Source organism: Camelus bactrianus, chromosome 9 (genome assembly GCF_048773025.1).
Source record: "Camelus bactrianus isolate YW-2024 breed Bactrian camel chromosome 9, ASM4877302v1, whole genome shotgun sequence".
Classification (NCBI taxonomy): Eukaryota; Metazoa; Chordata; class Mammalia; order Artiodactyla; family Camelidae; genus Camelus; species Camelus bactrianus.
In genome coordinates this window covers 54640673-54907918 of record NC_133547.1, presented here as the reverse complement: position 1 = coordinate 54907918, position 267246 = coordinate 54640673, and the positions used below count along the sequence as shown (strand labels likewise).

The 267246-nt window shown below is 41.8% G+C and overlaps 1 protein-coding gene and 1 long non-coding RNA gene across 8 annotated transcripts; one reads left to right on the top strand and one right to left on the bottom strand.

The window, feature by feature from the left end:
• Positions 1 to 27087: 27087 nt before the first annotated feature.
• Positions 27088 to 47958, top strand: LOC141578648 (uncharacterized). Its single transcript, XR_012509226.1, has 6 exons — positions 27088 to 28354; positions 30335 to 30510; positions 33645 to 33735; positions 36211 to 37115; positions 43521 to 43683; positions 46529 to 47958. It is a non-coding gene; the product is annotated as an uncharacterized LOC141578648 (long non-coding RNA).
• ADAMTS18 (ADAM metallopeptidase with thrombospondin type 1 motif 18) lies at positions 28443 to 167204 on the bottom strand. Of its 7 annotated transcripts, none has more exons than XM_074370380.1 (23): positions 165184 to 167204; positions 164982 to 165087; positions 161765 to 162081; positions 101780 to 102008; positions 99369 to 99562; positions 99036 to 99119; positions 97387 to 97546; positions 94735 to 94840; positions 91466 to 91603; positions 89203 to 89356; positions 81294 to 81389; positions 77121 to 77269; positions 70974 to 71146; positions 68192 to 68322; positions 67257 to 67380; positions 66284 to 66528; positions 52092 to 52233; positions 49687 to 49813; positions 46411 to 46615; positions 44611 to 44796; positions 43319 to 43531; positions 36173 to 36320; positions 28443 to 30665 (listed from the first exon to the last, which is right to left on the bottom strand). In XM_074370380.1, exons 1-23 carry the CDS (start codon positions 165271 to 165273, stop codon positions 30550 to 30552), a joined length of 3633 nt encoding a protein of 1210 aa, XP_074226481.1. In that variant the 5' UTR covers positions 165274 to 167204; the 3' UTR covers positions 28443 to 30549. The 7 variants fall into 7 exon arrangements, with proteins under 7 accessions (XP_074226481.1, XP_074226480.1, XP_074226482.1 ...); XM_074370379.1 differs by having other exon boundaries at positions 101780 to 102062; positions 165184 to 167203; XM_074370381.1 differs by lacking the exon at positions 81294 to 81389 and having other exon boundaries at positions 101780 to 102062.
• Between the last annotated feature and the right edge of the window lie 100042 nt (positions 167205 to 267246).

The following is a 267246-nucleotide window of genomic DNA, read 5'->3' as shown; positions in this document are numbered from 1 at the left end:
GAGCAGGTCAGAGATGCACCTCCATCCTGGGTTCTGAAGTAGGAACTGGAAAGGAGCTCTGTTTTCAGAAAATCAGACAGAAATCTGGGAAAGAGTAGGGGTCGGTAAGAGTAATTTTAGACTTTCTAGCACTTGTAACTTTTTACAGAGTACTTTTTAACAGTGTAGGCTTTGTATTGTAATAAAGTGCTTACATATCCATGATCTCACTTAATTCTCAAAATAATAATGTAAATAAAAGAGGGTAGATATGGTACCAAAGATGAGGCTCCCCGGAGTAGGAAGAATTCCAGGATGACCCAGTGATCTCAGGCCACATGAACTCCATCCTATTGATGGGGGAGGGGGTCCTGTAACTACAGGGACAGAGATGTGGGCGTCCCTGGGTGGTGAGGGTGGGATGCGGCTCAGCTGACTTGCATAGAGGGCAAGTGTCCCGTGAGCGAGTCAGGTGAGCCCTCGGAAGGGACTGGGTGCTTCCTGGTGAAAAGGGATTCAGAGTCTGAGAGGGATTCAGCAGAGGGGGTGCTCCTCCCCGTGGGCTTTGACGCTCAAGGGGCCACGTGACAAGGAAGGAGGCTGCTTTTCTCCCCTGAGGGTGACAGCCCTGGGGCAGCCAGCAAGGAGGCTCTCAGCTTCATTTGCATTATTAATCTTTTCCCCATGAGGTTTAGGAACATTTCTTGCCGAGGGCCTGCTGTAAATATTTCATTCTTTGCAGTCACATAGTCTGTCTCTGTCACAGGTTTTCTTTCTTTGGCTCTCTCCCTCCCTCTTTTCCTTCTGTACTTTAAAATGTTAAAAAAAAAAAAAAAAATCACCCTTAGTTTAAGGACTGTCTCCAGCTCCCAGACATCTCCTGTCTCTTCCTGGTCAAAGTACCACCCACTGAGAGTTAACTCTTCATTGCCCTCTGACACTACTGGAGCACTTCAGATGTCCCCTGGTGAATCCACATGGCACACTCTGGATTTCATTTTTGCCCAGAAATTGTGGGAGAAATTGGAACCTCACTGGGTCTACCAGGTCTGGGCTGCCTGCTGGAGCTTCTGTGTTTCCCTTCAGGGATAACACAGGGGTCCTTCCAGAGGCCAGCACTCACCCTTGGGGGTAGAGAAGAGATAGCCTGTGCTGTTAGATGAGGTGGCAGTGGCCATGGTTTATACGTAGCAGCAAAGGCTAGGGCTGTCTCCATAAACAAGTAGCGCAGAGCCCAAGACACAGTGAGGCCAAGAAAATGTGACCCTTACACATCTAACCTGGGAGGACAGTGACCAGTGCAGTGTCAACACAGTAAAGCATCCTGAAGAAAATAAATTCCTCCAAAAGTGGAAATGGGAAGCTGGAGTACCCCAGAATGCACGTTGCTACAATACACAGCCACCTGTCCTCTCAACAGTGAGCAGAATCCAATCATACTATTTAATAATGGTAATCCTCAAACCATGTCTTCAGCTAGTGTGAGTTTAGAACTGCAACAGTGAAAATTAATCTACCAAGATTCAGGATTAATTTAGGCTGACCAGGCCCAAGACAAAATATAAAGAGAACATAAGACATTTTTAATATTTTTAATGTAATTTAATGTTCAGGGAAAAGATCATTATTGCCTTTGACATATAAACATTCCAACACGTTACAAGGAAAGAGCATGCATTCAAGGAAAAGCCATGCTAAATGAGACCGCACAATGTTTTCACCTGTTTAATTGCCTAAGAAAATAGTAATATCATTATTCTTATTAATATGTTGTAAGAAATTAGAAAATTTTCAATTCAAAAATGATTACAAAAGCATGTTTGTTTTCAGTCTCTTAGTGATGAATGAATCAGGTCCTGGAGCACACGTGGTCTTGTAAAACTATCATCAACAAAAGTGGTCTTGAAGCTTGGAGAGCGGGTGGATATTAACACATAGACTCTGGAGAAAATTATCAGTAAAATGCTACAGTTTTTTGCAAAGGGACATTAGGTCACTTGGAAAAACAATTACTAAAAATAAAATCTAAAGTCCTTACCATGGCCTTAAAGACTCTACAACATCTAGTTCCTTCCTGCCTCCTGGACTCCTTTTCCAACCTCTATCCCTCTGTCCATTCAGCTCCTTACCTTCTGAGGCTGGCAGTTCTCCTGCCTCAGGGCCTTTGCACTTACTCTTCCTGATTTTTTCTTGATGACTAATGACAGTTTGTGTCAGTTTTATCCCTAATTATTACATGTTTTTGATAAGTGTTTTTATTAATTTCAATCTCAAATTGTTCCTAGGGACATAGAAATATAATTTATTTTTGTACATTGATCTTGTATCACCTTTACTAAACTTAGAGTTTTAAGAGGCTTTTTTTGGTGGATTTCATAGACTTCTCTATATAGACATGTGCATTTGAGACAGTGTGTATCATGCTGTTTTTGGTGCAAGGTTCTGTCAGTGTCAGTAAGGTCAAATTGGTTAATGATGTTCAAGTCTTTTATATCTTCCCTGATTTTCTGTGTACTTTTTGTATCTGTTATTGAAAGAGGAGTGTTTATGTTACCGAACCATATTCATTTTGCTGAGATGCAGAGGTTTGCAAGGTAGCTGGGAGAGGAGGTGGGAGAACAAATCTCAAATCTACCTCCGCGAAAGCAAAGGGCTCTGGTTATTTATGGGATAAAGAATAAAGAAGCAATGGAATCTAAGGTATGGGGTGAGTGAGGAAATGTGATGGGGAAAAGGTGTGGCAGACATCCTGCTGGGCAGATGCAACTTAGGCTATAGAGTGCACATTTTGAGGGTGGAGTTTTCCACCCTCTGAAGTCAAAAGGTCAAGGACAGCTGCACATGTACAGGTCAAGAGGCAGGAGGTCCTATCCAATCAGCTCAGCTCGAACCAGATGGAGCTGACTCCAAGCTCCTGGAAAACAACTTGGGCAAACATCTTATTGTTTAGACTATGTGATGCTTGAAAGACACGCAAATCTTAAAACGGCCTTGATGTGTGAAGTCAGGTGAAATGGATTTAACCGATGGTTTTCTTTAAAAAGTTGACTGAAATTGTGGGTTTGCCTATTTTCTTTGTGGTTCTATTTTATCTTCATGCATTTTCAAGCTCTTGTATTAGTTGGGTAAAAGTTTAGGGTTGTGTACTTTCGGTGAATTTTTCACTATAACTCTTTCATTATGAGAGTAACTTCTTTGTCCTTGGTATATTATTTTCTCTGAAATCAGCTTTGTCTGATATATATTTCCATGTTTTTAATTTTAAATTATTTGTATCTTTATATTTAGTGTGAATTTCTTGTAGGCACCTTTAGGGTTGGGTCCTACTTTTTTGTCTAGTTTGACAGCCTCTGTCTTCAATAGTAAGTTCAGACTATTTACATTCAATGTGATTATTTTTATGCTTGGGTTTAAATTCACCATCTTGCTCTTTTTTAAAAAAAAATTAGTCTCATCTGGCATTTGTTATCTTTCCTTCTTTTTGGATTGTGTGTTTCTTTATCCCCTGTTATCTGCAGTGTCTGTGCATTAGTTATTTTAGGGATTGTTTAAGGTAAATAGTTCAAGTCTTCAGGTTTTCTCAATCTATTCAAGTGATATACTTTTTCACATAGTATAGATGTATTTTAACTCTATATTTTAGAGAGAAAGAGAGCTGGAATTCAGAGAAATGATGTGACTTGTCTGTGACCAGAAACCTCAGTTAGGGGCCAAAATAGGAATTCTAGGCTGCTGACTCACACTCAGTGCTTTTTCCATAGTACAATGCTACATTAAGTGTCACTGACTTCCTTTGGAGAATTCCAACTCACCACAATTAAAAATTATAAGCACCAATGGGGTAAAAAGTTGAGACTTTTTTTCTTGTTTAGGAAAATACAAGTTTTAAACATCCAATAGGAAAGCCCTAAAATTTCCCTGCCGGCAACCTAGAATAGTCATCACATACAGGCATCATGTAAACATTTAGAGATAAAACTGTGAGCCAGCCTTTCAGTTGAGACCCTGGGGTGGAATTGGGCTCCCTTTGACTTTTCACATCAGTCACTCCGGGAGAGTGAGCCACATCCCATAAATCACATGCAGACTGTGACTGGTAGGGTTGTCTGAAATTGCATTTACTTATCTTATTCTGTGAGCCAGAATTAAAGAATGAGAGACTGTCCGCATAGTAGGTACCTCTCCCTAGGCCTGGTTATGTAAAACATGATGCCTGTTTACCTTTTGCACTTCTAGCATTAGGATTGCACAGTTAATCTGTTAATATACTTGATTTGGGCAGATCAGATTTTTATATTATCTGGATCATCATAGGAACAAAGAAAAGAGTCTATTAATAGTAAAAAAATGAATATGTTATATTACTTTTAAACACAACGATGACATAAATAAGAAACCAATGTTTATTAAAATTCAAAATGAATTTTGAATTCCCACAATTTTCTCAGATGTTTTTCTTAATCTAATTGCATTTATGTCCAGCTTTATTCCAAGTGTTATATATTTGTGTAAGATGAAAATGAAATGCCCTTCAGGGTATTTACACACCATCATTTGTTGTTGTTATTACTCATGAAGTCTAAATAGTAGATACTTAACTCTTAACCTAGAAGACAGGACACAAATGTAATCAGTTGTTATAACTAGTCTGACTTTTTTTTTTTATAACTAGTCTGACTTCTGCTTTTTCTCTGGCTGAAGAAAATAAACAGTAGGATTTTTAGGTTGAAACAAAGTTTATCAGACCAGGAATTGGTGCGGGTGTGTCTGTCTAATGGTAGAGTCAGCAGCCACCTTTGGGTAGTGAGAGCTCTGTCACCAGAGGTAATCAAACAGCTTAAGCAGTAGCTGATGAGTGTGCAGTCGCGGACATGTGCAGTGGTTGGAATGTTAAAGTAAAAAGCCTGCTCTGTGTATGGTGTGTTGGGCTGGGGGTTGGAAAGGGAGTTAATAAGTGAAAAATGCCTGCTATGTTACAGGCTATCCACCAGGATTTTGGATCACCCATTTCAGTGTATGAAGGACTTTTAAGACTTATTTTTAAATATGTAGTGTTGCTTAATTCCCACACCCAACAATAAAAGCAAAATATTCGTGTAACATTGATGCTTCAAAATCAGGCCTCTTGCACAGGGCCTTCAAAGACCAGAATGAAAGCTTAGAGCACCAGCCACTTTGAAAAGTGCAAGGGCAGAGATCTGTGTAGGGGACAATGGGCCCACCCAGAGTATGTTTTGCGGTTTTATGGGCACTGTTGACAGCCAGCTGGCTTATCTTTTGTGTTTTCATGCCTTCCAAAAGCTGATTTTGGGGTCTCAAATGAAAAAGGCCCAGCCCTTGTGGCTTCCAGCCTAGGACTTTGAACATCTGAGATTTGCAAAATAGGACTCTAACCAGGAGATGGCAGCATCTGCCCAGAGATGGGCCACCCGGCTGTGGTGGCCTCCCAACACTGTAGAATGTATTTAAGGATTTGTGCTCTCACTGCTGGTCAGAGAGGGGGCTGGTTCAGAGCATCTCCTGGTAGGGACCGGCCTTCCCAGGCCTCCAGCTTCCAGCTACCCCCAGCACTCACACACACTTATACCTGTTCACAAAGAGGGTCCTGTGGCTGTCTACCTAGGTGTAACTATTACACACACACACACACACACACACACACACACACACACACACACACACACACACACACACACACACACACACTTTCCAAGCTGAAGCAGGACCAGTGAGCTACCAAATCTCAAGGTTCAGAGGGAGCTGTCATCTCTACTCTTTTAAGCAATGTAGAAAGTGTTCTACATTCAATACATGTTTCAGTGAGGGGATTTATTAGACTCCAGGGTCAACAGGGCTGCAGATGGACAGAAGTTGTATCCAGTAAGAAACAAAGGTAGATAAGGAACTAGGACTCTGTAGTGAGTGCATGTATCGAATGAGATTTTGTACAGTTGACTTTTGTGAGCGAAGTCAACTTTGTCTGCCCTTTAAACTTTGGACACCGAGTCTCAGTGTGGCTTCTTTGTCACTTCTGCATTGTCACAGATTACCTTGTGGTAGAAAAGAGATTCAATCCCAGATGTCCCGGATTGTGAACACTTATTTCTACATCTCCCCCGAAGCACTGGAACAAGAAGAAATATTCAGTTCTCTGAAAGGAATTGAACATCATTTGTAATTGTTTTCCCTTTTCCAGATGAAATGCACTTGAATTAAAGATTTTTTGCCAGGTGCTAAACAGAAACTTTTCTACCAAAGGCACATTCTAGTGGAGTGGAATATAATCTGGGATGCTGGCTTCATGTGAATTCACAGCACTGAATAACACACAATTTTCTGTAATCACGATAGCACCTGAAAAGCCCAATAACCATACAAGTTTTAAAACAAGGCAAAGTGAAAATGACTCCGCTTGTTACCTAAAATGTTAATCAATAAAATCAACTGCGTCTTCTCAAGTCAAGGTCAGATGTGAATGAACCCTGACCCAGATGTCTTTTTTTCACACAGGCTACTGAGCACGGTGGAGGCCATTATAATTTGCACAAGGCATCCATCCAGGAGATCAATATGAGCATAATGTAGCATGAATAATGGAATAATGTTCTAAATAATAGAGGTGGTAATTTTCCTCGATCTGCATTGGTCAGACCACTCCTGGTGGTGCTAAGTTCTTGCTGCAATATTTTAGCAAGAGAAGAGATACTGGATGGTCAGGTACTTCTCCGGGCCCTCAGCTGTTTCTGACACTGTAGGCTGAAGAGGATATGTTTAAGGAGAACTTAGCATCTGTATTCCAATAGGCAAACATGCAGGGGATGTTTTGGGAGCTCTCAGTGATCAGAGGTAGACCTGTAAACAGAAGGTAGACACAGAGGCAGAGTGCCTCTCATTTAAACAAAAACAGTGTCGCCCCTGTCCCTGTCCTGCAGTGGAATGCGTGGCCTGGTGAGGGCATCAGTAAACACTTGATGGACTGAGGAGACACACAGGCAGAAGCTGGGAGCACAATAATGGCTGAGGCAGGCTCTATCTTTGCTTTGTTGAGCCTCCAGTCTGATGGGAAAACAGGCATTACAACCCTCAGGCTGTGAAATGCCCTGTACTAGGGGGCAGAACAGGCGCTGAGGAGCCCGGCAGAGAAGCACCGACCCCATCTCGGGGGCGTTGGAGAAGACTTCCTGCAGAAAGGTGGTCTAGTTTGAGACCTGAAGGGTGAGTAGGAGTGAACTGGATAGAGGGGGAGAAAGGATTTTCCTGTGGAAATAATTCACCTTCCCAAACAAAACATTCCTGTGACTTTGTTTAGGTATGTGAATCTTTCTAAAACACCAAGAAAAATGTCTTATTTTATATCTTAGCTATTGCTGCCTGAAAAACCACCTCAAAATGTTGTGTCTTTTTAAAAAAAATTATTTTCTTTACAGGGGTAATTAGGATTGATTGATTGGAAGTACTGGGGATTGAACCAGGACCTCGTGCATGCTAAGCATGTACTCTACCTCTGAGCTATACCCACCCCCCCGCTAAAATGTTGTGTCTTCAACTTGTGACTGTTTGCTCATGATTCTGGAGTTTGGGCTGGGGTTGGCTGGGTAGTTCTTCTCCTGGCTTGTCTGGGATCCGTCATGGGGCTGCTGACATCTGTTAGCTCAGCTGGAGTGGGTGGTCCTTGCATTCTCTGGGGGCACTTTGGGTCTTCTCCACATGACTGCACATCTTCCAGTAGGAAAGACTGAATTTATTTCCACGGTGGTCTCAGGCCAGCATTTCCAGAGAGCAACAGAGAGCATTTCAAGGGGAATTTCAGGTGGGAAGTGGGCTGTAGAATTCACACAGCATCACTTCCACCACATTTTATTGATGGAAGCAAATTTGAGGCTAAATAGTGAGGACATAGAATCCTCCTTTGATGGGAGGCACTGTAAAATATGGTGGCCACAGCTTTCAATCGACCGCTATCAGACTGAGGAAACCCACAGCAGAGTCAACGAAGGGTGACTGCAGAAAGGTGAAGTTGGAGCTCAGTGTTTCAGGATGAGATTTTATCAGGCAGAGCAGAGGAGGGCACAGCATGGCTGGGCTGTTTGGAGAAGCTCACAGGGTTGAGTGTCAGGATCAGGGGAACACGTGTGGGGAGAGACAGCAGGAGGAGAGCGTCCTCGCCTCTCAGCAGTGTCCCACAATGCACTGGGTTGCCTGTGAAGTGATAAATCAGTTATGATCCTATTTGGAGAAGCCTGAGATCATGAAAGGCCGTGTGGGGTCACTGTAGGGGCTCAGCAAGAAAACATTTACATCTGGAGGTGCAGACAGTAAGTCCTGTTTTCATACATCTGAAGTGCCATTTCACAGACCCTACATACAGTAGCCTCAGAATTATTTCATTCGTATGGATTTGGTCAAAACCTTAATTACTAGGACTTTTTGTGATCCTGGTTTGATCACCTCTGTGAGACCTGCTCTCTTGTTGTGGTCACGTTACTTGACTAGGAGCAGAGGAGAGAGAGGCTGTTTTCTTTGCTGACTGCAAAAACTCCATCTGGCTTCCTCGTGGACGCTGAAACCAGTGACTCCAAGAAGCACGTGGACTTCAGCACATGAGGGCAGAAGCCGTCTACACCTCCACACACCTGCTGATAGTTGTGTCTCCGCAGAATTTTCTCCCCTATTTAATTGGTGGGGAGAGGACATTTAATGCTGAGCAGCCAGTGAGAGGAGGAACTGAATAGCAATCAACATGCTGGCAAAGCCCAGACAGAGGTGACTCAGATCACTGAAGGTCATATGATAGCCAAGTGATCTAAACCACTGGGGATGGATTGCAAACATTTCCTCACATTTGTGGTTGTTCTGTGGGCAGGGACAAAGCACAATTTAAAATTCAAGTGCAAACTCTCTCTTTGGAGTCAATCCTCTGTCATTGTGAGGCGGGCTGGCAACCCTGTAGCCTTTAAGTTCAGAAAGTCTTTTTTGAAAATCAAGTAGGGGCACGTTCTAAAGCAATGGCAGGCATAACAAGTGTCTTCTGCTTCCTAAGTGTACCCTCTGTGTTCCTTTAAACCTAAGGGAGCATCTGTAGAAATACAAACCAAGAGTCCAGGCGTTCTGAATAGTTATCAGCTAGAGTTTATGTTTCCCAGTCAACCCCAATGCTGTCAAAAACTACTCCTTTGCTTTGCTTTGGGGAGAAGTAGCCTCCCTTAGAGGTGGTGTGGGGGGAGACAAATCTGTTGATTCAATGCATTTTGTGTTAGATGAGCTACTCTGTAAAATGACATGCCCCTGAGCCGCAGGTTGCCTTCTGTTTTGCTAAGATAGGAAGGATTCCCTCAGGGACAGACAGGTCTGGGGTTAATTAGGCTGAAGGTTGAATTCATCACTAAGTTTTTTTTAACCAACAAAGAGAAATTACCTCATATGTTTTAAAAGTCCCTGAAAAAAAAAGAATTAGGTGAGTAAATCTAACATCCAGCCAACACATGAACCCAGAGTCAGCGAATGGCAGCCTGCCAGAGAGACTCTTCATTGTTGGTTTGTGTAGACAGGGATGAAAACAGGCAGCCGTCGGCGGGCATACAGTTCATGAGAGCTTTCACACACCATGCTCTTCGCTGCAGTCATTGGGAGGGAGGCATTATTATTACCTTCCTCTGCAAACGAGGAGATTGTGAACATCAGAATCAAAGAGCCAAAAGAACTTGGGTCTTGCAGACATACGGCTGTTAGTCCCAGATTCCATCTCCACCAGCCACTTGCCGCAAGCATGACGTTTAGCAGATTTTAACATCTCTTTGATACTCAGTATCTTCATCTGTATAATGGGGATGATAATACCTACCTCACAGGCTTGTGACAGCAGTGTTCATTCACCCTACACACATACACAGATGATACATGCGGGCAAAAGTGTTTGTTTTGTCAAGCGGTGATTAAGCAGTGGACCCTGGGGTCAGACTATTTGTGTTCAAACTCCAGCTCTGCTGTCTGCCAAAGGTCATAAATTGAAGAACTAGTTTAGCTCATCTGGGTCACATTTCCTTATTTACAAAATGTGGGCCATTATAACAACTGTCCCAATGGTTGGTTGTGAAGCTGAAAGCTGATCATGGCAGGTAAAGTGAGTAATAAGTACTTAGATGATGTTGATGGTGACGGTGATGGTAGTAGTGATTATCTCATCCCTCAAATGATTTTTCCAGGGTCACGTGGCACAAAGCTCTAGAGCCAGGGTCTAATCCTGTGAATTCTAACTTCAAGTTTTAAGGCTTTTCAATAGCACAGAATTGAGGGCAAGAATGGGAAACAATTGGAAATCCCAAGAGATGGGGTTTCTCTGATGGTAGAAAAGACTTGAGCAACTTTCAAGAGACAATGGAAGTGTGGGAGGGCCGCACCAATGCTTTCCTTATGGCCAGAATGGGACTGCTCAGGTTTTGATTAACCTCCCAGAAATGAGGTTATATTGCAAAATCTACATAGCTTCTTTCGTCTGTGCACAAACTGGTCATGGGACTGAGTTACGGAGCTACTGGATTTGGGGGTGTGATCTTCAGCTCAAGTTTGATAGAAGGATCTCTGCCACGGTCGGAAGGAAACCATCATTCCTTTATTTTTCCTCCCTTTGTCTCTATAGCTTCCTCTTTGGGGGGAAGTATCTGAGGGTAACCATTTAGATCCATAGTAACTAATGTCTTATCCTGTATCATTCATTCATTCACTCACTTTCTGTGTACTAATACTTGTGTGAGGTCAAATAGCCAATATATTACATTTCAGCCTCCTTAGCTGTCAATCTATTAATAGGAGTATCTATCCCCTAAGATTTTATTCAAGCCCAGGTAGGGTGATGCAGGTAAGACACTTAGCTGTTATTGATTACTTGCTGCCTTACTACTTATTGCAAACTCTACTGGAAATACGTTAGGGATGCAGCAGCAGGGAAGGGATGTGGTCTTGCTGGCCACTGACTGAAGGTCTAGGTTTGAGTCCTGATTCTGATGCTGGTGACTCCCGTGGCCTAAGGAAAGTCACTTTTTCTCTCAGACTTTTTTTTCTCACCTGTGAAATTAGGATATTGGAAAAGGTCAACATTTAAAGGTTTATTTTCCAAGAAACATTAGTCTCATGAGATTGTTCTTAGAATGAATAGGGGTTTGGAGGACATACAAGTTTGGGACAGCTTGTAGCTTATACTTCTCTCCTAGAAATGCCTAGTGTGCAATACTGTTGTAAAGACCCTTCCGTGAAGGAGTCCTAGAATACAGAAACCTGTTTGATTGGGATGAAACTAACGTTTCCTGAAGTCGTTTTGTTGCCGGTAGTTGTAACTGGGGTTCCAGGTTCTTGTCCTGTCCCAGGAAGAATTCAGAGACAAGATGCAGAGGTTATGAAAGTAAAGTGGGGCTATATTAAGGGGTGGATAGTACACTCTCAAAGGGAGAGTAGGCAGGCTCAGGTGAGTGGCTGCCCTGAGTTTCTTTGGCAAGTTGGGTACATAGAGTGTGAAAATGAATGGGCAGAATGTCAGTTGGGCAGAATATTCATTGGGGACGGGAGGGTTTGGGGTCGTATTCCCTGATTTTCATCCCAGCTCCACCTCCCCAAAGGGCGGAGGGATTTTTGTCCTTATTTAGTCTGGATCAGAAACGTCATGGCGTTGGTGCATGTTGGGTACTTCTAATCTGCAAGGCTAATTTTATTGAAATGAGGGCATAATGAGCAAAAGGTTACATTCCGATACTGGAGATACCTGCCTTTTCCTGAGCCTCATATCACCCAAAAAGGTGTGACCGCTTATCAGCCCAGAGGTTTCTGCTTTTCTTTCTCTGCCCAGGGACCCCTGGTGCTTACATGACGTATGGTTTCCTGTATTTGACCTGTGTCCCTCATTTCTGCCCAGTTCCTGCCATTTGGCCTGCATGCCCCTTTCTTTGCTCATATCTAGCTATCTGCCTGCTCTAACAATTTGACCACAGAAATGTTTTCCATCCATTGAAAGGAAATCGCCTTCCTGTAGATTATTCTTTGGGATGTGCTGAACTGGGTTATCTCCTAAGAGCCTTTTCAACTTTCACAGTGTTTTCCATCTACCAGCATCATCTCTGTTTGTTGTTTCTTTCTTTAGTTTCTGCCTAAGGTACAAGTAGGGATGCTCCCCTGGTTGGTAGGGGTCACATCTGTCAATTCAAACCATGTGGCATAGACAACTGAGAAGTCTATATTTACACAGAGCTGCATGGGGAATATACACACCCATCACTGCGTGCACAATGATGATAATATTAAAAATCTAAAAATGCATTTCACAACATTCTTAATGCAGCCAAAATGGATTGATTTTTTTTTTAACTGTTCCCTGGGCAGCCTTTCCTTTTGGAATTGTGTTCCATTTTTCTCACCCAAATGGAAAGAAAAACTTGGACCCAGAAGCCTTTCATTGCCTTCTGAGTAGCTGAGCCAAATCAGAGTGATGGTCTGGAAAGCAGAAAGTTCGGATTGTAATTCTGCCTGTGCCGTGACCTTGACCTTAATTTGGAGCCAGTCACCTGTGCAGTCAAATCCTGCATTTCTCCATCTAGAAGGTAGAAGGAGTTGAGTGAGATCGATTGGTCTCTGGTTTCTTGCTCAACATGAGATGTGGTTTCTTCTAGAGAAAAGCCCATTTTTTGATGAGCAGTCGCACAGTTGGTCCCTGCAGCCCCCAGCAGTAGCCTTCTGATCCTGCATGGTTTGCATTAGCCTCCCTGCAGCAATAGGCAATAGCCGGGGATGAGAACAGCTCAGATCCAGCTGGCTCTTTTCAGAGGGGCTGCACTTTGCCCCCCCATGTGCCAAGGCCCGCACAATGTCGTCTTCTTTCTTGGGGAAACTGTTCTCTCAGGGGACAGCCTGTGTCCACTAGATCGATGGCCTGGATTGTAGGGATTTGGGTGTTTTCTTTTTTAAAATATCATAACAAAAGAAATATTAACACAAAGCCTCATTTAAGTTATGTGAAGGATTTTACTTAAATCCACAAAAGCAATGAGAACCAGACCTGGGCTTGCACACAGGGCCAGACACAAAGGCTTAGATTAAGGCACAGGGCTCAGCTTCAATTCCGAGGTTAAAAAAATTCTTTCTTTTTGGCTCTGTCGGGCTCTGAACATCACTTTAGCATAATTGATTCAGGGGAACTGAATCCTGTCAGCGTGCACACTGGTTTCTGTTTCTCTAAAATTGTGCTTTCAAGGAGCTCAAATTCCCTGAATTATTGAGCACAGAGATCCTCTCCCCAGAAAACGCCTCGAGTGTTCACTTTGAGGTTGTTTCCTGTGTCCCTCTCCCTGCTTCATAGACGATCAGCTAATGAAGACCTTGTTGGGGCTTGTCTGGATCATCTCAGTAACTTCCGGTGAGGGAGGGGTCCCCATACACTTGCAGGTAGAAGAGCATCAAAGACCTGGGCCATCTCTGCGTGGCTCAGTGACTCTACCACCCTGTGACCGTGGACCAGGTGTTTAACCCCTCCTGGCCCTGCTCAGCATCCTTTTCTGTGAAGTGGGGCGCATAATCCCCGCCATGAACCCCTTGTGGGGCAGCTCTGCTGGGACCCTCTTCCCCCTTCCCCAGGTGGCTCTGTAATATCTGTGGGACATCTTGACTTTGTCTCATTCTACCTTGCTCTCTGGTGTATCGAGCTGCTGGGCCTTCTGGTAACAACTTTCCTCTTTTGCTTGGTGAATGTGTTCCCATGCTCAAATAAGTGTTTCCTCCCCAGGTAGTTTTTCTTGACATTCATGGCTAGATTTCCATTCTCTGTGCTCCCCTCTGATAACCCTGTATTTCCATTTTCGTAGCACTTAGGAAACTGGAAGTCCCTACCCCCAAGATGCTCACAAACCCGTGGCAGGTGTGTCATAGTCTTCTACAATTGTACATATCCAGCATTGTGTCCCCCTTAGAATGGTTACTGCTATTCTAGGCATATCAGTTGGTGAACAGAAGTGAAGAATAGGTCTCATTTTTACACACCAGTGGTGGGAGAGGTCTTAGCTAGTGAGCTGAATGAAGGAAAAAAAATCTTGGTGATAATCTATTATGAGCCAGAATACTTCACATATTCTACCTCATTTAACCTCTTCAAACTCTGCTGGTGTATATGATAACAGTGTAATTTGAAAGAGGAAAAAATTGAATCTCAGAGAGTTTAAGTAACTTGCTCTGTCAGTTGGATCCTTTGGGAAGGAGACGTTGAGATGGAATTAGTAGTTCAAATGGCTCGTGTGTGTGTGTAGGGGCTGTGGAGGCAGGGGCTTTGACAAGTATGGGCCAATTTAACAGGGAGCTCCAGAGGAACGATTGCCCATTACAGGTGACCCACGTTAAGCAGGAATGGTCATCCTCCCGTATCCCCACTCTGCCTGGAAGCTGGTGTGAGTAATGAAGCTATGGCAACTGGAAGTTCTCAGCGAACTATGCTCCTTGCCGTGTTGAATCTAGATGTCCCACCAAAGCCATAATTTGAAAGTGGGTCATTCTGACTTTAAAGCTCATTTTTTCTTTACTGCACTACACTTCTGAAATGTAAGGGGACTCCAATTTCGTATCCTGAAATAAAGTTTCCAAAACCATCGGGATGGCCAGGATCAGCACAACACCAACATAAATACGATGCTCGAGTTGCCCACGTAAAACAAGAGACAAGGGGACCTGCTTGTTCACGGTCTTGCGTCCATTACTGTGTTTCCTCTCTCTTGAAACTGTGTCTTGGCAGGACCTGCAGGGATCACATAATACACTGAATGATTAAAAGTTATTAAAATTCCAGATGATTGAACTTACTGATTAAGCAACTTTGTGGACATCCAAATCACTTAGCAGGGCTCTGATGGTCGCCAAGTGTTGTAACCCTGGCCTGGAAAGGCAAGGGATTTGTGGGGCTGGAATGCTTCTCCTGCTTTCTCTACCAGGGCTTGGGCTGAGCCAAGTCTTGATTAACCATGACCTCATTTTCATCACAGACATCCTGGGACTGCAGCCTTCCCACCGCCTCTATCCATGGCCACTGGAGGGCCATCAGAGTGCAAAGGCACATGATCTATTACAAACCATAGGCACTCTCTGGAGTATTCAGAAAACTACAAATCAACTCAAAGCCTCTTCTTTCAATCCAGTGCTTTAAAACAGCCGCAGAATAAGATGTCAACTAGAGAGGCTGAGATGGGTTCAGCTTTCCCTCAGATGATTCTGTTGCTCAGTTTGGTAAAGCCAGATCTAGAAATGGTGTCTCAATCACCTTACTTCTCAGACCCTAACCTAGAGTTAGTAAGTACCTCTTGGGTTGGAACTCAGAATCAGTACTTGAGTACTTATCTATTTGAGGTCCTCTCAGGAGAATGAGCAGATTAGTGGCAGGACTTAGAATCTTGAACCCTATCCTCGTCTACACTTACCTTAAAAGTTTTGGTCCCAAGGTCACCAGTTGTTTAGTGGGAGAGACAAGCCTGAAGCCCAGTCTGATAGTCCATTAGAATTACAAGGAGTCATACAGTTCTTCCAATTGACATGTTGGTGGCTGGCTCAACGGTGGTGAGCTTCCCATCCCTGGAGATGGTCAAGCAGATATAGGAAAGTTACCAGTCAAGTAGACTGTAGATCAGTGTCTTGAAGAGGGAAGGAGGTGGGAATCCATAAATTCTCTTGTAACTCCTCTGAAAGTCAATCTCTTATAAAGGTAGATGCAGACAATCCAGTAGGAAAAAAAATCACCATCACTCAGGGCTAATATATGTGCTAACACCTTTCTTCAGGTCATGCTATAGTGTATAGGCATTTACTTTCTAACTCACCAATCCATTTGCCTCATGCCATTGCTAAAATCAGCAACAGTCCCCTTTTGTAGCCCTCTGTGGTCCCACCTCACTACAAAGTCTTACCAGTCAGATCATCCCCTTTCCCTTTGGACCCCATCCCTTACCATTCTCCCTCTTATTCCTGAGCATGACATAAACTTGGATGCCACTTATATGAACTGTCTCTGACGGTGTAACCAAACACAGTTGCTTACAATAAACATGTTACTATCTCACAGGAATTCAGAAATGGTTAACTGTGTGGTTCTGGCTTGAAGTCTCTCATGAGGTTGCAGGAAAGATGTCATGCAGGTCTCAGTAATCTGAACGCTGGGCTGGGCTGAGGAATCTGCTTCCAGGATGGCTCACTGACACGTTCTGGTTGTTGTCAGGAGGCCGTGGGTCCTCTTCACGAGGGCTGCCCCAGGGGCTGCTTGTGCAGTGCATCATGACAGCATGGTGACTGACTTCCCCAGGGTGTGAACGCCAAGAGGGACCAAGACAGATGAGACAGTATTTTATATGACCTAGCTTTGGAACCATGTACAATCATTCTTGCAATATTTTATAGGTTGCACAGGTTGGCTTTTTTTCAGCATGAGGTGGGACTATAGAAGGGCACGGATACCAGGAGACAGATCGTTAGGGGCTTTCTTGGAGGCCAGCTGCCGCACTCATAACTCTGAACATGCTGTTCCTTTTGCCTCGATGGCCCTTGCCTCTTCCCTACCTGGTACTCCTCCAGCTGTCCTCCTAGAAGCATCTCAAATCCCATCAGATTTGTGGAGTCCTCACTGAGTCCATTACACAGAACTCATAATTTTCTGTTTTCCCATAGCACTTTGTACATCCTTCTATGTTATCTCTTATAAGATGCACTTTATTGTAAAGTACACTTTATCTCTCCATTAAGAGATACATAAAAGATACAGCCAAGAGGTATGTAAAGGAAAGGGCCATTTCTTATCTAATATTAAGTTTTGGCAAATAACAGGTATTTATGGAATATGTCAATAAATTAATGTCATTTGCTTTATCTTATCATCTCTAGCCTACTTTCAGGGACCAAAATTAATACTAATCAAGTAAAGTACAAAATATCACCTGAGATAAAGTAAGAGGCACCAACTGTTATTTTTTTTTTATTTTAACCCTAGTCCTAAGTATAGTTTTAATAGGTAACAACTGTCTGTAGGGAGAAGTTGAGATAAAATGGAAATTGTTGTTACAGTAGGAAAAAGCCTTAAAAAGTTATGTTGTCCAGATTTCTCCTTTTGCAAGTGGAGAAAATTGAGGCCTGATTGTAACACATCTTTCGTCATGGCAGAAACTAGAAAAGAGGGTTAATTAACCTTGGTAAAAAGTGAATTAAATCATTTGAGGAGGTTTGGTTTTTATTCTTTTATCCCTTTCATAATCCAGAATCTCTAATTTCATCCCCATGAGTCATCCTTAAAGAAGAGTAATGCCGAGTGAATTAACTGAATGAGTCAAAAGGGAGGGAAAGCAGATATTAACTCCAAAACATTAAGAGAAGATGCAGGCATTTGGTGCCAGGCATAGGTAGTGAAGGGTTATTAAAAAAAAAAGAGAGAGAGAGAAAACCTGGAAGAGCCCCCTCTCACCTCTCCTGAGCTCCAGTGTTCTCGGTTCTTGATGCAGAATCCTAACTTCCAGAGTGAGGTGTTTTTTCTCTGGAAAAAGAAAAATGCAATGGCAGAGGCTTGCTAAGTAAGTAACGAAGATCAAGATGCAACAGTAAAACTGACATCCTTTTAGGAGTTAGGGACTTGGGGGAATTGGGGAAAGGGCAGAGAGAAAACACTTTTTCTTGAATTTAAGCTATCTATTTTTTCCTCACTAAAACAGGGCTTATTTATGCCCTGCCTCATTCCTCTGTGACCTTCACCATCCACAGGTGGTAATGTAGTTCTCATTGTCAAGAGTTATGCCAGTATCAGGGTGAGTTTTCAGATATTCTTGAATGAGAAGAAGGAAAATGGGTATTCCCCGAGCCAGAGAATTCTAGTGTCCTGTTGCACCAAACCCACCAATAAGGTATAGGCAGGGCATCTGCTGTTAGCATCACAGCAAGTGTTGTGCATCTATAAACGTTTTGATTTGAGTTTTCTGACAAGCTCCGTGAGGACCACTTTCCCCCATCCTCATTGTGTCCCATGTCACCGTGACAAGTAATGTTCAGCACAGATGGTTTCAATATTTGCTTGTTGATCCCACCAGATAAATAAATTTCTTTAGCAATTGCACTTTCAGGCCACTTACACAATAGGCTGAAGTCCTTCTTAGATTTTCAGTGAGAATGGAAACCATCATAAAATTATGGAAGATTCAAGGGCTTGGAAAAGCCTTTAAATGACTCATCTACAGTGTTGTTGGAGTTGGAACAATGGTTCCCAGCCCTGCTGAATATAAAAATAACCTGGGGAACTTGCAGCTCTATCCCAAGTCAGTGGAATCAGGATCTCTGGAGATGAGGCATGGGCATAATACTTTTTACATTCTCTCCAGGTTACTGTAATGTATATTCAAGGTTGAGAACCACCAGATCTAATGATATCCTGGTTTTAAGGAGGGTGCAAGAATAAATGAAGGTCATCCAGAGATTTAATGCAGAGTAAAGTCTAAACCCCAGATTTTCTGGCTTCCTGTGTGGTCTTCTTTTCACTGCACCATAATATTGTACTCAGTAATTAATGCACTTAGTAATGTCTGCTTAATCAATTCAGGGAATAGAGAGATAGTAAATCTTAAGATCTTTTAAAGTAATGAACTTCAAGCATTCAAGATCCTCAGTCACTAGAATATTGGACTCCATTACTTGTTGAGAATTGGGCTGAATTCATTATTTCTGAGAGGCAGCAGAGCTCTTAGAAAGCATGTTGGACTGCAACTCAGGTAAAACTAGGTTCTAGTATCAGTTTTGCTAGTCTCTGGTTGGTTTTCAGTGAGAATTACTTCCTGTGTAGATGTATTTTTGATGTGTTCATGTGGGGAGGTAAGCTCAGTGTCCTCCTACTCTGCCACCTTGATGTCTCCTCACCAGGTCAAATCGGTTGCGTTTCTATTACCAACAACGGACTATCTGAAAAAGAAATTTAAAAAAACAGTCCCATTTATAATCACATCAAAAACAATAAAATACTTAGGAGTAATTTTAACCAAGGAGGTAAGAGATTTGTATACTGAAAACATAAGATAATGAGGAAAGAAATTGAAGACACGAATAGAAAGATATCCCATGTTCATGGATTTGAAGAATTAATATTGGTAAAATGTCTATGCTACTCAAAGTGATCTACAGATTCATTGCAGTCTTATCCAAACTCCAGTGGCATTTTTTTTCCCTCAAAAAAATGGGAAAAATCCTAACATTCATATGAAATCACAGAAAAACTCCAAAGAGCCAAACCAATCTTGAGAAAAAAGAACAAGCTAGAATCATCAGTTTCTGATTTCAGATTATATCACAAAACCATAGTAATCTCAACTGGTTTGTGTTCAAGTTTGCTGAGTCTTCCTTTTGTCTTCTCAATCCTACTTCTTAGCCTCTCTAGTGAATTTTTTTTTTCAGTTCAGCTTTTTCTTTTCAAAAATTTTGTTTCTTTATTTTATAATTTCAACCTCTTTATTGAGGTTGACATTCTCTGTTTAGGACATTGTTCTCATACTTTACCATGAGTCTGAAACTTTTCTTTAGTTCTTTAGGCATGATTTTCTTTCATTTGTGAAATATTTGAAAGAGCTGATTTAAAGGCTTCATTTACTAAGGCTGATATCTGAGCTTCCTCATGGAAAGGGAAGAAAGGAAAAGAAAAGAAAACTTACTCCTTTGCCATTTGCTTCTTCACATTTGTCTCCCCTCAATGGTGTGCCTGTTTATGTTTACTCTCAAGATCTTTAAGCAAATGTTTTTCATATTTTATCCAAAATTTCTCTGATTGAAAGTGGTCTTTAGGAGACTTATGACATCATCCTGTAAGTGGAAGCCACAGGACAATTTTAAAACAAGTTTTATTATTGTCTTGTTAAAAGAAAAAAGTGGCTTCTCCCTTCCTTAAGTGGAAAGATTTTATTACCTAAGACTAGTATTCTAAACCCAGAAATACTGTGTTTTGCTCTGCGACCTTAAGAGAATTATTTACCTTTATTGAACATCAATTTCCTCATCTTTAAAAGGTAGGAAATGATAATAAAAGGTTTGATATAAGAATTAAAGGAGAGAACGCAGAAGAGACAGAGCCTAGGAAAACACCTGGCACATAATTGGGGTTTGGTAACTATCGGCCCACTTTTCTCTGTGTAGCAGTAACGGCTTTGAAAAGGAATTGAGCTTGCTGGTGATGATTATCTGGCTACTGCATTTGAAGGCAGTAAAACCAACATCTGAATTATCTGGGTTGATAAGATTATCTAGATCACTGCTGTATCTCCCTACCGCTTTGTACTGGGGATACCGAGACACCTAACTCCTGAATATAATCTTCCAAAAAGCAGTTCTTAACAGGATAACTCTGAAAGACTCTTTGTGCTAGCAAACAATACCCAGAGTGTGCCAGCTAGGTAGACAATAGGGTAAAGAAACACATTAATCTTCCCCCAAATCCTATTTCACGTCTTCCGGACCTTGCAGAGGGAACGTGGGTGGGAACAATTGGTCCATTGAGAATCGCAGGCTAATCTCCAACTCAGACCTCTACCTGGGTGAGTAAATTTGGATGGAGAACAAGTCCTTTGGTCCCAGTCAAAGGTGGTTTCCTGCTCCTTGACTGAGGCTGGCTGCAGTTCAGTTATGAGATCTTGCTGGCAAGGCTGCCACTAGAAAAGACGTTAAAAGTGCCCATCCAGGCAGGATATAATTAATAATCACACAGGAACCAATTCCTCCCACTCTGGGAAAAAGAAGAGTTTGGCAGCTGGCCATTTTCAGGCTGCCAGCTCTCAGTCTTTTGAGATGCTCAGCTGTGCACCTGTGCCAGGAGGCTGGCAGCTGAGGGTCAGATGATCCAGGGCCTCAGGAAATCTCAGCCATGAGTAAATTCGTTTCTCAAGTTATTTCCTGGAAAGCTTCACAATCATAAAACTCTTCTTTTACCCTTCAAATCTCCGGCGCTTTTGCAAGAGCATCTGTTGCTCTCTTCACTATTTCTTTTTCTTGATTGGCATTTTTGTAGTTACTACTTGTTGAGTATTACCATGTGCCAGGCACTCCTGTTTAGAGCCCAGGATCTTACTGAGCAAACAACTCTTGTTACTGTAGTTACTCCTGCTTAGGTCAGTCACCAATGAATCAATGAGATTACAGGTTGAGCCGTCTGCGCAGGGTTGAGCCAGGGAGTAAATTTCCAGGCATTTGTGGTTTTCTGTCCTTGCAGGCAAATTGGGTGCTGGCAGGGAGAGCATGATCTTAAAAGAAAAGAAATGCAGGTGCTGGCTTTGGGAGCAAAATCACACCACAGACTAGTGTGCAAGAAATTCATTAAGGGTTCCAAGCAGATATGAGTAGAACACCATGTAGCTTCTGCTACACCTATATGCCTTTTCTGCTTTGCTTACAATTATGGTTGTAATTTTGTGTTTGTCTATGAAATGCCTTGGTTAATAGCTATCATCATCCATGAATATAAGCCCAGAGAGAGCAAGACTCTGTTTCTCTTCAACCTTGTAGTATCCAACACAAGTGGTGTAAACTTTTGTTGAATAAATGCTTCATTGCCTGTTCTTAAATGACAGAATTAAGGCTCAACAAATTAAGTGTTATTGCCAGGAAGCAAATGGATTCTTAGAATTTAGGATCTGAGGTTTGTGTGGATGCAAATTCCTTGCTCTTAATCAACATAGTATTGTCTCCACGAGTCTAATGCCGTTGTATAAAATGTTGGTGAGCGTTGGTTCTTATGAAAAACTAGGAGGTTGAAGAATAATTATTTCACATTGTTATTTCAAGATTCAGGTAACTACAGAAATTCAGATTAATATATGAAAAATACCAAGTATCTCCCCTGCACTTAGCAGTTGTGCATTAATGTTAATTATTATTACCACCATCATCACATCATCATTGCCACCTCTTGCTGTTTCCACTCTAGCATCTTATTACATGGTTATTTTTGGTTTTCTGAGTAGGTCCTAGGAAAACTTTATGAAAATGAGCAAACATTTAAATTTCATCCAATCACTCTTAAAACATTAAAAAAAAAAGTGTGTTTCATAGAATGCACAAGATACTAGAGAACAGTGTGTCCAAAAGACCTTCCCCCAGGTATACTGCTTTTCCTCTTTTAATGTGTGGGGTAGAAAGAAGGAAGTAAAATCAAATGAGTTTTTCTTCCTTCCATCCTCTCCTACTCCAACCCTATGTATTTTTTCTCTTTTTGCGATGGAGGTGGCTAGAAATGCCAGATGTAACTGCTCCACCAAGCTCTTAAAGAATAGATTGAATGAGTAACCGTAATTCCAGTGACAGTCTCCATCCCCCCAGCTGATCTCTGCAGCCAGATTTCAGAACGCTAACAGTACTTTTCACCTTACTCTTGTTCAGCAGAAGTAGGTTTGCTCCTAACAGGTCCTTATCCTTCAGTGACTTCACAGTAAAAAGGAAGCGGTTATTTCCAATCTGCTTCATTTCCTTATACAATCCAATCAGGGCAGAAGGATATAATAACCATGATTGTTTCAGTTGTTTTATGTTTATTAACAGATGAAACACAGTGAATCAAACCACTCTTTTAACTGAGCATATATGGCCCTTGTAAGCATATTGATTCATGATAACATTTGGGTCAAAACATGCTTAACTATCTGTGTCCTAAATGTTTCTCCTTTTTTGAAAAATTGTAGGAAATTACTTTAGAAAATCTTTTAAAGAAGTGCTAACATTGAGCTTATCCTTTTCATCTCAATCATCGAGTTAAATAATCACAAAAAAGAACTTTAGAAACAGTCTCGTTTAGTGCTCCTTCTCTAGCCCCACAGAGTTATCTTTCATAGATGATTTCAGTTCTGTAGTGAAAGTGCTGTTTAATTTTCTGAATCCCTGACTACTCTACAAGTTTGAAGAGCCAAAGACTGTGTCTGCCTTGTTCCCTTCTGTATAATCCATTCGAGAAATGGTACTTAATGACAGTGCCATACTAAAGAAGACCAAAAAATAAGTCTCCCTACCCTCATGGACCTTACATTCTAATTGTGTCTTCAGTACCAAGGACAGTGGCTGAAAGTTACCATTCCATGGTTGAGTGAAATAGAAATGGATGAAAGAAATTGCCCCTTTTGTAATCAAAATGTGTTTGGGGCGCTGTAGAACCAAGCAAATATCCCAGTGTGGTGTGAACAGTACAGGAAGAGTTACTGCTACTTGGAAAAATTCCTGTGTGACCATAGGTGTTAGCAGAGACAGTCCTCATTTCAGGAATATTATTCTTACTTAAACAGAACTTTGCATTGCAATAAAGAGATATGATCTACATGCCATAAAATCCATCCATTTAAAGGGTCCAATCTAATGTATTTTAGTATATTTACAGGGTTTTCTGACCTTCAGCATCCTTCCCTAGTCATGGCTCAAAGTATTAGCTCAGTTCCCTAAAGATACCATCCTTTTGGAAAGGAAATGGGTCAGATATTTTTAAAAATTGGTACTTTAATGAGATCACCTTTGTCCTACATAGAGGAAGGTGACAACATCATTATGCTGCTTCTGGTCCCAGAGTATTTCTCTGGGGAAAGGGGAACTTAATATCATAGATACCATATAAACTCAGCATTGTTTCTTATTAGGTTTCTATTTGAAACTCACTACTCATTAAAATTGTCTGAAGTCTTCAGAGTAATTGTCCATAGAAGCGTTTGCTTATCAAATGAAAAATCATATATTTTATAATACAGTAATTTTCATGCAAGTATTCTTCTCACTGTATCTGACTTTACACCTACACTTACCATTAACTCAGTGGGTAATTTTAGGGAAGGCCCTCAAATATTTGAGCCTTAGTTTCTACATTTATGAGGGAGGGAGAATAAAATGATAACTAAATTCTATCCCATTCATAATTTCCATGCATCCATTTGCAAGTGGGCTACTCTCTGCTTAATTATAATTGGGTGATTTTACTTAAACCCCCCACCTCCACATCGGCAGTCTGCAAGATCCTGATTTACATTCTGTGCTATTGCTAATAACACTGTCTAAAACCAAGTATTACCAAATGTTGAGCGGGGTGACTGTGAAAGTGAAGAACTCTTAAAAACATCTCAGGGCTCTGTGACCTTGGACCATTGCCTGATTGCTGTGTGGTTGAGTGTCCCATGTTTTCAAGAATCAGTCCCTTTAGGTCAGCAATCAGATCTGTTTCTATGCTTAGATTTCACTTTGCAGTAGTTGCTCAATAAATGTTTGTTGAAAGAATGAATATATTTTAGAAAGCAAAAATTGCAGAAAAAAAGTTTAGGCAGACAGAGATGTAACTGTATGTCAGAGAGACTTTTAGCATGAAAACAAACAGTAACCCCCATGAGAATGAACAGCTTCCCTCCTCAGCAAACCTGGCTGCAAGTGATAAAAGCTCTGGAAAGTGGGGGCATCACAACGAAGGCAGAAACCCGCTGACTATGATGACAGTTGTTCCTTTCTTGCTTTAAAAGCATGCAGATACATAAGTAGACAGTCTTGTTCATTTAAAATATCTGGAACCAATTCTTAAAAATAAAAACTTATAAATGAATAAAATTAGCCATTAAGGAAGAAAAATCAGAGGCCCAGAACAGTGCTAGCTGCTCTTCCCTCTATTATGAAAGATGTTATTTCTTTTGTCTTCTGTTGAACAAAAGCTCATGTTGACCATTTTCACTCCGTCGAGTCAGCCAGTGCATTTTGGGCAACTTAATTCATAAGGAAGTGACAGTTGGCTTAATGCATAAAAGTGATGGATTTACCGCTTGGCACCTAAGGACCAGGCAGGAAATAGGACAGAAGTCTTCATTCTGCCTTGACTCTGGATCTCAGGAATACAACTGGGTTCATGCTCTGTGGGTTTCTGTGCATGCGCAAGAAGCCCTCTGAGTGATTTGCCAATGGAGATTTCACTGGCTTCTCTCTTGTATGCCCTTTTAAACACACACACACACACACACACACACACAAACACAGCTCTTTCATGTGGGTGCTTGACTGGGAGGAGTGGCCAATTTCCCTCAAGACTGCTGTTCCACAGCCCACCAAACCCCACTATAGGCTACTGACGTGCTTGGGAACACAACCAGGAGGGTGAGCAGGGAACTGGTCCCTGCCTGTGATTCCCTTTCTTGACCCATCATTTACCATCACAAGAGCCTCCCAGATGAGACAGACACACAGAGAATGAGAATAGGCCAAGGACCCTTCAGTATTGGCTGGGTTTGGCCCAGACCCCACTGCAGAGCTGGCCTGGAAGGCGCGGTGCCAAGGGAACTGCTTTGTCTGCACAATGCAGACAGATCCAAGGCACGTCTTTGTCCTAGACCAGTGGTTCTAAAACTGGCTTGTTCAGCAGAGAAACTTGAATGCCTTTTAAAATATAAATGCCTTAGCCCCAGGTTACTTAATTAAATTTCAGGAATAAGGCCTGGGAAGTTTAGGTGTAAAATATCCTTAGGTGATGGTTAATGTGGATAATTATTTAGAAACTATGGTCCTGAGACTTACTCTAGATCCAACATGGCTTTCAAAGGGTTTAGGGCAGGGGAGAGAGGACCCCCGTCCAAGAAATGGGATACACTCAGGCCCATAGTATATGCAAGGGGAATCTGCATGGAATGGTAGACGAGCTAGGCCTTCTGCCAGTGGGGCTGCCCCCTCCTTCCTGTGCTCCACCACATGAAAGGAGAGAGCAGGCAGCAGAGAAAGAAACGTGTCTGAGCCTTGTCTCCAGCAGGAACAGCCCCTGGCTCTGGTTCACCTTCAAAGGCCATCTCCTCCAGGGCTCTGATTGTTCACACAGCGGAAGTGCCACTCTGTGTACTGCACACCAGTTTTAGAAAGTCTGTTAGCCACGGGGATGGAGGATTCAGGTCTGCCAAGTGGTCGTTGAGAGTAGCGCTTTCCAACATGGCGTTTGGGCTTTGGGCTGCAACACGAGGTCATGTCAGGTCATGTCCTAACCTGTATGGGGCAGAGGCAGCCTAAATCAGCAAGCCAAGGCGATGTAAGGAAGAAGAGAAGAGGGGTAGAGAGAAACACAAGGGCTGGGGAGAAGTGGCTTACAGGATTTCCTTTTCCCAGACATTGGTGCCCCGTTCTCATCCCACTTAGGATGCTGGGAACAATCCTTAAACCTCGTTTGTCCCTTCAACCAACCACCCATTATACAAATTACTTTTTGTTCACTGAATGACCCAGTTATGAATTCAATTGTGTCTCTTTCGAAATAGAGTTTAGGAAAACACTTAGAAATACTTGCGAGTATTTGCAAACTCTTCAGAACGTTCAGACGGGATGCTGGTTATCTGCATGGGTAGAGCAAATTGCCATTGCTTTGCAAGAGCTACACTACAAGTCACCAGCTACATTTAGAAAAACGCATTTTGGATATTGCTCCTGATGGCTTCTCTATACACAAAAATTTGTTGAACAAAATCACTTATGATTCTCACTAACTCTATCAGCATAGGTACAATTAAATGGATATAACTTGCCTTTTCTATGTATAAATATGAATTAGGATATTAGACAAAAATCTTATTGACAGAAAATTTTCTTAAGTTTAGTGCTGCTAAACTGAATATTCCTGAGGAGCTATGAATTGTTCACTTATTCTCAATGATAAATTTTTTTTAGATATGAATTCTGTAAACCAATTATAGTGACTATATTTTAATTAAAATTAATTTAAATGTTAATATTATTTAGTGGGCTTTTATTTGATTTACTCTCTATGGCAAATAAAATTGATTTTTCCATTTAGAAGTTATAAAACGTTTGCTTTTTAGACAATATTTTCTTTAGCTCACATCATTTTTATTTAAACAGACACATTTAAATTAAAACTTCAGTAGACGTGTTTTGTGCTTACAGGGAAACTCAAGATTATAGTAAATGAATGACAGAAGTTCAAGAATCACTTCCTCCTGTGGTCCTTTCTGGAGGAGGAAGGTACAACACTCTGACCCAGGGATGACTGATGAAAAGTTACTTCAGGTGTTCAGATCCTCACTCAGCATCACTGGCGACCACAGAGGTGCTGAAGACTTAAGATCTTATGGGAAAGATAAGGTAAGGCAGACCAAATGTGTATACAAATATGTATGCAGATACATATAGTACATGAGTGACCTTTTCTGGATCCCATTTAGCAATAATGGGTTCTGTGCTGGTAATTCCATAAACCATTTCTTGCATGATACCTGCTGCTGTGAGTTCATCCTTCCCTACAGTTAGCATGTGAAACCGATGCCAAGAGCAGTGCTCATCATCCTAATGGACCTGGCGTTGCAGGCTCCCCACGCTGAGGTCCTATTGCTCAGGAAACACCACCATCCCAGAGAGAAGCAGTTATTAGGGAATAAAGACACTTGGTTATGCAGCAAGTCTTTAAGTATCCTTTATTGAAAAGATAGGCTAAATGGGACTGTATGACCTCCCATCCCCGATTCCCCATCTTAAGTCATCCCAGCTCCGCCCATAATTCTTCACTGTTAAGTCATTTATTGCCAAACCCTGCAGGGCCACAGAGAGGTCTAAGGCCTCGATGGCACGTGCTCGCGCGCTCTCTCTCTCTTTCTCTCAAATCTTTCCCAGAGTGATGCAACACAGTGACAAGCCAATACCCCTTTAAGTCCGACAGACCTGGCTTTGAGTCCTGACCCATCACTCCATGACCATGTGCCTTTGGGCCAGATATGTGATCTCTCTGAATCCCAGAGCCCTCATCTGCAAAGGGAAGATGATAGTGAACTGGGCTGTGAACTGGGCCAGGGGCTGTTCCTGCTGGAGGAAGAGAGTGTCTTCCTAACTAGGATTAAATGAGATAATACATAAAAGAGGCTTAGTACAGTACCTGGCACCCACCAAACACTAGTATAGGTTGCTCTTACTAATATTTTACTACCAAAAGGTAGAAAGGTACCTTTTATTCCCCCCATCTATTCCATTTTTCATTATTAACCATAATTTCTTTTTTTGTTATGGTTGCCAAATAGCAATGATTCACTTAAAAATCCTCTTAAATATATTTTAAAGATATCTATGCATAAATTATATTTATACACATATAAGAGTGTGTATATAAATATATACACGTGTGTGTGTGTGTGTGTGTGTGTGTGTATCTCACATATGCAGGGGAAAATCCTTATATTCATGTCATTTGGATTGACTTTGCCCAATAGTTCTTCTTTTCCTCTGACGATTGAAAATTTGGAAAACCTGAGAGCAATTTGCTTTTTAATTTATTACTTAGGGTTTTTTTTTCCTTCCTCCCTCCTCTCCTTCTTTCTGCAAAAGGATCTTCAAGGAGAAAAAAAAGAGAAGACCAACTATGTATATGGTAGGTTTATCTAACTAACTTGGATGATTTCCATAAATAAATGATTACGTGACCATTAGAGTAGAAAAAAAATAACTCATTGTCTCCATCAGATGGGAAATGTCATCTATTTCATCTCAGCATTTGATGGTTTCTAATTTTCTCATACACAAAGAAGAAAAAGTATTAATACTGCCCCCCCAACCTTTTCACAACTTTCTGAGAAATCACTCTCTCAGATTCTTAATCAACATTTATACAGTTAAATCATCTTGGAAATAACTGGCTTCTTGCTAATTTATCCAAGAACTTAACAAGTTTCAAAGACAAAGAAACAGAACACTTTATTATAAAACTTATAAAATAATTAAATATTACACATATATTTTTGACTTTTCTCTATAACCCAGGGTTTTATCCAACATTTTTCCTCAGAATTAATATCACTTACTCAGAGAAGCAAGTGAGAACACATAGGAATAGGCTATTAATTAATAAATTAATTTGTCCATAAAATAATAAAATGATAATTATATAAAGAAACAAAGAACTTGCAGTTTTTCAGAGGGCACGGGGTGGAACTATTTTTTTAATGATAAAATGGCCACTACTCTAGGCCACACCATGTAGATTGAGAGACTATTCTCACCATTATTTCTCTGAGATTCCAGAATGCATGATATTAATTAGAATGGAACAAAGGATGCTCTAAATTTAACAAACCACTGTCTAGTTGGTTGTGCTGAGCTGGCAAATCCCTGTTTGAATTGAGACTTCTTAAAGCAACAAAATTGGGTTACATTCATCAAAGAAATTGAGGAACAGAGCAGGATTATGTAAGTATGCCCTTTATAACCACAGCTCAAAAAATTACAGAAGGACACAGTCTTGTAAGTTACTTTGGTTTTGGCAAAACAGTGTGGTATTTTTCCAATTGAGAACAATTTTAAGCTCATTAAGTACCTACCAACAGCAGGCTTCTGAAGACTGAAAATATCATCTGAAAGATTATAAAATACTCTTATTTGTTGAAGGCTCTTGGCATATTATGATTTATTAATATTCACATAGCGAGAAGACAGATGGATTTTCCTCTTGCCACTGTGACTTTTTCCTTGTTAACTAAATCCAAGGGCAAATTTAAACATGTCAGTTGGTAGGAAAAAACCACAAGAGGCCTTTAATTTTCCAAGCATCTCTGATATTATGTAGGGCGCATTGCACAAATAGTGGTCTCCTCTCCTTCAAAGCAGGGCTATTTTGTTATTTAGCTCCTTTTATGTTTTTAGCAGAAATGAACACCTCACCGATTCTGATTCCCGAGGAGCAGACGTGAGGCTCCTGGTTACCAGTTCGGCTAGCACCAAGAATGACGAGGTTGATAGTGTGTAGGGCAACAAAATTTGCCTTTTATATGAGTTTTGTGGGCTTTTTTTTTTTTTTCAGAGTGTGTATGTCAATTAAATGGAGATCTTAACTGGTCCATGTTGCCCTGTTTTGAAAATATTCCTTGGAACACTTTTCAAGTTGTGAATTTTAGTCTTGGAGACTCTATAAGCAGAACATATTTTAAACAAAATAACAAAACAACAACACACACACACCAAATAAACAGAACACAGAGCTTGCCAGACCAGCAGCAAGCGCAATCACGAGCACCATGTGGCGTCTGTGTAACTCCTGGTTTGGGGTGTCCACGGCTGCAGTCAAACTGAGCTCCAAGGAACAGTTAGGTAGCGTGTTCCGTCCAAACTTGATTGCTCCAAGTCTCAGTCTTTGACTTGAAGTCTTCAAGAACCTTTTCAAAACAGATGTCTTTGTCATTGAACCCTCTGAAGTTCATGGTGGGTGGGGTGGGGGTCTGTCCCCAGGTTGATGAGAGTCTCACTTTGTCAAAATTAAAATTTGTTCTATCTCATTGGGGGGTCATACTTCTTCTGTGTAACAGTGCAAATCAAAGCTGTTCTGTTTTTGTTTCTTTCTGTGTCTTTTGTAAGTCAGATTGGTCATCACTTGCCATCTTCAAGTGCTTCCGAGTACCATGTGCTTTAGGGAACTGAATAAGGAGCATGTCTGTTCTTGAGAGCGGGTTCCCCCAACGCTGCGGTCAGCTCACAAGTGGTTTGCGGTGTTCAGCTTGTGATGGAAAGCTGCCTGGTCTCTCCCAAGGATGAGAGGTAAGACCCCGGCCCTTTGGGGCTACAAGGGCACCAACATCAGCTCTTCCTCGTGCATGACTTGCAGCACTGTTTACCGTAAAATTTGTGGTTGCAGACACCGTGCTGAGGAACGAGATGACACCAGCCAAAGAAATCTACACAGGATGGGTCCTCTAAGATGAGAAAACACAGTTAGCATGTTAGGATAGGTTCTGGGCCTTTTGCTTAAGGCGAGGGTCTACAGAACAAAGACGTTGGGTTGACTTGCCTTGTGCCTCTGAGTGGCTTTTACCATTTTACATTATGACTCTGGTAGGGGAGTGGGGGGAGCAGGATTGAGACACCTCCAGGGACTGTAACCACTAACCAAATGTGAACGGGTGCGGGGAAAATGGATGTTTAGAAAATTAATCCTGATCCTCCCAAGTCACCCAGGAGCTACCACTTTGCCTCCCAGGAAGTATCCTAGAGCAGAGCATAGGGGTCCCCTGAGGGTCTCGTCAAACCACGGGTTCTGCTTCAGAAGCTCTAGGGTGAGGACTGAGATTTATTCTTCCAGCAAGCACCCCAGGGCTCCTGCTGCTGGTCCAGGCGTGTTACTCTGGGGAGCAATGAACCTAATTTATTGGGAGTCAGGACCTGGATTTAAGGCCCAGCTGCAACATTCTGTGTGGTTTCAGTAAATCTCATGGTCAATTTGCAAATAAGTGAATTTAAGTCAGCACCAGTCCTTTCTAACTTCTTTAGCTGTTTAAAGGTAACAGATGTGAGTATCTATTGGAAGCAGAACACTGAGCATCAGGATTTCTTACCCAGAAGGGCCTCAGGAGATACAGCAATGCATGAAGGTGTATGTCGGGTTTTCTCTATAAAAACATACATGCATGTTTTCTGAGTAAGGGCCCTGTCACTGTACTGGATTCTCAAGGATTTTGGACTTCACAAATATTTAGGATCTATGCTATATGTGAGTAAGTATTCTCATTCATAGCTAGGATTTTTTCCCTTTTTCTATGCAAGCCTTAGGTCGCCTTTACCCTCAACTAGTCCACAAACACAGTGCCCACGGGCACCCAATGACATCCCTTCTGAATTCACCCTTCAGTGGCTCCCCCTGTGCCCATGGCTGTGGCCTGCAAGGCTCTCAGCTCTACCCCACAGTTCCTTCCTGAAGCCTGGGTTCTTCTGCCTAAAGCCTCCTTTCACACACACAAATTTCACCCCACCCCAGCTCACAAAAGCCCCAGTGATGCTTTTAAAACAGAGGCCCATTCATGTCATGTCTCTGCCCCTACGTCTCCCACCAGGTCCCATCCACCTAGGGTGAAAGTCCTTACAATGGCTGATGAGGCCCAGGAGCTGGGTCACTTCCCCTTCATGTTCCTTAACTCTCTGCTCAAAGGTCACTTAGCAGTAAGGCCTTCTCTGACTCCTCTATATAAATGCTTGACCTCCCAGGAAGGACTCCCTCTCTTGCTTAATTTGTCTACACTGGACTTACTGGCACTCATCGTATTAGATGTTGACTTACTGTCTGGCTTCTCTCTAATCTACAAAATCTTTGAGCAGAGATTTTATCTACTTTTTTTTCATTGCTTTGTTCCTCGATACCTAGAGATTTTATCTACTTTTTTTTCATTGCTTTGTTCCTCAATACCTAGCGCCTGCCACAAAGTAGCTACTCAAGAAGTATTTGTTGAAAAGATAAATTCCCTGTACCCATCATGGCTGAAACAACCCATTCAAACCATACTACATCTCAACTTGGGTGTAAGGATGAAATGGAGTTGTTCTTTTCTTTCCAGTAAATCCTGGGTATTATTTTGGGGGTAAAGTCTAGAGAACTGACTGCCAGGTTGGTAAAGGGTATGAAAGGAAAAAGAATCTAGAATAACTATATGATTTTGACCCAAGCCTGCAGAAGAATGGAATCACGTTTACTGGACTGGGGACCTCTCTAGGCATAGAGGTGAGGTACCAGGAGACTGGCTTAGGATATGCTGTTAGAGATAGAAGCTAGACATGAGATGAAAACCCTGTTTGCCTGTATGCCTATACGTCTTCCAGTTCTATTACTTTAATATACACTTGTACAATGTCTTGTACCGCAAGCAATTAGCGTGTAACTGAGTCAACCTGAATGTACGTCTGCATCAGTATCTAGATTGTAGAGGTTATCCTACTGATGCAGCGGAAACACTGGAGGATAAAAACAGACCACTGAAACCATGGTCCTCACTGCACTGTTTATCAGCAATTACCCCTCTTGAGATAAGAATCCGATTTCAGCAGCTGTCTGCAGCTTGTGCTGTAAGCTGAACGTAAGTCAGGATGCAGACGTGAGATGTTTCACCAGGCTGTCAGTCTAGGTGCTGTGTTTGGTTATAGTTACAATGATGATTACTAGTACCTGGTTATTTGAGGTTCTGTTATGAGTCAGGTATTTTATTTATACTATTGGGGATGCCCTTGGAGTGAGCTTCACATCTTACATGCAAACAACTGAAAAACATTATTGGCTCAGTCTTTGAAAGACATCCAGCATCCAGCTGTCTCCACTACTGCCACTGCCTCAGCGGAATCTCGTGCCCTCGCTGGACTGCTGGAGCTGCCTCCTGGCAGAGTAGACAAGTCCTCATTCTGTCCCAGGTCCCCTGCCCTCTTCTCAGCATCACTGCCAGTGATCCTCCCATGAGTCAGATCATACTGTGCCTCTGGCTCCAGGTTCTCTGTTACCTTCCATCTCACCCAGAGCTACATCCCAGTGACTGACAAGACCTCCAGGACCACTTTTAGCTCATCACCTAACTCCTCTTCACTGTATCCAACCTACTGCAGCTGTCTTGCTCTCTTTCCTTGATCAGATTCACATATTCCTGCCCCAGGGCCTTTGCATTTGCTGTTCCTTCTGCCACGAACACTCTCCTCTTAGATACATACATAGCTCACCTCCCTCTATGTCATCTTTAAGTCTCTGTATAAATATCACATCATCAAAGTGGCCTTGCCTGACTATTCTATCTAACCTGGTATTCCCACCTCTTCCTCACCCCCAGTTATTTTCTTTCCATGTACTCTTCTTCAGTTTTACTTTCTGCTACTTTGTCATCTGACATTGTGTATTTATTGGTTGGTTTGTTGTCTGTTTCCAGACATAAGGGTGAAACTTTGGAGACAGAACCATGAAAAAAATGGACAATCAGACACCAGAACAGTCTCTGGTTCTCAGTAAGCACTAAACTGGTAAGTGTTGAGGTAATTCGGTTCTTATTTAACTCTGAATAATCTTTTAAGGTAAGCATGATTTCTCTATTTTATACTTAGCTTAGAAAGTTTAAAAGCTTGCCTGTGTTCACACATTAAGTGGCAGAATGTGGACTTAAATCCATTTTTATGACTTTAGAGTCCTTCCTCCTTCCAATGTACAAGGCTGCCCCCCCATCCCCTTCCCGACCAGCAGGGGTGAGGTTCCTCAAGGAGCAGCTTGTTAGGACTGTGTGTATAGTCACCTCCAACTTCATCCCGCTAGTCTGCAGTCCAGGCATCTTCCAGACTCTGTTATCAGTTATGGGGTTGTGACTGACAAGGGCTGCCCTCTTTTCTGAATAAGGTTTACACACAAAATGCATGTAATACCCAGTCCTAGGGATGGTCCCCAAAGTGGAGATCCAGTGAAGCCATCTCGGTAAAGCATCCCACAGTGATGGTGGTATAGAGTGAATGCCCTAGGCAGGCACACTGATGGGAGTGTCGGGGACAGCACACCCGCTTGGCTGTGCTGGAAGACAGGATGTTGCCCATCTGGGCAGAACCATCTTCTCTACGGTCCAGTCTGAGTTACTGCAATGCCCTCACAGTGTCTAGCAGAGTGCCTGGCCCATCGCGGGGGTCTCAGAGATTTGAAGAATTGAAATTTCCTCCTTGCATCACCACGGGTGTGCTTATTGCCTATTTGTATTTCCTGAGAACCCTCAGCCAGAAAATACAGTCAGCTCACTTCCACCAGGGGGCATCCTGCCGGTGACATAGGAGGGAAGACTGCCACGCAGCAGTGTGTGCGGGCCAGCCTCCCTAGCTTTGGGATGGGAAAGGGAGAACTGAGAGGAAATCTCAGACTTCATGAAACTCTAGGCCAAATGTTTGACCAGAAGGTAATACCTGGGCTTTATTCCTCTTTGTAAAAGGAGACGTGACTCAGTTAAGAGGCAGGGAGAGAAGTCCCTCTTCTAAAAAGCCTTTCCCCACGTCCTGCTCTCTCCCGCCACCCCTGCAAATCAGAAGTGACCGCCGTTCCAACACTGGTGACACTTCACCTCTTCTATTTGCTGCTGTGTCTTCCTCCTCCTTTGAGACACTGAGCTCCCTGAAGCTTAAGAACAGGGCTCTGCCTTATTCTTTTGTCCCTAGGAGAATGCTAAAAAGAGCAGTACTTAACCCACAGTGTTTCACTGATTCATACACTCCTGCATTTGTTCATTTAACATGTTGAGCAGCTGCTGTGCACCAGGTGTGGTGCAGCTGCTGGGTGCACAAAATAATAAACAGCAGCCATGGCCGCCCTCACGTGCCTCCTGGCACCACCTCACACTCGTGCCCAGGAAATGGGCACTGCTGAGCGGTCCTCGTGATTGGCCACTGGCCTTTATCTGTGGCCTTCCACACTAAGTCTTTTTGTGCGTTCATCTGTGGCCATCTGACTAAAGGGTGGAAATTTTAAAAATCACCGATGGTGAGGAGAGGAGGCGGCGGTCTGGGAGTACGTGCCCACTTGCTTCCTCCCCTGTAAGATTTTGCTGAGAAAGGCTGCCAGCATTGCCGCGGAGGTGACCTGGCTGACCAGCTGCTAGATTACTAGTTGTCTTAACCTGTGCAAACCTCAAAAAAGAAAGAAGGAAAAGCAGAGGAGAGAAAACGGATGCCTGGAGCTAAGGCTATAACGAGATACACATCAGTTTAGAGATGGGAAGTGACTTGGACCGTGGGCAGCACGTGAGTCACAGGCCTAGGCCTGATTCACCATAAATTGGAAGTTTTTGAAAAGCTGGGATTGGATAAAAAGAAAACTCAGCAGGTACATGATGGAAAATGATTCTCTGGCACAAGAAATATTTCCTGGTGTTCATCAGATCACTTTAAAATAAATCAGATTAGGTTCACTCCGATAATTGAGTTTCCCACCAGCACTCACTGCACTTCATTTGAACTAACCTGAACTAGGAGCGCACTTAAGGTGCGGTCCCAGGGCAACGCGCACTCACTGTGACTGTAATTTATCTGTCACCTCAATTAAAATGTGAGCTCTTTGAGGGCAATTCTTGTTTACTCTTACATTCCCACAGACTAGCTTAATCTCTGGCACATGGGGGTAACTTTGTTTGACTTAAATTTAATTTAAAACAAGGGTCTTGCAAGATTACCATCTCCCCCTTTCAAAGTAAGAATTAATGGCTAAACAGCCTTATTGTAGAATTAAATGTTGATGAATATCCATGCAAACAAGATCATTTTGAGCAGGAACTGCCCTGGATTTGTGCCTATACTGCTCCAAGGAGCACTGTTCACATAGACTGATGTGAATGGCGCCCCCTAGAGTTGTGCAATGCATAAGCTGCACAATCCAATCAGGAGGTTAATGAAAAACAGAAGAGCAGTAAAACTGCTGGCGCGTGGGGCCCTTTACCTCTCTTTTCAGGAGCTGGACAAAAGTTTGTGTTACAGGCCCGGAGCACTGGAGGTTTCTGACGGAGCAAACAACTTGAGGAAGGTCGGCCCTGCTGAACACAGTGGACTGATCGGGTCTGGACACCTCCTCCACAGGTCACCGTGCACTGCAGAAGAGGGAAACGAGGAAGGAGTGAGCAACACTCAGCTGGATGGTGTCCTTTCTGCTGTCAGTGACATCAGATGAAAGGAATCCCATGCTTCGTGACTTTTCCAAGATAACTGTCGATAAAACAGGGCTTGTCCAGAGCCAGGCACACATGCTTGCAGGCCACTGAGTCTCTCCTAACATGTGGGAGCCATCTGATCTGATTAGAAGGGTCTTAAGCAAATGCAATCTATCTCCCCAAAAGTTTGTGTCTCCCAGTTAAGTGACTGATAAAGAAGAGAGCTTCCAGAAATTCAGAAGCTGCCATAAGAATGCAGAAACACATACAGACACATCTAGGCAATTCATCACAGTATTTAAAGAACTCCAGGCAATCTCTGCAGATGCAGGAGTGAAGGGGATAGTTCAAAACTTGGACAGCAAAAGAAATGATACTCCAAGGCAGCTTTGGAATCATGCCCTCGGTGCCCAGCCAAATTCTGGTTTAGCATGGTGGACATGGTGCTTCCTAGAAGTCGATTATTTCACTGTCCAGCTAAATTTTAAAAAAGATGACTAACAAAGACTGTCAACTGATTTCTTCCAGACACACATATCAAGATATTTCCTAATGAAAGGATAAACAAGAAAATATCATAGAAAAGATAGCCCTTTAAATTGATTTTTGTATGTGTTTCACTTTAAAAAGTTCACTGCCTTATCCTTATTTTTCTTGTTTTATTGTGGACAGGGGAGGACACCACCACCTGGACTGGAATTTGGGAGGAAAAAATACACTGCGCTGAAAAAGAGTGTGAGTTTTGCAGTTAGCCCAAATACAAATATAGCTGCATGATTGTTATCCAATCATCTAAACCAAAGGTTGGCAAACTGTTTCTGTAAATAGCAAGATAGTATTTTTATTGGGGTATAGTTGATTTATAATATTATATAAGTCTCAGGTGTACAACATAGTGATTCAAAATTTTTACAGATTATATTCCATTTATAGTATTATAAAATATTAGTTATATCGCCTGTGCTGTATGATATATCCTTGTAGTTTATTTATTTTATATATAGTTGTATGTACCTCTTAATGCCCCCTCTCCTTTTCCTACTGGTAACTACTAGTTTGTTCTCTATAATTTTTGTATTCCACATATAAGTGGTAACATACAACATTTATCTTTCTCTGTCTGACTTATTTTACTATGCATAATATCCTCCAGGTCCATTGATGTTGTTGCACATGGCAAAATTCCACTTTTTATGGCTGAGTAGTGTTCCACTGTATATATGTATCACATCTTCTTTATTCAGGCACCTGTTGAAGGACACTTAGGTTGCTTCCATATCTTGGCTATTGTAAATAATGCCCCTATAAACACTGGGTTGCATTTATCTTTTCAAATTAGTGTTTTTATGTTTTTTGGATATATACCCAGGAGTGGCCTTGCTGGGTCATAAAGTAATTCTAGTTTTAGTTTTTTGAGGGGCTTCCATACTGTTCCCCACAGGGTCTGCACCAATTTACATTCCCACCAACAGTGTACAGGGGTACCCTTTTCTCCATTTCCTCACCAATACTTGCTATCTGTGGTATTTTCAGTGATAGCCATACTGAGAGGTAGGAGCTGATACTGTGGTTTTGATTTCTCTGATGATTAGTGATGCTGAGCATCTTTTCATGGTCTTTTTGCTCATGTGTATGTCTTTGGAAAAATGTCTATTCAGTTCTACTGCCCATTTTTTGACTGGGTTGTTTGTCTTTTGATATTGAGTTATATGAGCTGTTTATGTATTTTGGATATTATCCCCTTATCAGTCGTATTATTTGCAAATATTTTCTCCCATTCAGTAGGCTGTCTTTTCATTTTGTCAGTGGTTTCATTTGCTGTGAAAAATCTTTTAAGTTTAATGAGATCCAATTCATTTAGTTTTGCTTTAGTTTCCTTTGCCTTAGAAGGCAGATCCAGAAAAAGTATTGCTACAATTTATGTTAAAGTATGTGCTACATAAGTTTTCTTCTAGGAGTTTTGTGGGTTTTGGTCTTACATTTAGGTCGTGACTCCATTTTGAATTTATTTTTGTATGTGGTGTGAGAAAATGTTCTAATTTCATTTTTTTTACATAGAGCTATTTTGTTTTCCCAGTACCACTTATTTAAGAGACTATTTTCTCCACTGTATATTCTTGCCTCTGTCATAGACTAATTGACCATAAGTGCATGGGATTAATTCTGGACTCTATTCTGTTCCATTGATCTATGTGCCTGTTTCTGTGCCAGTACCACACTGTTGTTAGCTTTGTAGAATAGTCTCAAGTCAGGGAGCATGACTTCCAGCTCTTTTCTTCTTTCTTAAGATTGTTTTAGCTATTTGGGGTCTTTTGTGTTTCCATACAAATTTTAAGATTATTTGTTCTAGTTCTGTGAAAAATGGTATTGGTATTTTGATAGGGATTGCAGTGAATCTGTAAATTGTTTTGGGTAGTATGGCCATTTTACCAATATCAGTTCTTCCAATCCATGAACACAGTGTATCTTTCCACCGGTGTTGTCTTCAATTTCTTTCCTCAGTGTCTTACAGTTTTCCAAGTATAGGTCTTCTACCTCCATTCTATGTCTTTTGTTTTTAATTTAATTTTTGGGAGGAGGAAGTAATTAGATTTATTTTTATTATTACTTTTAATGGAGGTACAGGGGATTGAACCCAGGACCTCATGCATGCTAAGCATGCACTTTACCACTGAGCTATACCCTCCGCCCCCATGTCTTTTGATTGGCGCATTTAGTCTATCTACATTGAAATTAATTATGAATAGGTATGTACTTACTGCCATTTTAAAAATTGTTTTTGTAGTTTTTTGTTTCTTTTCGTTCTCTTCCCTGTGATTTGCTGATTACCTACAGTGTTATGTTTAAATTCCTTTCTCTTTTTTGCATGGATCTATTATAGATTTTTAGCATATATAGGATTTTTTAAGTTGCTACTCTCAATTTTAATGGCATTTTATAATCCTACATTTTTACTTCCCCCCAAGTTTTTGAAATTGTACTTTATATCTGTTTTGTGTATCCCTTAATTGCTTATTGTGGATATAGCTGATTTTACTGCTTGAGTCTTTTAACTTTGTTAGCTTTGTATATGATTGATTTATTACTTTTACTGAATATTTGCCTTTACCTGTATAATTTTTTCCTTTCATATTTTTCAGTTTTTCTATTTGTGGCCTTTTCTTTTTCACTTAGAGAAGTCCCTTTAATATTTCTCATAAATCTGGCTTGATGGTACTGAACTCTTAGTTTCTGCTTGTCTTTAAAACTTTTTCTTTCTCTGTCAAATCTGAATGAGAGCCTTGCTGGGTAGAGTATTCTTGGGTGTAGGTTTTTCCCTTTCATCACCATGACACTTCCTTCTGACCAGCAGAGTTTCTGCTGAGAGGCCAGCTGAGAGTGCCTTTGTATGAAACCTGGTGCTCTTCCCTTGTTGCTTTTAATATTCTCTTATCTTTAATTTTTGTCATTTAATTACAGTGTGTCTTGGTGTGGTCCTCTCTGGGTTGATCCTGTTTGGGACTCTCTGTGCTTCCTGGACTTGGATGTCTTCTCCTGGGACCCCTATAATGTGAATGTTAGTATGCTGATGTTAATCCAAGGGTCTCTTAAACTGTCTTCATCTCTTCTTCTTCTTTTTTCCTTTTCCGGTTTCAGTGTTTTCCACTACTGTTGTCTTCCGGCCCATTGATCCATTCCTCTGTATCAGTCTACCGTTGACCCCTTCTAGCAAGCTTATTTTTCAATTGAAGTACAGCTGATGTACAATATTATATAAGGTGTACAACATAGTGATTCACCATTCCTTCTAGCGTATTCTTCAGTTCAGTGATTGTATTCATCATCTGTTTGGTGGTTCTTCATAAAAACCTTCTAACTTCTTGCTCTGTGTGTCCATTCTTCTCCCAAGTTTTCTGATCATCTTTACAGTCATTACCTCATGCCTGTCTCCACTTCAATTACTTCTTCTGGGGTTTTATCTTGTACCTTTGTTTGGAACATGTTCCTCTGTTACCTCATTTTGCTTAATTTGCTGTATGTATTTTCAGGTATCTCAAGGGCTGGTTACATTTCCTGGCCTTGCAAAAGTGGCCTTTTGTAGGTGACATCTTAGGTGTCCCAGCAGCGCACTGCCCTCTGCTCCTCAGAGCTATATGCTCTAGGACTTACCCCTGTGAGGGCTGCTGGGGGGGGGGGTCCTTCTGTTGTGATAGCTGGCTACTGTGGGTGCTCTGACAGGTGCAGCTGGCCTCTGGTTCAGTTGGCTGCCAGGCCCTCCCTCGTGCAGAGGCTGCTGGCCACTTGTTGGTGGGTCTGGGTCAGGGTCAGAAGGTGGCTAGCTGGGGGACCCTAGGACTAGCACTGGCTTGCTGGTGGGTAGGATCAGAGTCCAAGAGATCCCAGGGCTGATGCCCACCTACCAGTGCACGCAGCCAGGTCCTGGCCCAGGGGCAGGCAGAGTCGGGTCTGGCTGTAGGTCCCAGAAGTCCCAGAGGTGTCAGACCACTGGTAGGTGGGCTGGATCCTGTCCTGGAAGGCTGCAGGGCTGCGGTTGTCCTGAGGCTGGTATCCACATTCTGGTGCCCGAGGGTAAAGCAGGATCACTTACAGAGGATTCTGAGGCCGGTGCCTGCCGGTCCTGGGATCTGCGGGTTCAGAGCTCTAGTGCCCGTGCACTGGTGCAGGGGGCATTGTCCCCACCCAGTTACTTACTTGGCCTGCCATTCCTAGTACTGGTGCCTTCAGGCTGCTGGGCAGGGCTGGGTTGCTAGGCTAATGAGCTAGAGGAAGTACTCCAAAGTGGCACTTGCCAGTACCAGTGTCCCTGTGGTAGAATGAGCTCCCCAAAGTGGCTGCCACCAGTGGCTATGTCCCCAGGGTGAGCTCTGTTGCCTCCTTTAACTCTAGGAGACTGTCTAGGTCTCACCCAGGCTCCTTTCAAATTACTGCTTCTTCCCTGGGTCTCAGAGCTTGTGAGATTTTGTGCACAGCCTTTGAAAGTGGTGTCTGTTTTCCCACAGCCCTTTGAAACTCCTGAAAGTAAGCTCCACGGGCCTTCAAAGCCAAATATTCTGAAGGCTCGTCTTCATGGCACAGGACCCTGATGGGGGGGCTCGGACCCCTTGCTCCTTGGGGAGAAGCTATGCAGCTGTAATTACTCTCCCATTTCTGAATGGCCCACCCAGGGGTGTTCCATAACTCCGCCACTCCTACGTGGCACGTTGTGGTTCCTTCTTTTTATCTTTAGTTGTAGATGATCTTTTCTGGTAGGTTACGGTCTTTGTTAGTCATCAACAGTGGTCGTGTACATGGTGTAACTGTGGTGTGCGCATGAGAGGAGGTGAGCGCGCACCCCGCCATCTGGGGAACTCGCCTCTCACCATAGTAAATATGCTAGGCTTGATGGGCCTTGGGATCTGGTCGCAGTTCCTCACCTCTGCCTTTGCAGCACTCAAGCAGTCATGGACAGCACAGAAACAAATGAGCATGGCTGTGTCCTAATAAAAGTTTGTTCACAAAAAAACAGGCAGCAGTTGGAGGAGATTTGGCCCACTAGAAATTACTTGCTGGTCCCTGATCCAAAGAATCTTACATAAATCAATTTTCAGATCTGTTAAGTGAGTAAAATAATAATAATTAAAAAAAAACTCCATAGCAATGGGCATAGCACCTACTATAGTGCTGAGCCAACTAGAGATATGCAGTCATTCCAGTTCCTCCATGTTTTAGTTCCCAGAGCCTCCCCAAGACACACACACATACTTATTATACATTTGTGTTCACACCCCAGCCCGCCCAGCCGTGTTTCACGGTGAGGTGGGCAGCACCTCTCAAGCCAGGAGAGTTCTTTGAAGAGCTCTGCAACACCTCGTGGTTGGAGCACTAAGAGGACCGAAACAGCTTCTGATTCCTGAGGATGTACTGTTCTCTGAGACTTAGCATCACACACCAATCTTAGCCTGTTAAGAACCAAACCAATGTGTCTACAGGGTCCTCTCCATCTTTTGAAACAGTGTCCCTAACATCTGAGTTTAAAAGCTCGGTATCCGTGGCTGAACTGCTTACCTCTCTGAGCTTTAACCTGCCTCATCCCCAAAATAGCGACAGTAATACCCACTAATAAGAGCGTTTCCAGGGTGAAATGAGGGGATAGAGGATGAACGTGGAGTACGTAGCATAGTACATAGTAATGGTTTGACAAATGTTAGCTATTATATTCTTCAGAAACGGGACGTAAAAACCAAACACACAGAAAACAAACTATGGTTACCAAAGGGGAAAGGGTGGGGAAGGGATAAATTAGGAGTTTGGGATTAACAGATGCTCACTACTGTATATAAAATAGGTAAACAACAAGGACCTACTGTATAGCACAGGGACCTACATATTCAATATAATAACATTTAATGGAAAAGAACCTGAAAAAAATATATGTACAACTGCATGGCGTTGCTGTACACCTGAAACTAACGTAAATCAACTACACTTCAATAGAAATAAAATTTTTAAAAATTTAAAAAATAAAATGGAAACAGTAAAAAAGAAAAGACAATGAGTAAAGACTCTGAGCAGCATTTCTAACATACAGAAGATGCCAGTGGTGGGTTTAATAGCAACGACTGTGAACGTTAGTACTACCTGACAGCCTGTGACTGAGTGTGTTCCATTGTCTTATTTACTTATGGAAAAGAAAACAAAAAAACAACAACAAAAACCCCACTAGCTCTGCAAGGTATTATCATCTCAGGTTTTTGGATGTGAAAATGGAGGCTCCCAGATGATGTAACCTGCCCAGGGCCACGCAGGTGGTGGAGCTGGCCGAGGGCAGGCCCTTTGCTTGCTACGTTTGGACGGCTAACAGCAGCAGTTGTGAACGGCCTCTCCTTTGTTTTGTTTTTTTTTTTTTTTTTTGGCTCTCACTTAAGTATAACCCCCAACCCCCGTCTGTGTGCGCTCACCTGTTGCCATGGCGACGAATACCACCCGGCCGCCATATTGTACGCGGGTCGGGCTGGACACGCCCCTCGGTTGCAGGTCTCTTCCAAGTCCAGGTTTGGTTTCTTAATGTTGCGGCACCTTCGCTCAGGAAAAGTTATCAGCTTGCCCTGGAAGGCCTTCTCGCTGCATTTCATTTCCCTCTTCCTCACGCCCAAACCACAGGTCGAGGAGCACTAGGGGCCAAGAAAGAAGGCATCAGCAAGCACTTTGCACCGTTCTGACGGAAGGATGTACCACCCAGTGAATTTAGAGGGAGGGGACAACGGCAGGTCAACCACAGGCACAGAAGGATCCTGAAAATACAGCACCATCCCTTGTGCTACAGGTAAGGAAACCAAAGGCCAGAGAATTGGAGTCACTTTCCCAAAGTCACAAAGCTCACCGGCACCATAAAACAAAAGGAGGCCCCGCCTAGCAGGACCACCAGATGCCACGTGGATGTGAGTGAGACACAGTCGGAGAGAAAGTCAAGACCAACAGACGATGTGATCTGCATCTCTGTGTAGTGTTTGTTTGAATGTCCACATTTGGGTTCAACAGCTGTGGGTCCAGTCTACCTGAAGCCTCGGGAGCTGGGAGTCTGTGCCAAGGAGGCAGGGCCACTGAGTGGGAGGAAACACTGCATAACCTACAGTTGTCCTTCATTTTTACCCTGCCTCTCTCTGGGGCTGAGATAAAACGTGTTGCTGTGATACGGCAGGAAAAACAAAAAGAGAAAGAGGACAGAGGCTGATGAAATAAGTATATGAAAACCTGTTCTGGTTTTAAGTATTTTGAAGAGTATTATGGGATACTACGTGGGGCCTGGATGAACAGAAGCAATCAGTAGGCACTGGCGTCAGTGTAACTTGTCATGATGAAGGATGACACTGAGCTTCATCGTTGCAGCAGCTCTCTGAGGGAGATGCAAGGTCAGTTCCATTGTACCAATGCGGAAAGCGAGGCTTAGCCTAAGGTCACACACATAACGCTGAAGGCTGCGTTCAAAGTGGCTAAGTCTGATTCCAGCCCAAGCCTTTAGCCATTGGGTTATAATGTCTCTTAAGGAAAGTGAGGCGAGAGAGGTGGACGTATTGCCCTGTCAGTGCGATGAGTACTTATCAGTATCTGATGAAGAAGTCAGGAGGGGAAGCGTGCATAAGGAGTAGGCAGCTAGGATGAGTGTGGAACAAGAAAGGAGCGTTGAGCGCCGCGATGCTGGTGGGTGATTTGAGCATTTCCAAAAAACCCAGTGGTAAATCTAAACTCGTACCTCACTCCACGAGGAGACGACCCACTGGAGCCGGCTGTTCTTGGGGCATCGCCCCAGGACGCAGCCCTCCTGCGATTCTGGTCTCGGGGTGCTGGCGCACAGGCTCTCCGGGACGCCCTCTGCTGCGGCAGTGCTTTTACACAGGACGTCACGTTTCCTCACCCCTCGCCCACAGGTTTTAGAGCACTTGAGATTAAAAAAAAAAAAGTCATTTACACGCTAGTCTCAAAGGACTGTCTTCAAGGTGAATGACGTGTTTGCAAAGCTATTTTTAAGCACTAGAACCAAATGCTCAATGAAAGCCCTCGCAGCCAGCAGGAGAAAGTGTTCCTCCATCCAGAGACCCTAAGTGCGGACGGCCGTTCTCTTCCTACATTCTCAATGCTTGGGGGCCGCTGCGTTGCCCCAGGTCTGAAGATGGGTTTTTTTTTTCTAACAGAAATTTACTAAACTAGCTACTCTGTCTTGCACCAGAACTGTGAATAATGGCAAATAATGTCCTTGCTTTCAGATTTTTGGTTCAAAACCTGCCCAAGATCACTTTGAAGACTTTGGCTCTAGGCTGGGATTGGCCCACCACACACATTTGACTTAAACGGCCCTTTGAAGTCTCCTCTTATAAATTTTAACTCCTGATTGCAAAGAAAGAGGCCAGCCTGAACACCGTACACTACTTAGACTTACCCTCCATTATAAATGAATATATCCCTTCATTTTAAGGTACACCTAAGCATACTCAAAGCTATTCTTGTCCACTTTTAGAACCTTATTCCTCTATCAGGTACAGTTGTAACATTTTCTTTAAATCCCATAATATCCTATAATTGAAAAACAAACAAAAGCCTTATTCTGAGCACTGTTGGCGACGGAGCAGTGAGTGCAGTGCTGAACTTTATCAGAAATCAGTGCTTTCCAGGAGACGAGGTGCCCTATGGGGAAACTTGGTAGAAATGTGGTCAGGGGCTGCTACCTGGCTTCATATTTCAGGTGATGAAACCTCTGTGTTCTTTTGTTTGCTTTTTTTCTTTTTAATTAACCCCTAAAATGGGCTTGCCATCCATAGCTTAGCAGAGGCTGGGCTCTCACCCACAAGGATGCCGTGTACCAGGGTTCTCACACATTTTGGACCAGATAATTTTTTGGAGCTGGACTTTTTAAAAATAGTATCTTGTGCATTGTAGGATGTTTATTTCTACCAACGGGTTCCAGAAGCACCATCCTCCTAACTTGTGATCATCAAAAATGGCTTCCTTGCCAAACCGCCCCCAGTGGAGAGCCTCTGAGCTGTGAGCGGCAGGCGGTTCTAGGACGCTTCCTGCTTCTTGAGTTTGTACCTTTCATTGGGAGTTTGTGGCCAGAGCCAACTTTACGGCCAACTCCTCCTGGAATTCCTCTAACTGCACCTCTTCACTGAAGCAAGAGTTCAGTATCCTTTCTATGCCTCATTCTTGGTATTTGCCATTTGCTTTGGTGAATTCAGTAGCCAGTTTCACCTGCCAATCCTCCAACACTCAACTCCTGTCTCTCTGTCCTCCCTAGTCCAGCCTCAATGGCCTCCACACTCTAATTTCTTGACTTCAAAGGATTCTAAGCTGTTGTACAGGGGTTCACATTTCAGGCTGCGCAAGCATCACTAAAAATGCTAATTAAAACGCCCCATCACATTAACCCAGAGTGATTCCCAAGAAGGGGTGAACAGCTGAGGGCCTCTTGGGGGAGCAAAGGACACCACCTATATTTTTGTCACCTTCCTTTTCCATGGGGAATGAGACCAATGACTCACAAGTCTTTCCCACTTACCTGAGACCAGGGCCCAAGGCTCCATTCTGGAGGGCAGGCGTGGTTGTTGCAGACTTGAACCTGAGTGGGTGTGCTCACCGGGCAGAGAGAATGTAACACGGCTTCCTCCTTTTGGAAGGGCTTCTTCTGGACACACTGGATCTTCCGGCTCTGCTGGCCCCCCGCACAGGACCTGCTGCACACCGTCCACTCGCCTGGCTTCCAGCTTCCAGTGAAAGACAAAAATCACTTTCAATGAACCTGGGACTTTGAAGCATCACTTCCAAAGCGGTTACTGTGAAAGGTGAACCACCTGATGAAAGCCTTCAATCCACTGTAGAACCAATCAGGGTGACTCATACTGATTGTCCTTTTGTAGATTCTGAAGCCTACACCTAGGTGGTCCATCTGTAGGGAATCACATTTAATCGTCACATAGTTCTGGGGAAAAATACATTCCCACCCTCTCTGTAGGGGAATAAACACGTGCCATTTGGAAATCTGAGCAATTCATTCATTCAGCCAGATTTACTAGGATCTTTACCCTGTGCCAGCGACTCTCCTGAGCATTAGGGTTGGAAAAAGTGAATGAAGCAATGTTCTTCCTAATAAGGAGCCTATGGAAGAGGTGGATATGCAAAGAAAGACGGTATTTTATAACTGCAAAGTACAATAACAAGATTAATGAAACATCACTGAGGGAGGGAGGGAGAAAGAGGGGCACATTCAGAGAGGGTCTTACAAAGAATACTTCTAAGTGGGCAGTTCCCCTCAATGCTTTTTCTGGTTAGCCTTAAAATTTACTGATATTAGAGCTAGAACCCTGAGTTCTTTAAAGATTTCAAGGTCACTTTTTTCACAGCTCTCCGAGAGCTGGTGTTTAGTGAAGAGTGATCAAGTGTAACTATAAATCGTTTCCAACAACTGCTTTTACTTAATTAAAATTCTATGATTTGAAAGCTGCATATAACAAAGATCCACCAGACATGATCACAATACATTTCAGTCCAAGCAGCCATGTCAAAAACTGATCTTGGTTTATAAATATTCTAAGGATCATTTTAAGATGTAAAATATCACTAAGACCAAATGTGTTTCTGTTGCACTTTTGCATTTTTGCACTTTCCTAGTCCTTTTTTTCACTGGTTTCCCCGTAAGCCTGATGCATGAGGTTAAAGACCTTTCCTTTAGCCCAGAGAACTGAGTAATGAATTGTAGGATTACATGTGTTCTAAAACCTTGCATGTCCGTGTTATCTTATTTAAAGAAAAGATGACATCAAATAAAATAATTTCTCATATTTGTACAAGATGAAAACATGTATGTTATTATGAAATTACGAGTTTCAACATTAGCCTATAAAGATGGCATTTTTATCTACTAAATTCAAGTTTCTTTTCTTTATGTGGCAAATATGATGAATCTGTATAAGTGCTAGGGAAAGCATAACACAGGTAGACTTTCTGTGTGACATGCATGGTTCTCCACACTCAGGCCCCAGGGTCGCCGTCCATCCAGCCTCCTTCCCCATCCACCCCCACCTCAGATGCCTCCATGGTCCATTTGCTCCCTCATTGCTTTTTACACACAGCATTTTTATAGCACGTATCTCACTGCATCTCAGTTATTTCTTGACACGTCCACCTCTTCCATTCGATGGTGGGTTCACTCATGGCAGGAACTATAAGTTATTCATCTCCACCTCCCAGGTCTGAGCTCAGGACGTGGCGTCCGGTGAGGGCACATAACACGGTCATTACATGGGAAAATAACGGAGTTAGGTCAGATGCATACCTTTGCCCTTAGAACTCTAATCGGCTAACTCCCTATTTCTGGTATATCCCTGGAGAAGAACAGTCCCTGCATTATTCAGCAGGAAATACTGAGATAAATAAGAGGGTGGCAAAAAGGGGAAAGAAGCAAAAGATCCTGCCATCAGCACTCCAACCCTGCAGAGCCAAGGAGCTGTTGCGTTTTTAAATTGCCGGCAAACTTGTTACTGCACAGATCATTTCTATGTAGTCATCAGGGAAGATCCAGGAGTGAAGCAGGGCCAATGCCCTCTCCCTCTTCATGGATGTACATATGAATGGGGTCCCTGTCTTTGCTTGGCCGAGCTAACCAACGATGGAAAAGAGGCTTAACGTAAGACGGTATCAGCTTGCCATTCACATGTACTGACAATCCCCACACGTACACACACACACACACACACACACACACACGCACACACCATCTAAAGGAGAAATTACTCCACGAGGGTCAATAACACTGTCTGGTGATCAGGTCTTAGAGCCATGGGATATTTTTAGAACCAGACATTTCTTAGCAAAAGGCAGAAATCCCTGGAAGCCCCCCAAGTTTCTTTCTCCTTTTTGTGTTCAGGATCCAGCTGGTTCCAAATTCTAAGAGGAAAAACTGGGTTGACAGTTGGGCACAGGGGATCGGTGGGTAGCTGCTGCCCCAGACAATTACGATAAACATACTATTTACAAGGAAAAAAATGCGTAGCTCTATAAAAGATGGTGCAATATTATCACATCACCACAAAGCAAACACTACTTATTAAGATGATCTGAAACATTAGTGAACACAACATTTCTTTAGAAGAAACTGTCAGCTCTATAAATACATTTGGCAGAAGACAAGTCCCACAAGAAGAGACTTCATTTGGCTGGGAAGATTACTTAAAATTAGTGTTCAAACAATAGCGTGGCTAAAAAGCAATCCAAAAGCAAACCCACTGAACTCCTCCTAGGGTCTCCTCATCAAAAATGGGGTTACCACTTGGCCTCTACTCCGTTCTTTTTCCTTGGGTCTTGCTACTGTGTAATCTGCACTTGGGGTTTCATGGGTTGCATGGTATTATGACTTTTAAATTCTTGGATGACTACATAAAAGCATACAACCACATAGAAATTTAATGACTATAGGATTCTGTGTTATTCAAATATGTTTGATTCAGTTCAGAGAAAAGGAGTCTCTAGGCAAAGGTTAAAAAAAAAAAGACGACTTCATGCCTTTTTTTTTTTTTAACCCCAAGGTTAGGTTGGCAAGCCAGAGTTGGAGTGTGTGAAGCAAATTTGCATTAAAATATGTAACTTGAAAAAATTATATATTTTAACCACAACTATCGTCTTCTTTCTTCTCTTGCCTTTTTTGTGGGGTGGGAGTCATTCTATCTACCAGAATCATTTTTGATCAGAAGCATTGACAGTAGCTTTAATGATCTCATACCAACAATAAAGGCACATATGAGTACAAATGCAACCAGAAAGACATTTCCAGGTGACTTACTAGGCAGGGCAGGAGAAAGCATTGCATATTTTGGGTTCAGCTGCTGGCTTGGCTCTTGCATTGCAGAATGAGGAATTGACTTGAGTGTTCTGATCTCGTAAACAAATGGCCTTGACACTTATGTAACCTAATTAAGACATCAAAAGTTATAAAGTGAACATTACAAGTAACCAGTTCAGTTTAGCTTCCCAGTTTAACTTTGGATTTACCAGGGTCGTGGTATTTTACTGAAGATACGGAATCCAAATATTGTGTTAAAAAATGCCTCCTTTTGATAAAAATCGACAACTCACATGAATCCCCCACCCACCTACCCCGAGATAATAGTGTTCGTATTTTGGTACTTTTTAACATGTAACTTTTTAGTTTTCAAGACTGCTATGAATTCTAGAACCAAACAGTGATAAAGGCAACTTTTTGAAAACAGGGCAGCTGTCCAGGGAAACCCCCCACAAGAACTAACTCACATCACCCATATCTAATGGAATATGTTCTTCAGAGAAATCACTGGGGAATCATTTGTGAAAACTATAAGATTCTGCTTTTTCATGAAGCATCTTCTACTTCTGTCAGAGTATGGTGCATATATAAACGAGAATTGAACTCACTGAATGTGTATTCATACCTGTCTGCTAGGACTGTGTTTTTTCTCTGTTTAGTGGCACCACACTGCCTTGCTTTCAGTGTTTATGTCAGGACTTCACATCAGAGCCATGCATGTGTATGTGTGTGTGTGTGTGTGTGTGTGTGTGTGAGAGAGAGAGAGAGAGAGAGAGAGAGACAGAGAGAGACAGAGAGAGGGAGAGGTAAACTATTGCTCAGTTCCCCACATAGGAACACTATCTCCTCTTTCAACTGTGCTTTTATTTCCATGGACTTTTCCTTAAAACAGAAACTGAGCAACAATGAAAAGTCACTCCTGCTAGAATGATTAAATTGAAGTGGGTTTACTTTCAGGAGGATTTGATCAAAAACACTGGGATTCCCTAGAGTTAAGAGTTCGCTTCTGGAGAAATTATTCATTTGGACTCTTCTTCTCCTATGCCTCGGACACACCGTGGTCTGGGAGTCACATGAAGGGACTGCAAACTCAAGGCAAGGGAGAATCCCAGAATGCACTTGTCCAACATCTTCCCCCTGGCTGCATTTATTCCCTGTAAATGGAAAATGAATTGAATCTCTCTCCTTCCCAAGGAACTGTGCTCTCCTTGAAATAACAGGAAGTTATTGCAAACTATCTCCAAGAGCATTTGATATATGAACAACTGCTCATATTCAAAGACTACGTGAAAAGAGCACAAAGATGTGTCTATAGCAATGGTTTCTGTTAGCCGAAAAAAAATACAAAAGCAGTATGTGTGGCACGTGTCTGAGTCTGTCAAACACATATTTTTATGTCTGCATAAGAAAAAGACTAGAATGATAAAGACCAAAGTATTAACATTGGCTATTGCTGATTAAAGGACTCTGGGAGATTATTTTTCTTCTTTATAGCATATTGCCTTTAAAATGCTTATGAATAAAAATATATTCCCTTTTAATTACTTAATATACACATATTTTAAAAAAGAAGCATTTCCTCCTATTTTGTTACCTAGCATGGGCAGCTGAAGAACAGGTCTTACAGACTGAAGAATTTCTTCATTTTCTATATTTCTGCTCTGTTTCTGGTTCCAAGATGCCCCATTTTGCTCAGTGGGATAGATACAGTATGAGGACCGATTGTGACCAGGTGCTCTGGGCATAAGGAAATGAGTGGCCAACCTTCATGCTTTGGTTTCATGGACTTATTTATGGACTTTCATTCTTCCCAAAGGGGCAAGTGTGACTTACGCACATATGTGTGATATTTTTGGATCTAAATAAAAGACCTTCCTTCCAAAGGTTATTTCTCAGATTTAAACCACTTCCCTGCAGATAAAGACTTTGCTGACCTCACTGCAAGGGGATGGAATGACACCGTCTCCATGTGTCAGATCGCTGTCTTAAGTCTGCCTTGCACGTGTCCTTACTGCCTTGCCCCTCCCTCCTCTAAATCCCCTGGGTAGTTTACAACAACAAAAAGTCAGAACAGAAAGAATCTAAACTGTAAGCAGAAAAATAAATACATAAATATCTTTATATTAAAAAATAAATATATATATATGTTGCTTTTTCCCCTGTAAGTTTCAGCTGCATAACTTTTGAATCCTGGTTGTAGCTGACTTGAGTTTTTTGAGAGTTGGTTCCTTTCTATATAGGAAAATCCCCGAAGAGTACAAATAATATTTGCTTTTTTTACAGTGATGGTTCCCATAAAGATAGTTCTTTTGTTGCTTATTTAAACCATACAATTTAAAGAGACCTGGAGTGGAGGAACCTGTTTTAGGAAGAGACTTGGAAGACGGAATTAGGAAATAGACTACCTCCACCACAGGAGACGGAGCAATCTGACTGCACTGTGCTCCAGGCATGGATGTGTCTTTTTGAGGCTGGCTGAGTTCCGTTTGTGACCTTGGGAAGTGCATACTTCCAAGCTATCCCCGGATTTTTGCCTTGCATCAGAATCTGGACAGTGGAAGATACAAATCAGAGATCAAGATAACAGGTCAGACCCTGGAATTCCAGAAATCTCACTGAACATCTTCAAGATATTTGTATGACATTTTGACCTTAAAGTTGGTCCACAACATTGTTCCTAAGTATGTTTTATATTGATTTTAAGTTTTCCCATGATACTTTAAAATGTGGATGGCCGTATCATCAAAACTGTGATTTAGACTGATCATAGGGAAAACATATTTACTCTAAGCCCCCAATACCCTCAATTCTAGGTATACCCAATTAATAAAGCAAAAATATTTATTTTTACATTCTGTTGAAGGAAAGGTTATATCATGTGGTCTCAACCTTCACATTAAACTTGGAAGCCTAGCATGGAACTAACACACAGTGGTGCCCCACAGATGACGACTGAAACTAAATCTACGTATATACATTTTTACGATATATCCTGGGCTACAACTTAAAAATCCCTCCCCTGATGCTAGCAGGTGGTGGGCACGAGGGATGCACTCATAAAACCTTAGAATACCTTATTTAGAGCCGCCTACCATCAACTTTAGAATCAGGCAGATTTCCAATAGAATTTCCAATGAGAATTTGCCGAAGAGTCTGTGTTAATTGTGCACCAGAATGAGCAGTTAAGACAAAAAGAATGATGATCAGAAATAGGGGTTGGTAATATATAGACTAGAATGGATTTGACCTCAAAAGGGCAAGGACTTGGGATAAATCTGATCCTATCAGGTCTGACTGACTACTAAATTAAGAGCAATCATTTACTGGCACCTCCCAAGTGCCAGACACTCTGCTGGGCTTTTTCTATACATTATCTGAAAACAGTCTTCTAACAACTCTATAATGTAGCTATTATTTCATTGGGAAAAAAAAAAAAAACCTGAGAAGAAAACCTTGAGTAAGATCACACAGGTGACTGAATTTAGGACCTCCAACAAAAGGTGTCTCGGGACAGTAGCACCCTTTCCCTTGTTTTTGGTGGGGGTAAACACGCATTATTTGCCCCCTTCCTGATCCTCTCTTTTCTTAAGTACTCCTTTTTTTTTTACTTTCAAGCTCAAAGCATGAATATAAATAGCTGGGTTTCTCCAACCCCATGAGTCTTGTGGAAAATTTGTTACCACCAGAACTGGGCACTCATGCCCAAGAAGCAAGCAGATTTCCAGTTAAAAATAGGAACCCCTGGCTCTATCTCTGTCTGGTGGGATCCCACCTCAATTAAAGTTGGGTGGGTGGCAGCAGTTCAAGGACCTCCATTATTCCAGACCACTCCTTAGGGTGCTACTGAATGGTTTCCACTTTGCTATTAGTTTAAATGTCTCCAGAAATATCATGGCTTACTCTGAAGATTCCATGGTGTAGACACCATTTGTCATACGACAAAACAAATCATGGTGCTTCCCAGAAACAACCAAAATGTTAATAGATGGGCCTTCGTTCCCCTCTCACCCTGATCCAAAACAAAAACAAAACACAATAGGTGGTACCATTAAAATTGACAAATGCCAAATCTTCATCAGTCACCAATGAAATCCTTCTCAAAATCAAGGTCCTAGGAGTCTTCGAGTCCTGAAGATCTTTCTATTCGTTTTCTTTTTTTTTTTGCAGCTAAGTCACACAACTGTTCTTGGAATAACATATTCAATTATAACATCTCATATATTTTGAATAAAAAGTATGCTTGCCTTATTTGAGGTTTTTGCAGCATTTCTGTTAATGTCTTCATGTGAAATTATGTAAACACAGACCCTTGGGAGTTTTATTCACAATCAAGCTAGAATTTTGAGAGATTTACATTCAGAAGATCATACTGATGGCTCAGAGACATTTCAACTCAACTTCTTCAGTTAAAGCAGCATCTCAAGTGTAACACTTCCGGTTGCTGTTTCCTTTGTGCAATAGTAACAAGGAGATCTTGCAGGGGAGACAATAATGCAGTATATCACACACGTACGCGTGGCAGCACTATAGGTGAAATGCGTTAAGAGTTATAGGGCGCTGAGGCTGAAGAGCGGGATGATATCACAGTACAGCGGAGTTTATCACATGCGCACGTAAGACAGACAGATTCAAGTGCAGGTGCCATAGAGAAAGAGATCCACTCACTTAACTCCACTTCCTAGGACCACCCCATTCAAACTAGATCCTGACTTGTACTGCCACAGGGTAAAAGGATCCCCAATGGAAATGCAAAGAAAGTAAAAACTAACATTAGTTCTTGCCTTTTGAGTGTCTGGTGATTTAAGAGTGGTTTAACACACTTTCAATGAGCATGTAAAATACATTCTACTTTCACCTTTTAGACAGATTCTAGAACCTAAGCCATACGTGACATATGGTTTCACTGTAAAACATTTTAAAATTTTGCTGTGAACAGCAGGATGCATTTAAGAGGGGAAAAAAAAAGACTGAAGATCAACGTGTCATCACTGTGAAACAAAGACAAGCAAGATGTCAAACATACCGCTCCATCTCACGTCCCATTTCACCATTACCCTTTACAGCAAAAATCCCTCTAAGAGTTGCCTTTTCTCTGGGTCTCCACACGCTTCCTCATTCGCACCTTGTCCTTTTCTCTCAGGCATCTCTGCCCAACACATCACTGGAACTACTCTTTCAAGGGCACCTTGTCCTTGCCAGCAGTCTATGGCCTTGTCTTAACCAGTCAGCAGCAGTGGACAGACTTGACTGCTTCCTCCTTTCCGGCCTCACCGATCTTCATGCTGGTTTCTTTTGCTGAATCCTCCTTATTTCCTAATGATTCAATGTCAGTGTGACCGCCAACCTCTTAACCTCTTCTCCTGTTTATCTGTTCTCACTCCTCTCCATGATCTCCTCCAGCCCTGTGGTTTTGAGTGCAACCTCCATGCTGACCACTCCCCAGCTCATAGCTCTACACCAATGCTTTCCAACACTTTCTGCGATGATGAAGATCCCTATAACCCTATGTTGTCCCCGGGGCAGCCACAACCACACGCGGCTGTTGAGCCCCAGTATACTAGTGTGACTGAGGAAGAAAACTTTGTATTTAATTTAAATCTCTCTAAATCCAAACTTAAATAATCACACATGAACAGTGGCTACCATATTGGGCAGCACACCTATAGATGAAACCCATCCCCTGACTTCCATATTCACATATTTAACTGCCTACTGAGCACCCCTACTTTAACGTCTAAAAGGTACTATCGATGTCCAACATTGAACTCATGATTTCCCTCCCTGTCCCTTGAAAGGCTGTTCTTCCCAGTCTCTTAAAATGGCAACCGAACCCTTCTAACTGTTCAGGTCAAAATAAAAGGCTGGAGGCAACCTGGTCTCCTCTCTTCTCCCCACACCCCACAGCTAATCAACCAGGAAATGGTATGATCTTTACTTTCAATATTACTCAAATCTGACCCTGTCTTACTCTGTCTATTGCTACTGCTGCTTCCTAGTCCAAGCCAGCACCATCTCTTCTGATGCTCACGGCTCTCTAGGGATGAGGAAAAGCCGTATCTCTAGCAGAGGAGATGCGCCAAGTCCACACACAAAAACACTACAGTGACAGCTACTTAAGAGGTTAGAAGCAAAGTGCCATATAACCTGCAAAGGGGCATCAAATGCTGCTATGAACTTGGGGGCGGACAATCACTTGACTACCTAAGGAAGCTCTGTAGCTGTTACTTCATAAAGTATTTTGGTGGTGATTTCCACAAAGAAGCCACAAAAGAACAAAAGAGAATTTGCTTTCTTTTGAGGATCTCTATTCCCCCGCAAAGGCACAAGCTGTTATATCCAGTTTTCCACCTTCCTTTCCTCAAAGTTGAAATAAACATATGTAAAGATCGTCTGAAAAATAAAACATTTGAAATAAAAAATAATTTAAAAAAGAAGCTTACTTATGCAGCCAAATTAAGGAGAGAAATAACTCCCAAAATTTACTACAAATGTTCACAAAATTATGCAACTTTAAATTACTAACTCATACATAGTAGCTGGTTATTACTGTTTTAATGAATGGCTGATAGAACATATTGTTTATATTTTGTTTGTTGGGCATATTAATAAATTCACTGAATGCATAAGTGAATAAGACTCAACTTCCTTCTTTAACACTTTTATTGTGGTAGGGTCCCTGTACAGTAAACTACACATATTTCAGATATGCAATTTGATGAATTTTGATAGACGTATACACCCATGAAACCACCACCACAATCAAGGTGGCCAACATTTCCATCACTCCCCAAGAGGTAAAAAATCTTGAACTCTTGGTTTATCCCTTCCCACCCTCTTTACCCGCTGGTAACCATAAGTTTGTTCTCTATGTTTGTGAAGACTCTCAACTTAAAAAAATAATCAAAAGGACTTGACTTGGCCACAATGTCTGTCTATCTGCAAGTTCACAGGAGAGTGGCCTGTGTCATCGTGTAAGCTAAAAGACAGTATTTGTATAAACCAGCAGAAAGCTGACATTATAATTTATTCTAACATCAGCTCATAAAGGCCTCTAAAAGATAGTAATTATTTAAACAAGTAGACACCAAGATCAAGTGTCTAAAAGATGAGTATTTGCCAATTATATTATTTGCTTCTCAATGATAATTAAGGCATCTCTACCCTTTACTTTACCCTTTATGAGGAACAGACTAGACTGACCAAGAATGGAATACACAACAGTCATCTTATCTTTTACTGTTTGATGCCTGCAACAGCCAATCCTTCTGAAACAGATTGTCTAACAGAATCTCTGGGAGCCCCTCCTTCACCCTATTCTAAAAAAAAAAAAAAAAAAAAAAAAAAAGACCGGACTTTGTTAAAACAAAACAAAACAAAACAAAAACCAATCTTCCTCCCAGGAATGGCTACATAATTTGATGGGCCACATGCAAAATGAAAAGGCAAGGCCCCTTGTTTCAAAAAATGATTAAGAATTTCAAATTGGCGACAACAGGGCATTAAACCAAACACATGGCCCTTCTGAGCATAAGGTCCCCTGTGACAGTGCAGGTTCCACACCCATGAAGCCAGCTCTGCCCCACCTTCAGGCTGAGGTTTCCTCACCTGCATTGGTTTTAAGGCACAATTAAACATGTTCTCAATTCTAAATGGCCCTGTGGTCTAACAATGACTTGGCCCACCCTTCTTAGCTGGAGACCATCAGCACTAATTTGGCAGCCTTGTCTATTCCTCAGTACCTCAGTAGGACAGGACCATCAACTTGAACACAGTCTGTCCCACCCCAGGCTCAGAAGCAGGAGGACCTTGGGATGATGTGTGATAACCACACAGCTAAGACTGTAACTGCTTCTGCGGATGCCGAGGAACGAACACGTCCGAGACAACACGTCATTTGAAAAGGATCATTCCAATCACTCACATCTATTTTAAAACATTTTCAATGACCCTGTCAAGAGCAGTCGGTAACTCTTCTCAGCACCAGTGGAGAACACAAAGGCCCTCCCCCGACCCCCCAGCAGGGCACAACATCGTAACAACGCCCCACGCCGTCCGTCGGACTGTATAGCCAAGTTGTGAAACGCACAAATTTGGAAAGACCGCCAGCAATTCAGTCTACTTAACTGGACTTAGTCCAGAGAATTTTCCAGCCAACTGGCATTGGGTCTCTAATTTACAGCTGGCAAGCAACCTACTTTAAATGCTCCCAGGTCCTCAGTAGAACTGTTTAATGTCTACCTTTAACACACAAACCACCTGACTTCAGACACAACACTCAGCAGCTCTGACCGCAGGGTGCAGAGTTATAAAATTTACAGCTCCTTAAGTTGGAAAATCATTGACAGGGCTGGACTCTACCAACTGCCCTCTGAAGGAAGGGAGACACACGTTCTGCTCGGGACCACACCAAGTTAAAACAAAAGACACACTGAGTAATCTTCAGTAAACAGTTTTCTTTCTTTTGCTCCCCTGTTTAATTTTTAATGTGAAAACTATAAATGCCTTCAACCAGCTTTGTCTTTGTTTCCTTATTTAAGGTCTTTTGTTTTTCTTTTAAAGCCATCCTCATTCTCCCATGGAAACTAAAGCATTATGGATAGATTTTAAAGATCAGTATTTTACTTAATACATGCTTGGAAGCTTGTTTCTTGTCTTCAATAATGCATTTGATTGCTTTAAAAAATAGCAATACTTATTGTGCTTATTGTATGCCAGGCAAAGCACTGTACTAGCACGATCTCATTTACAGTTGATAACAATATTATGAGGAAGGCACAGTGCCATTACTGTACCAGTACTGTAGATGAATGCACCGATGCGCAAGGTCACGTAGCTAGTGAGCAGCAACACTGGGAGCTCAACTCTGATACTGTCCAGCTCCAGAACCTGACATCTTAACTCTCTCGAAACTGTACCACCAGCTGTGAAATGCCATTCTGATTTAAAATTCTAAAAACTGGATGAACTGTTGAAAACATGCTGTTGCTGGGATTCAATAGCATGTTGTAATAGTCACATCGTGCTACTGGGTTCCAACTTGAAAATGTTTCTTGAACATCTGACTTAAGGGTATGCGATTTTTAATCTCCTCAATCTATTTTCCCCTCTGTGTATTTAAATGTTTGATTTAATCATTGTTTCAACAATCAAAACACAACCTGCTCTACAGACTGGCCTTCTCTGATACAGGTGAATTTTGCCACACATTACATGTTGACTAAGTCAGGGAAGGGACAGTTTTGTGGTGCAAATTCACGTTTTTGTATGTTCCTGGGATTTTTGGAAGCCCTGTGATGTGAAAACTCAGCCGATTGTTTTTGTTTCAAGCTTCAAAGCCTGAAGACCATGACCAGGTATCACCACTGCTATTAGGTGTGAGTGAGGTGGATTTGACAAGACGCAGCGCCACAAAGACCCTGATCGGGGCCTTGGAACTGCATCTGTTAGGCAGCTTCAAAGGTGTGGGCCGACACGGTGAACCCTGACTACAGTTCTAATTCAACTCGTCAACATTCCGCAGAGTTTAGTGAAGAGAAATAGTGTTCTCCGACCTGTCACAGAAGTATTTGCCATGAATTAACTGGAGGCCTGCACTTCAAATAGCAAACAGCCATCTCCAGACAAATGATGTGGCTTCGCAGAAGCACATCTGAATCGTCCTCTGGAGTCTGGAGTTCGCTCTCATCTGTTCTGAATTAATTCTCCATTACTTCTTTGCCTCTTTTGTGTTTCGTGTCTTCACTCAGCCCATGCTCCTTGGCCCATCTCCTTTCCCTGATGCTGATCTTATCTCAAGGCACATCTTGACTCATTTCAGCCCCTTCCCCCCGGGGAGTACTCAGACAGCAGGGTCTCGCGGAAGGAGCGAAATGAGACGGTAACTCTCTGTCAGGGATGCTCATACACTGTCAGCTCTCTGATCAATGTGCCGGTCCACCTGGTCCCCTGCCGCCCCATCATGTCCTTTTGCCAAAGCGTGGAGGAAGCTGTTTATTACAGTCATTTTCTTGAGATGTCTTTTTCTGTGTTGAAACTGGCCTGCGGTTAACCTATTTCTCACTTACTGTCATTACCAAGGCTGCTGTAGCTTTCAGCTGCACGATTCTTCCATGGCACACTAGTCCCTGGAAATGAGCATGCAAAGGGTTAAATACTCCTTTTTGCCTCTTAATAGAAAGAGAGAGAAAAAAAAAACCTTAACATAAAGGAGAGCTTTTATTTTTAAGACCTTAAAAAGAAGGAAGGCTATAAAAACACAGGTGATCCTATTTCAGTCTTAGACTAGCAGCCTGTGTTATCATGTCATCCTGAATCACTGTTTATCAGAGGGAGGTGAAGTTACTTTATAATGAAACACTCATGATGAATTTCCTCACCTACTCTCCAAATGCATGACAGCTTGATGGAAAATATGACTCATTCATCGTTGTGTGAGTGAGAGAGACAGAGATAGAGACAGAGACAGAGAATGAAGGAGAGGAAGAAGAAAAGGGAGGGGGGAGGGAGGGGACGGGGAGGGGAGAAGGGGAAGAGAGGGGGAGGGAGGAGGAGAAAAGAGGGAGGGGGAAGAGGGAAGGGTAGGAATGGGGGGAGAAAATGGAGAGGGAGAGAGAGGAAAGGGGGAAGGGAAAGAGAGGGGAAGATGGAAGAGGGGGAGGGAGGAGAGATGAGGGAGGGGGAGGAAGAGGGATGGGGAAGGAGGGAGCATCAGCTAGTAAAAAAGCTACTCTTCACTCACTTCTCAAGGATGTATCATCTCTAAGTGGTGTCAACACCTTTGCTAATCATGAAAAAAAAAAGAATTTTTTGTGTTTTTAATTCTTATTGCCAAGACTCTCTAGAATTATGTATTACACATGCCTTTTGCACTGTACTTACACAAAGAACAAAACCAGTAACCTTCTGTTACCTATATCTCAATCTCAAAATGGAAAGACATTTCTTCTGCCATGCTCAAAAAGCCCCGCCTATCTATGTCTACTTCAGATTAAATGATTCTTTTTCAACAAAGTCATGTGGAAACTTCAACCCTGATCTTCCGTTTTCACACTGCTAACACTTCAAAATTTAACTCAAGACACACACACAATTTAACTATATGAGGTGCAGAAGCAACACAGATTTAGTTTTTCTTGTGCTCCTAAACCCAGTGAAATAAATATACATAACATCCTGAAGACTATTGAAATAGAAGCTGACTTTTCAATCTTTCCAATGACTAATAAGCACGCTACTTCAGTGAGAAATTCCTTAGACTCGATGCCAGGCTCATGTCGTGGGAGATAAGCTGAAATCAAGAAATACGTGGAAAATTATCTAGTTTATAATAACTGTGTCTGTAGTGATCTCAGAAAGTGTACGGCTGCCAGATCAATATTGATTTCTTTTTGTGCTGGGGTGTGCATGTGCATGAGTGGGTTTTCCCTGGGTGATGTAGAAATCCAATCCAGAGTCATGAACACCAGCTCTGTGTTTCCAAGTCCTTTACATGTGTATGTATGTACGTTACTTCAAAATAACAAGATGATTGATGGGCTTAAATAATGCCTAAAAAATTTAAGACCTCAGACAATCATATAAATCCTTGATTACCCTTAGGAATTTCCCTTGGCCACCGAGGAAATCACCAGGGCCAGCTCGGTTTAAACTGACATCCACCTGTTGCTAATGTTGGACCACGTCGAGTTCAGGTTCCAAGGAGAAGGCGGGTTTGTACCAGAGGCTGCATTTGAAAATTGGGTGGGCATGTGACTCAGTGATAAAAATGAAAGTCTGTTTTCCATTTAGTTTAAACTAAGCTTCCCTATGAAGACATTCTATAAAGTCTTAACATATACAAATAACCAGAAACAGAAGACACTTTTATTTGGTGTCAGGCCACGCACTGATTTCTTGGGGTTAACTGACAGCAGCCCATTTTTTCCCAGGACTGCACTACCCCCGCCTTGCACTAGAAAACACCCAGAAAGAAGTGAAAAGATCTGGTAAATCCACCACCCTGGGAGGGCAAGTTGCTGTTCTCCCAGATTAAAGCAAGTCAACTGTGAGCTAACTGGTCAGCAAGTTCTTCTGTGTAAATTATTCACTCTGGGAAAGGCAAGCCTTGTAGAAAGTACACTGATTCCTCAAATGCAATTTAGGAGATCAAATTTCACTACTTTAAATGCCTTTCACTGTACTTAAACTTTTGACTGTGCAGCTCTAAGATTAGTCCTAAAAGATGGTGAAATCCAGTGGTTTTTCAGATGGGTACCACAGAAGTCTCAGCCCTTCAGAAAACTTCAGATTGCGGCTGTGGCTGGGGACAGAAAGGCAGAAATGGTAGGAGAAGCTGGCCTCTGGGCCCATCACTCCTGACTTTGATAAGAGAAAGTCCCTTTCACTCGATTCATTTATTGTCTTGAGGAGTGCTTTTTCAACTTGGAAAGAAGATTCTATTCTTTAGCTCAGTGTTACAGGATATAGTAGAAGATACCAGTTTAGCCTGGGGAAATCACTTCCCGAACGTGAAGACTGGGACCCAGACAGTGTAAGCATCTCACGCTAAGTGACGTGGTGGTACCTAAGCAACTCGCATCACCAACTACTGATACTGGTGCTTTCTGTTCTAAGCCATGTTGCTTCCAAAAAGAATGGGATCCACGTTCCAAAACTCACTCTTTATGCTCCCTGAGGACCTGAGACCATAATGTTTTGGCAACATGATTTATGTCCTAACCAGCCCTGTATCTCCAATGTCCATATAGGGCTGGGCATTGAATGGGTTTTGTTTTCAACAAAAGTTTAATTCTTTTTTATCTGATAAACAGAGGACTATTGCTTTGAAGGTAGCTACCTAAATCAATACATGCCAAGGTAGTTGAAGATAGAATGGGCTAAGATACTGGGAGGATCTGATTAATATAAATGAATGAGCTATAAAGAGGGACATTATCCTGACAAGGCCAGCCTCATAGGTTTTGGCAAACATACCCTTACTGCTGGATTTTACACTCTAATCAGAGCTTAGTGAGCATGCAGTAATTTTAAGTGCGCCACGAGAGAAAAGTGCCTTCTTCCACAGACTTACACTTTCTGGGGACAGAACAGCATTTTCCATTTTAGTAGATTCCCACACTTAAAAGATTTCAGCATCCCGCAGGGTCGTAAAATACATGCAACACTGCATATTGGAGTGAACATATTTTTGGCTCCAAAAGCATTCATTTTGGTTCAATTCATAGTTGTATGGAAAGGCGAATGAACTTTATTTAACTTCCTTTAAAGGATATAGCCATGGATTACTTGGAGACTGATATATAGCCTAGTTTTAGAAAATGTAATTTATTGCTTATTGTGATTTTAAATTTTTAAAATTACCTGTGTTCTTTTGATTTCAGAGAGGCATGAGCATGTGATAAAAACTGACCTGAAATTTGACGATGTTCTCCTGAGGGCAGTAAAGTATAATTTAAATATTAAAGTCATTAATCCAAATTCTTTTAAAAGATAAAACAGACATAATACTAGGTTACTGGATTTGATTTTTTAAAAATTTCCTAACGTCATGGCAAGTTTTGAATGAAACCATAACTCCTTTAAAAAATACAAGCAAGGCATGTCCACTTAACCATACAAATTTCCCTCTAGATTATTTTCAGACAAGTCACATTCCTAGGATATTAATTTAAGCTTTCGTTGAATCTATAAGGAGAATGTGTACATAAGGTAAGACTTTGTAGAAACAACAGCTAAGCAAGTACGACCTTACTCCTCTCTGGTGAAACTACAATTTAGTATTAATAAAGATATTATTATAGTTCTTATCCCATCTATATAGTAAAAATTGTTTAAAAACTACATAACCAATTGAACCTGAGGAAGACTTTAAGTTTTTATAATTTTATTTAGAGCTATCCACATTTCTCCTTACATTCTGACTGTGTTTTTTCAAGGAGCTGCCTGTATTTGCAAGGAGACAGATGATGAACCTGACCAATTTTGGAAAACTCCAGCACCAATTGAAGCCATCCTTCCATTTCTCAAAAGTAGCCCCGAATTATCAGGAAAATGTTTGGACCGGGTGAACACTCCAAAGATACAGTTTTAGTCAGCACTCAGTAATACAGATGAGTGAGGTAAAGAGTTATGCTTAAACTAAGCAAAGCACAAATAAAAATTTTCAGCTTGAGGCTGGCATCACGTTCAGTGACAACATGCCACTATCTGGTTAATTTCATCAACACAGACGATCACTGGGGATATTTCAGGTTCTAAAGATGAAAGTCAGAAGGGACTCTGTTACTTGGCTTTGCACTTTCCATCCCTTCTTGTCTTATTCTTTGCTGTAGTTTTCCTGCAGATAATGTCTGTTTCACAGCAAACCTTAAATGACAAACAGAACTGTAAAAACCTACCAGGCTCTGTGTTTATGAACAAAACTGGAGCAAGAAATAACAACAGAATGGTTGCTTGGGAAACCCATCCTTCTCCTCAGGAATGATCTGGACTTGGTCCTGGCTGCCCACGGCAGAAGCCGTGAGAGGCACCCACCTTCCGACTTGGTTATTTTCTAGCCACAGACCTTGGCTTGTGTACATTTGCTCAGCGATGGATCAGAGGTCTCTTGGCAAAACTAATGAAGCCGTGTTGCTCTAAAACCGACACTTTGCAAGCTAAATATACATCTCTAAAGAAAATATATCTTTTTGAAAGAAAGGAAAAAGCCGTTTGCTGCTCAGATGTTTCATAGAAAAGAAACAGAATAAACATACACATCTAAAAAATTAGGACTGAATAAAAAATCCAGAGATCTGGACAAAAACTAACCAGAGAGTTCAATTCCCACACCTTAGATTTAATTAGAGTGCAATTTCAGGGGCTGTATTCATTGTGGAGCTCTGAACTACCTGAACTTTGGGGTCCCTACTCTCATCTTCTGAAATCAAAGACCAGAGAGGGCTGGAAGTATGTTTGCTAATGACGGCTTCTCTCAGAGTAAATGTTGAGAAATCTTTGCAGGATCTTCAATCAGACAGAGAGAGGTGATAGGACCTAGTATCTCAAGTTCACAAGATCATGAGATGATAACTCACAGTCAAGACCCAAGGCCAGCGTTGCCAACCCAAATATCTACTAAGGCTAAAAAGTTCCTTTTCATAAAAGATGCCAAAATCTCTATTTTTATAAGAAATCACCTGATATTAAACCATTGATTCTTTTTTTTTTTTAATTAAGAATATCTGGAAGCAGGATTTGGCCTGTGATCACGTTTACTAACTATGGTCTGAGGTTTAAATTTTTAAAAATACATCTGTGATATGCTCAGAGGCAAAAGGATGATAATGGTTACAAACATGTTGTGCCAAGTACTCTGTAAGCACTGAACTTATCTTACAGGCTTCTTACAAGAGCCCTAAGAGGTAGCTAGTATTGTTTGCTCATTTTCACAAATGTGGACACTAAGTGACACACAGGTTGAGATACTTGCCCAAGTTATACAACTAGTTCCGAGTCTGTACTCTTCACCGAACTGTGGTACAACATCTGACTTAGAATCTCAAGTTACATGCAGTCATATTTTCAAATTACCCTCTTCTATTCATCTTCCTTAGTAAGTGTTTAAGGAGAGTACCTGAAATAACACTACCACTAATCCTGCTACTACTGCTAACAGCGGAATTAAGCTCCTGTGTCCTCGATTCCCAGTAAGACGGGACTGGATGCCGAGATCACAGTCCTAGATAGAAAAGATCTGGATTCGAGTTCTACTCTGCTTTTTTCCTAGCTTCGTGAGTTATGCAAGTCTTTTAACACTTCTTCCCACTTCATTGCCTGTTTTTCTGGCAAGTCAGTGAGGTTAGGCTTTCTCCTCCGATCATGCAGGTAAGAAACTGAAGCTCAATGCAACTGACATCAGTGCCTGGTTGCACCAGTCCTCAGTACGTGGGGGCCAGTGGCTCCTCCGTGACCTCATGCAGATCACGTGCCTCTGAAAGCAAATGATCAACCCCATTTTACACGCTGGAAAGAGCAAACTCAGAGACCTCATGAGGACCAAAGAAAATGTCCCATGATAACTGTCTTAGAGTCATTTGCAGATACACTGACTGTTCGACTGTTTTCATTATCCTTATTATTAGCCTTTTTTTTTTCTTTTCTCACCTCGAAGGAAAGAACCATCCACCAAAGGAAGGGGGTTTGCTATGATGAAACTTTCCTGACACTCAAGCAAGTGTTTTCTCCTACATCCCTCTGCCTCCTAGGCCAGTGGGTCTACGTGATGAATATCTTCAGTGGACAATCCAAACGGCAGACAGAGACAAACTGGAAAAATGTAAAATGTATTCCTCCTACATTCCTATGCATTCAGGACAGCCATGTACCAGTGAGAGGTCAGCATTGAACGTGAAAATAAACACATTCTCTTGGACACCCATTGGGTTTCTGCCCTCTTCCCCCAAAGGGAGGTGCTGTCTTTTTCCCTTTGTACTTTGAAATTTAACCTATCAGGAAACAAATATGAACTAGAAGGACTGGAGTTAAGTAGCTCAAATTGGGGTCATCACTCTAAATCCAGCAAGAGGCACCAAGAACTGAATAAACAGAAGGGACTTACTTCAAAGACCAGCGTCTCATTGGTGGGTCCCGGCGCGGACAGGCGTTCGGGGCGGTTGAAGGCGCGCTGGTACTCAAACACGGTCCCTGCGAAGGCGAACTCCCCTGGCCAGTCAATGCTCCAGCCCCCCGTGAGGTAATACTTTTGCCCGAGGCTTCGGACGGCGAGGTAACTGGAGGACAGCTGCAGTTCCTGGACTTCGATGCTGTGAGCACCCGCTGGGATGGTGACAACCGGATAATATTCTAAATGGAAACAATAGGACATTTCTGTTGTCCACACCACGCCTTGGAGACAGGCTCAGAGACAGGTAGTGTCTATTTTTAAAGAGTGGAGTTTTGAATCATGAACTCATATTTATTTCTATTCTTATGAAGTAAAAACAATCAATGATTTCATTTTTCAAGAGTTAGGAACACCACAGAGAGAAAATGTCTGTACTTTTCTCAAGCACATGTGTGTGGACAGGAAACACTCTCTCCTTTCTGGAACAACAAAAGCTACGACACTCAAGAATGCTTTTTATTTTTAATCTATTTGGAAGAAACCTGGAGTTATCTATCCTCAACAGCGATATGCAGAAGGCTGGGCTTAAAGTTCAATTCTACTCAAGATGGTTAGATAATCACTTCAAATACTCATCCAATGTTGAGCGGGGACCACCAAAGTTCCATAATACGTTCTTTGTTTAACAACTGCATGTGAGGCACATGGCAGACCGGTCAGTGTACTCACACTGTTCAGTGCAAAGGCGTTCACGGAACACATCTCTGGGATGCATGTATTGGTGCAACTGTTCACACTAAAAACCCATCTATCCTCCCATGCTCTCACATAAGCATCAAAAGCCATCACCTTCTGTGCGTCAGGGGAGCTAGTAAAGGGCACAGCTGTGCTTAGCACGACTCAAACTTGTTCAGCAGCAAAGGGTGTGTCCCGCTAGTGCCAGCAATGAACTTGCAGTATCTCTTACCGTTTGCTTTATGCTGGTTGAGGTACAGGCCTTTATAAAACTTGCAAGTTGAATTATCACCTTTGCAAACACCACATGCATCCGCAACTGCTTTAGAGCCAAGTTCATGATCACATCCCACTGGCTATGACAAAAAAAAAAAAAGGTGAGAAAATCAAAGATCAGAGAAGTGGGCAGCTTAGAATAACCAAGAGGTACACGGTTTCCCGTATTTATAGAACATTAGGAAGGTAGGGCAACTTTATGGTTAAAAGCAGAGTCTCGAGTCTGACTGACAAGGGGTTCAAATCGTTCCTCTGCCATGACTAGACGTATGATTAGGTAACTCACATAACTTATCCAAGGCTTAGAGCTTTCATCTGTAAAACTGGAATGAAAAGTGACTGTTGCTACTAATGGCAGGTGGACTTATTCAGGCGAGCTCTACCACTGAAACATAAAAATGTTGGACCACATACACACACACACACAACCTTAAAAGATCAGAGCTCACAACCAAATTAAAACAAAAGAGAAAGGGGATACCCAAAGAGAAAGAAAAACTAATCTGAAATAAACAGAAGTGCTATTTCCAAACACACTGCTGAGATTCTAGTCATGTAGTGAATGTACTTAATGAGCACGCAAGAAAAGCTTACTGCTACTATTATTTACATTTCTTATTTAATGTTTACAACCACTATGTAAAGTAGGATACATTGTCATTGCCGTATGTAGAAGCAGAGTGAAAGAGAAACTGAAACACTGGATGGGGGTCATGCAGAAACTAAGAGGGAGTTTGCAGACAGGGCTCACATCCAACTTGAAAATGGCACCCTTCTCCCCTACACCACCTGCATTCCTCCAGACCCAGGAATCTCTTGTAACATTTCTCACACTTGATATGAAGCAACACAAGCATGACTGTACATCCTGAAGCAGAAATGTTCTCTTACTTCACAAATCCCATCAATACAAACATCATTTTTGCTGGGGGAGCACGGAGTTCCGTCTTTCACCTTGCTGGACATGGCAAAAAAGAACTCAAAGTTCTCAGCCTTGCAGTACAGTTTGCATCGATCTTCCTCTAGAAGCAAAGAGATCAAAAGAGGACACGGTCAGGAGGAAACCATAGGAAAATGACATGACCACCAAAAGGATGAGTTATATTTCTCTAGAAAGCTATTGTGATCAAGATGGACAATGTGATGTACAGTCTTCTGTGTGGGTGGGTGTGCCTGGATGCGGACAAGTGCATATGTGTGTGGTTTTTAAAACTATGAATTCCTTTTAGCAATCCATATAAAATCTGCTTTAACATGAATACCTCAGAATTTTATTTATCTAATCCTTAGCAATAGCCACAATACACATGATTGGTGGATTGTGTGGCTACCTTCCTTGGATAATAAATATTTAAGGCTTCACAGGCCCTAAGATTAGCCATTAACACGATGTAAATGAAGGCATATTCCTGAATCCCAATAAAACTTTATTCTTAAAAAACGGGGCAGATTTGATCCAAAGGTCATAGTTTCCTCTGACTTAGGACATGGATTACTTTAGATATTTATTCGGTCTGTTAAGAGGGAAAATTTTAGGCACTTTGGAAAAAAGGCATATGGTCAATAATGTTTATAAAACATACAGAAAAGAATCATATCATGAAGAGGGAGTGAATAAAATAAACATTGAGGCTAAAAATGTAACTGCTACTGACCATTAGGTCCCTGAGAAGTTTCTGGTATCACAGGCAAAAATAAAGACGTATCATCTTTACAGAGCTCTTGTTATCAGAAAGGAGTTATTATGCCAATTTCTTAAATAGAAAGAGTTCTGTTTTGGCCAGGAATTCCAGATGACGTTTCCCACATGAGACCTGACATCCCTGACAACAGTCTTATGATAAACATGTAAACAGCTTGCAAATGGTTGTGCTTCATTGAACGTCCCAATAAAAAAAGACAAAGGCCAAAATAGGAGAGAAGTGCAATTATTAGTTCAAACAAGCAGCCATGTGGATGGAGTCCATTTTTCTCTCATCCAGGAATTTCTTCTAACAACACTTTTATTTCACACCTCCTACTCTGTGCATGTGAGATTATGGAGCTGGAAGACAGACCCTCTCTTTCCTCCACCATTCCCAGGAATTAACAAGTTCTAGAAAGTTCTGTTTTTCCAGTATAGGTTCCTGGGAAAGTTTAGGAACTAGTATGTTAGAAATACAGAAGAAGTTGGGGGGCGGGTAGGGATAATTCAGAAGTTTGGGATTAACAGATACACCACTATATACAAAACAGATAAACAACAAGGACCTCCTGTATAGCATGGGGAACTACACTCAGTATCTTACAAGAACCTATAATGAAAAAGAATCTGAAAAAGAATATATATACGTGTGTGTGATTTGCCTCCATGATTATTTCTTTAGTATAATGAACTAAAAGTATCTTCACCGCAGCAACACTTGGCAGAAAATAAACAAATGCCTAAAAGACCAGAGGAACAATTGGATAACTTGCAGTCCATTTATGCACATCATGTAATACTATGTAGCTATTAATTGAGCGTTGGGTCCTATTTTAATTCTGCTCTTGGAAGAAATTTTAAGTAAATCGAAACCTTCTTCTGTTAAATCTCTCTTTGAATTTTTGAAGGTAACTCGTTTCTTTCCTATAGTAAACATCTGTCAGTCCTTCATTGCTTCCTCCTAAGACACAGATTTCAGAATTTTCATGTCTGCTCGATCTATGCTTTTCGACAAACAGCTTTTGGACCCAGAACCAGATCCACGCTCCTGTGGTTGCTGGGCTGGCGCTGAACAAATTTGCACTATCACCTCCTTTGCTTCGGAGATGCTACTTACTATAATGATGTCTCTGAAGACATGAGCTCCTTTATGGTCAATGATAATACAGGTTCATTTTTAGCATTTGCACAGGAACAGCCCTCAGCCGTCTTTCCCATGAATTATCACTGAGTCCCCTCCCATTCTACTCATGCACAGTTGGGATTCACCTGTGTCCCCTTTTCCAAGGGAAGATGGGTGAGTTCTGATAAAGCATGTGAATGGAAATGATGGAAAGAAAACACCCAGAACAGTGACAGCTTCTTCTGCACAGGTAACAGAAAGTACATTAAAGTGTGTACTTGTACTCTGTGCATATTGTAACTAAAATAAATGTTTTGATGCTGAGGCAAAATAAAAACAAACGCATGTAAAAGATAAAATATAAGCCATTAAAGTTATACTAAGTACCAAGAACCTAGTATTGAGACATTTTTTATTCATAGGATGTGTGTGTGTGAACACGGCTTTCCCGTGTTTGTAATTATCTACCATGTCAGTTACCGACTATGGCGTCTCTACGGGGCATACACGGTTTCATGAGTTTTTAGTCTGGACAATTCATACCAATTTCAATTATCATCCCTGGGAGACTTAATTGCTGAAATGTCAAAGGTAAGTTTAGAAACGTAAGTACATTCCAAACACATGAATGCTTCAGCTTAAAGATGTGGGAGGCAAAGGGCGTCTTGTGAAAAAAAAAAAAAAGTGTGGAAAAATAAACAAAACCCATGGAACTGAATGAAAAACGGGGCCAGGACAGGTCTTGGGAATGAAAGGTAAACACTGAAACTCTTTTATATAGGCAGCAATTTTTTTTCTGTGTTGTTCACTCACATTACTGTTCACGTAGAGACATATTTGTTTGAGGTTCAGAGAGACCAAATTACCTTCCACTTTTGTATAGGGTTTCCACTGGTAGAACCATCCACGGAAAGGTTTGCTGTTATATTCTGCACACTGCTGGGCTCGAAAATCCAAGCTATTTTCGTTACAAGGGTTAATATTGCACAGCTGATATACACGGCTAGAACCAGGACAGAACTTGCCACCATACTGAGGTCTAAAAATAAAATCAAAGAACACGAATACTAGCAATCAAAGACTCACAAGTAGTCACAGGCAATATTATAAGAAAAGGCAATCAAAATGGTCATTGTCACAGTGTATGCAGCGAATACAGTCTATTATAAGAATGGAAATATGTAGCATATAACATGGTGCAACCCTTCTTGCACCCATGGCAGACATAACTAATCAATCCAGGAGTTTTTCTTTTCTCTCTTCTCTCAACATAACCCTTGAACAGCCACTATCACTGCTCATTAGTTGCCTTGTTAGATCAAACTCATTTGCCGTCTCTGATTCAGTTTTAACATTCCAGTGATTTCCAGAAAGACCAATAAAAGCATATTCTTGACACTCATCATTATCATCTCACGTGTTAGGGAATCTGTAATTACACCTAAATGTTCCTGTTAATGTAGATGTGTGCTTGTGTGCTGCACTTGCAAACACACATGCCCCTTTTGTTGGCATCAGCACTCTTCAAATGCACACCCAACTTCCTCTCCAGCTTGCTTCCCATCCCTGAACACTCTCTTCATCTTCCTACAGTTTGCAATGCACCTGCCATTACATAGAAGGTCAGTCAGGACACTGAAGACACCACTTGTCCTATTTTCTAATCCAGCCATGTCCGTCACTGAGCTGATATTTTGATGATTGTTAAACTCATGTGTGCTTTATCCTAATGGATTCCAAATTCTGAGAAAAAAAAAAAAGATATCGCCTTGTTTTCATCTGCATAATCACTTTTTAACGTTGCAGGTGGCCTGCTCCTTTCCTGCCAAGCACAATGGGAAGTGGATTTCCAGAGGAGGGACTCTCATTATAACATAAATAATGATGATCTGATGGCAAGCTCTTTAAGACCGTGCTAGGAAGACTGCAAAAACCAGAAAGCAGAATAAAAGAAAAAAGGAGCATCCACCACACTAAAAGCTACAATCATGTCTGACTCAGCTGACTCCAGGCACAGAGCAATTGCTTCTTTTCGTTCCTACTTTTTTGTAGTTTTCTTCCAAGGCTAAAACCCAACTATAGATCATCTCCTACAAAAGCTCAATGCAAACATGTAACACGAAAGAAGGCTCCAAGTTCATAAATTTATGTGATTAAAATTCCTTGTCTCTGTAGGAAGCACAAGAATGCTATAAAACACCCCTGGATTTGCTTTGACATATTTTATCAAATCCTCCTATAACTGCGTGCTAAAATGGATTCAACAGAAACGGGAAATGTCGCCCCACCAGCATGAGATTTTTATGCTATTTCAAAACATTCTGGAGCAACTACTAAAACATTCAGCAGTCACTGCACTAGATCGAATCCCAGAAGACTTCTTAAATCATTAGCTGAAAGGCATTTAGAAAAAACTTCAAGTGTCATGTGACAGCCTTCCTCTATTGCTGGTCACCTTTACAAGGCTTAATTAAAACTTTCTCAGTGTAAGAATTTCTTGTCTGAGATTTTACAAATAAGCTTCATTTTGAGATTTTACAAATAAGCCACATACATTACTTCTTCAACTCAGAAACTGTAACATGGAGAAGACCTCAAAGGTTATACAGCCAGCCCCTCATTATAGAGATGAAGTAGAAAACGGCTGGTCGGGCTTCTAGAACTTGCTGAGTGAAGGTCACGGCCGGAAAGAGACAGAACAGAATTCAAATTCAACCTCAGACCTTTGGACTCTCCTGGGTGCTGTTTCGCCTCTGCTCTACTTGCATTTATGTAAGTTAAGAAAGAAGGACCAGGCAAGGAGAAGATGAAGAGGGAGCAGTGATGCCCGGAAGTTAGACGCTGGCCTTTGATGGTGGAGCAGCTCTCAATGTAAACATTCTCTGCCTCTCCCAGCTCATCTTTAGGCAATTTTAGTTAACCTCCTAATCTGTAAAATGAGGACAGCTGTGATGATTGCCGGAGAGAATGTTTGTAATGAACTGAGAGCAGAGTCTAGAGCAGAGCTGGCACAAATAAATGGTAACTATTTTAAAACGCTTTCTGCTTTTAGTGACTGGCAAGAATTTTGACTTGGCCATCAAACCCTCAAATACAGATACTTTTTTTTTTCCTGCAGCTTAAGAGAAAACTCTACCATGGTGTCCCTTGCAAATAGTAAGTCTTTTATGATTAAAAACAATAATATAAACAGTCAGAAAACAGTATCTAGGCAAAACATGACTTTGTCTTTATATTAAACTACTACAAAGTATACCCATACTTGCTTCTGCGGAATTTATCAAGTCCTGACTACACGTGGCTATAATGTTGGCTGGCTGATCACTAAATCAGTTGAGAAGCTCTGCTTAACAAATATGTATATATACATACATACACCTATCCACACACATATATTTTTATATATACATATATATTTACATACAGATAATTTATACATATGTGTGTGTGTGTGTGTGTGTGTGTATTCATGTGTGTGTGTGTGTGTATGTATTCCTGGACCCCTCCATAGACTTTCTCAGTAAGAGTATCAAGGAATATCAAGAAATCGGTGTTTTTTTTTTAATTTTAAGAAATCCATGTTTTTTTAAAGCACACTTGGTGATTCTAATAAACAGCTGAGCCTGGAAACCACGGGTGGAAAACCAGCCAGAGATTTGGTTCAATGATCATTCTAGAGCTAGAGCTATGACTCTAGTTGGCATATGATTCTTTCTCAGACTCATGCTTTAGGAAAATTCTAGAATGCCTCAGCATGTTTACCTATCACTATTTTAATCGTCACTATTAATTTCCTTAAACAGGGTTTAGAGGGGTTTCAATAGGCTCTCTTACACGGAACCAGAAGAAAATAGCAAAGGACAGTGGGATCTTGGTCTGATGCTCCCATCGCCGGCTCAGTGACCCGTGCAAGGGCTTCTACTCTGAAAGGGACCCTCTGCCTCCCCTGGTTGCCCACTTGCAGAATTACTGGATCAAACAACAGGTTTCAACTCCTGTATCTGTTCTGGCCTGATTGGAGGCACATGCCTGCAGCAGTGATTTGAGAAGGTTCCGATCAATTAGGAAGGTCTTCTGCAGACCTGAGACATCAAGGAAGGGCCAGATGTGTCTGGTATCGGCCATTCCAGAACCAGGTAACCTTTCAATTCTTTTGAAGCTGAAAAGTTTGATACATCCATGCATCAGCCAGAAATAGTTCATTTTCTTTTTTTAATGAAATGAAATAGGTTCTGGGAAAACCATCATTATGTGAACAGAAAAGCTCACGTTGAGTTTCACGTGAAACAATGAAAATGCTCAGGCTGAGTGATCTGAACAGACCAAATGTTTAAACTGAAGAAAGACAGAAATTAGGAACTTGAAACAGGGAGAAAAAAACAGCCTTACTACAACAATGGGAAATAAGAATGGAGAACAAGGGATTCAATTGTCGTGAGACAGCCGTTGGTTTACTTGCTTTACTTGTGACTTGGTGCATAATTAAAGCCAGCAGAGTCCTGATGAGCCTGAATCTTGTTTCAAATGATAAAACTGCACCAAGTGGAAGCTCTCGAGTGATTAATTCTTTATTAGGCATCTCCAAAATTACAGTATGATATTTCCACGAACAATGCCCTATTATGATGAGAGTTCTCAATCCCACAGATACAAGCGAGGTTTTAATTTAAACCTCAGGGGTGCCATTCATGCACTTGACCAGCAGAGCTATTAAATTAGGTAATCTATTTCTTTCCTGGGAAAATACCGTGATTGTAAAATGTTGCGATATATGAAAACCAGATCTGTGAAACACGCTGCAAAAATGCAAAGTAGTGTGATGATTCTAGCAACTCTATCCAAGACATGGATGACATTCAAAGTCTGGGGAGGGTGGCTTTAATAATCTCGTATAAACTGTACGTGCATGACAAACCTCCCTGCCTAGTTATTGGGTCTGACTGGAGCAGTGCATCTCAACTGGGCATGACTTCGCTCCCCACAGGATATTTGGCCACATCTGGAGATTTTGTCGCTGTCACAGTTTCGAGGTTGGGGGCAGGGAGAGACATCCTACTCGCATCTGGTGGGTAGAGGCCAGAGGTGTTACTACACACCCTGCCGTGTGCAGAACAAACCTTGCCCCCGGTAAAACAATTTCAGCCTAAAATGCCAAAGCTGAGAAATCCCACATCAGCCTGGGATATTCTAAAGAGGACCCAAACAAACCATGGTGAAAGCATCTCAAATCCTTCCTTGTATTTTGGAACAAAGTGGCCTCTGGATCCAGCTCAGATGCTGACTCCGATGAAGTACCATTTGTCTTAAAAATTTCCTTCTTGCTCTAGTTTCATTACTTATTTAAATCCTCAATCCACCAAACCTCTACGCAGTGCTTACAACATGCCAGGCACTTTTTAAAAGCGTTTTACAAATACCAGCTCGGGTGAGGTAGGAACCATCATCACCCCATTTTTACAAACGAGGGACCTAGAGCAGGCAGAATAAGTCATCTATGGCCACCCAGGTAGGAAGGGGCGGGCCAGGAGGCAAACCCAGGGTACTGGGCTTCAGAGTCTGTGTTCCGAATCTCCGTGCTATGCCACTACTTATATGCTGAAAAACTAAATTCACTATTTTTTAAACAACAAGGACCTACTGTATAGCCCAGGGAACAATATTCAATTTCTTGTAATAACATATAATTGAAGAGAATCCAAAAAAATATATATGTATATGTATAACCGAATTGCCTTGCTATACACTTGAAACTAACATCGTAAATCAACTCCAGTTCAATAAAAAAAAACTGTAAAAATAAAACTAAATCTACTATTTTCACAAGCTTCCATCACCTTCTCACTCCATGGCTTTCTCTGAAGTCCAGTTTCATCAATAAAGCCTCTCCCTACTCCTTCTAAGGGCTGACCCTCTGTTACCTGCATTCCTGGTGAGTTTAGGATGAAGATAATGAAAACCACATGGACCCCTGAACCTTTCGGTGAATGCCCACTGGATGCTCCCCAGGGGGTGAGGCATTCTACAGACACAACTTCTCATCCCCTCAAACTATCCAAGGTGGGATTATCTCCATTTTATGCATAAACCCAACCTCCAAGTTCAAGTGACCTTCCCAAAGCCACACAGTTAATTAATGGCAGACCCAGGACTTAGAGTCGTAACTTTCTATCTCCCAGGTCTGGGCTCTTTCAACATCACACATGTCTCATGTGGGGATCAGAGGAGAGAAAAGTGACACAAAACCACCCTCATTTTCACAGAGCGCAGGCAGCAGCTCAGAATCCCAGTATGACTAGACCAGACGGTGCCCACAGATGCCCATAAGTGAGTTTCAACTCAGAGACATTTTGATTAGTCCTCACAGTGTTTCCTTCCTTCCTTCCTTCCTTCCTTCCTTCCTTCCTTCCTTCCTTCCTTCCTTCCTTCCTTCCTTCCTTCCTTCCTTCCTTTCTCCCTCCTTCCCTCCCTCCCTTCCTTTCTTTCTTTTTAAGAAAATTGAATTTGTTGTCACTATTTTAAAAATTGGGATATTTCACACACAGCATTTTTTCGGATTTCTGGTTTCTCTTGAAAAGTCAGGCAGATCTGTCAACACATGTGGATGCACATTCCTGCAAGGCAAAAATCAGCATACTTTCTCCAGTTCATCAGTTTGAAACACACACACACGGTCCACCAGCCATGCATCCCTGCTCTATAATATCCCAGGTGCGTGGCTGGGTGACTGTGTAGCTCTCATTTAGATGCAGAAAGTAGTTGACACCATTACTGGAGTCCTGATCGTCAGAATCACACAGAGAATAACTCATTTGCTGTTCCGAAGTTTGACCCCCTCCCTCGTCCTGTGCATGTAGCATTTACATGCAAACAGTAAAACACTTATTAAGTGTTATTAGCCAGATAGCAGAAAACTACGCTTGAAAACGGGCGTGAGCAAAACAGAGCAAATGTGCAGTACGTCACAGGCTGAAGGGTCACGCCTTACACGTGCTGACCTTTCATCAGAGCCTTACTTGGGGTTATTGCAGTGTCTCTCTTGGTACCTGACACCTCCACCGCACGTTCGAGAACACTCTGACCACTTGGACCAGGCGGACCACTGGCCATGGATGGGCCGCGGCCCATGCTCCCCAAACTTGACACACTGGCCTTGCCGACACCACTGCAAAAAAAAAAAAAAGTGACATGTTCCCGTCAAGAGTCCATCTGGGAAAGCAGGAGGAGGTTGCGAACACCTGCAGGGTAACAGGAAAAACAAGTCTGGTGGCAGACGGGAGGGCTCAGATGCGGTGAGAGAATTCTCATCTTTGCCGGCTGCGCTGGAACACGGGGTGCCCCATGTGCATTTTGAAAGGCTGACATCTAGAGAAAAGGGGCATCTGTCACTGGCCGGTTGAGTATTACAGGGTTTGTGAGCTGTCCAGGTGAGGTGTTCAGATATGGTTCCACCCAACAGAGAGAGGCAGTGCAAACAGAACGACCACAGAGCCTTCCCTGACCTTTGGAAACAACGCTGCTTAGAGAACACTTGGACTCATTCCTTCCAGAGAAACCAGTTTTTCAGATGCGAACACAGAATGTATCACCCTGGATGATTATCACATCAGAAGAACAGATCTAATTCTGCATACATTTTTATTCCAAACCATCCCCATCGAGCATTTCTTATGACACTGAGTAGCTTTCAGGCTATGCACATTGCTCTTACAGGTCACACCCTTTGCCCTTCTGCCCATGTGAAAGGTCCCTACGGGGGACCCTCTGATGACTTTAAGCTGAGCGTCCTTTCTGAGTTAGCTGTGAGTCTCTCCTGTGCTGGTGCTCTGTTCAAGCCCAGGCCAGAGCTGTTTTCTGTGCCAACCTTTCCACTTGAATTCTCCTCTGCAATCCAGTCCAGCTCTGCTGGTCACCTCTGTCCTTGGGGGTTGCCTTCACTGCTGGGAGTGGGTTTTTTTTTTTTTCCTGCGGTGCTTTTATGATGAGCAAGTTCTGCATGATTTAGCCTAACTGCACACTTTCCTAAAAGCCTCTGCAATTCAATCCAAAGGGTTGGGGTTTGGACCGAGCCAGGTTCTGCGGAGGAGTTGGGGTTTGGTTACAGAATTGCGGGGAGGCTGTGTCGCTTTCAAATCTCTACTTTTCCCCTGTGACAGACTTGGCTTTGTGGCTGTTTCTCGTGAGGCTTGGTTGCTAGTGCACTTTGTCTAGGTCAAGTTCTTGCTTCCTTTCTTCAAAGTTTTGCCATGTGCTGATTAATTCTTCTGTTTTCCATTTTTCTTTTCCCTGGATTAACTGCCACTTCAGAGTTCACATGCAGTCGTATAACATTGTGGGGAACTTTGAGGTGGGCATGCAATAGGTCATTTGAGGATTTTGTCAGTCATGAGCACGAATCTGCATCTTCCCCATCAGGAACGGCTGGGTCTCTCCTGGACTGAGCTCAGTGGCTGTCACAAAATCAACAACAATATAAGCAGATACAGTTTTAAGTTGCGTCTAGGTGTCAAAAACAAAATGGGCTGGAGGATGGGGGAAGACTTCATACACACTACCTACCTAGAACCCTCACAAAGCACCTAGCAGTTCATAACTATTTTCTGAAGGAGAGAAATTTAGCAAAGAAATGCTACCCAGCTAACTACCCAATGAGCTGAGACTGGATTTAAACTCAGTAGCCTAAGCTCCTGAGCAGGACACGTAGACTTCTTACCGTGGAGGCAAATTACTCACTGTGCATCTTAACTCTAATTTCTTTCTTTAGAAATACAGCTTTTAGGTCTGTTCCAATCCTTCAATTAATTTGCCTTCCTTTTATTACAGTATTGATCCTAGTATTAAGCTGCTGAGAGATTGTTTCCTCTGGCTTTTTCAATCAGCAGAGAAACCAGGAACATACAGAAATACATACACGCACAATCTGCACATCCATGTAAAACTCTACATATAAAATGTCATGTATGTATATATAAACATGTATAGTTATGTGGAGCTATCCATATATATTTCTATCACTGCTTTTAATTTCAAATTACATTTGCCCATGTTTGGGGCAAGTATCTTTTATGATAGACACAGCAAGCACAAAACTTTCTTTCCTTGGATACATCATCTAGATAAAACGATGTGACTTTCACATCCTCGCAATTCACCCAGGATTCATGGCACAAATATCCCTGAAGGACCAGGGAGGATTCAGGTGGGTTTCAGTCATATAGAAAGAAAGAAACAAAATATGGCATGACCGCTACTCTGCAAGACAGTCCAGGTAAAGATAAGTAAGATGCGTTGTTGGCCTCATGAAGTTTATGGTCTAATAAGTAGCCAATTCCATCCCCAAGGGAAGGAAGACTCTGAGAACCATACATACGAGTGCAGGGTAATCACACTGGACTGATGATGGGTCAAAGCTATTGGAATGTTTTCTCCTAACGATGACTTGACACTTGAGGGCTTTCCCCCAGCGTATATAACCGTGGTCTGGTATTTTAAAATAGGGAGATGGGGTGAGTGGTATTAGGACCTCTGTCTTCTCATTTCTGGCCTGATTTGCCTCATGCTGTATTAACTGAAGTCTAATCCAGAGGAATTTTAGTCCCTGCAGAGCTAGATCCCTGGTGTATTTATATAATGAACCTTAGACCTGTACCATTTATCACATTTTCCTCATTAGCTACATAAATCTTCTCACACCTCCCTCTTGTGTCTAATGCCGTTGCTTTCCTAATGAAAGAATGCCCACTAATCCTCAAGTTGCGAGTTCTAAATTTTGAGGCTTCAAAAATAAAAATGCTTTGTACGTGACTTATATGTTCATTTGTCGTTTTGTACCATCACAGCTAAAACAGTCTTCCGCACGTCTTCAATGAGAATCCTTATCGGGATTTCCTAAGACCAGGACATCTGATTTAGAATTGCCCATGATGCTTCAATTTTTCAGATGCTTATTTTCTTTAAAATGAAGAGTTACAAATCACAAATCTTTTAAGAGGTGTTGAACAGGTGCCCCAACAGACTTCAGAAAGCATTTTCTGAACATTCACTTATTTTGTGTCTTTGCCTTTATTGCTGATCTTTCCCGAAAGTTTCTCTTTCACTCACCCGAAGAACTTCCAGTTGAAATTCCAACATCCATCTGAGGGTGCCACTTATTCTAAGTGCACAGCTAATTCCCGGGAGTAGTCATTTGTCATTTATTTGGGCCTTCATAGCAACTATGTGCTTGAAGAAGGTATGTTTAAAAAAAAAGTTATTGGCTTCTTCACAGGTTTCTCCATTGGAATGTCAATGTTTGAAGAAGTAAAATGGAACTTTATTTATCTCTGTTGCCCTAGAGTCTCCCGGTCACTACTATCTTCCCATCAATCAATTTTGGTGGAATTGAATTCACTTTAAATGGCCAGTTCTTCCTTATAGGCTTGGCTGCCTCAAGAAAGCCAATGGCAGAGACCAAAAAACCTGAAACATCTCCAGTTCTCTTATCGTTCACGGCTTCCCCGTCACGATTTTTCAAAGTTATGCCCCAAATCTGGATCATTGACTAGTACCTCAAGTGCACCTTCCCCTCCAGACTCTATGCGGAAAGGGGAAAAAAAGGAAACTAACATATGAGAGTCCTTCATTCAAAGCACAGAAATCTCCCATCATCTTCTGCAATGGAAATGGCTCTTCGGGTTGAAGATACTTGGGAGCAAAGACTTCCTGGTACGGCCTAGATGGAGATGCAGCTCACTCTTCAAGAGATGTTGCTATAAGGGATGGGATGCTATTTGGCGTAACAGAAGCTCAATGACTGGTCCTGTGAGGTAAGCGGTAGAGGCTCTGTATGGAGGGACAGTCCTTACTTTGCTACTAAAAGAAACATCTGCTCCCTGAATCAAGTTTAAAAGGCAAACAGTAGACAATGAAACCCTCCCACTCACTGAAATAGAAATATTTTGACCCAAGCCCCCATCTAAAAATGGAAAACAAACGCAAAAGGGAAGAACAAACCTTTTTACACAATTGAGCCAACTCAGTTATATTAGCATGGAGTTTTTAAAAAGCTGCTAAACACGCTGGCTAATTTACAGAGAAGCCAGAAAATACACGCAGCTAAAGCATGCCATGTTGAGGTCACAGTACAAATAGTCTGGGTTCTACACTTGATCAAGTTTCTGGAACTAAAAACTAACAAGTATGCAGTTTACCATACTCAAGCCACAAACGGTCCCTTCCGCTGCAGGCATGAACTTGGTCTCACACCTGTGGCCCACTCGGTGGCACCAAAGTGATTTGCAAATGTCCTGGAAGGAAAGAAGGAGCTGGTAAGGGTGATGATACCATAAAAGCAGAAATATCTGAAGCTGCTGTATGCAATACTGTATTTTGAGGTGGCTGCAATGGGACATTATCCAGAAAGTAGAGGTAAGTGAAGTCAGTAGTAGCCAGGTAACCAGTAACATGTTCTAGCAGGTGTTTAAGCAGGAAATTTCTGCACTACCTGTGTATTTATGTGTGTTTAGCAATGACTGGGAGGTAACAATAGTTAATTTAGAGAGTATTTGGCTTTTAACTAAGAGATCTGGTTTCTAATCATCATCATCATCATCAAAGCAGAATAGACTAAGACTGGAATAATCCAACTCAGATTCAAATCCAGGTTGCATGACCTACAGACACGTTACAGAAGCCCTTTAATCTGCAGTTTCCTCATCTGGGAGTAAGTGATAAAATTAGTGCCTCTACAGGGCTGTTCTCAAGGATAAATGGTGTAAATCATCATCATCATCATCTTCATCTTTAATTTTCAAGCATTTAGACAATTTAATTCTCACACTAGATCTAAGAAATCATCGAACTCCTGTGTTAAATTGTCATAGGCAGAAGGATGGTGACCCAAAACAACCATGTCCTAATTCCTAGAACCTTCCTGTGACTATGTGAGGTTACAGAGCAAAGGAGAATGAAAGTTGCAGATAAAATTAAGGTTGCTCATCAGATGACCTGGAGCTGGGGAAACTATCTTAGATTGTCGAGATGGACCCAAGGTAACCACAAGGGTCCTCAAATGGTGAAGAGGAAGACAGGAGAGAACCGGAGAGATGGCAGTGTGCAGAGGATTAAGGGGGATGTTACTGGTTTTGAAGATGGAGGAAGGGGTCATGAGCCAAGGAAGGTCAGCAGCTTTGGGACACTGGCGAAGGCAAGAAAATGGCTTCTCTTCTAACAGAGCCTCCAAAAGGAACCCAACCCTGCCAACACTTGATTCTAGCCCAGTATGACCCATTTCAGATGTCTACCTCTAGAACGATAAGAAAATTAATTTGACTGTTCTAAGTCACTAAGTTTGTGAAACTTTATTATCACAGCCATAGCAAATGAATACTGTCATTAACACCACTTAGTGGGGAACACTTAACCTCATTTAGCTCGTTTAGATGAGGAAACTGAACAAGGTACTGACACTTCCAAGGTGTCAAGTCACCCAGCTGCTAAGTGGCAGAGCAGGAGTCAAACTGGCCTGATTCCAGAGTCCAGGCCCCTGACCACTGTTCTGGACCTGGATGTGGCAACAGTGGATGTTGGAAAGCTCTCGACTTCTCCAGGCTCAGATGCCTATCTGTAAAGTAAAGGGACTGAACCAGATTCCTTCCAGCTCAAACAGGGGAAGTTGCTCTTCAGAATTATGTTGTTAACTGAAAGTCAAAATCACAAATCGTCAAAGTCACTCCGTTTTGTTTGCCATATTCTATTGACTAAGGTAGAAATATGAACATATACATTTTGGGGAAAATATTAACAATCAGGGAGAGAGGCAAAATGATTTTTGTGGTTACTTGTCATAACCCTGAAGATTCAATTTAACCAGGTATTCGATTCTCCAAGCATTCCAGTTAATATACATTTCACAGTTAGAAGATATGACAAGAACAGGCTTAGAAAATATTTCACAGAAAAAGTGTTCCACGGGTCTGAGAAAAGAAAACACAAGGAAATCAGAGATACTTGCAGTGAGCCTGGTCTTGTGGATCATACAATCCTTCCCCACTCAAAAAAGAATGGGAACATCTCCAGGACACTGCTTGGAAACACTACCACCAGCAGCCGCCCCAGACATACACCACACAGACCATTTCCAGATCTCAAAACAGCTCCTCAGACACAAGATGGAAATGTTTCCCAGAGAAATGGACCTGCAACTGACATGAGCAGAAAGTCCAAGAAATCCTGCCAACAAAGCAGTCAGGTCTATCATCACCGTGGGCTCCCATACTCGGCCACCCTGGATCTCAGGGGGACAAGTTAAGGTGAAAACAGGACAATCTACATCAAAATGGAGGAATGGGAGGTAACCATGGAAGCAGTTAAGGCCACAGTTAGAAAGGCTTTCGGAATTCAATTGTTTTCCCTCTTAGAGCCAACGCCAAGCCACAGGGCTATGGAATGGGGGCCATTGGAGGAGACTGGGAAAATAAAACACAAAAACACAGGGATTCCAGAGAGAAATGCGACAGGCCGTATGAACATGTTATTTCTTTTGCGGTGAAGTACAGAAGTCACATGAAATTACAGCCAACTACTTGCTCTGACGACCCCAGAGCCCTCCGAGAAAGCTCCCTTTCAAAGTAAACAGAAATGAGAGTTTGCACTTTTTTGCACGTTCTTCTCTCTTCTCCCTACCCCAGCACTCTCGTCTAACTTTTCCTTATCTATAATTCCCCAGACCTAAGTCATAATTTAAGGGAAAACGAAAACAACCACAGAGACTACAAGGTCTCACGTTGCCTGGATGTGATTTTGAAGGAAAGAGCCTCAATGCTGTCAGTGTTCTGTCCTGTCCCAGGCTGGCCACATTCTCCAGTTTTGTCTTAAGAACAGAAACCCCTTCAAGTGAAATCTGACAGGCTAAAAACGTTGATGGTCTTAGCAAATCAAATTTTATAAATCATCTCAAACTTAACACATCCAAAACAAAATTTCCCAGCTGTCCTCCATGACCTGTCCCACGTTCAGCCTTTCCAGCTTATGTTATGACACTCCCATATGTCTAGCTGCTCGAGCCCCCAATCCCAGAGTCTTTTTTGACTCCTCTCCTTCTCCCAAAGAAGTCACCCCTGCTTCCTTGAGGAGGGATGAGAAGGGAACGGAGGTAAAATCTTCCACTTTATGAACATGGGAGTGCTAAAATTATGTGAGCTTTGGTGATCATTGTAAATCCAGTAAACCATTACTGAGCATCTGTTAATATGCCAGGGACATGCGAGGCACTGTAGATTCTCTCCATCGACTGAGGCAAGAGATAACAGACAGTAAAAACAAAGCATCACAAGTTAATGAAGGTGACACACAGGGTGGAGATGGAGCTCCCTTAGGGAAAGTTCATAGCAGCACTATTTACAATAGCCAAGACATGGAAGCAACCTAAATGTCCTCTGATAGATGACTGGATAAAGAAGTTGTGGTATATATACCCAATGGAATACTACTCGGTCATAAAAAAAGAATGCCATTTGCAGCAATGTGGATGGACCTAGAGAGTATCATACCAAGCGAAGTAAGTCAGAGAAAGATAAATTCCATATGATACCACTTAGATGTGGAATCTAAAATATGACACAAATGAACTTATTTACAAGACAGAAACAGACTCACAGACATAGAGTCCCCTTCTCATCCCACCTCAAACTTATAGGTACCAAAGGGGAAGGGAGTAAAGGGATAAGTTAGGAGTTTGGGATTAGCAGATAAATACTACTATATATATAAAAAAAAACAAGGTCCTACTATATTGCACAGGGAACTACATTCTATAATTTGTAATAATCTATAAAGAAAAAGAATACGAAGAAGAATATATGCATATATATACAACTAAATCACTACACTGTACACCAGAAACTAACACAACATTGTAAATCTACTATACTTCCATTTTAAAAAATCTTGGGGAAAAATGGGAGGTAACATTTGAGCTGAATCTTTAACAATAATAAAAAATGATAGATACATGTCACATGGGTGGCCATGCAGTATTCCAGAGTGGGAAAGCATGCAGACAAGAGCTTGTAGACAAGAAAGCAATAAACATAGGAAAAACATACCAGGACATCACTACAGTTGGAACTTAAGTTCCTGGGGGAAAATTAACAGAAGCTGAAACGTGATGTAGTAAATTTAGTAGATTACAAAGAGTTTCTCTTTATTCTCCATTCTTTGATCCCAATGTCCAGTTCTTTTAACAACAATTTTTGCTGGGGTATAAATGACCTAAAACATTGTATTTCAGGTGTACAATATAATGATTTGGTATTTGTACATATTGTGAAACGGTCACCACAATAAGTCTAGTTAACATCGGCCACCATATATAGTTGTTTTTTTTTTTTTGTCTCGTGATGAGGACTTTTACGATCTACTCTCCCAGCAACTTTCAAATATGCAACAGAGTGTTATTAACTAGAGTCACCATGCTGTATCTCACATTCCCATGACTTATTTATCCTATAACTAACAGTTTGTACCCTCTGATCCCCTTTACTCATTAAATTGACAAATTTTAAAGAATGAATACATGTTGGTATGACTTTTCCTTCGAAGGACACACTCTCTGAGGTGACAGACCTGAAAATAGTCCACTGGAATCAAAATACCTTCCCCAGAATTCTGATTTTGCCCCAGATCCTCCTGGCATGTCTATAAATGAACATTGCCGAGCTCCTGCTCTGTGACAGTGACTGCCAGCTACTGAGGTGTGGAGTAGGGTTGCTCATTTCTCACTTGGTAAAGTAACCAGCATGGGAAGCACTGCTCAGAGTCTCCTGTGCTTAGGGCATTCCAGCCAACAGCATCGATTCCCTCCCTGAGTCAGGAAGCATTTAGTAAACACCTAATAATCAAATGCACGTTCTCCCCAGTTGCTTATGGAGGTTACCATCCCTTAGGTGTGTCCAACTAATGTAGAACCATCAGCCAAACTAATGACTCATTTCCTTGAACACTTTGAAAAGGAACAGAGATCAAGCATGATGTGCCAAGGACACAGAAAAGTGTGGTGGGGAGAGGAAGGGAGGCGGACAAGGCATGAAAAACAGCCAGCTCCAGGCCCACAGACAAGGAGGCCACTGGGAGAACAGCCAGGGTGATGGTGATGATGCTGATGAAGACACGAGGAGGAGGGTGAGACAAAACCCCTTGTTATTTACGGAGCGGTGCATCCTCATAATTATCTGAGAAGAGCTATGATGGTCCCCACCTTACAGATGTGGACCCAAAGCTGAGAGAGGTTAAGTCATCTGCCCAGAGTTCCAGGAAGTGGTGGAATAAGGCTTTGAACCCAGGTCTATTTAACTCCAAAAGCCAGGAGTAGGGGTGTGTGGATGTGGGTATGTGTGTGTGGGTGCATGTGCTTGAGTGCGCTTAAAATTATAGACTGTCCGGCTCCGTAGCCATCCATCTGGAGCATGCATCAGGGGCACCGAGACCCGCTACATTCAAACACAGATTGCCAGGTCCTACACCCAGTTTCCTGTTCTTTATGCCTGGCTGAGACCTGACCACCTGCATTTCTAACAAGATCCAGGAGATGCAGATATACTGTATCTGCTGGTTGGAGAGGACACTTGGAGAATGACTTCCTTTTTTCCTCCCTTTTTGGGTGCTTTTATTATGCAAAACTGCCTTTCAAAGAGGCACAGGGGAAAAAAGTCAGCAGTGAGGAGAAAAGGTAAGAAAGGGAAGATAATGACAGGACAACGAAACCTTGAAAATAAGCTTCATCATCCTTTCCCTGGAGCTGGTCCCAACTCTTCAGACCAACAGGAGAAACAGGAGATTTTGGTGTTTTGGAAACCCCTCCTACTTAGGGCCTAGCAGAGAACTATTTATGAGTCTCAGAGGTAGGGCCGTGGTTCAAGTTACAAGTAGGTTCTTTTCCCCCTAGACCGTGGGGAGCAAAATATCTTCCATATTCAGGATCCACCAACCAACTCAACCTTCTTCATCTTCATCTTCATCTTGCTTGTTTGTTTTTTTTTAGTGGAGGTACTGAGGATTGAACCCAGGACCTCGTGCATGCTAAGCACACGTTCTACTACTGAGCTATTGTGCATGCTACGCACACCCTTTACCACTGAGCTATTACCCTCCTCCTCTGTCTTCACCTTCTTAAACAATCATCTTACACAATCTCTCTCTCAAGCAAATCTTCCTACCCCTCCAGACATTCCTTTCTCCGTGCCTTTCTTCATTCTTTTCCATCTTCTCTGGAATTTCCATTTCCCTTTGCACCACTTCCCAGGAAAACCCATCACACTGAGATGCTGTTGTCTTTCAAAAATATGGTATGGTCTCAGAGAAAGATCTATTCATTTCAGGACAGTTGTTTAAACCCTGCACACAGCTGACACAGGCAACCTGATGAATGAATGAATGTTGAATATATGATCCTAAAGTGAAGATAGTAATTAGAAGCTTCCTTTATATTTCTAAAGAAAATCAAAGTCATCACCATTTGTGAGTTTGCTGCAATGGTAGGCACTTAATAAATATTTGATTAGTGAAGGAGTAAGCTAATGAATCCTCGAAGAACAGAGTGACAGGAGACAGAGTTAGCAGGTAAACTCTTTCAACAAAGTGAATGGCTATTGATTTCTGCCAAAAGCATCAACCTCACAGGCAATTAGAAACTACTGTGAATTTGTTAATTTAAAAATATGAGACACCAGCCATTTGCCAAAGGAAGATCCCTGTAGCATGGAAGACACACCCAAAAAATGGGGATGGTGTACGAATATACTTTCCTAATAGTTATACATTAAAATTGCATTCGAAAAATATGTAATCCCATATCAAACCTGTGATTTGGTGGGTAGTACTTCTCAGGACTGGACTTCCATTTTTTCAAGTGAGTCGATTTATAGAAAAGCAACAAGTGAGTACTAATACAGAGATACAGCACCACTAATAATGGTCATTGTTAATGAATGGATGTTAATGTTGAAGTCTAGGAAACACTGGTATTAACAAAAAGAAGGAAGCTTAATATCGTGGTGGCTGATGTGTTTGGTGTAGCTTCCACCATTGAAAAGTTTTGAGGCTTTGGGCAAATGGAATTCATTCTCTGAGCTCCAGTTAAAAAGTGGTGATAATTCACATTTCAAAAACATTTTTGTGAAGATTGAGGAAAACTAAAGTAAGTCTCTAAGTGGAATGCCTTATGCGGAGCAGAGGCTCATTTAGCAACTGTGGGAGGTGATGGTGGATGGTGGGGACGGTGGAAGTGATGGTGGAGGTGGTGCTTTTGGTGGTGATGGTGGTGGTGCCACTGATGACGGTGGTAATGATGATAGTGGTGGTGAAAAAGGAGGAGGAGTAAGAATAGGAACAGAGATGGGAAGAGGACCTCCATAATTTCCATGTATCTGGATACCTAGAATTTCCATGTTTCCCTTTGGGTACTGGGAATAAACCAGCTTAAATATGACTCTACTTTTTAGCAATGGTGAGACTGTCAGTGATGTAGTTTCTGACCAACTGTTGCTCTCATTTCTACATCCTAGACTTTTGCTTTTTCCTATGTATCTTTTTCACAAAAGGTAAGTCTTCCATGAATGAAAGACTTGACACACAAATCATATTAACATTATTCAAGATACATCCTGAATTCTGACATACCAGAAATAAGCTGGCTGCCAACGATGGTGTTCATATCACTGTAAAAGGCGTACGTATGTATTTTAAGGTGTTGATGATCTAATATGGATTATGTGAAAAGGGCATATGAAACACAATGATAACAAAAACAGGTATGAGCAGTAGGTGAAAACTATTGTACCCAGATTTACTACATGTGATAAAAATCTTCATCTACAGAGGAGGAACTGTCTTCCAAGGATGTGGTCTGATGGTATTTAAGCCAGGCAAGGTCTATGGGGGATACGCCTGGATAATTCATTGACAGTAAAACTGCCACTTAATTATCAGGCCAAACAACTGACATTTTAGAGATAACCCAGACTCTAACCCTTGGCCTTCGCAAACCAAATGTTTATATCTCTGTTAGGTACACGGACACATTACAGAATCTTAATGTAACTTTGAAATCACAAGCAAACATACCTTCACAAAACCAAGGCTGCATAACTTGGCTTTTGCTCCAAATTGCCACTTGCACTGTGTGTCAGCATCATAAATCTGGCCCGGTAGTTTGTCCGGATATTTATACTGCCCTGTTTGCTTGGGCTCATCCACCAGACAGCCGGCCTGAGGTGTACTGTGGTGATAACACATCCTTGTTAGTGGTCATGTTTATCTGTGATCTTGCCACATAAACCAATATGCCTCTGAATACATTCATGCCAAGAAAAATATAACATGGCTCAAGAAATACGTATATACTTAAAATAAAAAGGGTGAGTCCTGTCCTGTCTAAGAAGATGGACTTCACCCAACCACATAGGGTTTGACATGGTACTGGAAGTTACAGCCATCCAAGTGACTGGGCTTGGCCTACTGACATGGGAAAAGTCAATACGTTTGAAAACTTTCCCCACAGTCTCATTCCATAATATTCAACAAGTTTTTACTAAGTGTCTGCTCTCTGGTGAGTGTTAAAGCTACAAAACTTACTAGTCAGCGACGATCACCTGTCTTCACAGAGTTGAAAGTTATGCTTATTTCTTACTGATAATGGGGCAGTGGCCAAAGATACATTTTACCTCAAATAATCTTCACCAGCAAAAAAAAAAAAAAAAAAAAAAAAAAAAAAGTTCTTGAAAGAAATCAGAAAATCAGGAGAAAGGATACATTGGGACTTAAGACAGGACAATTTCCCTGAGATATATCCAACTGGGATATGTTGAGAAAAAAAAAATCAGTCTTGATAGCATGGATATTCTTAGAAAGTACCTTATCTCCACTTAACTAATTAAACAAGGATATCAATGAGACCTAAAACAGCATGGTTGTTACGTGTGATTTTGGAGTCAGACAGATGGGGGTTCTAGTCAACCAAGCAATCAAGACTGATTCTTACACACCTCATTACTGATAATGACTTTGCTAAGAGTTGTTAATAGATCAAGCAAGACAATGTACAGTGCTCAACACAACACAGTAAGCATTCAAAGTTAGCTTCTGTTGGTATTATTATCATTATCCAAAAGCATTTAACTAAGTCATTATGAACGATGGAAACTCAGTCTATACTGAGGTGACCTTGATTTATAATATTTATTGACTCCATTCTCACATGAGATGGAAAAGATAACTTCAGGCCCCAGATCATCAATTTAAAGCTAACAAAAGAAAACCTTCTATGTGACAAAGTCACACAGCAAAAGGTTTGTCAATTTTTTACTATCCCTTGGGGCATCATTTGGTTAATATCCTTCACTGATTCAGCCTTGCCTGTGTGTATTGCTAATTCTGTAAACACTGGCAAATAATATGCAGTGGTACGGATTTAAAAAAAAAAAAAGTATCAATAATATTCGTTCCCAAAGAAACCTGGTGAGTTTTCCTAATATCTGGTCAAAGGGAGATGTGATTAGAACCTGAGTAATCTTGTGAGAAACATAGATTAACAAGATATATCTGCATACATATAAAATGATATACATATATACATACCTATATATTTAACAACCACTATAGTGCTGTATAATGGTCAAATGGTCAAATATATATTATAGCTGAAGAAAAACCAAAGGAAATGTCAAAGAGTTTCAATTTGGGGTTTATTGTTTAATATGAATCAAACGGCTCTACCTTCCAAACTCCTATTTTACTAATGAAATCTAGGATCTTGAGTATTAAAGACATTTCACATAGCTATCATCATCCCTTCTGGATGTCTTTTGGGCGAAGAGCTAGCATGTCGCCTTTTCAAACAAAATAGCCAGTCAGGACAGTGCCCCATTCGTGGTAAAACTGGCACACCATTTTGGCATTTCCAATACTCTTATGACCAAGTTGACTAATTAAGCTAATTAGTCACAGTAAAAAGACAATATATCCAGCAATCTCTGGAGGTCTTAGAGGTGAGAGGGTTCTAAGCACAGATCTGGAGTCAAAACAGAAATAAGTGTGAGTCATATTGACAACGTACCAGCTGTAGAACCTTCAGATACAAAATTAATCTCCCTAAGACTCAATCTCCTAAACTCTAGAACAAGGACAATGATAGGACTGATGTGAGGATGGAATGAGGCAATACGTGCAGAGCACATAGCACAGTATTAGACCTTCAATGTATTGTTTCCAACCACAACCATGACATTATCACCATCAATACGCTGATTACTTGTTTTCACATCTGTTAAGTACTGTTCACTGTAACTACTCCAAAACTGGGAACACCCCTGGCTTTGGCTTGTTTTACCTCAGGAATTTCTTGAGATACTGCCGGCTGCACGAAGACCAGGAAAACACCCCATTGTTTCCCGTCAGTGTAGGAGACATGATATTGCCTTCAGCCTTCCTGCAGGCATTGCCTTCTCCATCATGAATCATGCCGAAACTAAAACAAAAAGAGGACAACAAAAAGTCTGCTGTAAACCCATTTTCCGAACTGTAACTACAGGAAGAAGAAGATGGATTGAGAATCAGAGAACCCAAGTAAGGGACACAGTTGGTTGAAACTGCAAGAGAAGAGAGTGACAAAGATGAGTTACTCTACAGTCTTGTCAGATTCATGTAGAACATTCTAAAGAACGCTGAGGGCTTTGTTATATTATACCTTGGCCACAAAAAAGGGCAAAGAATAGTATACCTGCTACAGTTTTTAAGGGTGAGAACATTTTAATCAAGATTTCTAAGCTAAACTAAAATGACAAGAAAGTCAAATCTTTCTTTTTCAAAGAGCAAATTCTCTTTCTTGCCACCAGTCATGGAACTGCAGTAAGAAAGTTCAGAATGAGTAGGAGTTAGGTACAGAGAGAAGCTGGTGATAGTTGTTTAGCAACCATTCATGTGTAAAGACTGTGTGACATAAAACTTCCAATGATGATCAACTTATTAGCTGAAATCACAAACTCTTTTTATAACTAAACTCCCCTAAAATCATAAACATTCTTTTTAAATTAATGGTTGAATCCATCCATTGATGGCACATGATGGGCTAGTTTTGAATGTATTTTTTTGGAAAAGGCTTTAAGTTGGCCCATTTTACCAAAGAAGATTCTAGCAGTTACAGAGTAAAAATAATTTTAGGCGGTTTACTCCCTAGAAATCATGTACATTATACCTAAACATTTCCCAAATCTCCCAACTGGTAGAATAAATGTGACATTAAAGTTTATACCCACATATAATACACCCCCCGCACAAAGACAGAACATACTTCAGGCCATATTAAAATGGTAGGAGATGGGGAAATAAGCTTTTTGGGTCATATCTAAAAAATTCAGTGCACAAAAAAGCTTTCTGTCACTTTTCTATGGAGGTAGAGGATGGAAGGATATCAATTTATCAATGATTTAGATTGTTCTTAACCTAATTATTTAAAGGAGTAAAATATGCCTCTTAAGAACTTATTTGCATGAGGCAGACATGATTCCTATGGAAATGAACATGCTATTCTGATACAATCTTATCAATATAGCTGTCCTTTGAAGGTAGCCTACTCCGAATAAATAACTGTGCTATAACTGTAGGTATGATTCTGTTGTGACTCGTCCGTCTACAGACTAGCCAGCGACCCAGCATTCCTTCCAATTTATCAGGCAAGTAATGGCAGGATGGCTGTATACGGTAATCCTATCAGTGAGTGCCCCAGGGATTTAGAGGTGACGGATTCACAAGCACAGACTCAGGGGAAGCATTTTCTCACCTCTGCTTTGCCCAATTCAGCTCTTCTTTGTACCTAACCAGGAAGCTAGGGGGAGTTGTTTGGGAGACCACCTTCTCAAATATATTTGTCAAAGTCAAAAAACAGAAGGAAATTCATGTATAAAGCACCACAGGAAAGAGCAAGAATCACAGAAATGGGGATGAAGTTGGGAGAGATTGAAGGCATTACTCTAAGAGAAAAGGTAATTACATGAACACTTCACTGGAGTTTTATGGACATAAGCAAACCAAGTTTGAATTGAATTTTGAACTAAAATTTTTTAAAATGTTCTAATTTACTTTAACAGCATTTTAGAAGATAATATGCATTTTCTTTAGCACACGTCGAAAGTCTTAGCAAAAATCTCATGAATTGTCTGTTTCAAAATTTCTCTCTGTAAGGCTATGTCATTTAGAATTTGAGTATGTACTTTCCATTATATGTGTTCTTCCTTTTACCTCTGACTCTTCTCACACCACCTCGAGAACATCTTTGTTTCTCCTTACAAATATGCTGAGTTTTGACTTGGGTAACTTTAACTCAAAACCAAGGATGATTATATTTTTTAATGGCCAGTATTTTTGAAGAGTGAGAGACACCAGTTAATTTGGACCTAATAGAATTAGACATACGCTTGACATTCATAGATCTTTTATTTCCTGCTCTAAACAAGAAGACCTTGTGTCTAATGGGCATTTTTGTACCAGTGTGCAAATAAAATTGGGTCATTCACACCTTGCGAAGAAAACGGCTCTGTATAGATATAAAATGCTGGGCAACTGATGGATAACAGTAACAGTCAAGATTCAAATCTCCTGAAGATAATATATTTAGCTCACAAGACACACTAACAACAAAATACCAAAATATAAATTAAAGTTGTGAAACAGATGATGCTTGCTTTTATTTTTTTAAGTCAGAAGTTAATTAGATACCCTGAAATTGATTATTCAGTATAAATACTGAATACAAGACACACGTCAACACTCCTAAACTCATACATCCAAAGAGCTTGCCCTTGAAATAGCCAGTTTGTAAAGCAGTAAGCTTATTCCAATATAGATGCAATTGCTCAAGGGTAATGTTTGAAAACTCTCTGTAGAATTGTATCCATACCAGGTTCTATGCTTCATAAAATAAATTCATCTCATTACTCTTAGGTTTCTCATACCTCATTTCTAACTCTATTCTTGCAAAACAAAGGTTTACTGACAACAACTGAAAGAATACTCAGTCCAGGCAATGACACAGATGAAAACAATATCCAATAGACACACCAAAAGTTTTTAGACAATGGCAGGGGTGGGTGCATAGTGGTACAGCGTGTGCTTAGCATGCATGAGGTCCTGGGTTCAATCCCCAGTATCTTCATTTAAAAATAAATAAATAAACAAATCTCATCACCACCCCCCTCAAAAATTAAACCCAAAATAAATAAAAAGTTTTTAGACAATTAACACGCCATTATATTCTGGGAATTTATATGTCCCCATGATTATTTCCTTAGTGTAAAAAAGACTTATCTTCATTGTAGCAAATAAACAAAGAAGAAATAAACAAACGCCTAAAAGACCAGAGGACCCATTAATAACCTGCAGCCTAGTTTGCATACAATGTAATACCAGGCAGCTATTCATTGTTTAAAAAGAGCATCAACAGTAACTGGCCTTTATCTGAGCCCTTCTTTCAGGTGCTGGTTTATGCTTGACTCAAGATTTATCCTATTTATTCTGCCTAGATCAATAATAATCATTAGACAGATATCAGTGAATCGCCCAACCAGTTTTCATATAAAGTGGTGAAATCAAGGGGCCACTTACTTGTGCCCTGACTCATGAGCAATGGTGAAGGCCAGACCGAGCCCTGTGTCCTCGTTGATGGTACAGCTTCGGTACTTACTGCACATTCCACTGATGGGGGCAAACCCTGGTGAAAGATCAATTTCAAATGTTAATCCAAAGGGGACACACACAGATACCTGATCATTTCTCAGGTCCTCATAATGTTCTGCACAGTTTTAGTTTAAAGGATTCATGTATTAAATTTTTTTTGGCAGGAAAACACTAAAAGTATATGGCTCTCAGTCCTGTCTAAAATAGGTAAGAGTAGTATTTAATACTTTCTTATTTATTAAACATATTGTCATCAACTGACCCTAACAATGCTATAAAGTTAGCATGAGTATATTAGGTCCCGTTTGTTTATGTTTGCTTTTATTTCTATTGCCTTGTTAGATCGTTTCAGGAGAACATTGCTAAGATTTATGTCAGAGAATGTTTTGCCTATGTTTTCTTTTAGGAGGTTTATAGTGCCTTGTCTTATGTTTAAGTCTTTAAGCCATTTTGAGCTTATTTTTGTGTATGATGTGAGGGAGAGTTCTAACTTCGCTGATTTACATGCGGCTCTCCAGCTTTCCCAGCACCACTTGCTGAAGAAGCTGTCTTTTCTCCATTGTATATTCTTGCCTCCTTTCTGAAGATTAACTGACAGTGTGAATATTTTAATTCCCCTTTTATTTATAGGATAGTAAGTCACAGGACATTTATATGCCTGATCTAAGTTCATTATTTGGATCAGAGCAATTGTTAAAATGATAGCTAAACCAATGTAAAATATTCACTTAACAGTAGTAGTACCAAAGCTCAAGGTATATTTTCTAAGAGAGAACACACATCTTCACCTTTTTCTAAAGCAGATAACATGGAAAGACCTAAACACTGTGAGCAGATTGAATTAATTTTTCCCCTAATGTGATAAATGCTCCTTCTCCCCAAAACTACTTCCTTCCAGGAGCAGTTATCAAATCATTCCAGAACATCCTCGATTTTGTCTTGAATTCCATTACAGCTTCTTCCCAATGTGGGTCCTCATAACCAGTAGAACAAGGCTAAGTACCCAGTAGTATTAAATATATACTTGTGAACTGATTGCACCTACCTTACTGCCACAATATAAGTGAGGTCATCTGGTAAACCTAACGTATAGGCACACATCATGAGCGGCACCATCATTAGCAACACTGAGTAAGTGGCAGTTAAATACAACACACTGCCCTATATGCCTTATGTACATCTACACTTGTAGACATATGTATGTATAATTATAGATTAGGAAACTGAGGCTCAGAAAGGTGAATTGCTCAATATCTCAGAGTCAAAAATTCTAGACTTAGGACTTAAGTACAGACACATCTAAAGTCAAAGCCCATACTCTTTGCATAGAACATGCTGCTCAAAGTAAGTGACTTACAGACCAGTTGTTAGGGTTCTCGGTGTTGTATTTGTTTCTCCAAGCCTTTCCTTTTATTCTGGTCTTATTTTGGTTGATGGATATAACTACCTCCTTCTCAGAATCTTTCTTCAAAAAAGGCAATAACGCATTGGGCTAGCCCACATCAATTTGCAAATTCCAAACTCAGAAAATGAATGAGTGTATAGCCTCCCCCACTATAAAAACACAGCCTATGGAACAATCCCCCAAATGGTTAATTCTCAGTTATGCATTGTTCTTTGAAGACTGTGATTAATGGCAAATTATTAAAATTAACTCATTTTATACAACAGAAGAGAAGCATTATAGAGAACTTGAAAAACATAAAAAACAAAATTTTTTTAAAGTGCAATCTACCTTTATCTTCAGCACATTATGAAGGATTATAAAGCACTTTGGGGAAAAAAATGGGAGTAAACCATGAAAACTTTTCTCAGTTGCCCCAAATTTTACCATCATTTGAGATTATCAGTTGTGTCTGAAAAATATGGCTCCCACTGTCTGTTTCAGTAAAAAAAGTTTTATTGGAACACAGCCATGTTCATTTACATATCATCTTTTGCTCCCATATAGCTGAATCAAGTAGTTTCAACAGAGGTTGTATGACATGCAAAGCCTAAAATATTTACTGTCTAGCCCTTTTCAGAAAATGTTTCCCCACCCCTGATCTAGATGATCAATTCATTTAAAAAACTGTTGAATTCCTACTGTGTGCAATAGAATATACTAGAAAGTATAGTAGAGATGTGAAAGCTATAGTTCTTATTCACTGTCTTGAACAAATGTGGAAGAACTGAGTCCTTCAACTAACTTTCTAAAAGCAGCATGCTACCTAGGGGCACAGTTGAATGCCATGGAGACCGGCCAAATTCTATTCCGCTATCCAGCTCTGCAGTCATGATGCCTACGGAATAACCTACAACGTGTCTAGTTAAACAACAATTTATCTCATGCCTCAAGGATCATCAATAGGTTTAATAAAGAAAAACACAACAGAGATAAAGTAAATGGGTCCCCCTTTCACAATGAGTTCAGTTAAAGGGAATAATATTCACCAGAGGGTATTCAATGAGGATACTCCACAATTTAAATATTAAATCTCTTTATGAAGAATCCTAAGGGCCACCCACCACCCAACAGTAAGTTTCCAGACTGTGTTTTCTGCTAATGTGGTGTGCACGGAGCGTCTGTTCATACCATACCTAGAGTATCACATGGTTCATTCTTCCAGGAACAAATATCAAATCCCGTGAGTAAGATGGCGTGGTCATGCCTCTTGCCATTCTTTCCAATGAGGGCAGACTGCCACTGACAAAAGCTATTCAGAGACTGGTCGGCGTGATGGTTGATCAGTAATCCTCTCTATGGGAAACCCACATAAATCAAAGTGAGAATGTGTCACAGAGATAAGAACGTTGAATCATTCTATCGGCACAGATAAACACAGAAACATAATGTTTCTGGGGGAAATGTCAACAAAGGAAAACACTGGAGCTAAGGTTGGGGACAATTGGTGTTAAAAAAGAACTATTTTGGGGTAAGTGCTCACAATATTTGAAGTCACTACAGAGTCTCTCTAGTGTGGTTTATGACCAGTTGTATTTCTACATCAAATAACTTGACATCAGTTAGAAACGCCTTTGTTCTTCTCATGCTGGTACCATCTTTAAAGCACTGTTATAACTTTTAGAACCTAATTATTAATTAATGGGGATAAAGTTCAATGGCTTCTTCAATAAAGCAGGAGGATGGTGGTGACCATAGCTTATTTACCCCAAGTCAAAATTCCCAGCAAAGGGCTTGCCATGTCACAGATCATAACCGATCAATCAATAAAATGAAAGCTTACTGAATGAAGAAAGGGTAATAAAAGACCTACTCTTAAAATAATTATTTATCAAAACGTCTGCTTAACACTATTGACTTAGGTCAAGCGGAGGGTTGTTAGACAAGATCTTTCATTATCTGTGAATTAGGATGTTGATGGCTTTGATGTCCTTGGGCAAAGTGTAAGTGGTAGGTTAGACAGATGTGTCTCCCAAACAACACACCCTCTTTCCGTCTTTCTAAAATTCTAAGAATTATTTGATAAGTTGTTAACCTCTGTAGTGCCACACACCTGGGCAATTAGATTTTAATTGTTGTCTTGTCTCTGACTCTCTGCTTTGCATATTCATTACTGGGGATACAGGTGAAGAGGAAAAACTGCAGGGACTTAAAAAAATCATCTGATTGGTAATTCCCACCTCAAAAATACAGTTTCAACAGCATAACCCTACAAAGCAGTAGGTGTCATGTCATGCAATCGAACACATTATGTTCTGTTTTACATCTCACCATAATCAATTCGAGGGCAGTTAAACATTCCTTTTCTATTTTCTGTAGTACGTAAGGTAGTGCTGGAAGATAGTAGCTTTGCCACCAGAATTTTCTGATGACTTACTTTCAGTATATTTTCAAAATATCCATTTGCAATTACCCAGAATATCCAATTTACAAAATCCAACTAAACTTTAAATCTATTATCAAACGGACTTTCCTTGTGAAGCCTGCATATTTGTATAATGTAATACCTGTATTTTACTTTCGTATTTGTATTACATATACCTATTTTATGTCCTGTATTTATGCATATATATTTTATATATTTATGTATAAATAATTATTTTGTGATATTTTAGTTACTTTAAATACACAACCCTATTAGACGGTACTTTCCTTGTGGGTAGGGTCAGGATACTTTCAAATGAATTTCCAAAGGCCAGTCCGTGGGGTGGCACACAGTAGGTGTTGAATAAGTGTATCCTGAGTGGCACAAAGAATGAAGAAATAAGCAAAGTTTGCCACTTACAGGTTCTTGTTCCAGAAGAATGAGGCTCACCACAACAATGTTTATATCACTTCCAATGGTCCCGTCTTTATATAGGCTGGAAACCTGTTGGAACAATTGAAATCAAACAAAAATAAAACCAAATTGGAAAATTTTGAAGATTGCCAGGGGAGATCAATCAGACATATTTGTAAGTATATACACTTCCAACTAATTTGACCAAATATAGGCACCTATGAAGCCGATTTCCTTAATTTTTTCCAGTAAAATCATGTGGCTACATCTCCAACCCACACGAGGGAATTCGGTGACTTTAGCTGACTTGGAGAGCCAGAGGGCTGACAAGTCCCTTACCATGTTCATGACTGTGAGAATGTACGTGGTGACGTTGGCCTTGCCGTGTTTTTCCACCATTTTCTTGTCTGCTACCACAAGGGTTTCCACGTTTAGGCCTTTTTGTGATTTTCCAGCTGATCTTCTGGGCCGCCCTGCGCTCCCGTATTCATCAAACCTGAGATAGGTGTCCTCTGTGGGAGGCTTAGGGGCATCTACAAGGAACAGAAGAGCATATGGAAGGGCTATCAGCAGAGAGCACCTGGGTGAGAGAGACAGAAATCTAAACAAGGGGAGGAGAGAGACCACCTAACCAACAATTCGCTCATCTACTGATAAACGATGCCACTAGTGCCTGTCTGGGGGCTTTGTACCTAACTTGTGGTCAAGAGAGAGTCTTTCAATACAAGGTTGGATGAATGGATGGATGGATGAACAGGTGCAGTAACCCAAAGATGCTCTTCTAAAGAGTGAAAGAAAGCAAGCCACAATTCTAGTTGGTAGAGCAGATCAGGAAAATCCAGTACTGTGGGAATCATCTTTAAAAACAGGGAAAGCTTATTTTATTGCTCAAAAAGCCCCTGCAGAACCAGACATTATCCTTTGCTCCTGAATTTATTATAAGACTTTGTACATTATTTTCTAAATAAAATTTAGAACTATATATCCTGTCAAACATGGCCAGTGCCTTATCCTCTCGTCTCATCAACACAAACTTGAAGGTAGCACAAAATAAGCAGTTGACAAGGACCCTCTGACCTGAGACTGACTTAGTTACAGGGGCAACAGCACAGTTAGGAGTGATATTTTAAATTATATTAGATACTTTGTAATAGATAAGGCGCAAGCACCACCTGAACAGAGTGGATACCAGCCAGAGTCTTTGAGCAGAGACCTGGAAGTACCTGTTGGGTTAGGTATGATCCTGTTAGTTAATGGACAGTGACAAATCCAAGGGTTGCTGGGAAGGAAAAGGACATTTGGGAAGCTCAGGACAATAACTATGTACTAGTAATACAGATAGATTTCAATATTTTAACAACTGGTACAGTTGTAATGGTGAAGTCAGTTCTCCACAGAGTGAAAGTAAAAGACCAAATTACTTAGAGTTACATTTAAAACTTCAAGTTGGCCATCGTGGTAAGTGATTGGGTTCCAGTTTCCTTATTAACGAAGAGTATGATATCCAATCATAAGGTTGCTCTCAAAGATTAGCTTTTATATCTCATATCAAATACGTATTGTTGCCACGATAAATATCATTACTATGATTAACACAACTATTATTATAAATCTCTGCCAAATAGATGTTCCTTAAAAGGGACGTTTCCGTAACACCCAAGTCCCCAAAACCAATTAAAGTGGTCCAAACTGTCTTGCACTATTGCTGCTGGTCAGCATCTCAGAGATATCAGTTCCTCTTCTCTGTGGGTAGAACTACCATCTGGCTGCTCTGCACAGCTCCATAGTCACCTGCCGCTCATGGCTACTGAGACTCTGACACGTGGCTGGTGCCACTGAAGGAACAGAATGTTTATTTAATTTTTATTAATTGTATTTAAAAATTTAAAAGCAATACTTGAGCTTTTTTAGCTACTGAAAAACTTAAGTATATTTGAACACAATCTGAGTACGTAAGTCTACTTTTAAACTTGAAATTTTATAAAATCTAGACACAGATTAAGTATTTCTCATGAGAATTTATTGTCTGCTTTGAAATTGTTCTCTAAGTGTAAAATAAATAGATTTCCAAAATTTAATATGAAAAAAGAATTAAAAAACCACTTAATTTTCATTTATGTTAATTTGTTATTCTGATGACATGTTGAGATGATATTCTATATATATTGGGTAAAATATATATATTTTTAATATTAATTGACCTATTTAAAAGTGTTTTAAAGTGGCTATTAGAAAAATTTAAATAAAATTTGGGGCTGCTGTTCTATTTCTAATGGACACTGCTGGTCTGGAAAAATGCATGTTGTGCCTGGCTCACAAACTTGTGTCCAAGTGTCCCTGTGTTTTCTTTGCCACCTCCACTCAGGGGCCAAGATTCTTGTTAATTGGGAAGTCTTTCCTTCAAGTCTTCAAAAGGAACACCCAACTACACCTGGAAATTCACCTCTGATTTCTTTCATTATTTGGAAAACTGAGTCCTTTTCTCATGGGTATGGAAACCAAAATAGTATTGAGATGTTGACTAAAAAAGTAGATGATGCTAAAAGAGCAAAAAAAAAAAAAAAAAAAAAATCAAAATCTTTCCAGTTTAACTTAGAAAAACTGATCAGTTTTTGCATGACGGGGATGATGACTGGTCCACCTCCAAAGTAAATTTCAGCGGGAGCTTAGTGTAGCCCAGCATAACCTGCAAGTCAGCACACCCAAGGGCACTTGAGAGGAACAGAACAAGAAAAAGTTTCCTTACATACATTTCTTGCGTCGTCCACAAAAATGCTGCTTTTGCAACCTTCGGTGGTGATGCTCTCTTTCTGGATTCCAAGATGTGTGGGGAGTGTGAGTTGGAGGGCGGACAGCATGGTTCTGGCTGGAGCCCGGGAAGTCATGGCAATGCTGGACCTTCTCCTCCGCTGTCCTCTTGTACAGCACGTGAGGATGGTGGCCTGCAGGTGAGCTGTAGTTGTGTTCCTGGGCCAGGAGCTGAGGTAATGGCGAGATGAGGAATTCATTTTTTCGTGTCCTTATTAGACCTGACTAAAAAGTCAAACAAAGAAAATATGAATGAGTCCATGCAGCCCTTTTGTTTAACCTGTTGATTTTTCAGCAATTTTGTATCAGCTACTTCCTATGTGTAGGCACTGCACTAAATGCTTGGCATGTAGCAGTCATTTTATCTGTACCATTAGCAGGTGCAACCATTATTATCCCCATTTTACAGATGGGAAAACTGAGGCTATGATCCCAAGTAGAAAAGCTAGCACTGGCACCCAGAATTCTCCACCTTCAGAGGCACTGCTTTTAACTACTATTCTTAGATGATGTTGGGGACTGAAGCCTGAGCCACATGACATCCTGGGAGTCTCCGCATCTGGGACATGGCATACACCAGGGGAAACACCAGACAGGGTGATGCATTTAAAAACAGGCTGATGCTCAAAGAGCTGATAGTGTAGGTCGTAAAAAGAAAGACATTCCATCTTGATTTCCTAAATAAAAGGATTAGTAAGGACGGCAGAGAAAGGAGTGAGCAGCTATCAGTGAGCAGGTAGAGGTCTGGGGAATCTGATGGGCTGCACCGTCATGAAGAGACATACCTGCTCAGTCAGAAGCAAAGAGGGCACTGGGGCAAGCCCATCCAATCACAATGACACTTTCCAAGTTCATGGCTCTACCTTTGCACTGATGTGTCAGTCACAATACACCCAGTCATATTTTCAGCATACCTGGTCCTCTCTGCCACATTTGGCCTGGAATTTTCCCAATATCCAGACCCTGCTATGGAAAGTGTGATCTGTGGACCAGAGGCTTCAGCCTTAACTGGAAGCTGGTTAGAGATGCAGACTCTGAGGTCTCTCCCCAGACCTGCTAAATCAGAATCTGTACTTTATTTAGATCCCTGGGTGGTCTGTCTGCCCATTAATGTTTGAGAAACATGGATGTAGACTAACAATCCTTAAACTGTGCTGAACATGAGCAACACCCGCAGATCTCAAATATGTACGTACACACACACACACACACACACACACACACGGAGTCATTCACTCCAAGGCAGAATCCTGTTCCACCAGAAACCAAATCTCTGTCCTGCGACTAACGCATCAGAATCGTTTGTAATCATCAGGTAATTATCACAGCGTATGAAATTGTGAGGCAGGGCTTTAGACTCCATCTTCTTCATGTACAAAGTGGGGACAACTCTTCCTGCCCCGGCAACCTTACAAGGGGAGATAAAAACAACCATGGTGGAAGCCCTTTATGCGCTGGATTCCAGTGGTTTAGATGATTGATGATGACGAGTGATTGAATCAATCCATGGTCACTGAGCACCAGCGAGATGCCAGGCTCAGGTTAAGTGCGAGCACACACCTGTGCAGGAAATATACACATACAGCACGTGGTTCACTGGGAGCCAGACACAGAAATATTCGTGTATGTAAAGGGGTGTGGGGTGACGGCAGGGTACCAGGGGAACACAGATCATCCCCCAGGGAGGATGGGTGGCATCAGAGGGGCTGTCCCCAGACCTTATTAACTCTATGTTACAATTCAGTTTCTCACTTCTAAAAGATGTCCTGGAATGTGTGACTTTTGTCCTGATTCTCATTCTACTTCAGAAGTCTGCTGCCTTCTTTAAGACTGTCTTATTGTCTGTAGCACCAGCATGATACCGAGAACTTGGACTCAAAGAGAGATGCTTTCCCTCATTCAGCACACACACACTGAGCCCCAGATTCACAGCTTTGTTCTAGGCTCTGGTGGAAAGAGGCACAAGGCAACTAAATAGTTCGCATCTGTGCTCTCGGCGAGGTGACGGGAGAAACCACTGGCAACAAGAATTTAAATGAGTAAAATCTCACCAGCCCAGGAATCCTGGCCATTGCATCTTTGGGCTGTATCTCAGAGCAGCCTGCCCGCTCTGGCTAGCCCAGTGCCCAGCTGGTAGACACTTTCATCCATCATTTGGACACTTTCTATCAAATCTTCCAAATCCCCTCGTCCTCCCCAATGTGGTCTCCTGACATCAGCCAGTGTCCTTGTCCAAACTAAACTGACTCACTTCACACTCTCTGGTATTCAACTCAGATCCAAATCCCTTTTCCTGGGCCACAGATTCCTCCATCATCTGCTGCCTGTCGAGCCGGGCAGCTATATCTGTCCCCTCTCCTTCAGCCCATTCTGAACAGGACACTGCTTTCCCTTCCTGAATCCAGTAAATTCTTCCACTTGAAAGGGAGCAGAATTCGCACCCCTCCAAACCTCCTGGGTGGAAGGATTACCATGAGATGATTATTTTTAAGAAGAAACAGCAGACCCAAGAGCAGCTCTGAAAACCTAGCAGAAGCGACCCCTTTCGGAAGAGTATTTCTGTTTAGAAGGGAAATCTCCATTGTCAGGAAATCACCCTACCTGAATGGAGGGGCTGACTAAAACTCTAGAAATTCTTATCAACAGAGAAGGTTCCACCTTAAATCTGTGTCACAACCATACCCTTGTTTACTGGGCTTTGCCTGACAGGCTCCCATAACTGCACCCCTCATGCCTTCTTGTGCCTTTAGCTGGAGACGGTACTTAGTGTGTGTTGTGGGGGGTGGCTTGGGCCTGGCGGGAAGAAGCTCAGTTCTCCTGGGTCGCTTCCGTCTGCAGGGAGTTACAGGATGTTAAACACCTACATGTTTTCTCCTGTTGATCTGTCCTGTATTAGAGGGAGGTCTCAGCCAAGAACCCAGAAGGGTGAAGGCCAAGTTCTTCCTCCTCGCCTATGCACTCTCAACAGAGTGTGCACACACTTTGCCTTCCATCCACAGTCTTCTTCCCTCCCCTGCAGACTCACTTGCTCAGTTTGTAATCTTTGCTATTGTCTCAGTGCAGCACCATCTCCAAGGGGAGACAGGACTCAGGACTCTGTTGAAAACTACCCTCCCCCACTTCTCGGTATTCCAGGTCCCCATTAATTCACTGTGTGCCCGTCTTCAAGGAAGGAAACAAAGAAAATGCAACCTCCCCATCCCCTCCGACATTTTAACGGACACGCCATGCACGGGCATTCCTGGTGTACGCCACATGCCAGTACATATGTATTTATTTCTCTATGAACATCTGTGGAATAAGTGAATTCAAGACTCTCAGAGTGGACAGGATGCCGAGAGCAGGCCGGCATCCTCCTCTCTTTCCAGCAGGGTTAACCAGAGCTGGGAAGCGGCATGTTTAGATGCATAAAAACCATGAACTCTTTCTACATGACAGATGTGAAGCCAGGAGCCCTCCAGAGGGTACCTTATTTCAACCTCACGGCCACCCTGGGAAGGAATCTCAGCAGGAAGTACAGGTAGAATTCAGTGCCCCCACACTTCCCAGAGCAGGGCCCCCTGATCTAAGCCTCCCTCAGTGCCCTCCCCTCTCCACGCTGCATGAAGACAAAAGACCCCATTTACAGTCCCCAAGAGACAGAGTGAACAGTTATAGGGGAAAAAAAACTGAGTGAATGATCCATGAAAAGTCCTCCAGCCTCACTAACTTCCTAACTTGGTTAAGCTAATATCAAAGGCTTCAGCCATGAAGGTGCCTTAAGTGGACTAACCGGTTTGGAAGCCTTCTCTTTTCTCCCTGTTTCTTGAGAACTGGAGGCAACTCAAATGCAGAGTGACAACTTCTGCACCAAGAAAGCAAAAAAAAAAAAAAAAAAAAAAAAAAGGCATCCTACATCGGGACAAGCACGTTGGGCCCAAACAGCCTTCCACTTTTCTGTTTATGGAGACAAGGACAAAAATCCAGAATAATTCTTTATGACAAAACAAGGATTTTTCTGGGCTGGATACTAAGGAAGAAAAATATTCTTTTGGGGGGGAGTGGGTGGTTAGATTGATGGAAAACAGTGTAGTCTAACCAAATAAATACATTTTAGAGTTTAAAAATTTAACCCCAGTACCTCTCAAGGGAGCCATCTGTTTAATTACAGAATGTGTGAAGCATTTTGAGTTCCTGAACACAGGCGACGTTCTGACAAAATGTGGCAAGAACACAAGACAGATCTGTGGTTCCACGGCTGCCAATTAAATGGAAGAAGCAGGGATTAAACGAGAGAAGATTACAAATGGGTATGAAATAGGCCTTTGTGTCAAGTACGAAGGAGAAAAGCAGGTTCTACAAGAGAAGACAGCAGAAAGAGTGAGGGGAATGGGGAGACTAATTCTGGAAGGTTTTTTGAGGATATTTTCACAGAGACTAGAAGCCCTTTCCTGGTTCACACAGGGGGAGCCCAGAGGGAACTAAGAGATGGACAGCTCAGAACTAAGTGGGGAGAAGCTGGCCAGGCAGGGGAGGGTGGTGGGGACCCAGAGACCCACCCAGAGGGGCTCGGCATATATCTGGAGAAAATTCTAATTTGAAAAGACACATGCACCTCGATGCTCATAGCAGCACTATTTACAATAGCTAAGACATGGAAGCAACCTCAATGTCCATTGACAGATGAAAGGATAAAAAGTTGTGGTATATACACACAATGGAATACTACTCAGCCATAAAAAGGGATGAAATCAAGTCATTGGCAGCAACATGAACGGACCTAGAGATGATTGTACTAAGTGAAGTAAGTCAGTCAGAAAAAGACAAATATCATATGATATCACTTATGTGGAGTCTAAAAATAATGACACAAACAAACTTAATCACAAAACAGAAGGAGACTTGCACAGACATAGAAAACAAACTTATGGTTACCAGGGGAGGAAGTGGGGTGCAGTAAACTAGGAGTTTGGGATTAACAGATGAACAACAAGGTCCTACTATATAGCACCAGGAACTATATTCAATGACTTGTAGTAATCTGTAATGAAAAAGAATATTTATATATATAACTGAATCACTATGCTGTACACCAGAAACTAACACAATATTGTAAATAAACTATACTTCAGTTTTTTTTTAAATGGGGGAAAAAAGAAGGGGCTGGAGCATGAAGACACCCTTAGGCATCCCCTAGAAGGACAGGAAAGGCCCCAGGTCTGTGGAGACGTGGGTGCAATAACTTTACAGCTGAATATGGTTCCCATGTGTTCAATCTTTTCAACCAATATTGTTCAATATCTTCCAGTTTTAAAGACCCAGAAATTCAGTTCCGTAGTTCTGCCAAGTTTAAAATTAAATGGGTACTGACCAAGAGTTAATACTCTATTTAGATCAGATTTTACTATCTGATACTTTTTAAAAGGAGATAATGTATTTTACGTGTTAGCAGTTGTTTCCTATTTTAGATTACAATGGCCACAATGATTCTCAAAGGACTCAGGTCAGGTGTAAATCACACTTCAAGAAATTTCCCTCAATTTCTATTTAAAACACCCTCCCTGTAGTTCACATCTGAACTCTATCAAAGCTTTAGATGTAACATACACCACAAGACTGCAGATTCCAGAAAGAGTTGATGAATTAAGTGGTGGAATGAAGACCTAATTCTTTTTAAAAAGTTTGGTGTGAACAACCTTAAAGATCAATGAAAATCAGGAAGAGACGAGTTCCCCGAAGGCAGGGTCCACGTCTCAAATGACTGGGATCCTGACACGTGTACCTATTACACACTCAAAAATCAAAGACTTAAGGGATGAATGAGGTTTGTTAACAGTGAAACCAAGCTTCAGGTGAGATAATACATCTTAAAGAAACAGCTTGAAATAATAATTTAAAAAGAACCCCATGGGCAGTATCATTATTCTATTTCTATTTTCAGTAAAGATGAACAGTCAGAATAACAAAGTAGCCCCCATGAGGCTGGCTGGAGAAGTACTGACAACATCCTCTTGTGGTTACCAATGATCAAATGATTTTTCACTTTTTAATTTTTAACCTATCTCCAACCACAGCAACATAAAAATATTGTGACTTCAACGGAGGCATCACTTTCTTTTACGACAACAGGGATGGACCTAGAGAGTGTTATGCTCAGTAAAATAAGTCAGACAGAGAAAGGCAAACACCAGTATAATCTCACTTGTATGTGGAATCTACAAAACAAATGAACAAACATAATAAAACAGAAACAGAATCACAGATACAGAGGACAGACAGGTGGCTGCCAGAGGGGAGGGAGTGGAGGGCATAAGAGAACTAGGTGAGGGTAATTAAGAGGCACAAACTTCCAGTTACAAAATAAATGAGTCATGGGTATGAAGTGTACAGTGTGGGGAATATAGCCAATAATTAGGTAATATCTTTGGATGGTGACAGCTGGTAACTAGACTTATCATGGTGAACAGTTTGAAATGTATAGAAATACTGAATCACTGTGCACCAGGAACCAACAGAGTGTCGTAGGTCAGTTAGGCTTCAAACGCAAACAAATTCACTCATAGAAAAACAGATCAAATTTGTGGTCACCAAATTTGTGGAGGGAGAGGAAACTGGATGAAGGCAGTCAAAAGGTACAAACTTCCAGTTAGATAAGCAAGCACTAGGGATGTAATGAACAACATGAAAAACACAGTCAACACTGCTGTATGTTATATATGAAAGTTCTTAAGAGTAAATCTTAAGAGTTCTAATCACAAGGAAAAAAATTTTTTCTTTCTACTATTTAATTTTATATCCTAATGAATTGATGGGTATTCACTAAACTGATTGTGGTCATCATTTCAGGATGTACGTAAGTCACATCATTATGCTGCACACCTTGAACTTACACAGTGCTGTATGTCAGTTACATCTCAATAAAACTGGAAGAAAAAAAGAATAACTACTTTAACTTCGAGGGGAGCAGGGGAGGTGAAGACATCACACTAAAAAAAGAAAAAGATTTGTCCAAACAATAGAACTAAATAATAAATAACCAATTTGTTGCCCAACATGTATGAAGACATGCCAGAGGAGAAATCTCAGTTCAGAAAAAGCAAAAGCTTCAGAAAGTGTCATCAGCATGAAACAGAAATCCACGCTCCAGGGGTTGGGGAAGGAAAGAAAGTAGCAGAGAAATGAAAGACGAAGAAGTAAGGAAAAGGCTGAGAGAGTCTTTAAGGAAAATCACTGGCATGAGGATGTTTTAGGATTTTATAAAGAAGTAACAAATGGTATTGAGATAAAATGGAACGGTACAAAGACAATGAAGGAAGGGAAAGGCTCAATCTAGACAATCAAAGAGTTTAGAGGTAAAATTTAAGCCCTGCTGCTTTGCTAGCTGGGCTTAAGCATTCTGAACTTCCGTTTACTTTTTTTCCCACCTGTGAAATAGAAATAAAAGTTATCCCTAATGTGAGGCTTCTCTTTGATTAAATAGGTGAATATTTATCAGGCCCTGTTCCTAGTTGTGAATTGTTTGGTAAATGTTAACATAAAAAAGAGCCATAATGATTTTTAAAAAGAAAATTAGGGACTTGAGAGTACATTTAAAAAAAAAAAAAAAACTAGGTTCAGGCGAAAACACGTGGAACCATTTCTGGTCTAACGATCAGAGAAGAGACAAAACCTGATGTTATTATGCTGAGAGCATACAGACACTGGTAACATCCTTACTTCTCTGTAATGTACATAATTCTAAGAAACTGAAATAGAACTCTTTGCCACGGGCATCTACAGGCAGAGATGCTTTTACAGACAACCGGGACAGGCCCTCACACGTGGACATACACTTTGCAAAAAGAACGTATGTTCAGGATTCCCTATTATTGTCAAAGGGGGAATAATGTCATACTTTTGGATAAAAAACACAAAACTACGTATGTCAACAAAAACATAGCATTTCTCATCATATCAATATGATCATCAACTGGACTCACAATAAAATGTGATTTAGAAGGGAATTTATGTTTTATCAATTCATATGTATATGGGAATTTTCCTTCAAAAAAACCATAAAGCCCAGGCAATCAAAATTCATGGGAGTTTGGGACTGACAGATACACACTGCTGTACATAGAACAGATAAACAACAAGGATCTGCTGTAGAGCACAGGAAATTGTATTCAATTTCTTGTAATAAGCTATAACAGAAAAGCATCCGAATATATATGTATGTATATATGTGTATATGTATAACTGAATCACTTTGCTGTACAACTGAAACTAACAATGTAAATCACCTACACTGCATTAAAAAATAAAATGAAAAAAAAACTTACTCAAATACTGTCAATATCCCCCAATTGCTCACAGCCTGGTGAGAGAGGGGGCCATGGAGCTAGTAAGGGTCACAACACATTTTCAGTTCTGTGATGATTAAGTGTGCCTTTCAGCTTTTCTATTATCTCTTGAGGAAGGTTACAAACCTCTCAGGTACAATAATAATAGTGCTTCCCTTAGAGGAATTTTAGAGGATTAAATGAGTTAATATCTTTAAAGTGCTAAGAACAGTGTTTGGCACGGAAAACACTCAAAACCTGTTTACTGTTGTTATAATTACTGTATTTGATTATTTGAGGAGACAGAGCAGAGAAATGGTGCCTTTTTCTAACCGTGTGTTTGTATTATAATTTTCTCCCTCACCTGGATCTGAAATTCTGGGAAGTGGCATCAGTGCTCTGTTACTGGAAAACAATGAAAGGACTAAACAAGGCTTTAAGACCCGCAAAGAGGCATATTAATGAAATTCTTTGAAAGGTAACTGAAGATATTTAAAGATAGAGAAGAAATCATGTATTTTTCTACCTTGGAGAGTTGTGGGAATTCTAGGTTTTAGTTTTGGTTTGTTTTGATGGGGACAGGAAAGAGAAATGGCAGGCAGAAATGAATCACTGGACCACTCCTCTGATGTGAGCCTTTTTGAAAAGACTCATCAACTTATCACCCATAATGTTCATTAGTTAAATTATTTAAATCTATCCTAAGTCCCCTCCAAAAACCCAACCCTCTATCTATCTGCCCTCGTCTGAAAATAGACATCAACATGGGGAAAAGGATGTTTTCGATCCACCTTAAATGATAGATGGATGGTTACTGCTGGAAGAAAAAAAAAAGTGAAGTAGATTTTTCAGGGAATATGGTGGAATGTACCATAATCGTGGACTAGAGCTCTCAAGTTATATGCTAGTCATTTGTTTGGATGGGACAGGTAAAGGGCTACCTCCTCCCAGTGAACACCTGTGCAGATTACTCCAAGGCTGTTCAACAGATGCTCACGGAGCAAGCACTCTGCCTGTGATACCCACAGCTGCGTCCCTGGGCAAACATGATTTACCCTGGTGACCCCTGACCTCAGCTAGGTAGGTAGAGCCTCCACGGACTCTCAGTCCCTACGGCTTTCTGAGTCACACTGATAATGACGGATTAGAACAAAGGTTCAAAAATCTTGCTATAATAAGTCTTAGAAATGCCTGTGTTGTTGTTGTTGTTGTTGTTGTTTCCTTTGTTAACCAGAGACCAGCTACTTCTTCAAATACTCCAGTAAGGCTCAAAATGAATTTTCCTTTTCTTTCACTTACACTAACCAAATTTGGCTCCCAAACAATATTAACTAACATGGCTTTGACCATATGCAATGCTTTATGCTACTGACACAAAGAACAGATCCAGTCTCTTCCTTCAAAGCACTTCAACCATAACCGTCTGTCCTGGTCAAGATGAGGCCATTCATGCAGCTCTACAGAGATATGAAGAACATGCTGATGCAACTTATTTATTTGACTAATTAACAATATTTCTACTGAAATAAACACTTAATGACTTTGACAGCTCCAGTCTCATGAGCCCAGATATGGTGGTTCACAACTCAACATTGGGTTGGGGTATATGCCAATCCTGTCCATTCTCAGAGGGGCAAATACCTCTAAAAAACTTTTTTTCAACAGTGGATTAATATCAAAATGGTTAACATGTTTACCCTGGCCTACTGTACACATTTTAGCATTAATTTAGAAAAAAATTAAATACACACATGTTCATACAAACACAGTTTTCATAAGCAGCCACAATTTATGCTTCAACACGGATAAATTAATCCAAGTGGTTTAATCGTGATCAACAGGTACTGGGGAGTATCTCTCCTCTCTTGGCACCTTCCTTTACTGCCCCATCTGGAAGAACAGATCACTATTTCCTCTGTATCAGACACTGTGCAAAGTAATCTATCTGCAAAACCTCATCTGCCTCTCGCCACAGTTCTATTTGATGGGTCCATTTACCTCTCTGTATTCCAGGGTGGTCTGAGCACCCAGCCCTCCCTTACTCTTAAATGTACATCCTACCAGGATTCAGGAAAAGTTCAAGAAACACTGTAATTGAAATTTGCTAAGAAAGTAGAACTTCAATGCTGTCTCTCTCATTCACACACACACAAAGGTAAATATGCACAGTGATAGATATGTTAATTAACCCAATGGGGAGAATCTTTTCACGATGTATTTGTACAGCAAATTGTCACGCTTGTGCTTTAAATATCTTACAACTTTAGTTGTTAACTGTACCTCAATAAAGCTGGAAAAAAGGAAAACAAAGGTTTCAGAGAGGATATGATGTTTTGTGGGGAGCAGGGGAGCAGCCCAAGCAGGGTAGCATACCAAATTAAGGTATGACTCTTACCAAAAAACTTCTGGGCTGGCTTAATGTAGGTCCTAACCTCCTGTCAACTGCCTTCTACTGCCACTACAGATGTCTCTGAAGGACACAGAGAGGTGCCCATCAACTCAGATCTTCCAGGAATGAAGGCTGGGTGTGAGTGGCACTAAAACAGAGAGTCATCCTTTTGGCTTCCCCCTCCATTGCCACCCCAAAGAGAGGGCCCTGAACAGTGTTACTGAGAAGCTTCTCCATGGATCTGGAGATAACCAGTTCAACTTCCAAATGTGGACTTACTGGATGTGACTGATCTAGTTTCAATGACAGCCTGCGGTGCTCTGGTTTTCTCCCTGCTACTGCATTGCACGCACTTTCAGAGCAGCGCTGGGCCACTCTGCTTTGCAACAGCCATGGCACATCTGGGATGTCTGAGACACTCTGCACATCTCCGGGAGAGATGCATACATAATAATAAGGAAGAGAAATCACATCTTTCCAGCCTCTCAGACAGCTAACTATGCCTTGGCAATCAACAAGAAGGACAGATGTCAAAGCTGCATGACCCTTACAAGGAGCACGGTCATGAAAACTTCCGCATCGAGGGGAGACTAAGGAAGGAGCCTTTTGACAGCCCTGGGTCGCATAATCCTCTGCTCCAGCCTTTTCTTGAGAATCAGATCATTTCAAAGGAAGCCTAAGAAAAGATGTCATTTGGAAAACACATGACTGCCATAAAGGCTGTTGGTTAATTGTGAGGGACCAGGTGGAGATGGCTAGCATGTCTGGATTTAATAGAAACCAGACTTTCCACCGACTTCACGTGGGACCACGTGGCCAGCCTTTCCCCTAGACCACAAGGCTTTGGTGCTGTGTCTGCTAATAACAGTCCTTCTCCTTGACACATCATATCAGCAGCCTCTGGGTGGCAGTGGGGGGAGGGGGGCATGCCAAATGTCTGGGAGAAGAGGGTCAGAACTAATGTCCATCTAAGTTGTGTTTTTTAATGTCAATATCAGAATCCAAATTTGTGCTCCCAACAACAAATTCTGATTTTCTCCAAATGGCGTCCTACTGAATGTGGTAGTATGGGGTTCACAATGCTGAGAAAACTGATGTATGACTGACCCCTGAGCTCCTAGCTCTGTCCTTCTGTGTTCTCACTCCAGCTTAGACCTGTATCACCCCAGATGGAGAACAGAGCAGTGGCCTCCTGTCTCATCTCCCTGTTGACAATGCCCACCTCTTTTGCTCCAACATTACTTTTCTAAAGCATCACTTTGAACAGCTCACATTCACACTGTTTTATTACAGGACAAGTGCCAGAACAAGAAATATGGATTTCAAACCACTTTGCAGTCCAGTCCAATCTAAATTCAGCCCCCCGCCCCCAGCCTTTCTACCCATCTTCTACCCTATTTTACTGAACCCCAGGTATGCTGGCTCCATTGCTGTTCCATCAACAGGACAGCCAAGCTCCTGCCCCAGGAGTTGTGTGTCTAGAACGTTCTTTTCCCAAATACTTCATTTAATTTAGATTTTTGCCAAAAGGCCACATCTTCAAATCATCCGGTAAAAACAAAGCAGACCTCGTCATTCTCCATCTCAGTTATTTTCATTTTTCTGTTTAGCCCTTATCATTACTTGATGGTCCATCATGCAGCTGTTGGCTTATGTATTTATTGGCCATTGCTTCCTAACTCCCCAAACCCTAGGAGAAAAACAACCAATTAATGAGATACATCATACCTGTTTCCTGATTTACTTTCTGATTTACCTGCCCCTCAAGCAGACTTCTCCACCATCCTGCCGTGAATGAGAGAACACACAACTCTCTGCGGGCGTACAAAGTCAGGGCACACTGCCTCCAAGGATGATGCTCAGACTCTTATGTGGTGAGGCATGGCTGAAGGTTTTGAAGGAAAAAGACCTAAGAACCCATCTATATAATAGAAAACTGATTGGACCCAAATTATAGGGATTCTCTGTCTCCTAGAACAGTGAAGGATAAACCAATTTAACACTTTGTTTTCTGCTTAGCATTGTTGTGAAATACGCCAAAAATTCAGACTAAAATATTACATACAGAGCGTACATTGCTGACATCCAGTTTGTCAACTCTTACTATGCACCATTTTGCTTTAGATTTTTTTTAAAAAGAGCCTAAATATTACAGAAGTAAGGAATTAAAGTATTGAAATCTAAACTCTCAGGGTCAGTTAAGAGGAATATTTTCATATAAAGTTAGTATCCCTTGCTATCAAAACTAACTCCTTGCTATCTGAAAATAATGAATCTATTATTATTGGTTATTCTTGCTATTTAAATTCCCACCATCCACATTTATTTGGTTTCTGAATTTGGAGAGTAAGGTATGTGTATAGTTGGTGCTTAATGCGTGTTTTCTGACAATAGTGATTTTCCCACAAGGAATGGTCGACACGGGTCCTGTGACTCAGCTGGAGCTGCATAAGTGGTGTCTGTTGTATTTGCCAGAGAGCAGAGCAACCATTTTTGGAAGAACTGATGCTCCTCCACTCCCAAGGCTGCTGCCTTGCTGATGCACAGCATCAGGAAGACACATGTTTTCACTTGTTTCTGTAGTGGTGATGGGTTATGTCAAGCTCTCCACCCCACCTTGCTCTGCCTCCCTTGGAACTGACAGCATTCATTTGTTGCAAAGGCAGCTGGAGCAGGAAGCGCTGCCAGCAACCAGCTGTCAGCGATGGGATGAACTATGCTGCATAGCATCATCCCATTGGACGGCGGCACAGCAGGGCCAGATGATTGACTGGACTTCCCAAGTTCCCCCAGGGGTGGTGTGCAAGAACCAGAGATGAACACCATGTTGGAAATGCCTGGTCCCAATTTTCCTCAGTTATTTATCTTCTTTGGCCCCTCACTATCCTCCTGCTGAAGGTAAAACCAAGGAAAATAATCATAGGATTATGGGATGTTAGCAATTGTGTACTTCACCCTCATGATTTTCCAGAGAAAGAAAATGGGATTCAGAGAGAATAAAGAAATTGCCCAAAGTCTCACAATTGATTTGCAGCATATTGTTCTGCTTAGCATTCAGCCTTCTGGTCTACCAAACGAAGACACTGCCCTTGATGATTTAAGGGCAAGTTCCACATTGGAAATTCTCATCTTTGTATCAGCTGGTATGACATGCAGGTAACAGACTGTGATGCAAAATACAATTTCTGCACAGGATAGCAAACTCCCTAGAGAGTCCGGAACACACATAGCAATGAATGTGTTTGTTGACAGAGCTTCATAGGATCAGAGCCCATGTAGCACCCTGAGATCCTGTCTTCAACCTGGCTGAACATCACACTTAAAGATGCACACACCTGTTCCCAACTCAGCCCCTCAGAGCCTGAATTTCTGGGCTTTGGAAACCAAACTTCTACAACAGAGATGACAAAGCAATGCCCATGGGGCCAACCTGATTCTCAGTAGGTTTTTCTCCCCAGCTTAACTGAGGTATAATTGACAAAAACTGTACATATTTAAGCTGTACAACATGACATTTCGATCTACATAATACACTGTGAAATGATTACCAAAATCAAGCTAATTAACATATCCCATCACTTCACACAGTTCCCATGTATTTTGTGTATGCGCTGAGGATACTTAAGATTTACTCTATTAGCAAATTTTAAGTTTATGATACAGTATCATTAACTATAGTCACCATGCTGTACATTAGATCCCCAGAACTTATGCATCATGCAACTGCACCTCTTGACCAAGATCTTTCCATTTCCCCCACCCTCCGGTCCCTGGCAACCATCGTTCTGGTCTCTGGTTCTATGAGTGTGACTTTTTTAGATTCCACATATAAATGACATCATTTAGTATTTGTCCTTCTGTGTCTGGCTTACTTCACTTAGCATAATGCCCTCCAGGTTTACCCACACTGTCGCAAATGATAGCATTTCCTTCCTTTTGATAGCTGAATAATATCCCATTGTGTATATATATTTCTCTTCCACTCATCCATTGATGGGCACTGTGGTTGATCCCACAGCTTGGCCTTTGTGAATAATGCTGCAATAAACACGGCAGTGCAGATGTCTCTTTGAGATCCTCATTTCATTTCCTTCAGATGTATACCCAGAAGTGGAACTGCTGGATCAGACGGTAGCTCTATTTTATTTTCTGAAAAACTTCCATATTGTTTTCCTCAGTGACTGAACACTCCCACTGATGGAGTTGCTTTTCTCCACATCCTTCCCAACGCTTGTTCTCTCTTGTCCCTTCAATAATATCCATTCTAATAGGTATGAGGTGATACCACGTTGCTGTTTGGCTTTGCATTTCTTTGATTAGTGATGTTGGGAACTTTTTCTTATACCTGTTGGCTCTTTGCATGTCTTCTTTTGAGAAATGTCTATCCAGGTGCTTTGCCCATTTTTAAATCAGGATGTTTGTCTTCTTGCTATTGAGTTGAGTTCCTTATATAGTTTAGCTATTAACCACTTATCAGATACACACTGTACAGGTAGTCGTACTTTCATTCCGTAAGTTGTCTCTTTGGTTTTTTCATTTCCTTTACTATGCAGAAACTTTTTAGTTTGATGTAGTCCCTTTTGTCTACTTTTGCTTCTGTTGCCTCTGCTTTTGGGGTCATATCCAAAAACTTATTGCACAGACCAGTGTCAAGAAACATTTTCCCTGTATTCTCTTCTAGTAGTGTTACCTTTTCCAGTCTTATGTGTAAGTCTTTAATTCATTTAGCTTCAATGTTGTGAAGATACTTCCCTGCATGGATGGCTGTTCAAACTGTTTCCATGGGGACAAGCACCGAAAACTTCTACTCCACCATCTTGCTGATGTAAACCCTGCTCAGTAGGTTTTGTTGTTCAACTCTGTGTTAAACCCAATATTGTCATTTCATCCAATTATTCGGGAGAAGTCAGAAATTCTGTTTTGTATGTACAACAACTGGGCAGCAGTACAGAGTCGCTGCCCCCTAAGGATACATCACATACTCTCCAGTTTATCACAATCCCCAACCCTCCCCATTGTCCCACATCTCTCATGACACTACTCATCTGGTTCCTGCAGACATGCCACCTTGTCTGCTCTGACACTGACGCAGTTCAACCTCATATTTGATGCATGGCTTATGTTAGGAGTCATGTCTTATTTTCCAAGGCATATCTTTTTCCCTTTTTTTCACATCTGCCAGATCACCCAGAACAAAGCTAACTCCACATACCTGCCACACACAAATCTAACTTTTGAGGAAAACATATCTGGATCTTAATGAAGAGTCTATACTGAGCAAAAAGAAAAGGGCTGGGATTTCAAGTCTGGACTCAGATCCAAGTTCTGACTCCACACATAAAACCTCTGCAGCACTACCTACCTTGGTCCTAGTTTCCTCATCTGTGAAAGAGGAAGAACTACTCACAATTCCGTTGTTTAGCACTGTGTGGGATTACATCAGGGAATGCCTGGGGAGCACCCTGCTTGGTGACAGTCATTAACAGATCGATGAGTGGTCCCTGTTGGCATGAGGCAGGTAGATACACACAGCTTTCTTAGAAGGCTGGAAGAGAAGCCTGGCTTATTTACCTTGTGAGGTTTGTGAGTTTGCAAATACTGGGTGCTTTGATGCAGAAACCAACTACAGAAGCCTATAGTTGGGTAAACATTTCTCTTCTGTGAACCAAACCTGCCTTCTGTAGCATCCAAATGACTAGTCTAAACAGATGCTGGGGCTGGAGGAGGGCGCCTGGGGGCAAAAATAGCAAAGGATGGTTTGCCTTATTTTAAACGAATACCCTCCATCCAGATTCAGCTTCAGAAAGACATAAACAGAATGTAAGGCAAAAGCATATGCTGTTAACTCATTAACACAGAACTGAGGGATTAACTGAATGTGCACCGTGACTTCCAGGTTTTTCCTCCCGCTCTCACAGGTTTCCTTGGCTTATCCAACCATCATGCAAGTACTCTTCCTATTACAAGCACGGGGGGCAGGGAGACAGGAAGTGGTTTTCCTGCCAAGCATCAGGTCATTTCCATCTGATGTTGGTAGTTACATATTAGTCTGTCACGGGTCATGGATCAGTTTACAAAGTTATTCAAAATGTCGGATGGCTCAGGCCACCCTTGTCCCAAGACAAATTGTATTTCCATACACCAAGTATGTAGAGGCTTCCAGATTACTGATAAAAACTAGGTTCTTGGAAGCAATCTCAAAATGCACTGTTCAAGAGTGTGCACACAGAGACAGCTCTATCTTAATGCCGCTGCTCATGCTCTGTACTCTGCAATTTACTCCAGAGTGCCTTCTTTTATTTTAACATAAAGCGTTTTAAAGTGACTTGCTCCTGCTGTCACGTCTCCCCTTTAATCAGAGATTACAGACTGTATATCAGTGGTTTACCAAGACCACATTAAAAAAATCAGCAGTGGGATACTAAGTCCTTTAACTTTTGCCAAAGGGAGAGAGAGAGAGTCTTATTTGATTCTCCAACCATAGCTAAGGTAACATGTGAACTGAGATGGCAGCTGATATCTTCCATTTATCCATCAGCAACAGAGGCTGTGAGGAGGACTGGACCTCTGCTCTCCAGCAGCTTGCTTGTTTACCTGATGGCTGCCGCCGCACCTGGGTGCTGTGGGCTCACCAACAGCGTGGGGGTGGGAAGGCAGGGGCCGGCTTTTGTATTCTTTGACTTTCTCTCACACCACGACACTTCCCCAGTCTCCCACTCCAGGATTAAAGCAGGTGGGTCTTTCTCCTGTTCTATCAACTTGCCAAACCTATTTCGGGCATCCTCCAGTAGGCACACTGTAACCCCGAGCTCTGTAACGCTGGACTCACCTTCTCAGAAAGCATTTCCCTGACATCTAGTCAGAAGCACCCCTCCTTACGTCCCGATCACTGGCAGCATTGTGACTGGGCCGCAGACTGGGACCAAATGCCTGGGCTCCAGCTCTGACACCACTGCTCATAAGGCTTGTGACCTTGGCTGAGTTACCTGACCCCTGTGCCTCAGTTTCCTGAGGACAAATGCAGGACACAGACTTGCCCTGAGCATTAGAGACAGTAATAGAGGGAAACCACTTAGAGTAGTGTCCGTGGATCAGACTGGATGGACTGGTTCTTTATCTTTCCCACCAACATCTGGAGTAGCAGAGAGGAGGGACCTTGTATGTCCTTGTCCAGTTTTCCATCCCTAAGCTTCCCAGCATCAAGAGTGGTGTCTAATGACAGATTCTGAATAAGTATTTGTTGATTGAGTGAATGAGGTCCAAGCAATGCTTTTATGGCATGATGGCGGCCACTAATGACGTTGGCAGCAATGTAGTATCGTGAAGTGGAGAACCAGGGACATGATTCAACAATGAATAAGAACAAGAGTATCCCAAACTTTGCATTAGCAATTTCCACAGAGTGTATAAAAGATTACAGGGAGCTATACTCAAAGACTTGTAATAACCAATAATGAAAAAGAATACAAAAAATAATGTATCTATATATATATGTATATATGTATGACTAAATCACTATGCTGTACACCAGAAACTAACACAACATTGTAAATCACCTATACTTCAAGTAAATAAACAAACGAAAGACTACAACCTCTGTGAGGAGTTGGATATTATTTCATTTGTTATTTTTTTCAGGGGGGGTGTGAGAATGGAGCAGAGTCTGGAAAACTCCCCACATGACAGCATGTGAATGTCAGATTAATTCATTCAATAGATATCGAGGATTTACAATGGGCTAGATGCTGATCTAGGCCGTGGGGATAAGGAATACAAAAGTTCTGGCCTCTGCATCAGGGTGCTGGGATCCTGACCAGGGAGACTGACAGCTATACACATATCACAAGACAGCCTCCTTCTGCCCCACCCGCCATCCATAAAGAAGCTTGGGAGATCACTGGAGGGGTAGCTCACAAATGCTTAGAAAGGCTCATTGGAAGAGGGGATATCTAAGCCAGAAGTCTCTAATCTTTGTGAGGCCAGTGAGCAAGTTGGGGGTGAGGATGGGGGGAGGATACCCAGGTGAGGGAGCAAAGGTCAGAGAGAGAGAGGAGCTCAGTCACCTGCCGCTGTGTGATTTGTCAAGCAGAAAATGGTCTTGTGCACAGGCATGGGATGCATATGCTTTTGGAAGTGAAAAAGTGGCAGACTTTTTAAAGCCCCCAATATGAAAAAGGTAATGTATACCCACATGTGATTCCAAATAAAAATAACATTATTAGGAAAATGTACATTCAGCTGACAGAGAAATGGCTGGAATTTTACAACTCACGAAGCAAAAAAAGCCATTCTACTCATGAAAGCTAAAGGCTGTGAGCTTTATCCTGAGAAAAACGGAGAATCATCAGGGATTTGATCCTGGGGAAAGTGAACGGGGCTGCTGTGTGAAGGATGGATCGCAACCAAAATAAGAATCGGGACTATGAAATCCATCAGAGGCTACTGCCTGGGGTTTTGCAAGAGAAAATGGCAAGGGAAATTAAGTGATCATGATAAAGACAGAATAAAGCAGACAAATTTAAAAAAAAGAATGCAGACTTACAAGGGTTTTATTAACTGGGAATAGGCAGTTAAGGAAGATCTCTTTTGCAGGCAACTAGGAAGAGTAAAGGTGAAGAGAGCCTTTGGTCTCATTTTTTAGTCACCTAGCCCCGCTGACTTCCTGGAGACAATCCTTACAATCCGTCATATCTATATTGTTCAATATGGCGGCTTCCAGCCACGTGTAGCTGTTTACTTGACTCATTAAAATGAAATGAAAGTGCAGTGCCTCAATCACATCAGCCATGTTTTAAGTGCTCACTAATCACACACGGTGGTGGCTACTATCCTGGATGGCATGGAAACTTGTCCGGGATGCTCCACGCCACCAACCTTCCGTCAACATTATCCAATCAATTGTCTGTGATCTCACACACTTTTATTTTGTTTTCCTTTTTAATCTAAAAGATGCCAAGCTCTTTCTAAAGACAGGAATCTCTACCTACATGCATCAATTACATGCCACTGCATATGTGCATTTGGAAGAGAAAAATGGCAGGATTAGAAACCAATCATTTATGTTTCCTCTAGAGAAGACTAGAACAGGCTTGCTGCAAACACGTAATGTCAAATAACAAGTAATTCTTTGGGTGTTCTTGCAAAGTACTAAAAGCCAGGGGGCGGGGGTGGGGAGAAGCCAGCAGTAAGAGTCTATCAGTCTCCCTTTTAATACCTGCAAAGAGCCCTATGAACAACCTATAATCTGCTGGGGTTAGAAATAATGGGAATTAGCATCTGAAAACAATAACAAAAACTACAACAGCTGCATTTGGTTTCAACTTGAACAGAAAGTGAAGGTATTGTTTTCTTCATGCAGGAGGCAGGTAAGGGGACCCAGGAGTTCATTTCAGATCAACTAACATCTCAACACTCTTAGTTTCCAAACAGCCTCACAAAGGGGTCCATCTGTATCACAGGAGAAGGTGGATCGGTAAAGTGGACAAAGATGCCTTGGCTTTGAAAAATGTAATTCATACTAAGCAAATAGTTCCACTGACTATTTATGTCCACAGAAACTTCAGTGCCAGAAAAGCAGTCTCTCCCCCATGGAAGGTACCCAGCCACCATACAGGAAACTGAACAAAAATGATGAGAATCATTTCATCAAGTTGCTGACCACATACAACATGCCAGGCACAACTGGTCATATTACAGGAAAGGGGACAATCAAGGCCATGTGATATCACCTCACTCCTCTGCTCAAAACTCTTGGGCAGGCCTGTCCAGCTCAGAGCAAGAGTCAAAGTGCTCTTGGGGGTGTCATGCTAAGTTCATGATTTTCATGATCTGAACTCACCCATTCTTCTTGGACTTCATTTCCTGAGGCTTATCCTTCACTAATTGAGCACCTGCTACACTGGCCTGATGGCTTATCCTGAAATATGCCAAGTATAATAATATTCCTGTGCAGGGCCTTTGCAAATCCTGTGTATTCTGCCTGGAACACTCTCCAAATGGGCTCACACCCTCTCTTCCCTCCTGCTTACCTGTCACTTTGAGCAAGACCTTCCCTGACCCCCTTGTATGAACTTCCCACCCCACCACTCCCCATGCCTACCGCCCCCCTGCTGCTCCACTTTCCTTCCAAACAGTTTACCTTCTGATAGATTATAAATGTGTTTGCTTCTGGTCCGTTTCCTCCCACTGGAGCGTATGCTCCAGGAGCAGGGGCACTTCTGTTTCTTCACTGCTGTATTCCCAGGGCTCAGCCCAGCTTTTGGCATGGAAAATCACTTGTTCACTGAGTGCCTCTGTCTTCATGGGGTTTATATCCTAGATGGCAGATCCTTGTGCATATTATTAAGTACAAAAATCACATCCTTTTTATCTAATAGTAACAGTGTGTTTCATTTATAATTAAGTTTAATTAGGCACTAAATCAGAAAGTAGAATGGCCACCACCAAATCCTTTTCTATGCTGACGTGATGAGTAAGTAGGCTGGCAGAGGGGACTTTCAGACCACAGGGAGAGCTGATGGTATCAAAAGGGCAGGGAAAGGCCGTCATTAAAGAAGGAAAAGGACCCACAATCAGAAATCAGTGGGGACCAGGCAAAGGGCAATGTGCTGATCACAACTTCCCCAAAGAGTCAGCCATATTTTTAAGGAGACATGCCCCAACTTGAACCCAATGTGCAGTCCTTTCAGGTCAGCCACCCAGTTCAGCACAGCCTCCACTGCACCGTGGGCTTAATGCAGGGGTCTCAAAATGAAAGTCTGCTTGGGGGTGTGCCCTCCATCCAAAACGGACAGGTCTGAGCCAGCAGGGGTCAGGAGCTCATGCTGAGATCACGCACAGCCCAGGGGGACAGTCATCCGAACCCTGAGCTGCCATACAAACCAGCCTAAATAAACCCTCCACGAGCTGGGTCTGTTTGGCCCTGCAGCCTCTAATGGGGCTCTCACTCCAGGTCCATTCTTTCTTCAAATATCTCTGGCAAATGTAAGCCACACATGGAGATATATCCATCCAGTCAGGTTCATTTAGGCCAGGTTTGTACCATTTCAGTTGGTCCTGGCTATGAACCCTGCACGTAGCCCAGTGAAATTACTGCTGCCAAGACACATGATGCAAGTTAACAGGGCTTCACATGATTGATGATGATTTTGTTTGTTTTTTCAAGACCATCAGCTTCATTATCAAGATGTTTTCCCTCAGAATCCATCACATTTGATATCACTGTATATTAAAATACAACCTTAGCAGCCATTCGGGTGGAGTGGGGGCGGGGAGGAAATTGATCTCACTTCTAGGAGATTTTTCACTTCACAAATAGGATCTCGTGCACTTAAGCGTTTGTTTATAGACTATTTATTGATTTGTATGTGGAGACAGCCCACAGTCATAGAATAGGCAAGGTGTTACTTAAACGTAGTTTTAAGTCCTGGTTGCTACTAAGGGAACTTTTTCAGAATGTTTAACCTCTCTGAGCTTAAGTGGTCTCATCTAAACAACAAGAAAACAACAGCTTTATTTGGGGGCTCATGTGAGAATCAGGTATCTGTCTAACACGTGGTACATACAAAAATGTTAGTCATCAGCATTATTTCAAGAAGAAAGTTTTGGGAGAAAGCAAATGTAACACAGGCATTAGAAATCTGTATCAAAAAGAACTGATCATATTTTAAAGCACCCTAATAACAAAAAGGAGGAGCAAAAAATGATCTATCAGAGATTAAGATAAACTACCTTCGATTTACTTTATGAATAAGATAACATTTCTCTGTTATCAAGACAAGAAATAACAAATTTTGGTGAGAATGTGGAGAAACTGGAACCTTGGTGCACTGGTGGAAATATAAATTAGCGCAGCCACTATGGAAAACAGTGTGGAGGTTCCTCAAAAAATTAAAAACAGAACTACCAGATGATCCAACAATTCTACGTCTGACTATTTATTCAAAGAAAATGAAGGCAGTAATTTGAAAAGATATATGCTCCCGTGTGTTAATTATAGTATTATTTAAAATGGCCAAGATATGGAAGTAATCTAAGTGTCCACTGATAAATGAAAGGATAAAGAAGATGTGATTCACACACACACACAATGAAATACTACTCAGCCGTCAAAAAAGAATGAAATCCTGCCATTTGCAATATCATGGCTGGACTTGAGGGCATTATGCCAAGTGAAATAAGACAGAAAAAGACAAATATCATTATAATCTCATTTACATATGGAATCTAAAAAAAACCCTAAGCTCATAAATACAGAGACTAGACTGGTGGTTGCTAGGGGTGGTTGCTAGGGGTGGGGGGTGGGGGTGGGCAAAATGGTTGAAGGGGTCAAAAGGTACAAATTCTAGTTATAAAGTAAACAAGTCACTGGGATATAATATACAGAATGGTGACTATAGTTAGTAATACCATATTGTATATTTGAAAGTTGCTCAGAAAATAAATCTTAAAAGCCCTCACTACAAGAAAAAAAATTAACTATGTATGGGAATGGATGCTAACTAGACTTACTGGTGTGATGATTTCACAATACATACAAATAATATCAGATCATTATGCTGTACACCTGAAACTAACGTTATATGTCAACTGCACCTCATAAAAATAAAAACTCTACTGCTAAAAAAAATCATGTTTCCACCCAAAGAGTGATTTATAAGGAAATTTTCAAGAAAATACATAGCCTGAAAAGCAGAGTTCTTCCCTTTTAGAATAGAAACTGTAGTTGATTAATATTTACAAGAGATTTCTGCCTTTATTCCCTGAACTACCACCTCCTATCAATATCATTTCATGAAATAAAAAATAGAAATTTTATCACCAAAGAATAGGTAACACACAGATATATATATATATGGATATATATGTATACATTTTTCTTACTTTCTTTTCATTGAAAACCAATCTTGTCTTCTTGGGAATTAATAATGTAAAAGAGATCTCTGGCTTAAGGGTCCACACACACAAAAGTGCAGTTACTGCCTTTGGAAAGGTGATGATCTAAGAGTGTGGGGTGAATATCACTACACAGGCCACACCATGATAAACTGGGACACAAGTTTGGAATGCTCTTTTAGCATCTGGGCTTTTATAAGCTCCACAGGTGAGCCAATTCAGTCCTCCCCACACCGGCTGTGCAGCCAAGCTGTAGGATAACATGATCATCTGCAAGTAAGTTACAGACCCATGTTCCTTCCCCAGGAACTGGGCTCTCTGTGCGCAGAAAACCACCAGCAGATGAAGCTACGGCTCTGCCTGTGGCCCAGGAGAACACAAATCATCTTTCCCCAGAAGCAGAGCTTCACAACAGTCTTATTTCTGGTCCAAGTAGGTCTCAGGAAATAGAGAAGGAGCTCCCGTTCTGGGGGAGACCTCAGGAAGGCTGGTGAAATGAAGCTTGGGGGGAAACTAGAAACCATACCTACATCTTCTTTCCAGCTCAATCATCAGTTAGTAAATGTGGCTTGAGATGGAGTTTGAAGATGGGAGGGAGAGGGTTCGGCAGGGAGGAGGCCAAGTTCTCTGAAAGGCTGGTAAGGTCCGTGGGGTCTGGCCCCTGCCTACCTGGGCAGTCTCACCAAAGACCCGGCTCCTTCAGCTGCCCATCCAGCATGACTCCTCCATGGTGGCCTCATTGGTTCCTTAGCTGTGCTTCTCCCACTGCAGAACATGGCACAAGCCCACCCCTCCACCTAGCACGCTTGTGAGGTCTCCTCTTCACCTAGTTAAGGGGTCTTTCCACCACCTCTTGGCCTCATCACCCGTTCTCCTCTGGGCTGTCTCCTCTTCATCCTTTTCCACCAAGCCTGCCTTTATCACACCAGGCACCTTTCTTTTGAAGCACTTACCAAAGTGCTTCATAATTGCATGTCTCTATCATCCTTTAAGGGACATATCTACTCCGACAAGGTTATCAGCTGTACAGGCCACAAGGCCAGGAATATGCCTTTCCAAAAGGCCATCATTCCGTCCCTAGCAACCACTAAAGGCTGTGACACTGAGTAGGGGTTAAGAACAAATTTAAGGAAAGAATGGAATGGAAAAGGGCCAACAGGGATGCTGGAGAAATCTGCGTTGGAAAAGCCTTTAGGCACGTTTAGACCCACCCTAGAGGCATGTGATGGACAGAATCATTATCCCCACCACTGTTACTACGAGTACCAGTGCTAGTGGCGGTACTTTCTAATGTGTACGAAGCGCTCACTGCTTTGCGCCGGGCTGCGTGCCAAGCCCCTTAATCTTATCTAGTTCCCTGACAGCACTCTAGGGTGGGAAAAATACCATCAATACTTTATAGAAAACCGAGCCTCAGAAAAAGTTAACTGACTCTCCCAGGCCACCCAGCAGGTGAGGGAAACTAGAATTTTCACCAGCCGTTAGACTCCCAAGCACTCAACTACAACAATCTAGAACTCTCCTCTACCCTCCACCCAAGTTTTACGTTGAATCACAGAAGTTTTCATCTCATGGAGTAAATCAAGATATTGCCACCTGACATCAAGGGAAACCAAGAGGTTAATCGACTTACTGTGTTCGCCATAAAGGGAAATTTGAAATATCAGCAGGAAAAAAAAAAAAACACCACAGCATATCAATATGGCTTCAAACTGCTGCAAATTAAAAACAGATCGCAGCCTTTTTACAAAAATATGACTACACTTCAGCATAAAGCCATTTAAAAATAACCATTTCCAGACGCCCTATGGGTTATGTACTAGTTTCACACGATTAGTTATAACTTTTGAAGGAAGTTGTTATCAGAACCACAAGGTTGAAAAATCATTTTAGACCAAAACCACAGGAAATAGTCAAAGGTAAAAACCTTAATGGAAAAACAAATGTTGAAGGTAAGACAACTGTTCCAGAAAAAAACCTACAAAGAGGCACTTCTCAATTCCAGTGAACAGCGGGCACCTGGATTCCCAGAGAGCGTGTCAGAAACCGGGATTGGCTTATTTTGTAAACCAAAAGTCACAGGCCAGGTGAATTCCAAAAACATGATTGTTTTCAGAGAGTTGCACATTAAAGGACACCCCAGCTTTGTCCACTAAACATGTGCCAATCTGCATTGCTTTGCTTTTTAAGATCCATCATTCCAAATCTAATACTCATGTTTCCACCAGCAGCATAAAGAAAGGGTGTTTTCAAATCTGTTTTAGACGTGGGAAAGAAGAAAAGGCAACCATTTGAAAAGGAGGAACTTGTGCATTTAACTATTTCTATACAAGTTTTATATATATACATACATATACATCATATGGGGCAGGATTCTGTTTCCAATTTTCCTAAATACACATATAAGAGGATGCCAGACTTCTCAAGTGCTGTGGCTAGGATACTAGCACATCATGTGAACGCTTCTTCTCTGCCCTCATTCTCATCAGCACCATCACCCAGCAGATACTACTTTCAGAGAAAAGCACAGCTGACCCCACTCCAAAGAGGGCCCTTGTGCCCGACAAGCTGGGCGGAATCCTCTTGGCTAGACATGTAGACCTTGTAGAATGCAGTCACTAGTTTATTGATGTTAATTTATTCCCAGAATCGGGCTAAGTTTGCCACTAGAAAGAGCAGGAGAGCATTTAGGATGCTCCCGTGTCTTGGCCATGGTGAACAGTGCTGCAACAAACATTGGGGCACTAACAACACTGCAAATCAACTATACCTCAATTAAAAAAAAAAAAAAAAAGAGCAGGAGAAGAAAACAGGGTTTATTTTTTTAAAATCCCTAGTAAATGTTGATATTTAAGGTAGAAGTGGTTACACACTGATTACATGGAATAAAAGTCGCCCACATTAGACATGGGAAGATTTCACATACCATCCAGATGGATGGTTTGTCAAACCCAGGGAAGCTGGCAACACTGGGCCTCATTCTTAAGAAACTGGAGGAGACAAGTAGCTCCCTTCTTTAGATGCGGCCCTGCCCCCTTTCCCACAGGCTCCTCTGTGCCCTGCTATTTGCATCTGTGAATACATTAAGCATCGAGATTGCTTTATTTATTCACAAGTTGTGCCTGCCTCCAGGATTTGAATTTGGGACACCTGATATAAAGAATGATGAGGGTAAGAAACTAGGAAGAAGCGGTCCAAAGAATGGCAGGAAACCCGGGGTGGGAGGGCAGGGGGTGCCATTAGTATCTAGTGGGTAGAGGTCAGGGATGCAGTTAAACATCGTACAGTGTGCAGGACAGTTCCCTGTCCCCACCACCAAGTCTAACCTGGCCCCGAATGTCAATAACCCAGAGGCTGAGAAACCAAGAATGCCTTAAAACTATGTCTAAAGCATGTTCTCCATGTCTAGATAACAAATCTTCATCTGGTCCAAAATATCAATAATGCAGAGGCTGAGAAACCAAGATCTAGATGAGTGCCTTCCAACAACTGTGACCACGACTGTATATGAGAGAGACAACAAGGACCTACTGTAGAGCCCAGGGGACAATATTCAATATCTTATAATAACCTATAATGGAAAAGAATCTGAAAAAATTATACATATAACTGAATCACCTTGCTACACACCCAAAACTAACAAAGCATTGTAAATCAACTATACTCAAAAAAAAAAACAAAACAAACAAAAAAAAAAACTTGGCCCAACCTATAATGTCCTCCTTGTTGCTAATTTGGCGTGTTTCTCTCATCCCTTAGATTGTCTGGCCTTCCCACAGCGTTTGGCGAGATTAATCTTGACCAAGGTCTTCCAGAAACCCTTCATTCCCTTGGAGTGTGTGATTGTCCACTAAACATGTGCCAATCTGCATTGCTTTTTAAGATACTCACATTATTCCAAATCTAATAGTATTATTTCCACTAGAGGAGCAAAGAAGAAATACTTTTCCAATCTGTTTTCAACTTGGGAAACATGTTTGAGACACAGCTTTAAGGCACTGATTAGATCTTGCTTTCTCAGCCCCTGCATTATTGATGTTTGGGGCCAGGTTAGACTTGGTGGTGGGGGTAGGGGGACTGTCCTGCACACTGCAGGATGTTTAGCTGCATCTCTAGCCTCAGCCCACTAGATACTAGTAGCACCCTCTTCTCTAGATGGGACAACCCAAAATGTCTCTAGACACTGCCAGTGTCTCCTAGGGGAGTGGGGAGACAAAGTCACTCATGGTTGAGAACTGCTCCAGGTAGAAAACAGGTGGAAATGGGTGAACAGGAAATTCAAGAACTGCAGAAAGGGAGAATTGAAAATATGGATGTAGAAGTTTGGGTGTGATGAAGAAAGAACCGGCATAGAATAACGGCCACAGGGAGATGTGGGGTGCACCAATGATAGCTTATTAATGTGTGGCTGTAAAAAGAAAGATGACATGAGCCTGCACAGTGGCCATCAGTGTTCTGACCTGCCTGGCATGTCTTATTCTGCGCCAGAAGCCACATTTCTTAAAGAGAAAATGCCTCCCCCCCACTGCCACTCCATGTGGTTCGGGTGTCAGGTGCACCGAGCACTAGCATTGGGGGCTGCTGCTTTACCTGCGTTCAGAGATGAGCCCATCTTGGTCCTGACCAAGGAGAGTCAGCCCCGTGCACGTAGCTGGATCTCGTGGGGAAGAGGCTAGGCTGTCTTTAGTCTGAGATGGGTAAACTGGTAGGAAGGGAGACTAGGACTGTTCCGGCCACACTCACCACCATGTAGGGAGGCCCGAGGAAGAAGCCAACACACACTGGGGGAGGGGATAGCTCAAGTGTAGAGTGCATGCTTAGCATGCAGGAGGTCCTGGGTTCAATCCCCAGTACCTCCTCTAAATAAATAAACAAACAAACAAACAAAACAAACTTAATTACCTCCCCTGCCAAAAAAAAAAAATTAGGGGGAAAAAAAAAAGGAAGCCAACACAGAGGGAAGCGGACCCTGGAGACTGAGAGAGACCACGTCCTGGTGACACTGCTTAGCATGTGAATCCAGCAACCCCCCAAACCAGACACTCCTTTTTCACTCAAATCATTTATTTAAATCAAGCGTCTCACTCTTGAAAGCTTCAGGGAAGCTAGAGGAGTTCCCCAGTTTTATTTTTTTTCCCCTCAAAGAAGATACAACTAAATGCTGTCTGTTGTTTCTTCCAACTCTAAGTAAGGCGGTTAGGACCGTGGAAAGGTGCTGAATTCCTCTGACCTTGAGTTCCTTCCATCCTGAAATGGGGAAGACGACACTGTCCACTTCACAGAGTTATCTCGGGCTATGAGTAAGCTAATGCTGCCAGACACACGATGTGGGGCCTGGGTGACGACGCCAAGCGCCCAGTGCACAATTCATGTCAACGGTTACTGTTCAGTACTCAACCGAGACTTGATTACCACCATCACCACCACCACTAACAATAATAATTACAACCATAATCATCCTAGGTAATTCTGTCACTTACCCAACTGTAGATAACTTAGCTATCTACAATCCAGAAGTTTATATGGATCTCTCTCTAAAAAGAGAGTGGCTTATATGAGCATGTGGCCGGGTGCAGCTCTCTTTAAAATAAGCAGGAGTTTGTGGCACCAAGAAGTATACAGTGGCACTGGGCAGAGCAAATCAATGCCCACAGCCAGCTCTCCCAAATAAGCTAATAAAACTGAAAATGGCATCTCTGACCCTGCACAGTGGAAAACCCACCTCTGACTTGGGACCTCATAGAAGACCCCTCTGGTGCCTCACATCACATCTCCTAGAGACCTCTTTGATTTCAGCCCCAAGTGCAACGGACAGTTCACAGTGGGCTCAGATGTATACCGAGCTGACACATCCCACCTCAAGCCAGCACTGAGTATCACTCCATGTCTGCCTCAGGACTTTTTTCTATGCCTCCAAGCCCAGCACTGATGGGGGAGTGAGTTAAGACCCCCAGGGCAACCCTCAACTAATGGAGGATGGGACTCAATGAAAGTCACCCTTCAGGGAGAATTCTAGGAGGCATTCATGAGCTTCTCAAGAGATTTTGGCAGAATGGAGCTCAATGTGTCCCCAAAAGAATCTTCTAGAAAGCACCCAAATACCATTATTTTCCCTTCCTTATTGCCTTCTCCCTGCCCTCCCACTTCTGCTTCCTGGGATCATCTCCCAAATAAACTACCTGCATCCTTGTCTTAGGTTCTGCTTTAAGAGAAACCAAATTAAGACAGAATCAAGGCACAATAATGTGAAATAACCAAACATAACCATGACATGTTTGCTGTATCCCAGATGCCACTGCCAGAGCTTTACTTTTAAATCAATTCATCAGTCCTTTGAAGTAGGTGATATTACTGACTCTGCTTTACAGCTGTGGAAACTGAGGCACAGACCATTTAAGCAATTTGCCACCCAATAGTGGAACTGGGATTTGAACCTGGCCTAGGTGCAGACTCTTAATCTCTATGCCATACTGTCCTCGTCAGACACTAGAATTCACAAGCTCTGTCTCCTTCTAGAGCAGTTAAAAGAACAAAGGTAGAGAAGAAAGCTAGCTGTATAATGAGGTATTCAATTCCTAAGTTTCCTGTTATGGCACAAAATGTGACCCACCACTGTTTTCCTGCCCAAAGAGAGGGCCATTCAACTAGGAGGTGCCCAGTCCCTCCACCTCCGATCACTCTTGTCCTCTTCCTGGAGGCAGTCCCAACAGCCAACAGGGTTCATGACCCTAAGAGTCCTGGGAGCACCTTTCTAAAGAAAGATTCTAGCACCAAGGGGGCTCTTCCAGGCTCCCCTGAATCCCTGAGTGCAGCCTGGAGCACTTGAGCATGGAAAGCAGAGGACAGAGCCCACTTCTCAGGGAAGGCTGAGGTTACTAATGGGCTCTAGACTCGGAGCGTCAATTTTAAGTCCCAGATTTAAGGAGAACGTAAACAACTTTAAAAATCAACCTTAAGTAGGAGGAGGTTAATGTGCCTTCTCATCCCCTTGATATACGAACCTGCATTTGATCAACATGGATAATTAATCTAAAGACTAGATAGAAAATACATTTTCACAAAACAAAGAATGGCAGGCTGGATTAGCACTGTTGGCCCCCAACAAAAACAAAGCTTGCACTTTCCAGTTCTTATACTTACAAAATTATCCTAACTCTCTGCAGTTTTAAGAGATGCTTGGCTTAAGACCAAGCACTCCAGCCACGGTTGAACGCCCTGAATTCTTTACCTCTGTTCTGGCTTCCTCGTGGGAAATGCCCTACAATGTCATACAAACACCATCTCTAGCAAATGCATGTGAAGCAATTACTGGGCAACTGTCACATGGTGGTATGTTATTAGTAATTATTTTTACCATAATTAGTATAAATCACAACAAATAAAGCTACCATGTTGATTGCTTATTATGTGCCAAGCACTATTTAAACCTCGTTCCATGCATTAATCCAATTTCATGTTCAATATAACTATGAGGTAGGTCATAATGTCAACTTTATAATTCAGACAACTGATGCACAAAGAGGCTAAGTAACTTGCCCCAAATCACACAGATAATGAGACAAGTAGAGGAATCTGTCATTAAGAAGTGAAATGGTAAATACTTCCAGAAGAACTATCCCTGAGCTAAGACTTGAAATTACTAGCAATAATAATGCAAGCATTTATTGAGTATACTTTCTTTGAGTCACCTCATCTAATCCACACAATGAATGATATCTAGGTGTGGGGAATATTTTAACCATATTTGGAGAGGGGGGATATGAAGAAATGAAGATTTTAGACATTTTTCCAACATCATAATTCTTCTCAGTAGCAGAGACAGGATTTGAACGTAAGATTGTCCAAGTTCAGAGCCTGTGCTTTCAGCTCACTACATCATACTACCATACGATGTACGAGGCTGGGAAATGGGGGTGGAAGGTCTTGGGGACCAATATGGTTAGAAGTCTATTTGCTACCCAATAACCAGATCCCTCCACCTGGACTACACCCTGCTGCCCCATGAGCCAGGTCCTCTGAACAACGCCTCCAAGATCTTCCTGTCTCAGTTTGTTATCTCTTACAGGACACAGAGCCATTTGTTTCATTCAAAATATATACGTGGAGTACCCATGTACGTCAGACATTATGAGTCAAATCACAATCCTGCCACACAGTTCTTGAGGTCTAGTGGAAAAGAGAAACCGTCACCAAAGAATTCCACAATGAAGTGTATAATAATTACAAGTGGAGAGCAGAACTTTGGAAGGAAGAGACATGGCACTGTGAAGGTGTGCAACAAAGGGACTTGAACGAATCTAGTTTGGGAGGAGGGCTTTCCTAAGAGTGTGACTTGGAAGAGAGGTCTGAAGGGGAACTGGAGTTACACGGAGTAAGCTTTCCTCAGCGTACGATCTCTGAAAATTCTTCAGGATGCTGGTTCTTGTGACTCAGAAGCCTTGACGTTTAAGACTGTGTCTCCTTGCAGGAGGAGAAGGAGGAAGTAGAGGAGGAAAAGGCTGTGAATGAATGAGTCAAGAGCCTGATTGAGTTCTGCTTTCTTGCTACAACCATCATAAAACTCCATGAGACAATGGATGCCTGTCACCAAAGAGAAGAAGGTTCTTCTCAGAGGGACAACAATAGATTTGGGGGAATAACTTCTCAGGGCCACAAAAAGTTACGTTTGAGAGAAAACGGATTTTGAGGATGAACCTTAATTCATTCCTACTGTATTAACATATGGACTCAGGGCTTCTCTGTAGGCTAATTACCAAACCAATAATGGCAACACAATTATAAGAAGAGAAGAAATAAAACCACAGAAAACTCACAGTAAACTCCAAGGCTAACCAGTGTTTAAAAATCAACCTGGGAAACAATAGTAGTCATGATTTGACTCTCAAATACATGTAGATGGATAGTGAATAGCAATGTCCTGTTTGTATACATTCTCAAAGCTCAATTCAGGTCATTCTGAGGTCATTCTGCCCTCCTTTTCTGTGTATTTCCTGCACAGTTCACACTGTGATACTTTGCATCTAATGTGACTGACTGATTCTACGTCAGGTTCTAAGACAGCAAAGATTATGGCCTAGTCTCTTTCCTCAATGTGTCACCCATCTAGTCAGGGAGATGGCTAAACAAACAGGTAACTGTAACACGGCACGATGGCAAAGGAACTCCCTGGAAGTACAAAGTGTAAGTCCTTAACTCAGTGTCGGGGCATCAGAGATTCCTTGATGAAAAGGATGTTTGAACAAGATCTTAATCAGAGAATAAAGCCAGAACCTCCAGAAAAATGCTTTTTAGCACGGCTGTTAGTTACCTTAGCTATTGGTGAGGAAAAAATTCCAACTGATTTTGGGCAGATCAGCTTGGACTAAAACAGACACTGAAATCCAGACAAGGGGAATGCAAAAAAGAGGCTCAATTTAAGCCTTTAGCTTGAAGCAGCATTTGGCCACCCCAGTGATGGGACTGGGAGAGAAAATCTGGGCATCCCAGTAGTGTGCTGACAGCTAAATGGACCGAAATCCACGTCCAAGCAGCTCTTGGTCAAATACAACCAAAATTTTTCAATCCTGAATGAAAATCAAACTGAAGCAATGAAATTCCTTTCGGTATCTTGAGCACCTCTCCAACCCACCTGGGAGAACATCTTGCAACGTCCAGTCCACAGTCCAGCGCAGCCCCAATTTCAATCATCAACAGAACAGACGTGAGTGCTCTAAATGAGCAGACAGACTACAGGCAGCTTTCAACACCACTTAACGCTGAGGTGCACTGCTTAGGAAATGAGCTCTTCCCGTGTGTTCTTAACAAGAAACCAGTGTTACGCCTACGAAGGTTACTCCTCTGCCTCAGCTGATGAGAGATCTTCGGTGATTAACCTCTTATCCAAGTTTGCTAGAGCTGCCATAACAAAGTACCACAGACTGGGTGGCTTAAGCAACAGAAATTTATCTTTTCACAGTTATGGAGGCCGCAAGTCTGAGATCAGGATGTCAGTCAATTCAGTTCCTGGTGAGAGCTCCCTTCCTGGCTTGCAGACAACCAACAATTTTTCGCTTTGCTCTCACACGGTAGAGAAAGAGATCTCTGTTGTCTCTTCCTCTTTGTTTAAAGGCAGTGTCCCTATCAGATTAGGGTCCCAGTCTTATGACTTGATTTAACCTTTATTACTTCCTGTCTCCAAACCCAGTCACTTTGGGAGTTAGGGCTTCAACATGTGAATTGGGGGATGCAGGGAGACACAAACGTTCAGTCCACAACACCTAATCCTCTATTTCTCCTTCTGCAAAATGGCAGTAATACTTAATCCCTGTAATGTGGTTATTATTAAATGAGTAACAAAGTAAAGCACTTAGAACATGGTAAGAGATAAGGAAAAACCATTTTTATAAATTGGAAGGTATTATAGTATAGTGCTTAAAATCTTAGACCCTGGACCAAGAAAAATACTTTTTAACTTGCTAGCTATATGTAGAAGGAATTCTGATAAGGAAGTAAAATGTTCCGTTATCTTCTTAAATATAGTTCTTCATAAAGCAGCAGCATTACATGCAAAACAATTACTCCTCTTTATCAATACCTGCATGGCTTCTTTGTTTCTTAGTTTCTCGTAAAGCCAGCCACAGAATTTGTATACAAAAAAGTTCACATTGGCTGTTCCTATCATTCCCAAATTTTACTTTCCTCTCTTTTCTATAGTGTTCTCAATAACTCAATAGTGTAATAAAGACATAAATTGAGATTACCTTGCAGTAGAGCATCCTTTCCACTGAAAACAACTAGATAAGCTTTATAAGATGTATACCTGCCTACAAAAATCTATTTGAAGATATTAAATTACTATAAAGACATCTGGGACCAAAAGGGTAAAGATTCCAGAGGGAAGGAAAACAGCGTTCCATGATCTGAGCATTCTACATTATTTTCCTCTTAAAGCAGTCAATGAAGAGACTGAAAAGACTAGTTTAGAGCAAATGGTATAGAACAGAAACCTCAGCCTAATTTTCTGCTGATTCAAGAAACTAGGAAGAACGAAACCTTCCTTTGGGGCTATCAAAATATCCAGAACTTGAAGGGCCAACATTCCACAGAGAAGAGAAGCACAAAAAAGTGAACACAATTTCCTAAAATGCTTATCTCTTTGAGGAATTTGGTCCTTCAAAAATGGTGATGATTCAGAGAAGCCAAACCAAAAGGGACAACTCAAAGCCTGAGGGGGCTAAACCGAGATCTTGGTAGTTTCATGGACAGATAAAAAGAACATCGAGCTCAGTGGCCCCCCAAGGAAGAAGAAAACTGGTAAACACCTCCAGTCTTCAGCTGACAAACCTGAAGGTGGACATGCTACGTGTAGAGGAAAGAGCCTGCAGTTCGGCCTCAAAACAGTCGATTGGATTAAACTGATATACCCTCACCAAACTGTTTCAAGAAGCTAAAGGCTCATCTAGCATCCCTACAAAATTTCATATATAGCATTCACTATTTAATTAAAACCATAAAGCATAACAAGAAGCAGGAACAAAGGAGAGGAAACCCCAGAAACTACAAAGAGACCCACAAGTGATGCAAATATTGATGTTATTAGCCACAGAATTTAAAGTAACTGTGGTTAAGATGTTCAAGAAAATAAGTAGCAAGTGAGAAAATTTCATTAGAAAACCAAAACTTTAAAAATCAAATTTTAGAATAGAAGTTATAATTCAAATTAAGAACTCAGGTTTAACAAAAATTCAGATACAACTGAAGGGCGGATTAATTTTTAGAAAACAAGTAAGTAGAAAATGTATAATATAAATGTTATTGGTATATTTTACAAAAATATACATGTAATACATATGCAATTGGAGTCTCAGAAGAGGAGGTGAGCCAACATAAGGCAGATGAAATATCTGAAAAAGATAAGAGTCGAGAATTTTCCAAAACTGAAAATGACTTCAAGCCACATTTCCAAAAAGCATTATAGGCCCTAAGAAGCTTAAATAACAGAAAAATATATCTAGGCACATCACAATAATACTGCTGCAAACCAAATGGATAAAAAAATCTTTAAAACATCCAGAATAAAAAAAATGAAGATATATTACATTTTTAAAAAAGCAACAGTAAGAATGACAGTAGATGACTTGACAGAAACAATGGAAGCCAGGAGATAATGGATTAACATCTTTAGAGAGCTGAAGGAAAACGGAGGCCAACCTAGAATTCTACACTCAGTGAAGACAAAGAAAAATCAAAGATCTTTCCAGACAAATGAACCCTGAGAGAATTATCTGTCACCATCAAAAGTACTAAAATAGATATTAATGAGATTTCCTCAGGCAGAATATAGATGAATGCATACATACAACACAAATGCGCGCGCGCACACACACACACACACACACACACACATTCACTCCAAGAATGGAAAATAAGAGAATGACAAAGGGAAATGAGTAAATGTGGGTAAATCTAAATGAATAGTCATGTTATAAGCAATAGTGGTAATATCTTGTTGGAATAAAGTATACATAAAATTGAAATACATGGTAGTAATAACAGAGCAGAGGGCAGATGGACTTCAAGTGTTTTAAGTTTAATACAATATAACAGAAGTGGTAAAGATATTCATTTATTTTAGGCTCTAACAAATCAAAGATGTAACACTGAAATCTTTAGGATAGTTATTACAAGAATTAAAAAATAATTCACAACTAATTATCTGAAAAAGGGCAAACAGAACAGTAGTGATAAAAATATTGATTAATCCAAAAGAAGGCAAGAAAAGAGAAGAAACAAGGCAGAGAAAGTGGGACAACTTGAAAACAAATAACTAGTAAATTTAATACCAAATATACAAGTAATTATATTAAGAACGTATGAATAAAATGCTCCATTTAAAATGCAAAGAAGGTCAGAATATATTTTTAAAACTCTACCATGTGCTATCTATAAATGACTCATCTTAGATTAAGAGGTACAAACTTCCAGTTGTAAAATAAATAAGTCATGGGGATGAAATGGATAGCATGGGAAGATAGTCAATAATATTGTGATAACTCTGTGGTGACTGTGGTAACTAGACTGATCACGGTGATCATTTGGTAATGCATAAAAATATCAAATCACTATGTTATATAACAGAAACTAATATTATAAGTCAATTATATTTCAATTAAAATTAATTAATATCTCATCTTAAAACTAAGAACAAAAAAGGTAGAAAGTGAAAGGATGGAACAAAGTTATACCACAAAAACATCAACCAAAATAAAACTGTTGTACTAGTCAAAGTAGCCTTTAAGACAAGATGCATTACTATAGATGAAGACACATTTCATGTTTTAAAAGAGGTTAACTGACCAGGAAGACATCCAAATAAGTCCTTATCAGACATTCAAAACAGATAAAGCAAGTTTTATGAGACAAAAAATAGATAACTTTACAATTTTAATGAATAAGTTTAACACACATCTCTCAAAAGCTGATAGATCAAGCAGCCAGAAAAACCAGTAATGACAAAAAAGATCTGAACAGCACAATTAATATACTTGACAAAACTGACGTATAAAACAGCACACACACATTGTGAATAAGTGGATTCACATTCATTTGAACTGTATATAGAACACTTTATCTTGAACATAAAAATGACCACATCCTATACCATAAAACAAAATTCAATAAATTTCAGAGGGTTGAAAGGTGGATGGATGTTCTAAAACACTATGAAATTAAAAACAAAAAGACAACTGGAATGCCCCTCAAATGTCCACAAATTAATCAGTTCACTTCTAAATAATTCTCCTATTTTAAAAGTTATCCAAAGGAAAATTATGAAATATTTTTAATAAATGACAATAAAGATCTAGCATATTAAAATTTATGATATGTAGGTAAAGTAATGCTTATATGGATTTAGTCTTAAAAGCATATATTAGAAAAGAAAATAGACTGAAAAGCAACGATATAACACTATATTAAAAAAATGAAAGGAACAGCAAATTAGACCCAAGGTAAGCAGTAAGAAAAAAAAATTTTCAGTTCATTTTATGAAGCCATCCTAACTTCAATGCCCAAACCTGACAAGGATATAGTAAGAAAATAAAACTACAAACTAATTTTTCTTACAAACACCCATGAGAAAACCTAAACAAAAATTTTCAGATCATATTCAGCAATGATTAAAAGTGACAGTACATCATGGCCAAGTAAGGTTTATTTCAGGAAGGCAAGATTGGCTTAATGTTTGAAAAAAATCAATATATTTAACAAAAAAAAGTAGAAGAATCATATGAACTCAACAGATGCTGAAAAAAATTTAAATAAAATTAGCAAACTACACATAAGAGGAACATTATCAAGCTGATGAAGTATATCTACAAAGAAATCTACAGCTAACATTATACTAAATGGTCAGAGTAAAATATTGCCCCTCAAGATCAGGACTGAAACAAAGATATTTAATATTATCACTTCTACTCTTCACCATATATAGGGTCCTTGACTTTGCAAGAAGCAAAATGATGATAAAATAATAATAATAATAAATTCATAAAGATTGGGGAAATTGTCAAAGACATGATTTTATAGAGAAATCAAAAAACATATAAGTAAATTTCTGAAGCTGGTAAGTGAAGAATTTCTAGATAAAATGTTATGTATAAAAATCCATTTCATTTCTACTTATCCGTAGCAAAAGTTGAGAAAAAGAAATAAGTACAACTATTCCATTTTAAGTAGCATTGAAAATACTGGTCAAGAAAAATAATCTAACAACACAAGACCTCTATTATGAGAGCTACAAAACATTACTGAAAGAATTAAGACTCAAGTGAAATATACCATATTTATGTGGTGAAAAATAATGTTGTAAAGATTAACCTATAAATTCAATGCAATCAAACTAAACATCCCAGCAGCATTTTGATAGGAACTGACAAACTGATCCTAAAATGAGTATGAAAATGCAAACGATCCAATATAGCCAAGCCAATCTTGAAGAACAAAGATGTAGGACTTATACTACCAGTATCAAGACAGGTTCCAAAGCTACAGTAATAAAGTATGGTATTGGAAAAATATTTTTTAAAACATAATAGAGAAATCAGGAAGAGAACAACACATATGCTACCACGTGATTCACAAGAAAAATACCACTGCATTGTAGTGTGCTTAAAAGAATCATCTTTGAAATGAATGGTGCTCTATCAGCTGGATATCCATTTTGGGAAAAGAAGTTATCTAGTCCATTCAATTGGGGGAAAAAAGTATCTTGTCCCACCGCTCACACTATTCACAAAAATAAATTGCAAGTAGATAACAGACTAAGAGTACAGGTAAATACATAAACAAAGTTTCCAGAATTTTATACTGGAAAACATCTTGGGTGTAGGTAAGGGTTTTAATACAGGATGCCAAAGAGGGATAAGTTGGCTGACATTAAAATTAAGTTATTTATCAAAATAAACAGTTAATGGGGTGAAAAGATGAGCCACAAACTGAAAGAAAACACATTTATCCAAAAGAAATCTAATCTCCAGATAAACCAATAGAAAATGGCAAACAACAACAAAATAACTCAAAAAACTGGACATTTGAGGATATCTAAATATCCAAACTCTTTGGGCATCAGGGAAATAAGTGCGAAAATCATAGTATTATATACTCAACACACTCAAAATTTGTTAAAATGAAAAAAGACAAAAAAAAAAAAAAAGAAAACACCCAACTGTTGGGAAAGACGAGGATCAAGTGAAACTCATATACAGCCTGTGGGAATGTCAACTGGTAGAACCACTTCAAAAACGGACAATTTCTACCGATGATGAATTTGCACATGCTTTATGACACAGAAATTCCATCTGCAGATACCCAACAGAAATGACTGCCTCTCTGAACCCTAAGACTTGCAAAAGGATAGTCACAGCAGCATTACTGGTATAGCCCAAAGCCAGAAACAACCCAAATGTCCATCAACAATAGGACAGATACATAAAGTGTGGCAATTTATGCAACGGCATACTTTGGAGCCATGAAAGTGAATCAACTACAGCTACGTACAACAAGACGATGGTTACCACAACATGCTGTTGAACAAGGAGGCTAGTTAAATAAGATCATTCCTGTGGATTGCATTCAAACAAGTTCAAAAACAGGCAAAACAAATCTTCTGTGACAGAAGTCATGATAGCAGTTGTGTTTGAGAAGTGAGGCACTTAGGAACCAAGAAGACACTCAAGAAGGGCTCCTGGGATGCTGATGATACGTTATATTCCGATCTAGTTGGCAGTTACAGGAGCGGCCATGTTGTAAAATTTAATCGAACCACATATTCATTATTCATGCCTCTGTCTATATTTATGCTGTTTCAATTAATTTTTTTTTTGTAAAGAAGAAATTGAAAGTTTCTCAAAAGGAGGGAAGGTGGTATGCAGGATTTCAGAATCACCTTGTAAGCTGAGTGGCAACATTTTAGCCACCAACTCTAGACTAAATCTACATCGCCTGAAGCCCTGTCCTACCGAAACAGACAGCAGAAGAAAGTAGAGATAAGAAACTACATTAGAATCAAAAGTAGCATTTAACAGGGACTGGCTTATTCCACAGAGAGTAACAAAAAACTGTTCACCTAAGCTGATATGACAGGATAAATAGCCCCACAGACGTTCTGCTCTCAGTAGCTGACTCAACAGCCGAGGCTGACAGATTTACAATGGAGAACTGAATCCTCAGATCAAAAACCGTGTGCTCTGTTTGGGGCTTGGTGACCTACAGGATACACTGAAATCCTTAAATCAACACGTCTATGGCATTTACGGTGAAGCTCTCTGACGGGCCCTACTTTGTCAAACAAGCCTTGTCTTGACTCTAAAAGCTGAGCTATGAAAGGCAAGCATTTGCTAACAGCAGAGGAAGAATGCTCCATTTCTGTTCAAAGACTTAATGGAAATCTTTCTTGTATTTTGGGGGTCAAGGGGAAAAAAAAATGGCATGAATGTATAGAGATGTCCATAATCTTTAAGACCTCTCAGTGCAAGAAAAGACATTTGCTCAATGACTCCACAGCCCCTGTTAATGTTCCAAAGCACAGTTGTCAGTGTTTGTCTGGGTTGGATCTAAGTGGCTCATACTGGAGGGCAATGACACAGACCACATCACAGCCATTAAATATAGATGCTCTGTAACAGTGTCTCAAACCATTTTGACTAAAAGCCATGTCTAAAAAATTAGCATACACACGCCACACATTTTATAACCTGACTCAGTGAATGCACACATATACACCCACAAGGCAAAATGTCATAAACTACCCTTCCCAGATAGTGTATAATCTGGTATGGTCTAGTCTATTTTTATGTCGCGCTGTAATACTTTCTTACTCATGTCTGTCATAGTAACTAAACAGATTCATGACCCACTAACTGATTGCAACCCAACGTTTGAGAAGGATATTTTCTCTGAGGAATTAGAATTTTTTCCCCAGATGTGTGAGCCAAGCAATCTTTTTCTAAATTGAAATATAATTGACATATAACATATATTAGTTTTGGGTATACAACATGATACATGTATATAATTATCTTTTTTTCACTTTGCTGATTCTCCAAATGTGGTGAGCATGAGAATTATTGTAAGTACAGATTCCAAGGATCCCCATCTCAGAGATTCTAATTCAATAGATCTGAAGTGGTGCCTAGGAATCTGAATTTTTTGTTATTATGAAACACGTTATTCTTTTTTTGACAGCACATATACATTATACTGCATGTAAGTATATTTTTTTTTAGTTTACATATGTGTACTATTGATCATTGTTTCTAAAAAACAGATTAGAGGTTTAGGTTTTTAAACTTACATAGTTATCAAAGGAATAAAGCCAACTACAAAATAAGAATCAACAGAATGCAGTAATCCAATCATAAAGGACAGTCAAATGTGCTTACACATATTCAAGAAATCAATCATCTAAGTTGTAAATAATAAGTAGTGCATTTGCGTCATTTTTTTTTAGATTAGGAATCTGAATTTTAATCAAGTATGCCAAACAATGAATTTTTACCAAGTACCCCAAACTATCATCTTCAGTTTACACATAAATACATATACACGCACACACCTACATACACATACAATATTATAAACGACATGTAATTTTCATGTATAAGTATTTATTAATAATATGTAATTCTTAGAAATATACATCAATATTACATGGATATAGAAGGTACATACCTCACACACTTCTGTTTCTCCGGAGAGCCCTGACTAACACCGTCCCACCCATGCGCAGCCTACCCCCAGGACCAGACAGAGGGAGAAGGTTCACCTGACCAGCGCCCGCCGCCATGTCCCTGGACTGAGCATGTCTCCTTTCTTTCTGTAGAACAAAGACCACCTGCTCCGCATCGCCAACGGCCCTAAGGACACCCTCTTCTACTTTTCTGGCTTTCACAAGCAGGACTCAACAAGGACTGGACCCTTAACACTCGGGTCAGGCAGCTCTAATTCCCCAGCTGAGGAAGAAGCTCCTAGCGGGGGGGGGGGGGGGGGGGGCAGGGCCTGGAGAAACCCTTCCATCTGTGACTCCCCCTCCAGCCTCTCTGTGGAAGCTGCCAGCCCCAGGTAGCCCTGCCACCAGGCATCCAATTGTGCAGAACTGCAATGGGATAACTAAATTTCCTGATACACTACATAAGATCCTAAAACAGATAAAATGTATTCTTGTATCTTATCTGGATGATCTGTACCAACGGAAACTTCCAGAAGAGGAGGAACTTTGTAATAATGTAACATTAGCTTTTAACGTCCTTATCATGGATCTTTTTTTTAAAAGTACATACTGCTTTGGTTTTTATGTTAATTAGTATAAGTAAGAAAGTCATTATGAAAACAAACCACAAAGATGAGACATAAGAGGTTTCCACTGAAAAACAGCACAAAAGTTAATGAAATTGGTAAGTTTCAACCAAAAATAATTAGAAGGAAATGAGTACATCCTGAAAATTTTCAAAACACATTATCTTTCACTTATCTTCAAGAGGAATATTTAATGCAGCATCTGTATTTTAAATCTGACTTTCACCATCAGAACTGTGCAGTTCTCTATATAACTATGTAGTGGTGAGGTGCTTTGAGCCAAAATATCAACAATGTCCTCACCAAAGAGTATTTAAATAAAAACTGGAGATGCTGTAGAAGTACTGTTTGGAATTTCAGCCAACTAGTCAATAAAAAGGGAATCTTTTCTACCTGTTTGCTTTCACTGTACACTTTAGGAAACTCCAAAGGAGATGAGTGGACCTATTGAGTCCAATACAGCAGCTGTTACCAGGCACTTGGATGTGGCTGTTCTGAACAGAATGTACACTAATGGTTAAATGCACACTCGATTTTGAAGACTTGTGCGTAAAATAAAAGCATCTTATTCATAATTTTTGTATTGATTACATTTTGAAAATAATACTTTTGATATGCTGGATTACATAAAATACAGGATCAACACAAATTTCAACCATTTCTTTTACTTCCTTTTTACGCGACTACTAGAAAATTTTAAATGATGTATGTTGGCTTGTGTTATATTCTACTGAACAGCACTCCGCCAGAGCAAAGAGGTGGCACTCCATCATCATAAAAAGAAATAGAAGATTTCATGGGGGGAAAAATAAACTCTTCTGTTGTCATCCTTTCAAAAGAATATCCACTGTGCACTAAAATTAGATTCATTAAAATAAACATCTTCAAAGACACAAATGAAGTGCATATGAGCACTGAGCAGTCTAATCCATCAATAAGCATTCTTGGTTTACAACATTGCCCCACATGTCATCGTCCAAAGAAGTCAATTAAAAGTGGTTACAGAGTGTGAAGTCATCCTCTAAGCCAACCGTGGAGGCTCCGTCTCCCTCCGGCTGCTCACTGACAGGCATATAATGTGCTCACTTGTACTGGCTGCTTCAAAGCCGTGTGCAGCCTTTGTTGGCAGGCATGAAGAGGTGTGTAGTAACCAGACAACTGACAGATAAAGTAGTGAATCCACAAGATAGATAATGCAGCCAAGATGCACCATTAGGAACAAATATTGACAAATCCAGACGCCATCAGACTCTGTGCAGTGAGCACTGCACTTAGTCAACAGTGACCACAGGGAGCGTAGGCAAGCTGCCCGTTGCATTTACCTGTAGGTTACTCCATGCTGAACGCCTGGTACGCTTGCTCCCTCCGGGAGGCCGAGCTCTTCACAGAGAGCATCCACAACTTGTTCATCCCTACCACAGTGAGGATTTTCTTTTCAAAGTGACAAAAACTACAGTGAAACTAGATTAACCAAGAAAGGCAGGTGGAGGTTTATGGCTCATGTGAATGAAAAGGCCAACTTACTTAATTTCAGGCATAATTGGACATCCTGGCTGTCGATGATCCTGTTCTCAGGTGACAAGACGGCTGCAATTCTGGACTTACATTCCATCTTTTTTGCTTCCCCCTGGTGTCCCACAATTGATTTTACTGGCTCTGATCCTATTACATGTTAATCCCTAAACCAATCACTGTAGTCAAGGATAGCGGATGTTCTGACTGGTCACTATGTAAACCATGTCCCCTCCACTCAAATTCCAAGGCACAGGTGGGGAAGGGAAGTCCCCAAGGAAAACTTCAATGTTTTTACCAAAAAAACTGGGGAAATAGATGCTGAGCAGACAAAAACTTACTAGTGGCCACTGCTATCTCCAAATCCTTGTATCTATCCTGCACATAAAAGACACCGAATTGATGAGGTTTTTCAGTGAATGCATGCATAAGAAATATTCAATTCATGATATGTGCCAAACAGAGAAATTACATGTCTGTTTCTTAACTACCAGGATATTAATGACATCCATTCACATAACAAATGTTTATCGAGGATCTGCTATTTGCCAGGGACTGTTCTAGCCACTGGAGACGCAGCTGTGAACAGCAGAGCAGAGGTGAAGCTCCAGCCCTCAAGGAGAAGATCTTTAAGAGGGGAAGGCAGCATATGCCAGGTAACAAACAAGTCATTTGGGTAATGACTGATAAACAGTAGGAATAAAAATGAAGCAAGATAAGGGGAGAGAGAGTGATGAAGTGTCAGGCAGGAACTTTCTGCAATGATGACATCTGCACAGAAAGCTGAAGTGCCTGGAAGTAACAGAAGGAACCAGGTGAGTATTGGGGGAAGAGCATCCAAAGTCGAGTCACAGGAGTCAGGGCCTCTGGGGATGCTGAAAGGCAGTGGAGGTCAGAAGGGCTGGGAAAGTACGAAGGGAGAAGAGACAGGAAATTAGGCCAAAGGAGCCAGATCACACAGAGCCTTGTTGCCCATGTAAGACATGTGGATAACACACCATGGGTAATGGAAAGCCATCAGCTGGTGGAGAAGAGGAAGGTGAAATCATTTGGCCACTTGAGAATAGTTTATAAGGACATGAGATAAAAAAGAATCATCAGATTGGAAGCTGGTGTAGGAATCCAGGTGAGAGAGGAGAGTGGCTTAGATGACAGTGGTGACAGTGAAGATGATAAGGAGTGGAATCAGGTATTGGATTAATCCGTGAGCAATGAAATGTACATGGGCATGTGTATAAGATCAACTGGTATTTATATATCTTCAAGGGCTAATGGAATCATTTAAATTGCCTGCCTATCATATTAAAAATTAGTCTAATTTCCTTGAAAAGCTAAAAATAGAGTTACCATATGATCTAGCAATCCTACTCCTAGACATGTATCTGGAGAAAACTCCAATTGTTAAAGATACATGCACCCCAATGTTCATAGCAGCACTAATTACAATAGCCAAGACATGGAAGCAACCTAAATGTCTATAGACAGATGAATAAAGAAGTTGTGATATTTATACACAACAGAATATTACTCAGCCATAAAAAAGAATGAAATAATGCCATTTGCAGTAACATGGGTGGACCTAGCGATTATTATGTTAAGCAAAGTAAGTCAGAGAAAATCAAATATTACATGGTATTGCTTATAGGTGGAATCTAAAAAAAAAATGATACAAATGAACTTATTTACAAACCAGAAACAGACTCAAAAGACATAAAAAACAAACTTATGGTTACCAAAGGGGAAGAGGGAAGGGATAAATTAGGAGTTTCAGATTAACAGGTACACACTGTTACACATAAAACAGATAAACAACAAGCACCTACTGTATAGCACAGGGAACTATATTCAATATTTTAATAACCTATAATGAAAAAGAATATATACATATATATGTAACGGAATCACTATGCTGTATACCAGAAACTAACACATCCTAAATCAATTATACATCAAGTAAAAAATTAGTTTCATGACCTTCTTATTTGTGCTTTCATAGTTCTTTAAATTTAAATTTATTAAATATTAATTTTGTTACACTGTCCTTGTGTTTATGTTCTTGTGACAAATACATTCCAGCTTCACTTGGAATATTCTAGAATTTAAGAACCATATTATCATTTTTGCTTTTCCATAGTTTTTGAGAGTACTTAGGCAGATAGTAAGCTGGAATACATGTTTTGGGTTAGAAGGATGGGTAGATGGTAGGGTGGAGGGGGCAGATGGGAAAGGGGAAGAAATAGAGTGAAAATGAAGAAGAAATGTCAGCCATTATTTACCGAGAGCTAAGAATACAAGCCCCAAAGTGACCTTGACTTTGTTTACCTGGTACATTTATAAAGAAGTTGAGTAATTTAAACAATGTTGCAAATTATATAGGACCAGTGTACTACTCACTCTTAGATGATGGGCCTATTCAAGGAAGGAATGACAGAAATAGTCCAATGATCAGGTCAGTCGGTGAGTCTATGCGTATGAATTAGGTTCCTTACCCAGCACTCCAATTAAAACAGCTCTTTTGCCTCCCGGTTACCTCGCCTCTCCAAGTATAAAGACATTAATGTATAATAAACGGCCCAAGTCCATGCAGTAGACAGAAAAATCTAATATGCTTTACAAGGTTCCCAGGCTTGAGCTCACATTTACAAGACACAAAGAACGTTCCCATTTCATTCCCAGAACTGTCCATTGCCCCCATTCCTATAGGTCAAGAGAACACACAGGATATTTAACTTTTATCAAAGCTCAGTAGCAAATCCAGAAATAGAATCCACATTTCTAATCTACATCCATATGGTTAGGCTCCCTCCCACATAAGAATGCAAAAGTGAATTTTCTTACAAATATATCTCTGTGCCTTCAGAGATGCAGTTATTTTCAGCAGGCTGGGTTGGCATGCTGTGAAATTCAAAAGCAAGTACACATCTTTTATTTCCAGATGGGTTTTCTGCTGCCACCCAAACCATCTGCAGTCCCCCTGTACCATTTATCTCTGTCTCCCCAGCTAAGTTCCTCAAAAGTAGGTTAAGTACCTAAAACTATTACTCTTTTTTGGGGAGAGGGTGGGGAGTTAATTAGGTTTGTTTGTTTGTTTGTTTGTTTGAAGTATAGTCAGTTTACAATGTTGTGTCAATTTCTGGTGTACAGCATAATGTTTCAGTTATCTATTTACTCCTTTTCATATTCTTTTTCATTATAGGTTACTACAAGATATTGAATAGAGTTCCCTGTGCTATACAGTAGAAACTTGTTTATCTATTTTATATATAGTAGTTATTATCTGCAAATCTTTTTTTCATGGAGGTACTGGGGATTGACCCAAGACCTCGTGAATGCTAAGCACATGTTCTACCACTGAGCTATACCCTCCCTCCCAAAATCATTACTCTTAATGGCACTGAAATCAATAACAAGTATATTCTGAAAAGAATTAACCTGCGTAAATGCCTTCTATTCAAGAGGCCAGTTCGTGATTCTGTTGTACCAATGGTTCTCAGCTGGGGACAGCTATGCCCTCAGGGAACACTTGGCCATGTGTGGCAACATTTTTTGGACACAGCCAGGCGGTGCTACTGGTCTCCAGTGGGGAGAGGTCTGGGAAGCTGCTGAGAATCTTACAATGCACAGGACACCTCCCCATCCACAAGAGTCCATTTGTACTCTCCGTGGTGCCCTGTTGAGAAGCCCTGGGCTACTTACCACAATTTCCTGCACAATGGTGAACTGTGAGTATCTAAGGGAGCTTGCTGCTTCTCCTTGGACCCACTGTCCTACCTGCCCTGTGAGGCAGCATGAGTACCTGATGGATGATTTCAGATGGCCATGATTCTGCAAATGGAAGGGGCTCACTGGGTGTTCATACCAGCTGCAGGGTAAGCACTCTAGAAATTGGCTGCATTTGTTTTTTATCGCTATATAACAAATTACCATATACTTAGCACCTTAAAAATAACCCCCATTGACAAGCTCATGGCTCTGCAAGTCAGAAAAGTCTGGGCACAGTGTGAATGGGTTTTCTGCTCAGGGTTTCTGCCCGAGCCAGGCTACGTTCCTTCCTGGTGTCTCTGGGAAAGAAGCCACTCCCAAGTTCATTCAGGTGGTTGGAAGAGTTCAGGCTCTTCCAGTTGGAGGGTGGAGGCCCCACTTCCTTGCTGGCCATCAGCTAGAGGCCACCTGCATTCCTCACCATGTAGCCTTCTCCATCCCCAAAGCCAGCAGTGGAGAACTTTTCACATGTCAAATCCCTCTAGCTATGAACCGCTGTGACTTTCCTGATTCTGTGTGATCACCAACCAGGTCAAACCTACCTGGATGGTCTCCCTATCTCAAGGTCAAGCCATTGAAGCCTCCATGATATCTGCAAAGCCCTTTCCCAGCAGCACTGCAGTTCGCAAGTGATCGAATCACTAGGGGAGGGTGTGTGTACATCAAGGGCTGGGGAGCTTGGGGACCAACTAAGAGTTCTATCTCCCACAATTTTTATACTTTATCATTATCTCGTTTAATGTTCATAGTAACCCTTTGAAGTTTTTTTCCCCCTCTCTGCTTTACAGACAGGGAAACTAGATTCTCAGATAATTTGAAGTCCCAAAGCTGGCTGAAGGGTACATGGGAACTCTCTATATCATCTCTGAAACCTCTTGTGCATCTAAAATTATTTCAAAATAAGACATCTTTCAAAAGAATAATTTCCTGAGATCACGTGACTAGTAAGTGAACAAGATGAACTTCTAAAATCCCATGCATTTTAACATACCATCCTTCTTTCCTAAACTACTGCACAAGGCATTTCTAAGGTGATAGCATCTCGAAAGCCCCCGACATTTTTTCAGAGCAGAAATCCTTAAACTTGCCTGTGCATCAGAATCAACTGGAGAGTCTTTTAAAAACACAGGTACCTGGGCTCCACCCTCAGCCATTCTGCTTTTATCGATCTGGGGTTGGATCTGGGTATCAGCATACAGAGCTTCAAAAAATGCAAACAATCACTGATCTAAATATTATTGAATCTTAAATGACAGTGTAAATACGTAATATTCAACAGAAATTAGTATGTGCTTTACACACAAAAGGGGCTTGAATTCAACTTACTTCAATACATATTATTGGCAGTCACTGGAGAACCTGAGATAAGGCTAAGCCTTAGGAAAATACATTAGCATATTGAAAGGGTGAGAACGCATTTAAGTAGCATTTTCTTTCGGCCACATATCTGTGCTGCCTAAGATAGACCTGAACTTGATAATCGAGGAAAAAACAATAGTGGTCATTATTTATCCGCAGAGAAATTCATCCAGGGGCAACTCTTCATTGGCCTCCTGGAAGTGGCAAAATAAAATATGAAAGAGAGTTGAGGGACTGGGGGAAAGTCACAGAAGGAACCCACAGACACTGAAAAAGCCCTCTGCTGTGGGGGAACTCAGTAAATCATTGGAGAGATAATCTCCTTTGACTAGCTTATCTCAATCCCTTTCAAGTGCCGTTTTTAAAGAAGGGCGTGCACATAGCTGACTGCTAGTAAATTAGTGATGTGCACTTTATAATTTATATTTGAAAGCATGCCCCCTTGACTCACACTGGTAATAAGGGCAGATAAAATATTCCAAAGCTCAGTGGCATGAATAAGCAATCAAAAGAATTCAGCTGAACATGCAATCCTGCGATACATCAAAGGCATCCCTTCAGGAGAGGTGAGCGTCCAGCCCAGACAGAACACTCTCACCAGACTCGTATTATGGTATTTGAGGGTACGCGGTTCTGTAATTGGATAGAAAAGCCGTGGGAACAGGCTTCCATGGGAATAACTTGATACGACTGAGGAGGAACTCCTGGATTTGTGGACAGAGATGTGGAGGAAGCCCAGGCAAATATTTTGGGTCATGAGAGCCTTCAAGTGCACTGCTAACATTAGGCCTGTTTATACTTGGACTTCAGGAATTAATCAGGACCATTTTCTCTTAAATTGTTTATTGCTGATGGTGGGAAACTATGAAATTTTATCAGTACCCACGCTCTGCTGGAGGGAACTGGTTTTCTAAGTGGCTGTCTTAGGCTGGTGGAAACCAAAGAAGTAATGAGTTCTCAGTCACTTTGCATGTTACACCAACGAAGGTGAGGGTGACAGTGATATGGGGTAGCTACTATTAGTACAGTACCAGCAAGTCAATCTCTGGCCGTAGCTAATGTCCAGTATGTGTTCAGAATCTCAGCTTTTCACAAACTAGTTCTTTCTGTCTCTCTCATAAAACACAGAATTGCATGCAATTAAGAAAACTCCTTTGTATGCATGCTCCTTTCAGCAACAGCAAAAAGTAAAAAATAAAAAACAAAAAAACTAGAAACAAACATATTAATCAGAAGGGAATGATTAAAAATGTAGCAGTTAAAATAGTAAGATAGATGCTTACATTGTGATAAGGAAGGAACTCTAAGATATGCACTATTTTTAAGCAATCCTTCTCCACCAAAGAGAAAAAGCTTCAGGAAAAGTAGTGACAAATACAACTTATATATGTTTTAAGTGCGTGCACCTGTGTTCACACACTCACACTCACACTCACACACACATACACATACACGTGCGCAAAAGAATAAACTCTGGTTTCAAAGAGCTTCAAACTGATAGGGAACTGTGGAGCCCTCAGCGTGCAGTGCATGACCCCTGACTTCCTTCTGTGCATTAATTCACATGTCAACACATGAACCAAATATAATTTAGTCTTGTTTGGACGCACAGATGATTTGAGCGTGGCCCTCTGAGGCTTACTGACAGACAAGAGAGCAAGTAAAACCCCGAGCTCCACCCACTTTTTCTCATGCACGATGTGGGTTACAACTGTGGTGTTATTGCTGAGAAAGTTGGAGGAGACATCAGGCACCCAGGGAAAGATCTGACTCATCTCTGGAACTCGGGGGGTCCTGCATGAAGACAGACAACAAGCAAGAGCAAAAAGAGCCGACAGACAGAGAAAGAGGACAGTGATGACGTCACTGGGTACCTTAGGTCCAGCCTTACTGAAACCCAGCCATCCTCGTACAAGGGGGAGGGGGAGGGAAAGAAGGGGTAGGGAGGTGGGAAGAGAGAGAGAGAAGGAGGAATTAGAAAGATTATCCCACAGCCAAAACATACACTTTCTTATGCTCTACCTAGTTCAAGATGGTGTTCTACCTGCCCGTGAAAAGTCCTGTAACATAGAAACAAGAACCATCTGTACACTTTGATTCACGCTAGCCATCCCTGCCTGCCTGCCTTGGCATTCGCCCTGGCTAATGCTACTCAGCGTATCAATAACCACACTTCCAAGGTGTGATGCATCCTATAAGCAAAAACAATTGTCCAAAAGGATGTTCCACTAGTCCTTCTCTGTGGACCCCTTTAGGACACTGATTCACAGTCCTCACCACCCACTGGAACCACGTGTGACACTTTTCTTTCCTTTATTCTGGGGGACACCCACCCAGGCTCTACCCAGGACCTACTGATGAATTTTCAGAGGTGGAGCCTAAACATAGGTAGTTTTTTCTCCCCCTGAAGGGCCCAGGTCTTTTTGAAGTGCATGGGAAAAGAACTGCTGCCTTAGACCTTCAATACCAGTGTGCTGGCTAGTGCTTAAGTATCATAGAGACCTCAGTCTGCGTTTCAGCTGAATCTTCTCCTCAGTACCAGTTCTAATAATTTGATATGTGCTCCATCAGTATAAACTCTTATTATTATTGAGGCTAAGAGTTTCCTCCCTGTGGGTGGTAAATTCCTTTATGGAAGAACGTCTACAATAATAGCAAGTATTACTTGATACATCATTACCGCTACTAATATTATTACCATGTGTGGGGCACTGTTTTAAGCATTGTAGATAGAGTATTTTTCTTTCAATTAAGCATCCATAAACTCCCGGGGGTGGGTGACTACCATTATCCTCCTATTGCCACTGAAGAAATTAAGCTCAGAGAGGGTAAATAATTTGACTTGGGTCACACAGTTAGTAAAGGCCAGGCACAGGGCTTCAGAGTCTGAGCTCAAAGCAACTACACTGCCCTGCTTTACCACACGTGCCTTGATCCCAGTCTTCACCAATTTTTTGCTGCTTCCTCTTTGATTCTTTTTCCCTCACTTTGTTTCTTCCTAATTGATAAAGCAATGCTCACCTTCCCCCACAAAATCCCCAGGATTCTCTCCAGGATAAATGCCGACATTCAAGGGCTCATTTCCTTTTCTGACAGGCTTGGAAAGGTTCCAGGGCTGGAGCTTCAATTACTGGTTTGTTTGTTTTTTTTCTCACAGACCCTCTCCTAGTCCAAAGTCAAGAAATATTGAGGAACTATCATATGATCAAACAATTCCACTCCTGGGTCAATATCTGAAAAAGCCAACAACACTAATCCATAAAGACACATGCACCCCAATGTTCATAAAATCAATATTTAGAATAGCCAAGATACAGATGCAACCTAAATGTCCAACAGATGACTGGATAAAGAAGATGTGGTAGATATATAATGGAATATTACTCAGTCATTAAAAAAGAATGAAATTTTTGCCATTTGCAACAAGGTGGGTGGACTTGGCGGGTATTATGCTAAGTGGAATAAGTCAGCCAGAGAAAGACCAATATTGCATGATATCACTTACATGTGGAATCTAAAACATCAACAAACTAGTGAATATAACAAAAAAGAAGCAGACTCACAGATTCGGAGAACAAACTAATGGTTACCAGTGGGGAGAGTGAAGGGGGAGGGGACGAAGAGGTACAAACTACTATGTGTAAAATAAACAAGCTACAAGGATATAGTATACAGCCAAGGAATATAGCCAAGATTTTATAATAACTATAAATGGACTATAAACTTTAAAAATTATGAATCACTATATTGTACACCTGTAACATTATAATATTACTCACCAATTATAACTCAGTAAAAAAGAAAACAAAAACAAAAAGAAGAATTGAGGATGAAGCTCATCACAGATTGTCACAACCCTCAGAGACAGTCACCACTGCCACTGCACAGATGACAAGACTGAGGTGCATCGGTCCAGAGACCGATGTTCAGCGGCCATTCTCTAAGAGGCAGAGAGGAGGAAGAACGGGCCTTTCACCCTCCCATGGGAGTACCCTTCTAATCAGCTTGGGAGTCCTGCTCTCCACCAGGAACCTTGGGGATATCTTTTAAAAAGAGACTGGCTGTCATTTTGCTAGAAGTGTTGTCATGAGCAAATAATTACCTTCACAAATCATGTCTGAAGAAGGCATACAGGAAAGAGGGGGGAAAAAAAGGCTTTTTATCCTTGATGAATCAGGTCATAACCTAAGAAAGCATCTCCGATGTTGGGTCCGCCTGTACCCCAAAACTGAGAAATACAAAGCAGTCTAATCCGTAGTTTCACGTGATCTTCTCAAATGACCAGAAAGTTCCAAGGGGGTGTGTGTGTCATGCAGCAAGCCTCTGCTCGTTAATGAGGCCCCACAGAGCAGCACAGCCTGCTTGATTTCTGCCTGTCTGGACTAAGGTCATTTACCTTTAGCCCTTTTATGAATGGAAATCAGTTTTGCAAAGACTACTGGGCAGCAGTGACCAGCAACAGACAACGCAACAGCTGAGCTTTTGGAGTCGTAAAATACCTCTGAAAAAGGGAGATCAAAGGGTCCCTACTGCCTACTGAAACCCACCTGCTTCTACAGCTCCTTGCAGGGACCCAGCCTCTCTGCACAATGGGTCCCTGCAATCATAGTCCAAAAAGGCCACTGGTAAGAAAGAGACAATGGGGACATTAGGGCAGCCAGCCATGGAGGAGAAACCTCACTCACAGTTTAATTGTTGGGGACAAAGTAAAAAGAAAGAAAGGAAAACCAAGTGGCAGAACTGGACGGTCTGCATTAGGAATGAAGGCTGGAGGGACGGTGTGGTACTTGTTTGACTCTGAGTCCCGGATGCGGTGCCGAAGCTGGATCCTAATCGGAGACTAGACAGAAGATGCCAAAGGAACAGCACTGCGATCTGTCTCGCCAGCTGGGCCGTCACCGAGGTTATTAACCAGAAGTAAAGAACCAACACATCCCAGATCCAGGCGGAAATGCAAAACCGGTGACAGTGTTGGCATGCCTCTTCACTTGATTTTCACTTCGAGAATGGAGCTGGGTGTCAGAAGCCTTTTCAGCAAGAGGTGTATTTCCCCAACTGGAAGATGTGGTAATTAGATTTATTAGGTACCAATAAGGTGCAAATAACCGGAGACCTAAAAATTGCTCTTTAGTGGTGAACCGTGGAGCCCTGGGCAAATTTGATGGAAGCATGGCTTAAAAGCGGGGATGGGACAGCAGTCAAACTAGTATCAAAATTCCACATCCTGGAGCGCCACAATGCATGTCAGCACATTAAAAGGTGTGAAATGTATTACAGAAAAGACATTTGCTTAATCAAATTTGAACCTAAAGTTTCCTGAATCTTTGGGACTATATGGCCACTTAGAGTCATAAAACCCTTTTATTCCTGGAACACCTCCTAATTGGAGGTGTTAGAAATCAGCACCTAATACTGCAGCATCTCTTTGGGGAATCCTTGCTTTGGTGCTTTTCTTGTCACTCCCAGACTAAGAGAAACTCCTCAAAAAAAGTTTCCACAACCAAAGAAGTTAGGGAAACTTGTTAAAAGAGAGTTAAACAAACATCTTTAATGTAGGACGTTTCTGAGTTCTTAATATGCTGATCTAACACTGTACCTCAGGAAGTCTTTGTTCCAGGGCTCTGCTGAATCACAGCTTAGTTCAAAATAGAATAGCAATTTCTAGGTCTAAAATCACCACTCCATTTCCTCCTGGGAACAAAGTCCCATGAACCTGCATACAGAATCCATCTTGCTCACAGCTTTCTACACTGTGTTACGAACAGTACCTGCTGTAACAGAGGCTCATCGATAGCTGTGGAATGACAGAATCATTCAGTGTGTCTTTCCAGTCAGTTCTCCAAATACCACATTTCCACTACCTTTCAGAAAAGGGAGCAATCTGTCAAACCAACAGCAATTATGAAAACAATCTGCCTGTGTGTTCAGTGTCTTAATCTGATGGTCCGCTAATGTTCTTATGCATTAGAATCACTTGGAGAATTAAAAATACACACTCCTGGGCCCAGCCTCCCTGATCTTCTGTTATGGGTAAAGAAATTTAAATTTTCAACATTTAAAGTGATTCTAATGCAGCTGATCACACTCTGAAAATCACTGTCCTCATAAAAAAAAAAAAGGAGCACGGAGGTGGAACATTTTTGGGTAGAAGGAAATGTATGTAAGAAGAAAGACACAGATTTGTTCTAGCATCCCAGAAAACAAAATTAAGAAGTACAAGTCAAAGTCTTAAGAAGGTAGGTTGCAGTTCAACATCAAAATGAATTGTCTCCTGACAATGGCGTGGGCTTCCTAGATGTAGTGACTGTCTCATCAACGTGGTCGTCAAGAAGCTGGGTACAGTAGAAAGAACGTACATGGCAGAGAGTGATGTGATGAGATTAGTTTAATCTGCAACCCTGAGATTCTGGGGGCAAAGTTCTGCAAACCCAGATAACTGTCACAGAGTGTAAGGCAGTCAGGAGTAGGGGGCAGTAGTAGGCTGGAGAGAGCTTGCTTCTGCTTAAAGGCACTCAACATTTTAAAAACCATCGCCCCCAAACACAATGGTAGGCAGGATTTACTCATGGAAGTTTGCAGCTCCTGTCTGTTCAATTATTCCAAGTAAATAACTGCCTACCTAACTCCTGAGTAAAATGAGACCCATCATTATGGGGGGGGGGCAGGGAGTGGAGGGTTACATTTTAAGAGAGAATTTTGAACATAGTTTGTGAGTTATAAATTCCCTGCCAAAGAAATCCTAGCTACTGATTTCTAGCAGATGGACTGACTGATTGATTGATTTCACTATTATAACCCTTCCACCCTTTCTCACTCTCTCCTGGGGTTTCCCAAGCAGTCAAGATAATGGTTTTCCTACTGGTACTTTTTTATCTAAAGGTGACTTACTACTTTTTTAATATATACAGATGCACACTAGAAGATTGCTCTCACCTCTAAGTCATTCTGATCCCAGTTGCTCAGCACCCCCCTTCTTGGTGAATTCAGGTGGAAGAAGATTCATCTCTCGGGCTGATTCACCTCCTGTCAGTTTCTGTGTTCATGGAAGAAGAGTCCTTTTCTCGTATAGCCTGTGAAATTTGATGAGTCTCTCCACCAAGCATGTTACAGACTTGTCCCTCTCCTGAATCCCTGATCACCTGCTATTCTGAATTACAGTAGTTGCTAATTCACTTTAGAGAAGATGTGAGCTCCTTGTTTGACCAAAGAAGGTGAGCAGTGTCAATGGGTTCTGGGTAACCAGAAGGATAAGAAATTCTTGCTGTTGACATGATTATTTCCATCCATCCCCAACCCTCAATGTGCCTAGTAATGAGATCCCTCCATGTGGAGCCTCCAGCAATCTCACACTGCTCACTACTGCTGTTCGATAGTGTTTCAAAAGCAGGTCAATGCATTGTTAGTGTTTCATAGCCATAGTACCAAAGATGCTAAGATGGCAAAATCAAATGTTTACCTTGCCTCATCTATTTTTCCTATTCACAGGGAAAGGAAAAAACACCCCAATTTGGGCTGAAAACATTGATAGGAATCCCCCACTTTGGAAAGTTTGCTTTATGCCACTTTGCTTTTACATTAAGTATCTGTTTTCATGAGCCAAAAGAAATCCCAAGAGAAGTTTTGCTTTTATGAATAAAGACCCAAAACAAAAATAGCCTTCAGCACTGGTTTGTTGGTTTTGCAGAGCCATTACAGAAGCAGTGCTCACCATAAGCAGGGAGAGGGGCAACACCAAGCTCCTTCCCCAGGATCTGCACTCAGCATCTCCGCATCAAGTCCATAGCTTTGAACTGTGTCTGTGAGCATTTGCACTTGATGTCAATTTACCTTTTTTGTACATTTATTACTAAAATGTGTCCTAAGGTAATTATTTCTTTCCTTTGGATATCTTGGCTTACAAAACGTTGCATAGACTTTCGGGTAACAGGGTAAACCTGTATCCTATATATGTCCATATATGATATATCTCACAAAAGAGGGTATACAAATGGCCAATAAGCATAAGAAAGGATACTCAACTTCATTAACCATCAGAACATGCACACTAGACCCATAATGAGGCATCACATCATAGTCATCAATCTAAGAGGCTTCAATGGAAAAGACAAACAATAGCAAGTGCTGGTGAGGATATGGAGCAACTGGAACTCTCATACAGTGGGGTGTAAATTGTTTCAAAGTGCAACCATTTTGCAAAGCTGCTTGGCAGAATCTAGTAAAACAGAATATATAAATACCCTATGACCCAGCCACTCCAGTCTTTGGTATGTTTCCCTAAGCCAACCAAAAGGCATAGACAAGAATGTTCAGTAGTATTGCTCAGAACAGCCTCAAACTGAAAACAATTCGAATGTCCACCAACCATTAGATAGAAACAACACAGAATATTCATACAGAGGAGTCTTGTGCGACCCTCTCCTACTTATGTAAAATTTCACAATAGGTGAAATTAAAGTATGTCAGAAATTAGGACAGCAGTTACTTCTGGTGGACAGTGATTTAGAAGGGGGTCAGGGGGGTCTTCTGGAGCCCTGGTTATGTCTCGTTTTATGTGGTTGTTGATCTTTGATCTTACAGGAGTATGAACTTTAAAAAAATTCATTAGGCTGTACTTGACAATTTTTGCATTTTTCTGTACATTTTTGCACTAGTCTGTATATACATTACACTTCAATGCGAGATTACCAACATAAAAACAAAGTGATGTCTCAGCTTCTCAGTTGTGGTTCTATTCTCTTGTTTCACTCTTCTTACAGTTTAATGGAAGATAGATGCATGCATTTGTATTTTGCAGTTGTTTGGCAGGGATGGGTGGAGGTGTGTCATGCAAAGCTTGATATTCTCCTGACCTCATACTAAGTGGTCCCTAATGGGGTCAATCAATTAGATAATTAAGAGTCAGATGCCAAGAGATGGTAGTGGTCTTAGAAATCATTTTCCATGGTTCAGGAGAGGAAACTGAGGCCTAGAGAAGTCAAGTCAATTAGGGATATGCAGCTGGCTTGTTGAAAAGTAGGAACAGAATCTGAGTTTCATGAATTCAATTTATATCAGCCTGATACACAGGCAGATGTGGTTGCCAATTCCTTCTTTCACCTGTCACAGAGAGGGAAATGTTTACCTTGCCTCATTCTGTGTGTTAAGTGGTCATTTGTTCCTTCTTCAAAAGTGCATCTTCTCCTTAGAAGAAATAACCCAACATCTATTAATATGAGACAGTTGATCAGATTTCTTATACTCACAGAGAGCAGAATCCTGAGAGCTAAACATGGGTAGACGAAGTTCTGCTGAAACTAGAACAGCCATAGAGCAAGTGTTTCCTTCCAGGAATTCCTGCCACATTTCCCATGTAAGAAGTCACTTAATCCCCAGAGCCCTGTGATGTAAACCCTCTTGTTATTATTACCTTTTTTAGAGAGAAAGAGACTAAGGCACAGAGAGGTTAATAACTTGCCCAAGGTCCTACTAGTAAAGCGCTAGTGTGAAAATGACCGTGGGCAGACTGCTCGTAACCACTGTCTTCTGTGGAATGGGGGAGTTTAAACTGCTATGGCAGAGTGTCTAAGTTCCTTCTGAAGATGTTAGGATATCAGAATGGACAGAAGAGAGGGAAATACTGGAGGGTGTATTTCCCTCCAACCAAACCAACCAAACAACAACAAAAACAAGATATATTCATGTGTGGGGGCCACCTATGTGTGTATAACCATGTTATTATAACCTATGTATTATATGTTATTATAGTAACATGCATGTTATTATGACCTATATAGTATATATAGGTCATTAATAATCCATATGATTCATTTAAACAGATGAAACAGGAAATGTTTGAATCTTTTTTGTCTTATTTTTCTTATCCTCTATACTTTATAGACTATACCAAAAAATATCCTAATTCTGGTGGTGATAAAAATATTTAAGCTAAATTTCAAGCCGCAATAGGAAATGAAAGTTAAATAATAAAGCTTCAGTGAGCCAAGAACATGGGCGTCCTTAATCACCAGCACCTAAGCCACTCCTTCTTGCTCTGACATAATCCATCATGTACACTACTAATTACATCCTCAACTGGGCTTTCTCATGTTTTCCTTCTCCCGGTCATGCCAGAGCACGACCAGTGTGTGTCTCAACACACATCAACTCTTCTGTCAGTTGCAGACACTTGCTAATTGCAACACCAGAGGAAATCCACCAAACACCATTTATTGCCTCATATATGATTCAATTCTGAGACAAGTATCATTTACACCAATATTCTTGTCCTGGAGCTCAATAGTTGAGGATCACACTGAGGAAATGACACTTGTCCTAAATGCTTTTTAAGTGTTCTGCCTTCCTGGATACCACGCTCACTCCCGCCAGCCCTTGAACATGCCACACTGCACTCGGTAAGGCGTCTTACGTGAGCAAGACAACATGAACAGATTAGTTAAGAGAGAACGAAAAGCCTCCCTTGCACAGGGAAGGGTGGGCTTCACAGGCTGTGAAATCTATCTTGTATCACATACAGTCTGCGTGTTTCAAAGCACCGTGGACACCCGCAGCTTGTTTTATATAAAGCCTGGCCTCTCAAGACTTCCCAAAGCGAATGGCATCCATCAACTTAATTTCCTTGGGGATTGTCTCAAACATGGAGAAAGAAGAGGCCCAGACTATTAAACATCAAAAGAACATTCTAAATGATAATTAAAGTTCTATTATATTTTCCTTTTCTGGGAGCAGATTAGATTAACTCAATTGAGAATATTATACATATCAAAGCTGACAGTGTCAACGTGTGGAGTTGACAGGAAGGACACAATATTGCAGGCATCTGTTCACTCAAGTTACACAAAACACAGGAAAGAGGGAGCTGACTCCGAGTCGGGGGTGCTTACCAAGCCGGCACACGTAGACACAGCGACGGAGGACGAGCTGTCGTTTCGGATAAATCCCTGATAGAAACATCGCGGCACTGAGGGTTCCCGAGGCTCTGAAGCACCATCCTTTCCAAGTACCTGGACGATAAAGTGACTGCTCAAAATCGCCGAGGGTGTAAGTTCTAAGTGTAGTTCCTGTCCAAATGCTGAAAATCGGTAATGCAGGGAGCTGCTGGCAGTCTGCGCGGACCGCTTTTTCCTGCCGTTGTGCAAAATGTCGTGTGAAATATATGACCCGCCCGAGTCCACTTCTACCGGCGTGACAAAGACGTAATCTGCAATGGGAAAGGTTTGGCTGTCAGCACCCAGAGCCCACAACGCCAAAGGGTCCCTTTCCAGCAGGCTGACAAAGCAATGCACCGCTTAGAGGGATCTTTGTTTCCGTTGCCGTGCCCTCAGACTACATTTAATTCAGAGCAGCTCATGACAAGGAGAATCTTGCTGGCTTGACAATTAGCTCTGCCCCAGCAATTCCTGCAGAAACTCAAAGTCAAGCACAATCTTGATGAATGTCAAGAATGTCTGTGGACAATACAACTCTCACGCTCTGCAGAGAGACGGACTTTTTATATACTAGTCATAGAGCCATCCACACATAAAGTTGACTTGGGGGAGACAATATTAATAAATACAAAACCACAAAGCAAAGAAAGGAATGCTTTTTTTGCCAAAGAGATGATATCTTTGTGTTTCAACTACATTGGGAGCATTTCGGCAATGGGGGCAGAGTTTAAATTTCAAACGATAACTCACAGTGCTGAGTAATTTGAGATGCAGTTTCAGATAATTAACAAGTAACTGCAGTTCTATATTTCCAGAATTAATTATATGTGATAATAAAACTCCGGCACTTGTATCACTCAACATTTTACAATGAGCTTCACTGGGACAATTCCATTTAATTGTCAGCATAAAATAGAGTGGATACATAAAAATGCCTCGAAATTGTCAGAAATCTCCTATACAGCCTGACGTTTAAAATTGCTCAGACATGTTGGCGGGGGCGTGTCAGATCAGGGGACACCTGGAAAGACATGTTTAAAAATACCTTCACCACTGCTCCCTAGAGCAGCACTACCTGCTGCCTGTCCCAGAAAGGAGGCGCTAAACAACAGATCCGCTGCTTGAAAAAAAACCGAGGCCAGGCCACTGTTTTCTATCACACAACATTGAAACTGAAAAGTATCATCCCACCAAATGACTTGGAAAATGCCCTCTGTGCATTAAAAAACGCTCTGCCTTTCCACTTTCTAGGGACAGAATGGGAAACTAATCTGGAATGTGTTTTGAAAGATTCCAAATAACTAAGAGGCACATTTGAGTCACTTGGGTCCTTGGTTACTGGAGGAGGAAAAGAAAAGAGGAATTTCCTTTCTCCCAAAAAGGTCAACAACCAACAACCAAAAACAAACAAACATAAAACCTGTAAGGAATGAACAGAAGCCGTGTAGCTAGCAGAGATCCATGAGTGATAGTCTAATTGGATCTATGTTTGAAAAAAAAAAAATCCCACTATGACAATAGTTTTCAGCTGTGTTCTACTGGGTATGAACTATCTGTGACTTACTGTTTGAGAAATTCTCATTCTTAAAATAGTCTTTAGATTCTCCCCATTTTCTCCTTCACTTCTTTAACTAGAAACACTATCTAATGGTTCATGCATATAAATAATTGAAAAAAAAAGTTTTCTCTTTTCTTCACCTTAACAAATTGGGCAGGTTATACACGATTTCTCTTCTCTTAAAAATCTCTATTATGTTGCTTCCCTGGTAGGTGGCTCTTGAAGAGACACCTTTTCTTAGCAACAGACCATCTCCACCCCGCTAAAACCGAACTGTGAAAACCATCCCTCACCTACACTCCAGACAGACTCTCTACAACAAGTGAACTCTTACCTCCTTGTCCATAACCATGGGCAACTCTGCCTGCTCTTAGTCGGGAGAACTTGCAGGAGCCTTATCCAGCCAGCCTTCCGCAGAAGTAGCCTGCAAAGCCCCCCACCCACACACCTGCTGCTAGTTTGTTTCCAAGGGGAGAATGAGCAGGCTGAGGGGAACATTCAGTCCTTGATGGAAAAATGGGGGCAGTCAGAGCGTCTGTAATGAGTGAGCTGATTAATCAGCTCAGGGGCTGCCTAAAGATGAGGTCCTTACAGGTGACAGCTGAAACGGAGGGGACCTCCAACCTGATGAAACGATGAAGAGTTGTTCTAGAAAATGCAGCCAGCCTCTCTGGTTGGAAAAAAGCGAATTCTTGGCTTTCCCCTGTCCCCCCATTCACCCACTCCCTGACACAGCCTTTCTCCAGGACTCTGCCATTCCCCACTCTCCCAAGAAGGATCCCTGGTCCCCAAACAGGAGGACCAGACAGGAGAAGGCGATAACCCTGCAAGGCTAAAAACTACAAAGCCCCAGCTGGACATCAGGCTCCTGTTATAGATACCTTGGCTCCGGGATCAGCTGTTCTCCGCTAGCTGGGGAACAATGGAAACAAGGATTTCCCTTCCAGGCGCCAGGGTGAAGTTAATAAATGACAGAAGTTAAAGGTGTTTTGGAGATTTGCAGCTCGGGAACCTCAAAAGACATGTCCCCCGTCCCCCTCCCCCCTCCCAACCTCAGAGACCTCAAGCTACCTGCTCTCCTCTTTAAAAGCCATCTCTGGGAATCACGACACTAGGGTAAAGAGAAGGATAGAAGAGAGGAAAGGGAGAAAAGGGACAGGAGTGGTGAGGGGGGAGGGAAGACTGGGGGAAGGGAAGATGGGGGAGCAAGGGGCATGTTCTTTCTTCCCCCACCAAGAATTCGTTCCTGCCGGCTTTTCCGGAAGAGGAAAGAAATGAGGAAGGTGTCTTTTAGTATCAGCCACCTGGTCAGTGTCCACTCACTTTCTAATTTCTCTCCACAGCAAGAATTTTTTTTTAACCCGCCGTCTGTGAACGAGGGAAAGTATTGTTTTCTCATTTATGTGACTTGAAGCTTGAGATACAGATTCTTTTGATAAATTCAGAGTCCTTGCCTCATCTCCCCTTTCTAAACAGGAACCATTTCCAGAACGCGCACACACCTGCCATGTGGCGGAGGGTGGGGGGTGAGCTTTTCTACTTGTCTCTCTTCGGGGGAAAGGAAGGGACAAAGTGCCCGGAAAGGCGCTTCTGGGATAGGGGGCGAATACGAACCGTGGTTTAATCCGCTGCTGCCGCCGCCGCCGCCGCCGCCGCCGCCGCTGTCACTGGCTAAGGCTGCGGCGACCGACGCACAGCAGAGACAGCACAGCTGGAGCGCCTGCAAGAGAAAAGGTGACCCCGCAAGTGAGGGGGCGCGGTGAGGCCGGCGTCCCCGGCCACCCCGCCGTTGGCGCGCCCCTCGACGGGCACCTGCCTTGGCTACGCGCCCCCGTCCCGCCGGCCCCCACGGCGGGCCCGAGCGGGCAGCGGGGAGGGCGCACGCGAGCAGGAGGGCGCACTCCATGGTCAGGTGCGGGCGCGGTGGCTGCGGGCGGCGCGCATTCTCCCCGCCGCCCCCGGAGCGCAGCGCTCCAGGTGCGGCGCCAGGTAGGAGCCGCCGCCTCTCACCTCGCGGGCCAGACGCGCCGGGCCTCCCCAGCTCCGGCCGGCCCCGCGCCCTCCCCTCCCGCCGGCGCCGGTCCGCGCAACGCCGCCTGCAGCTCCCGGGGGCGGGACCCGGGAGCCCCGGGTCGGGGCTGGCGCGCGCCTCCGAGCGCAGACGGCCAGGGGACTGTCCGCACCCGCCCGCCTCCGCGTCCGTCCGTGCGTCTGTCTGGGTCGGGGTGAGCGTCTGAGGTTCCCGGGGCGAGCCGCGCCAGCTGGCTCCCCCAGCGCGCCCGAGCCGAGCGCCCGCCTCTCCACCGCACGGTGATTGGCGACCGGCGGCTCCCGGGCCCGTCTGAGCCCCCGGGCTGGTGCAAGGGCGTGGGATTCCCCGCTCCCGCTCCGAGGGAGGGGGCGTAGGGGGAGGGGAGGCTGGGTGAGAGTCAGGGGGAGGGAGGGACCGACCGCCGAGGGAGGGAGGGGAGCGCCCTGGGCCAGGCTAGGAAAACGTAACTGAAGCGCACGGAGGGAAGGGCAGAGCGAGGAGAGGGTTGGGGACCGCGCAGGGAGTGGGGGCGCTCAGGTGAGCGGTGCGACTTCTTTCGCTGCCTGTGCAGACTTCTCTTTTACAAGGCTGCTGGCGAGACAGCTCAGGTATTTAGCGTTCTCATCACCTCCAAAGTGCCAGGTACCAGCCTCCCCCCTTCCCGCCCCGCTTGCTCTCGCTCACCTCGGGCCCTATCCTGTCCCAGGTGGGAATGATTAACCCCTTGCTAGGCTATGGAAACAGGGCTCAGCGGGACGCAATGTAGCCTCGCCACCCAAAGAATAATGCCGGCAGCTTGCAAACGTCAGGCTGCCTGGAGGGCTGGAAGTATGAGCCCCGTCACTGCCTGCAGCGTGTGAAAACCCGGGCTGCCTGGCGGTGGCCTCGCCTCTTCGAGCGACCATGTTTCCAACTCCTTAAGATTGAATCCTAGCCCCAGGCCCCACCCCCCTAACAGAAACCAGCCGTAAGAAACAGTCACCACCATCACCGTGAGGGCGCATCCCATTTGCTGTGTGTCTTCATTTACTCAACGCGTTTACTTGATCTTTTGATCCCTGCGGTTTGCAGTGAGGAACAAAATCTACTCCCTTTACAGGCTAATGGAAAAGACCCTCAAGGGATAACTCAATAATAATAGAACCAAAAAAGATCACTAATTCGGTATAGGAAAACAGTGGGCTTCTGAATTGCAAAGAATAACAGAATCTAATTTAGTTGGGCAGCCGTGGGGGTGGGGGAATGAGTGTAACTGTAAGATGTCTCTTAGGAGCTGATATTCCAAATAAGATCAAAGAGGGTGGGTCCGTTTTATAAAGAAAGGAGTGAGATCTTGCACGTCAGGGGAGAGAGCTCAGCGTAACTGAAGGTCTTGAAGTAGGAAACGTGCTTACAAGGATGAAGACTTCCAGGCCAGAAGGAGAAACAGAAACAGCAGATGGCCAGGTCAACAGGACCTGCTAGGCTGGGGTAAAGCACGTAGGAAACTTGGATTTAAGGTATGAGTGAGTGAGTGAGTGAGTGAGTGAGTGTGTGTGTGTGTGTGTGTGTGTGTGTTAAAAAAAATAGAATCAAGGTGAGAAATGACAGTGCTTTGGACCAGAGTGGAGACAGCAAAGGTGGATGTATACCCGGCTTCTAAGGGCACTGAGGTGGTGAAGATGAGGTGCCCGTCACAGTTTAGAACAAGTGACAGTTCAACGTGCATAGTCTGTTTCATCAGACGCAGCAGTGAAGATGTCAGCCTGGGGCTGGGGAAGCAGAGAAGGTGGCACAGCTTCTGCCTATGGGACAACTCTCCAGAAAGGCTTCATGGTGAGAAAATCAAGGTTAAACAAATCTCTTGGGTTTCACGATATAAACTGTTTAAGCTCTTGTGGCCTCCATTTTATAATCTGTAAAAGAGGAATAAACACAGTGTAGCAAAAGGATATCCCAAGGATTAAGTGAATGTTTCTCTGAGCCCTTTACAAGTGGGTTTTAAAAGTAAGAACAGATGATGCCCTGGAGTTCAGTTACTCCATCCATCCTATGTCAGACTTCAATGTAAGTCAAATCACCCACGAAGCTGGCTGAAAATGCAGATTCCTGGGCCACAAGCCATGGAAATTCTGATTCACTAGATTTGGTATTGGGCCCAAGTATGCATTTGTAGCAAGCAGCTACAGGTGATTCTAACACAGGTGACTTGAGTGCTTTATGTGATTTCATGCAAGAACTGGATACTAAAGAAAACTGGACATCAAGGAAATGTGGTAAAAACTGTGTTCAAACAATGAGGTCCTACTGTGTAGCACAGAGAACTATATTCAATATCTTGTAATAGCCTATAATGAAAAAGAATATATATATGTATATCTGAATAACTATGATGTAAACCAGAAACTACCACAACATTATAAATCTACTATAAACAAAACCAAACAAAACAAAACAATGGTGCTGGAAGTCATGGCACCAAGCAAAAGACTGGATAAAAAAAGGACAGTGGGATTGGACAGCATTTTGAGTCATATCATCTAATGAACTCTACAGGAAGCTGGAGGGGTGCACAGTTTGTCCACACTTGCCTGAAAATAACCATGTCTCTCCAGAGAGACACCTTTGCATAAAGCCATCCACACCCCTTTGGTCTCCCTCTCTTGAGGTCAGTAACAGACATTACTCACCATGGTCAGGGCCTGAGTCTCCGAGAGCACTTCTGCACTTGTGCTCTGTGCCAGACTGGTATTTCTCACCCTCAGCACTATTGTCACTGGGGCTGGATAATCCTCTGGGGTGGGGGCTGTCCTGTGCATTGTAGCGTGGAGAGAGGCATCTCTGGCCTCTACCCTCTACATGCTAGTAGCACTCCCACAATTGTGACAAAATGTGACATTACCAGGTGTTCCCCTGAAGGAAAATCGCCCCTAGTGAGAACCTGGATGCATAGTGTGGATCCCAATCCTATGCTTTGGCATTTGCATCAACCTCGAGCCTCATGGCCTCTCATTCAACTGGACAATTGTTTGTTGAGTGCCCACTGCTGGGGGACTGGCAGCCTCCTCTTGAACCTAATCTAAGTGTCCCGTCGCCCAGTGATTTTTGCAGCTCTTCCCCCCACTCTTGGAAACCTTTGCACCCAGTCGATCCCAGACCTCCATGGTTTGGTATGGAAACGAAGACCCATTTCTCACATACACCTGTGTGAGCAAAACTTCCCATTCCATTCATCTGCAGATGACTGGGTCTAATTTCTTCTAGAAGGTCGATACACAAACACTGCAAAACTATAACTTCTGGGATGATTTTCTACACTCAATTTTCCAGGAACTAGCCCTGCAATATGTATAAGTTGCCTCTAGATGGTGACAGAGAGTCAGGAGCACATGGTCCTTTTAGCTGTAAATTGCAAAGGAGCACCTGCTTCTCAATGTCTTGTTGGAAATCTAAATCTTAGCCGATTTTAAAACTACATCTAAGACACTATAAAGAATATATCAAGTTCACAGTAATCTTTCTCAGTTCATTTGAGCTTCTGTAATAGAATTCCACAGCCTAGGTGGCTTAAAAACAACAGAAACTTCTTAGTTCTGGAGGCTGGGAAGTTCAAGGTCAGGGTGACCACAGATTCAGTGTCTGGTGAGATCTGCTCTCTGGTCCATAGACAGCTTTCTTTTGGCTGTGTCCTCACACAGTGGCAGGGGCAAGGGGTCTCTCTGGGGTCTCTTTTATAAGGGTACTAACTCTTTTCCTGAGGTCTTGACCCTTATGACCCAATCACCTCCCAGAGGCTCCACTCCCAAATGCCATCATACTGGGGGTTAGGGTTCAATATCTGAGTTGGGGGAGGCACAAACATTCAGTTCACTGCATGAACCAACAGGAAAAAAGAGAAAAATCTCTGTCATGTTGTATTTGGTCACACTTAGCCCAGAGCCTGGAACACAGCAGGCATTCAGTAAGTAGTTCTAAGAAGGAAGAGAGGGAGGAAGGAAGGAAAGAAAGGAGGAAGGAAATGGTGACAAAATGGAGAGATTGCACAGTTTCACTTTTAACTATCGGAGAGCATTCCCCCTGTCTCTTTTACAATCAGTGTCACAGTTCTAGGCATTGGTTTCTCATCTTTTCCTTTTTTCTTTTTTTAACGTTTTTTATTGAGTTATAGTCATTTTACAATGTGTCAAATTCCAGTGTAGAGCACAATTTTTCAGTTATACATGAACATATATATACTCATTGTCACTTTTTTTTTCACTTTGAGCTATGGTTTCTCATCTTTTTAAACAGACATAACTTTAACCTTTATTTCAAGATAATATGTTTTAAGCCATGTACCTCCTCCTGGCCAGAGCAAGAAATACACAGCAATCCCTGTTATTTATTCACTTTTCCCTCGATCTCTGCTCCGTGAAGATGCAGGGCTTTCTTCCACAGAAAGAAACACTCAGCCCCTCTCCCACCATGCGTGACCTTCACAGAGCAATGCTGTCCCTCCCCTGGCATTTTAAAGCTGCATTAAATGGTCTGTCAGGTTTTATTGAATAGATTCCTGCAGAAAGTATTTCCATGTTCAAAGAGAAAGATGTCCAAAGCCATGTATCCAAACTTAGAACAGGGTCAAACAGAAAGAGAAAACAAGACTTACCTTATTTCAACACAGTAGCCAAAAAGAAAAACAAAGAGATGGAAATAGCTTTACGTCCTTGAAGCTCCGAGAGGCAAGGGCTGCCTTCTGGCTGATGTCTCAGAAACAAGGTGCTGTTAACAACACCGTCCTTAAAAACAGCGGGCAAGCGGGGAGATGGAGCAGGAGGAAGATGACAGAGCAGCAACTTCTTTAGAGATAATATCCAAAAAGATAAGGTGTTTACCACCCAAAATAGTGAAATTCAACAAATGACATGCATAGAATGATTTTTGTTGGGGACAATAGATTCTCCTCAAACACAATTTAGGAATTACCAACTGTCCCCACCTCCTCAAATTATACTTAGTCTCTCATTATACCTTCTTGAGACATTGGCATTGATTTCTTGTCTTTATTACCTAATGTTTCTTTGCTCTATTTTCAGTCTTATCCCAAGCCCTACGATGAAAAGTAGTTTGTCTGCTCAAGGCTGAAGAGGCAGTGTTAGAACTAGACTCCCTATTCCTATTAAGAAACTCAACGCCAAGTTCTGCATTCTGCATAATGATGAATGAAATGGATAGTTTACAAAAGATCTGGAAAAATACCAGGCTGCCTGAGAAAGGGAAATGACTTTAGTCTACATGAAGCGTTCTCTCATTCTCCACCACCAGATCTCATCATGCACAGGCTTAGACATCTGCCCCAAGGATTCCCCAACTCACAGCTCTAATGCCAGCCCGTCTTCCCAAAGCCCAGGACCGCCAAGACTGGGAACGACTACTGCTAATCAGAATCACCTGGGCAATTCTTAGATCTGCCATTCTTGGGCATCCCTGTGAATATCCCAATGAAGTGGGTCTGGGATGAGGCCCAGACATCTGTCTTTGCACCAACACCTGGGTGTTTCTGATGTAACTAAATCTATTACACACTCGTAATTGTGGCCCACTGTGCATGCACCTCCACTTGAATGCCAGCACTATTTCCCAGTCAACAGATTGAAAGCTTCTGGGACGCCTTTGACTCATTTCTGATTGTCAGCCGAGGGAGGCTGGAGAGGGATTCGAGGAGGTGAGCTGCCCCAGCCGGAAGAAGGCACGAGGAGCCGACATGCCCTGAATGAGGCTGAGCCAGGAGCCAAGGAGCCAACGTGGAGCGAAACAGCATTTCATTCTAGCACAACAAGATGGCGCGTCCCCAGTGTGGCGCACTTGTCCTTTTTTATATTGCTAGTGGCGCATGCGTAGTGTTCATAATGTGGACTCACGCTACTAGCGCATGCGTATATTTACCCCTTACCAGGTGCAAGCTATCGTGAACTTTGGTCTGGGCCCCACGGCCTACTTACTCACTTAAGGCTGCCGACACTGACTCACGGAGGAAGCAAAGTGTGGTAGAAAGAATAAAGGATGGGCTCAGGATTGAATCCTTGATACAGTGATGAGCGGGAGGTATTTGGTTTGATTTGATTTTCGAATTTTGGAGAAGGTGATATGCCTTCTGCATCTTTTCTTCTCCCTTCTTCTGGTTTAATCTACAATTTAGACCTGCCCAAACATAAGAACACTTTTTTTTTTGTGTGTGTGGCAAAAAATTACTGGCCAAAGAGGTGGAGTCTGGACTCAGGTGTGACCTATTAGAATCACTGACTGCTGTTGATCTACACAATTTGGGAGAATGAACCCGTCTTTCGGCTAAGGTTGTCACAATATGTGATTGAAGCCTGGATTTGTCCTCCTGAGCTGCAAAAAATGAAGCCCATCGAGTAGGAAGGAAAACATACAGGCTCCAGTTTGAGACCATAATTCTTGTACCTTCTCCTCAAATCCTTGAAATCACTGTCATTTAAGCCAAGAAACCTCTTTTCCAACTCCTTTCCTCTTTAAGTTGGTCTGTACTGGGTTCCTATCACTTTTAATCAAAGCTGTCCTCGTACTTTTGCTATGTGACCTTGAATGCAAAGCTTTTAACTTGTGCGGCTCTCACATGGGGTGAATCATCCCTACTTCACATCTTTTTATTTTCATGAGGGTTGAATAAAACATATGAAGTGTCTGGTGCAGAACCTAAAACCACTGGTGCTCAGTAAATGGTAGCCCTTCTCCCCCCCCCCCTTTTTTTTTTAACTTCTTTGAACCTTATTCCTACTTTCTGAGGCTGTGAACTCTTGCTCAGAGACAGATGCCATTGGAATGTTCTTTCATCCCAACTCCAGGCTGGACCCTGACATCACCCATCCGATTTCAGGGCTGCAGCTCCCAACACGGCACCTGGGTGTGCATTTGAAAATGGTGCTCCAGTGTTTACAGCAGCCAAGACGTTCTTGTTGTTGGTCAAGTAAGTCTAAGCACCTTGAGGCTCACCTTGATCATTTCAGCTGTAGGATGCCCCGCCTCTGCAGATATTCTCAACCTGGGTGGTGTGAGCCAAGTCCCAACCCCAGAGGTTACAAGTTAGTGGGTCTGAATGCTCATCGGGAGTGTTTCTGAAGCCCCCTGGCTCTCGGTGAATCTCATATGCAGTCGGTCAAGACCCAACCATTGTCCGGAGTCTCCTTACTCAGAGCGCAATCCCCAAATTCGCAGCATCTCCACCACCTGCAGCATCTCAGGCTTTGCCTCAGACCTGAATCAGTCCTGCACTAACCAAGAACCTGCTTGAGACCAAGGTTCCCAGGCGACTGTATGCACCTGAACATTTCAGAAGTGCTGCTGCAGAGTCAAACAGATAGGACGTTGATGCCTGCTAGATGCACTTAGACAGTCTCCTGCCCTCTAAAAGCCTCGGTTTCCCCATCTACAAGATGGCGATAAAAATAGTACCATCTCCCAGGGATGGAGGGAGGAGTAAAAGGGATCATCGTAAGTCAGGTGAGGTGACAGATGAAGCACCTGATGCTGATACATGATCGCCTCATTATCATTCATCCTCTCTGTCTCTCTCTCCATCTCTCTACCTGCTGTGGTTGGGGGCGGGCAAAGCAGGATGCTGGCTGTATTATCCTGGGTAGCAGAGCCCACAGGAGGCTGGCAGATGTCATATTCACATCCAGATTAAACACTTCCAATTTTCACCACCCAAAGAGGTTGCAGCTCTCTTGATTTATCTGCATTCCCCAAAACACCACCACGATCTGGGCTTCTAGACACCCTCTCTACCCAGTTACACAATCACCAGCCCATGGAGACTGCTACATGGAGCCTACACCCCGTTACACAGGCGATTGGTTTCCAGAAGCCCAGCCCCATCACACGCCTGAGGCTGGTGTTTCCACAAGGCTGCCAGGCACAGTTTCAAGAGGCAGATCATTTAAAACCCATTATTGGAACTCAACTGGCTTTTGCAAGGAATTAATTTAAGGAATCCAAGGTGCCAGTGGGATCATTGTAAAAGGGAGGGGAGGGGGGAGGTTTCTCATTTTTAAAGGCATCTGGGATCTATTTAGAGAGGTTCCAAACATCAGGGGCTGTGTCCAGACGGCAACCCAATACTTGATATTGCTCTCTCGCTCAGAGTTCTAGCATCCGCCGTGATTGGATGCAGTCTCTCTGAAAAGCTAATGTTGAACTGGGACATAATAACAGCCTCAGGACATCAGAGCCCGCGGTGCCTGCCCTGCAGTACTGGACGTTTTTATGTGCATTAAATTAAGAGCTTCCATCTCTCCGGACAAAGAGGGGTAGCACTTCCATGGTGGGTGGCCCCAATTAAACCCTGTGCCCAGTGAGTTTCCGCCGAGGCTGACTGGAAGGCAGCCAGCGCTGATTAGAAAGCAGGTACCTCAAATGGTGCAGGGCTGGCATAATGAAAAGCCCTGGAAAACTGCTAAATGACACAGAGGAAAATCATTACAATCGAAACTTCCCCCCATGCTCCCTCATGCCTCCAAAAAAAAAAAAAAACAAAACACCACTTCTTCAGAATTGCTTAAAGATCGCTTTGCCCAGTGAGTTAACTGTACAGTAAATGAAAGATCTCTCACAAACATGTAGCTTTGAACACATTCCTCTAATGAGGAAACACTTATTTGGTTTAAAAGCACAGAAAGAGGAGGCAGACAAAAAACAAAACAAAAACAACCCCCTCTCCCCCCGCAAAAAAACCCCAAAAAGTAGATAAATTGCCACAAACACCATAGAGCTGGCAGGTAGTTTCGTGTGGGAGGTTGGCAGATATGACTTAATTTAAAATCAGTAATATGTGTCTGTTTTTTCACGATGACAAAACCAATACAAGCTCTTTTTGAAAACCTCGAATAACAAACTGTAAGGAGAGAATAAGAGTAATTCATTATCCAGCCCTCAAAGATGACCACAGATAACATGGTATCTTCCTTCTGTAAGCACTGTTCATAGGATGCAGTCTCAACCACATCCTATATACTTTTGTGTACTGCTTCGTTCATTATATCTGCAATATGTTGCAGGTATTTAAATTCCCGGTACCATCACTGTTAATGGCTGGGGCGTGGTCTGTCACATAAGACACCTAACACAACTTTGGACACTCTCTTGTTGTGGGACAGCTGAGCAGCAAGAACATCCAGACCATCGCTCCAGTAATGGGGGAGGGAGGTGGGGACGAAAATTCCTTGAGTGACCCTGGACCAAACATTCTACCAGGGAATGTTCTGTAGGGTTCCTCATTTAACCCTCCACCAGCCCTCTGAGGGGGTTATTCTAATCCCTCCTTATCAGATAAGGAAACTGGGGTTCATGGATGGGTGAGGTCACTGGCCAAGGTTACCAGCTAGTGAGACTAGAGCCAGGAGGAAGACCGAAGTGTGTCAGATCCTGCCTTCATTCTTCCTCCTCATCCATTTGCAGACACAAAACCGTGTACTCAAAAGACCATGAGTATGGAGTCCGAGGGTTGTTTGTTGCATACCATGCAAAAGGTAAGTGCTCCCTGAATACATGTTTCATAAAAACCCTTCATTCTACTTTGAATTTCACAAGTGCTATCCCTCACAAACCTAGCAATTGCCCCCACAAAGTGTTACATTCACAAGGTCATATCTTTTCCCAAGACCTACAGTTAAAATTTTTAATTTTGCATATGAAAGATATCGTAGGTTGAGTTAATAATGTAGAACAAAAGGCAGACACGGGTCTCAGAAAGCTCCACTGTGGTATATGCGGGCTTGAGATTGGTTGAGAAAGAAATAGGAACAACGATAACAACAATAATAAAAGTGACTACCACTAATCGATAGCTTACTTGGTCATGGGCTGAGCCCTGGGAACATTTAGAGACAAGAGGGCATCAGAGTACTCTGCAGCACGGTTGCCTAATCTGGAAAATGAAAGTAAGAATGTCTAATGCACAGAGAAGTTAAGTAATTCCCAGCTGACATGATCTGGGTGAGGGGCAGTGGGAGAATCTGAAAGCAGGTCTACTACTTTCCAAAAAAGCACATTCCAAAAACGCACGTTTCTCCATGTCACCATCCTTTATTGGGTAGCATGGAGCACTCGGCCAGGGGGTACAACACCCCTACTCCCCATCCTGCCATCAGGAGTTTCAGGTTTCCAGGGAGTATCACTGAAGGAAGAAATTCTACCCCTGGGGTCTATACTGAATGCAATATAATATAAAGACCAGTAAACAACTTAACAGGTGCAAAGAAATAACCTATCATGAAAAAGAGTCTGAAAAAGAATAAATATAAATGTATACCTGAATCACTGTGCTGTACACCAGAAACTAACACAACATTTTACTGATTTACTAATCAACTATACTCAAATTTTTTAAAAAAAGGTGGAAAGAGAGGAAATAGGGTGTGAAAAGGTATCATCAAATATTAAAATTGGTACATATTACATTTTTATAGATTTTTAACTTTGACCCTTACAATAACCCTGTGAGACTGGTAATATAAATAGCAATTGATCAACTCTAAGCTAGAACACAGATGACAGTCTTTTTGAATCTTCTTTACTCCATCTTTATGTTAAGACAGATGATGACTGGATATACCCCCTCCCTTAAAATCGGACCACACGTGGTGTGACCCCTAAATCTCTTGTACTATTGGAAGTCTGGTGGCCTTGGCAGAATTGGAGTGACTTCCCAGACATCTGCCTTGCAGGTTTCTCCCGACACTCCCACTGAACTCTCCATGTCCCCAACGCTCACCTCGTCCACTGTTCTGTCTTCTGCCCTGCATCAACCCAGACACGGAATGCAGTGCTCTTGGTTTGTCCAAAACCACTCACGAAAGGCATCTGTGTGTGTAGCAGTTGTTACTAAATAAAAAATGCTTTTTAATTTTTATCGTGGTAAAATACTGTCTTCTTCAGGAGGAACACAAGACATAGGACATATGTAGATATATAGAATAAGGGTTATTATGAGGGATTGGCTCACCCAACTACGAGGCTGGGAAGTCCCACCGCCTGCTCTCTGCAGGCTGGGGGCCCAGGAAAGCCAGGGCTGTGGTTCCAGCCCAAGCCTGAAGGCCTGAGAACTAGTGGGCCCAGGGGTCTAAGTCCTGGTCCAAAGGCCCAAGAACCAGAAGTGCTGAAGTCCGAGTGCAAGGGAAGGTGAATATCCCAGCTGAGGCACAGAGAACGAGTTTACCCTTCTTCCCACTTTGGGAACTTTTTCTTCTCAATAGATTGGATGATGCCTACAGGCTTTGGTGAGGGTTGATCTCTTAACTCAGGCTACCCACTTAAATGCTAATCTTTTCCAGAATCACCCTCACAGACACACCCAGAAATAATGTTTTATGGGTTATCTGGGCATCCTTTGCCCAGTCAAGCTGACACATAAAACTAATCATCAGAAGTCCACAAAACATACAATTTTCTGTTGTAACCACTTGAAAGTGTACGATTCGGTGGCATTAAGTGTGTCCACAATGTCGTACAACAGTCACTACCATCCAACGGATTTACATCATGGAGGTCTAAGCTGATGTATAGTGATACCAGATATCCCTGTCTTACAAGGCATCTGGCCACCCACCAGGTCATGTAAGATCTCCATAAACCCAAAGACTTCTCTCCCTGCCTTTCTTTTTCCCCTGCCTTTTCTGCCAAACAGTTTCGCCTTCAATCTGTCCAGTTCCAACTCTATCTGACTGTATCAAATAACTCATGAATGTGCTCTACCGAAATAGAAGGTCATTCATTCCTTGCTTCCCCCCTTAGGAGAACAGAATCACAAAAGCACCGATGCTTCAGACCCCTTTTCTGCTTACCAGGTCTCAGTAAGTGCAAAGAGGCTGGGATGAGATTGATTTCCTTGTGGCTATGAAGCGTGCCCTTTCCCTCAGAAGGAAGAAATAGGAATCATCAGTTCAGGCTTAAGATCAAAAATTGTTGCTGACAACTTTTACAATGTAAAAGCTGGAATGCCTTCTGTGAACCGTGGAGCATGGAGTGAAACCAAGCCGGGTCTTCATCACCAGTTCAGACTGATCTAATGGATCCATTGATAAAGGTTGATCCAAGGCCATCCTTGGCATAAGCCTGAGCTCAGAGTTCTTAATGTGAAGACTTTCAAACTATCCCAACCCCTCCAAGATAGGTTGGTAACCCTTCTCTCTGATCTTTGAACACTCAGTATTTTGCTCTGTCACAGGGCAGAGAAAATTAAACTAGAAACTAAAATAAAGTGGGGTGGCTTCCCTATTGGAATTTGAGCTTCTGAGATCGAGGGACTATGCTAACTCCATCTTAAATGGTGGTTCTCAACTGGGGACAGTCCCTGTACCCAGGGGACATTTGGCAATGTCTGGAGATGTTTGGGGGTTGTCATAACTGGGTTAGGAATTGCTAAATAATTGCATTTATTGTGCAGAGGCCAAGATGTTGCTAAACAGCCCACACTGCGCAGAATGGAACACCCCAAACAGAATTATCCCATCCAAATGTCAATAGTGCCAAAGTTGAGAAATCTTGATCTTAAAAGTTGTTCATTTAGCAAATATTTATTAAGCACTATCTATGTGTCACACTTTGTGCTAAGAGTTGGAAAACTTGTGCCTGTTTCCTTACCATGACTATTTTTGTGATAATAATAGTAAACACCCAGTGCGCATTAAAAGGTGTAGGGTCCTATGTTAACTCTTCACATATCTAACATTTCCTCCTGTTATCTTACCAATAGCTCTGTAATGGCATCATCTCAAATGATAGAGTGGAAGCCCAGAGAGGTTAAGTAACTTTCCTAAGGCAACATAGCCTCTGGCTTAGGTATCCTGATTTGTAACAATCAAAATAATTGCCCACCACCTAAAAAGCAATTAGGAATCAGAGTATATACCTCGAAAAACTGTTACAAAGGTTATTTACGTTACCTCATTTTTTTATATGTAATGATTCGACAGATATAGCAGGCTTTCAGGACAGAATCTTGAGAATGACTTTTGCTATGGTGAGTGGTTTGAAAGATGCTAGACTGTCACTTGAGGTAAGAGAGAGGACAGGAAGTCTAAAAAGGGACTATGATTGCAGGGGACCTTGAATGCCAAATTATTCCCCAGGAATGATGGATTTTTTAAAAGCTTAAAATTAGAATTTTTATTTTATCTTGAAGCCTACATTGAGGAAATTAGATAACCCTCTGCATTGTTTTCTGCATTGAAAGTAATAATACAATGATCATTTTGGTTTTCTACATGCCCATGCACATTTTGGCTACTTAGCATAATTTTTTTTTTAAAATGTGAATATTCAAGTAAATAATTTCTCAGATTACTCTAACACATGCAGTTCTATCACCCATATTTTAATTATTTTTATATTTTTAAAATTCTAGAATATATAGAATTATAGAAAACAATGATGTATCCATATGTTTAGTATTATAACCACCTGGATGATAAATTTTTGATGAAGACCCTCTACAGGAGAACGTGCATGTGTGTGTGTGTGTGTGTGTGTGTTTGTGTGTGTGTGAGTGTGTGTGTGTGTGTGTGTTGGGGAGGGGAGATCAATGTATGTCAGAAAACAGAGAGAGAATCCTGCTAAATGATACTGATGATGAGAGCCTGGACCAACTGACAAAAGAAACAGCTCCATTTCTCAGTATCTCAATCTGTCCCCCTTTCAGTAAATATTTCTACTTCTTCACACAGGAAGAATATACTGTGTCCTCTGGTTTTACCACGATCCTCCGAGAAGGAATAAATGGGGAAATGTTTGAAAGAAGAAATGGGGAAGAGCCAGGAAGTCTGGGAAACCCACTGGTCCACGATGTGGGTCTGACCCCAAGGGCGGGAGAAAGGGAAGGATGGTTGAGGGGAAGCGCCCGAGACTTCTGCGCAATCTAAGGAAGGTTCCAGACGGCCATGGAAGAGGCCTTAAGCCAAAGCCAGCCATCAGAGGCGTCTTGAGTTTCCCAGGAACTGGCTTGCTCCAGTGTCACTGCTGCGCTTGCTCACTGGCTGAACGCAGCCCACCGGCAGTGTGGCCTTGGCACGGATGCGGCAGGGGAACTCAGGGCAAGCAGCTGGGCCCTTGGTCAGCTCCCCTCCCCGCAGCTACATGTTTGTGAGAGGCGATCTCGTGCCCACCGCACTAGGAACTTTTCAGTGTCTAGTAAAACACGCCCAGACTGCCTTGGATTCAACGAGACGCGCAGGCACTCAAACACATGCCCTTTGGGCAAACAGTGTGTCCCCTGCCTGTCCCCTGAACTGTCCTCGGGCCACCCATCTGCGGGGCCGGCTTAGAACCAGTGAGCTCACCTGCTTGCAGGCCACGTTACCCACGCCGCGCATCTCCGAGGACCGTTCTCTCACTCCGCCCCGCCCCGCCCCAGAACGTCCTATTATTCCGTTGTGTTCCACACTAAACCCTGTACCTCAGCGTCGATTGTCTGGCCCTCCTGTTTCTTTCTGAAGCCACCAGGCCCAGGATAATAAGCTATACACACTGTAATCCTGTGTACACAAGACGTCTCTGAGGTGAGCTCCAAGCGAAGGAGGCGGTCTAAACGTCATTCCTCTCCCGCGGGTCCCGCCCATCCTCCCCAGCGCATTGCGCTGGTTTGTGAAGGGGGAGTCTGGGCCGCTGGACCCTGGCCAGCCAGCTGGGAGTCCTTTCGTGGGACCTGAAATAGTAATCAAGTAGGGCAGCTGGAGGTGAGGGGCTTTTGGGTCCTACCTGCGTGCTCCGTAGGTGGCCGCAGGGCACTTGAGTCAGATCCAAGAGAGGCACCTGGCTCTGAGCTGGCAGGGAGCCAGTATCAGAGGGTAAGCTTGCTGTGAATGGCGGCGTCTGGCCTCAGTCATGCTTTATTGCGGTGTGTCTCTTTAAAACTAATTCCTCAGTGAAAGATGTCTGAAACCCAAGCCTCCCCAACCTCCCTCTCCATTTTATTTTCATTTGCAGGCAACCTGTCCTGTTGAGAGTCACGAAAGTCCTGCTTGGAAGCAAATCCGTGCTGGACGTCGAGTCCCTGAGCGATGCCAGGCACAGCTGTTAAAGTGGGGAAGCCTCTCCCGGGCCTAGAAATGACCAGAAGACAGAGTAAAGCTGTCCACCTCCCAGAGCATCTGAGGCTGTGCCAAGCGCAGTAAATGTAGAAGGGAGGGTTTCTCAGAAAGGTTTGGAACATACTGATGTAAAAACTGTTTTCCCAAAATATACATGGGGCAGTACAATGGCTCTCAAAGCGCGGTCCCCAGACCAGGGGCATCAGCATCAGCAGGGAACTCATTAGCAATGCAAATTTGGAACCACTCACACCTGCCGAATCAGAAACTCTGGGGGTGCGACCCAGCTCTCTGTTCTATCAAGATCTGCAGGTGTTCTGATGATCTTCTGGTCATCACTAACGTTTGAGAATCCCTGCTCCAGAGACAGAGATTGCTTTTCACCAATAACTAGAACACAAGACAATTTTAATTCTGCAACAATCATATCATGACAGTGTACTTGTTCAAATATTTGCTGAACTACTACTGAGTTCTGGGCTCTGGGCTTGGCATGGAAAAGTCTAACGGGAAATGAAGAGATACGTCTCTTGTTTTCACAAGCTTATCTTCTAGCCAAGAGAGCTGATATTAATCAAACACACAAATAAATTATTTAAGGTGTTTTGAATAAAATTGACAAACCTGATCCAGTACGGAAGATGAAGAAAAGCTTCAGCAAGGAGGTGTTGCTTGTTGAGATATAAAAGAAATATATCCATTATGCTGGTAAGCTTTGGAACGGACGTAGCCTTTCAGGTGAAGGGAACAGCGCCACATCCAGGCCCTGCATCTGGATGAAGGAATTGACAAAAGATATGGGTGGCCGAAATGCAGAGAACAAAGGGCAGAGAATGATGAGGCAGGATGCATAAAAGAGGTTTGGAACCATGTGAAAATGTGGGTCTTTGTTACAAGATCCATGGCATGCCTTGGAAAGTTTGAAGACGGGGGTGGGGCACCATGTGCAGATCAGCTTTGGGAGAGGTCATATTCTGGTTGAGGTGTGCAGAATGGACTGGGGAGGGACCAGGGTGGAGGGTACAGTGAGGAAGGCAGTGTAGTTGTCGAGGCCAGAGATGAGGTTGGGAGGCCAGGGTGGTGACAGAGGAGATTTAGAGATGTGGAAGGGATTGAGAGGCATAGGGAGGGTTGACCTTTGGAGGAGAGAGACAAAGGTGTTTAGAATGGGCGCTGTTTCTGGCTTGCACAGCTAGAAGAGTGGGGATACCATTCAATGAGGTGACATCTCTGAAAAGCATTGCATTTGAGACAAGGGGAGGTGAGAGGCGAGACACAAAGAATTAAGCTTTTAAAATGTTGAGTTTGGACTGTCCTTGAGACCTCTGGGTATAGGGCCTGGAGCAGGATCTCAGAAAAGATTTGGGTTGCGGATGTCAAAATGGAAAGTGACTCACACATCTGTCTCAGGGTGGAAACACAGAGAGTCTAGAATGAGAAGACAGTAGGTCCCAGGATCCACGCAAGAGGGACTCCAGTATGTGTAACTCATGTGTAGCAAGGGCTCATAAAGGTTTGTATAACATGAAAAAGGAAGAGGAGGAGGAGGAAAAAGAGGTAAAAATGAAGAGAAGAGCAGACGGCATTGGGCTAAAATTTGGGTTCTGCCATCTGAACGAGTTCCTTATTCCTTGCAAGCCTCAGTTCCTCCCTCTGTAAAATGGGGACACAGGAGTCCAAATCTCACAGGTGTATTGTGAACATTATGTGATGTTAACATTTCGTACGTGGCCAATGTGCAAAAAACCTTAGCGATCATTGCCCTGAGCAAGGCGCTGAAAAGGCTCTTCATATTATTTACGGAATTATTGCAGGAGTAAATCAATCCCTTTGCTCATAGGATTATTTTGCTGAGATCCACTTTGTAGTAATAGAGTGGGGCCAGGGTCGGGGAGGGCAGAGACTGTGTTTGAGTTTTGCATTCCATCCAGTAACCTTGGGCATTCATTCTGAGCCTCTCTCCTCTTTGAAGAAATCAAAAGGAAAAAAAAAAAACAAAAAAAAAACTGAGGCTTGATTTCAACCTAGTTTTTTTTTGTTTGTTTTGTTTTTTTTAAAGACAGAGTGGAATATCTTTGTTTCAGTGCTCTTCTCTAAGGCAGTATTACTCTGTCGTATGTATATTGTCCTCCTTGCTGGAAAAAAAGTCAAGGATGCTCATAAACTTATACAGATCGACAGAGACAGACTTGATACTTTTGTGAATTTGAAGGAAGATAAAGTGTTAGGGATCATAGTTGTTGTTAATAGGAAACATGACATATATAGAAAAACGAGAATGATAGAAATTTTGGGAACTGAGTCCAACTGTTCTGTGCCAACCTCATAATTTTTCTTTCTTCTTTTCCCCACATATCTGTGTATCACCTGAACTCTTTACTATTTTTAGTTAACTTGATTCACTTTACAATGATTTTATGTACCTTGATTCACTTTATAATGATTCACTTTAAAATGATTTCCTCTAATGTAAATATATTAATAGTTTAAAGCATAAAACTATAAAAAATCTTTTTTTAATTCTCTGTGTCCCCAAGAACCTCTGGAGTGCCAGCGACAGAATGCATTCCCCACGTTGGAGACTCCGGTAGAATGATGGGGAATGCGGGGCAGAAGACAAAAGAAAGCAAACAATGGCTTCCAGACATGGTGGCTCCAGACCTCTCATCTCCAACATCTTTTTTCAACTTCCCAAGGAATCCCCATAGGGCATGCCTCGGTTGCCTGGGAAACTCTGGTCTACATAACCTGACCACATGTCATCCTCTGACATATGGAAGAGCCCGCCAGCCACACCAAGGATCTGTCACAGACATGTCATCCTAAGTCTGAACACTTCACGTACCACAGGCTCTGAGTTTAAAAGTCAAAGTTACCCAGCAGGAAGAGAAGGTGTCACAAAAAGAAATGTGAAATGTTCTAAATTCGACAGTGGATTTAGGAACATATAACATTGTGGTCTCATATATACAGGCAAAAAAATGTAGCAAAGCCCAAATGTTTAGTTTCAAAAAAAGGAAACTTCTAGTCAGTTCTGCTCCAGTGTCTTCTCTGTGGTCCAATTAATCAAATCAGAATGAGTCCAAAACTGGTAGCCACTTGCCAAGCTTGCAAAAAAAAAAAAAAATGCAAAAAAACAAAAACAAAAACAAAACAAAAGAAAACCCAGTCTGATTCTGATTATTAAATAAACAACTCCCAAAAAAGGAAGTGTTATGGAAAAAGACAAACATTTTTTTCCCCAGAAATTGCAGTGCTTTGAACCCCTCCCATGAGTTAGTGGTAAGAAAAGTCTAAACTAGCTAGAAATTGAGGATATATCAAATCATATTTTCTTCCAAACAGAAGATATAAGAACGTCTAAATCACCTCTCAAAAAATTTTAAGTGTTACTCTTTGTCTTACATTTTAAAGAAAATAACTATGACACATTCTTGGATGATAAAGGTTTGGGTTATATATTTCTTTACAGAGTTCTGTAAATGAGTTGTCTCTTGAACGTAAAAGCTTCAAAGCAAATACTAATGAATTCAATTTTGATCACATAATCTTTTTCATGATTCTTTTTGCTGGAAGCCAGAAGGCTGGTTTACACAACCTTAAGGCAGCCTTTGCTAGGATACAAATCAGCAGATTTAGAGCAGAGTTCCAACGCTAATGGCTACTAACTATCTCTGGGAGAAGAGCCCACTCTACTTCTCTGATCTTTAGAGACATATGTAAAGGGGCAAACTTCATATGACTGTTGAGGATGTAAATGAAATAGGAAAGTGGGAACTCTGTGGTTGAACAGGAAAAAAAAAATCTGGAAGGATAACACGCCAGGTTCTCCAACAAGCTCTCTTTTGGGAATCTGCGCATGTGTGGACATGCGTATTGGGGGTGGGGGTCATTATGTGGTAGGATGGAAGACTCCCATTTTGTGTTTTACATACTTCCAGACTAATCAGATGTGTTAAAATGAACATGCCTCATGTATAAATGTCAATGACTAAAAAGACATTAAAGAACAAAAATAGCAAGAAGATAAAAGGTGCCCATGGAAGGAGTACTGGGTCCTTGAGTCATATTCTGAAACTCAGTAGCATTCAATGTCTGTGTCCTTCACCAGAACAGCCAGCACTCCTCCAGGTGCTGACTTGATTCTAAGATAAACTGCAGTGGAGCAATAGGAGAGGTAGGACCTCAGATACTCTGGTGCATCTGAGCTTCAAACTGCTTCGCTGAGCAGTTTGATATCCTTGCTTGAAGAATTAAAAAAGAGAAAAGAAAAAGATAATGTAAGTCACTGTTTATCAAAACTGCAGTCACAATGCTGTCACTTATTAATCATTGACATTTACTGGGAATTAGCTATGATCTGAGAATGGTGCTTAGCATTTTTTTTTAACATTTTTTTGCATTTTTTTTTTAATGAATGTCTCCTTCGCTGTTTGCACAACCGTTTGAAGATGGCAGTATTATCATCCCCACCAGTTTATGGGGCAAATGATACTGAAAAGGTTAGGTAACCTGATCTATGGTCACAGGGCTAGCAAGTTGTAGAGCTGGAAAGGAAATTCCAGCAATCTGGAACATTAGATGGGATTAAACAGCAGGAGTTCAAAAGTACTAAAGCAGAGAAATTGGCAAATGGGTCCTTTCTGAACATAGCTGAATTTCTTGTGGGCTTGGCTGATTGACTCAAATAATTTTTAGTGTCGGAAAAGATAGGGCAGGTCTTTGAGCTCAACCTCTTCCTCAGAAAGAGTAAGGAATCTTTCCCACATACCCATGATAGATGACCTTTAATTCTTTGCTTAAATAGCTCCAGTAAAAGGAAATTCAAGATTTATGAGAACAGATCTTTGCCTTGTTGGATAATTCTTGACAACACTTCTTCCTTAAATTAAGCAGAAATTAGTTCCTCCGCAAAATGGCACCAAACACCTTAGTTCTTGTACCTGGAAACCCACATAATTAAGTCTGTTTTGTCTTCCATACATTCATGCTTAAAATATATACAGACAATGCTTGTGTCCTCAGTAAATTTGGATGAGTTCTCTGGAGGAAAGAGTAGGTTTAGGAGTAGGCAACTTACAGTCCTGGACTCAAATCTCAGATTGGTTCTTTGCTACTCATTAATTTTTGGACAGCTTCCTTAAATTCTGAATCTCAGTCTCCTTATGTATAAGCTGATGAACACAATGCCCATGTCACAAAGCTTTTGGGAAATAAAATGTAAAGTATCAAGCACAGCAGAGCACTGGGAACAGAATAACAACCTAGCGTTACTGGCTTTCTTTCCTCTATCATTGTTTTGTTGACCTTTCTCTGATTTCTGCCTATTTTTTATTTTTAAGAACCTTTTGAAATGTGAAGCTCCCATCTACATCCAGTACTCCAGGTGTACCCTGATGCAAAACAAGGTAGAGCCAAAGAGGTAGACCTCATGACATAAACACCCTGATTTTTAAAAATTTAAATATCCTCATGATTCCAAAGAACCTTATTTGCCTTGGAAATGGATGAAAAAAAAATCAGACCTCTTTTCCCTGGTTTCTAACCAAGTCTCATGTCTCCCATGGTAAACTTATTGATTTTACTTCTAGCCCAAAAAGCAAGATTTCCTTTTCTCCCTATTTGTACTCCATTTTCAAAAACTGTCCCCGCCTGTTGATTTCATTATGTCTTGGTTCTGTTGTCTGTGCTATTAGCAATCCCTCCCCACTTTGTGGCAGCTGAAAATGTGATAAGTACAATTTCAATCCAAATAACTGATAAAAAATGGCGAACAGGACAGAGCCAGAGAGTTAGCCCCATGTCACTCCGCCACAGACCTCCCACCAAGTTGACAAGAAGTCGTTAATCAGCCTCCTCGGTCTTCTGTGATTGTGTTCAGCAGTCCTGCCATCTCGTTCCCATGTCAGAATTCTGCACACACAACCATCAGGGAAACTTTATCACATGCTTCTCTGACACCAGGAAGCGTCTGTCCCCTGGTCTGCCAGCCTAGTAGGAAAACCATCGATATACAAATGTAGAGTTATTTTGGCACAAAAACACAAACTGCCTTTGTATCAATACACATTTGTATGCTTATCAATGTAATAAAAGACACTAGGCTCTTTAAAGATGACTACTTCTCTTTAAAAAGATAAAGTCCCTTCTTTGGTTTCTAGAAGTGACTTAAGTAGTCTCCCTTTTAGAACATTTGGTTGTTTCTAATCTAATGGCATCTTTCCTAGCCTCCAACAAAATCCAAAAGTTAGAGAAAATTACGCTAATGGATATTCACAAGCCTGAAGGACGATGCCTGCTTTTATGCATGTGATCACCATCTTCTTTCCTATCTAGGAAATTTTCCACTTTTCAAAAATGTATTTGATCTTCTCTTTGCTGTTACAAGACAGCTTCCTGGAATTTCATTTCAGACCAACTTATTTTACCTATTTGTAATCACTGATATACTTTTTTACATTTGAATTTTTAAACTAGAATCAAAACAGACCCTAGCTTGTGCTGTTATACCCTCCAATGGTAGCGTTTAAGCAGAGTTTGCTATAACCACTGCCTAGACTGTCATGCAGATCTTAAAACACTGTAAGTCTAACAACTGTGTAATCTTTAAATTTTTATACAAATATGAAAAATTCTTGTCTATACTAGTAAAGAATTGCCTTTTATCTATTTGAATTATTCCCTTAATATTAATCCCCCTGAGACAGAGAATTGGGTCTAAAGAAATGAGTACTTTCATTCCTCTTAATGTATATTACTACTCATGTTTAAAATAATTTAGAAGGCTATCACTCAAGCACAAATATATGTTGTTGAAAACTACACTTGTGTTATAGGTACTGTTCATTTTCCAAGTACTCTGTTCTAACAGAGACCCTACCTTTCTACATGTCTCATCAAGCCTTACATTTGTGGCTTGTAGATGGTTAGACTGTACAACACATCGTGACATTTGTTGTATCAATTTCCCCAGTGGTAAATTCAAAAGAAACCTGTTTTACTTAGCTGAGTTCCTCTCCTTTTGAAATAGGGCAATTAGATTTTCTGATGTGGCAACCTTACATCATTTCTTCTATAGTATCCACCTAGTACATTTACCAGGGAGTTGGCTTATTACAGCTACACCTAAACCCACAATGGCAGTTCCAAATTTTGTAAAAGCAGACTCTGAAACAGCTTGCAAAATTCACTGAATTTGTCTGCCATAAAAAAAAATTACTTGAGAATGCATTTATTCCAAACATGGTAGATGCTGTGGTAAACACCAAGATGAGTAAGGCATGGCCCTTATATTCAGAGACGTGTAACTGAGAAAGAGGAATAAAGAGGGGGGGAGAAACCCACAGAAAAAGGAGACAGAATATGGAAAATACCCTGAGTGTATAAAATGTATGTGCAAAGGTTGGAGAAATGGATTCGGTATTTAAAACACCCTGTTTGGTGCAAGAAGAGGGTGGTGGAGTTCATGGCGATTAAGACTTAGCAAAGCCCACAGAGACATTTTCTCTGCTGCTCCAGTTAGAAAAGAGTGACAAATAAAGCTGATTCCTAGGAAATCAGAAATAGACTCTCTCCCTAGAGAAGGATCTTCTCCTACTCTGTTTTTAATAGCTGAGATGGTGCTGGGAAATGAACCGATTTGGGAGTGGTGCTGTGGGAGAAGGTGACGCGTTGGGTCAGATTTGTTTTGGGTGGTGATTTCCCAAAGAGGAGAGTTTGGTCTGAGGTCCAGAAAGATGTTGAGAACTGGGCTGGGTTTCTCGCCATCCTGCAAGAGTGGAATGTGACTTGGACACTGAGCCCCCACTGTGTTCTGCCCCATCCAGCTCCAGGGACAATAAGAGTCAATTTGTCATTTCGATATTCATCAGGCGAGTTCACCAAAGACCATGCGTTTATATCGTCTTATTCCTCCTTGGCCACCCAGAAATCCCATTTGGCCAGTCCTCAGTCTGGAGCCTGGAATATATGCATGGCTTTCCTTTTCAGGATAGCTGATCAGGGTCCCCATCACCTTCCCCAGCAAGGAATGTTGTTTATTGATTTTAAGGAATTCTGGGAACCTACATTCCAGGGCAGCTTATCAAAATACTGGTCAAGTTAATATGTCATTTGATTACCCCCTCATGGCTGCCAGAGATTCCATAAATTTGATATATAAATAAATCACATCCTTTTTTACCCTTTACCTTTTCTCCCACTAGTGACAAACTACTGAGTTGTTCAAACTTGACTGACTAATCTTGAAATGCATAATACCATGTGTTTCAAAAGGAAGTTGGGAGACGTGGGTGAAAATCTTGGCTCTCCTACTGTGAGCAAGTGGTCTGGATTCAACAGTGTGGTCTCCTGTGAAATGAGATTGAATTTTCTCTTATATCTTTCCAAAACAGGTCCTCGCTAATCATTCAGGTGTGAGTCGAAATAGCAACTCCTCAGAGAGGACTTCCCTGATCACTCAATTTAAGTAGCCCCTCTCTCCCCCAGTCACTCTCTATCCTACTAGAGCCTGGCATTTATTTTTTAAAGTTTCATATTTGCCTTAATTTTTTTAAATCATAGAGCTTGCTATTGTCAAATGTTATCCAAATTATTTATTTATTTTCTAACTCCTTTAACAAGAAAGTAAACTGCAGGGGGGCAGGAGACTTTTCCGCCTTATTTTTAATCTAGTCTGGCACGTTATCTGCCGTAGGCTAAGCAGTCAATAAATATTTCTGGAAAGCAAAATCCAGCTAATTGGATTTGGCAAAGGATTCTTAGAAATGACCCTGCTATGGGATGAACTGCGTTGCCCCCACCCAAGAATTCACAGGTTGATGCTCTAACCTCTGGTACCTCCAAATGTGACTATACTTAGAAGTAGGATCTGTTGAAGAGGTAATGAAGCCTATATGAGCTTGTATAGATGGGCCCTCATTCAATATGACAAGAAGAGGAAATTTAGACACACGAAGAGACACCAGGGATGTGTGTATGCAGAAGAAAACACATGTGAAGAGGCAGCAAGAGGAACGCCATCTGCAAGCCAAAGAGAGAGACCTCAGAGGCAACCAAAGGTGTTTTTTGTTATGGCAAAATCGAAAGCAGCCCTAGCAAACCAATCAGGCTCTGAAAGCGCATGCGGCACCGCCCACAGATAGACGAATGGGACTCCATCAAAATTAGAACCCTCTGTGCACCCAAGGACATGCTTAAGAAAGTGAGAAGACAGTCTACAAAATGGGGGAGGGGGGAAATTAACAAATCATATCTCTAATAAAGGTTTAATATCCAAAATACACAATATATTAAATATATCATATATTATAGTATGTATTAGACATCTAAATATATAAAGAGCTCCTGAAAATCAACAACAAGAAGACTAACAACCCAATTAAAAAATGGGCAAAATACTCGAACAGACATTTCTCAAAAGGAGATATACCAATGGCCAATAAGCACACGGAAAGATGCGCTCCATAGTCGTTAGGGAAATGCACATCAAAAACAAAGGTGTTACTTCCTGTCTACTCGAATGGCTATAATCAAAAAATGGAAACTCACAAGTGTTGCCGAGGGTGTAGAGAAACCAGAACCTGTGTACATCACTGATGGGAATGTAAAGTACTGAGGCAGCTGTGGGAGACAGTCATAGCTCCTCAAAAAGCTAAACACAGAATTAAGATCCAGTGATTTCAGAACGAATTGAAAAGACAACTCAAAAGAATTGAAAACGGACTTGAACAGGTTCTTGTACACCAGTGTTCATGGCAACATTATTCCCAATAATCAGAAAGTGAAGACAACCCGTGTCCCTCAACAGACTGACGGAAAAACAAGTGTTAGATCCATACACTGGAATACTGTGCAGCCATAAAAAGGAATGAGGTTCTGACATAGGCTACAACATGGATAAACCTTGAAAACATTATGCTAAGTGAAATAAACCAGACACAAAAGGACAGCTATAATATGATTCCACTTATATGAAATATCTGGAATAGACAAATTCATAGAGACAGAAAATAGGTTCTGAGGGTTCCAGGGGATAGGGAAAATAAAAATGAGGTGTTATTGCTTAATGGTTACAGACTTTCTATTTGGGGTGACGAAAATGTTTCAGAAATAATGGTCATGGTAGCACAACATTGTGAATGTACTCAATGCCACTGAACTGTACGCTTAAGAAGACTTAAAAGGGCAATATTTGTTACAATATTTCATCACAAAAAGGAAAACTATTAAGTGAATAAATGATTTACAGCACCAGTCTTATCTTCTCCCAGGTTAGACTTCTATTATCAGATGGTTAAGATAACTGATACTAGATTTAAGAAGCTTGTCTTCCATTTGAATTTTATTTCTATGATGAGTTTGGCCGGATACTAATATGGTTTTTGTTAAGTTGGGAACTTTTGACTCTGCGTATACTTTTCCTTGGAAGCAAGCTTAAAAAAGCATGTCTTCTCTATAGCTGCAGACGAGGTTAAGCTCCCTGTGAATACAGCTTGTATTTTTTTTTTTCTCTGATGCTCATCCACACCTGTATCCCTAATATGGTGTGTGGCACATAGTAGGTGCTCAAGAAAAACTTATTAAATGGCAGAAATAGTAAATGTAGCCAGAATAGCCTAACTCTTCTAGGGCATTATGACAAATTATAGCAACTTAACTTCATATGTAACATCAAACTCCCACATTAAACTATCAAATTAAAGTAAGTTTTCTTTTTCCATCTTAAGTAGGAATTCCCCAGCAAAGATAGTTTTTTTTTTTTTTTTAAGGTCCAAATCTTCTTCAAAATGGCATTTCTCTGAGTTACTACAGGTAGAAAAATGCCCCATATAATTTATTTAAAGTTTCATCAAGGACCCCTAGTAAACTCTTTTCTTCCAAATAGATTGTGTGTGTAAGGAGGATATAAATATCTTTGAAACATAACATTTCTGTACTGAAAATGCCCCATTTGGAGCTTCCACAGAACCAAAGCACACGTAACAGAGGATGGAAGGGCTATTGGAGGGAAGGCGGACTCAACCTGGAGGCAAATAGGGTTTCCAATAGATTTCAGGAAACACAACCTGACGCTGCAGACGGAGCCCCTTCCTCATGACTTACTCTGATTCACTGTAGGCACTGTGACCTCCTTGAGCTTCAGTCGTTACTGCAAAATTGGAATCACTAGATCTATGTAATTTGATCATGGTAACAGTTAAATGAGACGATGAGTTGACGAGCTCCCGAATTCAGGTGGTGTACTGAGCAATCCTTCCCACCACCAGTCACCACCATGTCCTCCCTCATAAAGTAAATGGAAAACCTGTGTGACACACAGAGGACCACAGACCCCTGTAACTAGGACCCTCACGCCTCAGCATGGAACCTCGGCTCTTTGATCTACTGGGCAGCCCCTGGTCTGGAAGCGGCCGCAGTCCTGAAGACCCAGGTCCCTGCGGCCCTGTTCACATGCATCTCATCAACCGTCAGTAGCATTTCCTGCTGTATCAACACAGTTAACAGGATCGTCCTTCTCAAGTGCCTGTCAACATGCTCCGATATGAAAACGTGCTGTTGAAAACAAAAAACAGAGATTTTTCTATCAAACCTCTTGGCCTTTAAGTTTTACTGCTGTGTATAGTATTTTGACCTATGTGGACTTTCTCATGGATGTTTTGTGTGACTAGGAAGAGCCTGACCTCAGTAGGTATGTATGAATAGAAACTTCACCAGTTGTCAAGAAGCTTGACTTTCCAAACAGTTTAAAGGGATGGCTTGTCCAAAGCTTAACCCTAGTTCTGAGGCTTCTTTTCTGTCACTCTCCAGGAAGGATTGGACAGGACCAGTATGCTTTGAGAATAATTAACTTTTATGGAAGACCCGTAGAAAGCTTGCAGCAAAGCAAATGGTGATAAAAACACAGCGTCCTGCCCTTTGCAAGGAAATCGCTCTCATGGCCAGGACTGATTTCAGCCTACCAAGGATTAAACTGTTTAATTGGACTTCTGGTTAGGCATGGGAGAGTCTGCATTCCCCATTCCCAAAGGCAAAACTGCTAACCAGGCACCCCTGACAGCGCACCACTGATAGTTTTGAAGGTGGTTTTTGGAAGTGCAGGAACAAAGTAACAACGAGATCTCAGGGACTGAGCAGAACTGAAAGGGGACTCGCTTTCTCACTTGCTGATTATATCAAGGGGAAGTGTTTTGGCTCAGAACTAGTAGGTCTTTAATACCTCTCTGTTAAAAAAGAGAGATTAGAGAGCATTAAAGAGAGAACAAGCCTGGGGTAGAACCTTTAGCAGGCAACTGTGTCTCATTAGAAGGTAATTGGAAAAAAAAAAACAGTGAAAATAATACAATTTTTAAAAATTCTTTTTATGGCAAATGATATAAGGATTACTTTTTAAGTATTTCTATTTGGGGGGAGAAAGTGAATTGTCTTAGAGACAAATATTATGGAAGTATTAGTACACAGGGTCCTCCGAATATGTCCTGAGGGATTCTGATGTTTCCCTCTAATCTACTTTTTGCCCCTTTACTTCCAACCCAAGAGCAGAGAACGAACACAGGGTATTTTGAATCCCAGGGAAATTCTACACACAATAGAACAAGGGTCATTTTTAGAATCACAGCTGTTTCCATCAGATAATCTCAAAAGTTTCTTTAGCCTGTACCTGCTCACTGTTCAGATGAGACTCCTGGGGCCCAGAGAGGTACTCAGATTTGCCCAAATTTAGTGGCAGAGCCAATGCAAGGACTCACGGCTCCCTGCTCGCCATCTGCCAAGTGAAGCCGCCCAAGCAGGTTTGGGGCAATATGCCACCCTTCTCAGTTCCAAATCTTTCTTCCTGCAAACACTAGGCTGTAGATATTGGCCAACTGGGACAAGAGGAGCCTCAGCCTGCCAGCTCCGAGGCAGAGACCATCTGGTGTGTGAGAAAGACGTGTGGCGATGACCTCAGGGAGGAGATGACACCAGCCCCAAAGCCACTGGAGACCCTGCAGTTCCGTTCTTCCAAAGAGCTTGGTGATGGTCTGTTCTTTCCTATGACATGGGAGTCTGTCCTGTGTTTATTATTCCCACAGCCCAGTCCCAGGGTGGGCCCTCTGCGATTACTTCCCAGCCCCACCCTGTCTAAACATCCAGCCCCTACTCGGTTCTCCTGGTCACTCCAGCAGAACGTCTCTAAACTCTACTGCTGATAAAAGCCAAAAGCCACTGTACCAAATGTCAGAGGGGTCTGTGTCATTTTGTTTACTAGATTCGGTCCCATTGATCATTAGAAACCCACTTATGTTTTAACAAGAACAAAAACAAATTCAAATGAAAAAATCGCCATAAGGAAAATTACTTTCTGGTCTCACTTGTCCAAACAGGCATTGGTCCACACAGATACTATTGATTCATGGATAGTGTGTATATATATTCAGTGTATGTATGTGAGTGTATATATATATACACACACACACACATATATATATATACACACACACTGAACACGGCCAAGATTGTACTGGCCACAATTTTTTTCTCTTCGGATTTTTCTTTTCTCCTTTGGTAATCAGAGCAATTGGGAATTCTATAAAATTGAGTGCGTTGGTGTCCTCGAAGGAAAAGCACATTGATTTGTTTCAGATTCACGAGATCAGCAGGAATGGAATCTAAATTCTGCTAGAATGACACCCGAGCTGGGATAACGCATCTTTTTGGAAACTTAGGTTAAGGATATTCCCTTGTGTGCCAGAATTCACTCTCAGCCATCTTGACCGGCATTCTATTACGCGTAGCAAACATCAAATGAGGACTCCATTTGGATAAAGAACTGTGAGGAGACAGTTTTACAAGAGAGGGAGCAACTCTGTGCCTCTCTCTCCTTCTGTTCTGACATGCAGTTTCCACCTGCTCTTTCTTCAGTGAGAGATCTGGATGAAAGTGCCTGATGCAGAATGAAAATTCATACTATGCTGTCAGAGACTGGTCCAGGATCATTTCCTGATGTCACCTGGTCCTCAAGCAGAAGACTGTTGATACACAAGCACAGAGACAAATCAGCACAGCCGTCAAGAACCTGGCTGGGAAGTCAGACTGCCTTCCTTTGAGAATCCTGGCCCCAACACGAAGCAGTTCTGGACTTGAGGCACCTAACTGCTTCAAGCCTCCATTTCCCCATCTTCAAAAGGGAGAATACAACAAGATCTTCCTCCCAGGTTGTGGAAGGGTCATACAATACCCTTAGAATGTGCCTGGCACTAAGCTTTTGTGGTTCTGACATGCACGTGCCAACAATAATAAAAACTGTTGGTAGTTTTTATGCATGGGTCAGCCTTTGCTCACCCCCAAGTAAAGAAACTGGGTCCTAAATTCTCCCTCTTGTCTGGTGTATTTGAAATAGAATGAGTAGAACTCTCATCCCAGCCCCAGTACTAATTCAGAATCTTGACAATGGGTAAATTACTTCCTCTCTGTATTCACCAGGACTCTCTTGGTTTTAAGTAACAGAAACCCAACTCAAACCAGTTTAAATGTAAGATAAGATTTATCAGATTATGCAACTGGGAATCCAAGTACTGGCTACAGACACTATGAGATCTAGAGATTATGAATGACTAAACTATGATGACTTCCTTTTTCTGACGTCTTGCTCCCATCCCCGCTGGATTCTAATTCTTGGCTGTGTTTCTGTTGTGTCTCATCTAACCCCCTCCTACTGCATGCAAGCTTTCCTTGCGTGGTTTAGTAGATAACTCTGATTCACGCCTTCTAATTCTATATCCCAAAAGACAGAATCCCTTTTCTTTCAGCTCTAGATGAACAGAGTCCTGGAGAAGAACTTGGAATGACTCAGCTTGGGGCATGGAACTAAAAGGTGGGCCAATTGTCGTGGTTGGAGAAAGGTGGTTCTAATGATTGGCTGGGTCTGCATTATATGCCCAACCAGGTCTCAGCTGACCCACATTGAATGGGTGAGAGAACATCCAGGGAAAAGAGGGGGTTGCAAGTAAAAATTAATTGTACCCTTTCACTCACAGTACGAAATTCTCTGTGCTGAAGAATTTATATCTAGATGTTGATGGTTCTCATTGGGGGTACATGCCAGAATCTCAGGAAAAGAATTAAGTGTTAATTAATTTTAGTCTTTTCTTTATTTTCTCAATTTTATCATTCTTAGTAACTCAGGGCTTTCCATATCCTCCCCAGGCAAGAGTTCATTGGTTTGTTTGTTTTCAACTTTGTGACCCACTGAGCTAGAAGATGGCTCATGATGAGGAAGGGAGAAATGATTGTCATTGGTGTGGTCCCTGGGTCTGGACCATATGTTCCAATTTCCAGCCTGACTTAATTTTCACACCCTAAAGGAGAAGGGGACTGGCCTACAGGGTTCCAAAGAGGACTCTGTGGTCCTGTTGTCCAATCTAATTCCTCTCCTCCCACTCCCCACGCCCACCCCAGAGCATTTTAAGTGAAGGGGACGCGGAGCGCAGGAAACAGTATAAACAACTCCTTCCAAGAGAAAACCTTGGGGGTGAAGTCTGGACCCTACTGCTCACAAGCTGTGTGACCTTAAACCGGTTATGTTACCTGTCTGAACCTTACCTTCCTCCTGTAAATGGGGTAGGGTTAGCTGTTTCAAAGGCTTGTTGATAAGATTAAATTAGATACTTTGGAGGGGGGATAATTAGATACTGCAAAGCATATCTTCTGCTTCCAGACAAGATGAATTAACAAGAGTTACCCTCCCATTTGAAACCAACCAACAAACAGAAAGAGACAAATACATGAAAAAAATATTTTCAAGACATTGTACATCAAGCAACCAAAGAGAATGAGAGATGGAAGGTGGAAGAGAAACAAAGCTAGTGCTACAATTGCCCCAACTTGCTTCCAACAGGGGTAACCCAGGTGGAACTTTTGACTCTTTGAGTTGGATTTCTGAGCTGAATGTCCAGCAAGACCAAGGCAACTAGAGTAAACAGACCCCCGTGACTAGCATAAGCAGGGCAGAATTTCGGAGACGAGAGAACTGCACTTTGAGAGAACCCCAAAGATCAGCAGAGAGTCCACCTTGCATATACAGCAGAGCAGTGATCAGCATGTTCCTGTAAGGAAGCTATTCAAAGTAAGGCAAAGAACAACTAAAAGGATTAAAGGAAATGTTGATAGGTACCTACCCAGCACCAGGAATAATGCCTTTTCCCCCAGTGAAAACGCATATTTCATGGGGCGTCGAGAGAGTACTCAGGAAGGTCTTGCTATAGTAGCAGGGGATAATTAGCTCTGAAAGCACCACTCTAGACCTGCCCAGGAAATCGTAAGTTCGAAGACCCAAAATGATCAAGTTGTTCCCAAGTAATGGTATAAGAAGACAGTGAGACTGTCTAGAGCAGTAAGTAGGTCTTGCTTCTGCCTGGATGCTCCACCATGCTAAAGTTCACAAGGTTGCAGCTGGACTCTCCCTCCATGGGAGAGTAGGAAAGGAGACAGACAGTGCTCCGAGGGATGGGACTTGAAAAGTGTACACGTCACCTCTGTTCTCAGCCCACTGGCCAGAACTGAGCCTCAGGTCAAACCTGACTACGATGAGGCTTCTAAGGATAGTCTCTAGCCCCAGGGAGGATCCCAGCTCAAAGGAAAAAGAAGAACATGTACACTGCAGGTGATTACCAGTAGATACACAACCCTATTCCCTTTTATTCTTTATCCAGTCCCCCTCTTTATCTGGCCAATTAGCAAATGTGTGGCGGCCCCTCAGGACCTTAATCTCCATGAAGACAAGAACCAGGTCAGTTTGGTGTATTCCTGCTCAATACCTGTTTTTGTTTGTTTGTTTTGTTCTTGCTTCTTTTCTTTTCTTTTTTAGTTTTATACTATTTCCCTACATTGTTTTTCTTTCGACAGCCTTATTGAGATATACTTCACATACCATCCAATTCACCCGTTGAAAGTGCACAATTCAATTGTATTTAACTTTATTTGGAAGATTATGCAACCATGACCATGATCTAATTTTAGAATTTTTTATGACCCCCCAAAGAAATCCCCCGCCCATTAGCAGTCACTCTCCATTTTTCCCTCGACTGCTTCACACTAGGCAAGAAGTAATCTACTTCCTTTGTTTTAAACACATGCAACTGCAACAAATCTCAGCCACACATAGAGTGGGAATTCAATAAATATGTCCTGGGCTTAGTTAAAATCTTACTGCTGTCATCACACATTCTCAAACTAAAGATCCCCTCCAAAGATTTTTTTGGAAACACATACTGTTACTTAATGGACTTTATTACTGTATCTAGCGGCCCAGAGTAAACAAATAAAATCCCACTACCTGGCAGCTGGCAATTGTCTCATTTTACCTCCACCTTTATCACAGACTTCTGCGAAGGGAACAACTGTGGCTCCCATTTTACAGATGAGAACACTTGAGTCTGGCTTCTCCATCTAGGGCTGGCTGATTTTGAGAATTGTTAACACCCTTGCTCAACACAGGGCTGTCTGAATCTTCAGCTTTGGCCAAGCAAAAAACACAAAAACCGTTAGGTCATTAAGTCTTAGAAAACGTTGTCTTAACAGGGCTATTTTCGCCTGGGTGTGCGACCTGTTACATAAACAATATTTGTTTTTTAATGGAACCATCACAACCTGCTGACTGATCTGCTCGCCAACCACCCTCCTATCAGGTACTCCTCCTGTGCCATCGTTTTCCCCAAAGTGACATAAATATCCTCACCAACACTCAGAAAAACTGGGCATCCTCACAGACAAGAATTATTTGCTCCTTAAACTGTTTCCCAGCTTGCTCTCTGAGTTGGCAAGATGTCTCTGTTCAATCACTTGATATTCTGACTTTTTTTTTTTTTTTTTTTTTACAGTAAACTCTGCAAACAACCAGAAGCATTGACACCTGCCCTTTCTAATTGGGTGGGTCTGGGGACATGGAAACAGGAGGCTATTTGGGGCTCTGCTTTCTCAAAGAAGGCCCTCCCAGTTTGGATCTACTTGCTTTATTGCAATATAGCCACTTAAAGTACCAAAATGAAAATAAAAATTGTTTAAAGTATTTATTTCATAGCTCCTGGTCCTTGCCCTGAGCCACAAAGTTGCCAAATGTTGCTGTCTGCGCTGTCTCTCCTTCCAGCTGGTCCCCTTTTCAAGGGAACAACGTTCTTTCTTTCCAGACACATTGCGGAAAGGATGGATGAAGTGAAGAGTGGCTGGTGAGGGTAGAAGCTGCCTCAGAAGCAAGGGATGAGTGACAGGATAGTGGGAATGTCTAGGAGGAGCGCCCTGCAGATCCGCTCCTGGAGACTTTGAATTTTTGAAGGCACGTGGAAGGCAGCCAGGGAAATTCAGATACACTCACCCGGTAATAGATTATTCAGATGCATCTCAGAAAGACAGCTTGGTGGGGGCTGACAGCTATTGTTTCCTTTTGCCACCTTTCACAGGGAGGGGAGCCAAGGAAATGTGGGGTAAAGATGCAGCCTTTCGGGGACGGGAGGCAAGAGGTCATCCAGCCAGTGAAACTTATTGTTCAAGTATTTGCAAGCCTCCTTCCTTTCTCCAGTCTGAGATGGGCAGCGGTGTGAAGTAGAACCCAGTAAGAAGGAAAAGATGGAGAAGAAGGAAAAATGAATGCAGACACTATGGACAAATGGAATTTTTGTGAGCTTAATGATTTCTCAGTTCTTTGTGGGGTGGATAATATGAACGCACCATAGTTCAGTGCATGCACAAGTTTTGTAAGATAATGAATATTAATCCCGATTCACCATGCTTTTATTGCACTGCATGTTGACTTTCGGTTATTTTTAAGTAGACTACTGCAAGAGCTTAGGAAATGTTATACCACTCTCCCCCTCAGTGTGATTTTCTTGCAACTTTTTTTTGACAGATGAACAAATGTCTACGATAATTTCTGAATACTACTTTCTACTGGTTGTTTTTCATGAACATCATGGGTGAGCATTTCTAGGCTGGAAAAGAAAGAGCTTCTAGCACAGTGATTTTAACTTGGGGTGCATAAGTATTGTGGGGAGGGTGGAAAATGGGAAGGTGTAGATTTAGATTTTCCCAGGGGAAAAGGCATGAAAACACTTGGAAAGATCTTTAAGTTATCTCACAGCTTAGATTTAATGTTGTACAAACAATGCATTCTATTTGGAAAGTTCAAGGGATTGAGCTAAGATTTTTTTTTTTTTAAACAAGGAGGGGGTTGACACAACATTGTAAAATGACTATAACTCAATAAAAAAATGTTAAAAAAAAAAAAGGAGGGGGGTAATGTTGACCTAGTAACAACTTCCCATTTATAAGTACATTGATATTCAGAGTAACTTACAAAAGGCAAACCCAGCCAGTGGAAGAGGCAGAGCTGAGACTTGGAACCAATTACTCTGATTCCACACTCAAACCCCTTTACAAGATATTCATGTGGCTGGGACATGTTCTGGTGTCTGTCCTCATCATCTCTCTGCTGAAGAGAGGACAGTGAAGAGCGTCAGGATGGCAGCTGATGTGCTTCTACATGCAGTATGTGTTCAGTAAATGTGATTAGTTTATGCTAATCATTGTACTAAGCTTTTGTATTTATCATCTCATTTCAGCCTGATACTACAAGTTGGGTACCCTCATCACTCCCATTTCACTGGTGAGCCAGCTGAGCTTGAGACAGCTTCTGTATTTTGCACACAGTCACACAGTTGGCACCTGGCTAATTCAGTATTAGTGCTCATGGCAACTGGATGCAAAACCTCTACTCCTAATTGCTGGAACATATATACATCTAAGACCACAGCTGCTTCTGTTCTCAAACAATGTGGGCTCCCGCTTTGGTAGAGTTTGAGTAGAATTTGACCATCACTCCTTCTCAGTGTTCCAACAGTTGCATGGCCTCCCTCAGCATGCAGTGCACTGAACATCACAGAGGAGAATCAAGTAGATGTAGAATGCCCACTGGGAAAAGATGTCTCTGATCCAGGGTGAAACATTGTCCTGAGGTCTTTTCCAACACTGGGTGTCTATGACTCTCAAGACTTGCTTTCCATGCCCTGTCACTTGGCTTTTGATCCACTGATTTTGGCTTTCCCACTTGTATCTCTCAGATTGTGGTGTCCGCTGGTGTCACCAAGGTGTATACAGTCCTGACCATGCTGCTAAGCTGCCTTCAGAAGACATACGTGGATTCCAGAGGCAAGGATTTCTGAGAGTTTAATGTTTCTTTTTATTTTCCCAGTGAATCAGGCAATAAACAGCAGTGAAAGGGCTAGACTTTTGCTGGAGTCCCAGCTGGTATAATAACATGGGCTTGTTGAAGTTTGCTGAGACCACACAAAAGTGATGGATCTTTGCTTGGAAGCTGCCTGCCACATAGAAACCTAGCAGCATGCTGGAAGTGCAGATTATGTGAACAGGAAAGGACTTGGTTATCAACTAAAAGTCACCTTGGCTTTGACATATGAGAAAAAATCAGAGAAAGCAAGCAAATTGCTCTATGTCATATAGCAAGTTGGTGTTAAAGCTGGAACTAAAACTTAGACAGGGACACCTCTGAGACTGTCTTCATGGCTTCTCCCATCAACTAACCATCCATTCAACTAACTCCTCTTAAGGGTCTTCTTGCTGTTGTCTGTGATAGATGGTAGAGATTCAAAGATGAAGACTCCCCACAGCCTGTTTGGGTAGTTGATGGTGTAGCAGGAAGAGAAACACAAACCTATTCATTATACGAATTTAAAAGAACTCTAGTAGAGACATTCAGATTCTATGGAAAGACAGAGAAGACAGTCGCTGAATTTCCAGGGAAGTCATCCTGGCAGTTTTGTTTGAACTAAACTTTGTGGGATGAGTAAGAGGCTGTTAGGTAGCTTTGTAGGAAAGAGAGAGGCAATTTAAGAACATGGCACAGACATGAGGCTGTGTGCAGACCTGACTGAAAGCCTTCTCTTCACACGTATGCTAAAAACAGAGATGGAAAAAGTTGGAAAAGTAGAAACACTGTCTACCCTAGACAACCTTTTGGGATGTGGGCTGTCTAGGAAGCCTCCCCCACAGAGGAATCCATGGAAATGTGGTCAATCTGGAATAACTGTCTTAAAATAACCTAAAATATCTAAGGACCTATCTAACTTGCCCTGTCTCATTCTGTATCAGTTTGATTCTCCAAGACAGTTGTTGGCATCAAGAAGAGAGGGAAAAGTCTTAAGTAAGGGGAGGACCAAGGAAGCACAACAGTTTCTCAGACATATTCCTTTACGGAGGCAGCTTAAGGGTGTGGTCAAAGACATGTAATTTAATAACACCAAGAGACCCCATAATGCAAGACAGACAAGCGAGGAAGCCAAGAGGCAAGGTGTGGAAAATAAGACTCAGGATCCACCGTTGCCTGCACCAGAAGTTTGCAATGTTTGTAACTCTGTCTTAAGGTGCAAGAGTCCTTATGACTGAGCACATCCTTACAATATATATAAGGCTCATTGCAACAGGGTCCAAAGACCGCCATGATTGGAAAATATGCTCCATATGGTTAGGGTGGTAATAGGATGGACAGTTCACACTACCCACTCCAAGAAGGCCCACAGACCTCAAGGAACTGACAAAGCTACATAGTCTCTCCATCAAAGCTGTGGCATAATGCCAATGAAGCCAAAATGAGGAGTTTACAGTTCCAGAACGATCACATGTCTCTTTGAGGAAAGAGTGGCCGGATTTACTTTCTCTTCAGTATCTATCTCTGCCTTAACATGTTTTATTTTTCTGTTTTGTTTTTTTTTTTTTTCCTCTAAAGAGATTTGCTTCAGGTCAGCCAGAGAGAGGAGTTTTGCTTAACTCAAGATTTGGCATGGACAGCCAGAGTGGAATAAATTTTGAAAGATCTAAAATGTGGGGTCTGGAATGATTGGCCAAAGTTTCTGAAATTCTTTTCCACATAAAGTCAGCAACTACTCAAAGGGTATTAGGAAGTCTGTACCTGCCTATAATTATCTGATGAATATCATTATTTGATGCATGTAAGGAGCCACACAAATCCCAATTTTAAATACATATACACTATAATCGTTAACTTTCTGTGTCAAATTGGCTGGGCTATGGTGCCCAGATATTTGGTCAAACATTATTCTGGATGTTTCTGTGAAGGTGTTTATTGGGTGAGATTAACAACTTTAAATGATGGGCTTTGGGTAAAGCAGATGGCTCTCCACAGTGTGGGTGGGCCTGATACAATCAGTTGAAGGCCCTCATAGAAACAAGGCTGACTTTCCCCAAGTAAGAAGGAATTCTGCCAGCAGTCTGCCTTTGGACTAGAAGTGCAAGTCTTCCTGGGTCTTCAGCCTGCCAGCTTACTCTGCAGATTTTGACTTACCAAGCCTGTACAATTGTATGAGTCAATTCCATACAATAAATCTCTTGAAAGACATGGATAGATAGATAGATTAGATAAACAGATGATGAGAGAGAGAGAGAGAGAGAGAGAGAGAAAGAAAGAAAGAAAGAAAGAAAGAAAGAAAGAAAGGGAAGTGAAGATGCACATATCCTGTTGGTTCTGTTTCTCTGAAGGACCTTGACTAATACACACACACATACACACACATGCATAGTCATACTACTTGTCTACTCGATGTTAGGCAATATGTCAGATTATTTATATCTGTTTAATTCTCACAAGTATGTGACAATCTAGCTATCTTTATCTCCAGCCTACGGGTGAGAGAATTGGGACTCAGAAAGATTAGATAATTTGATCACAGCTTTCAAGAGACAGAGCTAAGACTTCAGCTCAAGTCCATCTGACCAAGACATTGTGCTCAATTCCCCAAGTGATGACAAGTAACTAGGAAAAATGAAACAAATTAAGTGGCAGAACATATGAAGGGAGAAGACCCACAAGTGTGGAATCATCTCCCAATAACCATCACCAGCAAAATCATTTGCAGTTGGAAAAGACAGTCTGCTGGAAGAGACAGGGCTGCCCTGGCAAAGGCAGGCAACAGTCCAGATCCCCATCTCCCTCCATCTCGGCCCATTCTCCACATCACTTTGATGGGTTTTAGCTGATTCCGGATGTGCCCCGGAGGGAGAAAATTCATGGCAGCCCAAGAGGAGGACAATTAGGTTTCACATTAGCTCCACTCATGACTTCATCATTGACTGTTTTTCTTTGTTGCAGTATTTTAGAAAATTATCCCAGACAGATTTCTGGAATACAAGGGACTTGGAGATATTTTTCAGTCAAGGACATTCCACCGAGAGCAAGCCTCAAGATTGACTCATCAGAGGAAGTGTGTTTTCGGGCAGTGCCAATGGATACAGGAAGCTGAATCCCAGCTCTGCAATTTTAATCTAGGTGGACGTGGATATGGGGGCAGATCCCCAAGTTTATCCCCAGATCTCCAATGCCTCCCTTAGATACGAATGGAAGAGGACTATAGTCAGCCCCACTTCTTCTAGCCTTCCTCCTTTCTCTGGCCATGCTCTTAGCTTCCCCCCAAGACTGGGAAACCTTCACCCAGTTTTGATTGTGAGTTAATCTTAACCATTCCTTTGCTTAAAAATAACCAACTCAGAGTGCCTAGGGGTGAAGTCAGGGGGGCATCTTTGTACCTAGAGACAAGCATTTGATTATTTCAGCATTTGTATGCCCCCCATACCATTCTCCACTAGCTTAGATAATCCAGTGTTGACCAAATGATTGTTCCCCCTTGATCTCCATAGTGTGAACATTTATTTCCAGCTTCCCCCAGATTTTCCACGGATGCCTTTGCATCCCAAATGTGTCTCAGTGCTCTCCAAATTTGATTTTGTTTTGTTTTTATTTTTCCCTCTGTATAGTCTTTAAGTAGTCCCCGATGGTGTACACATGTGATTTCATATCATGAGAATGGTGTGGCCGTAGCAATGAAGCATTAGAGTGTATCATAAATCAACCACAGTTTGGGGAAACGATGACAAGTGTGATTTATAGGCTATTTCAGCTCTGACTTCCATATAGCTATTCTCTGATTCACAATTATCCCTTGGAGGAATAGAAAGTAAAAGAAAGTACAGTGTGGGTGGTAGATTCCCGCCACAGAAATACATGATAGTCATCATCTCCATATAGGAAAGCAGATATTTATGCTTTCCAAAGGATGACTGTTGCCCATGGCAACTGGGAAACTGTCAAAACTAGAAGAAGTGAGTCAACTAAATATCATTTTCCTTTGACCTGGGTAAAACAAGACTGATTTTACATGTTGGTGAAGAGAATTAGAAAATTGCCCGTAATTTATGGCATAGTCAACCCCTAGAATTTAATCTAAGCTACCCATACGTAAATTGAATATATAAATATTGAGATCAACTTTCGTTTAGGTTAAGTGGCAGCAGAAAGTGTGACTGATTTTACCAAAAGGCACTTCTTTTTATACACAGACGACTTGTGGTCTATCAGCCTTAGCTAGGGTGGACCATATAATTTATCTTCCAATTTGGGATATTTTTAAGAATGAAAGGGGGTGCTTTTAAGTATTCCAGTCAACAGGGGTAGCCCCTGGCAAACTGGAGCCTGCTGTGAGCCTTATCATATGTCGCAGTCACCTCCACATCTTCTGCCTCTTCTCTAGATCCTTAAGGAGTAGGGATCAAGATGTTTTGGTTTCTTTTAGTGAGAGGTTGTTTTCTTCTATGTTAGGGTCTAAAATATGTTTGCATTAAATAAATGACACATTGATGTTTGAAATAAATTCACCCAGGTGCCTGGTATAAGGTTAGCACTCAATACATTACATTAATAAGTATACCTTAAATATTAAACTGAGTATAATCCATCATGGTTTAGAGGGCCAGCATCTTAGGCAGATGCTCAAAATCAGCGGTTTGGGGAACACTTTAAAATGTTCTGACTATTATTTTCTCACTGGTAGTCTTTTTGTGTTTTTCAAATGTAATCTTACCTAGAACCCTGATACACAAAAGCAATGAAATACATTACATATGTGCCGTCTGGAGGAAATTTCCTCAGCACTTGCAGTACTCCCAAAACACAGCTTCAGAGCCAAATGCTTCAACTGCAGCAAAATTTAGACTCTACAACTCTGCATAAACCCTGATTAAAATGGTAAGATATCAGCACGACATGATTTGGAGCGAGAATCCCAAGATTTCAGGCAAGTTCAGAAGTGCGTTAAGGGAGCATCAAGAAGAAACAGCTGGCATTCACTAGGTTTTTGGTTTTCTTTCAAGTTCAATGCATATGCTATAGCAAGTTGAGTCCTGGGTGATCCCTTCAGCTGAACTTCGGAGACAGAACAGAACAGAGAGGGGGGAAAGACCAGTATTTGCAGTATTTATCTTCAGACTCTTTCAGACCCAAGAACACAGTCAATGGAAAACAGATTTTCTGAATGGCCCTATGATATTTTCCTTAAACTTCTCCTTCGGTCCAGCCTGCCAAGTCCTTGTTTCAACTCTCTAGGCTGGGTTGAGAGCAGTTGTTCTTTGCAGTGTTGGCTGAAATGTAAGTAGGTGCTCCCATTTCCATGTGATCCTAGAAGATCCCACAGGATGTTCCTGTTAGAGACTGTGAGAGTTGGAGCAAAGACTTGGATTCGTTGACTCATTCTAGGAGAAGCTTATTTCCTGAGTTCCATGAAGCCAGAGCTGTCTGCAGTGGGTCTACACTAACATCACAACAGGGCCACACCCAGAAACTGGCCAGGCCTGATGCTCCTGGAAGTAATTGGCCAATGGCTAGGCCACCCTGGGGCTTTTCCTTCCCATCTCACACACTCCTTTCTGTCTCAATGGGTCTTGGAACATGACTGTGTTAGTTATCTAGTTATATTGCTCCATAACAGATTGCCACAAACTTAGTGACTTAAAACAACATGCATTTGTTATTTTACAGTTTGTATAGGAACCCAGGCACAGCGTGGCTGGGCCCTCTGTTTCAGACTGTCTTGTTAAGGGTACAATCAAGGCACCAGCCAGGGCTGGGATCTCATATGAAAGTTCAAGTGGAGAAGGACTGGCTTTCAAGCTCAAGAGGTTGTTGACAAAATTTAGTTCTGGAGGATTGTGGATTGATGGCCTTAGTTCCTATCTGATTATTGGCAAGAGGTCAATTTCAGGATCTTGCCATGTGGCCTCACCACTGAGGCCACTCACCACATGGCAGCTTGCTTCATGAAAGCAAGAAAGCATGTCAGAGAAAGAGAACATGAGACAGAAATCACAATCTTTTATAATCTGATCTTGAAAGTGACATATGACTACCTTTGCCATATTCCGTTTGTTGGAAGCAAGTCACAAGCCCCATCCACTCAATGTATCACCAAAGTATGTGAGTACCAGGAGGCTGGGCTCATTGGGGCCATCTACAAAGTCACCTGCCACATTCACTGGATGCCCTTAGGGACTCATTTGAAGCAGAGGAAGAATTTGAGGTCAATGCATTCCCAAACAAGGCATTCGAGTCCTGTATCTCTAAACCACTTTCCAGCCTCCCCATGTACCGCTCCCTTCTTATAAGTCTGTTCTGTATTCTTCAAACACACCCCCATCTACACGCTTTATAGCCTTCATGCCTGCTTTTCTCACTGCAAGAAAGCTCTTCTCTCAGCTTCACCCAGGCCCCTCCCCTTGTCTCTGAATACCTACTGCATACTTATTTTTTGAGCTCCAACTATGTGTTAGGCATTGTCTGGTTCCCCCACCTCCACCAAAAACAACAGAAAAAAACCCCAGGATCTGTGACTTCAAGGGATTCTCTATTTAGTGGAAGAGACAAATAAATAACCAGCCCTCAGCACACCCTAGGGGTGTGACATGGTTGGATGAAACCCACTAATTTGCCCATAAATGGAAGCCAAACTCCACAGCGTGGCACAAAAACCCTTCACAACTGGTGCCTTTACATCCCCCTCTTTTCTGAGTATATATTCTAGTCATAAAGAGGAAAAAAACGTAGATGTGGTATCCATGCAGTGCTTGCCCATACTCTCTTCCATATGTTGTCCTCTCTGCTAAAAGCATTCCTTCTTACTTGTTGAACTTGCATGCATCCTTAAAAAAGTGAAATCAAATGCTCCCCGTGTCTGGGTCTGCTCGAATTGCTACTGTAAAATACCACAGACTGGGTGGCCTAACCAGTACATATTTATCTTTCACAGTTCTTGAGAGCAGAAGTCCAAGCTCAAGGTGCCAGCAGACTCAGTTCTCAGTGAGGGTCCCTTTCCTGGCTTGCAGTTGGCCCTCTTCTTGCTGCATCTCATACAGTAGGGAGAGGATGCTCTGATGTCTCTTCCTCTTTTCAGAAGGGCACTAATCTCCTCATGAGGGCCCCACCCTCATGACCTCATCTAAATCTAATTACCTCCCAAAGTCCTCATCTGCAAACACTATCTCACTGGGGGTAAGGGCAGGGCTTCAACATATGTGTTTGGGGGAGGCACAAACATTCAGGCCATCACAACTCCCCTTTTTAGGAACCTTCCCCAAATCCCTAGAAACTTAAGTAGCTACACACACTGTGCTCCTGTAACGCTTTGCACTTAACTTGAAGAGCATGTGCAGCATGGCTTATCATTGTGAACATGAGCCTTTTATTAGACTGTCAGTGCCTTGGTGGCAGACTATAGGTCTTCATTGCTGTCTCTGTGGGTACAGAGCAAGGTGACCACCCAGCACTGGTTAGCAAACACTTGTGAAGAGCACATAAAAGAGCAGAGAAGCCTTTCCCTAGCACTCAGGTTATTCCCCATTCACCTTGACCTTTCCTTTCAGCTCATGTAAATGCCAACTGAACTTCTGGCTGCCTGAATCTCAGCAGGAATGTTTGCAGTACCTGGCTGTCCTGTAGATGGTGAGATGTTCCAACATGTCCACCCAGAAATTAAAAACCTGAACACCCCTGACTCTTCAGAGTGTTCCGTATGTTATGGCCTTTGAACCTAGCCTGAATTGGATACATCTGTCTTCAAAGGAACTTAAATTCCAACATGAAAGTCAAGGGGGAAATTAGCATCCTTGCATTCAGAAGGCGGGTTCCCAGGATGTGAACCTCTCTGTCTGGTTAGGATTGCTTCCCTATCGTTTGAACACCCAGGCTGATGCTGTTTCACTCTGTTACCAGTCTTCTTAAAGAAATTGCTTTATTGCCAGGGTTCTCTGTGATCTTTAAAGCAAAAACTTACATTATGATGAATCATATTTTACATGTAGTCTCCCATGTATTTCTGTGTAATGAAGACTTGTCTTTTACTAAGCTTTAAAATAAAATTTAGTATGTTTTAGGCAGTCTCACTATATGATTATTTCTTCCCTTATAACCTAGCCCCTAATATTGATTGTGATAATAAAAGTAGTGGTTACAATAACTACCATTTTGAGCATTTATCAGGCGCCAAGAACTATATCAGGTATTCTCTACAGATATGTTTGTTTTTTTGCCATTTTATTCCCTAAAACCATCTGAAGTTGATTAACGAACGTATTTTGTAAGTGAGAAAATTTAGACTCAAAGAAGTGTCTGAGGGCTGATGGAGAAGACATAAATTTGAGGGGGGCCAGGAAGAGGACTCAATTCCTAGCTGACTGTTGGTCAAGGACATCCTCAGTCTCCTATTCTGTCTCCTGACATCCAGTCCTTGGGAATAAAGTCTTTTGTTCCCATTTAGAAATGAGTCAAGGCTGAGGCTGCAATGTGATTGACAATCACACTAAGATACAGCCTAATAATTGTATCTTTCTTGAGGACAGATTTCAATAAAAAAAAGGGGTGGGAGGAAGGACAGACAATGGGAGGGATTTTCAAACCAAGGACCCTGGATTGGATAACTAAAGAGTAAGAAAGGGATCACCTCTTCCCCTATTAGAAAATGACCCGACGCCAGAAACTCACACAACATTGTAAATCAACTATATTTCCGTTAAAAAAAAAAAAATGACCCAGACAACTAAGCTTTGTGAGACCAAAGATAAGAGCAGGTCAGTCATCGTGACATTCTCCTACGGTGTAGTCCTGTTACTCATTCCTTCAGCAAGTGCTCTTGTGCCTGTGCGTTGTACAGGATCAGACAAAACGCCTAACTTAAACAAACACCCCTCAACATCTCATGTGGAATTTTTAAAGAAATGAGGTGTTTCCAAAAGTCACCAACAACCCACTCCGTTTCTACTCTTGTGCCTTAAAATCTGTCTTTATGTTATTCAATAAAGAAAAATGAACACATGTAAATGTCTTCCTCAATTTTGCAGGGCCTCAGGGTAAATCCCTATAGACACCTCTAACCCTCACACCCCTTCTCTTTGTTTAACTGAGACTGCTCGAGCCCACCCCAGGGCTCAAGACCACTTCTCAGACCACTTCAGAGTCACTGGAAAGGGGATTTCAGGAGCCTTTAGCTCAGTACTTGAGATCTGACTCTGCTCTGGAAAAGGAGCCTTCTGCCCCGCCCTAGCCCGTGACCCAGCTTCCACTGCCTGGTCTTGATAAAGGCCTCACCCCCTCAGGACTGCTGTCACGCACTTTGTTCCCCCTGTTCCCCTTTTTGCAGCGCCTCGCTTGGTGTGATGTACCTGCTTTCATTTCCTGCTGTTGCCTCTTCTCGAGAGGACACGTGGTGATGTGGGATCCGTCATCCCATCCCGTGCTTTCATTGACAAAAGAGTGGAGAAATAGCCTGACCTCAGAGCTGCTTTGCATTTTTTCCTTAAACAAAAACTAAACTTTCTTCTTGAGGTGGAAAAGAAAAGCTCCTAGTTAATAAAAGGTTGTGAATGAGACTCTTCATATTCTAATACCAATGACCTGAATGGCTAATGAGTATTTGTCCGTGATATCTGAAACCTACAGGACAGATACTCTACATGTGGCAAAATGGCAAATGTCACGAACGTCAGCATTTTCTAGAGGCTGGAAACTAATTAATGTCTATAAAACTTTGAACCATACAGATTTTCCTCATCAGAGGGAAAAAAAGAAGAGAACATACAGACATTCATCTTCAATGCCACAGTTTCAGTCAGTAATATTTAGGTCATCTGAAATAGAATGCCCAATACCTGGATAGATGGATAGATGGATGAGTGGATAGATAGATAGATAGATAGATAGACAGACAGACAGACATGATGGATGGATGGTTGGATAGATGAATAGGTAGATAAATAGGTAAAGAGATGTATAAACTGATAGATAAAGAATGAATGGATGGATGGATGGATGGATGGTTGGATGGATGGATAGGTATTTAAATAAGTAGATAGATATACAAATTGATGATAGATAGACAGACAGATAGATAAGGAGATACAGATGATTCATTTTGTTTGAAATGAGCTGACATTTTCCTTCTCCATCGCTACCCGTACTCAGAAGTCATCACTAAAAGGGATCTGACACTACAGACCCACTAAGTGTCAGAAAGGAGATTTCGAGATGAGAAGCTGTGTCACTCCTTCCATGTGCAATCACCAACCAGAGTGATGATAAGGAATCTGAGGAAACAGACCCTATATTCATGGGGCAGGTCCACTCCTCACCAAGATGTGGGTAAAATCAGAGCCCTGGTCACTGGGAGCCCTTTAACTCTTCTTGACTCTGGACCCCTCAGGGAGCAGAGGGCTTAGTCTGAGTCTTAGCCCTGCCTGAGGGCAAGAGAGATTAACAAAGCAGAAAGGAGGCCCGTGGAGGAATCCAGCTACCTGTGTGCGGAGAACCAGCATGGAGGAGTATGTCTGATTTCTTCCCTCCCACCCCGTCCAAGCCTCCAAAGGCTGGCCAAGGCCCACTTAGGGTGAAGAAAGAGAGAGTCTCTGCGGCGGGAGGTGGGGAGGTGCTGGGAGTGAGTTACGGCTTCCCTACACAGCAAAGGTGGCAGCTAAGGGGGACAGTCTGAGGCGCAGGCCCTGGGGAGGTGACGATGACGAGAATGTAGGGCAGGGAGGAGCCAGGTGGGAGTGTGAAGGGTGTCTGCATTAGATTCTTAGAGGCAAAGTGGGAAACATAAACGAATACACACAGGTCAGAGGTTAGGAGTGCCACATCAAAATCAAAGAAACTGCTTCAGTTCAGGATGAGGAGAGGATGGCCTGCTCATGGGTCTCCCACCAAGATGACACATGAGCTTTCTTCCGGAAGAAGCCCAGAGGGAAGCTGGGGGAAAGCCAGCTTCTGTTTGTGCTACTGCACTCAAAATAAGTCACTCATCCTCAGACCAGCCTCTGCCCTAGTGCCCTCTTTGCAGAGATGGGGCACTCAGGAAAATGTATGCTCCTCTCTTGACTGACCCATAGTAAGAATGCAATCCCAGGGCAATGCAGATGGTAAGCAGAGGCAGTATTCCTTAAGCATCTCTTAGGTGCCAGACATTTACATCTGGTGAGGGAGGCATCTTTATCCCCATTTCACAGATGAAAAGACTGAGGCTCAGGGATAAGAAGGCTCCTGTCCAAGGTTCCATAATGAGTCAGAAGCAGATCAAAGTGGGAACACCAGCAACCCCAGCTGCACCAAATTCCAAGGACTTCCATTCCGTTATACTCCTGTCTCTGAATTAAAAGCGGGGGGTAGGGGGCACTGAGAAAAAGGAAGAAGAGTAGAGTGGCGTGGGGGCAGTTTCTAAACTATTATTAGTGCTTTTTAAAAAAATTGAAGTATAGCTGATTTACAATGTTGTGTCAGTTTCTGATGTACAGCACAGTGATTCAGTTATACATATACATACATGTATATATACATACTCGTTTACATATTCTTTTCCATTATAGGTTATTACAAGCTATTGAATGGAGTTCCCCATGCTATACAGTAGGACCTTATTGTTTATCTATTTTATATATAGTTGTTTGTATCTGCTAATCCCAAACTCCCAATTTATCCTTCTACCCCCTTTCCCCTTTAGTAACCATTAGTTTGTTTTCTATGCCTGTGAATGAATGACACAAATGAACTGTGCTTTTTAAATTTTAACACAGAATAGGAATAAGAACTATTAGAAGACAATTTTCCATGAGTCTTACATATTCCTGCACATCTTGTGAGCAGGGGCACTGACTGCCTTTGTTACGTATCATCTTCTAAAGGATGTCCAGCAAACAGATTTGGAAGGTAGAGTTAGTATCTCCCTCGGGAGCAATGGGCAGCAGGCTTATCATCCAGCAGAAAAGATCAGGTTCCTCTTCTGTGACACACCCTACAACTTGTGTGTGTCACCTGGCCCTCTTTGCATTACCCTGTGGGTGCCCAGGGCAAGGGAAGTTGACACAAACATGAAGCTCATGCTGGTGGCCATGCCAGGAGTTATAAAGTCCTCTGTTGCTGACCCAGGAATGTCACGTCTTCTGCAGACATCCATGAAACCTTGGATGACTAACTTTCTTAGCTTGCAAGTAGGGTGACATCTCAGACCCCACTACACTGGAGGTTTCCTGGAGAAGCAGGGAATGGACAGAGAAATCCAGGCAAATATAAACCTCCTTGCCGTCTGGTATCAAAATAAAGTCCACATGGCACACCAGAAAGCATTCTGGTACCTCGAGCATCCTCAAGCAATGGAATCTAGGACATATCTTGAATGCTAATAAGCCATTCCCGCCAGGTCCCAATGCCTGAGTGAACACCACCACTCCCTGGGCTGCCATCTTCCTATAGGACAATGGGGTCCTTGACCAAGTGCTTAAGAAAGCACTTCTGTGATTATCTCTCTGAATTTTGAAAATTACTCTGTGAATTCAGAATGACTGCTCTCGGAGAGGTAACTAACTCACCAAGATTACACAGCTGGTGCCCAAGTGTGTCTGAATCCATGCCTGCCATTAGCATCCTGGAAGACTCTCTCTTTTCCTGCCAATAGTGAATTCATCCCTCTTTTTGAAACAGGTCCCCTTTCAATTCTTTAAAACAATTCTTTAGACAAGGAACTTTGCACTAGTAAGAAGAGGCCATTGCCATTCAGGGTGAAGAAAAAAACTTATTTAGTTAATGAGGAACACTTGTTCAAGCAAAGAAGTACTCTGGGGCAAACAAAACTATTTTTTTTCCCTTAATTATCTGAAATCCATGTCAGGGTAATCCAAACCTCCCCACAGAGAGGATGCAGTCTGTGTAACCCCATACCCCCTCTTTTTTGACCCTTTTGGAGGGAAAGAAGATGTGAGGCCAATAAGCTTGGGCAGTGAGAACACTTTTTGCTGGGCCAGGAGATACAGCCAACCCCTCAGTTCATGCTGCAGTCAGGACTGAGGCCAGGCTGCAAAGGCGGGCCTGCCCCCTGCTTATGTGGCCACTAGGACAGTGTGACGGCCAACCTTCAAGGTGTCTGACAAAGCCAGTTTTGGGGAAGAAGCACTCTGGAGCCCTTCTGGAAGAGTGGAAGGTGTCTCAGCACTGTGGTAAGGAAGACAGGATCCCACCTGCTGAGGTGCCTGGAAGAAGCCCCTGAACGTCTCAGACTTGGCCAATTCACAAGCAGGGCTTCTCAGCCTGAATAGATGTGACCAGTTGTGAGAGTCCTTGCGATGAATGAGCTACTGTATGTAATTTCCCAGGGTTGCCTCACACCTAGCAAACTACAACAAACTCGGTGGCTTAAAACAACAGAACTGTCTTCTCTCACAGTTCTGGAGGCCAGAAGTCCAAAGTTAAGGCATCGGCAGAACTATGCTCTCTCTTTGAGCTTTGGGTGGTGGCTGGCGGTCCTTGGCAGTCCTTGGCTTGTAGCTCCGTAACTCCAGTCTCTGCTCCATCATGCATGGGTCTCTCTCTCTCTCTGTATTCTCCTCTGTGTGTGTCTGGCCCCTTGTTCTTCAGAGTTTCTGAAGCCCATTCACCTCTTTGGTTAGCATTTCTATATTATAATTTGTTTCTCTCTTCAGGGACCATCACCTGCTACCTCACTGGTGTGGAAACTATAGGTGGGCAGGAGTTTCAGTCTGTTTTTCTTACAGCATCTGGGAAGTAGTATAAACTCAATAAATACCTATTGAATAAGTCAGTGTATGAAGGAGATGTTTTCATGAGTCAGAGAAAGTGGGACGTACTTATAGCCAGCACGTGGAATGACTCCTATCGGCAGTGGGCTCTGATTAGTGTGTGCCATCTAATGTTACACATTACACGTCAGTTCTTTGTCCTATTTAAGAATGTGGGCTCTGGAGTCAGACAATTGGGGTCCTGGTGCTGGTCCTTCCCCACAGCTCCTCTGTGAGCCTCACCATGCTTCTTAGCCTCTCTGAGATGCTGTAAAATATGGATGTGTAGTTCTGACCTTATAAAATTATTGCATAAATTATCCATTTAGCAAACATTTATTGAATGTCAGTGGGGAGGGTGTAGCTCAGTGGTAGAGTGTGTGCTTAGTATACATGAGGTCCTGGGTTCAATCCCCAGTACCTCCATTTAAAAAATAAACATTTATTGAATATCTTGTTGGGCGCCATGATAAAACAGGAAGAGTTCGAGATTTGCAGATACTAACTAGTATATATAAAATAAATAAACAACAAGATTATGCTGTATAGCACAGGGAACTATATTCAGTATCTTGTAGTAACCTATAATGAAAAATACGAAAGTGAAAATATATATGACTATTATGCTGTACACCAGAAATTGACACAACACTGCAAACTGACTTTACATCAATAAAAAGTAGGATGAGGCATATACAGTGCTTAGCCAAGTTTTTGGCATGTTGGAGATCTTGATTAAGTGGCATTGTGCTCAACTGAATACCTAACATGTAAAGACAGAGAAAATCAGGAGATCCGCCAGGTATAGGATGAAGATGATCAGAGAGACCTATGCCCTCAGCATCCTTTCTCACTGAAGGTGCCCCCCTCTGCCCAACCACTGTGACCAGAAAGGTTTCTGTTCAGCAGCTGGAGAAAAAAGGGTAAGAAATGTAAGGGGGAAAAAGAATGTGAGAGATTATTACCCTAGTGAAGTATCATTTGTCACTATTTTGTTGGGGGGTTGTTGGGGTCAGAAGGTTGTTGTCATCGCCTCCAGAGGTACCAGTCCCATCAAAGGTGAGTGCTGGGAAGGTGGCAAGGAGAGATAGGAAAGCACAGGCTTTCACCGGGTGTGAATTTAATTTCTGCCATTTACATGCAGAGGATGAGGCAAAGACCACATTCAAAGAGGATGCTCTTTGGGGATAACACAGAACACCTACTATGTTCCTGCCATCGCCTTTACTAAACACTTTACGACATTATGTCACATAATCCCTACATCAGCTCTTTGAGTCAGGCATTAATATCCCCATTTTGCAGATGAAGAGGACAAATCCTGGGAGATCAGTTAAATGTCCCAATGACAATCAGCCGCTAAGTAGAGCAGGGGGTGGAACTAACCTCTGTCTGCATTCCTTCTGTTTCTAACACCCGTATCCCTCCCATATCCAAGATTCCTGGGTGTGGAGTTTTTGAACCATAAACCAATTAGGCTAAAGTTCTAACTGAGTTGTTCACTGTGTGAATGTCTACATGGCCATTTTTATTCCACCCCTTTTTATAGGGCACAAAGTTATTTGAGTTTATTGGCACAGACAACTTTCTGAAATGGCACTGCCCTCTTACATGACTCCATACAATCAAAACCATACGAATGAAACATCATTTTATCTCTAGGATGAATGAAGGAAAACCTTAATGCGGTGAAGCAAGACCAGGGTTTCTTGACCTCAGCACTATTGATACTTAGGGCTGGAGACGTCTTCGTGGTGGGGCTGTCGTACGCACTGCAGGATGTTTAGCAGGATTGCTGGCTTCTGCCCACATACCAGCAGCGCCTCCTCCCCCAGTTTGTGATAATGAAAAATGTCTGCAGATATTGCCAGAGATCCCTGGAGAGGGGGCTGGTAAAAATCACCCGATTGTGAAACTAGTAAACTAGACAGACATGGGTCCAAATTCTTAGTCTGCAACTCTCATGGCTTTGGGAAAGTTGCACACTCTCCTTGAAACTCTTTTTCATGTATAGAATGGAGATGTTAATTCCTATCTTGCATGGTAATTATGCCAAGATAATGCATGCAAAGCACATTGTATGTGGGCCCTTAGAAGATGTTCAGTACTTATACTTACAAGAATAAGTACTTATTTTTTTAAAACTTCTGATTAGTTTTCATGGTGCCCACATTTGGGAATCTTGTTTCCTTTGTCCCTGTGGAAGGTGAGGTAGATTCTTTAAAATTATTACTGCCCATTCCATACAAACTGGCCTTGCGTGTTGATGAATAACATCTGTGAGGTATGTCATGCCCATTAGCTCCTTTTAATCTTCTAAAAACCATTTCATTGAGGTATGAGTGACATACAAAAAGATGTACCTATTTAACACATACAACTTGATGACTTTGGAGGTACATCTGCGCCTGTGAAAGCATCACCACAATCTATGTCATGAACATACCCAATACCTCCTAAAGTCTCCTTTTCATCTTCTCCTTTCATCTTTGCATCAGTCCTACAAGGATGGTGGTACCATCACCATTTAAAAACAAGGAAGCAATTTTAGAGACATTAAGGAAATTACCCAAGATCATGCAATAGAAAGTCAGGTTCAAATTCTGACTCTACATCCCAAGATACTTTGTAGTGTCTTATCTTACTTCTGTGCGTGTCCAAGAGGCACTTCCTGGGTTCTGTGCTGAGAACACAGTCTCTCATTGTGTTAATAAGGAAAAATAAGCAATTGCCTTAAGTGGGATGAGGGAATTTTACATAAGGGATGAACAAAGGGTTACGAGAGCACAGAGGAAGCACAGTTACCTCATATGGAAGGTTCTAGAAGGTCTGGTAACAAAGATACAAAGGGAATCATGGAGAACAATTTGGAGTTAGCCAAACTAGAAGAGGGAAACAGTCCACATAAAGCCAACACACATACAAAGTCCTAGCCCTGAGCAGGAACAGAAGGAACATGATGGACAGACAGTTGGCTCCCCAAATCTGCGGTTCCCGCATCTGTGGATTCAACCAACTGTGGATCAAAAATCTTGAAAAAAAATTTCTAGAATGTTCCAAGAAGCAAAACTTGAATTTGCCATGTGCCAGCAACTACTTACATTGTGTTTACTATAGCCATTTACACAGCATTTACACTTACTGGGTATTATACGTAACCTAGAGATGATTTATTCTATACAAGAACATATGTGTAGGTTATATGAAAATACTACACCATTTTATTTAAGGGGCTTGAGCATCTGTGGATTTTGAACCAATCCCCCATGGATACCAAGGAACAACTACAGTTCAAAATGGATGAAGTTTGGAGGGCAAGGAGGGGAGAAGTAAGGGATGAGATGGGAGGTGGGCAGGTGCCACACAACCAAGGGACGTGCCTGGTTGTGGTGTTCAGAGTTCTTCTTGGGTCAGGGAACTTCTAGGATGTTTCAACTCTTTCCCATGTCCTATTTCTCACACGGACCCCCTAAAATCTCTCTCCAGTGGCTTACCAGGCTATAAACAACTCCATCTCCTTGTGAAGGCTGCAGCTGTGATGTTGACCTTCCACACTTTGGCAACTGGAAAAGCTCTCATGGTAAAGTTGATCCATCGTTCCCAGGTCCTTGGGCCAAAAGACCTAATGGAGAAAAATGAACAGACTGCTGTACTTTGTACAGGACCTGTGACAAGCCACACACCACCAGGTTCTTCCCAGAAGCCTGCATGAAAACAGACACCGAGCTCAGCAAACAGAGGTCAGCACTCCCAGCAGGCTGATGGTGGGGAAGGAGAACAGGCATGCCAATTTGGGGGGCTGGGGTGACACCCCGAGGAAGACTCTCAGCACAGATTTATGAGACCCGATCTCTGCGGATCTTGGCAGACACTCAGAGGCCAAGGCTTCCTGACGAGGAAGGTTCCTCAGCAGTAACTCCAGCTTGGGAGGGTTTTTCAACACGACCAGCAGGCAGGCTGCCCTTCTCCTCACACTTTAAAACTTTCAAAAAAGAAATGTTACACTCCAGTCTTGAGAAGGCTAAACTATCCAAAGTGGCTGTTCTGCAACGTATACAGAGAACAGGGTCGCTGGGTTGAAGGCAAGGCTTATGGAGTTTTCTTTTTTCTCATATTCCCAGTACCTTCAACATAGTGGGTGCCTGATGAATGGGGGTGGGGGCAGGCAATGAAATTATAATCTCTATGGGAGCATAAAAAATGTCTGGCCCATCTTTATTTTTCACAGCTCTAATCACCACTGATAAAAATATATGGTATCCAAAGATCTATGGAGTAATTATCCTCAAAGTAGGTCATGCTGTATTTGTGCTCATTTGGAAAAGAGCAGGGCAAACTGGAAAAGACTGTCCTAGGGAAGGAGACAGTAACAAGTCTGAGCCTCAGAGAGGTCTATAAGATAAACACACACACAACACACACACAGACACACACACACACACTGAAGTCACGCATTATTCAAGTGTAAGGTTTTGAAGTCACCACAGAAATAACAAATCCTTTCTGATATAACATTACCCTTGAAAGACTTCCTCAAGAAGAAAGAAAAGAGGAAAGCGTGACTAAGAGGGGAAATAATGTTGTCATGCAGCCCAGGATGATATCCAGGCTTGGAATTGATATGTTGCTGACTATTAGGGAGCAGGGTCCTGGGATGACAGTGGGGGGGGAGGGGGGTCGGAAGGTTCTACTAGATTCTTCCATGCTGCCCAACCAAACTTCAGGAGAGGAGATGGGTTTCAGGAGTTGCCACTGCATGTTTCCCAGTTTCCACTGATGACCACACACACAACAAAGTGGATGTAGCCTGTTTAAAAAAAAAAAATCTAGAAGTTTCTCTAATTAAAAACCAAAGATAGTCGAGAAATTATTCCTTTTGTTACCCTATAGAACAGCCTTTGAAGGGAGGTTATGTTTGGCTGACTCTGGGGGTTCTAGAATCTACTTGACCCTCTCATCAGGAAACATACAGAAAGTTCTGCATTTAATTTCAGGGGTTCATAGTCCCCTGGAAGTGTGACCATGGATGACTGTCCTCTAGAAGGAAAAGGTTTGCTAAGTAAATTAACTGGGCATAGCAATCACTTTTTGAAGGACGTAAAGCTCTTGCCTCTAAACTTCTTCTAAATAGTTTTGTTTCTAATGGCTAAGTTCCCATTTTGATAAAGTTACTAAAAAACTTATTGAATGATGTCAAAGAGTCACCTCTGGATTGCCATTCTTCACCAATGTTTCATAATGAGTAAGTCTACAGGAGAAGTTTCAGAGAACTGAAAGGTTACACTGGTTTCTCCCAGGGTGAACTTGGACAAGCCATTTCCCTTCTCAAAGTACAGTTTCTTCATCAGTAAAATGAAAGGATTGTGCCATATAATCTCTAACGCTCCTTCCTGCTCATCAGAGAATGAACGCTTACAATCCAGACCCTCCAGAAATTCTGATAAGTCTTCCCTGGAGAGACATCAATAGTTAAAATTTGATGTTTCTGTGAGCAGAAGAGCAAAATCTTTCTGCAGACAAAGCAAGAATGAACAGCGGCTCTGTTTCGAAGGAGAACAGAAAATAAACGAGTCGTCTCATTTTTCCCCTCAGCCTCTCCTTTGAGAATTGAAAGCTATTCTGGAGTTTAAAAACTCCTCAAAAATGATCAATGCTGGCAGAAAATTAACTATAATAAACTGCAAAGATCTCTCAAAGCCCCTGAGGAGAAGGCAGAAGCAGGTTCCTTTTGGTTCTTTGTTCACTTCATCCCTCCTCCTCTTGATGATTACTTTTCTTGGAGGATGAAGCGTGGCCAGGATGGTGTAGGAAGCAAGGAAGAAAAGGTGAGTCATCATTTGTTGGTGATTACTCCAGGCGAGGAATTGTGCACATGTTATTTCATTCCTCAATGGAATTCATTTGAATGATGAGGAAACAGAGACTCACTGGTGAACAGGAAACTTGCATCAAATGATCCAAATAAAGAACATCAGGACAGAGAGGTCAGCCCATGTCTGTCTATCCCTGAATCCCATGTACGTTTCAATATACCAGGCTACCTCCGTAAAGAGCTGATGCGTGACCTCCACAAAGAAGTTTCTACATCTGAAAGCAAAGATGACCTAATGTGTAACACATGACTCAGATCTGGAACATCCGGCACTACCCAGGGGGCCACAGGTGATAACTGCAAAGACAAAAACAAGGGATGATGCTGAAAACCACATCGCTGGAGGAACAGACAGCATCCCTCAATGACAAAGTAGATAGGGAAGGTGAGGACACTGGGCCAGCCTTTTTCAGGAACGAGCTATGAATCTTGAATGACCACTTAACACATCTCAACCAGGCTCCTGTATCATTAGACCACTTCCTCACAGGGCTTTGTGATAATCAGAATAATATATGCAGAGACACATTCGAAAGAACAAAGTCATGCTTTATGTTAGGTTTGAGAATTTTTAACATATATTCTGGATCATTAGTACCAGCCCAAAGCAACTAACCAGATGGTTAACTAGCCTAGCGATAATTCACTTTTGGTTATGTCTGCATTACCATACTTACTAAAGAATGTAACAGGAAATTAAAATACAAGCAGCTTCCAGGTACTGTTCCATTTGAACAGCCATGTCTCCTGACTAATTAGAGCCCCAATCATGAGTTTCTAGTTTCACCCAGGAGACTGAAACTTCTCTTTATTTCAGTGTGAACTTCTTTTAGCCTCCCTCATATCTCTCTTCAATGCCTGGTTTCCAAACATCGAACTGCAGTAAGAATTTAGAGTTAAGAGCTCCCTATCACTTAGCTAATAAGCAGTGTTATTATTCAAACGGAGGTCTGCTTGACTTAAAAGGTGATGCTTTTTCCACAAATGCTACCCTGCCTCCTAGAGCAACAAAGACCAAACATGAGAAATAAAGCTTGAAATTCCACTTGTCTGATTAATACAGAGTGCCTATCTGGAGATTTATGTTTGTTTTTCTACTAAATAAATGGTTACATTTCCCCAGCCAAGAATACATCGGACTAATTAATAACAGCTCTCTTTCAAAGTCTACTATGTAGAAAAAGTTCTATCCCCAGGGACCAATCCCTCACCAAGGCCCTGGATAGACCATCTCAAGAGTTCCTCATTAAGAGACCCCTGGAAGCAACCTCACATCGACATACTATTGGCCATTCACACCTTAGCAAAGATTTGCACTGGTGAATTATCAAGCAGAAAACAGTATGAAATGAATGGAGGAGGAAAGGGAAGGAGGAAGGCAAGAAGGAGGAAGGAGAAAGGAAAGGAGAGGGGGTAGGAGGCCAGTAGGAAAAGGAAGGGAAGGAAAGAAATGTTGAGAGTCCCCTATTTTCAAGGTACTTGCTAGGTAATGTAGACATGGCTTCACTTAACATCTTCACTTCACTTAACACCCCAACATCTTCCTTCCTTCCTGTTTGCAGTTAACTCTCTTAACCCCAGATTCCGGCAATTCCTCATCTGACTTCTCACTATACAAATTCACCTTTTCTGGACACCTCCCATAAATGAAATTGTATGATATGTAGCCATTTGCATCAGACTTTTTTCACGTAGTGTACTGTTTTTGAGTTTCACTCACGTTGTAGCCTAAGTAATCATTCTTTTTCTCTGTTTGAACAAAATTCCATTACCTAGATATTCCACATTTTGTTTATCCATTCATCTGTTGATGAATTGTTTCCATGTTTTTGGCGATTACTAATAAAGCTTCTGTGAACATTTATGTACAAGTCTTTGCCTTTCTCTTGGGTAAACGTCTCGGGGTAGAATTGCTGGGTTGTATGGTCTGTGAATGTGTAACTTTTCAAGAAACTGCCAAACAGTTCCCAAAAGGAGTTGCACCATTTGACCTTCCCATTGGCGATGCATGATGATTCCAGTGGCTTCACATTTTGGTCAACACTTGTTCTTGCCAGTGCTCTTAATCTCAGACATTCAGTGGGTGGGCAGTCATGTCTCTTTTTGGCTTTACTTTGCATTTTCCTGATTACTAGTGTGTTGACCTCTTTTCATACACGTATTGACCATTCACATATCTTGTTTTGTGAAGTGTCAGTTCAGATCTTTAGTCCATTTTTAAAACTTAGGTTATCCAGCTTCTTATCATTGAGTTCTAAGAGTTCCTAAATTTTCTGGTCACCAGTTCTTCGTCAGATATGTGTATTACAATATTTTCTTCAAGTCTGTGGCTTACTAATTTTTCTTATCAAAGAGCATGCTTTTTTTATTTTAATAACATTCAGATCATCTTTTCTAAAAATATGTGGTTTATTATTTTTATCCCTTATTTAATAAAACTTTATTTACCTACAGGTCACAAAGATGTTCTCTTACCTATTGTCCTCTAGCTTTTGGGTTTACATTTGATTTTGTGATTCTAATTAATTTTTGTATATGGTGTGAGGTAAGGGTCAAGGGTTTTATTTAGTTTTTTCCTTATTAGGATACCCAACAAATGGTGTACCCTCATTGTTTTTTTGAAAAGGATATCTTTTCTCCATTGAATTACCCTAGTAATTTCAATTGTGTGGATCTCTTTCTGGATTCAGCATTATATCTGATCAGTGTTATGTCTATCTTTATGCTAATCCTACACAGTCTTGATCATCATAGCTTTTTAGTAGTTCTTTAAATAATGTCATATAAGTCATGAAGCTTTGTTCTTCTTTTTCAAAATTACTTTGGCTATTATGGGTACTTTGTATTTTCATACCATAAAATTATAAAGTCAACTTGTCAATTGCCCTCCACCCCCCTAAAATTAAAAAGCCTTCTGGGATTTTGATTTGAATTGCATTGAATCTGTCAATCAATTTGGAGAGATGTAAACTGGAGAGAGCCTCAAAATACTGAATTTTTCAATTCATGACTATATATAATATCTCTTTATTTTATTCAATTATCTTTTTAAGAACCTGGATTACATTCTGATTTAGACTTCAGTCTAAAGGATATGTAAAGGATCACTGAGCCCAAAGACTTCACTTTGTATGTAATAAACAATGTGTTTTTTGGGTTGAGTGCCCAGTCTTCCTTTTTCAACCTACTGGCCAAAGAAAATAATTTGATTATCAGCCCAGTATCCTCTTCCCTTCTTTCTCATCAGAGGTTAATTTGAGCTAAATGATAAAGTGCTGAAAGGAAAGAGTTAGGAAGAAAGAAATGCTGAGTATATCTGGGGTAGAAGAGGCTTCTTCCCCTACAGTGCTTGCTTTCCTTCATGTACACACATAGACCCCAACCAGGGGAGTTAAGAGAAAGATGCTAATGTGTACAAGGAAAGTGAGTGAAAGAGGAAACAGGATTAAGAAATATAATTGTGGGCTGTGTATGTGGGTCCTCTTCAGTGTTCTTCAACTGATGCCAGTAATGCCAGTTCACATGATGAACTGTGATTCCTGAAGGTGGTGCTGCCATGAGACTGAACCATATGGGCTTCTGTATTGGAAAGGGCCCCATACAGATGAGGGAATTAGAGCTCAGCAGAAGTCTGACTTGACTTGACAGTCAAGCAAAATATAGCAGAGTCAGATCTAAGTCCCAGGCTGCCCTCATTATAAGCAGAAGTTGGAAGCCTGGTCCTCACCCTTCACAAGTTGCCCTCTCACCAGCCCTGCGCAGAGTTATGCTTACACAGTGCAACATAGCACGCATCACAGGATCCTTACAGTACCTGGGTAGCACTATTTTCATGATAAGTGTCTACAGACCAGGCTGACAGGCAGCAGGCACTGATCTGTCTGTTCTGGTTGTTTAGGTATTGACACATTTCTACATGTGATGGAAACCAAGTGGTTTAATAAACAACCATTTCCTCCAAGGCTTTTCCCCACACTACAGAGCCTCTAGCTGCTCCAGTTGCCCCAGACAGCATCTCCATGTGACCCAGAAACCAAGGGGTTAAAGCTTGGCACAGATGGCCCCATTTCCGCCCCCAGGGATGTGACCTTCATCCATTCTGATTGATGCCCGTGTCATACCAGTTGTCAAATATTTTAAACATCACCACTTTTACGGAAATGTTTTGGAAGACATTTGATTTCACAGTACCCATTTCCTGGATATCTCTGGCCCATGTTTTCTTTTCTATCTTACAGACACCACTTCTTACCTAGAATATAAATGAGCTGCTCATGGTTATGGAAAACATATCAGCCACTATCATTTATTAAGTACCTACTGTATTCCGACTCTTGATGGGCATATCATTTAGTCCCCTAAGAAACCTACCGAGTGGGCATTTTTGCCCTCATTTTTATAAGAGCCTCAGGCTCTTATAAAATATAAATACAAATAACGTCCTCAAAAGCCAACATCTGGGGCCCTTTCAGTTGGAGTCTTTCCATGTCTCACTGTCTCTTCTGATCTGAGTAATGGAAGCTCTTTAAAAATAAATGCTCAATGAAAAATGCGAGAACCATTCTCAACTATTCCAATTCACTAAGAAAAAAATGCTAACCACTTCTCATTGTAAGATGTCATCTTTAATGGGTTTACCAATTCATGATAAAAAACATGAAAACATCCAGACTTTATTCTGGCAAAAGCCAGGCTTCTCACTACGGTGGGGACGGGAGTCACACGTGCTGGGAATGTGGAGTCACCCCCTTCCAGCACTGCACGAATAAAATCATTCACTTTTACACTCCCACTCTTACCTTCGTGCCTTTTATTTATATTCTCGGCCATCATTTTTTCATGCTTTTACACTCTCTTGTTATAAAATAATACAGAGATTTAATAGAGACAGGCTTTGTCACAGTAAGAGGGCTGGATTTAGTGGTTTCTGGGGGGGAATTATTTGGGATAACTAATTGAAACCAAAGTGCATTACCATTCCTTGCCTGCAACAATAAACACTAGGTCTTCAAAGGCTGAGCAAGTTTCCAGTGATTCCCAACAATAGCAGTTGTCATTTTCAAATGATGGTCCTTTTGAAACGCCAAGTGGAGTGAAGAAAAAGTGTGTGCTATTGCTGATTAGACAGGAATATGACTTGCAGAGGCCTATGTTACTCTCTTGTCTGCAAATTTTCTGCCCTGATTAATTACAAAGAGTGCCAGAGTGTGTTGACGTTAGTTAAAAGCATTTTCTCTTTCCAGTCTGTCGTTATACCCGAATTAAGGATTTCTGTGTCGAGGTGAGGTCAGGAGGGTTCAGATCTGTTTTCCACTGATAAATCTTTCTGTCCCATAAGGATTAAAGGAACCCAAGGCTTTCATATGTAAAACTAATACATGATCGCCTGTGTGTATATGTCCTCATGATCAAAGAGCTCTTGGCCAACTGGGAATGCCTCAAAGAGATAATAAGTAATTTGTTCACTGCAAACATTACAATTATCTATCCCTCTACAAAGTACTGAGAATAAATTCTCTAATCAGGGTTAATTAGCATCCTTGTTGCTTTGGGTTGAGCTGACTAGTTCTCTTAAAGGCACATGAACGTAAAAAATTACATGCCTTTTCTGAGCCAACTTCTTAAACTCTTTCAAAGTTGGTTGGAGTAACTGCCCACTAACTAGCTTCAACCCATTTACTTCCATTTGATGAAATCAGCTGAACCAAATTCACTGAGATCTTCCTCCATATTCACTTACTCTTCTGTGCTTTCATTGGCTGCCCCCACTCTGGGCCAGTCGCCTTTTTGAGGGCTTAATGCCCTTAAATTCACAATCCAGCACGGAGCACCATAAAGAGGAATGAGCATACGTGCTCTGGGAGCCGAAAGAGAAAAGGAGGGGATGGAAATGGCATCCAAGAGGTGACATCCAAGGTTGGTTTGGAAGAATGAGTAGGAATTTGGCAGGTCACTAAGAGGAAGAAGGGCGTTTCAGGAACACAAACAACATAGCCATGTGAAATAATAATAACCACCACAAACATTTATAAAGGGCAATGTACCAATGCTCTGCATACTCTCATTCATTTACTCTTCATCCAAAATGCTATAATATAGGTTCTAGTATTATTCCTTGGTAAAGATGAGGAAACAGAGGGTGGAGAAGATGAAGTAACTAAACAGGACACAGAGCTGGTAAGACGTAAAGTCAAGTCTGAACGCAGACCACCTGACTCTAGGGTCTGTATGCTATACCAACTAGACATGCGCACACACACACACACACTCTCTCTCTCTCTCTCTCTCTCTCTCTCTCAAGAAATATTCCTCTTCAAAGGTGTCATGGTCTGTTGGGGTAGATGAGGCCTAGACACATTTAACTTTTCCTGCACTTAATATGTTTTCTGCATCAAAGAGCTCTACAAAGAAAATGCAACAACCACTGGGAAGACGAAGAGATCTGTTCCATAGGAAAGGTCAGGGAGACGCTTCACTGGGGCAAGAGCTTGATGCTGAAGAATGCAGCTGGCCACCCAATGCCTCACTTTGTTTAAAAACAAGAAACAACATATGGACATACTTCCCACAGCACCTGATGCATGGTAAGGGTCTGACTTAGGGGCCATGTCTCCCCTCATCCCTCCAAGCCAGCCTCCTCCATCAGACTTTCCAAAGCCCTCCCATTTGAGATGCTCCATCTAGTCTTTTGTGCTACGTGGGACGTGAAGGGTAAAAGGGGATTGTGATTATTTTTTCATATAATTGCACTAATAGTAATGAATAACTCGAGTAGACTGTTCTCTGCTCTCTCACTCATATGAATAAAGCCTGGATTAAAGAAAAGTTTATTCAGATTTGCCTTCACAATTATGTCTAGTTCAGAATCACGTTCTCACAGCAACAGTCCTGCCCCTGAGGAGGAGCTATTATCATATTAGTCATCTGTTTTTTCAATGCTATTTTCTCCTTTCATCCTTCCGACAACCCTCCAAAACATGCACTTTTATCTCCACTTAACGAATGAGAAAACTGATGGCTAGAGTGACTTGTTCATATTCACATACTCCCAGTACTTGTTACAAGAGAGACAAGATTTGAACTCAGACCTTCTTTTTTTTTTTTAACTCTGGATTCACAATGTTAACCATTCCTTCTTAAGAAGTTCTCCACCTGTTTTAAATGAATGGAGAGTGGCAAAACCCAGGCCATTTTCCCTTTAGTTATTCTAGGACAACAGGGGTCCAGACAAACTGTGGATTAAGAAGTCTTGATATCAAGTCCCAAAAGTACATGATAAACGCAAACTGTCACAGCATGTGCCTTCTCCAAGGATTAGTTTCCCAGCGTATAAACTGGAAGTAATACCATCCTTGTCACAAATACAGGTAACAATGAAGGGAGATGGTGTCTATGAACAGGCTTTTAAAATCACCCAAGTAGTTTTACCATCCTTATAAAAAAAAAAAAAAAAAGATAAATGACTAGAATTTTGGAGCCGGCTTCTGGCCAAGTACTCATCTTTGTTCCTTGTTTTCTTCAAGTGGAAAGTGGCGGTTTGAGCTAGGCGGTTGTTAAACTTCTTGTCCAACAGGGGAAGTCTTTATGCAAGGAAAAGCTTATATAAAAGCCTAACACGTGACATAGGTCAATCCTCTGTGCTTGCCTATGAAGCTTCTCTAAAACCCTGGACATGTCGGTCAGACTTAGACAACCCTTCGTCTCAACAGTCTTTGACATTCTAGGACCCAGTGATCCCATGCTGGAGGCCACCTGCGCAGAACAGCAGCAGTGGATCCAAAAGAAATGCCATCTGAACACTGCTTGACACCTCAGCTCTCCCATAGCTCTGCAAGACCTGCTCGCTGTGACGACGAATTATCCAAGTTGAGTGCCGGCCACCGTGGGCTCCCTAAGGGATTCTCAGGTCCCACTCTTTCCAAGTGTAGAGGCCCGATGGCATTTTTACATTGCTGACCCACCAGCCTTCCTACATGGTCATTGTGGATTCTTCTGTTTCCTTTGCCCTCTAGTTTAATCAAGCCATCATATATCTTGTATCTATCTTTTCACCTCCAACATATATCCTGAATCCTGCTACTTCTCTCCACCTCTACTGTCATTTTCCAAAGCCAGGACAGTTCGCTTTCTCCAGACAATAGATAATAATAACTTGCTCCCTCCTTGCTACTCTCCATACAGCATCAAAGGAATAAGCTCTTAGATAAAATTGAAATTCCTAACTATGGGCTTCAAGATCCACTTGACCACTGGGCTACAGCCATATTGGCTGCCCCTGGCTCACAGGCCACGCTCTTTCCTCTCTCCAGCCTTTGCATATATCCTTCCTTTTGTTTGGATTATTTTTCTCTCATCTTTTTGCTGGTTCACTCCTCTGCTTCAGTCCAAATCAAATAAATGTTCTTCCTCACAGGAATCTTCCCTGAAGATCCTTTCAAGTTCTTCTCACCTATTGTGTAACCTGCATACTCCATCCATAACTCTAATCACACTCTGTCTCTATTGGTTTGCTTGTTTGGCATCTGATCTACTCATCCAAGGATAAGTCCCATGAAAGTAAAAGAGCCTTATTTTTTTCATTAACCGTTATAACTTCAGTGCTTGAAGCAGTATCTGGGGCCTAATAGGTGCTTACTAACTATATGATAAAAAAATGAATGAATGAATGTTCTAAGCATTTGAGTTGATGAGATTCTAAATATACCTACAAAGAATCTCTATCTCAGAGAAAGACATACCATATTATACCACGTATATGTGAAACCAAAAAAAAAAAAAAAAAAGATACAAATGAACTTGTTTACAAAATAGAAAACAAACTATGGTTACCAAAGGGGAAATGGATGAGGGGAGAATAAATTAGGAATTTGGGATTAACAGATACATATGACTGTATACGACAGAGATAAACAAGGATCTCCTGTATAGATAGCCCAGGCAACCATATTCAATATCTCATAACAACTCATAATGAAAAAGAATCTGAAAAAATAATATATATGTATATGTATAACTGAATCACTCTACTGTACACTTGAAACTAACACAACGTTGTAAATCAACTGTACTCCGACTAAAAAAAGAAAAGAATCTCTGCCTTCATATAGCCCTTTCAGCCTATTCTGTGCCCCTGGTTTGGGGCAGCAGTCTCGGGACCTTCCTTGATCTAACAGGGATGCACAAAGCTCTTACCCAGAACCCCTGTGTTACACTGCAGGTGCACTTGCCTATTCTGGGGGCTCATTCCAACGCAGACCCTCCCAACCTGATTCTCCACTTCGGGACACAGAAAAGCCCTGTGTGGGCTTTCGGAAGTATTGCTAGACATGGTCAAATCCAGGCTTTACCAATTTTTTTCCAATTTTCTGAAGAGTCATCTAAGTTATATATTCATCAAAGTTATCTGAAATTATATGTACACATTTGTTTTGGAGCTACTGTAAAACTGGAGTGTAATTTGAGCATGTGAATAATTTCTACATGGCTTTGCCAGAATAGAAGAGATGAATGTATTGTCACTCTCTCTTTTGGGTTAACAACCTAACATTATGTTGCCAGACAAGGGACCCATTGATGCAACCCCTTAGGATTTGCAAAAGCCTTTCAAATGCATTGTTTTATTTCCTATTTACAGTGGATTATGAGTCAGGCATACGGATGCAGTGATTATTACCTCCAAGTTACAGAAAAGGAAGTTTAGTCTCTGAGAGATCAGGAAAACTGCTAGAGATTTTGCAGTTAAAAGATGGGGGCACCCATTCCAAAGGTAGTATTGTTTCCACTGTACCACACTGCCTTACCCAATCAACCACTGCCCAGGAGAAATAATCTGACACGCAGACCCTAACCATGGAAGTCCAGCTTACCAGCAACCCTGAGGGTTCTTAGTGCTGCTCCTACTAACTCAAAATGGTAGAGGACACAGGAGCTTAGACCAGTGGTTCTTGACCAAGGATGATTTTGCACCCCTGGGAACATTTAGCAATGTCTGGGGACATTCTGTTGTCACAACTGGAGAGGGCATTGCTACTGGCATTTAGTGGGCAGGGGTCAGGAATGCTGCTAAAAATCCTATAATACATAAGATAGCCCCCTTACAATAAAGAATTATTTGGCCCAAAATGTCAACAGTATTAAAGCTGAGAAATTCTGGCTTGGAATAATTACCCTTAAGATGACAAGAAAAAGGAAGAAATAAGGCTGAATTTTCCAACTGTCACACAAAAAATTAGCACTATGTGAGCTATTTCCAACCCTATGAGCTGCTGTACCAACGACTGGGTGGTGGGTGGTGAAGAGGGGTCTCCTGGTATTTTACTAGGAGAAGAGTCCTTGCTCTATGCAGAGACTAAATAGGAAAATGAACCTCAAAATAAAGAAATTCACTTTGCAGCTAACTTCTTGTTCAGGATGCACTTACTCTTAGTATTGTTTGAATGTTGAATGATAAAGTATCCACTATGTGTTGGTTTCATGATGTACTGGTGAACATGTGGGCTGTTCTCCTGATCTCATGAAGAATACAGAGAAATAAACATAAGTCAATTAATGACAGAAAACATCAAAGGGGGAAAAATCATTTAAAATGTTGTCTATACTCAGTTTTTAAATCTTAAGATCAAAGCATGTTCTCAGAAAGTTTTTTTTACCACCATGTCTTATGAGAAAGGAATCTTCAATACACTCTTCCTGTGTGAACAGTTTCTCTTTACCATAAGGAGTTATCAAAATATTTAAAATATTAACAGTTTGTTAAATCCAATATTATAATTGTAACATAAACAATTTACAATTCCTGAAACTCAAAGCTAGGTTAAATGTAAGCTTAAAATATTTTAAAATAACCTGTCTTTTTCCAAAAGTACAACGGCCAAACAATTGGTAGCTGGGACGAGTGCTTCATTTTCACCACGAAACTGTAAATCCATCATCTGTGAGAGGACTGTAAATTATGCATTCAGGGGAAATTCCTCTCGCCTGGCCTACTGAGGGAATCCAAGAAAAGCAGTAGGAAAAATGACTTACTACCTCTGCACACTGACCTGAAACTTGTACAGATACTTCATTGCTAGAGAGAGGAACTGGCAGCATGTGAATAATTCAGCTTCAAAGTTCAAAACGAACTTCGAGGAGGGAAAAGGAGGAGTCAGAGGTAAACAGACTCTGATGTCTCATTTTTCCCCTTACTTGAAAACACCTCCAGCCACCTAAGGTGCACACCTCGAAATACAAGGTGACACATCAGTGTCTCACGAATCCTAGCAGAGTGAGGCAACAGGTGTTCCTTGTATCTTCCACATCCAGTTCTTGGCAAAGGCGTATCTTTGAATATTAAGTGCCAAATGAATAATACACAAAGTGCATGAAAAAATTAATCAACTCTGAGATGATTAGCCAAGGTTTTATCATATGTTGCACAGACAAAAAAATAAAATAAAATATTTAACACATGAGGATATGGGAATGGATGTTTTCTTATGTGCCAAGGGTGGTCCTTCCCTTAGATTAATTGAAGCTGGAGTCAAAGGGTTGTTGGTCATCTCTGAACAGAACTGGGACTACAGAAAGTATTGTAAGTCATTTTACTGAAAGATGAGAATATTGGCACCTATTTCATAGGAGAGCCATGTTGGTTACACTAGATAGTGTATGGAAAGGGGCCAGAGCACACATGTGTTCTATAAATGTTTTCAGAATAAAGACAAGTAAGAAAAGAGGTAGATGTGCTTGCTCCATGCAGCCCCAGGGCAGAGACACAGAACTGATGGGAGAGGATGTCAAAGAGGAGAGGTCGGCTTGGCTTGGAAGAACGAGGAGGAATTTGGGTCGTGTGTGTTTAGAGACCAGGTTCAGAAATTTGACTTTGTGTGACTTGGGGTAAATAACATGACATCTGTGAGCTTCAGTTTCCTTGTCTGTAAACTGGAAATAACATGAGTGCCTTTCTCAGTGTATACATAACTTAACACAAACAAAATACTTAGGATAGGTCTGACACATAAAAATGCTCTCAATAAATGTTAGTTATTCTTCTGTTATTACTATCATTATTATTATTAGCAAGGACTAGCCAGTGCTCTACTCATTCAGGATGTTTGGGGAAATGGTGAGCTCTCATCACTGGTTATACTTAACCAGAACCTGGAAAACCACCATTTAAGAAAGTCATGCCTTGGCTAGAAGTTTGCGAAGACCCCAAATACCTCTTGATTCTCGTAATTAGAAGCCAAATTCTTACCTGCTGAAATAGCAGGAGTTTCAGCATGGCCTCCCACTTTAAATTCTGAGCAGAGCCAAGTCATAAAAGTGCACTTATCTGTCTGGCCCCCTTCTTGGCAGCCAGACCTGATAGCCTCCTGTAACTGTTCCCCAAACTGCTCCCCAGCATCGTAGAGGATTTCCCATCATGATAGCTTGTAATAAAGCACAAGACAAACTGCTAGCCCGAGGAGAGAAGTGTCTCGTGTTTCTGTAACTAGTTCATCTGTAATTTATAGCCCAACAGAGGGGTAGGGTTCTAATTCAGGGGTGAGGGAGCTGGGGGAGTAAATGCTGAGAATGAAATCAGAGGCACCATGTGGGAGCCACACGCACCAAAGACACTTGGCTGGTTTTTTTGCCAAAGCAGAAGCTAGGAAAACAAAGGAGATGCAACAGAGGAGATCATCTGAATACATGACTAAACATACATAAATAGCCTGGGAAAAATGACAATAGTGCGCAACCAGTGTTGCCTGTTAGCCCTGAAGTCATGCTGGAGATGGTCTGGACCACATACAAAAGTTTGTCTGTGAAACTTCATCTGTGAAACTAATTCTTACGGCAAAAAAAAAAAACAAAAAAAAAAACCTCAATGGATATTTTTTTAGGTCTTATATGCTTCCTCTCTGTTGTCAAGTTTATATACCTCTTTTCAAAACTGGGATCTCCCAGATCTCAAAATTTGGAAATAAGGTAGCAATTTTGATGCTTTCAATAAACATCTCCCCCTGCCCCCCCCCCTTTTTGAAGTATAGTTGGTTTATAATGTGTTAATTTCTGGTGTACAGCATAGTGGTTCAGTTATATATATATTATATTCAGTTATATATATAATATGTATATTCCTTTTCATAATCTTTTTCATTATAGGCTACTACAAGGTATTGACTATAGTTCCCTGTGCTGTACACTAAATCTTTGTTGTTTATCTATTTTATATCTAGTAGTTAGTATCTGCAAACCCCAAACTCCCAACTTATCCCTCCACCTCCCGTTTCCCCTGGTAATCATAAGTTTGTTTTCTATGTCTGTGAGTCTGTCTCTGTTTTGTAAGTAAGTTCATTTGTGTCTCTTTTTTTTTTTAGATTCCACATATGAGTGACATTATATGGTATTTTTCTTTCTCTTTCTGGCTTACTTCACACAGTATGACAATCTCCAGTTCCATCCATGTTGCTGCAAATGGCACTATTTTATTCTTTTTCATGGCTGAGTAGTATTCTATTGTATATATACACCACAACTTCTTTATCCAATCATCTGTTGATGGACATTTAGGTTGCTTCCTGTCTTGGCTATTATAAATAGTGCTGCTATGAACATTAGAGTTCATATGTCTTTTGGAATTAGAGTTTCCTCCAGAAATATGCCCAGGAGTGGATTGCTGGATCATATGGTAAGTCTATTTTTAATTTTTTAAGGATTCTCCATACTGTTTCCACAATGGTTGCACCAAACTACATGCCCACCAACAGTGAAGGAGGGTTTCTTTTTCTCCATACTGTATCCAGCATTTATCTTTTGTGGACTTTTTAATGATGGCCATTCTGAATGGTGTGAGGTGAAAGAAACATTGTGTTAAATATTGTTCATTAATCATTATTCTAAAGGTGCTCACATGTCTTCTTAGCTCCTTCTATGAAAAAAAAATTTAACTTTTTTAAACTAGAAGATCCAAGGACATAATTATGTTTTAGCTGAGAAGATGATTCCTTTTTCAAATTAAGCCATAATTTGTTTGTCTAAATGGTGGAAAAGACCTGCTTTCCTTAATATCTGATTTTTCCTGATTAATGGAGATAGGTTGCATTTCAGGTTAAAATTAAATAGCTAGAAGCCCCTCAAATTGAGTTTTAAATTTTAGTTCTGTGGTTATAGACCTGATTGGTTGAACATATATGAAACAAAAGTTAATAGTGAAAAATCTGAGCCTATCTCCTATAACAAAGGAAAAGCACATGCAGGGATCTTAGGGCTAGGTAGAACAGACACTTTGGTCCATCTTGTCTGTTCACTCTAGGATGTACAGGTTCTGCCTCTGAACTCTATAAATACCATTTTGATGGTGGCCAAACTCCACCTAGTGACAGGTCACTTTCTCTGGATTAGAATCAGGAAACTGAATTTAAAACTTTAAATATGCTCCATCACCACACACTATCCAAGTCTACCAGAAATCACATCTGTCCAGAGAAAAAATAGGAAATCACTCAAATGTGACTGAAACAACAGGCTGATAAAGAAAGACCCTTCCCGGGGATGGAAACACAGGATAGAAACCCCCCTTGAGAGGAGGAATTTCTGGATGTCCTAAACCTTTACTATGAAAGCTTCATCTACAATGTTATTTCTTCATTCGGCAAATAATTTTCCAATACTTACTATGCCTTAGGTCCTAAACTCCTTCAAGCTTCCCTATGCATCTTTCCTTAGACAAAACCTAGGTTCGAGGAGTGGCAGAGGGGAAGGGAATGCAAATAACTAAGACAGAAGCAAATAAATGATTTCTCTAGCCCCGAAAGGAAAAATAGGATTGTTCAGTGGAGGTCACATGGCATTTTGATTGGATCTTGCATATGATGAAGATCATAGGCCTCACTTCCCATCCCAACTCTGTCCCCTCCAAAGTGGAACAGAATGATGCACAATCCAACTAGGAGCGAGACTATGAGGAGAGAAACAAAGGGGCTAAATGATCAAGTGGCCATGGAGGGAAAAGGGAGAGAAAACTTGGAACATTCCAGAAGAAGGGTTCCGCCTCCTGACCATGCGGAAATGGTGGTCGGATAAGGAGACCCTGAGAGTCCGTGTCATATGCCCCATGTCCATTAAAGGGTGGGGTTGGGACAAGTTGAAGACAGTACAGGAAACATTTTCATCATAGATTCTGTATAGATTAGAAAATCTGAACTTGAAATATGTGACTACATTATATGCTTTTTAGATGCCAGCTATGTACATCATCAGCTAATATACGGTGGTTTAATTATGGAAGGGAGAGGTAATTAAGTCCCATCTTAAACTAAAAACTCAAGAGCCATTTATGCATTCATTCAACAGATAATACTCAATTTGTGAAAAGTGCCAGAAACACCAGGATTCCTCTGACCCTTATCCTTCTTTTGTCTTTCTTAAGCTGTAATTCTTTAACACTGGAGGAGTGGGAAGGAAAGAATCAGAGTCTATCCCAGGGTAGGAAGAAGCCAGTGGGGCAGAATTGGATGTGACCACCACATCCCTTAGACACTGAAGTCGGTGAGATGAGGGATGAGAGAAGCAGGAGTTGGAAGCGAAGATGCAGCACTTTTTTTTTCCGCGCACTGAGTCATCCTCACACTGCACGTGACCACCAGAAACATCAAATGACAGTTTCCCTGCCTATTTTTCATGTGGCAATTGACCATAGAACAATAAACAAAGTAGAAAAAAATAATTTGTTTAAAATGACTACTACCTTCCTTGACTGATGAACTTTTTGTAACACTTTTTGGTCTGATCATCACACAGACTCATTTTTTATTAGAGTAATAATAGCTTATGACTGAATAGGCTGATAATTTCCAAAAGACTTCCACAAAGAGATCATCCTTTTTATTCTCAGCTCTGCTCTGGAAGTTCGGTGTTGTTAGTTCAGTATGCTAGCTCTGGAAACCTGGGCTTCAGAGAGGTTAAGAGCGGAGTGTTGCGCATTCACCATACTTTCAGGTTGTGTGGTTTTCCCACTGGCCCGTTCCTTCATTAAATGAGTATTAAACTACATAGCATCACACAGCCAGCATCCATGTTAGCATACTGAGTTCTCCTGACTTGCACTCCTGCAGCCCGATCTTCCTTAGAGAAAATAGGAAAGGGGGTGTTTGAAAACAGAAGTCAAGAGTGAAGGGTGAAGTATGGGTGTGAACCGGATCTAAAATCAGATTCTCATTCTGGCACTTCCCAGCTTTTGATCTTGACTAACTTGCTAGACAAGTCAGTTAACTTTGCTCAGTTTTAAAATCCTCATCTGTAAAATGGAGTAAGAACAGTGCCTGGTTCATGACGTTGTTGTGAGGATGAACGCTTTAAGTGTGCCAACAGTGTGCATGTATCAGCGCCAGCATCTCTGCCGGACGTTGTGACAACAGCGTTCAAGGACAACAGCAGCGAGCAGCAGTGTAGGAACAGCAGCAGGGGTATGACTCGTCTCGTAGCAGCACTAGCAGCAGCAGCACTACCAGCAGTACCACCAGTGGTAACAGCCGCGGCGGCAGCAGGAACAGCAGTAGGCGTAGTAAAGGAGCAATAGCGTAAGAGTAGCAGTAGCCGTTTTGTAGCAGTAGTAACAGTCATTGTCATCACAGTCACAGTCACAGTCATAACAGTAGAAACGGAAGTTGTCTGTGGCTAGCTAAGACTTGACAAGCTCTCAACCACGGGACATGGAAACAAAGGGGGAGGGGTGACTTGTCCATCAAGAAACATGAGCAAAGACCAACCGAAGGTGAAAGTTTCCCTGGGTTTAATGTGTTCGAAGTGCAACTGAGACCACCTGGTCAGAACAGATTTCAATGGAAGAAAAAAATTACACCGTATTTCAATCATCAGGAACCACCAGTGAACAAAGAAAGGACCACACTGTCATTGGATTCCACCCATGGCAGCTGGAAGCAGGGGTGGAAAGGGACAGCAGTCTGGGGCACATCAACTCTGGTGACCTAGACGTCTTCTCTGTACCGCCTGGGGAAGCAGCGAGCCGCTGTAGGATCACAACCAACACAGGGGAAATCAGCAGTCTACAACTCCATTTTCTCCTTTAGTTTTCAAACAATTTCTGAAAGCACATGCAGCCAGACAAACTTCTTTTTTTCCCTTTTATTTATTAAACTATAGTTGATTTACAATATTGTGTTAATTTCAGATGTACAGCTTCAGATTCTTTTCCATTATTGGTGATTATGAGATATTGAATATAGTTCCATGTACCATATAGTAAATCCTTATTGTTTATCTATTTTATATATAGTTATGTGTATCTATTAATTCCATACTTCTAATTTATCCCTCCATCTCCCTTTTACCCTTTGGTAACATGAGTTTGTCTTCTATGTCTATGAGTCTGTTTCTGTTTTGGAAATAGGCTGATTTATATATATTTTTTAGATTCCATATATAAGTGATATCATATAATATTTGTCTTTCTCTGTCTGACTTGCTTCACTTAATATGACAATCTCTAGATCCACTCATGTTGCTGCAAATAGCATTATTTCATTCTTTTTTTATGACTGAGTAATATTCCATTGTATACATATAGCCACATCTTTATCCATTCATCTGTCAATGGCCACGTAGGTTGCTTTCATGTCTTGGCTACTGTAAATAGTGCTGTTATGAACACTGGGGTGCATGAATCTTTTCAAATTAGAGTTTTCATCTTTTCCAGATATATGTCCAGGAATGAGACTGATGGATCATACGGTAACTCTACTTTTAGTTTTTTAAGGAACCTCCATACTGTTCTTTATAGTAACCTGCACCACTTTACATCCCACCAGCATTGTACGAGGGCTCCCTTTTCTCCACACTCTCTCCAGCATTTATTATTTGTAGACTCTTTGATGATGGCTGTTGTGGTGTGAGGTGACACCTCATTGTCATTTTGATTTGCATTTCTCTAATAATTAGGGATGTGAAGCATCTGTTCATGTGCTTGTTCACAAAAATACTTTCTTTACTGAGAAGAAAATAAAAAATAAATTACAATTTCTTGCCTACTAGGAAGTATCTCACCCCACACTAAGTATGTTCCCCGCACCTGACATTGGCTATGACCTCAGAAGGTAGAAGGAACTGCAGCCCAAATAAGTCAAGCAACACAGCCACCATGAGAAAGCTGGAAGGAAGCCCACCTGGCTTCAGACCCTGGTCTTTCTCCCTAATCATGGCTGCTCCCAGAAAACCTGCCTTCAACAGCTATTAGCCTTTGAAAATAAGGCATTTCTGTTAGGTCACTTCGGACTCAAATTTAAATTTGCATTCAGCATTGTACTGATTGGTTTACCTTTACTACTTTAGTCCTGGCTTCTCCCTGAGTGCTTTCTCTGGTGGCTGGAGCCCACTTTACCTGCCCACCTGCACACGCCCACCTGTCACTGCTGCAAACAAAGTCCCTCGGGAACATCCATTAGCGAATGACTGGAGGAAGTTAGTGGATAAATGTTCCAGCTGTCTCCCTCAGGAGAGCCACCTGGATTCACCTGTTCTACTCTGGCTTCTAGTGAGATTGAGATCTGGAGATCATGGGAGTTATTGGCTTGAGAATACTATTAGCTGTCTTCCCTACCTCAACTATCCCCTCCTCTACTGGTGTTTGTTTGCTCTCCCGGGTAAAATGCTTAGCCTCAAATCCTTGCTCAGCACCTCCTTCTAGGATGGCCCAAAAGCATCAGAGCAAATTTGGTGTATGTGCAAGCTCTGTTAATAAATTCCATCACATAATTGTAGGATCACACCCGTTTTTCTAAACCCTTCTGTATTTTTTTAATTAGCTAAAAATTATGCCCAAGAAGTTGATGCTCAAAGTTAAATATAACACATTATTGTCACAAGTACATTATTTTGAGAGAATATTTTAGATTGTGTTTGGGTTCTTGCAGCTTCTCAAATGTCTATCAAATTTTCCATTGTTGCAAGTACAGTAGGATTAATTATAACCAGGCTTCTAAAGAAAAAGGGAAAAAAAGGATCCAAAACATTTCTTATGTAATACAAATCTGAGTTAGGGGAAAAAAAGATCTCAGCTTTCCATCCATGTGTCAGAGTGAAAACCAACCACACAAGCAAGACTAAGAGGAAGATGAGGAAATGTGGTGGTGATGGGGGAGATGTGTGAACAGGTGGGCATATTTACTTGAGTCTTGGGGAAGGGATGCGTTCATAGCTATTCAGGTACAGGTAGGTGCGTGTAAAATGGCTTTTGAGGAGAATGTTCTTATCAAAACTAGGAAAAGAAAAGGTGGGAAGAGAATGGACATTGTGTATGTGTGCCTTGCAGGAATCAAACAGTCTTCCAGGTAATTTACATATTCTATTCTATCAATTACCACCTTATACAAGGTTTGTATGAGGATCACTATCACCTTTCACATCGGATGGAACAGCCTGATGGCTTAATGGAGTTAAGAAGACACATTTAGCTCGTGGCAAAACTGGAGTTCAAAACTCAAGTGTAGAAGACTCTAAAGCCTGCTACTAGCTGTAATACACTATTGCTCCAGCAAATTTGCATGGAAATCACACCACATCACCATCTGCAAAGAACTTCCCTTAAGGGAGAAGGAGAAAGGCAGCTCCTGATAGCTGGGGATGGGGCTGGCTCTATCAGCCGTGCCTTCGTGTTGCTAACAGCCTCCTGGCACAGGCAGCAGGTTGTGATACTTTCTTGTTGAACGCAAGCAATTTCACGGGACACCAACACAGGGGACATGACCGTGATAGAGCAAGACAAATACTAGGTTACTCCATAATCGGCGCTGAGGAAAGACAAAAACAACTACAATCTCCAAACAAGACTTGATGATAGTAATAATATTCATTCATTCATTAAAATGACCAAATATCATCCTTTCCTGGCAGATATGAGTGACTGTGACTTCTTTACAATTACAGCTTGAGCGTTGCTTTGTTCCACTTGTCTTCTAGATAGAAGTTATTAAAATATCTAAGTTATCTTACATCCTGTTATCTTTCCATCCTGACAGCATCCAATCTAGGGCAAAGCCCTAGTTGTGAAGAGGGTTCTAGTCTCCTACAACTCTCTCCACAATCAAGTAACACAAGCCTTCTAATGCCTTCTTAGTGAGAAAATCCACAGTTTCTAATGGTGTGCATTCTACCTCATCATAGCAAGTTCATAAATCCTATATTGTTCAACCACAGGTGTATTTCTGGTGGTCTTTTGCTGAAGGACATTGAGAGTATGTTCATTTTATTGACCAAACATTTTCTGAATCAGGTGGAGTGAATGATATATCCTTGCTTTCCCTGCAGAAACTGACAGAAGTCCTATTCTCAAAAGGTGTATAGCAATGCATACTCTAAACTCAAAAGCAATTTCTAAAATGCAGGTAGAAATAGTAATGGCTTAATAATATATTCAAAACTTTCCTTACTGAGTTCACACCAAAATGATAGTAAACATTGTCTTTAAATATAGTTCCACAATACTGAAGAGAATGGAAGAGGGGTCCTCAGAAAGGAGAGAAAAACAAAGAAAGAAGATGGAAAGGTAATTATTGGGGAATCTTGGTTACCCCTGAAAGTGAAGCCTGAAATAAGAACTTGGGTAGGTTGAAATCCAGGGAGCAGCAGTGAGGGACCAGAGAGAGAGAGTGAGAGAGAAAGGAAAAGCCAATATAAGGATGTGTACTGGGGTCTCTGATCACCCATTCACAAACCCCACCTTGATACACAGAGCCCTAGTTCAGTATTAAATATCAATCATTAGACAGTTGACAAAAGTCTCCAACATAAAAATTAGAGAAGGCAAGATAAACAGAAAGAGAAATGACCCTGGAGGAAACAGAGATAATTCAGGGAACAGAAGATAATTTAAAAAGCAAATATTTATTAAGGTTTCAAAGAAATTTTAAAACTTGTAATATCCATAAAACATGCACAGAACAGACTAACCCAGAAAAGTCTGCAGAGAGATTTAAGGGAATCTTCAAGAAAACAAACTGAAAGGCAGAGAGACAGACACTATGAGATATATTGATTTCCTAAGACACATGGGAGTAATGATATAGAAGCTAAAATATCTAACTTAAGAGTATTTTCAAGCAGATGAGAAAGAAATTAGCTGTTTCTAAATTTCACCAAGAAGTGCCTAGGCATAAACATTTTCAATTCACTATGGAAGACCACTAATAAAACTTTCTATTCCAAAACATGTGTTAAGAATTTATAAATAAAATTAAAAGGTAAGTAAACTAGGCAATATGCTCATAAAAATTTATAAGAAATGCCCCAAAATCCCAAAGGAAAAATTTGATTAAAAATGTGGACATTTCACATAAGACATACAAGTTGCCAGTAAGAAATAAAACTTTAAACAGCACCTGAAATATACAAAGTGACTAATGACATGAATGAATGTCCAGCTTTACCAAGAACTTTTAGAAAATGCAAATTGAAATGAGATTTTTTTTTTTTTTTTTTTGCTTATCAAATAAGCGAAACTTGAAAGTCCAAAATTTTTGACAAGAAAGCTGGTACAGAGACTCCTGTTCTCTTCTCATTGAAGTGCCAACTGGTACAAATTACCCGGGAAATAATTTTATAATATGCATAAAATCCTTCAAAAAATTGTCCTGTGCTTTTCCCCAGTGATTTTCCCAAATCTGTCCTAAGAAAATGAAACTTACATCTCTCCTGTACTTTGTAATAAAAATATTCACACAGACAAAACACACAGAAAAAACTCAGACAGAGACATACATAGGAAGATGTTTATTATTTTGGCATAAAACTTGGAAATAAGCCAGACATGGAACAATAGAACAACAGTGTGAAAACTGTGGCTCATGCATTCAGGGAGCCATCTAAGAGGGTGTCTTCAGAGACTATTTAATGAGATGAGAAGGTGTTATTGATAAAAAGTTGAATGAAATAAAGCAGGTTTCAAACTATTTTATACACTGGGATACCAATCAAATTATATAAATACATGATACACAGATTGGGGCACGGCAGAGGGAGACATAGGTAGACAGATGGCTAGACAAATGGATAAATATCCTTGGGGGACAAAACTTCCAAATGTTAACAGTGAAAATTGCTGCTTGGCAGGATTATGGGTAAATTTTTATTACTTTTTTTTGTGTGTGGGGAGAAGGTAATTAGATTTGTTTGTTTGTTTTTAATGGAATTATTTCTATGATCTTGGTGTTTTTTTAATTTTTTATTTATTTATGTTTGGTTTTTTTGGGGGGAGGTAATTAGATTTTAATTAATTAGTTTATTTTTAATGGAGGTGCTGGGGATTGAACCCAGGACCTCATGCATGCTAGGCACACACTCTACCACTGAGCTATACCCTCTCCCCAGATTATGAGTAGTTTTTATTCTCTTCTTTAGACTCTTTGATTTTTTCCCCCAACAACTTACAATGAGCATATATCACTTTTAAAATAAAAAATAAATTAATGTTTTAGGATTTCTTTTTTTGTATTTAACTGTTTAATTCTTATGAAAGTTATCTGGGAGTTGGTTTTCTTTTCTTTTTTTTTTTTTTTTTTTTGAGATTTTGTTAATGAGCAACCAATTAAATCAACAGACAAAACCCATGGCTTTGTTTTGCCGGGTCTGTGGAGGAGGAAGAGTAAGGGGGGTAAAGGAAGTGGTGGGAGGGGGGTTATTTCTGAATGTGTGTGTTCGGGGGATGTGCGGGGATGAGACTGGGAGTCCTCTGCTTCCATCCAAGCCTGATGAAGAGAAAGTCATCAAGAGGGGAACAACTTAGTGAGGCCATCAATTTGAGCCACCTCAGTTTCCTCCCTCAGACATGTGGTACTAAAGGGAACTTCAATGGTGGTCTGCAAATTCTAATTGCTTTCCTGGTGGAAGCTCTCAGAGCTGGTGCAAACACATTAAGAGTACACTTTTTTTAGAAATAGAATAATGCGGTCAGGTCTCAATTGCATGCAATTTTATCCTTTTTAATAAGCAGTTAAATCACATTTTACATCTGGTAATAAATTAATGGATTTTCTACCGTCGTTAAGACTTTTCAGAGAACTATGTTCACAAGGACTGACTGTGCACAGTGGTTAAGATCACAGACTTGCGAGTCAGTGCCACCACTTCCCAGCTGTGTGGCCTCGGCCAAGTTATTTCACTTTTTCAAGCCTAATGAAAGAACCTAGCTCTTCGGCTTTCTTAGGAAGAGTATATGACTTATAATGTGTCAGGTGCTTAGAACAGTGACTGGAAAAAAAAAAAGAACATGCCCTGGGGAAATGTTTTCTACATTAAACCAAAAGTTGGAAACATTTCTTGGTCAGATCATGCTTATTCATGTTTGTAAGAAGAGACAACTGTCTGCAGTTATCATCGTAAAACAAAACAAAACAAAAAAGATGTTTGCTCACTCAAATATGAATAAATAAAAGGAAATAAAACCCACTGGTCAGCATCTCTTTTGCCCACCCCAAGTCCCCAGAAAGACAAAACAATATGGTGACACCAGGGTGATTTTTGGAACGCACTGAGCAGAGTAGATGAGGCTATTCCCAACAGGAAGCCGAGGGGAGGAGAGAGCTTGGAGCAGCAGTGGGGACAAAGTTTGGGGCAAAGAAGGGGAAGGGGGCAAAGTTTGAGAGGGCCAGTGAATCATGGGAGCAGAGCCCTGCTTCTTGCAAGCATCCCTAGGAACTGGCAGGACCCCAGCTGGTACCAAGGTGGTAAGGGAGTGATACAGCGTTATTGGCCTTCAGGGTGAGGTCCAGGCCACAAGTATGGGGAGGTGGATGGAGAAACCTATATTGATGCCTGGTAACAAAAAGAAGGTGGAACAGAAAGAGACAAGGAACCATTTACGGAGCCCCTCCTTTGTCCTAGATACTCTCTCAGCCCATGAATTGCAATCATCATTTCCATTTCAAAGCAAAGAAAGCCAAGAGATAACTTTCCAGGGTCATATATATCTGGATTTGAATCTCCGTCCGTTGACTTTCTATCCGCCTCTGCATTTCCCACAGCTGCCCGTTGTCAGTAAACCCTGGAGCTGGAGTATATGGATTGTTTAACAAAATAAGGCAAGGCTTGACCTGTCTGCTTGGCCACCAGGCTTTTTGCAATTTAGCCAAACTCACTGCCTGGTCCTCCTGGCCAGACTTTGCCAGGGAGTCTATTCACAGATTCCAGGTTTTACTGGTATTAATATTCAAAGAAAGGAAGCTGGCAAGACCCTAACACATCAGCCCCATCTATGCGGAGGTCATGCTGATTGCTGCCGTAGATACAGGCTGTAGCAAGAGAGAGCCTGGGCTTGGATCCCAGCCAGGATTACAAACTGTATGATCCAGGGTCAGTGATATAGTTCACGTATCTGGAAGCCTCATTCATTTTGTCCACAGTGTAATTTACTATCATTCCCATTTCACATAATACATTTGTGAGGGTTGAGTAAGACAATGGAGTAAGATTCCTACCTTGCTGCTTAATGAACACCCCCAGCTCCTTCTCAAATGTGTATCCAAGCTTTCTTCCTCCCACCAAGAATAATCTCCAGGAACCTAGACCCTAAAAAGGACACACCCCACTCCCCCAGAAGCTGGACTGTATGCAACGTCCATACAGACACGTCTAAACTAGGTGACCTCTTTAAGACCCCCTCACCTCTCACTGAAATTCCCAGTGATTATTTAAAATGACACCAAGAGAAGAACGACAGGGCGCGAAGACAAAGAATGTTAGTTTTCATAACAGCTGGAAAAGAAAACAGAATGAAGAAAAATATTCCCCATGAAATTCTTAGAGTGAAAAATATAAGCCATGTTGTCTTTAACTGGGGTCATAGAGTAAGTTCAAACTGTACCCGGGACATATCTACCTTGCATTTGTTCAATAGCTTCTGCAACAGACAGACAGTGTTAATCATTTTCTGATGGTTGCTCTGAGCTGTGGCTTTGGCGAGTGAGAAAAGACAAATTCTCAGAGCTGAAAACTGAAAAGAAACACTGTACAATCATGGGAATTAAGAGGGAAGAAAAGATAGTTTGGGCTGTTATGCTATATCCCTGGTGAAGTCGTTTAAGGACTTTCCAGCTGTGAGCTGCTACGAGAGTCAGCACCGAGATTCTCACCGGGGAGCCTCGAGGACCACTGCAGGAGAAGAGCCCAGGCAACGGCTAGACCGATAGTTCTCAACCCAGGTCAGTTTTGTTCCCTGGAGGGCATTTAGCAAAGTTTGGACACGTTTTCACCTGTCAAGGTTGGAGGGAAGTTCTACTGGCATGGGTAGAGATCAATGATGCAGCTAAATTTCCTATAATGCACAGGACATTCCCCACCCCTGTACCCTCTTCCCCACAGAAAAAAAAATATTTATCCAGCCCCGAATATCACTAGTGTTGAGACTGAGAAACCCTGAGCAAAACAAGAAGAGATACAAGTCCATCACTGTGGGCAACAGACCAGACTGAACACCTTACAGCTGATCCTGAATCCTCTATTTTTCATAATGGCCCTTCCCTCCTCGAAGCCACATGTATTCTCAGCCTTCATCCTAGGTTTCTTTCCTCTCTTTCCTCAGATACTGAAAACACATCCTTTGTCAAGTCATGAACACACCAGACACTTTCCAAAGCGCTTCACAACACTGTCTAGAACTCTACTTTCATTCTCATGATAACTCCATGCGGGATGGGTGGTAATGATCCCCACTTTACACACCAGGAAACTGAGGCTCAGAGGAGTTACATAAGTTGCCCAACTGTGAGGTGGCAAAGCCAGTATTCAAACCCAGACTGGTGTGATTTCAAAGCATGAGCTTAACTGCTCAAATCTACTTGTAAAGCTTAACCTTACTGCCTGGGCAGACCCCTCTGGCCACTGCATACCCCTCAGCTTTGTCCTCCTAGGAAATGGAGGTAATCATGGTTTTATAAAGTTGCATGAGTTGGAGATAATATAAGGCAAGAGTCCTTGAGAACTAAGCAGGTAATCTGTGGGGCGATTACACCCAGAATTTCCTACAGCTGAGTCGAAGTTGGACTGGAAGTTCCCAGACTTTTTTCTAGTTCCAAGATTCTAGATTCCAGCCAAATGTTAGCAGTTCTTCAGGGCTTGACCCCAATTCTCCTCTCTCCCGTGGTTCCCTATACTTTCCTTGTCCTCTAAACCACAGTGAGCTCCTTCTATCCTAGCATCTTTTTTTGGTTCTAAGCTCCAGGTAATCTCTCTTTTTTGTCAGATTCAGCCTGACAGCATTTCACCAAAACTTTCCTGAAACAGGAGTTCCACTGTCAGTTTTTAGGGTCACTCAGAACAGAAGTAGTCAACAGTCAGAAATGCTTAATAAATACATACTGGATGAGCTGACTCAACAGGTAAGTGACAGAGGTAATAAAGCTTGATGAGGTCCTAAATGATTTCATACATTTGCCCTCATTTGATCCTCATGATAACCAGTGAGGAGACATGACGATGTTATCTGACCCTCCTGAGTATCTCATTCCACCCCTTTGCATTATTTTGAGGTTGCTTCCAAATAATGTATTTTGTACCCGCCTCTTCATACTGTATGGATGGGGATTAACTTTCTAGGACTCATTCTCTGCCTCTGATAAGTATGGAGGATGAACTCAATCAATGGTTCTGAAACTTTGATTTTTATTAAAAGGATCCCTTCTTCAGACAAAATCTTATAGAGCACTTTAAAATAATAAACAGAAGCAGAGCTGACATGGGGGAAAGGTAAGTAGAGCGTGTGTGGTTTTAAGAGGATGGATGTGGTCCGTCATTGTGGTTTCCATTATTGCAATTGCTCCTTTGTCTAGGTCACTCAGGGTGCCTTTGGGTACCGGACTTCTGTAGGCAGCCCAACATGCCAGTAAAAGACATTCTTCTCAGCAGACCTCTCCATTGACCGACTGCCTGTTTGACTTCAGGGAACCCTCACTTCTCTCAAAGTTAAGGTCCAACCTCCAGAGGCATCACTCAGTCATCATGTACCCTCCAAGTTTTATCTTCCTCCAGAAGGTACCCTTGAAGGAAAGAACAGGCCAATCTTACTTGTCCATCTTATCTCTCCTCTGCTTCACTCCACAACTTCCTTTCTCCACCACCATCCCTATCCCCATCTTGAGGAATCCTCACATTCTGTCTTGAATATAGCCATTCCCTTGTCCCCCAACCCTTGGATAACCTCCCTCCCTTGGAAAATCCAACTCTGTAACATTTCTAAGCACAGGCTTTCAAGAGAGAAATCCTTTAAGTCTCCCCATCAACTTTTCCAGCTATGATGGTACAGCTCATGAGTAAGAACAGAAACATTATTCCCTTCTCACCTTCCCTGTGTGTAGGAAGAAGAATCCTCACTCATCTCTTCATTCCATTACTACTTTAGTGATTAATCAGAAAAAGTCCAATTTTCTTGAAGCTCATTTTTTATCTCACTGGTTTCTCCACCCATACTCCCCCACCCCAGCTCTGCATTTCCACGCTATCTACCAGGAAAACAAGAAAAACCACAGCATACACAAAAAGAAAGCAAGGGCACCCTACCCATCCTCCCTAAAGTGCATGATCAGGTCACGTGGGGAGAGATTAATGCAATTCTGAACTTGGAAATGTGTTTCTTTATGATTATTAATGAGGATGGCTTAGAAGTGAAAGGACTTTGCTAACACAGCAGTTGGGGGGAAAAAAGTATTTTCTACCTTGTTTATGAGGCGCACATCTATATATAATTCAGTTCCATGGTTGAGATTTTCTGTTAGTACATGCCAGGGATTATTTATCACAATTGCGAATCATTTCCCAGTACAAATTATCCTCATCTTATCATCCAAATGGACTTCCCTTCCCCATCGCTCATGTCATGTTGAAATCTAAGGCCGTAAAGTTTAAACCATGAAATAAGTCTTCCTTTGGATGGCGGCATATGGTGTGTGTTGGTTGGGTTTTTTTTAAAACACAATCAAATTTACTACAGTCAAAGACTAACCTCCCAACTTTTTCTCAGCTGGTGACTCTGGTGTCTGAAGCTGATAGGAAATTATGCAGCCGATAAAATATGAGATTGCAAGAGAGAGACCAAGCCAAAATAAGCAGTAGTCAACCGGAGTAGAACCCACTTTCAACAGCCAGTGAGTCAAGTCTATCAAGCTGATTGAAGCCATCCAGAGGTAAAAACATAAGCTTTGAGATATGTGGAACTTAAGGACGACAGCTAAGGCGTCCTACTCAAAATAAAGGATGAATGTTCACGAATGAGTCCTGGACTGCCCTAAATATGCTGAAAATCTGGCAGGTTGGGATATTCGTGTGAAAGGAATATGAACTCTGATTAGTGAACTTTTTTGAGGGGCATAAGTACATTTTTCTTTACTACATACTATGGGATCTTTTCATTAATATCCATGAAGAGGCAAAGAAGAGATCAAAAAAAAAAAAAAAAGAAAATCAAAATAGGGATTTGGGGGCTTTTATTGGGAAAATAAAACCAGATTTCAGGAAATCTCAATTTTCAAAATATATATGTATATATATTGCTCTTCCACAAAACCAACACAAAAAAATGAGTCCAAGTGGAGTCCCATGACATGATGCAACTTTAGAAAATAGTAAGAAAATTGTACAACGCAAAAGCAAATAAAACCCATCTCAGTTCCTAAAAAGAGGGAGTCTAAAGAATGCTATATATTTACTTTTAATAAGAATCCTATTTAGATGTGATCTGTCAAATATTTTGAGGTATGTGTCCATTGTTTTTGCAAAGGAAAGTGTGAAATATTCACTTTTCTTTCAATAGAACATATTTTTTATGATCCCTCAAACTTGTTTTTCTGCTCCTCATCCACAAACAGGCTGTGGTTGCTAGGATGCATTGTCAAACTCCAACAAAGGTGCCATCAAAACTTTAGCATCAAGTACCATATTCCCACTCAGAGAGGTGACTTGACTTGCTTCAGGTCACACAGCAGATGTCTGAAACGGAAGGCATTGGTCTAGAAGCTAAAAGCCTTGGGTTCTAGTCTTGGAGCAGAGAGCTGATAAGTTCTATGCCTTATTTAAATAAAATCTTACGAGATTTGTACATTTTCTATCTTCAGAAACAAACGTTTAGTATTTCTTCTTGTCCCTTTGTGGATGCTCTGCGCCCATGGAGTCCTGTAGCCAGTTTTCCCAGGAACTTGGAATGCTCCCTTAGCAGACTTACATCTGAAACCATTGTTTCCTCTCCTCAACCACCAAGCCCCTTGTGTCTTTAAAGAGCCCTGGACAATCTCTTCTCCATCACACGCCCTCTGTGGTGAGGTGTGAGCCAGGACCTTGCCTTCCCATTTCAAGGATTAGCACACACGGGGTGCTAAATAGAAGAACACAAACACAGACTCTTCTTCTGGGACCTGACTGGATGTGCTCGAGAGAGTTCCAGCTGCTGAACATCTGCTCAACTGTGTCACATTCTGCATATGTCCTCAATGTCATTGCCTCCATCTTTGGGACTCATTAGGACCTCCCTAGACAGCCATCAGCAGCTGGCGTGGGAGAGGTCTCCATAATCAAGTATCCCTCAGCTCTATTTTAAATAGAAATGGGGGATGGCCGAGCAGGTGGCCAACATGGTGGGCTCTGGGTGTATCAGAAAGCCTCCCCCATCCAAAACAGACCCTCAGCAACTAGCTACGCTTTCTACCACCACACACACTGCTCCTTATGAGCCTCTGGGAGTCACACACATTTAAACAGTATTTGGTTACCTCCTGAGGATAATATGATCAGATGGAAAGCTCGAGACTGAGAACACTTGGGTTTGCATCTTAGCTGTCACACGTGTGACCGATGTGAGTTTCTTGCAAGCATTTACTCTCCAAGTGTCATTTCTTTCCTTCTCTAAAATGGAGTTAAAATTACTTCTCTGAAATGGAATTTCAAACACTTGTCTAACATGGAATAAAAAATACCTATTGAGCTCTCAGAGTTGAGGTCTGTCAGTTGAGAAATTAAATTAAATAACGGCCGGAAAAGCAAATCATTAACTTTTTATCGAGGTAAAACATACAGAGAGAGGAGTGTCTTTAATCCACTAATGTTGATGGAAATATATGCCCTTCAGAAGCGTACGCCTTGGTGGCTGCCCCACACTGAGTGCACCTATGTAATCAGCACCCAGATTGAGAAACAGAGCATGATCCAGGAGTCCCCTCTGCCCACTTGCAGTCCCTCTCCCAGCAGGGGAACCACTACCTTGATTCCAATTCCAAAAATTAATTGTGCATTTTATATTTTATATGAAGAGGATCGTGCAATGTGTACTCCTTCCTGCCCCTCTCTTTCACTCAATATTGCGTTTGTTATATTCAACCACATGGTCCTGAGTAGTTAAACATTTGTTGTCACTGGTGTGTGATATTCCATTACAGTGGTTCCCCAGTTTGCACACGGGATCGATTCAGGATGCCCCTCCCATTGCTGATACCCAAATCCCCAGATGCTCAGATCCCTTCTATAAAATGGCATAATGTTCGCCTATAACATATCCACATCCTCCTGTGTACTTTAAATCATCTCTAGATCACTTACAATACTCCATACAATGTAAATCTATGTAGATAGTTGCTGGCATGCAGGAAATTCAAATTTTGCTTTTTGGAACTTTCTGGAATTTTTAAAAAAATACTTCCGTTCTGCAGTTGGTTGAATCTGCAGATGCAGAATATGGATATGGAGGATATGGAGGGCCACTGTATGTGAATATACTGGGGTTTTGTTTTTTAATCCACTACTGTTGATGGAAATGTATGAACAGTGCTGCTAAGCACTTCTTAAACTTATAATAAACATACAAATGTAATGTATTATTATCATCACTGTAAAGCTATGCCTAGTGAACAAGGAAGCCCTGGGAGAAAAAATATCAAGCAGTGAAATCGTAGTGGGAGAAGGAAAAGGAAGATCCAGGATGAGATGTTTTCTGGGTAAAGAGAAAACATAAAACATAAGATACATCACAAATGTGAGATGTTGCAAAAATGTTTTAAATGTACCATTTATTTCAGCAAACATTTGAGTTCCGACAATATGCCAGATGTTGTGCAGTATTGCATATGATTCTAATAAAAAAAAACCCTGTAAGGTAGGAAGTATAGATATTCTTATCCCTGTGCCAGAGAATAAAACTGATGCCCAGAGAGGTGCGCATCAACCAGCTGATGCCACGACTAATGCAAATTCATCCATTTACTCATTCACTCAATCATTCATTTAACGAAGACTGCTTGAACTCCCAAGATATGCCACATGTCAGAAAGAAAATATGCAAAAAGACAGAAACCCTTGTGTCAATTACAGCATAGCTGATGTGATGGCCAGTGATCAGTAATCACCCAGGTAAACGGAAAATTAGAACATCACTAAGTGCTTCAGAAGGAGATATGCATGGCGTTTCTAGAGGACAGTGTGTGGATGCGAACAGGAATAGCAGAAGGATGCTCTCTTGCAGAATTGTCAGTTGAGCTGATATTTGAAGAATAGAGCTGGAGCTGACCAGGTGACAGGGGGAAGCAGCCTATTCCAGGAATACGAAGTTAGAGCATGTGCAGAAAGCCCTCTCTGCAGAAGGAGCAGGGCAGGTGTGAGAGGTTAAAAGATGCTCTGAAGACACCTCGACTCAGAAGCTGTATTAAAGAGTTTTGTTTTTCTACTGGGAGTAGTGAAAAGTTGTTCTCCGGGAAACGCCATGAAATTCAACCAGGAAATGTGATCCAACATATACTTACTGCACACCAGCTATGGAAAGGGTGCTGAAATCTGCACAATGGAATTTTTAAGATAAAATAAAATATACTTTGAATATACTTAATGGGCAGGTCTCACTTAGAAGGACAAACTGGTAGGGCCATTGCTCATTTGGCAGAACCATTCATTGCTTGCAAAAAGGGGTAGGGAGGTGGGTTCTCTGTCTGCTAGGCATTTGCCCAGGTCTCTTGAGGAGAGGGCACTGGTTTGGCTGTCCCCAGGCACACTGGCTGAGGCAGCAAACAGGGATGAAAGGGGCACCAGACAAGGGAGAGGAAGAGGGGATTCTTTACCCAAGCCCTACACTGGCCCTCGTGACGGCTCTTCTGTGGTCACCTGCATCACTTCAGCGTCACCTTGGGGATTGTGACATGAGGTTTCAGTTTTTCAACAAGATTTGAGGTTTCCCCGGCTGCCAGAGGACACTAAATTCAAGAGGCAATACTAAAGCCTTGCACAGAGCTCCCTGGAGGAAAGGGCAGTGCCTGGATTATACCCAGTGCCTTGCCACAACGTGAAGGGTCTTCTCATTTGCTAATCATGATATTTTTCAAGTCATCGCTAAGCACTGCCCGGGCCTTTCTCCAAGAGTGTGAGGCGGCCCTTATGTTTCCGATCAAAAGGAGAACAAAAATAAGGCTCTACAATTTCTCACATTAGAGCTGGTGTCATGTACTTCTCTTTAGCAGTGTTTGGCAACCTTGGTGTATTGGCCTTTTTATTAGTTACATTCTCAAGCCCAGCAAATGTTTAGCTTCACAGTATGTTTTGAATTAGATTCATGAAAGCTATTAAAAAATAAATAATTGGCCAGAATTAACCTAATGAAGTCCTAAAAGACTAAAGAACTGCTGTTGTTATGAGAGTCCAGTACTTTTTTTTTTCTATCTGAGAATTCTGGTACCGAGATTGAATATGTATTTTTGTAGAGAAGGGAGAGAAGATGAGAAAACTTGGTCCAAATATCTTATTGGATGTTCTCTTTCCTTCTACAATGCTCCAGTTTTATGTTCTCTTTATCAAACACCTACAGTTACTTGTGACCCATCAAGCTCATTTTGGATACCAACTGTGTCACTCCATATACTATAATCCAGCCATGTTTTTTTCTGATTTTTCTCAGTGATTATTATATGCTTTGCTGAAAACCAGAGATATTGTAGCCTTAGGTTTCTCTAGTCACCCTATTCAGAAATAAGGAAGGCAGAATTCATTGAACATGACTGATTCTGTTGACTCTTAGTTACTATAACTTCATTTTCCAAGCTACTTTAAAATAATTTATCTACCAGTCTCTAAACATGAAGACAGTCAGCTGAATCAAAACTGCTACATAAACAGAGAGTCAAGATCTTCATGTTAAAGTCTTTTAACCTCAATCATTCAATCAACAAACATTTCCCAAGCCCTGCCATGTGTGAGGAACCGTGTTGGGCCTATGGAATGCAGGAATTTAACCCTTCAAGAACTCACAGCTCAATATATAACATGAATGAGTGTTGATAATGACAGTGTAGAGATTAGCTCAGGGAGTACAGATTGGGTGTTAGGGACTGAGTGAGGGCACAGAACTCAGGCTGGCTGGTGGAGAGGAGGGAGCGGCAGAAAGGCCTTCAGAAGAATCTTGGATAATAAGAGGGACTTGCTTAGAGAAGGTACGAGGATTAGAGAAGGGAATTCCCTCTCAGGGTAACAGTTTCAACAAGGCACAATGGCTCAAAAAGCATGGTCTGTTACCATATGATCCAGCAATTCCACTTCTGGGTATATATCTGGAGGGGATTCTAATTCGAAAAGACACATGCACTCCAGTGTTCACAGAAGCACTATTTACAATAGCCAAGACATGGAAGCAACCTAAATGTCCATCAGCAGATGACTGGATAAAGAAGTTGTGGTACATTTATACAATGAAACACTACTCAGCCATAAAAAAGAATAAAATAATGCCACTTGCAGCAACATAGATGGAACATCATTCTAAGTGAAGGACATGAGAAAGAGACAGAAAAAATACCATATGATATCACTCATACGTGGAATTTTAAAAAAAAGAAAAAAGAAAGAAAAAAGGACACTATGAACTCATCTACAAAACAGAAACAGACTCACAGACATAGCAAACAGTCTCATAGTTACTAGGGAAAGGGGGTGGGAATGGATAAATTTGGGAGTTTGAGATTGCAAATGTTAGCCATTATATATAAAAATGGATTTTAAAAAAGTTTTTTCTGTATAGCACAGGGAAATATATTCAACATCTTGTAATAACCTTTAATAAAAAAGAATATGAAAACAAATATGTGTATATATGCATGACTGGGACATTGTGCTGTATACCAGAAATTGACACATTGTAACTGACTGTACTTCAATTAAAAAAAAATTTTTAAAAAGAAAGAAGCATGGACTGGCTAAGAAATTGCAGGTAAACCCCTGGCCTTTCTAGGTCTTTTTTTTCCCCAAGTTTTTTTTTTTAATAGACTTTATTTTTAGAGCTTTTTTTTAGAGCAAAATTAAGCAGAAAAGTACAGAGTTCCCACATGCTCCCTGTCCCCCACAAGCAGCCTCCCTCATATTAACATCCTGCACCAGAGGGGTGCAGAGTTTCAATCAATGAAACTACATGACACATCATCAGCACCCAGAGCCCATAGTTTACATAATAGTTCATCCTTGGTGTTGTACATTCTTTGGGTTTGGACAAATATATAATGATGCATATCCACCATTAGAGCATCATACAGAGTAGTTTGTTTCACTGTCATAAAAATTCTCTGTGCTCTGCCCGTTCATCCTTCCCTCCCCTGAAACCTCTGGCAACCACTAATCCTCTCACTGTCTCTTTAATTTTGCCTTTTCCGGGAGGTCATATAGTTGGAATTGTACAGGATGTGGCCTTTTCAGATTAGTTTCTTTCACTTAGTAATATACATTGAAGGTTCCGTCACATCTTTTCATGGCTTGATAGCTCTTTTTTTCAGCACTAAGTAATATTCCACTGTCTGCATGCACCACAATTTATTCATCCATTCACCTTCTGAAGGATATCTTGGTTGCTTCCAAGTTTTGGCAATGATGAATAAAGCTGCTATAAACATCTGTGTTTGGGTGTTTATGTGAAGGTAAGTTTTTAACTCCTTTCGGTAAATACGAAGGGAACATGACTGTTGAATCTTATGCTAAGGCTAAATTTAGTTTTGTGAGAAACTGACCAATTGTCTTCCAAAGTGGCTACAGTATTTTGCATTCCCACCAGGGCCAGCAGTCTTTTATTCATTTATTTGATCATTTATTCCAAAAATAGTCACTGAACATTGACAACAGGTTCAGCATAGGGAATACAGTGGTGCATAAAACAGAAGTGGTCCTGCCCTCCTGGAGTTTTCAGTCTTCCAGGGAACTTGCTAGAGGTTATCAGAGAAGGCATCCTGAAAGAGGAGTTGCTTCCTGGAGCTGTTTCAGGAAATGGCTGGGAGTGGACAGGAAAAGAGCTCTCAATTTTATCCTTTCAGGGAGTGCATCCTGGAAGAACAAAAGGTGCTCTCCATGCTCTGAAGGGCTGGCTGATTGAAGGGAGGGGAAGAGCTGTCCCAGAGGCAGAGCTGGCTTGATGATGGAGAGGGATGTGACAGAATGGGATGGACCACTGAAGAATGGTGTGTTTGTCCCCATGTGGACTTCAAGCATTCACATTTCGTCCCCAGAGTTGTCCTTTGATCCTAAGGAGTCAATCATAGTTGCTGCAAACTGAAACAAATCTCAGGAATCAACTGTCCTCGTGGCTTTTAAATATTTTTAACCACTGAAATCCTTCCTCAGATAAAGTCTTAGATGAAATCCCAATGGGTACGTCAAATAAAAGTGGGTGTATTCATTCCCTATTGCTGCTGTCACAAGTTGCCACCAACTCGGTGGCTGAAAACAACATATGTGCAGGATCTGGAGGTCAGAAGTCCTGAAATGAAGGTGTCAGCAGGGTGCCTTCTTCTCAGAAGACTCTAGGATACAATCTGTTTCTTTGCCTTTTTCCGGAGTCTGGAGTCTACCTCAATTCCACATCTCATGGTGCCTTCCTCCATCTTCAAAGCCATCAGTGCTCCATCTTCAAATCTCTCTCACACCCTTCATCTTTCATCACACCTCCTTCTCTCACTGTGGTTCTCCAGCCTCCTTCTTATAAGGAGCTCTATGAGTCCAGAATGCACCTGGATGATCCATGATCATTCCCTATCTCAAGACCCTTGCCTTAATCACATCTGCAAAGTCCCTTTTGCCATATAAGGAAACCTATTTCTAGGGCCCAGCGGTGGGAGGTGGACACCTCTGAGGGGCCATTATTCATCCTACCACCAGTGAGACTGCCCTGGTCAGAGTACCTGTGGAAGCTGGAGAGCCCTAATATCTAGAAATATTGCAATTGCAATGCTGCACAGACCACAATTTTAAACCAAGTGATCTGAACCCTCCCACAAATCATAGACAAACAAAAGTCCAGAGGTTGGAAAGGACTTATTTTAGGGCCCACACAATTTTCTGGGAGATCTATGTCTTCCAGATAAAAAAGCAGTATCGTTTTGGTCTAGTACAAGCCATGATCAAAATGGCCATGGAATTTTGCAAAATGAAGACAAATATGAGGTTTCCTTGGGTCCTGGAAAGCTGACATTCTTTATGATTTGGAAGGCCTTCCACTCTGGAAACATCTTAGTCATGAAAATCCTGGTTTCTCAACAGCTAACCACTCATCACAACAGAGAAGAAGTCGGCACTGTCCTAATAGGACCTGAAGACCCCTGACAGGGTCCACGGAGACCAGAAGGCCTGGCTGCAGTCCAGCTGCACAGCAGAGAGAGGCCCAAACCACTTGTCCTCACATTCTTGGCCTGGAGAGTAACCCATCTGCTCCCACCACACCCCCCCTCTCTTGAATTCACGTCATTTACCGCTTTTTCCCTTAGTTTCAAATAGGAGCCACAAGCTAAAGACTTTGCAAAAGACTCTCTGACATTTGGGGGATCTGGTGTTTATTAAATTGGGAGACTTTAACTGACTGTGATTTGTTCTTAATTTAGGGCAGCGACAGACAAATGCCTGAAATGTGTGTGTGTATATGTGTGTGTGTGTTGTGTCTGTACAGCAGCCAGGATCCAGGCACATTTGGGGGAATAAATAGTTTAAAAACCCAGGCAGCCACAAGTAAGAGGGAAAGGAAAATGCACATTTGAAGTCAACTATACTATGAGTTAGGTGGGGCAGCTGGCCAAAGCAGAGGGGTCCCCACCGTTCTGATGCTGCCATGTCTGTGGGTTCACTTCTAGAGACACCTGGTTGGCTACAATAGTTTTCAAGAATAAATGAACTGGTCATCTCAACCTGTTCATCTCTGGAAAGACAAAGTCTGGCTTAGGGGAGACAGATGGAGGGGCCACACACTTACCCTTGGGCCCTGGGTCTCTCCCAACCACGCTGGTGGTCATCATCTGGCCTTCTCAATATGACTCAAATCATTTACCAAACACCCACTATGTGCCAGGCACTGCTAAATACTTTATAAAAATCTTTTAATCTTCATAATAACATTTGAGTTGAGTAATATCCTATCATAAAACTAATTTCACAGATTGAACCAATCACAGCTCAGAAATGTTCACTGCTTAAAACCCTTGAGAGTGGTATAAGGTGGGATTTTAACATTAGGTTTATCTGACTCCCAAATCTGTATTTCCCACCCTTAATATCATGTTTACTCGGCCCTTACCCACAGGCTGTGCTGGAGGGAAAATGTGAATACAGAGATAAACTTTGCTCACCAGAGACCTGTCTCAAGCAGTGAACTATTTCATTAACTTATTCATCTTTTGATTCAGCTGGTATTCCAGGAGAATATCAGAGGATCCAAATATACACTAGACCAAGAATTTCCCTGTCCCTGCAGTGCTTACATCCATTGGTGGGGAGCGGGGGGAGGGGATGAGCCCCACATAGTCAACGGATGTACAAGTAAATAAAGTAAATAGTTGCAGATGCTTTCAAGAATTAGGAAGGACATAATCATGCCTTCCCAGTGGAGAGCAGCAGCTGACACTGGTCCACAAGGCAACACATCATTTTGTAAGGTACTGAGCTCCACGTCTCTGGAAATGTTTAATCAAAGCGTGGGTGACCCACACATGATCCTGCCACCACGGGAAGCTACTCAAGGTTGAGGGAAGTAGATACCCATCAACCTGATGCCTTAGGAAGCTCACTCTGACTGCAGGCAGGATGGGCCAGTCCCTGAAATTAGAGGAGGGATTCTGGAAGAAAGGATTGGGGTTACCGATCAGCATTCATGAACACTGGGCCCGTGCCAGGAAAGTATCCAGCCAAATATCATGGTTACTGTGGAGGGAGAAACAATGGCAGAGAAAGTATTCAAGTGACTGGAGGTGGGGAGGTAGGGGACACACCAAAGTCATCGCAGAAATGGCAGGAAAGGCGGGGAGCTCTGGGTTCAGGCCGAGTTCAGGCTGAGCGGAGATCGCTATCGGGTCCTGATCACTCAGCTCTGCCGAGCCAGGCCCACGGGAGAGCGGCGGCTGATTACCTGCTCACAAGCTGGGTTCCAAGGCCCTGCAGACCAGACCAATGTCCAGTGTGGGCTGGAAACAGTATAGGCACTTAAGGAGTACTTCATCTTAAAAAGGAACTGTTCTGCTTTTGTCAAACTGGTTAATTTGCCCCAAATGTTCAAATCCTCTCATTCTCTTGAAAGAGCAGCTGTCTACAGATTTGGTGTTCAAACAGCCAGGCTAGGGAGACTCAAACCAAACGCCTCCTGGGTCTCACCTCCACCTCTGGGTCCCACCAGCATGTTCCCATCGAGGAGAGATGACTGATTTTCACTCGCAGCCCGAAGAAAGGTTTAGGCATGAGCAGGGTCCAAACGGCAGTGTTCTAGAGAACATCAGGTGTTGACGGCTATCTGAGTCCAGGCTAAAATTACATCTCTGATGCAGCTCAGACACTTCAGTGCCCCCGTCCCAGTAATAATGTCCCCAGTTCATGGTTTTGGACCTGAAGTTAAGACTTCTCAGAGTTTTGAAAATCCCTTTCTACAGAAAGGAGGAAAAGGAGGAGTGGGTATTTCAAATTTTAAAGTCTGGCAAAATTCCATGACTTATTAAAACACACACACATAGAGCAGAGAGCCAAGAATGTTGCTACACTCTTGATCTGCGTTTTCTCATGTAATCTTTACAACAACCTGGTGGGGTAGGGACTTAAGAGTATTACACCCCCACACACACTTCCTTTTATAGCTAAGAGAACCGAGGCTTCAGGAGATTAAACGCATTGCCCTAAGTTCGCACAGATGGTAAGCGGTAGGGCCAGGATTTGAACTGAATCCCTCTAGAGGAGCAGTTCTCAGCCAGGGCCAATTCCGTCCCACCTTCCAAGGGACATTTGGCAACATCTGGAGATGTTTTGGGGAACGACTGCTGCTGGCATCTAGGGGGTTATGACCGGGGATGCTACAAAACACCCTACCAGGCTCGATACATTCCCCTACCCTGACAGCCAAGAATCATCCAGCCCTAAATATCAACAGTGCTGGGGCCCAGAAAGCCTGGGCTGGGCTGTGCTGCTAAATATCACCTTCCACCTGCTTTTCTGTTTTCCTATCAATCCTTTCCTTTCAACACAGACCCCTGGAGGGTTTATTTCAACCCCATTGTACTACATGTGGTTATACCAAGCCCCCTCAAAGCCTTCCTGCTGTCAGATGAGAAAAATACAGCATCACGGCATCACCGCATCCTGGCATGGACTTCTCTCTCGTGTACTCAGAACTGTGAGCTGCCTTCTGTCTAGAGGACAGCAGCCTCAGAGCCACATGTTCTCTCATGATCCCAGCAGCAACCGTGCAAAGTGAGGAATGACCTCTTTAACAGCCAAGGCTCCGACCTGTCCACGGTCAAGCAACTAGAAAGTCCCAGAACGGAAACCACACAAGCCCCCTGATTCCCCGGCCTGCACAGGTCCCTACGGTGGAGGCTCTCAAGCTTCAGTGGGACTTTGCATCAACTGCTGGGCTCGCTTTCAAAGCTCCAGCCACAGCCCCCCACCCACAGCGTTCTGATTCAGGAAGTGTGGATTGGGGTCCAGAAATGGGCATTTCTGACAAGCTCCCCACAGTGTTTTAATGCAACTGTCACATGCACCAAATCTTGAGGAATGCTGCGCTCTGTAACGCTAGATACGAAGTACATTTAATTGCAAAAATAATAGGAAAGATATTTTGTTTATCTGAAAGTAAAAATAAATAATTGAGATACAGGTGAACACATGTGTGCATATACACCTGGGGAGGAGGCAGGCAGCTTCTGCGGTTTCTGAATGACAGAAATGTTGGCTTGAGCATCCCAAGGACCCGAATTCTACTCCAGCTTTGCCACTTACAGCTTCCTGATCTTGGGCATTCTTCTTGGCCTCCTAAGCCTTTATTCTGCCATCATTTACTGTTCGCTAATAAAGCAGAGCTAAAATTGATGGTGTGCTTTTTTTACAATGGCATCAGCATTGACATTTATGTACGGGATGCACTTAATACAGTAAGAAGATTCACTAAGTTTATTCATTCGATAAATGCTTTTGATTGTTGCTGTTTTCAGTGAGGGTTTGAACTGAGTCTGTTTAGCTCAGAGCATGAAGGGCCAAGCACACAGCGTTTCCCCTTCGGCAGAACGAAGATCTGCTGCGACCCAGCAGCAGCTCGACTAGATGAAGGGCCGTCCCCCCGAAGCATTCCCCCTGACCACTGAACCAGAATAAGCAGCGTCGCAGAAGCATCTGAAATATTTTTAAATTTATAAACATGCCAGGAGCAAGAGCCCGTCTTCCCAGCTCTAATGAGAGCGCGCCAGTCGCCCTTTTTCTCTTTCTTTTTATCTGATTGGGCTGCCAGCGACACATTCATGAATGAACTGAGAGAGAGCTGTCAAAACGTGGTCAGGTGATGGCAGTTAGAGTTTTCCCTTGTCATTACGTGATCACGGCTGTCTGAAAACCCTTCCCGAGTCAAAGGTGCTCAGCTCCATTGGAGGGTGGGAGCGTCTCTGAGTCCTGTCACAAAACGTGCGGTGGTCAGGCAGGCTGCAGGGATGCAGGGATGTGAGAGGTGGGGTTCCTGACGCAGGGCAGCACGGCGCAGGGCGGCGACACAGCCAGCCAGGTTCACTCCATCAACACGCATTCACTGAGCTCTTACCCTGAACACACGGAACACAGGACGAGCAGTCCGTACTAGCGACAGGGCAGACGTGAGCCCTGCCCTCAAGATGCTTAGAGCCTGGTTCAGTGTCAAAATCTAGGAGGGACAGGGGACACTTGACAAGATACCCAGACAGTGCTACTCATCACTGCCAAGGTCATGAACATTAAAGAAGGGCTCAGAAATGGTCAGAGGCCAAAGGAGACTAGGGAGACGCGAAAACTTAATGCAATATGGTGCCTTGGAATAAATCCTGGAACAGAGCAAGGACATGCATGGAAAAACCGGTGAAATCAAAGTCTGGAATTTAGTGAGTAATGTCAATGTCCTTTTCTTAGTTTTGAAAAATGTAACACAGTGGGAGCTTTAAGCTGCATTTCGTTGAACTGATGGAGAAGTGAAATGTTAACTGTGGGGGGGAAGCAGTATGGAGTAGAAGAAACTCTCACTATCTTTGCAGCTTTTCTGAAAATTTAAATCTCTTCCAAAATAAAAAGTATAAACATGTATATATTTAAAAATAGGGAAAGTTCTGATAAAAGTGCATACCTCTTGGTTTTCAGCCTGAAAACGCTGATTCAATAGTTTTTATCTTTTATTTCTTGGGTTGGAAGCAATAAAACCTGACCCTGGTAGCTGTCCTTCCTGAGGCCCTGATGTTTCAGCTGCCCATCCATTAAACGAGACAACACCGGTTCTCCTGATATGAGATATTCCAAGTTCTTACAATATTTTCCTTTTAAAATTTTATTTAGCCAGAAAAGCAATGCGTGTTTTAGGTTGGAGGAACTAATGGATGAATCTTCAGGAAATTTTTTTTCTGTCGCTTTGTTGCCCCAAACTCAGAATGCCTGCAAGAGCGGAACTTGTCACTTACCCATCTCTGAGTGAGAGAGGGCAAATATCTTCCATGATTACCCTGCCAAGACTGAATGCAAACTGGGGAGGAGAAGAGCCTGACGGGGAAATGAGGATGCTGTTTCTGGAAAGACTAGGAATGAAAGTTGGGTGGCACAAGGAACAGGGACCACACCTTCAGTGAGGCTGAGGAATATGCATTTTAACAGGAACCCTGCCCTGACCCCAAGTGATTCTGTGGCAGGAGATAGAAGGCTCTCCCTCAAGAGCTGCTGGTCTCGTGGGGCAGACAACCCCCAGTCATGATACAAAGCAGATGCTGTTTGTCTTCTAAGGAAAGCAGAGGATGGAATAGGAGCCCAAAAGAGAGCAATCTTGACCACAGAGATGAGGGCAGGCGCTATGGAAAAACTGGCAGTAAGTTGGGTCTTGAAATATGGGTAAGATTTCAGAGGGTGGAGAATAGCAGTGTGAGGAGTTCCTTATTTATATTTTTCCTTTGAAATAAAAAAAAAAATCAGAGCAAGGGAGAAGAGGGGCTGTTGTGGTCCAGGGTGGCTGGACCATAGAGTGCATGGGGGATGCCGTCAAAGATAGAAGTGAAGAATAGCCCATTCCAGCAGGTGCAGGGTCCCCAAATGTCCTAACGTGCTGCTGGAAGGAGCTTCCACCCATAGACCAATTCACATGAGCCTCTACGCCCCTAGATTCTTTGTTTCTTCTTGTGCCTGGATAGATTACAAACTCCCTGGGAATCTGAGAGGGTCAAACTGGATGCAGGGAGACAAGGAAGTAGGGAGGATGGTGGGATATGACTGACGACAGGGAACGGGACCTGAGCTATAGTTAGTTGCCCTGGGAACTAAAAGATGGCAGGAGATTTGGCGGGGAAAGGTGGCAGGAATCAGAACCTGGGTGGACGTGAGAAATGAGAGGGAGAACATTTCTGACTCCCACTTGGGGGGATCAGAGGGGAAGGGCTGTGCTTTGCTATGGAGCTGTGCACAGGCTTGGGGTCCAGAAGCCTGCCTGAATAAGGAGGTGCACTTGCCTTCACACTTTGGGCAATGTCACCTGGGTGGGAAGAGCTGTTCAGACCAAACGAAAGAGCCAAGGTCCTTGCTGGGACCATGGTGTTGAGTTTCAAGTCTGAAAAGCGAAGGAAATGCAGAGTTCAAGGGCTTATCAGTGAGGTCTGTTGTCAGGATGACCCCACTCTGCTATGAGAGGAAGATTAAGGAAAGAGGGCAAGAAATGAGACACAAGTAGTAAGCAGGCCTGTAGCATCAAGTTAGGTGACTGAAGTGCCCGGATGTGTGTGTTGCAGGCATGCTCATAAGGCTTAAGCGGCTGGACTGGGATTCACAGCAAAAACTGATTCGCTGGGAGAGTGGAGGAGAAATTACTTGAAATGGGGAAATAGGAGGGAGAGAGGAGTAGGGAAAAGACTGAATTAGTTACTGGACAAGGAGAGGAGGTAAATTCATTACCTGGTCCTTTTCTACCAGCTGCATTTATTCCTTCAAGGAATATCTATCAAGTGCCTCTGTTAGGAACTGAAGATACAAAACCCCTGATCTCAAAGGGCAGAGATTGAGTGGGGCATCAGACACTAAATAAGTGAATATATAATATAATGCCAGGCTGTTTCTAGAGAAAAAAATGGAATACTGGGCAGCAGCAGACTAAGGAGATTGATAGGCATTGAGAGATATTTGCTGTCACACTGAATTTCTTCTTTTCAATCCAGGATGTCAAACTTTGTAAAATACAAGAGAAATATAATCAGATTACCTAGAACACAAATTGTGAATTAACCAAGTAGAGTCTGGACCATGAGGGGGTCATTTTCCAATGAGTAAGAACCATGGAGAGCAGCCTGGGATGGCTGACTGGAATCAGAAAGGCCTGGGTTTGAATCTCAGCAATTCTACTGTGTGACCCTGTGCAAGTTACTTAACCTCTCTGAACCTCACAGGCTTTACCTGTAGAGTAGATATAGGGATATCTTTGAAAATTCACTCTATGAATTAGGAATAATGTATATGAAGTGTTAGTCCAGACCCTCCTGTAAGTGGCCACACAAGCTGTAAAAAAAAAAACCAGGAACTTTGGTTCCTCTCCTGGACAATGAGTCTGAAAATGCAGCCAGCATCATCTACCCTCTTTCTCCTGACAATTAACCTTGAATTGAATGGATGGGGATGATTCATATGAACAGTGTCACTCAGTAGCTGTTTATTACTTCCTGCTATCTCATTTCATAAAAAGCCCTGGTTTCTGTACTTGCTAAGGTCTGATGGTCCAATTCTGCCTTCACCCCAACAAGCTATTCCACGTGCTGCTAGTAAATTCTCTTCTTGCTGATTACCCAGAAAAGATGCTTCTAAAAAAACCTTAACTGATTCAGTTAATATTACTAACATCATTAGCAGTGTTTGTACCCCTAATATGGATTATAATTGTTACATATCGCTGTGACACTGAATATTTGTCTTAATATCTTTCTCAGAAGTAGAAATCTTAACTGGGCCCTAGGTCTAGGGATGATGGGAAAAGATTAGAATTCTACATATATTAATAGATATTAGATTTCTCCTTTTCCACCCACCCACCCTCATCTTTGATAGTGGAAGAAACACCATATGCTTTGTCTACAATGCAGAGGACACTTTATCAAGCCCTGGCCTCAGAAGGAAAAATGAAGCTTAAATTGCTATCCTGCATGCCACAATGGAGGCCGAACAAAACCCTGGATTTGAATGCCCATCGCAGAAGCACAGAGCTCAGAAGGGCAGAAGTGGGAATTCAAACCCCAGAGCTGAAAGGGTGCTGAGATGGGAAAAGTCCATGTGGATCAATCAAATATCCTGTGTTTCTTAGACAGGAATAGACACATGTGTCCATCCCATGCCAAAATCTGATTACACTGCATCCTACTGCTGTGCAGACTTGACTTGGAGGTTGTTATGTTAGATGAGAGCAAACACAAATATACACGGATGTTTGCGGTCTCTTGTTTATCCATCAGAAATTTTGCTCTTCAGCTCAGCTGGCTTGAGCGCATCTCCAGCTGTGCAGAGTGGACGCCAACACATTTTATAGACGGGGAACCCGAGGTCCCAACAGAGACCCTGGACCAGGGTCACACAGTGAGCAAGTATCAGGGCTGATCTTGGAACCAGGTCTCCTACTTTTCTAGCCCGATGAGGAGGATAAGGGTTAAGGGGAGAACAAAACACTGCTGTGGCTTTTGTTTTAAATCAAGTGTGATTGCTTTTTTCCAGACATACTCTTGGGTTGTTGATCTGCAATTCAGAGACGGTGGACACATCCTGTGGGCCATGCTTTTCTCTGGTTCTCTCTACTCCAGTCCCTGCCCGGGGCTGAGGAAGGGTCTAACTCATTCAGGCTAAAACTATATTTACCAAGGCCTGCTGGGTTGCTAGGCAAAGTTGAAGCTTCCTTCACTTTTCCCATCAAAATCTTGAAACAGGCTCTGGTAGAAGAAGTCCAACTCAACAAAAAAAAAAATTTTTTTTACATTGAAGTATAGTCAGTTACAAGTGTTAACTTCTGGTGACTGAAACAAAAATAATTCTAAATAAGGTAGATGTTTACTGGGAGGTCTGAGGTGATAGCTCCTGGAATCTCCTACCAAGGTGCCTTCCACACAGTCTCCTCCCACCTGAATCACCCGCCAATTAAAATCCTAGCCATTCTTTTTCTTTTCATTATTAGTATTGAGGATAATCCCTGGAGGCACATGAGTGTGTTTCCTTGCTGCTCTATTATGTTCCCTTTAAATAATTTTCATTATATGTACATATAAATATTTTATCCTAATTTTTCTGTTTCCTATTTCCTCAGAACTTTGTTAGGTTCTTATGAACTCTTCAGAGATGTCATTTAGGAGAGCTACATGATTTTTAGCCATTAACAGATACATAATCTTCCCTCCTTGGTTGGGGGTAATTTCGATCATTTGCACTTTTTTTTTTTTTGCTAGTTAGTAATTTAATTACTAAATATGAGCATCGTTTTTTCCTAGCCCTTCAGATTTCTGAAAATGGAATAGCTAATATATCAGACTCCCTGTCATGTATGAATGCGGCCATTTAATCTTATTCTCGCCAGCTCTGAGGAATTTCACTGAAGAAAAGAAACGACGTGCCAAGCGATAAATAAGGCGTAACCATTTACTCATCTTCCGTTTACTCTGGAAGGTGAATTTTTGTCCATGTTCTCTGTCAGTGCTATTTCTTCTCTGATGAATACCGTTGTATATTTCTGTGTCCTTCTGTTTTCCAAGGCTGCTCTTCCACGAAGGAGTCCTCCTCCCTTCCTACAGTTCTGAACTCCAAGATCGCAATCAAATTGCAATAATCACATGTGGATGTAATGAAAGCACCTGGGTAGAAGTATTATCTTTCCAAAGAGATCGTGAGCACTCAGCTTCGCTGCTCAGACACAGGACATATTCAGCCGATGTCGAAGGGAGGGAGGAGGAGAGACAGGAGGTAAGGCGGGCCCCATTCCTTCGGTCATCATCTTGCCTTCAGGTGGGTGGGGATCACCGTGGAGGAGACACAACAGGAGATCCTGGTCTGTAATCCCAATAAGTACCCCCATTCCATCTTCACCAAACTCACCGGCCAGCATGGCAACGACTCTGCCTCTCTGCAAACTATGGATGGGACCTGGCCGACCTCTGCCTAATATGTGGAAGGCTTTGCAGAACTAAGTCACTGAAAAAATCTACAAGGTGCTCTCTAGATGAGCCAATTTTCAAATAATGCCAGACTTCCAACATAAAGTCCAATCCCATGAAGAACCACGGTTAAGAAAATATCACACATGAAACAAAACTGAAAGCCCATAAACAAATTCTTCCAGCTGATCATTATTTCCACCCACCCTTGTCACTTACTCCCACTGACACTTGCCAGGTACGTAAGAAGTTTTCCTCCATTCTTCATGGTATCTCACCTATAAGGACAGGGTAATCATGCTTCCAAATTCTCTTAATGAGCACAAGCCAAAGATGGATATGCTGAGCTGTTCCCAGGAACTAGATGTGGGAAGAGGAATCACCC

Excerpts from the sequence above, each read along its gene's own strand:
- ADAMTS18 (XM_074370379.1), bottom strand. The coding sequence starts at position 165,273 with ATGGAGTGCGCCCTCCTGCTCGCGTGCGCCCTCCCCGCTGCCCGCTCG. Across the intron at positions 89,357-91,465 it reads TATCTCAAGAAATTCCTGAG|TACACCTCAGGCCGGCTGTC; the intron begins GTAAAACAAGCC and ends TTATCACCACAG. Across the intron at positions 44,797-46,410 it reads GCCTTGGGCCCTGGTCTCAG|TGCTCTAAAACCTGTGGGCG; the intron begins GTAAGTGGGAAA and ends TTTAATCTCAAG.